The following is a 288358-nucleotide window of genomic DNA, read 5'->3' on the forward strand; positions in this document are numbered from 1 at the left end:
GGACCAGCTCGGCATTGGCTTAACAGCTTGCCAGCAGGATCAATCAGTTGTTGGGAGGACCTAGAAGCCGCATTCCTCAACAATTTCCAGGGCACTTATGTGCGACCACCAGACGCTGATGACCTAAGCCACGTAATCCAGCAGCCAGAGGAATCGGCCAGGCAATTCTGGACACGGTTCCTAACAAAGAAAAATCAAATAGTCGACTGTCCGGACGCAGAGGCCCTAGCAGCCTTCAAGCACAATATCCGTGACGAGTGGCTTGCCCGGCACCTAGGGCAGGAAAAGCCGAAGTCTATGGCAGCACTCACGACACTCATGACCCGCTTTTGCGCGGGAGAAGACAGCTGGCTTGCTCGTAGCAACAATATGACCAAGAACCCTGGTAATTCGGATACCAGGGACAGCAGTGGCACGTCGCGTCGCAACAAGCAGAAGCGCCGCATTAACGGCGACAATGATGAGGATACGACAATTAATGCCAGATTCAGAGGCTCTAAATCCGGTCAGCGGAAAAAGCCATTCAAAAGGAATCCTAGGGGCCCGTCCAGTTTGGACCGAATACTCGACCGCTTGTGCCAGATACATGGCACCCCCGAAAAGCCGGCCAATCACACCAACAGGGATTGTTGGGTGTTCAAGTAGGCAGACAAGTTAAACACCAAAAATACAGACAAGGGGCTGCATAGCGATGATGACGAAGAGCCCTGGCCACCGAACAACAGTGGACATAAGGGTTTTCCCCCACAAGTGCAGACGGTGAACATGATATACACAACCCATGTCCCCAAAAGGGAGCGGAAGCGCGCGTTAAGGGACGTATACGCGGTAGAGCCAGTCGCCCCAAAGTTCAACCCATGGTCCTCCTGCCCAATCACCTTTGATCAAAGGGACCATCCCACTAGCATCCGTCATGGTGGATTCGCCGCATTGGTTCTAGACCCAATTACTGACAGATTTCATCTCACTAGAGTCCTTATGGACGGCGGCAGCAGCCTGAACCTGCTTTACCAGGATACAGTGCGGAAAATGGGCATAGATCCCTCGAGGATTAAGCCCACCAAAACGACCTTTAAAGGTGTAATACCATGTGTAGAGGCCAACTGTAGAGGCTCAGTCACACTTGAAGTGGTCTTCGGATCTCCGGATAATTTCCGAAGCAAGGAGTTAATCTTCGACATAGTCCCATTCCGCAGTGGCAATCACGCACTGCTCGGGCGAACCGCATTCACCAAGTTCAATGTGGTACCGCACTACGCATACCTTAAGCTCAAAATGCCAGGCCCTTGAGGAGTAATTACGGTCAATGGAAACACCGAACGCTCCCTCCGAACGGAGGAGCACACGGCGGCCCTTGCAGCGGAAGTACAAAGCAACCTCTCCAGGCAGTTCTCCAGTCCGGCCACTAAACGACCGGACACCGTCAAGCGCGCCCGGAGTAACATACAACAAGACCGCCTGGCACGATCCGAGTAGGCGTAGCAATGCGGCCCCAACCCCAACCCTCGCAAAAAGGCGACACCAGTGCTTCGCGTACATAACTACGCTCTAGAAATACCATGGGTACAGGGGGAGGGGCACCATCACGGCACGCCCGAAACACGGCTTAAACAGCACCAGGGGCTGCCGATTTTTTAATTTTCTCTTACTTTCAGGACTCCATTCTTCGGAAGGCCTGTTCGGCAGTTCAATTGCCGCACAAACGATGCAAGAACCAGGGAAGCAGACAAGCCACACCGCATTACAAAACTCCCAGGTGGTCTCTATCACGAGCAATATACCTATTTCGCATACCATTCCGCAGCCTGCCCCTGGAACGGACATGTTAAATAGTCCAACCTTTTGCTTATCGCATTATTTGTATCGTTCTGCTTTGATCGCAGCCCTTTTTAATAAACAATGCATAGCTTTTGTCTATTTTTGCATTACTCTTTTTCTATAAATATATGTTCCTTAACGACATGTTGCACCCGTACACTTTGGTACGGCCAAAATACGCCAGGGGCTTTAGTACCCCTCAATATGGTGTGAGAAGTCCGAACACTTTAACAAGTGCGGCACCCCGAACTTATAGCATTATATGCATCGGCTCCGAATCATGTCTTGGGTCAATAGTTGGGTTTGCCCGGCTCCTATGTTTTGGTGCCTTACGTTCCGCTATATCGGCTAAGGTAGCACTAGGAGAACCACTGCGATTGTGCCCCAGTTGAGCTGGGTCGAGCACCTCAGTGGAGAAAGCTAAAACTGACTGTCATGATGAAGCGAGAGCTGGTCGCTGTTCGAGAGGTTTTTTCGAGTCCTTAAAGACTTATGCCGCTTAGAGCGAGGAGTCGGCTCTGTCCGGCCAAGGCGTGGATAGCGCCCCGAACTCGGTCTTCCGAATACCAGGGGCTTCGCCGAAATTTAAAATTATAGAATTCTATGGCTAAGTGAGAGTGTTCACGCATTATAGTCCAATTGCCTTGTTCGTTGGGCTGAGCGCCTCCCTCGAAGGACCCAAACATGGGAAAAAGAGCGCTCAGGTTTATCCCCGAACACCCCAGCACTAGCGGCACGGGGGCAGAAGCCGACGACTCGCCATCTCTCAGAATTGATAAACAGCCGCACAGAAGGTAATATTTTAAATTCCAACAGCATTGCTTAGCGCATATGAACAAGTTTTCAGCGCACAGGACAAAACGAGCGAGTTTTACTCAAAAATTACATCCCTGGAACATTCATCCGCCACAAGGCAGGCACCCTTCAGAACATCCTTATAATAATTCTCGGGCTTGCGATGCTCTTTCCCCGGCGGTGGCCCGTCCTTCACAAGCTTCTCAGCATCCAGCTTGCCCCAGTGCACCTTAGCACGGGCAAGGGCCCTACGGGCACCTTCAATGCAGACGGAGCGCTTGATGACTTCGAGCCTTGGACAGGCCTCCACCAGCCGCCGCACCAGCCCGAAATAGCTCCCAGGCAGAGCCTCTCCAGGCCACAGCCGAACTATGAGGCCCTTCATGGCCTGTTCGGCCGCCTTGTGGAGCTCGACCAGTTGCTTCAGCTGGTCGCTCAGGGGCACGGGGTGTCCGGCCTCAGCATACTGAGACCAGAACACCTTCTCTGTCGAGCTGCCCTCCTCGGCTCGATAGAATGCGGCGGCATCGGACACACTCCGGGGAAGATCTGCGAACGCTCCTGGAGAGCTCCGGATTCGGGTAAGTAACAAGTAACTCACATTTATGTGTTTGCTTTGCATAAAGAATGCCTTACCCGCCGCTATATTCTTCACCTCATCCAAATCCTGGAGGGTCTTCTGGGATTCGGCCTTGGCAGACTTGGCATTTTCAATAGCCGCCGCGAGCTCGGACGCTCGCGTCTTTGAGTCAAGCTCCAAACTCTCATGTTTTTTCATGAGAACCTGGAGCTCTTGCCGCACCTTGCCAACCTGGGCCTCATACTTCTCCCGCTCGGTGCGCTCCGTGGCCGCCCTCTTCTCGGCCTCGAGCAGCGCTTGCTTAAGGGTCGCCACCTCAGATGTGGCCCCTACAATAGCCACGATAATCCTGTCATTTTTTGCAATTGCACCTTTTTATATATATTTAAACAAGGTATTTCTTACCTTCATTGTCCTCGAGCTGCTTCTTGGCACGCCCGAGCTCTTGCTCGGACCGCTCGAGGTTCTGCTTTAGCGTGTCCACTTCCGCAGTCAGTGCGGCGGACGCAAGCAGAGAAGCCTGCATACGCATATTGACTCCTTTTTGTTAGACTCCTGCGAATTTTATTTGATCCTCTATTCGGCTTTTCTTCCCGAACGCCAAACAGAGCATCAGGGGCTACTGTCTATGCGGTAATATTATTTACACATTCTTTACTTACCTCAAAGCTTGTTAAAAGGCTAGTACAAGCTTCAGTCAATCCGCTCTTGGCGGACTGAACCTTCTGGACCACCGCACTCATAATGGTGCGGTGCTCCTCGTCGATGGAGGCGCCTTGGAGCGCCTCCAACAGATTGTCCGGCGCCTCCGGTTGGACGGGGGTCACTGGCACGGTGGGCTTACTCCTCTTGGAAGAAGGTCCCCCGCCGGACTCTGGAACCTTTGAAGGTTCCGGAGCGGTGTCCAGCCTGGAGCCGGACTTGGAGCCCTGGGAGATTTTATTCCCTTCACCCCTGGAGTCCGGGAGGTCGCCTTGCGGCGCCTCCAGGACCACCTCCTCCTGGCTTGGAACCTGTTGGGACAACACTTCGGCGTCATCCGTAGGGCGGGGGGAGGAAGCCGTCGGAAGCGAATTCACGTCCGACGAGTCCAGTGAACCGCTCGACGATGCGTCGAACCGGTCTTTTGGTGGGCTGCATATTCGTATTTGACATAAGGGAAAGTTGTGCAATAAAGGAATACTATGAATTACTCTGGTATCCGGATACTTACGATTTCGCCAGGGGCTTGGCCCTGTGCGGCCACTCCTCTTCGCCGTTGTCGGCGTCAGTGGAGTAGTCCGGAGGAAGGGTTTTCCCCTTCTTGGACCCATCGGCCTCCCCAGTTGGGGCGGCCTTCCTTTTCTTCCCTTTCCCCGCTGGGGGGGGAGAGGTCTCTTCTTCCTCCTCCTCCTCTTCGTGGGAGGAGTGCGTCTTGGAGCCGTCGGATGATGGATCCGACACCTCCTGGCGCCGGGCACTCTTTCGAGTCCCCGCGGCCTTCTTCTTGGCCTTCTTCTCCGGCACCACATAGGGTGCCGGAACCAGCAGCTTCGCCAAACGAGCGTCCGCTGGCCCTTCGGGCAAAGGAGCCGGACAGTTGATTTGTCCGAACGTCTCCTGCCAATCCTGTCAAAGGTAAGGGAGCTTAGATCCCGCATGGAGTCAACCTATGAAAAACTGATACCCTGTAGAAGGTAAAAATAGCTTAGCGCACGAGCGTGACGCTGCGTGCTGAATCCGCGATCCTCGGTAGCGGATGCGAGGGCCTCGGCGCCTTTGAAAAGCACCTTCCAGGCATCTTCGTACGTCGTGTCGAAGAGCCTGCTCAGAGTTCGGTGCCGCGCCGGGTCGAACTCCCACAGGTTGAAAGCCCGTTGTTGACACGGGAGGATCCGGCGGATGAGCATAACCTGGACTACGTTGACAAGCTTGAGCTGCTTGTCCACCAGGGTTTGGACGCATGTTTGGAGTCCGGACAGCTCTCCTTTTTTACCCCATGACAGGCCCGTCTCTTTCCAGGACGTGAGCCGCGTTGGGGGTCCGGATCGGAACTCGGGGGCTGCGACCCACTTAGGGTCGCGTGGCTCGGTGATGTAAAACCACCCTGATTGCCACCCCTTCAGGGTCTCCACAAAGGAGCCCTCGAGCCATAAGATGTTGGGCATCTTGCCCACCATGGCGCCTCCGCACTCCGCCTGGTTGCCGCGCACCACCTTCGGCTTGACATTAAAAGTCTTGAGCCATAGGCCGAAATGGGGGCGGATGCGGAGGAAGGCCTCGCACACGACGATAAACGCCGAGATGTTGAGGACAAAGTTCGGGGCCAGATCGTGGAAATCCAGGCCATAGTAGAACATGAGCCCCCGGACAAATGGGTGGAGAGGGAAACCCAGTCCACGGAGGAAATGGGGGAGGAACACCACCCTCTCATGGGGCCTAGGGGTAGGGATGAGCTGCCCCTCTTCGGGAAGCCGGTGCGCAATGTCGTTGGACAAGTATCCGGCCTTCCTTAGTCTTTTGATGTGTCCCTCCGTAAGGAGGAGACCATCCACTTGCCTCCTGCTCCGTACATGGCCGGAGAAGGTTGAGGTGGGGAGTGCGGACTTGGGCGCTGGAGCTCGAGTGCGCGAAAATGGATAGGCAAAGGAGGAAGAAGGCATAGGTGAAAAGGTGGATCCTTATCCCCTTATATGGGTGGACGCGACTATGCGTCCCCACCAGCCTGGTAAAACTCGCTTATCTCCCAAGCGCCGTAATCAATGGCGCGGTTGGGTTACCCACGCCCGTATTGATAGGAATCCCGGAATAAGGGGACACGATCTCTGCTTTAACAAGACGTGCCAAGGAAACCGCCTCGCGTAACACGCTGAGATGGGACAGTAAAATGATTCGAATAAAGGCTTGGCCATGGTGTGATGTCACACTATGGAATACGTCAGCAGATTAGATTTGTGTACATATTATTCTCTCTATGGCAATATGTGGAAACTTATTTTGCAGAGCCGGACACTATCTTTGTGTTCAAAATCTTCTATGAAGTACTTGGAGGAGGAACCCGCCTTGCAATGTCGAAGACAATCTGCGCGCCGGACTCGTCGTCATTGAAGCCTGGTTCAGGGGCTATTGAGGGAGTCCTGGATTAGGGGTTGTCCGGATGGCCGGACTATACCTTCAGCCGGACTCCTGGACTATGAAGATACAAGATTGAAGACTTCGTCCCGTGTCCGGGAGGGACTTTCCTTGGCATGGAAGGCAAGCTTGGCGATACGGATATGTAGATCTCCTACCATTGTAACCGACTCTATGTAACCCTAACCCTATCCGGTGTCTAGATAAACCGGAGGTTTTAGTCCGTAGGACAACACATTCATACACAACAATCATACCATAGGCTAGCTTCTAGGGTTTAGCCTCTCTGATCTCGTGGTAGATCTACTCTTGTACTACCCATATCATCAATATTAATCAAGCAGGACGTAGGGTTTTACCTCCATCAAGAGGGCCCGAACCTGGGTAAAACTTCGTGTCCCTTGCCTCCTGTTACCATCCGGCCTAGACGCACAGTTCGGGACCCCCTACCCGAGATCCACCGGTTTTGACACCGACAGAAGTCATTCCCTATGCCTCAGCCATAGGCTCTATCATGTATGTTGTGCTGTGTACCAGACTTGATGTGTGCCTTGCCATAAGTCTAGCAGGGAGGTACCAAAGTAATCTAGGAGTGGATCAATGGACAGCGGTCAAGAACATCCTGAAGTACCTGAAAAGGACCAAGGATATGTTTCTCGTTTATGGAGGTGACAAAGAGCTTGTCGTAAATGGTTACATCTATTCTAGCTTTGACACTGGTCCGGATGACTCTAAGTCACAAACTGGATACGTATTTATATTGAATGGTGGAGCTGTCAGTTGGTGCAGTTCCAAGCAGAGCATCATGGAGGGATCTATGTGTGAAGCAGAATATATAGCTGCTTCGGGAGCAGCAAATGAAGGAGTCTAGATGAAGGAGCTCATATCCGATTTATGTGTAATACCTAGTGCATTGGGTCCAATGAAAATCTTTTGTGACAATACTAGAGCAATTGCCTTGGCGAAGGAATCCAGATTTCACAAAATAACCAAACACATCAAGAGATGCTTCAACTCCATTCATGAGCAAGTCAAGGAGGAAGAGATAGAAATTTGCAAGATACATATGGATCTAAATGCCGCAGATCCATTGACTAAGCCTCTTCCATGAGCAAAACATGATCAACACCAAGACTCCATGGGTGTTAGATTCATTACAATGTAGTCTAGATTATTGGCTCTAGTGCAAGTTGGAGACTGAAGGAAATATGCCTTAGAGGCAATAATAAAGTTTTTATTTTATATTTCCTTATTCATGATAAAGGTTTATTATTCATGCTAGAATTGTATTGATCGGAAACCTTAATACATGTGTGAATACATAAACAAACACCGTGTCCTTAGTGAGCCTCTACTAGACTAGCTCGTTGATCAAAGATGGTTAAGGTTTCCTAACCATGGACATGAGTTGGCATTTGATAACGGGATTACATCATTAGGAGAATGGTGTGATGGACAAGACATATCTGTTAGCTTAGCATAATGACCGTTCAGTTTTATTGCTATTGCTTTCTTCATGTCAAATACATATTCCTTCGACTATGAGATTATGCAACTCCTGGATACTGGACGAATGCCTTGTGTGCTATCAAACATCACAACATAACCTGGTGATTATAAAGATGCTCTATAGGTATCTCTGAAGGTGTTTGTTAAGTTGGCATGGATCGAGATTAGGATTTTTCACTCCGAGTATCAAAGAGGTATCTTTGGGCCCTCTCAGTAATACACATCACAAGCTTGCAAGCAAACGACTAAGGAGTTAATCATGAGGTGATGTATTACGGAACGAGTAAAGAGACTTTCTGGCAACGAGATTGAAATAGGTATGAAGATACCGATGATCATATCTTGGGCAAGTAACATACCGATAGACAAAGGGAATTACGTATGTTGTCATAACGGTTCGACCGATAAAGATCTTTGTAGCATATGTAGGAGCCAATATGGTCATCCAGGTTCCGCTATTGGTTATTGACCGGAGAGGTGTCTCGGTCTTGTCTACATAGTTCTCGAACCCGTAGGGTCCGCACGCTTAACGTTTGATGATGATATAGTATTATATGAGTTATGTTATTTGGTGACTGAATGTTGTTCGGAGTCCCGGATGACATCCCGGACATGATGAGGAGTCTCGAAATGGTCGAGAGGTAAAGATTGATATATAGGACTATAGTATTCGGACACTGAAAGTGTTTCGGGGGGTACCGGGCACTTATCGGGTCACCGGAAGGGGTTCTGGGCACCCCCGGCAAAAGATATGGGCCTTATGGGCCAAGAGGGGAAACGCACCAGCCACAAGGGGCTGGTGTGCCCCCCATATGGGCTGGCCTAAGGAGGAGAAGGAAAGGGGAGAAGGGAAAGGTTAGTGTGGATTAGGATTCCCACTTCCTTCCCTCTCCCCCTCTCTTTCCTCCCCCTCCGACATATATGGCAGGGGCGCGCGGCTACGGATGTGCCCAAGTAGGATTCGGTCCTACTTGGGGCGCCTCTTGGACTCTCCTCTCCCCCTCCCACCTATATATATGTGGGGGCGCCTAGCACACACCAGATAATTGTTTAGCCGTGTGTGGCGCCCCCATCCACCGTTTACGCCCCCGGTCATATTTTCATAGTGCTTAGGCGAAGCCCTGCGAGGATCACTTCACCATCACCGTCACCACATCGTCATGCTGATGGAACTCATCTACTACCTCGATGTCTTGCTGGATCTAGAAGGCGAGTGACGTCACGAGCAGAACGTGGAGGTGCTGTGCGTTTGGTACTTGATCGGTTGAAGCGCGAAGAAGCTCGACTACATCAACCGCGTAGAGAAAAACTTCCGCTTATGGTCTACAATGGTACATAGACACACTCTCCCCCTCGTTTCTATGAATCTCCATGGATAGATCATTATGTGTGTGTAGAATTGTTTTTGTTTTCCATGCAACGATTCCCAACAGGTTGCTGGTGCGGGGCCAGCAACCGTCGCGGCCAGCTCGTTCAGGGCCATGTCCATGAGGCCCCATTCCTCCTTATTTTCTATCTCCTCTGGCTCAGAGTCGACTTCACCAAACTGGAAGACTAGTGGCAGATGATCCTTCTGCGCCATAGCATTGGTGGAGGTCTGCAGGAGGGATGGGAGTGGGAGGCGAACAGTAAGGTTGTCCATATTAAACAGCTGATCGGGCGCCATTAATGGAGAGGATGCGAACAAGGTGGGCGGCCATGGAAGTCAAAGGGGTCACTTCCCAGTGAGCCTGCACAGCGTACAACTCGCATGCTTCCCGGTGAGCATGCGCATTGGAGGACAACTTGCACGCCTCTCGGTTAGCCTGCGCACCGGACTGTGCTCGCACGCCTCCCGCTCAGTCAAGAAGCTGTCCGCACGACACCTCCTATAGCCATTAAAAGAGAGACACATGGCTTCACGTGAATGGTTAACAAAACGCACACGATTTAAATTATACAAACGTTTGAGATGTTAAAATGGCAGCTATTTATTTCAAAATGCCTTTGTTGGCTGTTATTCGAGTGTGTATTCTCTCAAAATGGAAAAAATACTGCAGCATGTCAGGTGCCATTCCATGATAGCATGCCAAGTTTCATGAATTTCAGACGAGTTTTGGATTTACTAGAATTTAAAAACAAAGTATCTCAACGTTTTGTCGGTAATCAACAATGCCCTCGTGTTAGAAATTCATTCCCATTTCTTGCATGGGACCTAAGCATGTACCCAAGGACACACATTTGATATGTCAACCCATTTTTCTGCAATGGAGCATGTGCATGTAGTTCAAATTTGAATTATGCACATAAAATGCCTAGAAAAGCCAGTTAATGTATAAAAATGTCCAAGCGAGCCCCGAAAAATCCCAAAAAATGACACAACACTCCTGTTGTTCTCTGTTGACACTAAAAAAATTTGAAAGCAAGAAGAGGCAACAGATATCGTTTCGTCCCCAAAGGTGGCACGTTCCCTACCGAAACCATCAGGCTTGTTGTGAGGAGCTCTGATTTGTGAGAAGCTTATACCCAAACCTGCCCCAAATGGGACAAAAATTTACCATAGCATGTTGATGCCGCTCCATGATAGCATGTCAAGTTTTATGAACTTCAGACGAGTTTTGGATTTACTAAAATTTAAAAACCATGTATCTCAATGTTTGCGACCGAGCGACGGTGGCAAGGTGTTTCACGTTCATTGCCATTTCTTGCATGGGACCTAAGCATGCAACCAAGGACACAAATTTCATTTTTCACTCAATTTACATGCACTGGAGCATGTGCCTATAGTTCAAATTTGAATTATGCACATAAATGCATAGAAAACTCAGTTAATGTATAAAAATGTCCAAACGAAGCCCAAAAATTCCTAAATTTAACTAAACACTCATGTTTTTCTATGTTGATACTAGAAAAAAATTAAATCAAGAAAAGACAACGGATATCGTTTCGTCCAGAAAGGTGAAATGTTCCCTACCGTAACCACGAGGCTTGTTATGAGAAGCTCGGGTTTGTGAGAAGCTTATACCCTAACCTGCCCCAAATGGGACAATATTTTTACCACGGCATGTTTGAAAGAATATGCGGTGCCCCCATGTTTGGTTTTGGTAATTGATGACAATCTCTATGGACTAATGGTTGCCTTGAGTTATATTTGAAGGTTTTTTCCATAGGCTTTTCTTGGAGTACATGTGTTGGTTTCAAGGAGAGTTTGTATCGACCAAGGTGCTATTCAAGGAATTACCTAAAGATTGGTCTTGTGAGAGGTTGATCAAGACTAAGTCAAAGAGTGAATCAAGTTGATCAACCAACAAAGCGTAGAAGATGTACCGAGAGGGATCAAGTGATCCCATGGTATGGTAAGCATTGTCAACTACGCTTTGTGTGCTAACCCATGGTCTTCGTGGGAGTTCTTTGTGGGGTTAGGTTGCGGTGTGCAAGTTCAAGTGGAGCATCATGAAGAGATCAAATGCTTGAAGCTTGCCATCCATTGTGGTGACAATGGACCTGTGAAGATGTGCGGAAGAGTGGCTCGCCCATAGTGGAGTATGGGGGAGAAATCAACTAGTCTTCATCGAGCCAACACAATCAATAAAGGTGGTCCAACTTGAGGAAGTCAAGATCGTCATCATCTAGCTCAAGTGGACTATGTGCAAGACAAAGGTTTGCCCTTGATAGGTTTTCTATTTTACCAGTCTCATAGTGGTGGTTGGGAGACCGGGTTATAGGATCGATTGCCGTACTATCAAGGGGGGCTCTCGATGAGTAGCTTGATCATATCGTTCGTAGAGAGCTCAAACCATTGCATCCTTGCATCATCTTTCTTGGTTCTTGTTTGGTTCTATTTGTGGGTCTTAGAGCTTATGGTCATCTTGTTGACATGCTCGAGTTCATCGAAAGCGGAGTTCACTCACATCTTCTATGATGTTTTCGATGTTGGAGGTTATGCTGGTTCTTCTCGGTTGGAGGTTTCACTCCTCTATTTGTTGGCATACCTCCCCTGCATCTTCTTACAAGATTGAGTTTGCTCAATTCGGAGCTCATATGCAAAAGTTATGGCAGTTATGGCAGTTCTTGGAAGTGGCTTTTGTCTGGTCCTAGCGGTAGTACCGCGAGCCCAAGCGGTAGGAGCTCTCAGCCGTAGTACCACTGCAGTGCCACTCTTCTTCCGCCTCGATTTTTGGTCCTACTCTTTTCCTGTCGGGTTTAGCAGTAGTTGCACGGTAGTAAGGCACGGTAGTACCGCCTAAGCGGTAGTACCGCTCTGGTCGGGCGGTAGTACCGCTTCTGCATTTCTGCCGTCGTACTCTGCTCTGCCCTGCCTCTTTTGGTCCCGTGTTCTGCTCCTCCAGCGGTAGTACCGCTGGGGTGAGCGGTAGTACCGCTCATATGCAGTACTACCTCCCCAAGGTTCATGTTGTGTTGCTCCTTTTTCCCTGCTTCTTCCGCCCGAGCGGTAGTACCGCTCATGTGCGGGCTGAGCACATAACGATTGGATTTTCCCCCTCATATAAAAGGGGGTCTTCTTCCCCAATGAACCTTATCCTTTGAGCTCGTGTTCTTCCCCCATTGTTGGCCTTCTTCGAGCTTGCTAACTCTCAATCCCTCCATGGTTTCTTGATAGTTTTTGAGGGAAAAGAGAGAGGAGATCTAGATCCACATTTCCACCAATCACTTTCTCCTCTGTGTGAGGGGAACCCCTTGGATCTAGATCTTGGAGTTCTCCTTCTTGTTCTTCCTCTCATTTTCCTCCCTAGCATTAGTTGCTTTGGTGGGATTTTAGAGAGAAGGACTTGGGCACTCCATGTGCCCTTGCCATTGCATTTGGTGCATCGGTTTGAGTTCTCCACGGTGATACATGGAAGTTTTAAGTTGAGAAGCTTATTACTCTTGGGTGCTTGGTACCCTTGAGCTTGTTCCTCTTGGGTGCTTGGGCGCCCTAGACGGTTGAGGTCACCTCGGAGCCATATTCCATTGTGGTGAAGCTTCGTGGTGCCGTTGGGGAGTTAACCCCAACCTTGGTGGTGTTTGGAGCTCAATCATTGTGGTGTAAAGCTCCGGGCAAGCGTCGGGGTCTCCAATTAGGTTGTGGAGATCGCCCGAGCAATTTGACGGGTACCGGTGACCGTCCCCAAGGGTTGCCAAAGTGTACGGGTTCGGTGACCGCCCCCAAGGGTTGCCATTTGTATGGGTTCAGTGACCGCCCTCAAGGGTCCCTTAGTGGAATCACGACATCTTGCATTGTGCGAGGGCGTGAGGAGATTACGGTGGCCCTAGTGGCTTCTTGGGGAGCATTATGCCTCCACACCGCTCCAAACGGAGATTAGCATCCGCAAGGTTGTGAACTTCGGGATACATCATCGTCTCCGTGTGCCTCGGTTATCTCTTACCCGAGCCCTTTACTTATGCACTTTACTTTGTGATAGCCATAGTGTTCTTTGTCATATATCTTGCTATCACTTAGTTGTTTATCTTGCTTAGCATAAGTTGTTGGTGCACATAGGTGAGCCTAGTTGTTATAGGTTTTGTGCTTGTCAAATTAACTGCTAGGTTTATTCCGCATCTGTTCAAGCCTAAACCGTAATTATTTTAAAGCGCCTATTCACCCCCCTCTAGGCGACATCCACGATCTTTCAATGTTGACTTCGTTCCATGCTAGCATGTCAAGTTTCATAAATTTTAGACGCGTTTTCGATTTACTAGAATTTAAAAGCATGTATCTAAATGTTAGCGGCTGAGCAATGATGTCAAGGTGTTTGACATTCATTCTCATTTCTTGCATGAGACTTAAGCATGCAACCTAGGACACACATTTCAATTTTGAACCCATTTATATGCACTGCAGCATGTGCATGTAGTTCAAATTTGAATTATGCACATAAATGCATAGAAAGCTCAGTTAATTTATAAAAATGTCCAAGCGAGCCCCGAAAAATCTCAAAAATTGACACAACAGTCCTGTTGTTCTATGTTGACACGAGGAAAAAAAATTGAAAGTAAGAAGAGGCAACGGATACCGTTTTGTCCCCCAAGGTGGCACGTTCCCTACTGAAACCATCATGCTTGTTGTGATAAGCTCTGGTTTGCGAGAAGCTTATACCCAAACCTGCCCCAAATGGGAAAATATTTTTACCACGGCATGTCGATGCCGTTCCATGTTATCATGTCAAGTTTCATGAATTTCATATGAGTTTTCGATTTACTAGAATTTTAAAACCATGTAACTCAATGTTAGCGACCGAGCGATAGTGTCAATGTGTTTGACATTCATTCTCATTTCTTGCATGTGACCTAAGCTTGCAATCAAGGACACACATTTGATTTTTCAACCCATTTTTATGCACTGGAGCATGTGTATATAGTTCAATTTTTAATTATGCACATAAATGCCTCGAAAACTCAGTTAACGTATAAAAATGTCCAAACGATCCCCAAAAATTTCCAAAATTTAACAAGACACTCCTGTTGTTCTATGTTGACACCAGAAAAACATTTGAAAGCAAGAAGAGGTAACGAATATCATTTTGTCCACAAAGGTGACACGTTTCCCTAACGGAACCACGAGGCTTCTTGTGAGAAGCTCTAGTTTGTGAGAATCTTATACCATAACCTGCCCCAAATGGGACAATATTTTTTACCCCAACATGTTGATGCCATTCCATGATAGCATGCCAAGGTTCATGAATTTCAGACAGGTTTTGGATTTACTAGAATTACAAAAGCAAGTACCTCAATGTTTGCCATAGAGCCACACTGCCGTGGTGTTCGAAATTCATCCCCATTTCTTGCATGGGACATAAGCATAAACCCATGCACACATATATGATTTTACAACCTTTCGGTGCACTAGAGCGCGTGCATGTAGTTTAATTTTGAATTGTGCACCTGAAATGGCTAGAAAACCAAGTTAATGTATAAAAGTGTCCAAACGAACCCTGAATAATTCCGATTTTTTTATGACACACCTATAGTTGCATGTTCACTTCAGATAAAAGTTCTAGCAATTCAAACACCCTCCTTTGTCGCTGTGACCCCATTATGTAATTCAAATCAAGAAGAAAAATCAATTAGATCGCACACAGTTTATTATCACCAACCATGTGAGATGCAGTACAAAATATCTTGGAGCACCGTCGGAGTATAGTAGGCCTATGCCTTACGCGAGAAGGTCTGTCGGCTATAGTGCACAGTCGGCGTGTCAAGCACACTAGCTCGCTCCCCAAATATTATTTCACTGTTCAATCATCGCCGGTGAAAGATGGGCGCTTGGACCCGCGTCGTGAGGGCAACTTCGGCGGCCCACCACTAAAAAGAAATACACTTCCGTGATGATACGTGTTTGTCACAATAGGTCATGTTTTTTGTCATGCATGTACATCCATGATGATTTTATGACAGAATCAAGATAGTCATACCTATGCTGTCGTAGAAGTGTTCCATGACATTACCAAAATTATCATCACGGAAGTGTGCACTTCCATGACGACAAATCGCGCGTCACAGAAGTGCTTTCGTCAAGGGTGACCGACACGTGGCATCCACCGTAATGGAACACCGTTAAGCTATCGGGTCGGGTTTTGGATCCGATAACCCGTTAATAGCCCTGACCAATGGGGATTTTCTACATGTAAAATCATCATTGGCTGGAGGAAACACGTGTCGGCTCATCGTTGGGACAGATGTCATCCACTCATTAGACAGAAGGTGCCTATGATACTCGACACGTGTCACGGCCCAACAGAGGCCCATTCCTGTGAAAAGGCCGACCCGTTTGACTTGGTCAAAAGGTGGCGGGCCGGCCCATGGAAAGCCTGTTAACGGCCTGTTCGCATATAGCCCATTTACAACCCGCTAACCCAAGGCCCGTTACACCCTATCCGAATTAGGCCCAGTAGCGTCATCTGGGCCATCCAATATGATTCCAGCCTGTTTTCACTTCTGGCCCATGTATGGCCCATGACGTCTTTCGGCCCATATGAGGCCCTATGTAACTCTTGGCCTATTAACGGCCCGTGGTGAAACTGGCCCGTAATGAACAGTGTATCACTTTACACCCATTAAAGGCCCATGGTGAAACTGGCCCGTAATGAACAGTGTATCACTTTATACCCATTAACAGCCCGTTATTCCGTTGGGCCATTTCTAGCCCATGTTATCTTTCGGCCTTCTTAGAGCCCATTTATTCTTGGGCTCATTTCCAGCATTCGTTTACTTACGGCCCATTACTGTCATTTTTTGCTTGTGGGCCAAATTCAGCCCGTGGTTACAGTCGGCCCATTTGTGGTCCATTAATACGTTGGGCCGTTTTAATAGCGTCATCAAATACGACCTATTAACGATGGCCCGTTATGGTCGGCCCATGAACGGACGATTCCAACTCTAGCCCGTTTACGACCATAATGCGGCCTGTTATTGGCCATGTTTGGCCAATCGATCATACGGCCCGTATAAGTCCCATTGATGATACGGCCCGTAGAAGGCCCATTGTTTCTACAGCCCGTAGAAGGCCCATTGTTTCTTCGGCCCGTAGAAGGCCTACTGTTTCTACGGCCCGTAGAAGGCCCACTACTTCTATGGCCCGTAGGAGGCCCAGTGTCACTACAGTAAATATTAGCCCATGGTTATTATGGCCTAGTTTTAAAAAATAGGTTATTGCAGCCACTAGCAAACCGCGGAAAAAGAACTGCACTGACTACAAGCAAACAAATAAACAAGACAACAAGGAAATAAATAAGCAAGCAACTTATGCTAGGCTATCACGGCTATTACACATATTACATCCACTGGGCATCAAAGTTCGCCACCAGTGCAAATATAGGGAACAAAGCAGCATATAAACGCCACAACAAAACAAGTCCAGAATTGAAACCACTTTAGAAGAGTTCAAGAAACAATATCCTGGGTACCCATAATCCTGGCAAGATGCTTAGCAAGCTTATTAACTTTTTCTTGTTTGGCGCTTAAATCCTCCAGTGCTTGCTATTGCACAAGAAAGTACACATCTGAATTCTGCAGGGACTTCCTCAGTCCTTCGGCTTCTTGCTGCAGCACAGCTGACTGATGCCTTTCAGCTTGTAGCTGAGACTGAAGAAGCCAGAGTGATTCAGGCAGCGAGTTCAAAGAGCTTGTGCCAGCGGTACTGGCCAGTAACTCGAACACTACATCAACGCATGACTGTGGGGTTTTATCACTGTCTACAAGATCATTTTTATCACCTTTCTTGGAGACCAACAGGGTTGTGTCACTATCTTGAACCTTATCTACAGTACTTTCTCTACCATTGCATAGTGGGGTGCGCTTCTCCAATATTCTGTTTGCATACTACAAGAGAAACAAGCAGACACATCACAGGTTTAGCTTGTAGTATACGAAACTCATTTTGGTAAATCAGCTTAGTAGTAAGGTGGACAGGATAACAGCATGAAACAAACATATATCTATGTACTATGGTCACTGTATTGTCCATATCATTCTAGTTTATGTTCCCTAATCAAGATAGAGACACAGTTCAACTCATATATTTTTAAGACACTGCAGCATAGATAGAATATAAGTGTGAGAAACTACACAACATTGGCAGCACTTGTAATGTGCATCACATGAGAACATAACTGTTTATACAACTTAAACTGAAATCAACATAGAGCAAGAAGTTAGAACAGCAATCCAGTTAAAGAAATAGGTTTAAAACATACATGTTGCGCCATTGGAGTTTCAATTAGATCCTTCAAATTCAAAAGTAGTTGGTATGAGTAAATACAGTGATGCAACAGCAAAGGAGTATGGACCATAGCTACGGAATCTGACCTCAGAACAGTTGCTCTTCTGCTTTAAACGTGGAGTTTGGGTTAGCTCTGGTGGTCTTCGTGCTTTGGCCACTGAAGTAGCTTTACAAACTGCTCGTGTGGGGGTACTCTATGGTGGACATGGTGCTTCGTCAACTATAAGTGGGTTACTATCCGTTGGGATTGCGGTTAGATGGGTTGTAGCTGGTTCTCTGCCCAATGGTGTAAGTGTGCAATCTGGAAGAGTTTCGATTATGTGTGGTGGGGCTAGTTTGTGGGACAGTACAACCATGGTTCTATCTGCATCGACGGGTAGCACTGTCTTTTGTGAAGAACGAGTTTTTGCTCCCTTGGATACTGCCATCACCCCCTCCAAATTCAAATGGCTGATAAACAAGAAAAGAAATTGAACGTACAGACATTGTATGATAGACAGATGTGGTAATTCACATATATGTTGTCTGACCAAACATGACAGCATGACACAATTTCACATATATGATGCCTAACTAAACAGGATAGCATGACACAGTTTCAGATATATGATGGATAACTTAACAGGATATAATGGCATAATTCAACATATGATGAGTACCTAAACAGGATGACATGACAAAACTATATGATGTCTTTCTAAAATAGGTTGGGATGAAATAATTCACATACATGTTGTCTAAGTATCTAGGATGACATGATATAATTGACATAATTGATTCATATACTAAGCAGCTGGCACTCGCATGTATGATCTCTAAACTAAGCAGATAGAATTCAATATTGTGCATATGATGTCTAAACTAAGCAATGCAAGACACCATATGCATCATATGAGAAATATAAACATTGCAACTTAGAGCATACACCTCAGGTGGGATATAGGACTAGTCATCTGTCTCTGAATCCTCCTCTGAGGAGCTCCCTGTAACCATCAAGATATATGCTTCAACAGGTACCATTGCTTGCTCTGAAGACCTTTTTTCACTCCAGATTTTTCCATAACCGGCTCAAATGGCTGATACACATGAAGAGTAGTTCAATATACATAGATTGTCAACAAATGGAATACGTAATGAAAAAAAAGATGGCATGAGATAATTCACATATATGATGCCTAGCTCCATGGCGGTGCATAATTCACATATATGATAACTGGATGAAAAACATGGCATTGCATAATTCACATATCTGATATAGAAAGCAAACAGGAGGCATTCACACAAAGCATGTCTAATCTAAGCAGATGGCATGGCAATGCAAGACACCATATGCATGATATGAGAAATATAACCCAGCCAAGTTAGAGCATGCACCTTGGGGGGGGATACGACTGGTCATCTCTCTCTGAATCCTCCTCTGAGGAGCTATCTGTAACTAGCAAGAAATCTGCATCGACAGGTAGAACTGACCGCTCAGAAGACCTTGGTTTCACTCCAGATTTTCCCATGACCGACTCAAATGGCTGATGCACAGGAAGAGTAGATGAATGTATAAACATTGTTGACAAATGGAATACATTATGGAAAAAATATGGCACGATACAATTCACATATACGATGACTGGCTAAACAGGATGGCATTGCATGATTCACATATATGATGCCTGGCTAAAGAAGATGGCATTGCATAATTCCCATATACTCCCTCCGTTCCTAAAATATTTCTTTTTAGAGATTTCAAATGGACTACCACATACGGATGTATATAGACATATTTTAGAGTGCAGATTCACTCATTTTGTTCCGTATGTAGTCACTTGTGGAAATCTCTAAAAAGACAAATATTTAGGAATGGTGGGAGTATGATATAGAAACCAAACAGGTGGCATTCACACAAAGCAAATCTAAACTAAGCTGATGACATATAAGATGTATAATGTAAGCAATGCAAGGCGCCATATGCATGATATGACCAACATCAGCATGCCAGGTTAGAGCAAACACCTCAGGTGGTAAACAGGCGTGGTCGGCTCCTTCTGAATCTCCATCTGAACATTTATCTTCCTCTGGAATACTATCTGGAAATGCAGGAGGGGGGGGGGACTTCGCCCACCATGGAGAGGCATCTGCATGACATTATATTCACACACAACGGTCTTCTCTTTTTCTCTACATGTTCAATACGATTGTGTACAATATCTGACATGCATAATAAAAAAATAGTTAGATTTTGTAAGGCCTAAGGGGTGCATGCAAAAATCAAGACTGATGGTAGCAAACGAGTGGATGGATCCAAAACTAATGATAGCAGGTAGATTATAGCTTTAGTTTAAAAAGATAGACAATGGATCATCTATTGTTTGTTGCCCACCCAACATGAAGCACATAGAAGACTCGAGATGAACCAGATAGTAGACAGATACTATTCGTTGCTGGCTCGATATGAGACCCATGGGCAATTCAAAACTCAAGATTGAACGATAAAGTAGCAGGTAATAATAACTGATGTATAACGTAAGCAAACACGAAAGACTGTGATCTCTCTTCCGGAACTGTGTAGTCCTCAGGTTCATCTGCTCAGTCGATGATGGTAATGTAGTTGGCGTGGCTGCCGGCAACGGGGAAGATGATCTGAGGCGGCGAAAGGAAGTCTGCAGGGGGGGTCTCTACTGCAGTGAACGCTTCTGTCGGTGGTGCACCTCAGGTGGGGTGGATGACGGCACGGCAGGAGCAGGACATAACACACAGAGTTTTCTTTGACGCCTATCTGAAAATGAAGTAAATCTGTAAGGGCTCCTCAGAATTGGAGGATTCTATAAATGCAGGGATAGGAAAAACATAGGAATAGGATATGAATGCACGTGCAAAACAGAGCATTTGGAAACATAGGATTTCAGTCAACCTGGGTGTTTGCTCACATGAATTGGAAGAACAGAGGAATGGAGAAACAAAGTGATGGGATGAGTGTACAACCTCTTTGGCATAGCCTTGTGGACCTCAGCATCATTGGGTTGGACGTGGAGGATGGTGATGATGCTGGTGTGACTGTCGGAGGCAGGGAAGAAGATCCGAGGCTTGTGGAGATGGCGCCAAGGGTACTGCTTCGCTGTGATGGACGGTTCCGTTGTTGGAGCAGCTCCGCTAAGGTGTACGGCGACGAGGCTGAAGCATGACAAGACAAACAACGTTAATCTGAAGTGGGACCCTAATATCATTTGCAATAGATGATGTAAAATACATCACCAAAAAGTGCTAGATGTAAAACGCATCAGCCGCGCCACGGCCGCTCCGACAGATGATGTAAGTACTGTTCACTCTGAACTTAACTGAAGAAAATGAACTTCACAGTCGAAACTGAATTTTATTGTCGAAACTGATTGAACTAGTAACAGAGCATTGCAATAGATGTTTAGGGCGTTAGAGCACTAGTAGCAGAGAAGCAGTGATCTAAATCAGCACATGCTCGAGCAGGGAACGCACTAGCAGAGAGTAAGTCGTGCAGTAGCACCGCGAGTGAGTGCTAAAGCAGCAACTCCTGTAGCTGCTAGAGGTCATGCAGCAGTAGCGCAAGCGAGAGCAAGAGCAGAGCAGAAGCACAAAAGAAAGCAGGAGCAGTGCAGCAGGCCGACCGACAACAAGAACAGAGATGCAACACGAGCGAGAGCCGGAGCAGCTGCAGCTAGTGCCGTTGTGGAAGTCGCTGCCGAGGAAGCAACGACATGGGGAGAGACGCCGTGGATGATGTGGCCGGCGACGACGCCGTCGATGGAGACACGCCATGTCTGCTCGGTATCGAGCACCGGCAGCCCCGTGAGATCGAATAAAAGATAAAATGCAGCGGTGAGTGCAAAACCTCCTTGGTGGCGCCGAGTTAGCCTCGGCTTCATCGGTGGAATTGGTGAGGGTGCTGCGGTTCTGGTGGGGCAGGTCAAGACGGCACTGTGGGGATTGAGGTGGCGCGATAGACGAGGCGAACGTCGGGGCATCTCCTTGGAGGTGGAGGATGGGGCGGCTGATCCGGCGGGACGACGGGATTGACAACGGATCCTCATCCGGTGCGGTGGATGAGGGACGGCGAGCTGTTGCTTTGGATGACGTAGTCGGCAAAGAGTCCCCAACTGGGCGGCGGTCGGGAGGCCGACGGAGGAGCATGGGGTTTCGCGGGTTTTGGCGGCCTCGGTGTACGAATGGGGGGGTGAAGGGGGAGGGGGGAGCCAAGCTTAGGGATGCGCTTGTCCGAAATGTAGGGTAAGTTGCCAGCGTACCCCCACCGGTTTTGACACCACGACGTGGAGCTTCATTTTCGGCTGAGGGGTAGAAGTGGGATTTCGCGTGTATGGGCCGTGGGAGCGATTTCGGATGAGGAGGGAGTTCTCACGCACTTCCAAATTTCGGGATAACAAGGCGCGGCGCGGGTTGAAGAAGCGGGAGTTTCAAAGCAGGTGAGACAAAAGATATTCAAGCTTGAAAATTTCGGGATAACAAGGTGCGGATTCCTTGTTCGACAGAACAAACTTAACGTGTAAAAAAACAATTCATACAAGACACAAGAGAGTCATGTCCCCTTTTACTATATTGCTATAGATGCCATTGAAAAAACTACAAGAAAAATGTAAAAAAAATCGGGAGAACAAGATTACCCTGCACAGTACCAAATTGATTCGCACTTCGCTCAACAACAACAAAAAACAAATCAATTCCCACCAAAGAAAGAGTAATGTCCCTTTTTTATATGATTACAGATGCCATGATCTCGAATTTCAATTTTTGAATCCACGTTATGTTGAATTCGAATATATCATTAGGTGACCTCGCGGTTTATAATTGATGTAGTCGTACATTTTGATCTTCCATCATATATGAACATTTTACTCCACCATGTGAACATATATATTGTCGTCTACCATATGGACTAAATTTGAATCAATTTTCCTTATTTGAATACGATTGTTGTCAAGTTATACAATAATTTAAATATTATCTTGATAACAAAAAACATACATATAGCAGTAATCATATTTCACTATGAACTACATGTACCATACGCTCTCAAATTTTAATATTTGTATCCATTTTATGTTGAATTCAAATCATAGTACATTATTGGTCTAGGTAGTGAGATGTTTGGGATAATCTAAACCCTGTTTTCATACATATAATTTTTGGCTGAATTGGGACAAGTTTTGGTATAAGCCTCTTGCAAAACCGGAGATTCTCTCAACAAGCCTCGTGGTTCCGAGAGGGAACGTGTCACCTTTGTGTGCGAAACGATATACGCTGCCTCCCCCTAATTTTATTTATAGAGGCAACATAGAACTATATTAGTGCCCTGTTAAATTTTGGAATTATTTAGGGTTCATTTGGCCTTTGTATACTTTAATTGAGTTTCTGGACTTTTAATGTGCATAATCTAAATATGAATTGCATGCACATGCTCTGGTGCACCAAAGTGGGTTGAAAAATCACATGTGTGTCCTTGGTTGAATTTCTAGGTCCCATGGAAGAAATGAGAATGAAATTCAAACATCTGGGCGTCATGACTCGGCCGAGAACATCGAGAAACTTTGATTTTAAATTCATGTAAATCCAAAACTCGCCTAGAAATCATGAAACTTGGCATGGTGTGATGTCATGGCACTAACATGTTGTGGTAAAAAATTGGGCCGATTTGGAAGCTCGTGGTTCTAAGAGGGAACATGCCACCTTTGAGTGTGAAACGATATACGCTGCCCCCCCCCCTTGAGTTTCTTAACAAAGGCAACATAGAACTACGTTAGTGCCCTGTTAAATTTTGGAATTATTCCGGGTTCGTCTGTCGTTTTTTATACATTAATTGAGTTTCTGGTCATTTAATGTGCATAAGTCAAATTTTAACTACAAGCACATGCTCTCGTGCACCAAAGTTGGTTGAAAAATCACATTTGTGTCCTCGGGTGAATTTCTAGGTCCCATGCAAGAAATGAGAATAAAATTAAAACATCTGGGCATCATGCCTTGGCCGAGAACATTGAGAAACTTGGTTTTAAAATTCTTGTAAATCCAAAACACATCTGAAAATTATGAAACTTGGCATGGATGTCATGTCATGGTACTACCATGTTGGGGTAAAAAAATTGGCCGAATAGGAACAGATTTTGGTATAAGCTTCTTGCAAACCGAAGCTTCTCTCAAGAAGGCTCGTGGTTCTGAGAGGGAACGTGTCACCTTTGAGTGCGAAACGATATATGTTGTCCCCCTTGAGTTTATTTACAAAGGCAAGATAGAACTACATGAGTGCCCTGTTAAATTTTGTAATTATTCCGGCTTCGTTTGGCCTTATTTACACATTAATTGAGTTTTTGGTCATTTCATGTGCCTAATTCAAATTTGAACTACAAGCACATGCTCCCGTGCACCAAAGTTGGTTGAAAAATCACATTTGTGTCCTCGGGTGAGTTTCTACTCACTGCTTCCATCTATATAGGTCCTAATGCATTTTTCGAGGCTAACTTTGACCAAACGTTAGAGCAATAATATATGACATGCAACTTACACAAAGCATACCTTCAAATTTGTATGTCAAAGGAGCTTCCAATAATATAATTTTCATAGTATACATCTCATGTGCTATTAATCTTGTCAATAGTCAAAGGTTGTCTTGAAAAACACATTAGGCCCTATATAGATGGAAGGAGGGAGCAGGTCCCATGCAAAAAATGAGAATATAATTCAAACATCTGGGCACCGTGGCTCGGTCGAGAACATTGAGAAACTTGGTTTTAAAATCATGAAACTTGGCATGGTGTCATGTCATGGTAGTACCATGCCATGGTAAAAAAATTGGCCGAATAGGAACAAATTTTGGTATAAGCTTCTTGCAAATCGGAGCTTCTCTCAAGAAGGCTCGTGGTTCTAGGAGGGAACGTGTCACCTTTGTGTGCATAATTCAAATTTGAAATACAAGCACATGTTCCAGTGCACCAAAGTTGGTTGAAAAATGAAATGTGTGTCCTCGGGTAAATTTCTAGGTTTCATGCAAGAAATGGGAATGAAATTCAAAATTCTGGGCGTCGTGGCTGGGTTGGAAACATTGAGAAACTTAGTTTTTTAATTCTTGTAAATCCAAAACACGCATGAAAATAACTTGGCTTGGTGCCATGACATGGCAGCAACATGCTATGGTAAATTTGCAGCCCGATTTGCGAAGGCGCACACATTAAAAGTCAATAAAGTCATTTTGGAACAAGTGCTGTCACGTTACAATCGGAAACACAAGTATTATTGAAACTGTGGGCGTTCTACTTACTAGTACCATTTACGTGCCGCCACGCGTTCCATTTTTTATTAGCTAGGAGGCGCCGTGCAGGGTAGCTGTTTGAGTACGAGAGGCGTGCGATCAGACCCCTGCGCGTGCTTATCGGGAGGAGAGCCCTTTGACCTCCATCTGCCGTCCATCTCTCTCCCAAGGTCTCCATTAATGGCGCCCGAGCCTCTGTTTAATGGCGTGGCTATGTCTCACTCGACTGAGATTTAAGAGAAAAAAAAGAAAATCTGAAAGCACGGATCTTGATGTAAGATCCGACAGACCTATATAGCATCTACTGCGACTTATAGCAAGACTGATGAATATATAAGGACGATTAATTTTTTTTTGATCAAAGAAGGGCTTGCCCCTTCCGATTTTCATTACTGAAAACCACAACAATTCACAAGAAGTTCAGCACAACTCCAACCTAACACGAAGGACTAAAAGCTACCAGATTGAAATCGCAACATCCCAAGAGGCCAACAAAGGCTAAACATCCGCGCTAGAACCCAACATTTCACAACAGACGACACAATCCACATCCTAAACCAATTATTACATCAAAAGAAACCAGGAAACTAGTCTCCGCGGCGAGTGGCGGTGAGCTCTTTCATGTCCTCAAGACTCCGCTTGAGAACATCCACGGATTCCTCCACCAGCCTTTGGCGTTCTTTGTGGAGCATGTCATTCTCGTCCACAAGTTTCTTGATGATGACGCCGGTCCTCTTCAACAAGGCACTGGCCTCCTCCTGCTGGTCTGCACTTCAGACGATCTTCTCCCTCAGCAGGTCACGCTCGGCCCGGAGCCTCTCATTGCCCTCCCTTAGTTGCCGGATGACGCCGGTAGCCTGTTCAAACGAGGCTTTCATGTCGTCCTGCAACCTCGCCCAGCCGGAGATCTGATCCATGTGGCTATGGATGATCGCATGCATGCTCTTGTAACAGTCGTCGCCTGCCCGCGAGAAATTTTCCCAAGCCGCCGCGGCGCGGCGGGACATCTCTGCTGCATTCGTGGCGCGGCGGGACATCTCTGCTGCTTCCGCGGCGCGGCCGGACCAGTCTGCTGCATCAATGGCGCAGCGGGACCTCTGTGCATCTTTAGCGGCGTGGCGGGACCTCTGTGCTGCTACTTCCGCACGGCGGGAGATGTCGGCTGCTCTCACAGCGAGGCGGGACATCTCTCGTGCTTCCGCTTCCATGCTCGCCTCTCCCTGGTGGCAATCTCTCAACCCAGAACTCACGCTGGCCATGGCAGACGCAAGGGAAGGATGCTGAATGACTTATTTGTTTCTATGGATGAGGAGTTGAGGAGGAATGTGCAGTCATCTTGGCATACTAGTATTTAACAGAGTACTAATATGCTCCTAAGTGGGAAACCGTTTAGGTTGTGATCGGTGTGAACAGGTTTGCAATTCAATATAGTCCCCTTTTATAAGGCCCCGCTTTGGAAAGGTGCATGCATGCAACCATTTCATTGGTTGCATTGAAAGCCATTGTTGTTGGTGCCATGGCTGAAAAATTAATATACTTCATGCATGGTTTTTCATTGGCTGCATGCATGTGACAGAGTGCATTGGGAGTGAAATGAAAGAATTAATGTGAGAAAATTACTATGTGTCTTGGTCTAAGAGAAAATGTCTTTAGGCCTAATAAACCCGGACAGAGGGAGTAGCGTGGCACTAATACGCTCCTAAGTGGGAAACCGTTTAGGTTGTGATCGGTGTGAATAGGTTTGCAATTCAATATAGCATGGTACTAATACGCTCCTCGCCCTCGCCCTCTCACTAATATGTGATCGGTGTGAACACTACACGCACTCGCCCTCTCACACACGCGTCTGTTTTTTCTCGAAAAGGAGGATGATGACCCCCGGCCTCTGCATCTGGGAGTCACACACGCATCTGTAGCTACGAATTGTAGTGTTCTCAACCATCCAATTGGCTCTATCATGGATGTACCTATATACTAAAACATGTCTAGATACATCTATATTTTGACAAATGGAAGGCATGTATTGTGGAACGGAGGGAGTGCTTGTCATCAAAATGGATAAAAAAGGATGTATCTAGAACTAAAATACGTCTACATACATCTCCTTTTATCCATTTTGATGACAAGTAGTACTTCTTACCCAAAGGAACTTTATATCCAACAGACACAAAGGGGCTGTTTGGTTTGTGACTAACTTTGCCAAAGATTGCCACACCTAAGGTTAGGCAAGTTTGACCAACTTAGGTGAGTGTTTGGTTCAAGCCACACCTTAAGCAAGCCACACTTGGACCCCACATTTCATACACACAAAAAGTGTGGCAAGATTCCCTTAGGCTTGCCAACTTGTGGCTCTTATTTCGATGAACTAACCTTAGTCAAGTTTGGCAAAAATGTGTGGCAAAGTATGGCAATGCTAGTCCTAAAACCAAACAACCCCAAAATATCCGTTCGACTGTTGGAAATTACTGATCTGATGTTGAAGTAATTGCTACATCGCCACCAAAACCCACCATTTCTTAAGCTAAAGTAGACCAAGGTAATACCTATATTAGCATATTACTAAGATAAACAAAAGGCACTGTAGAAACATTTAGGACATGAGCTTAGCCCCGGCCAGCAGCTTGGGCGGAACTGTCAAGAAGGTCAGCTCCTGCATGTCGACGTCGCCGGGATCCTTGCTGCTTGTCACCTCCATTTCCACCTTGACGGCATCGGTTGTGCCTTTGGGCTCCCCCGACGGGCCGTTCGCCCACAGCTTGGCCACGTAGTGCGGCAGTCGGGACGCCCCCTCTCTGATGCAGACGACAGACATGGCGATACACACGCCGATGTCGAGCACGCCGCCGACCAAGAAAAACGCACGGCGGTCCTCCTCCGCGAACAGCAAGAGCCGTGGCTCCGACAGTGGCACTTGCAGCTGGAGCACCTTGTCATACTAGATCCTGTGCACGGGCATGGGATGCGTGGTGCTGATGTGGTGGTAGAGCACCGGCGGTGGGCCTTCGTAGACGCAGATGGGCACGGGGCATTTGCAGGGCACGAGAGGACACACGCTCTGGTGATCTGCGAGCTTGTGGTAAGTGACGTAGAGCCCATAACCTTCGTGCGGGCACTCCACCCTCACCGACAAAAGGACGGAGTCCACCGCCGTGTTCCGCACGTCGAAGCCACCGCTGCGCTCGCACTTCTGGCACTGCCACTAGTTCCCGGGGCGCTCGACGGGGCAGTCCACGCAGGCCAGGTGCCCTCCCTTGCACTGCAAAAATCAATCAAACATCACATCAATCAAGAAACCTGCACCTTGCTCAATCAGCCAAACAGACGAGGTGTATTCGAACCTCATACACTGGAGGCATCAAGGGGCGGAGGCACAAGGGGCAGTGGAGCACAGTGAGGTCCATCGAGACCTTAGAGACCTCCATCGCCGAGTCCTGTTCAGTCTGCATGATCTCGCCCTCCTCGTGCACAACCATCTCTCGACTTGGGCCGGGGTATTACAAAGCTTTACCGTCACATATTTTATACTACTTCAAGGTGCATTAAATCAACACATGCAAGTACTCCCTCCGGTCCTTTTTACTCCGCACATTAGCTTTATCTGAAATCAAAGTTTGCTAAGTTTGACCAAATTTATATTAAAAAATATTAACATCTATAACATCTAATAAATATAATATGAAAATATATTTCGAGATGGATCTAATAATAAATATGTTGTTATGTGAATGATAATAATTTTTTGTATAAATTTGGTCAAAGTTGGATGAGATTGACTCCAGAAAAACCTAATATGCAGAGTAAAAAGGACCGGAGGGAGTATCAAAAGGAGAGTCATGGCATGCATGCATGCGTTGTAATTAATGCATCGGTAACCGCAAATTATTGAAATATATCGAGTGCAGTGCTTTGATGTGTCACGTCAACTCGTACATCAAGGAGAAGTTTGATTATCCTCTCCCTCGCGGACTTAACTGCACCTGCCTTTGGCTGTATGACAGGTTGGCCACACACCTGTCGGGCCCACCTGTCATACACACAAAGGCAGGAGCGTCCCTCCCTCGCCCATGAGCGTGGTGGCTGGCAAGACTAGGAGAAGCTTTCACTACACGCTCTCCCTCCCGCACGCGGTGGACATGCAGCAGTTCAATCGGTGTCAGATGGCCAGAAGTGTACTGTAGTACTCCTCCAGTGCAGTAGTACTCCATTATTGTTCGACTTCCCGAAGAGGTGAAGAGCCAAGTGCAACCTGGACGCTCGTATGGCAGTTTCATGTGTAGAGTAGTCTAGGATAGCGTGTACCGTGCGTGTAAGCTTAAAATCGTTAGGGTCGGCTCCATGCTATGTGGCCGTCTTGAAGTTTAAAAAAAAAATAGTCTTCTGGTCCTACCTAACACCCTGGTGATTGTAGTTTGCACGCTCATCTGGTCAAGACAGGAATATATATTTTAATTTGTTTTTTTCGAAAAGGGGGGACTCCCCGGCCTCTGCATCAGAATGATGCATACGGCCACATATATTTTAATTTGTGGTGGGTAAATGTTAGAGGTTGCAGCAAATATATTGTACACCGTGGGTCTTTCAGCCAAGTTTAGAGGCAAGCATGTGGGGCCAGTGCTATGATGTGTCGCGTCAACTTGTACAACGAGGAGAAGCTTGATTTTACTACACGCCTTCTCCCTCACCCATGCGTGTGGTTGCTCGCAAACGAGGACAGGCTTTTGCTTAGTAGTACTTCTACAACAAGCTATCCGTCCCGCTCGCGGTGGAAGGACATGCATCAGTGGATTCAACACTGTAGAAGCAGTAGTAGTAACATCATTGTTCGTCTTCTCGAAGAGGCGAAGAGCCAAGCGCAAACCGAACATTGCAGTTGCGAACATTGGAGCACGCATATAGCCAGACTCTTGCATGAGACAAAATTGCTATGTGAGCCCACTATTGTACTAGTACGTACAACTACTTGCTAGTATAGTCCCACCACTCCAATCCATCTACTCCCAAGTCTCTGCGCAACACTGCTCACTCCAATCCAAGACCAAGTGACCAGAAGCCACAAGCACCTATGGAGGCGATGGACGCAAGCGGCAGTCGGCTATGCCAAATCATCCAAGGCGCCGGCCTGCGGCCCCGCACCACGCAGCGTTTCTAGACGGTGCTAGCGACCGCATGCATCGTTCACCCAGTCATTGCCGCCAAGGGAGGAAACCCACAGCTGCCGGAGGGGCCCGATCCTCTGCCCTTGCCGTTCTCTCCGACACAACACCGGCTCGGGAGGTCCTCCGACCCTTCTTCCTCCCTACCATATTGTCCGCAGATCCGACCTGCCGCCGCCGACATCCCGGCGACCCTTAGGTATAAGTTCTTCGAAAGCGGCCTTGCTCTACTGCCCCAGCTCCCCACGTGTCTGCATGTGCATCTTTTTCTACTCACATCAGCTCTTCCAAAGCCACCTAAATTTTTAGTATTATTAGAGGTAAAGCTACTTCATGCATTCGAATCTAGGGCTTTGTTCAAACAACGAAGAAAGGGGGGAAAGTTGTAGCATGAATCTAGGACTTGATTCAAAGAGGAAATAATATGGTGAAAGTAGTATAGACTGGATACCCAACCAGTCTCTTGGTTGAAAAGGGAAATAATGGGAAAACGTGGTACAAACTGGATAAGGAACATATCTATTATTGGTTGAAAAAAGGATAGAAAGTGGCGGTTGGTGGACAAGTCAACAGAGTATGTCCAGGATTAGATTTGCTGCCATCACATAGTAAATGGTCTCCAGGATTAGATTTGCTGCCCTCACATAGTAAAAGGTCTCAGGATTAGATTTGCTGCCCTCACATAGTAAAAGGTCTCAGGATTAGATTTGCTGCCCTTACATAGTAAAAGGTCTCCAGGATTAGATTTGTTGCCCTCACATAGTAAAAGGTCTCCAGGATTAGATTTGTTTCCCTCACATAGTAAAAGGTCTCCAGGATTAGATTTGCTGCCCTCACATAGTACAAGGTCTCCAGGATTAGGTTTGCTGCCCTCACATAGCATGAACAAACTCGGCATCACCACTTTATGCCTCCTTGTAGGTATATTGTGCTGATGCGTCCACTATCCCATGTCCTTATACCAACCTTTTGTTGTTGTTAATGTAAGGGCGCATGTAAAATGAAGCGATCACACTGTTACCTTAGGGACATGTCTAACCAGTGTTATTGTTAATCTAATGCCTCCAGTGATAAGATGCAATTAAACTGTGTTACAAATGGCACTCCTGCTATTTTCCCCAGTATGATAAGTAAGCTGCTCCTTTACGCTGCTGAGTGTCCTGGTGTCCCCACGGTCCCATGCCCTTAAACCAACTCTTTAGCTGCTGTTGATTTACTATGTCTGGTAAACAAGCAATGCCACCATTAAAGTAATCCCATATTTGAGGAATCTCATTGTTGATCGTAATGCTTCTGGTAACATGAAGCATTGCTGACGTTTTAAAATTTCTGATGTCCTTGCGTGATTGCCATGAACATAATTAAGATGCTTCTTTTCATTTTGTATATGTTTCGTATATTCTTATTGACCAGCAACTGTTTACTTTCTATCTTTTTGTGCAGATAGGGATATCCATTTCACCTTGTTGCTATTGTGACCTTTTGGTGAACTGCACAAAACACTTTTTTTGGAATGAGGGTCTTGTGCAGTTCAACTAAAATGTCACGTGGGCAACATCTCTCAATTTTGGTGGAACTGCACAAAATGGGGATTGGAGTTTCCAAAATCTCTGTCAAGTTCTGCTGGTAATCTCGTGCAACATTTTATTAGCCTTTGCAAGATGGAGCCGTCACTGTCACCACAATGGCACTTTATTTTAGTGGAACTGCAGAAAAGGATAAGAAAATTATAGGTGCACCTTACATGAGCCGGATAGCCAACATTAGTGTCCCTCAATTTTAGTGCAACTACTAAAGAAGAACCCGCCAGCTCACAAGAGCAAGTACTTCTTGCTAGCTGAATGATGCAATCTTTGCTTCATTTCAGGTGAACTACAGAAAAAGGCACATGAATTGAATCATGGAACTCCAGGCAGACCTCATCCAAGTAGAGATGGAGGTTGAGTTCAAGGAGGCCGCTATTAAAGCGAAATCATGCTCTCATGTCTCCTTGTTTGTGCTGTGCAAACATGTTGTGCAAACATGAATACTCAACTACAGATGTTGTGATGGTCAAGAGCATTCGCCAAGTTCTTCGATTGTATGACATGGCTAGCCAAGATGGATTTAATCCCGATATTGACTTTATCAAAAGGCTCTAATGGGTTGGTTCTGAATCTTGCAAGCTGGGAATCAGTGAGATGTGTAGGCATCTTTGTTGTACTTATTATTTGAATCTTATTTGTTGGTTCTGAATCTTGCAAGCTGGGAATCAATGAGATGTGTAGGCATCTTTGTTGTACTTATTATTTGGATCTTATTTTTTGGTTCTGAATCTTGCAAGCTGGGAATTAATGAGATGTGTAGGCATCTTTGTTGTACTTATTATTTGGATCTTATTTGTTGGTTCTGAATCTTGCAAGCTGGGAAACACGACATGATGATGCAGAGGACAACAACCATAACAAACAATTCAAACTTGGTAGTATTATCTTTGTGAAAGTGCGACAAATGTGTTGATCGTGTGCGTCCTGAGAATAATAATTCTAATTGTTGTGCATGTTGATCCTGTGGCACTGATAGAACGAGCGAATGCATTGCTTGTTTTAAGTATAAATTTCTATTAAAGCTAATTAAATTTAAGTAAAGTGACCACTAACTCCTGTTACTACAGTACCAATACAGACCCGCTCATGAACCGACGTGTGGCCGAGGGTGCATCTTCTGCCGGGCGTGCAACGGACGAGGGAGGGGTAGTAACTATTGTTGCCTGTACACACTCAACTTACTGTTCAATCTAGTTCCCCGAGAGCTGAAAAACGAACTGCTGCCGCCACCTACACACTCGTTCACTCAAAGAGACACCAATGGCGATCCAAGGGGTGAGCCTGCTGGATATGGACTTCAGCAAGGAGTTCCCCTTTGAGTTCGCCATTCAGTCCTATGGCTGCACCAAGTTGAATGTGATGTACACCAACGGTACATACTCGGTGAAGCTCTGCCTCGCCTTAGTCCTATGGCTGCACCAGGTTCTGGAGCATTCAACCGTTTCATCGGCAGCGCCGACTGCACCTTCGCTATGGTGGAGAGAAAAGAAGAACGTGACGATTTGGCCATCTGGTGCAACAAGCTTGTCGACATCCAGAAGCAATACAAGATCATCATCAACGGGCAGGAGAAGGACTCCGTGGTTGACCTCGCTGAGACCATCATCGACCCCTGATACGCCAACATGAAAGAAGACGATGTGAACACGTGGGAGGTACCTCTGAATCTAGCCTACATAACCTACGCGGCCAAGGACGCATACGCATGCTACGACATGTACAGGCAAATCTTGGACATGACCGCGTGTCTGCTTCCCGTAACCAACGAGTACACGGACAGACGCAGTGTCATGATCAAGCGTGCCAGGAAGGTCTAGATGTTGTACTTTATCTGTTTATAAGCACCTTTATCATCTGAGTGTTTCATGCATTAGCCTATGTATCATAATTATATGTTTTGTCCGAAATATTTCTTTTAAGAACCCATTAACCTGATTGCTTTTTTAGTGGCTATTTGCTTATGTATGTAAACTAGTTCACTTGTACGTAAAAAAAACTAGTTCACTCAGCTATCGTGCTTTGAATCTCCTTCCACCCAACATATTCCCCTCCTCAGGTGGACCCAGCAGGTCTCTGAATTTTCTCCCACTTTCTTTTTCGATGTAAACTGAGTTTTCTCCCAGTACTTTCCCCTAGAACCAACTCAACTATCCCACGTCTAGCCTAAAAAATAATAATACCCCACGTACTATTAACTCATCAAATTAAAATGATATTTTATTTCGTAAGTTGAAAGTTCTTACAAAATAATAATAATAATTGTTTATATATAACTTGGCAAGTTATCTCCTAGTGATTGCGTACATAAGCTTGCAAAGATTTTACTGACGTGCAATCATGTGTTTATGTTTTTATAATATTTCTCCATCTAGCCCAACATGATATTTTCACCGAGCCCAACAAGTCCATGGATTTCGAGAAAAATGCAAATGGGATTTAAACGGGCTGCATAGATGCTACATCATTGTTTCACCCAGCCCACCAAATGGACTGGCTGACGTATGGGCCAGTAGGTCGAAGCCTAAGAAGGCGTTGGATTTACATCCAACAGCCGACATTCTTCTTCGATCTCTCGTCTTCTTGCTCCAGCCGTCCTACTACTCCCACCGCTGGCCAGGGCATCCCTCTACTCACCCACACCCCCTGTTATTCTGCGGCGACGGCAGCCTCACGCCGCAGCCGAACCAGTGATCCCTCGTACTCCTCTCCGTGTGGGCATCCACTGCCGCGTCTTCCCCGGCTCTGCGTCGTCCCCTTCCTAGGCCTCGCTGTCGTCCACCGCCTTGGTGCTCTCGGCGCGGCATGGTCAATGTGGTTAACGGCCGACTTCCATCGGAAGAGTACTGTACGTGGAGAGGCTGACAGCTGGGTCCAAGGCCACAACTTGTTTTTTTGTGATTTGCCAAGTAAGTCGCTTTGTCAGGCCTGTTGGGCTGCAAATCTTTCAAGACGAGGAGAGCTTCATTCGGCTGGTCGAGAAAATGGCCTATCAGTAATGAGAAATTGGCTGTACATTTTTAAAACACATCAAACCGGCAATTAGTTTCAAATATCTTTTTTTCCATTTTGAGATTTTAAATTACATTAATTTATATGCGTGGAGAATTTGTTGGATTTTATATTGATATATATTTATTTTTAAAATCAGTTTGAATGTGAGTCGAAATTTCAGGATTAAAAACAGTTCGGACCGCACCAAAATATGCAAAATTTCGTATAATTTTATAACCGTGGCCACAATATGGGTTGTAATGCTAACAAAAAGAATATGGGCTCCAAAAAAACCTTAAGAATTAGCAAATGGGATGTAAATTATTAGAAATAATGGCAGATGGGCTGTATGTTGTTTTCCACAGATTTGAGGCTTTCCTAAAAAAAGGTTGACGCACAAGCAGTGACTATTGGATGTCCATCGAATGGCCGTCGTGCTTCTTCAATCTCTGCTCTTCCTGCTCCAGCCGCTCAAACAAGCGCCGACGGGACTGCTTGCTCCCTCCTCCCCACGGCCGGCTGTGCTACCGCGCAGGCCTCACCGCCCCACCGTACTCGCATCACTGGCCTAGCTATCCCTCTACTCACCCACACCTGCTGTTATTCTCTGGCGATGGCAGACGAACCAGTAAACCCTCATACAGTCGTACTCCCCTCCGTGTGGGAAACAACTGTCGAGTCTTCCCTACCTCTGTGTCGTTCCCTTCCTAGGCCTCGCAGTCGTCCACCGCCCTGGTGCTCTCGGTGCGGCCTGGTCAACATGGTCAATGACCGACATGCATCTGAAGTGGACTGTACGTGGAGAGGCCGACAGCTGGGTCCATGGCCGCACGCAAGGAAATGCCTCCTTATTACGCGCAAAATAATGATTCCTCCACCTGACATCAGGGACCCACCGAAAGGGCCTCTGTATTTCGCGAAAAAAACGTTACCGCCGCTGACAGCTCGGACCCACCAGCTATATCTTCGCACGCAAGGAAGTGCGTCCTTATTATGCACAAAAAAATGAATACTCCCCCTGTTAGCTGGGACCCAGTATAGTGGCAGGCTGACTTGTGGGCCTACTAAGTTGACGGGGACGGAGGGCTTTGTCAACTTAGTCAATATGCACGATTCTAGCTCCAGTGACCGTACGATGTCCATCCAACGGTTGTAGTGCTTCTTCAACCTCTGGTCTTCTTGCTCCAGCCACCCAAACCAGCGCCGGTTGTGCCTCGTGCTCCTGCCTCCCGTGGCCGACTGTGATGCGGCAGAGGCCTCACCGCCCCCTACTACTCCCACCACTGGCCAGGCCATCCCTCTACTCACCCACACCCCCTGTTATTCTGCGGCGACGGCAGCCTCACACCGCAGCGAACCAGTGAACCCTCGTACTCCTCTACGCGTGGGCATCCACTGCCGCGTCTTCCAAGACTCCGTGTCTTCCCCTTCCTAGGCCTCGCCATCGTCCACCGCCCTGGTGCTCTCGATGCGGCGTGGTCAACGTGGTCAAGGAACGGCTTCCATCGGATGTGGACTGTACGTGGAGAGGCTGACAGCTGGGTCCACGGCTGCAGCAAGGAAGTGCCTCCTTATTACGTGCAAAACAATTATTCCTCCACCTGACAGCGGGGACCCACCAGACGGGCCACCATATTTCACGAAAAAAACGTTTGCCCCTGACTGCTGGGACCCACCAGCTACATCTTCGCACGCAAGGAAGTGCGTTCGGGCATAAAAAATGATTCGTCCCCCCTGACTGCTGGGACCCACCAGCTACATCTTTGCAGGCAAGGAAGTGCCTGACAGTCGGGAGCCACCTGTTCGAAGCGTACGTAGCATTGTCATTCTGGTCGCGAACGTGTACATACATATATACTGGTGGACACGTAGCATGTACACGTACATACAGCGGTCAGGGTGCAAGAAAGAAAATACGGCCACGTATGCGTACACACGGGAAGGGTCTCGAACGCCTACTCGCGCATACGTACGGCCAGGGCTCGTGTACATGGCTGGGTCAGAACGGAGAAACATCATCGTCGTCGTGTTCATGGGGAGGCAACGGAAGGCGTCGTGTTCATGGGGAGGCAATGGAATGCGTCGTGTTCATCGGGAGGCAACGGAATGCATGGGAGCCAACCGGCTGGGTCGGAACGGAATGCGTGGTCGTGTTCATCGGGAGGGCTTGGACGGAACAGGCGATGGAAACGACGCCTGGCGTACCGCACAACGGAGGAAACAGACCTCCTACATTTGAAACAGGGTCCTGTTGATCGGGAGGGGTCTGGCGTACCGCAAAACGGAGGAAACGGACCTCCTACGGTCAAAATGGGGGTCCTGTTGATCGGGAGGGGTCTGGCGTACCACAAAACAGAGGAAACAGACCTCCTACGGTCGAAATGGGGGTCATGTTGATCGGGAGGGGTGTGGCGTACCGCAAAACGGACGAAACGGACCTCCTACAGTCGAAACGGGGGTCCTGTTGATCGGGAGGGGTGTGGCGTACCGCAAAACGGACGAAACGGACTTGTGTTGGAGCGCTACGGTCGAAACGGGGGTCATGTTCATCGGGAGGCGTGTGGCGTACTGCAAAAGGGACTCCACGGGATACTGTTCATCTCCACCGTCGACCTCCTCCAGCCTCCACGGGCTCCTGTTCATCCAGCCTCCACCGCGCGCTACTCCACCGGCTACTGTTCAACCACCCCTCCACCGTCTATTGTTCATCCAACCCTCCTCACCACGGGGTCCTGTTCAACCACCCCTCCACCGTCTACTATTCATCCAGCCCTCCACCACACCATGGGGTCCTGTTCATCCAGAGGCAACGCCACCGCTCACTGTTCATCCAACCCCCCCCCCCCAACACTCACTGTTCATCCCAGAGGCAGCATCGATCGGCTTCAGTTAGCAGCAGTAGGGAAGGAATCGCTCGATCGGGTTCAGTTAACAGCCATCGATCGATCGCTCAGGTTCAGTAACACGTAGCCTACAGTGCAATCACTCGGGTTCACTTAGAGCCCAACGCCTCGCTTGTGTTCAGTTAGAGCCAACACCTTGCACACACGCGCTTACGTGTATGAGAGAAACGCGCATCGCTCGGCCCCCGACCTCCCACCGTAACCGAGAACTCCTCGAAATTTTCCTCCCCCTTGCTTCTACCACGGTTTTTTCCGTCATGGACGGCCCAAAGAATGTCATGCAGCTGCGTCTCCGGCCCGCCCAGGATGAAAAGCCCATTTTCTGTCATGATTTTTTGTCATAGAAGTAGGAGCCCACCACATCTATGATGATACAGGGTTTTGTCACAATTATCATCATAGAAGTGGCACATGTATGATAAAAAAATTTCGTTCGGCCCAAAATGTCACGGATGTGTCTTTTTTTTGTAGTCCACTCTGGCGAGAGCGCGGCCGCAGCCTCCATGTGCGTGCTAACAAGCTGCATGAGTGCGGCCGCAATCTGCGACCGGGCGACCAAGGCAGCCCAAATGGTCATTGTTGCTTCTCAGGTGGCAGAAGCAACATCTGCCTCAGGGATAGCAACTAGCGAGAGCGGCACAACAACTGTCTGTTCCACAGCAGCGGCCTTAGCCGTGAAGGAGGCCGCCCACGACCATGTCGAGGCTGTCCATGCCCAGCTCGTGGCGGCCACCGCACAAAACGAATGAAGCTTCTCTGGCAAGAGCCGGCAACCCATGGCCGAAGAGTTGGCAATCGCCAAGAGCATTCGAGAAGTCATTCATTCCTCCGCAGCATACCTTGCGACAATGGAGCCCATCCAAGCGCCGATCGTGGCCGCTGATACGTCTCCAATGTATCTATAATTTTTTACTATTCCATGCTATTATATAATCATTCTTGGATGTTTTACATTCATTTTATAGTCCTTTTGTATCATTTTTTTGGTACTAACCTATTGACATTGTGCCAAGCGCCAGTGGTTGTTTTTGCATGTTTTTTACATTGCAGGGAATCAATACCAAACAGAGTCCAAACACAGTGAAACTTTTTGTGGATTTTTTTGGACCAGAAGACATCCAATGGCTGGAGAAGCACCTAGAGTGTGCTCCAAGGAGAGCACAACCCACCAGGGTGCGCCTGGAGGCCCAGGCGCGCCCTGGTGGGTTGTGCCCACCTCAGTTGCCTCTCGAACCACCTCTTTACTCTATAAATACCCCAATATTCCACAAACCCTAGGGAGTTGACGAAAAGCAATTCCAGCTACCGCAAGTTCCAGAAACCACCAGATCCAATCTAGACACCATCATAGAGGGGTTCATCATGTCCATTGGTGCATCTCCGATGATGCGTGAGTATTTCTTTGTAGACCTACGGGTCCGTAGTTAGTAGCTAGATGGCTTCCTCTCTCTCGTCTGATTCTCAATACAATGGTCTCTTGGAGATCCATACGACGTAACTCTTTTTGCGGTGTGTTTGTTGGGATCCGATGAACTTTGAGTTTATGATCACATCTATTTTTTTATCAATGAAAGGTATTTGAGTCTTATTTGATCTCTTATATGCATGATTGCTTATAGCCTCGTATTTATTCTCTGATATTTGGGTTTTGTTTGGTCAACTTGGTCTATTTATCTTGCAATGGGAAGAGGTGCTTTGTGATGGGTTCGATCTTACGGTGCTTGATCCCAGTGACAGAAGGGGAACCGACACGTATGTAACATTGCTATTAAGGATAACAAGATGGGGTATATGAAGGAAATATGCCCTAGAGGCAATAATAAAGTTGTTATTTATATTTCCTTATATCATGATAAATGTTTATTATTCATGCTAGAATTGTATTAACCGGAAACTTAGTACATATCTGAATACATAGACAAACAGAGTGTCACTAGTATGCCTCTACCTGACTAGCTCGTTGATCAAAGATGGTTAAGTTTCCTAGCCATGGACAAAGAATTGTCATTTGATAAACGGGATCACATCATTAGAGAATGATGCGATTGACTTGACCCATCTGTTAGCTTAGCACTTTGATCGTTTAGTTTACTACTATTGCTTTCTCCATAACTTATACATGTTCCTATGACTATGTGATTATGCAACTCCCGAATACCAGAGGAACACTTAGTGTGCTATCAAACATCACAACTGGGTGACTATAAAGATGCTCTACAGGTGTCTCAGATGGTGTTTGCTGAGTTGGCATAGATCGAGATTAGGATTTGTCACTCCGTCTATCGGAGAGGTATCTCCGGACCCTCTCGGTAATGCACATCACTATAAGCCTTGCAAGAAATGTGACTAATGATTTAGTTACGGGATGTTCCATTACAGAACAAATAAAGATACTTGCCGGTAACGATATTGAACTAGGTATTGAGATACCGACGAACGAATCTCGGGCAAGTAACATACCGATGACAAAGGGAACAACGTATGTTGTTATGTGGTTTGACCGATAAAGATCTTCGTAGAATATGCAGGAACCAATATGAGCATCCAGGTTCCGCTATTGGTTATTGACCGGAGATGAGTTTTGGTCATGTATACATAGTTCTCGAACCCGTAGGGTCTGCATGCTTAACTTTCGGTGACGATCGGTATTATGAGTTTAAGTGTTTTGATGTACCGAAGGTAGTTTGGAATCCCGGATATGATCACGGACATGACGAGGAGTCTCGGAATGGTTGAGACATAAAGACTGATATATTGGAAGCCTATGTTTGGACATCAGAATAGTTCCGGTTGAGTTCAGACATTTACCGGAGTACTGGGGGGTTACCGAAACCCCCCGGGGAGTATATGGGCCTTATTGAGCCTTAGTGGAATAGAGGAGAGGAAGGCCAAGGAGGAGGGCGCCCCCCAGCCCAATCCGAATTGGGTGGGGGTCGGCCCCCCTTCCTTCCTTCTCACCTACTCCTACTAGGAAAGGGGGGGGGAATCCTACTCCCGGTGGGAGTAGGACTCCCCCTAGGGCGCGCACAGAGAGGGCCGGCCCTCCCCTCCTCCACTCCTTTATATATGGGGGAGGGGGGCACCCCATAGACACACAAGTTTATCTCTTAGCCGTGTGCGGTGCCCCCTCCACAGATTTCCACCTCGGTCATATCGTTGTAGTGCTTAGGCGAAGCCCTGCTTCGGTAACTTCATCATCACCGTCATCACGTTGTCGTGTTGATGAAGCTCTCCCCCGACACTCAGCTGATTCTAGAGTTCGTGGGACGTCACTGAGCTGAACGTGTGTAGATCGCGGAGGTGCCATACCTTCGGTGCTAGGATCGGTCGGATCGTGAAGGCGTACGACAACATCAACCGCGTTGTCATAACGCTTCCGCTTACGATCTACGAGGGTACGTAGATGATATGTCTCCGTCGTATCTATAATTTTTGATTGTTCCATGCCAATATTATTCAACTTCCATATACTTTCGGCAAATTTTTATACTATTTTTGGGACTAACATATTGATCCAGTGCCCAGTGCCAGTTCCTGTTTGTTGCATTTTTTTGTTTCACAAAATATCCATACCAAATGGAGTCCAAACAGAATAAAAACGGATGGAGTATTTTTGGAATATATGTGATTTTTGGGAAGTGAAATAAACGCGAGACGATGCTCGAGGGGCCCATGAGGTAGGGGGCGCGCCCTAGGGGGGCAGGCGCGCCCCTGACCCTCGTGGCCACCCCATAAGGCGGTTGATGCCCTTCCTTTGCCGCAAGAAAGCTAATATCCGGATAGAGATTGTGTTCAAATTTCATCCCAATCGGAGTTACGGATCTCCGAGAATATAAGAAACGGTGAAAGGGTAGAATATGGGAACGCAGAACCAGAGAGAGACAGAGAGATAGATCCAATCTCGGTGGGGCTCTCGCCCCTCCCACGCCATGGAAGCCATGGACCAGAGGGGAAACCCTTCTCCCATCTAGGGAGGAGGTCAAGGAAGGAGAAGGAGGGGGGGCTCTCTCCCCCTCGCTTCCGGTGGCACCGGAGTGCCACCGGGGGCCATCATCATCACCGCGATCTTCACCAACAACTTCACCGCCATCATCACCAACTCTTCCCCCCTCTATGTAGCGGTGTAACCTCTCTCTTACCCGCTGTAATCTCTACTTAAACATGGTGCTCAATGCTATATATTATTTCCCAATGATGTATGGCTATCCTATGATGTTTGAGTATATCTGTTTTGTCCTAATGGCTATTTGATGATCGTGATTGGTTTGAGTTGTATGTTTTATTATTGGTGCTGTCCTATGGTGCTCTCCGTGTCACGCAAGCGTGAGGGATTCCCGCTGTAGGGTTTGCAATATGTTTATGATTTGCTTATGGTGGGTGGCGTGAGTGACAGAAGCATAGACCCGAGTAAGTAGGTTGTTTGCGTATGGGATAAAGGGGACTTGATGCTTTAATGCTATGGTTGGGTTTTACCTTAATGAATCTTTAGTAGTTGCGGATGCTTGCTAGAGTTCCAATCATAAGTAAATATGATCCAAGTAGAGAAAGTATGTTAGCTTATGCCTCTCCCTCAAATAAAATTGCAATAATGATTACCGGTCTAGTTATCAATTGCCTAGGGATAAATAACCTTCTTGTTGATAAAAGCTCTTTACTAAAACTAATTTAGTTGTGTCTTCATCTAAACAGCCCCTACTTTATATTTATTTGCTCTTTATTATCTTGGATACCTATCCAACAACACCTACAAAGTACTTCTAGTTTCATACTTGTTTCCGGTAAAGCGAACGTCAAGTGTGCATAGAGTTGTATCGGTGGTAGATAGAACTTGAGGGAATATTTGTTCTACTTTTAGCTCCTCGGTGGGTTCGACACTCTTACTTATCGAAAGAGGCTACAATTGATCCCCTATACCTGTGGGTTATCAAGACCTTTTTCTGGCGCCGTTGCCAGGGAGCAATAGCGTGGGGTGAATATTCTTGTGTGTGCTTGTTTGCTTTATCACTAAGTAATTTTTATTTGTTGTTCTTAGTTGTTCTCTATCTTTAGTTATGGATATGGAACACGAAATACCAAATAAATTAGGTGTACTTTCTGCTCATGGAGATGGGGAACCTCCTAAAACCCTCGATGCTGGTTATGTGAAAGATATTATGTACTACTTTAATAATCCTGGGAAAACCCCATTCAATTATGTAATGGGAGTAATGTTGGATCAATGTGAATACTTTAGGGATTATCGCTTGACACAAAAAGGGAAGCTATTATGGGATCAAATTTATATATTGAAGTGGTATGCCAGACAACTATGCTCGGAATATGATTATACTTGTTGCTCTAGGATGAATTCTCCACACCTCCCCTTTTCATGCAAATTTAATGATAATGAAACCTTGGCTTCTTATGCTAGAGGTATATATGATTACTATGATGTGGAACAAATAGAAGAATTTGTTGCTTTTATGGGTGCTTATGAAACTGAATCTATGTTTAAAGAGTTTGATGATATTGATGATGCTTGTTATAGATTTGAAAATTTAGCTATCCTCAAATATTGCTATGAGAATTATGAATACAATTATGAAATTAATGCACTTATTAAGAAAGTCTTCGCTGTCCAAGAAGAGACTAATATTTTGCAGGAATCTATGGAAGAAGAAGTTGATGACACTGTGAGCTCATTGGATGAAAAAGATGAGGAAGAGAGCGAAGAACAAAAGGAGGAAGAGCGGATTGATCACCCGTGCCCACCTTCTAATGAGAGTAACTCTTCAACTCATACATTGTTTAATTCCCCTTCGTGCTTACCGAAGGATGATTGCTATGATGACTGTTATGATCCCTATGATTCTTTTGAAATATCCCTTTTTGATGATGCTTGCTATGCTTATGGCCAAGATGCCAATATGAATTACGCTTATGGAGATGAACTTGCTATAGTTCCTTATGTTAAACATGAAATTGTTGCTATTGCACCCACACACGATAGTCCTATTATCCTTTTGAATTCTCCCGACTACACTATATCGGAGAAGTTTGCACTTATTAAGGATTATATTGATGGGTTGCCTTTTACCGTTGCACATGATGATTTTGATGAATATAATATGCATGTGCTTCCTGCTCCTACTTGCAATTATTATGAGAGAGGAACTATATCTCCACCTCTCTATGTTTCCAATATGATAAAATTGCAAGAAACTATTTATACTATGCATTGGCCTTTACTATGTGTGCATGAATTGTTCTTTTATGACATGCCGATGCATAGGAAGAGAGTTAGACTTCGTTGTTACATGATATATTTTACTTTGTGCTCACCACTGAATGCTAAATCATTGTTAATTAAAATTGGCTTTGATATACCTTGGGATCCGGGTGGATTCATTACTTGAGCACTATATGCCTAGCTTAATGGCTTTAAAGAAAGCGCTGCCAGGGAAACAACCCGGAAGTTTTAGAGAGTCATTTATTTCTGTTTTGTGTTTTTATAAAGTTTAGAAATAAAAATAATGTGCCATGGTTTGCCTTTACGATGTTTACATTTGCTTGATGGTTTGTATGGTGCAGGATAGAAACTTTGGATGTAGTGCGCGATTTTACATTTTTTTCTGGAACGTCAAATTGTTCTGATTCTTTCTGAACTGTCTTCCTATACAAATTGTTTATTTTTCCTAATTTTGGCAGAATTTTTCAAGTATCAGAAGTATGGTGAATGTTCAGATTATTACAGACTGTTCTGTTTTAGACAGATTCTGTTTTTGATGCGTAGTTTGCTTGTTTTGATGAAACTATCAATTTATATTAGTGGATTAAGCCACGAAAAAGTTATACTACAGTAGACACAATGCAAAAAAAATTATGAATTGGTTTGCAACAGTACTTAGAGTAGTGATTTGCTTTATTATACTAACCGATCTTACCGAGTTTTCTGTTGAAGTTTTGTGTGGATGAAGTGTTCGATGATTAAGAAGGTTTCGATGTGAGAAGAAGGAAGAGAGGCAAGAGCTCAAGCTTGGGGATGCCCGAGGCACCACAAGTAAATATTCAAGGAAACTCAAGCGTCTAAGCTTGGGGATGCTGGGAAGGCATCCCCTCTTTCTTCAACAAGTATCGGTATGTTTTCAGATTCGTTTCGTTCATGCGATATGTGCAATCTTGGAGCGCCTTTTGCCTTTAGTTTTCATTTTTATTTTATAGACCATGCTGCTATGAGATAGTCCTTGGTTGATTTATAGAATGCTCTTTGCACTTCACTTATATTCTTTGATTATGGCTTTATAGAATGCTTCATGTGCTTCGCTTATATCATTTGAAGTTTGGATTGCCTGTTTCTCTTTACATAGACAACCGCCATTTGTAGAATGCTCTTTTGCTTCACTTATATTTGTTAGAGAGTGGTCATATCTTTTTAGAAAGAATTAAACTCTCTTGCTTCACTTATATCTATTTAGAGAGATGACAGAAACTGGTCATTCACATGGTTAGTCATAAAATCCTACATAAAACTTGTAGATCACTGAATATGATATGTTTGATTCGTTGCAGTAGTTTTGCGATATAAAGATGGTGATATTAGAGTCATGCTAGTGGGTGGTTGTGAATTGTAGAAATACTTGTGTTGAGGTTTGTGATTCTCATAGCATGCACGTATGGTGAACTCTTATGTAACCAAGTTGGAGCATGAGGTATTTATTGATTGTCTTCCTTATGAGAGGCGGTCGGGGACGAGCGATGGTCTTTTCCTACCAATCTATCCCCCTAGGGGCATGCGTAGTAGTACTTTGCTTCGAGGGCTAATAAACTTTTGCAATAAGTATGTGAGTTCTTTATAACTAATGTTGAGTCTGTGGATTATACGCACTCTCACCCTTCCATCATTGCTAGCCTCTTCGGTACCGTGCAGTGCCCTTTCTCACCTCGAGAATTGGTGCAAACTTCACCGGTGCATCCAAACCCCGTGATATGATACACTCTGTCACACATAAACGTCATTATATCTTCCTCAAAACAGCCACCATACCTACCTATCATGGCATTTCCATAGCCATTCTGAGATATATTGCCATGCAACTTCCATCATCATCATATACATGACTTGAGCATTCACTGTCATATTGCTTTGCATGATCGTAAGATAGCTAGCATGATGTTTTCATGGCTTGCCCGTTTTTTCTGTCATTGCTACGCTAGATCATTGCACATCCCGGTACACCGTCGGAGGCATTCATATAGAGTCATATCTTTGTTCTAGATATCGAGTTGTAATATTGAGTTGTGAGTAAATAAAAGTGTGATGATCATCATTATTAGAGCATCGCCCAAGTGAGGAAAGGATGATGGAGACTATGATTCCCCCACAAGCCGGGATGAGACTCCGGACGAAAAAAAGTAAAAAAAAAAAGAGAAAGGCCAAAAAAAGAGAAGGCCCCAAAAAAAAGAAAAAAAAGAAAAGAAAAAAAAGAGAAAAAGGGAGAAGGGGCAATGTTACTATCCTTTTACCACACTTGTGCTTTAGAGTAGCACCATGTTCTTCATATAGAGAGTCTCTTGAGTTATATTTTTCATATACTAGTGGGAATTTTCATTATAGAACTTGGCTTGTATATTCCAATGATGGGCTTCCTCAAATGCCCTAGGTCTTCATGAGCAAGCAAGTTGGATGCACACCCACTTAGTTTCAGTTTGAGCTTTCATATACTTATAGCTCTAGTGCATCCATTGCATGGGAATCCCTACTCCTCACATTGACATCAATTGATGGGCATCTCCATAGCCTATTGATTAGCCGCGTCGATGTGAGACTTTCTCCCCTTTTGTCTTCTCCACACAACCTCCACCATCATATTCTATTCCACCTATAGTGCTATGTCCATGGCTCACGCTCATGTATTGCGTGAGGGTTGAAAAAGCTGAAGCGCGTTAAAAAGTATGAACCAATTGCTCGGCTTGTCATCGGGGTTGTGCATGATGTGAATATTTTGTGTAAAGAAGATGGAGCATAGCCAGACTATATGATTTTGTAGGGATAACTTTATTTGGCCTTGTTATTTTGAAAAGACATGATTTCTTTATTAGTAGGCTTGACGTATTATTGTTTTTATGTCAAATAATAGACTATTGCTTTGAATCACTCGTATATTAATATTCATGCCATGATTAGATATGTGATCAAGATTATGCTAGGTAGCATTCCACATCAAAAATTATCTTTTTTATCATTTACCTACTCGAGGACGAGCAGGAATTATGCTTGGGATGCTGATACGTCTCCGTCGTATCTATAATTTTTTATTGTTCCATGCCAATATTATTCAACTTTCATATACTTTTGGCAACTTTTTATACAATTTTTGGGACTAACATATTGATCTAGTGCCCAGTGTCAGTTCCTGTTTGTTGCATGTTTTTTGTTTCGCAGAATATCCATACCAAACAGAGTCCAAATGGAATAAAAACGGACGGGTTTTTTTTGGAATATATCTGATTTTTGGGAAGTGAAATCAACGCGAGACGATGCTCGAGGGGCCCACGAGGTAGGGGGCGCCCCAGGGGGGCAGGCGTGCCCCTGACCCTCGTGGACACCCCGTAAGGTGGTTGATGCCCTTCTTTCGCTGCAAGAAAGCTAATATCCGGATAGGGATCGTGTTCAAATTTCAGCCCAATCGGAGTTACGGATCTCCGGGAATATAAGAAACGGTGAAAGGGTAGAATATGGGAACGCAGAACCAGAGAGAGACAGAGAGATAGATCCAATCTCGGAGGGGCTCTCGCCCCTCCCACGCCATGGAGGCCATGGACCAGAGGGGAAACCCTTCTCCCATCTAGGGAGGAGGTCAAGGAAGAAGAAGCAGGAGGGGGGCTCTCTCCCCCTCGCTTCCGGTGGCACCGGAGTGCCACCGGGGGCCATCATCATCACCGTGATCTTCACCAACAACTTCACCGCCATCATCACCAACTCTTCCTCCCTCTATGCAGCAGTGTAACCTCTCTCTTACCCGCTGTAATCTCAACTTAAACATGGTGCTCAATGCTATATATTATTTCCCAATGTTGTATGGCTATCCTATGATGTTTGAGTAGATCTGTTTTGTCCTAATGGCTATTTGATGATCGTGATTGGTTTGAGTTGTATGTTTTATTATTGGTGCTGTCCTATGGTGCTCTCCGTGTCGCGCAAGCGTGAGGGATTCCCGCTGTAGGGTTTGCAATATGTTTATGATTTGCTTATGGTGGGTGGCGTGAGTGACAGAAGCACAGACCCGAGTAAGTAGGTTGTTTGTGTATGGGATAAAGGGGACTTGATGCTTTAATGCTATGGTTGGGTTTTACCTTAATGAATCTTTAGTAGTTGCGGATGCTTGCTAGAGTTCCAATCATAAGTGCATATGATCCAAGTAGAGAAACTATGTTAGCTTATGCCTCTCCCTCAAATAAAATTGCAATAATGATTACCGGTCTAGTTATCGATTGCCTAGGGACAAACAACCTTCTTGTTAACAGAAGCTCTTTACTAAAACTAATTTAGTTGTATCTTCATCTAAAAAGCCCCTACTTTATATTTACTTGCTCTTTATTATCTTGCATACCTATCCAACAACACCTACAAAGTACTTCTAGTTTCATACTTGTTTCCGGTAAAGCGAAAGTCAAGTGTGCGTAGAGTTGTATCGGTGGTCGATAGAACTTGAGGGAATATTTGTTCTACCTTTAGCTCCTCGTTGGGTTCGACACTCTTACTTATCGAAAGAGGCTACAATTGATCCCCTATACTTGTGGGTTATCAGTAGACAACATTCTCCCCTCTCGTTGCTATGCATCTCCTAGATGGATCTTGCGTGTGCGCCGGAATTTTTTTGAAATTACTGTGTTCCCCAACAGTGGCATCCGAGCCAGGTCTATGCGTAGATGTGATATGCACGAGTAGAACACAAAGGAGTTGTGGGCGTGGGTATATACATATTGCTTGCCGTCACTAGTTGATTCTTGATTCAGCAGTATTGTTGGATGAAGCGGCTCAGACCGACATTACGCGTATGGTTACGCAAGACTGGTTCTACCGACGTGCTTCGCACACAGGTGGCTAGTGGGTGTCTGTTTCTCCAACTTTAGTTGAATCGGATTCAATGAACATGGTTCTTTCTAAAGATCAAAAAGCAATCACTATACCGCGTTGTGGTTTTTGATGCGTAGGTAAGAACGGTTCTTGTTCAGCCTGTAGCAGCCACGTAAAACTTGCAACAACAAAGTTGAGGACGTCTAACTTGTTTTTGCAGGGCATGTTGTGATGTGATATGGTCAAGACATGATGCTAAATTTTATTGTATGAGATGATCATGTTTTGTAATAGAGTTATCGGCAACTGGCAGGAGCCATATGGTTGTCGCTTTATTGTATGAAATGCAATCGCCATGTAATTGCTTTACTTTATCACTAAGCGGTAGCGATAGTCGTAGAAGCAATAGTTGGCGAGATGACAACGATGCTTCCATGCTGTAACACCCTCGATGCGGCTATATCTCCCACGTGTCGGTGCACGACTTAGAGGCATAACCGCATTGAAGGCAAAGTCGCAAGTGGGGTAATCTTTACACAACCCATGTACTGAATAAAGGAAAGAGATACATAGTTGGCTTACACTCGCCGCGTCACACAATAGCATAAATATCATTACATTCATCCAGATACAATCAAGATCCGACTACGGAACCAAAATAAAGAACAACCCCAAATGCAACAAAGTCCCCGATCACCCCAACTGGGCACCACTACTGATCGTCTAGAAAGGAAACGTAGTAACGTCGTGAGTCCTCATCGAACTCCCACGTGAGCTCAGTCGCATCTTCTGGAATGGTATCATCGGTCCTTGCATCTGGTTTTGGAAGGAATCTGTGAGTCACGGGGACTCATCAATCTCACACCCTCGCGATCAAGACTATTTAAGCTTATAGGTAGGGTAAAAAGGTATGAGGTGGAGCTACGGCAAGCACTAGCATATATGGTGGCTAACATACGCAAATGAGAGCGAGAAGAGAAGGCAAAGGCACGATCGATAAACTATGATCAAGAAGTGATCCTAGAACAACCCTATGTTCAAGCATAATATGAGACTGTGTTCTCTTCCCGGACTCCGCCGAAAAGATACCATCACGGCCACACACTCTGTTGATTCATTTTAATCAAGTTAAGTTTCAGGTTTTCTACAACCGGACATTAACAAATTCCCATCTGCCCATAGCTGCGGGCACGGCTTTCGAAAGTTCAAATCCCTGCAGGGGTGTCCCAACTTAGCCCATCACAAGCTCTCACGGTCAATGAAGGATATTCCTTCTCCCAAGACGATCCGATCAGACTCGGAATCCCGATTACAAGGCATCTCGACAATGGTAAAACTAAACCAGCAAAGCCGCCCGAATGTGCCGACAAATCCCGATAGGAGCTGCACATATCTCGTTCTCAGGGCACACTCAGATGAGACATCCTACGAGTAAAATCAACCCTCAAGTTGCCCCGAGGTGGCCCCGCAGTCTACTCAGTTCGGACCGACACTCAGAGGAGCACTGGCCCAGGGGGGTTTAAAATAAAGATGACCCTTGAGTCCGCGGAACCCAAGGGAAAAAGAGGCTAGGTGGCGAATGGTAAAACCAATGTTGGGCCATGCTGGAGGAGTTTTATTCAAGGCGGGCTATCAAGGGGTTCCCATTATAACCCAACTGTGTAAGGAACGCAAAATCAAGGAACATAACACCGGTATGAAGGAAACTAGGGCGGCAAGAGTGGAACAAAACACCAGGCATAAGGCCGAGACTTCCACCCTTTACCAAGTATATAGATGCATTAAGGTAATCAAGATATAATAATGACGTCCCAACGATAAACAGGTTCCAACAATGAACAAACTCCAACCTTCACCTGCAACTAGCAACACTATAAGAGGGGTTGAGCAAAGCGGTAACCTAGCCAAACAACGGTTTGCTAGGACAAGGTGGGTTAGACGTTTGGCATGGCAATATGGGAGGCATGATAAGCAAGTGGTAGGTATCGTAGCATAGGCATAGCAAAAGAGCGAGCATCTAGCAAGCAAAGATAGAAGTGATTTCAAGGGTATGGTCATCTTGCCTGCAAAGTACTCCGAGTTGACGTTAGCTTGATCCTCGTAAGCATACTCAACGGGCTCCTCGTTCACATACTCGTCTCCTAGCTCTACCCAAGGCAAGAACAACAAGCAAGGGGATACACAATCAATCACGTGCAAGGCACAAACAACATGATGCAAAACAATGCATGACATGCGGGATGCGATATGCGATGCGTATGCATGTTTCAGAAAGGAAATATTGAACCTGGCCTCAACTTAGAAAACCAAGAGTGCCACTGGAAAGATGAGTTGATTTTGGTCGAAAACGATATAAAGATCACCGGAAACGGATGCAAGGTTTGCAAATGGCAAGCAAAACAAATATGGCACCGATCTGCGATTAACAACACGAGGCCCTCTAAATGCATCAAGAACAACATGCTACAACACTCTAACATAGCAACAAAATACATGGCAGGGATCCACTCAAGATGCTTGACAAAAGATGAACACTGAGCTACGGCTAATTCACTCAATAGCAGGTTCAAACAAGCATGGCAAAAGTGCAAAAGATAACAGGTTACCGACTTAGTGAAATTAACAAGTCAAGAATTTAACATCAGGAAGCAATGTTTAGAGCACGATAATAACATGCTACAGGAACATATCATGGCAAAGCAAGGCATGGCATGAAGCTACTCAAAGCATGCAACAAAAGTCCCTTACTGACCGTAAGCCAAAAGGGATCAGAAAATACAATGGCATCCATGTGAACATAGCAATTATCATTAACAGATTCAGACTTAGTAGAAAACTAGAACATGGCAAAACAGATATTGAGTAGGCAAGTTTACGAGCTCGATGCACTCACCACAAGGCATTGCATGACAAACTAAGCATACACCCAGCAAGTAGACATGGCATAGAAGCTAAACATGGCAAGAACAACCTCATAGCATGCATGGATCAACTACAACAAGCTCGGCAAAAATGCTTAACACGTAAACATACTGCCAGGAACATTTCATAGCAAAAGTAGAGCTCGATTGACTCAATCTAGGGTGCTCCATAATTGCAAACAAAGACATGGATGGATAGAGCACCACAATATCTACAAAACAACCTTACTGATCATGCTCAAAAGAGGCATGGATCTCTCTGTAGCAACAAGAATACATGGCATAAAAATATAAACAGGGCAATGACTTAGAATATTTCTAAGTCCCTGAAATCAGCAACATTACGAGGGCTACTTGGCATGCTTGTGCTAGTCACCACAGAGATCACAAAAATACATGGCATACACCCCTGTAAAGATGGCATGGCATACTTCAAAACTCATGTAGGGCTCAAGATCATAGGAGGCACACATTAATCATGGCAAAAATGACAAAAGTCCAATTACTGATATGAATCTGAAACTAACATAAACTAGCACTCTTGCAACAGCATTTAGGGCATCAAGATGAGCTCAAATGAACATGATGCAATGAGATGAAATGAAGTACTCATTGAGACAGACAATTTGATATGCTACACGCCCAAAACGGAGCCATGGATGCAGATTTATGATGCGATGAAAAATGCACAAAATTACTGTGATGAGGGCAAAAAGTCAACCCGATCTAGGGTTTCCAGATCTGGATCGGCCGGTGCATGGAAATCGAGGATGGCCGGAGTCACCGCCGGACTTGACGGGGAAGGAGCAGATGGTGGCCGGATCTTCGAGGGGAACCGGAGGAGCTCGCCCGAGGCGGTCGCCGGTGTCGTGCGGCGAGGTGCTGGCTGGGCGGTGATGGTCGGTGGCGGCGCCGGAGCACTTCGGCGGCGGGGCGGCGCTGGCCGGAGAGACGAGGTGGCGTGGCGGCGGAGAAGGACGGGCGGCGCGGGGCGCTCGGGCGTTGTCGTGGGCCAGGAGGGCCGGCCTCGGGCTGGCGGGCCCGCGGTGGAGGCGGAGGAGAGAGAAGACAGCGACGGTGACGTGGCAGTGGGTGATTGGCGGCGGCGGCGATGTCCGGCGCGGACCGGACATGTCCGGCGCGCGGAGAGGAAGGGGGGCTAGGTTAGGGGTGGATTTGATCCGGAATTTTCGGGGGAGGGGCCTTTTATAGGTAGAAGGAGCTAGGAGGCTCCAAATTGAGCATGGTTTTCGGCCACGTGATCGTGATCAAACGATCTAGATGATGGAGGAGGTTTAGGTGGGTTTTGGGCCACTTTGGAGGGGTGTTGGGCTGCAACACACACGAGGCCTTCTCGGTTCCTCGCTTAACCGTTGGAGTATAAAACGAAGTCCAAATGGCACAAAACTTGACAGGCGGTCTACTGGTAGTAAACAAAGGCCGCTTGGCAAGTCTCGGTCCAATCCGAAAACGTTTAACACCTGCACACAAAAAGAGGTAGAAAGGGACACCGGAGGACATAGGAGCGCCGGAATGCAAAACGGACAATGGGGAAAATGCTCGGATGCATGAGACGAACACGTATGCAAATGTGATGCACATGATGACATGATATGAGATACATGACAAAGATAAAAGCACACGAAGACAAAAACCCAACAACGAGGAAATAACATAACTTAGTGCCAAAAATGGCAAGAGTTGGAATACAGATATGGCAAGTTACATACGTGGTGTTACAGATGCAGATCAAGGTGTCAAGCTGGTGACGATGGTGATCATGATAGTTCTTTGGAGATGGAGATCAAAGGCACAATATGATGATGGCCATATCATATCACTTATATTGTTTCATGTGATGTTTATCATTTATGCATCTTATTTTGCTTAGTTCGGCGGTAGCATTATAAGATGATCTCTCACTAAATTTCAAGGTATAAGTGTTCTCCCTGAGTATGCACCGTTGCTATAGTTCATCATGCCGAGACACCACGTGATGACTGGGTGTGATAAGCTCTACATTCACATACAATAGGTGCAAGCCAGTTTTGCACATGCGGAATACTCGGATTAAACTTGACAACCTAGCATATGCAGATATGGCCTCGGAACACTGAGACCGAAAGGTCGAGCGTGAATCATATAGTAGATATGATCAACATAGTGATGTTCACCATTGAAAACTACTCCATCTCACGTTATGATCGGACATGGTTAGTCGATTTGGATCACGTGATCACTTAGATGATTAAGAGGGATGTCTATCTAAGTGGGCGTTCTTTAGTAATTTGATTAATTGAACTTTAAATTATCATGAACTTAGTACCTGATAGTGTTTTGCATGTCTATGTTATTGTAGATAGATGGCCCGTGTTGTTGGTCGATTGAATTTTAATGCATTCCTAGAGAAAGCTAAGTTGAAAGATGATGGTAGCAATTACACGTACTGGGTCCGTAACTTGAGGATTATCCTCATTGCTGCACAGAAGAATTACGTCCTGGAAGCACTGCTAGGTGACAAACCTGCTGCAGGAGCAACACCAGATGTTATGAACGTCTGGCAGAGCAAACCTGATGACAACTCGATAGTTCAGTGTGCCATGCTTTACGGCTTAGAACCGGGACTTCAACGACGTTTTGATCGTTATGGAGCATATGAGATGTTCCAGGAGTTGAAGTTAATATTTCAAGCAAATGCCCGGATTGAGAGATATGAAGTCTCCAATAAGTTCTACAACTGCAAAATGGAGGAGAATAGTTCTGTCAGTGAACATATACTCAAAATGTCTGGGTACCACAACCATTTGACTCAGCTGGGAGTTAACCTTCTAGATGATAGTGTCATTAATGGAGTTCTTCAATCACTGCCACCAAGCTACAAGAGCTTCGTGATGAACTATAATATGCAAGGGATGGATAAGACAATTCCCGAGCTCTTCGCAGTGCTAAAGGCTGTGGAGGTAGAAATCAAGAAGGAGGATCAAGTGTTGATGGTCAACAAGACCACCAGTTTCAATAAAAAGGGTAAAGGGAAGAAGGGGAACTTCAAGAAGAACGGAAAGTAAGTTGCTGCTCAAGTGAAGAAGCCCAAGTCTAGACCTAAGCCTGAGACTGAGTGCTTCTACTACAAAGGGACTGGTCGTTGGAAGCGGAACTGCCCCAAGTATTTGGCAGAGAAGAAGGATGGCAAAGTGAAAGGTATATTCGATATACATGTTATTGATGTGTATCTTACTAATGCTCGCAGTAGCGCCTGTGTATTTGATACTGGTTCTATTGCTAATATTTGCAACTCGAAACAGGGGCTACGGATTAAGCGAAGATCGGCTAAGGATGAGGTGACGATGCGCGTGGGAAATGGTTCCAAAGTGGATGTGATCACCGTCGGCACGCTACCTCTACATCTACCTTCGGGATTAGTTTTAGACCTAAATAATTGTTATTTGGTGCCAACGTTGAGCATCAACATTATATCTGGATCTTGTTTGATGCGAGACGGTTATTCATTTAAATCAGAGAATAATGGTTGTTCTATTTATATGAGTAATATCTTTATGGTCATGCACCCTTGATGAGTGGTCTATTTTTACTAAATCTTGATAGTAGTGATACACATGTTCATAGTATTGAATCCAAAAGATATAAGTTTAATAATGATAGTGCAACTTATTTGTGGCACTACCGTTTAGGTCATATTGGTGTAAAGCGCATGAAGAAACTCCATGCTGATGGACTTTTGGAATCACTTGATTATGAATCACTTGATGCTTGCGAACCATGCCTCATGGGCAAGATGACTAAGACTCCGTTCTCCAGAACAATGGAGCGAGCAATAGACTTGTTGGAAATAATACATACTGATGTATGCGGTCCGATGAGTGTTGATGCTCGCGGCGGGTATCGTTATTTTCTTACCTTCACAGATGATTTGAGCAGATATGGGTATATCTACTTGATGAAACATAAGTCTGAAACATTTGAAAAGTTCAAAGAATTTCAGAGTGAAGTGGAAAATCATCATAACAAGAAAATTAAGTTTCTACAATCTGATCGTGGAGGAGAATATTTGAGTTATGAGTTTGGTCTTCATTTGAAACAATGCGGAATAGATTTGCAACTCACGCCACCTGGAACACCACAACGTAATGGCGTGTCCGAATGTCGTAACCGCACTTTATTAGATATGGTGCGATCAATGATGTCTCTTACTGATTTACCGCTATAATTTTGGGGTTATGCTTTAGAGATAGCCGCATTCACGTTAAATAGGGCACCATCAAAATCCGTTGAGACGACAACTTATGAACTGTGGTTTGGCAAAAAAACCAAGTTGTCATTTCTTAAAGTTTGTGGCTGCGATGCTTATGTGAAAAATCTTCAACCTGATAAGCTCGAACCCAAATCGGAGAAATGTGTCTTCATAGGATACCCAAAAGAGACTGTTGGGTACACCTTCTATCACAAATCCAAAGGCAAGATATTCGTTGCTAAGAATGGATCCTTTCTAGAGAAGGAGTTTCTCCCAAAAGAAGTGAGTGGGAGGAAAGTAGAACCTCATGAGGTAATTGTACCTACTCCCTTATTGGAAAGTAGTTCATCACAGAAATCAGTTCCAGTGATTCCTACACCAGTAAGTGAGGAAGCTAATGATGATGATCATGAAACTTCTGATCAAGTACTACCGAACCTCGTAGGTCAACCAGAGTAAGATCCACACCAGAGTGGTACGGTAATCCTATTATGGAGGTCATGTTACTTGACCATGACGAACCTACGAACTATAGGAAGCGTTGATGAGCCCAGATTCCGCAAAATGGCTTGAGGCCATGAAATCTGAGATGGGATCCATGTATGAGAACAAAGTGTGGACTTTGGTTGAGTTACCTGTTGATCGGTAAGCCATAGAGAATAAATGGATCTTCAAGAAGAAGACTGACGCTGACGGTAATGTTACAGTCTACAAAGCTCGACTTGTCACAAAAGGTTTTTGACAAGTTCAAGGAGTTGACTCCGATGAGACCTTCTCACCCGTAGCGATGCTTAAGTCCGTTTGAATCATGTTTGCAATTGCCGCATTTTATGATTATGAAATTTGGCAAATGGATGTCAAAACTGCATTCCTTAATTGATATCTTAAAGAAGAGTTATATATGATGCAACCAGAAGGTTTTGTTGATCCAAAAGGTGCTAACAAAGTGTGCAAGCTCCAGCGATCCATTTATGGACTGGTGAAAGCCTCTCGGAGTTGGAATATATGCTTTGATATTGTGATCAAAGCATATGGTTTGATACAAACTTTTGGAGAAGCCTGTATTTACAAGAAAGTGAGTGGGAGCTCTGTAGCATTTCTGATATTATATGTAGATGACATATTGTTGATTGGAAATGATACTAAATTTCTGAATAGCATAAAAGGATACTTGAATAAGAATTTTTCAATGAAAGACCTCGGTGAAGCTGCTTATATATTGGGCATCAAGATCTATAGAGATATATTAAGACGCTTAATTGGACTTTCACAAAGCACACACCTTGATAGAGTTTTGAAGAAGTTCAAAATGGATCAAGCAAAGAAAGGGTTCTTGCCTGTGTTACAAGGTGTGAAGTTGAGTCAGACTCAATGCCCGACCACTGCAGAAGATAGAGATAAAATGAAAGTCATTCCCTATGCTTCAGCCATAGGTTCTATCAGGTATACAATGCTGTGTACCAGACCTAATGTGTGCCTTGCTATCAGTTTAGCAGGGAGGTACCAAAGTAATCAAGGAGTGGATCACTAGACATCGGTCAAGGACATCCAGAAATACCTGAAAAGGACTAAGGATATGTTTCTCGTTTATGGAGGGGATGAAGAGCTCGTCGTAAATGGTTACATCGATGCTAGCTTTGACACTGATCCGGATGACTCTAAGTCACAAACCGGATACGTATTTTTATTGAATGGTGGAACTGTCAGTTGGTGCAGTTCCAAGCAGAGCTTCGTGGCGGGATCTACGTGTGAAGCGGAGTACATAGCTGCTTCAGAAGCAGCAAATGAAGGAGTCTGGATGAAGGAGTTCATATCCGGTCTAGGTGTCATACCTAGTGCATCGGGTCCAATGAAAATCTTTTGCGACAATACTGGTGCAATTGCCTTGGCAAAGGAATCCATATTTCACAAGAGAACCAAGCACATCAAGAGACGCTTCAATTCCATCCGCGATCAACTCAAGGAGGGAGACATAGAGATTTGCAAGATACATATGGATCTGAATGTTGCAGACCCGTTGACTAAGCCTCTCTCACGAGCAAAACAAGATTACCACCAAGACTCCATGAGTGTTAGAATCATTACAATGTAATCTAGATTATTGACTCTAGTGCAAGTGGGAGATTGAAGGAAATATGCCCTAGAGGCAATAATAAAGTTGTTATTTATATTTCCTTATATCATGATAAATGTTTATTATTCATGCTAGAATTGTATTAACTGGAAACTTAGTACATATGTGAATACATAGACAAACAGAGTGTCACTAGTATGCCTCTACCTGACTAGCTCGTTGATCAAAGATGGTTTATTTTCCTAGCCATGGACAAATAGTTGTCATTTGATAAACGGGGATCACATCATTAGAGAATGATGTGATTGACTTGACCCATCCGTTAGCTTAGCACTTTGATCGTTTAGTTTACTGCTGTCGCTTTCTCCATAACTCATACATGTTCCTATGACTATGAGATTATGCAACTCCCGAATACCATAGGAACACTTAGTGTGCTATCAAACATTATAATGTAACTGGGTGACTCTAAAGATGCTCTACATGTGTCTCTGATGGTGTTTGTTGAGTTGGCATAGATCGAGATTAGGATTTGTCACTCCGTGTATCGGAGAGGTATCTTTGGGCCCTCTCGGTAATGCACATCACTATAAGCCTTGCAAGCAATGTGACTAATGAGTTAGTTACGTGATATTGCATTACAGAACGAGTAAAAAGACTTGCCGGTAACGAGATTGAACTAGGTATTAAGATACCGACGATCGAATCTCGGGCAAGTAACATACCGATGATAAAGGTAACAACGTATGTTGTTATACGGTTATCGATAAAGATCTTCGTAGAATATGTAGGAACCAATATGAGCATCAGGTTCCGCTATTGGTTATTGACCGGAGATGAGTTTCGGTCATGTCTACATAGTTCTCGAACCCGTAGGGTCTGCACGCTTAACGTTCGGTGACGATCAGTATTATGAGTTTATGTGTATTGATGTACCGAAGGTAGTTCAGAATCCCAGATATGATCACAGACATGATGAGGAGTCTTGGAATGGTCGATACATAAAGATTGATATATTGGAAGCCTATATATGTTTGGACATCAGAATGGTTCTGGGTGAGTTCGGGCATTTACCGGAGTACCGGGGGGTTACCGGAACCCCCCAGGGAGTATATGGGCCTTATTGGGCCTTAGTGGAATAGAGGAGAGGAAGGCCAAGGAGGAGGGTGCCCCCCCAGCCCAAACCGAATTGGGTGGGGGCCGGGCCCCCTTCCTTCCTTCTCTATCCCCCTTCCTTCTCTCCTACTCCTACTAGGGAAAGAGGGAATCCTACTCCCGGTGGGAGTAGGACTCCCCCTAGGGCGCGCCATAGAGAGGGTCGTCCCTCCCCTCCTACACTCCTTTATATACGGGGGAGGGGCACCCCATAGACACACATGTTGATCTCTTAGCCATGTGTGGTGCCCCCGTCCACAGTTTTCCTCCTCATCATCACCGTCATCACGCCGTCGTACTGACGAAGCTCTCCCCTGACATTCAGCTGGATCTAGAGTTCGTGGGACGTCACTGAGCTGAACGTGTGCAGATAGTGGATGTGCCGTACCTTCGGTGCTAGGATCGGTCAGATCGTGACGACGTACGACTACATCAACCGCGTTGTCATAACGCTTCCGCTTACAGTCTACGAGGGTACATAGACAACACTCTCCCCTCTCGTTGCTATGCATCACCTAGATGGATCTTGCGTGTGCGTAGGGATTTTTTGAAATTACTGCATTCCCCAATAGTCTATTTCTACATAAATAGATCTTGTGTACATCATGTCATCGTTCTTATTGCATTACTCTGTTTCACGCTGAACTTAATACACTAGATGCATGCTGGATAGCGGTCGATGTGTGGAGTAATAGTAGTAGATGCAGACAGGAGTCGGTCTACTAGGGCTTGTTTGGTTGCTCGCATAAGGCCCAACCAGGCCCGCGCGGGAAGGGAACGGGTTGTTTGGTTGCCTGGTTTTCCTGTTGGGCTTGCATAGCACGAAACTTAAAGCACCTCTGGGCCCGGCTCACTAGAAACGCTCAGATCAGTAGTTTCTCACGAGCCAGGCCGAGGCGAGCGCAGGAAAGTGGGCCCTTACACGAGTGGAGACGGGAGGGGTGCGTGGTGATTACGTGAGGTCTTCTTCAACCTCCATTAAGCTCCTATCTAATCTCCTCCCTCTGATCTACACAACGGTGCTTCGGTTCGAGATAAGCTCTACACGAAAAAGATGCACCTCGATGCTACGGTTCCATTCAGGCGATCGGTTCGTAGTTTTGTCGGCCATAAGTTCTTAATATCGTGCTCCCATTTGGAGCTATTCTGGACAAATTTTGTCAGATTCATCGCGCACAATCGATCATTCAAATTTCCTTTGACCAGCAGCCTAATCTTGCAGTTCCTCACAACATTCATGTTGTAAGTTTTTGGTTTCAACGATCAGAGCTTCATCTCTCTTTGAACAGCAGTCTACTGCACTGACGCCGCCATGTCGTGCTCCTCTGTCCTCTGCTTAGAGCCCTCCTATTCGTCCCTCTCGACGCCAAAGACCTTCCCCTTGATCTTCTTGCCCGCGTGCTACTACACTAGAGTCATTTCTGGCATCGCTCATCTCGGCCTACTCGTTGTCGTCCTCCTACTACTCTGACGCTGCAATGGCACGCAGACTGCTTTCTTGTGTCCTCTGCCTCCGTGCACACTGCAGTTCGTCGCGCCGTTGATAGGGTCAATCATCTTCGCCTCCTCCCTCTCGCCCTACTACACTGGAGTAGTTTCCGGCCACGATCATCTCGGCCTCCTCTCTCGTCCACTGCACTGATGATACCATGGCGCGAGCACTGCATTCTCCTCCTTTGTCCACTGTCTTTGCGCGGGCATCACAACTAGTTCACCGACAGTGTCGCTCACTGTGCTGCCGACATGGTCGCTCGTCCACGACTCCATGCTTGTCATTTGGGACACGGCGGCACAACCACTATCCACCGTAGTCGCCATTGTCCGGCGCACACTGCACTTCTTCTCCCCTTCCCTCTGCTAGCTCTTAACCCTGTCTGCTAAGTGAAGTGCTATCTCTTAATCATACCTCATGCGTGCAACCAAACACCGAGTTCATGTGCCGCTTGGGCCAATGCAGACAACCAAACAAAGTGCACTTGCGTATTACCTAATGCAGGGACCCTAGATGCAGGAAACCAAACAACTCGCAGATGTCGCATATCAGGTTGTTTTTCCAGAGCAAGGCTGGGTTGAGATGTGTATGCAATGCAACTACTATTCACTACGGCAACCAAACACGCCCCTAATCTTGGACTTGATGCCTATATAATGATCATTTCCTGGATATCATCATGATTATTTGAAGTTCTATCAATTACCCAATAGTAATTTGTTCACCCACCATTTGCTATTTTTCTCTAGAGAAGCCACTAGTGAAAACTATGGCCCCGGGGTCTCTTATTTATTATATTTTCCTGTGCGATCTATTTTACTTTGCTTTTATTTTCAGATCTATTAAACCAAAAATACAAAAATACCTTGGTGCAATTTATTTTATCTCGCGTTCCGGCGCGATCTATCTATCAAATTATTACAACTCTCTCACGCCCGTTTTCCAATATCTGGCGCCGTTACCCGAAAGGGATTGACTACCCCTTTAATACGTCGGGTTGCGAGTATTTGTTATTTTTGTGCAGGTGCTATTTACGTAGTGTTGCTTGGTTATCCTACCGGTTAGATAACCTTGATCTCATCACTGAGGGAAATACCTACCGTCGATGTGCTGCATCATCCCTTCCTCTTTGGGGAAATACCGACGTAGTTCTAGCAGACATCAAAAGGAATTTTTGGCGTTGTTGCCGGGGAGACATCATCAACATCTACCAGGTTCTTAATAACAAATCTCATGTTCTCTCAATTAACATTATTTTCCATTTGTCTCTCATTTTCCTCTCCCCCACTTCACAAAAATTTGCCGTTTTATTCGCCCTCTTTTTCGTTTGCCGTTTTCTTGCCGGATCTGTTTTTGCGTGCATTCTTGTTTGCGTAGTCATGATGCCTCAAAGAAAATATTATGATGTTCCTTATCCCAGTATTTTTCTTGAAATTGAGAAAAGTACTAAGGAATATATATGACTACGCAATTTGATCACAATAAATATTTTACCGAAGAACTTAAGGAACACTCTGTTGTGCTAGATGTTATAACAAAACAACTTGATGATATTAGTAGAGAAGTTTGCAATCTCCAATCTAAGTATGCTTTTGCTGAAAGTTTGCTAGGCAAAATATCCTATGCACAAGCTACCCTAGTAAATCAAATGGACGCTAAACCAATCTCGTTAGAAGATAAAAGTGATGAAGATCTCAAAATGATTGGGGTTTCTTCTATTGATTCCTTGTTTAGTAAAATTAATATTGATGAAAAAGGGACTAAAGAAGAGTCAACTTTAGCTAGAAGGCGTCCCGATAATTTGGAGGGTGAAAATCTTGTTGAGAAAATTGATAAAGTGGGTTTGAAGAGGTCAAAACTTTAACTAGTGATGTGCCCACTCTTTTGGATTACAAAGACTTTAATTATGATAGTTGCTCTTTGATTGATTGTATTTCTTTGTCGCAATCCATGAGGAATTCACCCCATGCTTATGAACAAAATAAAGCTTTTACTAAACATATTGTTGATGCTTTGATGAAAGCTTTGGAAGAAAAATTGGAACTAGAAGTTTCAATTCCTAGAAAATTGCATGATGAGTGGGAACCTACTATCAAAGTCAAGATTAAAAATTATGAGTGTTTTGCTTTATGTGACTTGGGTGCTAGTGTTTCTACAATTCCGAAATCATTATGTGATGTGCTTGGTCTTACTGATATTGAAGAGTGTTCGTTAAATTTGCACTTCGCGTATTCTACTACTAAAAAGCCTATGGGAAGAATTAATGGTGTTCTTATTCTTGCAAATAGGAATTATGTGCCCATAGATTTTTATTGTTCTTGATATTGATTGCAATCTGTCTTGTCCAATTATTCTTGGTAGACCGTTTTTACGTACTACGGTGTCATGGTTGATATGAAAGAAGGCAATATTAAATTTCAATTTCCACTAAGGAAAGGTATGGAACACTTCCCTAGAACAAGAATTAGGCCACCATATGAATTAATCATGAGGGCATCTTATGGATCTAGAAACAAAGATGACAAAACTTAGATCCTTGCATTATACCTAGCTAGGGGCGTAAAACAATAGTACTTGTCTTTTTTGACAAAAAGACTGTAAGGGAACACCCTACAGTATAATTGGTGCGACAAACCCAAATTGCAAGTACCATGCCTTGAACCTGGGTGGGTGGGAAGGCGTCAGCCCCTTCCCACCACTAGGCTATGCCCTAGTCTGCACAATAGCACTTGTTGGGAGGCAACCCAATTAGTAAAATTTATTTTTGTCTTTTGCTTTCTGTTCATGAGTGTTTGAACAATTATGCTACTGTTATGATTGTATTTCTTGTGTTTTAGTTAGTGTTTGTGCCAAGTAAAGCCTTTAGAATCTTCTTGGGTGATAGTTGATTTGATCTTGCTGAAAAACAGAAACTTTTGCACTCACAAAAATAATTCTCATATCTAACTGGAGCGTGATAAAATACCAATTCTTTTTGCATAAGATTGATACACAAATTTCTCACGTGGTCCTAACTTTTCCAAATTTTTGGAGTTAGATAAGTATTCGAAATATCCAGATTGCTACAGAATGTTCTATTTTTGACAGATTCTATTTTATTTGCGTTGTGTGCTTGTTTTGATGATTCTATGGGTTTCTTTGAAGAGTTTTCGCCATAGAAAAGTTGGAATAAAGTAGATATAATGCAAGAATAAAATTTTAATTGGTTTACAATAGTACTTATAGTAGTGATTTGTTTTCTTATACTAACGGGTCTCACGAAGGTTTTGTTGAGTTTTGTGTGATTGAAGTTTTCAAGTTTTGGGTGATGTTACGATGGATGAAGGAATAAGGAGTAAGAAGAGCCTAAGCTTGGGGATGCCCATGGCATTCCAAGCTATTATCCAAATAGAATCAAGCAACTAAGCTTGGGGATGCCTGAGTGGTATCCCCTCTTTTTTCTAACGACCATTGGTATTTTACTCGGAACTATATTTTTATTCGTCACATACTATGAGTTTTGCTTGGAGCGTCTTGTATGATATGAGTCTTTGCTTGTTTTGCTTTGTGTTTTAAGTCTTGAATCCTTGTTTAACACACCTATTTGATAGATCCAAAATTATGCCATGACTTGTTAGAATTGCTCCCTATGCTTCACTTAAATCTTTATGAGCTATGGAATTGCTCCAGTGCTTCACTTATATCTTTTTGAGCATGGTGCGCTTTAGTATTTTTGAAGAAATGATCTCTTGAGTCACTTAGATTTATTTGAGAGTTAATATTTTTTTAAGAAATTATCTCTTGCTTCACTTAAATAATTTGAGAGAAAGAAATATTATGCTCATGATCTTCACTTATATTTGTTTGAGCTTATCAAAAGCAACACATGAAAATTAGTTCCAAAGTGATAGATATCCAAGAAGGATATAATAAAAACTTCCATGGAGATCATTGGACAAAATAAACTTGATTCCTTGTAATAGTTCTGAGATATGATGATGTGATCTGTGAATCATGTTGATGAGTAATTATGCTTTAGTAAGAATATTGGTGTTAAGGTTTGTGATTCCCTATGCAAGCATGAAAGTCAATAGTTATGGAATGAAATTACATCCTACTTGTGGTGCATTATTGGGTGTTAATTATGCTCAATTCTCGCTTATGAGATTATTCGTTTCTTGGTTGGTCGCTTCTGAATCTTTTGCTAGCCTTCATTTTGCACTAAGTATGATCACTACTTGTGCATCCTAAATCCTTTAAACCAATTTTGCCACATGAGTCCACCATACCTACCTATATGTGGTATTCTTTTGCCGTTCTAAGCAAATTTGTATGTGCCATCTCTAATTTTTAGAACAAATTTCTCTTTTGTGTGTTCGTACCGCTCATGAATTGGTAGGGGTGGCTAATATATTTCCATGCTAGATAAGTTATTCTCACGATGAGTGTTTATTCACTTGTCATTGCACAAGAGTAAGGCAAAGGTATTAGGGATGCCCAGTCCCGAAATGAAAATTGAATTTACTTTATGTTGTCAAATAATAAATTCCTTGGAAAGTGTTGGTATGGAAGGCACCCGTGGATATGGCTAGCCATGGAAAGTGAAAGTATGGTTGGAAAAGGAATAAACTTTAATTTTTGTTTGGGAACCGCCTATGATATATCTAGCATGGAAAGTATTGGGAACTTCTGGATCATTCTCGTTGACAGGAAAAGCATGCCTCCCAAAATGTTTTTATATCTATGTTTTTCGCTTTGAGCTCTGGCACCTATACAAATCCCTACTTCCCTCCACGAAGGGCCTTTCTTTTACTTTATGCTATTTTTATTTTTAATTTGAGTCTCCATCTTCTCTTATAAAGCACCAACTAGCACTACAAAAAAAAGACAGATCCGTGACATTTTGGGCCGAACGAAATATTTTTCTGTCATACATATGACACTTCTATGACGATAATTGTGACAAAACCCGGTATCATCATAGATGTGGCGGGCTCCTACTTCTATGACAAAAAATCATGACATAAAATGGGCTTTTCGTCCTGGGCAGGCCAGAGATGCAGCTGCATGACATTCTTTGGGCCGTCCATGACGGAAAAAACCGTGGTAGAAGCGAGGGCGAGGAAAATTTCGGGGAGTTCCCGGTTACGGTGGGAGGTCGGGGGCCGAGCGATGCACACTTCTCTCGTACACGTACGCGCGTGTGTGCAAGGCGTTGGCTCTAAATGAACCCGAGCGAGGCGTTGGGCTCTAACTGAACCCGAGCGATTGCACTGCAGGCTACGCGTTACTGAACCCGAGCGATCGATTGATGGCTGTTAACTGAACCCGATCGAGCGATTCCTTCGCTACTGCTGCTAACTGAAGCCGGTCGATGCTTCCTCTGGATGAACAATGAGCGTTGCGGGGGAGTTGGATGAACAGTTCCCGGTGGGGGTGGATGAACAAGACCCCGTGGTGTTGCCTCTGGATGAACAGGACCCCGATCGATCGAGCAGGTTGGGGCTAGATGAACAGGACCCCGTGGAGGGCTGGATGAACAGGACCACCCCGTGGAGGGCAGGATGAACACTAGCCCGTGGAGGGGTGGTTGAACAGGAGCCCGTGGAGGGGTGGTTGAACAGTAGCCGGTGGAGTAGCGCGCGGTGGGGGCTGGATGAACAGGAGCCCATGGATGAACAGTCGTAGGTGGAGGCTGGAGGAGGTCGACGGTGGATGAACAGTAGCTCGTGGAGGCTGGAGGAGGTCGATGGTGGAGATGAACAGTATCCCGTGGAGTCCCGTTTTGCGGTACGCCACACCCCTCCCGATGAACAGGGCCCCCATTTCGACCGTAGCACTCCAACACAAGTCCGTTTTGTCCGTTTTGCGGTACGCCACACCCCTCCCGATCAACAGGACCCCTGTTTCGACCATAGGAGGTCCGTTTCCTCCATTTTACGGTACACCAGATCCCTCCTGATCAACGGGATCCCGTTTCAAACGTGGCCGTTTGAACACAAGGTCGTTTCCTCCGTTCTGCGGTACGCCAGGCCTCGTTTCCATCGCATGTTCCGTCCGAGCCCTCCCGATGAACACGACCACGCATTCCGTTCCGACCCAGCCGGTTGGCTCCCACGCGTTCCGTTGCCTCCCCATGAACATGACGCATTCCGTTGCCTCCCCATGAACACGACGCCTTCCGTTGCCTCCCCATGAACACGACGACGATGATGTTTCTCCGTTCTGACCCAGCCATGTACACGAGCCCTGGCCGTACGTATGCACGAGTAGGCGTTCGAGACCCCGCCCGTATGTACACATATGTGGCCATATTTTCTTTCTTGCACCTGGCCACTGTACGTACGTGTACATGCTACGTGCGCGCCTCTACTACGACACGTGCACGCCTCTACATCGACCAGTATATATGTACGTACACGTTCGCAACCAGAATGACAACGCTACTACGCTTTGACCAGGTGGGTCCCGACTGTCAGGCACTTCCTTGCGTGCGAAGATGTAGCTGGTGGGTCCCAGCAGTCAGGGGCAAACGTTTTTTCGCAAAATAGGGTGGCCAGTCCGGTGGGTCCCCACTGTCACGTGGAGGAATAATTATTTTGCGCGTAATAAGGAGGCACTTCCTTGCTGCGGGCCGTGGACCCAGCTGTCGACGTCTCCACGCACAGTACTCTTCCGATGGAAGTCGGTCATTGACCACATTGACCATGTTGCGCCGAGAGCACCACGGCGGTGGACGACGGCGAGGCCTAGGAAGGGGACGACGCGGAGCCGTTGAAGACGCGGCAGTGGAAGCCCCCGCGAAGAGGAGTACGAGGGTTCACTGGTTCCGCTATGGTGTGAGGCTGCCGTCGCTGCAGGGCCTGGCCAGCGGTGGTAATAGTAGGGGCGGTGAGGCCTCCGCAGCAGCACAGCCAACCACGGGGGGCAGGAGCATGCGGCACGACCGGCGCTGCCTTGGGCGGCTGGAGCAAGAAGACCAGAGGTTGAAGAAGCACTATGGCCGTTGGATGGACATCGTACGGTCACTGGAGCTAGAATCGTTCATATTGACTAAGTTGACAAAGCCCTTCATCCCCGTCAACTTAGTAGGCCCACAAGTCAGCCTCCCACCAAGGTGGGTCCCAGCTAGCCAGGGGAGTATTCATTTTTTTGTGCGTAATAAGGAGGCACTTCCAGTGGGTCCGAGCTGACAGCGGGGGGAACGTTTTTTTTCGCGAAATATGGTGGCCCGTCCGGTGGGTCCCAGCAGTCAGGGGGAAATGATTTTTTTCGCAAAATACTGGTGGCCCGTCCGGTGGGTCCCCGCTGTCAGGTGGAGGAATAATTATTTTCCGCGTAATAAGGAGGCACTTCCTTATGGCTGCCGTGGACCCAACTGTCAGCCTCTCCACGTACAGTACTCTTCCGATGGAAGACGGTCGTTGACCACATTGACCACGCCACGCCGAGAGCACCACGGCGGTGGACGACGGCGAGGCATAGGAAGGGGATGACACGAAGCCGGGGAAGACGCAGCAGTGGATGCCCACGCGGAGAGGAGTACGAGCGTTCACCGGTTCGGCTGCGGTGTGGGGCTGCCGTCGCCGCAGAATAACAGGGGGTGTGGGCGAGTAGAGGGATGCCCTGGCCAGCGGTGGGAGTAGTAGGGAGTGCTGAGGCCTGTGCGGCAGCACAGCCGGCCATGGGAGGCAGGAGTAGGCGGTCCCGCCGGCGCTGCTTTGGCGGCTGGAGCAAGAAGATCAGGGATTGAAGAAACACGATGGCCGTTGGATTGACATCCAACGGTTACGTCTGCTAGAATCGTTTGTTGATGTATATAATAACTAAAAAAATCTTGCATACGCATCAACTAAATAGGCCCACAAGTCAGACCACTCCCTCTTTTTTTAATAATTTATATATAGCTCATGGCAACTTCTTATGCAATTAATTGCAGTCGTTTTTTTTGGTTGGCCAGGGCCAATTTCACATATTTCTGTGGGTTCCAAACTATTTTTAATACCGAAATGTCCAGCCAGATTTAAAGTACTTTGAAGATATATTTAAATTAGGTTAATGCCCAGTGAAATAGGAATATGAAATGTAATAAAATTCAGAAATTATAAAGTAATTGCCAATTTGTCATCTGTTTTTATATTTACAACCCATTTCATATTACTTTCAAGATTTGCAGGCGTCTTGAAAGAGTTGCAGCCCATCAGGGCGTAGAAAAATAAGTAGGCCTGGATTGGGTATTCTTCAGAAAAAATAAACTGGGCTCATTTTCACAAAGAAAAAATAGCTGGGCTGGTCACATGGTGAACATAAATTATAAGCCTGGGCTAGACGGGCCACAACCCAGTTCAAACCCTGCTCCGTCTCAACAATACCAAACAAAAAAATACTGCTCGAGTAGCTACGTCCCAGGTGTCAGCCGATCTTGTGCTGTTCTCTTGTCTATTGACTATATACGCTCACAATGTCGTGGGTCCCAGATGTCAGGAAAACACTAGGAGGAAGCATTTTATTTTTCCATACGCTGACGTGGTGGGCCCCTACTGTCATCCTCTCCACGTACTTTTGACGATTCCTGTTGTTTGTTGACCATGTTGACAACGCGAGAGGGCGGCGCCGCAGCGAGCGCACCAAAGTGCGCGGAGGACGTCGGCGTTAACGGTTTAGGAGACGGTGGGGCGGCGATGCGTGCGCTGAGGCGCAGCCAGCCGTGGGAGGCGGAAGCAGGCGGCCCCGCCGGTGCTGGTTTGGTTTTGGCAGCTGGAGGAAGACAGGACTGAAGAAACACGACAGACTGTAAAAGCAGCAGGAGTACTTAACAACCTTAACTGAAACCAGCAGGGGCACTTAACAACCAAAGCTGAAAGCAGTATGAGTACTTATACAGGTTCAACCGTACAAAGCACGCCTCGAACAGTGCTACTTTGCCTACAGTTAACCAAGGGTGAGGCCGCCAAGCCCCAGGACAAGGCCCAGGCGCCACCCCGCGCATCCACAACCTTCTGAAAGCGGCTTCATCTCGCAACGTGGTCAATAAACAGGATATTCGCTTTAGAGCCATGGAAAAGCATGAACATAATCTTCTGTCCTATTCTCCAAGATGGACGGGCCTTCATTATTTGAGACCACCCATGAATAAGTATCTTTTCACCTCCAAGGGGAATTGAGTAGGTCGACATAAACATCATGTTGTGACCAAGCGCAAGTCTGACCCGACCATGGTCAGGCATCTGTATAGGAACAATAGAACTCGGCAGTTCCTGTTTCAAGAAGATCACAGCTGTAAAACTGTGTATAAGCAATAGTTTATGAACAACATATATAACAGAAAACAGCTCGTACCATAAGTTTCTCGACACAGTTGGACCTGTTCAACGAGTGCAGCAGTGGCACACATATCCCACGTGGCCTTCCACCATTGAAACGCCCCACAAGGACCTCAAGACGATCAATAAAGTGTAGGAACTTGTGGATGTCGATCCAGTCAACTTCAGTGCCATTAGTAACAGCCGAGTTATTACAGAGTAACAAACGAGCAGACTGCTTAACTCTGAAAAAACCTACACGTGCCACCAATTATAAGAAAATATTAGTTAGAAGTAGCATCTTCGTGAGAGATTCGTTGCTACTTCTAAAGTTAAATTGTGATTAGTTAGACAGAATAGGTGGATTAAGAAGTAATCGAGGCAACAAGCAAGAACCAGATACAAAACTAACATGGATGAACAATTGGAACGACGTCGGGGTGGAAGTTCGCAGTGAAGATGAGACCAGGTTCTGCTATTTCCATCAACATTCGTGCGCCAACTTTCAGTCCGTAACACTTGAGAAAGTTTATCCAAGTTCGGCCATAAAAAAGCAGCGATCTTCTTGGTTCATGAACCCAACTCGGAACTTATATCCATGGCCTGTCTTCACTGTGACCATTAAACTAGTGTATTCAGTTATGGCAAGGCCGAGCATCTTGAGTACATGTGTTCTGGCAGAGCAAATAATACACTGCAGGAAAAATAATATGAGAACACAACATGTTCAAAAAAATCCCACCCTCCCGGATAAAAAAGAGGATTCCAGGAACATACTGTGTGCGTTTCAAAATGTTGTGTTAGGATGAGAAGGAACAAGTGTGGCGTCTCGCCGAGGGTGCAGAAACTTGTAGGGTACTCGCACTTTGGGCACTGCAAATGAAACACACTAGATTCAGTAGGAAGAAAAATGCATCAACGGCGGCGGCTGCCATCCTAGGATTACCTGCGACCAAGGGACTTGGGTTTATCGGGGATGGATGAAGAATTTGTACCTGGTTCTCCATGAGAAAACCCTATGCAATCGCCAAGAGGGGGTTTTCTCTAAACAAGCAGACGATGGAGAAGGGGATTCAGGCCTAGTGAAATATTGCCTCTTCGTCCGTCCAGCTTACTGCTAAAGCTCAAAAGGGGGGGGGGGTTGTGGTTTGACGGCTCATTGGGCATTACTGCGGCGCTACGACCGGGGTGTGTCTACCGTGAAGTTGTGCACTCTAATTTGTGCATATGGCATGTGGACCCCATTGCCGGTTGCCCCACATATCAGCGAAAGGAAGTAGAAAGACAGGAGTAACTAGTTACACATAAATATTTTTTTTGACAGAGAGATACTCCCTCTATAAAGAAATATACAAATCTTTTATATCACAGGCTCACCTTGCCGAGAAATATACTCCTCTGCAACGCACGGGCATTATGGGGGTTCAGCTGAGAATATAATACTCAGATTTTTTTGAGGGATAAAAGTTGCATTATTGAAGATTAACAGTCATAGGTATACAAATAATTTCGAGGGTTCCTGTGAGCCAAAGATGGCGTCCACAGGGCAAAGAAGTAGCAGCTTTTGCGAGCACATGCGCTTCAACATTACACTCGCGTTTTTCATGTATGATCTCCATGGTTTGGAACATATTCTTCTTCATCTTGATCTCGTCCATAATAACTTTGCTGGGCCCCAAGTATGCCTCTCTGATATGCTTGACTGTTGCTGAACAATCGGTGCTAATCTGAACTTGTTGCAGGTTTAAGTCAAGAGCCAGAGATAGCCCCTCGCAACATGCCATTGCCTCTAGGATCTCTGGATCAGTAACACTTTCGCACACCAGTGCCGATGCTCCAAGGAAGAAGCCTATATGATCCCGGCTCACAAATGCCAGGGCTCCCCTTTCACCGTTGCGAGATAACGCAACATCAACATTCATCTTCGCCCAACCCACAGCAGGAGGAGGACGCCACTTCTGCACTGAGCTAGTGCTTCTCGACACCAGGTTCTGGACTTTAGGCCGCAGGCCGACCTTGCATGTTTGGGGGCCATGTGTTCTACCTCAGCGCTTTTCATATTGCAAGCGATCGGTATGGCGCTGGTTTTAGATGCTGTCGCAAGGCGAATACACAAAATTCAATAAAGCACGACAACTGTTGGAATGAAATCGAACGACAGTTCCTAACCAGCAATCAGAGTTGAATTCTATCAACGATATACCATGTGATAAATAATACTATCGTACTACTTATACACACATGACACTTGTTTCACCATGCCAGATTATTACATCAAAATCTCTCGGAGGATAGATCAGTTAGGCAGTCGCGTGCTACTACTGAAGAATTTCAAAGTTGATTTGGACCAGCTCTCCTTGCCGAGAAAGTTCGATTTTGACATCATGCCCTACCGCAAGATATGATTTATATTTGAACCTTGACCATCCTTTAGCATCAATCATCATGCGACCATCATTTGTACTTACGATATATTGAGCAGGTTCATTCAAACCAAGGCTGCGCATGGTAAGAGAAACTTGGCCGCGGTCGCCCGGATTGTTGAATGACTCCCTCGTTGCTCAAGGAATTCTCTGTTTGCAAACAAGAAGACATACCCAAACAGTTAGATCAACACAGTGAATCATGTGAAACAACATGGAAAGAAAAAAGAATGAAGCACTTGGGCGGCCAATGCTTACCAAGAAGGTGGACATGTCGGTTTTCGTAAGGACTTTGGTATATGAAGTGCGAACTGCAGCCCAGTCTGTTGCCGGTGCAACTGCATGGGCTGGAGCAGATGCAAGTGCAAGTGTTGGTGCAAGTGCCGAAGCCACCGCTGCTGCCGGAGATGGTGCTCCTTGTAGAGCTGGTGCCGGTGTCGGAGCAGGTGCCGGTGTCGATGCCCGATCCTCTGGTAGATCAGACTGATTCGCTGACGCGGTCGGTGCCCAATCCTCAGCTGGATCAGACTGAGTTGCTACCACTGACAGTGCTATAGCAACTGTCGGTGCTCGATCTGTGCGAGACAGCGGCGATCGTGTCTGGTCTGCTATGATCAGTGTCGGTGTCAAAACCGGCGGATCTCGGGTAGGGGGTCCCGAACTGTGCGTCTAGGCCGTATGGTAACAGGAGGCAGGGGCTACTGTGGGAGTCCTGGATTAGGGGGTCTCCGGACAGCCGGACTATCTCCATTGGCCGGATTGTTAGACTATGAAGATACAAGATTGAAGACTTCGTCTTGTGTCCGGATGGGACTCTACTTGGCATGGAAGGCAAGCTGGGCAATACGTATATGGATATCTCCTCTTTTGTAACTGACCTTGTGTAACCCTAACCCTCTCCGGTGTCTATATAATCCGAAGGGTTTTAGTCCGTAGGACAACAATCACAACATACAATCATACCATAGGCTAGCTTCTAGGGTTTAGCCTCTCTGATCTCATGGTAGATCTACTCTTGTACTACACATATCTTCAATATTAATCAAGCAGGACGTAGGGTTTTACCTCCATCAAGAGGGCCCGAACCTGGGTAAAACATCGTGTCCCCTGCCTCCTGTTACCATCCGGCCTAGACGCACAGTTCGGGACCCCCTACCCGAGATCCGCCGGTTTTGACACCGACATTGGTGCTTTCATTGCGAGTTCCTTTGTGTCGTCGCTGTTTGGCTTGATGGCTCCTACTATCATCGATAGCGATGCTGTCTAGGGTGAGACTTTTCTCCCTAGACAGATCTTCGTTTTCGGCGGCTTTGCACTGCGGGCTAATTCGCTTGGCCATCCGGAGCAGATCGAAAGCTACGCCCCTGGCCATCCGGTCAGATTTGGAAGTTTGAATTACACGACCAACATCCATGGGGACTTGATCTTCGACGGATTCGAGCCACAGCCGGGCGCACCGCGCTATCACGATGGGTATGACCTAGCTCTGCCACCGGACGGTACCCCAGAGGCCGCGCCCGCATCAGCTCCGACCCTTAGCTCGGAGCCAACTGCGCCAATCGAGGACGGGTGGTTAGACACCGCCTCAGGGGCTGCAATCTCGGCGTCGATCGAGCCAAACACCAGCATAATCATCTGCGCAGCCCATGACTCCAAGGTGCCGGACTCTCTTCCGGACCCCGAACCATCCGCGCCCCTGCCAATCGAAACCGATTGGGCGCCGATCATGGAATTCACCGCGGCAGATATCTTTCAGCACTCGCCCTTCGGCGACATTCTGAATTCACTAAGGTCTCTCTCTTTGTCAGGAGAGCCCTGGCTGGATTATGGCCAACATGATTGGGATGCGGACGACGAAGAAATTCGACGCCCACCCACCACCCACTTTGTAGCCACTGTCGATGATTTAACCGACATGCTCGACTTTGACTCCGAAGACATCGACGGTATGGACGACGATGTAGGAGACGAACATGAACCAGCACCTATAGGGAATTGGAAAGCCACCTCGTTGTATGACGTATACATGGTGGACACACCAAAAGAAGACGACGACGAGGAACAGAAGGACGCACTGAAGGCTTGTTCCCTCGAGAAGCAGTCAAAGCGGCGGCGCAAGCGCCGCCGCAAATCCCGCCTCACCAGAAATAACGATCACACAGACCCAGCGTTGGAGCAGGGCGAACCACTACTGGACCACGGCAATACGGAGAATCAAACCGAACAAACCAATTCTGTCAAAGATAATAGTCCGGACGACACAATGCCGGACAGGCACCCGGAGCAGCAGAATGCCCGTCAAAGGCTTGTTGCCACCGCGAGGAGTCTGAAAAAGCAGAAGCAAAGGCTCAAGGCTGCGCAGGCCACACTCCAAATCAGATGGAGTAAAGTACTCAACACATCAGCGAAGTACGGCGACAATCGCCCCACCAAGAGCTACCCAAAGTGGAAGTTGCTACCTGAATTCAATGAGGAGGACTCAGACCCCTCACAACCAAAAATCAAAATAGCCACCTGGCCGGATAGACGACCTCACGGCCAACATAGAGCGGCAAACAGTGCCACTCACAAGACAATACGTGATTCACGTGAGGGCTTGCACCAAAAGGACAGCGCAACCGGATCCATCTATGGACCACGCAAGCGCGCCCCAGCATACATATAACACAACAAACATCCGAACAACGCGGTACACCCAGATACATGGGTGCCGCACACCCCCTATGTTTCACCGATGAGGTGCTGAATCATGAATTTCCAGAGGGATTCAAACCTGTAAACATAGAGGCATATGACGGAACAATAGACCCTGGGGTCTGGATTGAGGACTATATCCTCCATATCCATATGGCTCGGGGAGATGATCTCCACGCCATTAAGTATTTACCCCTCAAACTCAAAGGGCCATCTCCACAGCTGATCCAGAGGGGCATACCGTGGATCTCCGAACTTCCTCCGTAACATGCAGGGTTTCCTAGCCGCAATATCCCCGGCTTCCCGCAGCTCCTCCTTCTTCGCTCTCATAGCAGAACGGGTGTCCTTCTCCGCCGCCGTGGCCTTCTCAAGGTCCGCTACCTTTGCTCGATTTTCCTTTTCAAGGACCCAGCAATGGTCGGCAGTGTCTTTTAATTCCACGGCCATCTTGGCCATCTTCTCTTGGCTCTCGCAATGTGCGGCCTTCTCGGCCTACAACTCTTCGGCCGCCTTCAAACCAGCGGCATTACTAATCCTCACTTGTTCCTTGGCTCGGGCAAGTTCTGCCCGCAAGGCTTCCACGGAGGTAGCTCCCACTCTGCAGTCACAACATATTAAAGATATTTGCATTATGCTGCTCTTACTATGTGGCGTTCACCAGATAATAACACTTACCCTGTGCCTCGTCAAGCTTCTTGTTAACAAGCTCGAGGTCGGCGTCTGCCGCATTCAGTTGCCGTTTTAATTTGGCAAACTCACTAGTCCGGCTAGCCATCGGAGCCTCCACCACCTGCACGTAAGGGCAGTTTGGTTATTGCCTGAGAATATGATCCTCTGTTCACCGCCGTTCTCGATAGCAACCAGAGTCTCAGGGGCTACTATCTACACAGGGCACACCTAACATGTGCAGTACTATCACATATTATCTTACGTACCTCAAAGCCTGTCAGTAGAGTCATAAAGGCTTCATGTAATCCGCTTTCGGCGGACGAGATTCTCACCATCACCGTACCCATCAGCACACGGTGTTCTTCTGAGATGGCCGCTCTCCCCACCAACTCCCTCAGAACGTCCGACCGCACACCAGATGGTGCCGGACTCTTCTGTCTGCTCTCCTCGGGAGCCGGACGCTGGGGACTTCGGGGGTCTATGGGATTATCTTCTGGCCTCACCGGATTCGGAGAGGCCCTCCGTGACAACACTTCGGGGTCACCCACTTCTGGAGCGGAGGAGTCCGGGGGAGGCGTTTCGCTCTCCATCATCTCTGGAAGAAGATTCCCTGAAGACGAGCTCATTTGAGAGGGGCTAAGGCCCGAACTGCATGATATATGCGGTGGTTATTTTCTCAGAAGAAAGATAGCATACCTTAAAGTATTTTGGGATCACTTACGACTCGTTGTAGGGCAGATCCCCCCGCGGACTGTGTGCGGCAGGAGCACCCCCAAGGCGGGACCCTCTGTGGGAGATTTCTTCTCCCGTTTGGAGGCTTCGGCTTCCGGATCCTCGGAACCGGTCCTTTTCCTCCCCCGGTTGTCCTCCTTCATGGAGATGCTCCGTTGGAACGAGCAGCGACAGGGGCCCGCGTCCGCCCATATTATCCCCCCCGGTATCTTCCTTCGAGGGCTCCGGGCAAGGTGCGACCTCGAGCATCTTTTCCAACACCGGATTTTCCAAACCCTCAGGGAGGGGGGCCAAACACCGAATCATCTTCGCCTTCGTTAGCCAGTCCTGATCAAAAAGCAAACTCTCAGAAACAACTTCGAATAAAAGACAGTGTGTTCGGCCAGAGGATTCCTTACTTGTTCGGTGGCACGGTTACTGCTCAGGCCCACGTCCTCGGTAATATCCGGACACTCCACTTGAGATCCGAAGAATGACTTGTACATCTCCTCGTGCGTCAGGCCAAGGAAACTTTGAATGGCACGCAGTCCCTCTGGGTTGAACTCCCACAAGCAAAGGGGCTAGCGTCTGCAAGGCTGGACTTGACGAGCAGCATAACTTGTATTACCACAGCCAAATTAAAATCTCCCTCGAAGAGATCTCGAATGCGGCTTTGCAGTATAGGCACGTCCTTGGCTGGACCCCAGCTCATGCCTCTACTAACCCATGACATCAGTTGTGGTGGGGGGCCCGAGCGGAAAGCGGGGGCAGCCGCCCACTTGGCACTTCGGGGAGCCGTGACGTAAAACCACTCCCGTTGCCATAATTCGGACACCTCTGGAAAGGAACCTTCCGGCCATGGAGCTCCTGCCATCTTGCCTATTGATGCACCTCCGCACGCTGCATGTTGCTCCTTGATCATCTTCAGCTTTACTTCAAAGGTCTTGAGCCATAGGCCGAAGTGAGGGGTAACGCGGAAGAAGGCCTCACACACGACAATAAACGTCGAGATGTGGAGAAAGGAGTCCGGAGCTAGATCATGAAAATCTAGCCCGTAATAGAACATCAAACCCCCGACGAAAGGATCCAGAGTGAGGCCTAGACCTCGGAGGAAGTGGGAGACGAACACAACGTTCTCGTTGGGTTCGGGAGTAGGGATGACCTGCCCTCGAGCAGGCAGCCGATGCGAAACCTCGGCGGTCAGGTATCTGGCCTCCCTCAACTTCTTAATGTCCTCTTCCGTCACGGAGGAGGGCATCCATCGGCCTTGAAGGCTGGATCCTGACATGATTGAAGATCCGGAGCACCTAACCTAGGCTTTGGGTGTTCGAACTCGAGGCAGAGGAAGGGTTCGATTGAGCACAAGAGAGAAAAAGCAAAAACCTCGTCCCTTTATAAAGAGGGTGAATATCAAGCGTCCTCTCCGTAGCCGTTTAGGACTTGCCTATAATCTAGGAGTCCTAGACACGGTTGGGTCACCCACGACCGCATTAATGAGAATCCCGTAATTGAGGGAACACGATCTCCGCTTCGGCAAGACGTGTCACGAAACCGCCTCGCGTTATGTGTGGAGCTGGTTAAAAGAAACGGTTCGAATAATCACCGGGCCATGACGTAACGTCATGCTACCAAAACAAGCCAGCAAATTAGATCTGCGAAAATGTTATTCTCTCTGCGGTGGAATGTGGAATTTATTTTGCAGGGTCGGACACTATCCTCGTATTCAACTTCTTATGTCATGTATTCGGAGAAGGAACCCGCCTTGCAATGTCGAAGACAATACTGCGCGCCGGACTCGTCGTCATTGAAACCTGGTTCAGGGGCTACTGTGGGAGTCCTGGATTAGGGGGTCTCCGGACAGCTGGACTATCTCCATTGGCCGGATTGTTAGACTATGAAGATACAAGATTGAAGACTTCGTCTCGTGTCCGGATGGGACTCTACTTGGCGTGGAAGGCAAGCTGGGCAAAACGTATATGGATATCTCCTCTTTTTGTAACCGACCTTGTGTAACCCTAACCCTCTCCGGTGTCTATATAAACCGAAGGGTTTTAGTCCGTAGGACAACAATCACAACATACAATCATACCATAGGCTAGCTTCTAGGGTTTAGCCTCTCTGATCTTGTGGTAGATCTACTCTTGTACTACACATATCTTCAATATTAATCAAGCAGGACGTAGGGTTTTACCTCCATCAAGAGGGCCCGAACCTGGGTAAAACATCGTGTCCCCTGCCTCCTGTTACCATCCAGCCTAGACGCACAGTTCGGGACCCCCTACCCGAGATCCGCCGGTTTTGACACCGACAATCAGCTTTCTAACTTGACTACGATCCGTGACCGTGATCCATTTTTTTCTTCATTTCTTTTAAACGCGAGAAGGACTAATTGTGGAGTTTTTGTTAAACCAAACTGCAGTTCATCATAGGGATTCAGCTTGTACTCAGACAACAGACTGATCCAATTTTTTCCAGTAATATAAGTGATGGACAGTGCCTTCATTACTGACGCGACATAAGAAGTGAAACCTGCAAAAATAGCCATCGTAGAGCAAACCAAACGGTTTATTCTGTGATGAATGTCACATGGCAAAACCTAGATCGTAAAATTGCAGGAAAAGAAAGAAAACATGACATTAAATCAATAAGATTTAGACAGTAAATCAATAAGATTTACTTGATGTGACGTGAGTGAATCCTTATCAGGAAATCACTATGTTGAAGTACTAAACAGAAGATTGATCATCCAACTACGCATGGCATGCAGGGGCCCCGCCTACTCCCACAAGCAGGACAGTCCAAAGGTCATGACAAATCGTATGGACCGAACATCCATGGGACTGGAAATCATGTGGGTGCGATAAACCCTGCAATGCATACATATATTGGAGTGTAACCATAATTGATAGACAGTCCTCACAAAAAATATGATATCGATACTTCAAAATATACAGACTGAATTGAGTGGATAGACATTAACATAGACCGTTCTCAGGACTGACCACCCACCAAAAGCGGCAGTACTAATAAACAATACAGGGTTCACAAACACAAATCAAGTACTGAACAATAGTACTTACTACAGACAAGCAAAGTCGCACTAACTAAACTCTCCAGACTATTTTTTGCCACCGACCTGCGGGATGAACCCGCATAACTGACTAGGCCATGGACTTTGTGTGAGATGTCTACATGCACCATCACCATCTTGTCAACCTTGGAGAACCTAATAGAGTGGTCTTTCCACTCATAAACATGATGATGAAGACAGGCCACATCAGATTTGTTGGGAAGCTTTACAAGAACCACACCCTTCGTAATCGAAGGCATAGCCAGGAAATTGTTGTGGTCAAGTACAGCCTCGAGAACACGCCTGACAACAATGCTACAGGAAAACACTAGTTCAGGACACATGGCGACAAGGACACAACAGCTGGATAGTTCAGCAGTAGAACTCATCATCAGGTCTTCCAGTTCACACAACATGACTTTGAGAACTTCATCTCCACCGCGGACCTGGTTCTAATTCAAACAGAAACCATATTTTATTACTACCTCCTTTCAGAAATATAAGATGATTTTCGATATTATACTCCATATATGATGACATATACGCACAGAAATGAGTGAACAAAGACACTAGAACATGTCTTCAAAGGCATGAGAGCAGAGGGATTACATGCAATATCCATAACACAAGTTACTGAGGCAAATATACCCTCTTAAAAGGTAGCATTGATGTTCATAAAGTACTCCCTCTGTCCCATAATTCTTGTCTTAGATTTGTCTAGATACGGATGTATCAAGTCACATTTTAGTATTAGATACATCCGTATCTAGAAAAACCTAAGACAAGAAATTTGGGACAGAGGGAGTAGTTGAAAGTAATCTATAAGAAATCAGTGTCAACCTCTCACATGTTTTGGTCAAAAGAGGAATTTAGAATCGTCATTTGGCACACAAAAATCACATGCAAGATCACCCAAAAAGTTGTACTACTAGTACTAGTACTAGTACTGCGTGTTAGATGAAAAAACACGATCAAGATCGAGAAAAAGATCGTCAAGAAGAGATATTACCTGGACTTGCTTAATGAGGGATCCCGGAGAGGGGGGCTTGGACAGGGCGATGGCTTTGAGCTTGTCTGCGGTAGTCTCGGCGGGGTGCTTGCGCTTCTTTGTACCATGAGCCTTGACGATTTTGGCTGGAGCCATAGACATCACTTCGGCCGGTGCTCCAGCGTCCATCAAGAGATTGTCAAATAGAAATAAAAGAAAAGAAACCATAATCACAAACCCAAAAGAAGAAAAGAGAGGGAGTCATAGGATCAGTCTCGGGGTTGCAAGACCGGGCCTTGGCCAGAATCAACACCATTGGTGCGCTCACCTTTCCTTCTTTGGGAGAGAAGAACAATGGCAGAAGCAGGTCGGGGTTTTCTTGAAGAAATGAGGAACAAGATGAGGCAGAAGCGAGGGTTGGGTAGAGAGGAAGCTGAAAGAGAAGAGTGAAATGATGGTTTCTTCGTCCGTCCAACTTACTGCTAGAAAGGAGGAGGTTTTGTGATTTGACGGCTCATTGGGCATTACTGCGGCGCTTCGATCGGGGTAGTCTACCGTCACTCTACTACGGAGTAATTTAGTGCATGGCTGGTGGACCCCGATGCTGGCTGTCCCACACGTCAGCGAAAGTGAGTAATTTAGTGCATGGCTGGAGGAGGATCCCATGGTAGAGCGTGTCCACTGTTTTTCAGAAGAAAAAAATGATTACAGCAAGCGTTTCCACTCTTACGACGGAGGAGTGCGAAACACGGCAGCCACTTGAACATACACAGTGCTCCTACTACTAGGCATGTGCAGTGGTTCATACGTCAGTACTACACAATCTATTTGCTAGTGTAGTAAGATATGACGATAACAAATGATGTTGTGTGCATGTCAACTACTCCTATATGTAACATAGTACCGCTTTTTCGACTGTTCGGTCGAGAATGGACGGTGAGATCAATGTTAACAGAACTAGGTCCACAGCGCACGGAGAGTACGGTGCTACAGTACTCCACGAAACATGAACCATATGAAGCACGAATAGTGTTAGGCAGGGTGTATGAAGGGTGCACGGGCTGGGAGCAAAAGTTCCCTTCTCGACCCACTTTTGGGTGTTTGGCAGAGTGCATGAAGGGTGCATGAGTCCACACTAGTAGGTTGACAAAAATACACGAAAGAGTAAACAACTATAATGAGATGAGAATGCAACCAAACACACCCACACGCTTTGTGCTACAGTGACTGATCTGCACCGTTTGAGTTTGATCCAACGGTCATGTTGCATCAAGACATGGACATGCCCATGCAGAGGGTGCCTAAACACCACCGAAGTCCCTCTGCTTCTCGAGGCGCACGACGTTGGTGATGCAGGGTGCAACCGCCCGCAGAGCCCGCTCCCGATCGACGGGAGCCAGCTCGTCAAAGACGGCGTCCAATGGCACAAATGGATTCCGGTGATGGAGCCCTAAAAGGATTCGCCCGGCAACGGCTACGGCAGCCCGCAACCCCTCCTTGTCCAGCTCAGCCCCCACCATCGCGCGGAGATGGCTCAGCTCCTTGGAGATATAGGTGAAGAAGGAGACCAGGTCAGGAAGCCGCAGCTCGTTGAAGTCGACCGGGTGGTCAAACGGGTTTAGCCCAACGGCTGGCATCGTCGCGCTGGCACGATGGTAGGCATCGCGCAACCGCAACACGTGCGTGGCAACTTGGTTCACCAAGTGGCTGAGGCGATCTTGGACCTCGTCACGATCGGCCCGCTCACGCTCCAGCCGGCTCCCCTGATGGCCTATTGTATCTCCCGCTTTCTGCAGCAATGCCGCCGACGCCTCGAGCATCGTTGTGGTGGACGCCTGCCGCTTTTGAAGCTCCGTGAACTCCTGCACATAACGGAGGAGCATGGCACTCCTCTCCTCCTTGAGCTCATGGAGCTCCACGTCCTTAGCCCTAAGCTCCGCATCCTTGGCATGGAGCTCCTGTGTCAGAAGCCTCACCTTGGACTCCGTGATCTGCTGCGCCGCCATGGCACCAGGTAGAAGCAATGGGGAGAGGAAGCAAAGGGGGCAAAATGGCTGAAAGGCAATGCAATCTACGGGAAGGTGCAGGGAGCGGGGAATCTTTTGGTTTTCACCACGGTAAAACACCAGTCAACGACTTCTCACATCAGGGAGCAGTGGGTACAGGCGGAGTCATTATGACTAATTGCTGTCGCGCCTGCTCCCGTCAATCAAAAAATTAAAAATCCTGCCGTGCCTGCTCCCGTCAATCAAAAAATTAAAAAATCCTGCCGCGCCTGCTCCCGTTAATCAAAAATTTAAAAGTCCTACCGCACCCAAACACCAGAGCAACGCCGCGGTGGATATTTAAATTTACCTGCCGGCAAGTAGATAAAAAAAGGGGTGAAAAAACAAATGTGGCGGCGGCCTAGCTAATCGGTCGAACTAGCCCAACTAGCTAGCCACCATGCTTCACTGATGTACTCGGCGGGAAATGTGGTCTTTCGTGATTTGACGACTCATTTACTTGCTTCGGCGCTACGACCGAGGAGGACCCAAAAAACGCACGGTAGGGCGTCCCACGTCAGGAAGAATATATGCGTGCACCACCCGGGAAGACCCTGAAACCGCGCGGTAGGGTGTGCCACGTCTCGGCACGGAGGAAAAATGTGCGTGTAAAAATATACTGTATCAGACTTAGTACCTATGGTTCGACCTCGGGACCCAGCCAGTCGGTTGAAAACACCCCACTAGCCACACAGCTTCATCATGCAAACGTGGCACGGAGGATAGATGTGGTTAGCTCCGTCTCGACCAGCCACAACGCTCTTGTTCTAGGTGATTCTTCTATTTTCCAAGTTTTTTTAGTTGTAATAACACCATGGCAAGCTAGTGCCGCTCTTCGTGTGTGCCTGTGCAAAGGTTAGACGACGGAGAGAAGAGAGATTGAGATCGTAGACCTGGGACCCACCAGTAAGTGAGATAACGGCCATGCACGTGTTGACGAGGCACTCCCTCTACTCTACTCAATGCAAGTACTGTATAAAATCAAGTTATGGGACAAAGCCAACAACCGTTAGTTTTTTCAGGCTATCGACTTACGCTTTGTAGTCTAGGTTGCTAGTTCGAATCTCGTCTTTCAGATTTGTTAGTTTTAGGTCCAAATTTGATTAATGACAAGTGGGACCCCCGTGTGTTGTTCCGATATTTCAATGTAGGATGGTTTTTTTGAACAAACACTTTGCGCGGTTAGACAAGTAACAGCACGAGTTACCCGTTTTTTGCAAGTTTACGAACAAAAATGATAGCGGCATAGAATATCACATCCACCCCGCAGCTTAGATACTATGGTGATACGAGTTTTTACACCATTGGAAGTGAGATCTAATGGCTTGGGAGTAGTCTTTGTAATTATGCGCAATTTCCAAACTCTCCAAACGTTTTTTTGCAAATAAAACATTCAGGCCTCGTGTGTGCCGCTGCATCTTCGATCCAACGGCTCCCCGGTGCTCATATTAGGTGCTCCCCGTAGCTTAATTACCCGCTACGGTGATTGGAGTAGTTGTGGGCCGAATGCTACGAAAATATAATCTAAACCGACCGGAATAAATGCCTACACAAATTAATCCAAGGTTGGAGTGCCCCTCGCAATGTAAATAGCTCCGGCTTTGCGAGGGATGGAGAGGTAGTAGCTTCAACGCGTGGAAGATACGGTGTGAGAAAGCGAGGTCAATCGAGAGACATATAGATAGAGAGACAAAGTGAGTGTGGTCCGACATTCATTGAACAAATATATATGCTCTGGAGAGATATTGTCCGATTGAGCTTTTTGGCAAGGGTGAGGGCTGTAAGATAGAGCTTGAGAGATGATCCAGTCACAGACGTGTAGATATATTTTGTGCGTGGGAGGAAGCAAGATCAAACGATCACATAGGGTCGCCGTGCGATCGAAAGAGTGAGACGGGTTGGAGAGAGTGACCTAGATAGACGATGTGCGTGAGAGAGTATACAATGTGAATAGGTCGAATTGGGCTCAACATGGTGATATATCGTTTTTGTCCGAGAAAGAGCGAGGTCAATAGAGACATACGGAGAGAGAGAGAGAGATTGAGTGAGCCTGGCCCACCATGAGGTCGAAAGAGTGGTGGCGGCTTGGATGGACTGACCTAGATAGACAATCTGCGTGAGAGAGTATAGAGTGTGTCGATCGAGGCCCGAACAGGGAGATATATCATTTGTGTGTGAAAGAAAAGGAGGTTAAAAGAGACTCAGATAAAGAGAGCGAGATTGAGCGAGTGTGGCCCGCCGTGCGGAAGAAAGAGTGAGACAGTCTCGAGGGAGTGACCTAGATATACAACGTGCGTGCGTGCGCATGCACGAGAGGTTGGGGGCTAGATAGGCAATGCATGTATTTAGCGCGAGAGGGTGAGAGGGAGAGGGGAGAGAGAGAGAGCTCGGCATGGGGTGCAATGGCGGGTGTGTGAGGTAAATACATTTGGTAACAGAGTGGAAAAAGGGGTTGTGTAGTTGAGAGACTTAGAGATCGAAACATGGAGAGAAAGAATGAACGTGTGTTGGAAACCGATAGCTTCCTAAGGTGGTTAGGAGAGGAAGATTGACCGATACAGGAAGTATGTAGTGTTTGTGCGGGGGGGGGGGGGCTAAAAACAACATTTGAATGTACATAGTACGAGACTTAATATCGATGTTTCAATTCGGTGTACATTGTAAGATTTGAACCGAGGACCAGGCATACGGGTAATTATTTCGAATTCGTGCCATACTAAGTTTCGAAAAGTTGACATTGACTCAGTTTGTTGTGCTATTTTGTAGGTCATATGTTTGAATCCATCCAAAAGTTTTCTCACTACCATGGTGTTCATCATATACATATGAATTTGTATTAAAAAAGTAGCGTGGATACAGTGAAATGCGAAATCCACGTTAGAATTGGAGATCGCTACGTGACACACACTCTAATTCAAATAACTAACTACGTGACACACACTCTAATTCAAATAACTAATTATGTGACACACACTCTAATCCACGTTAGCGTGGGTACCGTTTCGATTTTTTTTCAAATAACTCCTCATTAATTAATTTATAGTACTCCCTCTGTTCACTTTTATAAGACCTTGAAGACATTTCAGACAATGTGCAAAACAGTTCATTTTAAGTTGTCTGAAACGACTTACAAAAGTGAACGGATGGAGTATCTCGTTTCGAATGACTAATTATTGCAAGGAAAACACGGGCATGGTAATACATACTAGATTCGTTTGCAAATGAAAGAAGATTCGTTTGCATTCTCAAATGTAGGCGCACCAGGCAAACCAGGGTCGTGTCGGGGTGGACGCTGCTTCGGTGCCTTAAAGGCAACTGCCTTTGGGTCACTGACATGTGGGCCAGCCACCTGTTGGGCCCATATGTCATGGACACAAAGGCAGGTGCCTTAAGGCACCGAAGCATAGTCCTGTCGGGGTGGTCGCGTGTGTCGGACGGACACATAGCACCCAGCCACCCCCCCCAAAAGGACGACGACAATATAAGTTCGCGCTTCCACGTTTCGGATTGAAATATCTGGCGGCCCCAATTCCAGCCCTGCAAAATCTCTCTTCTCCACCATCCCCTTCGCGCCCAGATTGCTCAAATCCCTAATTCGCCGCCAACCCTCGAATCGCCCCTCGTCTCGTCTCTTTCCCCACCGTTCCCCACCTCTGTGCCAGACGACGACGACGAAGACGACGGTCGCGCTTCACCACCACACCGGAGCTACCTCAGATCTACGCCCTCGTCCACCACACCGGGTGGTCCACCAACAACGTCGGCCGCCACGACCGACGTGCCTCACAGACACCGAGTTCCACCGCATCAGGTGCGCTTCACCGACGCCGTCTCCCAGCTCACCGGGGCTACTTCACCGAGCACATCGTCGCACCTCCGCCCCCCGAGGCCGTTGGGGCTTCACCAACGGTCTCGTCCACCGCATCGTAGCGCTCCGCTGCCACTCAAGATCTGCATCCGTGCGCGGCCAGCCAACGCCAGCGCATCACCCTCAACGGCTCTGAAGTGACCCGCACTCTAGCTAGGCGAGCATGCCCAAACGCCGGCCCGAACTAGGTATCCACACATCACTCCCTTGTGCACTGTTCGACGATGTTTGGATATCCTTTCACTGCTCTCTTAGCTTACACGCCTATGCAACTCTGACCTTAACTCTTATTTCTTCTGGAGATATCATCTGAAACAAGCAAATCCATATTTTAGCGAAGCATGACGGCGCTACGGGATCTGGTACACATCCTGCACACCCGTATAACCTTGTAAGTATCTGTCCTCCGGTACAACATCAAGGTCGATTCCTCTTATTTGATCAACCATTCGCCGTGTCAAAAATGCAGAGGGGGATGCAAGGAGCACAAGGCCTGCACATCCAAGCAAGTGGTAACATGGACTTGTACATGGAACATCCCAAGCGCAAGCAGAGCTGCAGTGAGCCTGTACAACGAGCTAGCGTAAGTCCCTGCATTTCATTTAATTCGTACTGGCATTCGTGTATGATTTGTGTGCAGTGGCTGATCCACGAATTCAAGTTACCAGGGGCGAACATTTAACTTAAAAAATACGAAGGCACTTGCACTCCGGAAATCAACATAACTTGAGAAATGTGAAGCTACATGCACTTTGAAAACCAGCTAATGATCCAAAGTAGTTCAGATTATAAACACTAAATGATGCAAGCACCAAAAAACACAAAATGCAACATGGTGTACAAGGACTACAAACATGGTCTGTACCTGCTTGAATTATTCGTTCTCTGGCTGAAAATATCGAAGTGTAATTGCACGTATAACCAGTGCGCAAACTGCATATCAATATATCTATCCTGCACAAGTATGCCAATAGTTTCAAACAACAGATTAGAAAAGTATTTATGCTATGTTGTCATGATACGGGGACTTTCTGGTAGATGGCCTCGACGTTTCCTCAAGCTATGAAAATGCACTATAATTTGCTTGTCATCAATGCCTGCAAATCTCTGTCTCTCTCAACATAGTAGATCATCATTAGACACTAAATCCTTCAATGAGCTTGCAAAATGCTTGCATTAGATCCCTCATTAGACACTATATGTTCATCACCAGGAGCATGTAAAATGTTTGCATCAAATCCTTCATTAGCAGTCTGTTCATTAGACACTTCAGGCTCAAGAACAACATGAGCTTGTATGTTTGCACCGGAAACTTGATTAGATACATCAGATTCAGTCAGTTCAGTATTGATTGGGGGAGTTATAAAATAAGTAGAAATTGGTTTCATTTTCTCATAGATTCCCTACATACAAGCAGTTTTACAACACCGTCAGGTTTAACTATTGGCCAGAAATTGAAGAGTTGAATTAGATATAATCAGGGATGTGATGTACCTGCTCGTTGCGCATGCTACTCTTGCAAGCTGCGACTGTCCGTTTGCGCAAGCTCGATGCCATGCCCGTGCTGCTGCCGCTGCCTCCCACGCAGGCTACACCCAGGGTTGGATCTTCATCTTCTTGTCCTTCCGTTCGCTTGAAGCCCGGCGACCGCCCTCCAACGAGGGCGCGAGGAAGTGCTGTGTCGGTCTGTCCAGCAGCGGCTAGGTTAGGAGCGAACCAGACTGGAGGCTGGAGCGAATGAATTGGATTTTTCCTGCTGTCGATCGATATGGGAGGCGCTCGTTTGGGCCGCGAGCCTGCTATAGGGCCTGCCTTGCACTTATGTTATTGGCCCATCCAAATTGAAACATTTTTCTTCATTTTTTACATTGCCTGCTCGTGCGTTGGGATGAACAAAACTAGCATGGGCCAACCTGGACGACTCAAACTAGGTGCACACTTTCCAGCCACCTGAGGCGGCTGCCCATACCAGCCCCTATGGTGGCGTCGCCCCTTTTTGCGTGTATGATTGGATAGTGAAAAATATTCCAGTGGCGCTTTTGATTTACCCACAGAATGGTTGAATTGCTTGTTTCTATGAACTGAGTTCGCCAATAATGTGAAGGATGCCAGTCTTTTCATCCTATTGTAGATTGCTTAGATCTCGATATGCCAAAAGTAATCGCATGAAATATACAGTAAAAGCCAATGTGATGTGTTTGGCTACAACTAGTCTGACTACACATCCTCATATAACATATCAAGGACGCACCATCTTAGCAGATTAACCATTCGACTTACCCATGCAGTGTGGGAAGAAAGAAGTATTGGGACTGCGTATCCAAGCAATTGATGCCATGGACTCCTTCGTACAACCTTGTAAGCGAAAAAGAAGTTGCAGTGTGCCTATACAAAGAACTAGCGTAAGTTCAGTTACCTGCTTCTCGGAATTTTAGTTAGCCACTTATTGCAAAATTGTTCAATTGCGTTGCTTGGCTTAATTTAGTTTGCTACTGATTACATAATCGCACAGCCTGTTAATCATATTGTAGACTGCGCCTATCTATGTGTTTGATACTTACTGTTAAGAATTACCTGTTTGCCTTAACTTAAATATCTACTTGTTTGTTTAACTGCTTTGCTGCTGCAACAGTGGGTTACAATGATGTTAATAACTACTTTTCAGCATCCAATTGAAACTCTTTAATTCCTTGTTTGTTTAACTGGTTTGCTGTTATAACTCCCAGTTGAGATGTTTTGCTAACTTCAACTTTTCTGAATCCAACCGGAACATTAATGGCAAAACAGGTTAGCCCAAGATCAAAGAGCGAGGTCCCCATGGACGTTGCATCATCCCACAGAAGTGGCACCAGCCCAATCATGCATTATGAATTGCCAACTGCTGATGCTCTAGAGGCTAAACTAGTGGTAGAAAGAGATTCTGCTTCCGCACTTAGAGATGAAGTTGACATGTTGAGGAAGCAAACAGCACAATCACAAGCAGTACTCAAGACAACCATTAAATATTTGGTGGATTTCAAAACGAAGCAAGCTGAGACTGACCAGATTGTTAAGGTCCTGAAGGAAAAAAAGGAAATTAAATTCCTACTTGGTAAATCATAGGTGAAATGGTCTTTCCATAGTTGAATAACCTTTGTGTTGTCTGTTCATGTAATCAATCAAACCATTTGTTTTAGAGATCATGTAATAATTGTTTTTCTGTTTTTTTGTTTGTAATTTTATTTGAGCACAAGTCTGTATTAATTGATAAGACTCGGAGATATTTCATTTGGATTGCTGTGCCAGACCTACAAATATGCCAATCGGGCTGAATGTGCATTCAGCAATAGTAGTATAGATGGACCATAAGTGGCACGCATCGGAAAGGGCCAAGATGCTGGCTAAAAAAAGGATGCTGTTGTAGCCAAAAAAAAGTACAGCGGCCTGGCTTATGTATGTTAGTTGATATTATTGATCCATATACTCTATAAGTGTTTATATGTCTATTAGTTCCGTACATTCTTGGTTGATTGACTCGGTATTTGAATCTTGATACATCGCTTGTGTACATATCTAAATGGGAGTACACATTATGCTGCGTGTGACATTTGAGTTGGACATGAAGTGTTCCAAATATTCGAATTCACCTTAAACTAGATTCTAGTTTCTGAATTTGAGTATCGGCATTTGTAAACCATATTCATATATGACAGTGAAATACATCTTTGTCGTCCTTTTGAAGATATATAAAAACACATAGAATGATTTATAAAGATTCATGTAGGAATACAAAATGGATTCGAATTTAGTTTCCAGGTTAAACGTGGATGCTTATTGTCCCAAAATCCGAAAGAAACAACAAAATGTCCACTCCCACATCGGCTGCCCGAAGCCAAGTGTTTGGGAGATGAAAATTACTGTCTACCCATTACACGGACAATCCATCAGCCCGATTTCCACTGGCTCTAAATAGGGGTAGGTTAGTAACGTCAATTAGACGTGACACGACCGCCTCTGAGCCCATTCCGACACGGTGGGCGGCAAACATGGGCGGCAAAACTCATTTGATTCAAGCTTGTCCGAAAGACCTCTGTCTCTCTCTCCATTCCCCATTCATACACGGTGGGCGACAAAACACCCTCTCCTCGTCCGAAATAGATGTAGGCTAATATTTTAAATAGGGGCGGATGTGTAACTTCCATCAGACGTGACACAACCTCCCTACCTGTCAGCCCCTTTCATACACCATGGGCGCCAACCGTGGGCGGCAAAACACCCTCTCCTTGCCCGAAATAGTTACCGGCAAATATTTGGGAGATGCGAGATTACCGTCCTATCCCCAACCGACGAGACGTCCAAATTTAAAACAGGGGATAAGTTCGTAACTTTCCTATATTTCAAACAGGCGCGTCCCAAAATATGGTTCCCCGTACCTCTCCCTCCATTTTCCCATTCATACACCGTTCGCGCTAGGACACCCCATTCCCACACCAGCCTCCGTCTGCCACCCCACCCATCGCCGCCGTCCTCCACCACATCCATCGCCGCTGTCCTCCACCATGCCAGAGCGCCTACCAAGACCGCGTCGTCCACTGCTAGAGATGGACGTTTCTCATCCACGGCGACGGACCAATAGCCTTGCATCGCGTCCTCTCACTTCATCGGCGCCGTCGTCCTCTTTACCGGGGCCGCTCACATGACCTTCTCTTCCACCGCAACGGGACTTATCCCTTGATGCACCCGTCTACTGTCACAGATCTGCTTCAACACCACCGACAGCCATCGCACCCCTGATACCTACACGGCACTGCAAGAGAGGTGGTACTTCATATCTCCACAACTTTTTGATCTCAACCAGAAAATAGATCTTAACTTGCTTACTCTACTTTCTTTTTAGCTCTTAGAATTTAGTTCTTAGTTCGAAGCAAACAATGGATGCTAAATATCATTTCTCCGGTTTGCAGCTTCAAATCTGCCATGGCATAGCCATAATACGGTTTAATTGATCATGCTTAGGGTTTAATTGATCATGTTGGTTCCGTGGTAGTTTCTTTAATAGAAATCATAGGGGAAACCCTCTTTTGCTAAAAAATGTATGCTTAGAGTTTCCCCCTTTTATGATCACTATACGATCAGAATACATGCTTCGTGTCATAATAACACTTCTCCACCCATCAAGCTAAACAAGCTTAGTTGTTCAAATACGAATCTGATATTATTAAAACAGAGTTGTTTAATTGGTCAGCTAAATGTTCCTAAATTAGTTTTGAAAATGCATGTTCGCTGCTCGGGTGTGTATCTCTGTGTGTGGTCTAGTCAGCACGGTTGGGGAGGTGAACTTTGCATATGCAGGGGGTTTATAGGGAGACACTCTCCGAGTTGAAACCGCAATGCATTCCATAGATAATCTGACTACTTTTTATGTTTTCATGAATCTCAGATTCTGAACAACATCATAATTATTATGAGCTTGCGCACATGAATAGAATAAAGCAGAACAATGCCATGGCTATCAAACTTGGCATTAAGGGACTGAAATCAAGTCTGGATGCAATGCAATGCAAACAGTCTCCACCTACAGATTCATGCTCAGAATATGATCCTAACAGTGATTCTGAGCTAGAGGGAGACCTAAGTAAATGTAGCTCCCTAGTGGAGGAGTCAGAGGAAGATGCCCTATCTTATTCACCCATCAAGGTACTTGCTCTAACTTTCCAAGGTTACATTGCTCGCACATATCTTGCAACTGATGCTTTGCATTCCTTCTATTTTGTTGAACTGCCATTAGCTTAGCTTACACATCGTGTATGTGAATACTGTTGGGGAACGTAGCAAAATTTTGAAATTTTCTATGCATCACCAAGATCAATCTATGGAGTCATCTAGCAACGAGGGAGAGAGGAGTGCATCTACATACCCTTGTAGATCGCACGCGGAAGCGTTCAAGAGAACGGGGTTGATGGAGTCGTACTCGTCGTGATCCAAATCACCGATGACCTAGCACCGAACGGACGGCACCTCCGCGTTCAACACACGTACGGTTGGGAAGACGTCTCCTCCAACTTGATCCATCAAGGGGGAAGGAGAGGTTGATGAAGATCCAGCAGCACGACGGCGTGGTGGTGGAAGCAACGGTGATCTCGGCAGGGCTTCGCCAAGCTCAGGGAGAGGGAGGAGTGTCACGGGAGGGAGAGGGAGGCGCCAGGGGCTAGGGTCCGGCTGCCCTCCCTCCCCCCACTATATATAGGACCCCTAGGGGGGCGCCGGCCCTAGGAGATTGAATCTCCAAGGGGGGGTGGCGGCCAAGGGGGGGTGGAGTGCCCCCCAAGCCAAGTGGGGCGCCCCCACCCCTAGGGTTTCCAACCCTAGGCGCAGGGGAGGCCCATGGGGGGCGCACCAGCCCACTAGGGGCTGGTTCCCCTCCCACTTCAGTCCATGGGGCCCTCCGGGATAGGTGGCCCCACCCGGTGGACCCCCGGGACCCTTTCGGTGGTCCCGGTACAATACCGATCACCCCCGAAACCTTCCCGATGGCTGAAACTTGACTTCCTATATATAAATCTTCACCTCCGGACCATTCCGAAACTCCTCATGACATTCGGGATCTCATCCAGGACTCTGAACAACTTTTGGGTTACCGTATGCTAATATCTCAACAACCCTAGTGTCACCGAACCTTAAGTGTGTAGACCCTACGGGTTCGGTAGACACGTAGACATGACCGAGTTGACTCTCCGGTCAATAACCAACAGCGGGATCTGGATACCCATGTTGGCTACCACATGCTCCTCGATGATCTCATTGGATGAACCACGATGTTGAGGATTCAATCAATCTCGTATACAATTCCCTTTGTCAATCGGTACGTTACTTGCCCGAGACTCGATCGTCGGTATCCCAATACCTCGTTCAATCTCGTTACCGGCAAGTCACTTTACTCGTACCGTAATGCATGATCCCGTGATCAACCACTTGGTCACATTGAGCTCATTATGATGATGCATTACCGAGTGGGCCTAGAGATACCTCTCTGTCATACGGAGTGACAAATCCCAGTCTCGATTCGTGCCAACCCAATAGACACTTTCGGAGATACCTGTAGTGTACCTTTATAGTCACCCAGTTACGTTGTGGCGTTTGGCACACCCAAAGCACTCCTACGGTATCCGGGAGTTGCACAATCTCATGGTCTAAGGAAATGATACTTGACATTCGGAAAAGCTATAGCAAACGAACTACACGATCTTTGAGCTATGCTTAGGATTGGGTCTTGTCCATCACATCATTCTCCTAATGATGTGATCCTATTATCAATGACATCCAATGTCCATAGTCAGGAAACCATGACTATCTTTTGATCAACGAGCTAGTCAACTAGAGGCTCACTAGGGACGTGTTGTGGTCTATGTATTCACACATGTATTACGATTTCCGGATAACACAATTATAGCATGAACAATAGACAATTATCATGAACAAAGAAATATAATAATAACAATTTTATTATTGCCTCTAGGGCATATTTCCAATAGTCTCCCACTTGCACTAGAGTCAATAGTCTAGTTACATTGTGATGAATCGAACACCCATGCAGTTCTGGTGTTGATCATGTTTTGCTCTAGGGAGAGGTTTAGTCAACGGATCTGCCACATTCAGGTCCATATGTACTTTACAAATATCTATGCCTCCATTTTGAACACTTTCACGAATGGAGTTGAAGCGACGCTTGATATGCCTGGTCTTCCTGTGAAACCTGGGCTCCTTGGCAAGGGCAATAGCTCCAGTGTTGTCACATAAGAGAGTCATCGGGCCTGATGCATTGGGTATGACTCCTAGGTCGGTAATGAATTCCTTCACCCAGATTGCCTCTTGTGTTGCCTCCGAGGCTGCCATGTACTCCGCTTCACATGTAGATCCCGCCACAACTCTTTTCTTGCAACTGCACTAGCTTACTGCCCCACCATTCAAAATATACACGTATCCGATTTGTGACTTAGAGTCATCCAGATCTGTGTCGAAGCTAGCATCGACGTAACCCTTTACGATGAGCTCTTCGTCACCTCCATAAACGAGAAACATATCCTTAGTCCTCTTCAGGTACTTCGGGATATTCTTGACCGCTGTCCAATGTTCCATGCCGGGATTACTTTGGTACCTTCCTACCAAACTTACGGCAAGGTTTACATCAGGTCTGGTACACAGCATAGCATACACGATAGACCCTATGGCCGAGGCATAGGGGATGACACTCATCTTTTCTCTATCTTCTACCGTGGTCGGGCATTGAGCCGTGCTCAATCTCGTACCTTGTAATACAGGCAAGAACCCCTTCTTTGACTGATCCATTTTGAACTTCTTCAATATCTTGTCAAGGTACGTACTCTGTGAAAGACCAATGAGGCGTCTCGATCTATCTCTATAGATCTTGATGCCTAATATATAAGCAGCTTCTCCAAGATCCTTCATTGAAAAACACTTGTTCAAGTAGGCCTTTATGCTTTCCAAGAATTCTATATCATTTCCCATCAACAGTATGTCATCCACATACAATATGAGAAATGCTACAGAGCTCCCACTCACTTTCTTGTAAATGCAGGCTTCTCCATAAGTCTGCGTAAACCCAAACGCTTTGATCATCTCATCAAAACGAATGTTCCAACTCCAAGATGCTTGCACCAGCCCATAAATCAAGCGTTGGAGCTTGCACACCTTGTCAGCATTCTTAGGATCGACAAAACCTTCCGGCTGCATCATATACAATTCTTCCTTAAGGATGTCGCTTTGACGTCCATTTGCCATATCTCATAATCATAGAATGCGGCAATTGCTAACATGATTCGGACGGACTTCAGCTTCGCTACGGGTGAGAAAGTCTCATCGTAGTCAATCCCTTGAACTTGTCGATAACCCTTAGCGACAAGCCGAGCTTCATAGATGGTTACATTACCATCCGCGTATGTCTTCTTCTTAAAGATCCATTTATTTTCTATGGCTCGCCGATCATCGGGCAAGTCAGTCAAAGTCCATACTTCGTTTTCATACATGGATCCTATCTCGGATTTCATGGCTTCCAGCCATTTGTCGGAATCCGGGCCCGCCATCGCTTCTTCATAGTTCGAAGGTTCACCATTGTCTAACAACATGATTTCCAAGATAGGGATGTCGTACCACTCTGGTGCGGAACGTGTCCTTGTGGACCTACGAAGTTCAGTAGCAACTTGATCTGAAGTTTCATGATCATCATCATTAACTTCCTCTCTAGTCGGTGCAGGCACCTCAGGAACATTTTCTTGAGCTACGCCACTTACCGGTTCAAGAGGTAATACTTCATCGAGTTCTACTTTCCTCCCACTTATTTCTTTCGAGAGAAACTCTTTCTCTAGAAAGGATCCATTCTTGGCAACAAAGATCTTGCCTTCGGATCTGAGGTAGAAGGTATACCCAATAGTTTCTTTAGGGTATCCTATGAAGACACATTTTTCCGACTTGGGTTCGAGCTTTTCAGGTTGAAGTTTCTTGACATAAGCATCGCATCCCCAAACTTTTAGAAACGATAGCTTAGGTTTCTTCCCAAACCATAATTCATACGGTGTCGTCTCAATGGATTTCGACGGAGCCCTATTTAAAGTGAATGCGGTAGTCTCTAAAGCATAGCCCTAAAATGACAGCAGTAAATCAGTAAGAGACATCATAGATCGCACCATATCAATAGAGTGCGATTACGACGTTCGGACACACCATTACGCTGAGGTGTTCCAGGCGGCGTGAGTTGTGAAACTATTCCACATTTCCTTAAGTGTGTGCCAAATTTGTGACTCAAGTATTCTCCCCCACGATCTGATCGCAAGAACTTGATTTTCCTGTCACGTTGATTCTCAACCTCACTCTGAAATTCCTTCAACCTTTCAAAGGTCTCAGACTTGTGTTTCATTAAGTAGACATACCCATATCTACTCAAGTCATCAGTGAGGGTGAGAACATAACGATAGCCACCGCGAGCCTCAACACTCAATGCACCGCACACATCAGTATGTATGATTTCCAATAAGTTGGTTGCTCGCTCCATTGTTCCTGAGAACGGAGTCCTGGTCATTTTACCCATGAGGCATGGTTCGCACGTGTCAAATGATTCGTAATCAAGAGACTCCAAAAGCCCATCTGCATGGAGCGCCTTCATGCGTTTGACACCTATGTGACCAAGGCGGCAGTGCCACAAGTATGTGGGACTATCATTATCAACCTTACATCTTTTGGTATTCACACTATGAATATGTGTAACATTACGCTCGAGATTCATTAAGAATAAACCATTCACCAGCGGAGCATGACCATAAAATATCTCTCTCATATAAATAGAACAACCATTATTCTCGGATTTAAATGAGTAGCCATCTCGAATTAAATGAGATCCTGATACAATGTTCATGCTCAAAGCTGGCACTAAATAACAATTATTGAGGTTTAAAACTAATCCCTTAGGTAAATGTAGAGGCAGCGTGCCGACGGCGATCACATCGACCTTGGAACCATTCCCGACGTGCATCATCACCTCGTCCTTCGCCAGTCTCTGCTTATTCCGCAGCTCCTGCTTTGAGTTACAAATGTGAGCAACCGCACCGGTATCAAATACCCAGGAGCTACTACGAGTACTGGTAAGGTACACATCAATTACATGTATATCACATATACCTTTAGTGTTGCCGGCCTTCTTGTCCGCTAAGTATTTGGGGCAGTTCCACTTCCAGTGACCACTTCCCTTGCAATAAAAACACTCAGTCTCAGGCTTGGGTCCATTCTTTGACTTCTTCCCGGCAGCTTGCTTACTGGGCGCGGCAACTCCCTTTCCGTCCTTCTTGAAGTTCTTTTTACCCTTGCCTTTCTTGAACTTAGTGGTTTTATTCACCATCAACACTTGATGTTCCTTTTTGATTTCCACCTCCACTGATTTCAGCATTGAATATACCTTAGGAATGGTCTTTTCCATCCCCTGCATATTGAAGTTCCTCACAAAGCTCTTGTAGCTCGGTGGAAGCGACTGAAGGATTCTGTCAATGACCACGTCATCCGGGAGATTAACTCCCAGCTGAGTCAAGCGGTTATGCAACCCAGACATTTTGAGTATGTGCTCACTGACAGAACTATTTTTCTCCATCTTACAACTGAAGAACTTGTCGGAGACTTCATATCTCTTGACCCGGGCATGATCTTGGAAAAACATTTTCAGCTCTTTGAACATCTCATATGCTCCGTGTCGCTCAAAACGCTTTTGGAGCCCCGATTCTAAGCTGTAAAGCATGCCGCACTGAACGAGGGAGTAATCATCAGCACGTGACTGCCAAGCGTTCATAACGTCTTGGTTCTCTGGGATGGGTGCGTCACCTAACGGTGCTTCTAGGACATAATCTTTCTTGGTAGCTATGAGGATGATCCTCAGGTTCCGGACCCAGTCCGTATAGTTGCTGCCATCATCTTTCAGCTTGGTTTTCTCTAGGAACGCGTTGAAGTTGAGGGCAACATTAGCGTGGGCCATTTGACCTACAAGACATAGTGTAAAGATTTTAGACTAAGTTCATGATAATTAAGTTCATCTAATCAAATTATTCAATGAACTCCCACTCAGATAGACATCCGTCTAGTCATCTAAGTGAAACATGATCCGAGTCAACTAGGCCGTGTCCGATCATCACGTGAGACGGACTAGTCAACATCGGTGAACATCTTCATGTTGATCGTATCTTCTATACGACTCATGCTCGACCTTTCGGTCTTCCGTGTTCCGAGGCCATGTTTGTACATGCTAGGCTCGTCAAGTCAACCTAAGTGTATTGCGTGTGTAAATCTGGCTTACACCCGTTGTATTCGAACGTTAGAATCTATCACACCCGATCATCACGTGGTGCTTCAAAACAACGAACCTTCACAATGGTGCACAGTTAGGGGGGGACACTTCCTTGAGATTATTACGAGGGATCATCTTATTTAAGCTACCTTCGTTCTAAACAAATAAGATGCAAAACATGATAAACATCACATGCAATCAAATAGTGACATGATATGGCCAATATCATTTGCTCCTTTTGATCTCCATCTTCAGGGCTTCATGATCATCATTGTCACCGGCATGACACCATGATCTCCATCATCATGATCCCCGTCATCGTTTCTTCTTGAAGTTGTCTCGTCATCTATTACTTCTACTACTATGGCTAATGCTTTAGCAATAAAGTAAAGTAATTACATGATGTTTATGTTGACACGCAGGTCATAAATAAATAAAGACAACTCCTATGGCTCCTTCCGGTTGTCATACTCATCGACATGCAAGTCGTGATTCCTATTACAAGAACATGATCAATCTCATACATCACATATATCCTTCATCACATCCTTTTGGCCATATCACATCACACGGCACATGCTGCAAAAACAAGTTAGACGTCCTCTAATTGTTGTTGCATGTTTTTACGTGGCTGCTATAGGTTTCTAGCAAGAACGTTTCTTACCTACGCCAAAACCACAACGTGATATGCCAATTTCTATTTACCCTTCATAAGGACCCTTTTCATCAAATCCGATCCGACTAAAGTGGGAGAGACAGACACCCGCCAGCCACCTTATGCAACTAGTGCATGTCAATAGGTGGAACCAGTCTCACATAAGCATACATGTAAGGTCGATCCAGGCCGCTTCATCCCACGATGCCGCCGGATCAAGATAATACTAGTAACGGCAAGCAAATTGACAATATCCACGCCCACAACTGCTTTGAGTTCTACTCGTGCATAGAAACTACGCATAGACCTAGCTCATGATGCCATTGTTGGGGAACGTAGCAGAATTTTAAAATTTTCTACGCATCACCAAGATCAATCTATGGAGTCATCTAGCAACGAGGGAGAGAGGAGTGCATCTACATACCCTTGTAGATCGCGCGCGGGAGCGTTCAAGAGAACGGGGTTGATGGAGTCGTACTCGTCGTGATCCAAATCACGATGACCTAGCGTCGAACGGACGACACCTCCGCGTTCAACACACGTACGGTTGGGAAGACGTCTCCTCCAACTTGATCCAGCAAGGGGGAAGGAGAGGTTGATGAAGATCCAGCAGCACGACGGCATGGTGGTGGAAGCAACGGTGATCTCGGTAGGGCTTCGCCAAGCTCAGGGAGAGGGAGGAGTGTCACGGGAGCGAGAGGGAGGCGCCAGGGGCTAGGGTCCGGCTGCCCTCCCTCCCCCCACTATATATAGGACCCCTAGGGGGGTGCCGACCCTAGGAGATTGAATCTCCAAGGGGGGCGGCGGCCAAGGGGGGTGGAATGCCCCCCAAGCCAAGTGGGGCGCCCCACTCCTAGGGTTTCCAACCCTAGGCGCAGGGGAGGCCCATGGGGGGCGCACCAGCCCACTAGGGGCTGGTTCCCCTCCCACTTCAGCCCATGGGGCCCTCCGGGATAGGTGGCCCCACCCGGTGGACCCCCAAGACCCTTCCGGTGGTCCCGGTACAATACCGATCACCCCCTGAAACCTTCCCGATGGCCGAAACTTGACTTCCTATATATAAATATTCACCTCCGGACCATTCCGAAACTCCTCATGACGTCCGGGATCTCATCCGGGACTCCAAACAACTTTCGGGTTACCGTATGCTAATATCTCAACAACCCTAGCGTCACTGAACCTTAAGTGTGTAGACCCGACGGGTTCGGGAGACACGCAGACATGACCAAGACGACTCTCCGGTCAATAACCAATAGCGGGATTTGGATACCCATGTTGGCTCCCACATGCTCCTCGATGATCTCATCGGATGAACCACGATGTCGAGGATTCAATCAATCCCGTATACAATTCCCTTTGTCAATCGGTACGTTACTTGCCCGAGACTCGATCATCGGTATCCCAATACCTCGTTCAATCTCGTTACCGGAAAGTCACTTCACTCGTACCATAATGCATGATCCCGTGATCAACCACTTGGTCACATTGAGCTCATTATGATGATGCATTACCGAGTGGGCCCAGAGATACCTCTCTGTCATACGGAGTGACAAATCCCAGTCTCGATTCGTGCCAACCCAACAGACACTTTTGGAGATACCTGTAGTGTACCTTTATATTCACCCAGTTACATTGTGACATTTGGCACACCCAAAGCACTCCTACGGTATTCGGGAGTTGCACAATCTCATGGTCTAAGGAAATGATACTTGACATCCGGAAAAGCTATAGCAAACGAACTACACAATCTTTGAGCTATGCTTAGGATTGGGTCTTGTCCATCACATCATTCTCCTAATGATGTGATCCCGTTATCAATGACATCCAATGTCCATAGTCAGGAAACCATGACTATCTTTTGATCAACGAGCTAGTCAACTAGAGGCTCACTAGGGACATGTTGTGGTCTATGTATTCACACATGTATTACGATTTCCGGATAACACAATTATAGCATGAACAATAGACAATTATCATGAACAAAGAAATATAATAATAACCATTTTATTATTGCCTCTAGGGCATATTTCCAACGAATACGCCGTGCCTATCCATTTTCAGTACATATTCCATCTGTCATCATACCATATTTATACATTCAAATGTTGTTCTTGTGTATCAGACGTCCAAAAGGAAGAGGGCAATTGCTGATCGTGGAGGAGCACAAGCAAAGTATTTGGAAAAGGTAGTGGCACCTGATAAATCAAATAGCCCATTAGGTGTAGTTGCAATATCACCTGACCCACAAAATACCCCAACTCTAGCAGACTCTAGCCCTACTAAACTGGTCATTTCTGATGCCCCAACTCAGCAGACCCCAACTGCAGCAAACAGTATGATTATGCCAGTTGACATAGCACCAGCTGTACGACACAAAACCCCCATTCCAGGAAAGAGTACACCAAATCCAGTTGCCAAATCCCTTTTCGAACCAGAGAGAGCCCCAATTGCAGTGAATAGGACCCCTGTTCCATTTCTTCCCAGTTTAGAAGATGAAGCTTATGTTGTTGTCAGGAACTTTGTGTGCATCTTTCCTTCATGGAAAGATTATACCGCAGACACAGAACAATTTCCAGTCTTCCTCCGCAACTTACGCGTAAGTAATGTACTAATGTTATTCATGGTCATTATTGCATATGTTTCTGCTGACAGAAGACACAAGATTTCATTCTTTTAAATAGGCGAGGCGCAAACTGGATTGTGATGACGAGCAAGGGTTGGTTGCGCTTGTCAAGCACTCATTGATGAAGTATCGTTCCTACCTGAGGCAAGCGCACTTTGATGGCAAGCCTCTGAACGAAATTTCTATAAAGTCTCTGGTGCTACGTTTATCCGATGGTGACTGGAATAATCTTGTTACACATTGGTCTTGGCTGCAGCGTAAGGTACTGTCTATGATATCACATCACAATTTGAACTACATTTCTGCATTTGCCTTAATCTCTCACTTGTATGAAAACTGTTAGCAGAAGAACATTCATTCTCAAGGGACCACACAATCTCGCAACTATATTGCACACTGCATTGCTCTTGTGAGTACCTCTTGCCCTGTATGACCATACTTACTTTCATAGTTGTTTGATTATGTAGCATCACTGCACGTGTTAGCCTCGTAATCGTCCATTTGGTGGACATTATAAGATCCGTATGGACTCTTACATAAATTTAGAATCAACCCAATGCTTTTGAAGAGGTTAAGCTGTGCAGTCCTCTTGTAAGGACTCGACGTGGTCTATCACTGTACTTACATTAATAGCTACTCCCTCCGTCCCATAATATAAGAACGTTTTGTACAGTACACCAGTGTTCAACACACTCTTGTATTATGGGAAGAGGGATTGGTTCATTTTGTAGCATTCTGCATCTTATCTCCCTCGCCCACCATTTACTAAGAAAGATCAGATATATATTTAATCTTACCAACAAGTAGAATACACAGACAATGCCAGTGCAGAAGTGTAGCCCATTGCTCTTGTCAGTACATTTTGTCCTGTAACACTTGTACTTCCAGGGATTGGTAGTTGATTATGTAGTATCAATCTGCATCTTATCTTCATTATCCTCTATCCCTTCCAGTATTATCATATCTATAATTACTCTCTACAAAATGTAGAGTACAGGCAATGCTTATGAAGAAGATTATGTGCTGAAATTCTTGAGTTATCCTTCCCTTGCCATGGAGAAGGGCATTATAAAGCCGGTGTTAACTGTTAATGTAAGTCGGTCCTTCTAAAGCCTTTATCCTCAACTGCTGTTTAATTTGCTCATACTCCCTATCGTTTACTGCTGTTTAGTTTGCTATTTCTACCAAAATGCATGTTCGTAAGAACCATAAGTTCTAAGTTTTACTTGTAAAACCAAATTCCTTATTCATACCATGCACATTACTTAATACTCCCTATATGTATGCTTGTTTTTGTGGATCTATAATCCAGTGTGTGGTGAAGCAGCCCACGTTTGCACCTTGTCATCTCCTATTTTATCTTACTGATGTGGCTGATGATATGAACAACATGCCATGCACATTATCCAAAATAGATACAATGATTTTCTTTGCCCTTCATCTATGCTTGTTATGTTGACATGGTAATCCAGTAGTGTGGTGAAGCTCCTCGCATTATGAACAATGCCAAATTATGCTATTGATATTTTGAACATACTCTTTATTTTCTAATTTGAAATTGGATAGAATTGAAAGAACAGTTATCATCTTTGTTTATACACGTGCAAAACCTGTCATCTCTCTGCTTTGTTTCAGGGTGATATGCCTGATGGCATGCACAAGTCTGATGAAGGATGTGAGACAATCCCAACATATATTGCAGCAAAGAAGGCAAAACATCTTGAAGATAGCGAGACAACCCCAAAGTCTTGTCTTGATGCAGTGTTCAAGTTACTTGAGACTAACAGTCAGACAATCTCACAGAATTCGTTGTCTGAATCAGTTTGACTTCTTCAGTCCCAAGTTCTAGCAGAAAAGCATTCTGCAACTCAACTTCAACTTGAAGTCCTATCTCTAAGAAAGATTGCGGAGAACACCAATGAGAACCTCATCGCTAAACAGCTACACCTAGAAGCTATGACCGACATGCTAGGCCGGTCTCACACCCTTGCTCAGCAGCTTGCGCAGCAGTTCCCCCGCAAGGCTAACCTTTCTTGAACTGTCTTGGAAGTGGTCTCGGTTCAGTATTATTTTGTTACGCTGCAATGGTGCCCAGTTTTTGTAATCTGCTTCTTCGTTGCACTTTATGATCACTGGTATTGAACTTTGATGCCCAGTGGATGTAATATACCTTAAATCCTTTATTGCGTAGTGTAGGTTTATTCTTAGTTACTATGCTGTAATTTCTTTATTGTATAGAATAGGTGAGGGAGTCCTGGATTAGGGGGTATCCGGATAGCCAGACTATATCTTCGGCCGGACTCCTGGACTATGAAGATACAAGATTGAAGACTTCGTCCCGTGTCCGGAAGGGACTTTCCTTGGCGTGGAAGGCAAGCTTGGCGATACGGATATGTAGATCTCCTACCATTGTAACCGACTCTGTGTAACCCTAGCCCTCTCCGGTGTCTATATAAACCGGAGAGTTTTAGTCCGTAGGACGAACAACAATCATACCATAGGCTAGCTTCTAGGGTTTAGCCTCCTTGATCTCGTGGTAGATCTACTCTTGTACTACCCATATCATCAATATTAATCAAGCAGGACGTAGGGTTTTACCTCCATCAAGAGGGCCCAAACCTGGGTAAAACATCGTGTCCCCTGCCTCCTGTTACCATCCGGCCTAGAAGCACAGTTCGAGACCCCCTACCCGAGATCCGCCGGTTTTGATACCGACATTGGTGCTTTCATTGAGAGTTCCTCTGTGTTGTCACTTTTAGGCCCGATGGATTCTCCGATCATCAACAGTGATGCAATCCAGGGTGAGACTTTTCTCCCCGGACAGACCTTCGTATTCGGCGGCTTTGCATTGCGGGCCAATTCGCTTGGTCATCTGGAGCAGATCGAAAGCTACGCCCTTGGCCATCAGGTCAGATTTGGAAGTATGAACTACACGGTCGACATCCGCGGAGACTTGATCTTCGACTGATTCGAGCCACAACCGAGCGCGCCGCACTGTCATGATGGGCATGATTTAGCTCTGTCGCCGAACAGTGCCCTGGAGGCTGCACCTGTGTCCGCTCCGACCCCTAGCTCGGAGCCGATCACACCAACCGAGGATGGGTGGTTAGGCACCGCCTCGGGGGCTGCAATCTCTACGGCGATCGAGCCGAACACCAGCCCTATTCTCTGCGAAGCCCGTGACTCCAAGGAGCCGGACTCCTCTCCAGACTCCAAGCCCTCCGCGCCCCGACCGATCGAACCCGATTGGGCGCCGATCATGGAGTTCACCGCAGCGGACATCTTTTAGCACTCGCCCTTCGGCGATATTCTGAATTCACTAAAGTCTCTCTCTTTGTCAGGAGAGCCCTGGCCATACTATGGTCAGCAAGGTTGGGATGCGGATGATGAAGAAATTCAAAGCCCACCGACCACCCACTTCGTAGCCACTGTCGATGATTTAACCGACATGCTCGACTTCGACTCCGAAGACATTGACGGTATGGACGCCGATGCAGGAGTCGATCAAGAACCAGCGCCTATAGGGCACAGGAAAGCCACCTCGTCGTATGATATATACATGGTGGACACCCCAAAAGAAGGCAATGGCGATGGAACAACGGAGGATGACCCCTCCAAGAAGCATCCTAAGCGCCGGCGTTAGCGGCACCGCTCTAAATCCCGCAAAAACAAAAACGGTGATTCCGGCACGGGAGATAATAACACCCCGGACAGTGCCGAAGACAACCACCTCCAGCAAGATTCAGCACAGGAGGATAGAGAAGCCAGCCCTCAAGAGAGAGCGGCACACAGAGAGGTCGAGGACGATAATTATATACCTCCCTCCGAAGACGAGGCAAGCCTCGACGACGACGAATTTGTCATGCCGGAGGACCCCGTCGAGCAAGAGCATTTCAAACGCAGGCTTATGGCCACGGCAAGCAGCCTCAAGAAAAAACAGCAACAGCTTAGAGCTGATCAAGATTTGCTAGCCGGCAGATGGACTGAAGTCCTTGCGGCCGAAGAGTATGAACTCGAACGCCCCTCCAAGAGCTACCCAAAGCGCAAGTTGCTACCCCAATTAGAGGAGGAAGCACTTAAACCTACATCACCAGCGCATGATGCGGCCGACCGGCCACCCCGTGGCCGCGACAGAGAGGCCTCTCGGCCCTCCACTCAAGTCGCACCCCGGCGCCACTCAAAAAATACCAAGGCATGGGAAAATGCGCCAGACCTGTGAGATATATTAGAGGACAAGGCAAGGAAAATAAGATCGATCTACGGATCACGTGGGCGCCCCACGGCACGAGACGGTACTCGTCACGCCGGATACAGTAAATCCGGTCAGGCCGAACACAGTAGACAAAGCTCGTTTGAGCTGCGTCGTGATGTAGCCCAATACAGAGGTGCCGCACACCCACTATGCTTGACAGATGAAGTAATGGATCATCAAATCCCCGAGGGTTTCAAAACCGTGAACATCGAATCATACGATGGCACAACAGATCCTGCGGTATGGATTGAGGACTATCTCCTTCATATCCACATGGCCCGCGGTGATGACCTACACGCCATCAAATACCTCCCACTCAAGCTTAAAGGACCAACTCGGCATTGTCTTAACAGCTTGCCAGCAGAATCAATTGGTTGTTGGGAGGACCTGGAAGCCGCATTCCTCGACAATTTCCAGGGCACTTATGTGCGACCACCAGACGCCGATGACCTAAGCCACATAATTCAGCTTCCAGAGGAATCGGCCAGACAATTCTGGACACGGTTCCTAACCAAGAAAAATCAAATTGTCGACTGTCTGGAAGCAGAGGCCCTAGCAGCCTTCAAGCATAACATCCGTGACGAGTGGCTTGCACGGCACCTAGGACAGGAAAAGCTGAAATCTATGGCAGCCCTCACGACACTTATGACCCGCTTTTGCGCGGGAGAAGACAACTGGCTAGCTCGCAGCAATAACATGACCAAGAGCCCTGGTAATTCAGATACCAAGGACAGCAGTGGTAGGTCGCGTCACAACAAGCAAAAGCACCGCATTAATGGCAACAACGCTGAGGATACGGCAGTTAATGCCAGATTCAGAGTCTCTAAACCTGGTCAGCGGAAAAAGCAATTCAAAAGAAATACTCCGGGACCGTCCAGTTTGGACCGAATACTCGACCGCTCATGCCAGATACATGGCACCCCCAAAAAACCAGCCAATCACACCAACAGGGATTGTTGGGTGTTCAAGCAGGCAGGCAAGTTAAATGCCAAAAGAAGAGACAAGGGGCTGCATAGCAATGACGAGGAGGAGCCCCGGCCGCCGAACAACAGTGGACAGAAAGGTTTTCCCCCACAAGTGCGGACGGTGAACATGATATACGCAACCCACGTCCCCAAGAGGGAGCGGAAGCGTGTGCTAAGGGACGTATACGCGATGGAGCCAGTCGCCCCAAAGTTCAACCCATGGTCTTCCTGCCCGATCACTTTTGATCAAAGGGACCAACCCACTAGCATCCGTCATGGCGGATTAGCCGCATTGGTTCTAGACCCAATTATTGACGAATTTCACCTCACTAGAGTCCTTATGGACGGCGGCAGCAGCCTGAACCTGCTTTATCAGGATACAGTGCGAAAAATGGGCATCGATCCCTCGAGGATTAAACCCACCAGAACGACCTTTAAAGGCATCATACCAGGTGTAGAAGCCAACTGTACAGGCTCAGTTACACTTGAAGTGGTCTTCGGATCTCCGAAATAATTTCTGAAGCGAGGAGTTAATCTTCGACATAGTCCCGTTCCGCAGTGGCTATCACGGACTGCTCGGGCGAACCACATTTGCCAAGTTCAATGCGGTGCCGCACTACGCATACCTCAAGCTCAAGATGCCAGGCCCTCGAGGCGTCATCACGGTTAATGGAAACACCGAACGCTCTCTCCGAACGGAGGAGCATACGACGACTATCGTAGCGGAAGTACAAAGCAGCCTCTCAAGGCAATTCTCTAGTCCGGCCATTAAACGTTTGGACACCATCAAGCGCGCCCGGAGTAACCTACACCAAGACCGCCCGACACGTTCAGAGCAAGCGTAGCAATGCGGCCCCAACCCCAACCCTCGCGAACTTGAGAAACCAGTGCTGCGCGTACATAACTACGCTCTGGAAATACCATGGGCATAGGGGGAGGGGCACCATCACGGCACGCCCGAAACGCGTCTTAAACCGCACTAGGGGCTGCTGATTTCTTAATTTTCTCTTATTTTCAGGACTCCATTCTTTGAAAGGCTTGTCCGACAGTACAATTGCTGCACAAACGATACAACCAGGGAAGCAAAAAGCTACGCCACACTACGGAACACTAAGGTGGTCTCTATAACAAGTAGTATACCTGTTTCGCATAACATTCCACAGCTCGCCCCTGGAAAGGACATATTTGATAGTCCCATCTTTTTCTTATTGCACTATTTGTATCGTTCTGCTTTGATCACAGCTTTTTTAAATAAACAATGCATAGCTTCCGTCTACTATTGCATTACCTTTTTTACGAATATATGTTCATTAATGACATGTTACACCCGTACACTTTGGTACGGCCAATACGCCAGGGGCTTAAGTACCCCACAATATGGTGTGAGAAGTTCGAACACTTTCACAAGTGCGGCACCCCGAAGTTATAGCATTATATGCATCGGCTCCGAATCATGTCTTGGGTCAATAGTTGGGTTTGCCCGGCTCCTATGTTTTGGTACCTTACGTTCCATTATATCGGCTAAGGTAGCACTAGGAGAACTACTGCGATTGTGCCCCAGTTGAGCTGGGCTAAGCACCTCAGTAGAGAAAGCTAAAACTGACCGTCATGATGAGGCGAGAGCTGGTCGCTGTTCGAGAGGTTTTCGAGTCCCTAAAGACTTATGCCGCTTAGAGCGAGGAGTCGGCTTTGTCCGGCCTAGGCGTGGATAGCGCCCCGAACTCGGTCTTCCGAACACTAGGGGCTTCACCGAAATTTAAAATTATAGAATTCTATGGCTAAGTGAGAGTGTTCAAGCATTATAGTCTGATTGCCTTGTTCATTGTGTTGAGTGCCTCCCTCGAAGGACCCAAGAATGGGAAAGAGAGCGCTCATGTTTATCCCGAACACCCCAGCACTCGTGCTATGGGGGCAGAAGCCAACAACTCGCCATCTCTCAAATTTGATAAACGGCCGCACAGAAGGTAATATTTTAAATTCAAAAAGCGCACAGGACAAAACGAGCGAGTTTACAGAAAAATTACATCCATGGAACATTCATCCGCCACAAGGCGGGCACCCTTCAGAACGCCCTCATAATACATCTCGGGCTTGCGATGCTCCTTGCTCGGCGGTGGCCTGTCCTTCACAAGCTTCTCAGCATCCAGCTTGCCCCAGTGCACCTTCGCACGGGCAAGCGCCCTACGGGCACCCTCAATGCATATGGAGCGCTTGATGACTTTGAGCCTTGGACAGGCCTCCACCAGCCACCTCACCAGCCTGAAGTACCTCCCAGGCATGGCCTCTCCAGGCCACAGCCGGACTATGAGGCCCTTCATGGCCTGTTCGGCCACCTTATGGAGCTCGACCAGCTGTTTCAGCTGGTCGCTTAAGGGCACCGAGTGTTCGGCCTCAGCATACTGAGACCAGAACACCTTCTCCGTCGATCTTCCCTCCTCGGCTCGGTAGAAGGCGGCGGCATCCGACACGCTACGGGGCAAGTCTGCGAATGCTCCTGGAGAGCTCCGGATTCGGGTAAGTGACAAGTAATTCACTTTTACGTGCTTGCTTTGCATAAAGAATGCCTTACCGCCGCTATCTTTTTTATTGCCTCAACCTCCTGGAGGGCCTTCTGGGCTTCGGCCTTGGCAGACTTGGCATCTTCAATGGCCGCCGCAAGCTCAGACTCTCGCGTCTTCGAGTCAAGCTCCAAACTCTCATGTTTTTTCATGAGAGCCTGGAGCTCTTGCCGCACCTTGCCAACCTGCGTCTCATGCTTCTCCCGCTCGATGCGCTCCGTGGCTGCCCTCTTTTCGGCCTCGGACAGCGCTTGCTTAAGGGTCGCCACCTCAGTTGTGGCCCCTACAATAGACGCATTAATCCTGTCACTTTTGCAGTTGCACCTTTCACATATTTCAATAAGGTATTTCTTACCTTCCTTCTCCTCGAGCTGCTGCTTGGCTAGGCCGAGCTCTTGCTCGGACCGCTCGAGGTTCTGCTTCAGCGTATCCACCTCCGCAGTCAGTGCGGCGGAGGCCAGCAGTGAAGCCTGCATACGCATATTGACTTGATTATGTTAGACTCCTGCGATTGTTATTAGATCCTCTATTCGGCTTTTCTTTCCGAACACCGAACAGAGCATCAAGGGCTACTGTCTATGCGGTAATATTTTTACATATTCTTTACTTACCTCAAAGCCTGTTAGAAGGCTGACACAGGCTTCAGTCAGTCCGCTCTTGGCGGACTGAACCTTCTGGATCACCACACTCATAATAGTGCGGTGCTCCTCGTCGATGGAGGCGCCGTTAAGCGTCTCCAGCAAATTGTCCGGTGCCTCCGGTTGGACGGAGGTCACCGGCTCGATAGGCTTGCTCCTCTTGGAAGGAGGCTGCCTACCGGAGTCCGGAACCGTTGAAGGTTCCGGCGCGGTGTCCGACTCAAGGCCGGACTTGGAGCCCTTGGGGGTTATATCCCCTTTACGCCTGGAGTCCGGGAGGTTGCCTTGCGGCGCCTCCAGGACCACCTCCTCCTGGCTTGGAACCTGTTGGGACGCCACCTCGGTGCCGTCCGTAGGGTGGGGGGAGGAAGCCGTCGGAAGCGAATTCACATCCGACGAGTCCAGGGAGCTGCTCGACGACTCGTCGAGCCCGGCCTTGGGCGCACTGCACAATCATGTTCAACGTAAGGAAAAGCTGTGCAATGGGGGAATACTATGAATCACTCTGGTATCCGGATACTTACGATTTCGCCAGGGGCTTGGCCCTGTGCGGCCACTCCTCTTCGCCGTCGTCGGTGTTGGTGGAGTAGTCCGGAGGAGGGGTCTTCCCCCTCTTGGACCCTTCGGCCTCCCCGGTTTGGGCGGCCTTCCTTTTCTTCCCTCCGCCCGCTGGGGGGGAGAGGTCTCTTCTTCCTCCTCCTCGTCTTTATGGGAGGAGTGCGCCTTGGAGTCGTCGGATGATGAATCCGACACCCCCTGGTGCCAGGCACTCTTTCGAGTCCCCGTGGCCTTCTTCTCCGGCACCATGTAGGGTGTCGGAACCAGCAGCTTCGCCAAGCGAGTGTCCGCTGGGCATTTGGGCAAAGGAGCCGGACAGTTGATCTGTCCGGACGTCTCCTGCCAATCCTATCAAAGGTAAGGGAGCTTAGATCCCGCATGGAGTCAAACTATGAAAAACTAATACCCTGTAAAAGGTGAAAACAGCTTACCGCACGAGTGTGACGCTGCATGCTGAATCCGCGATCCTCGGTCGTGGATGCGGGGGCCTCGGCACCCTTGAAAAGCACCTTCCAGGCATCTTCGTACGTCGTGTCGCAGAGCCTCCTCAGAGTTCGGTGCCGTGCCGGGTCGAACTCCCACAGGTTGAAAGCCTGTTGTTGACATGGGAGGATCCGGCGGATGAGCATAACCTGGACTACGTTGACAAGTTTGAGCTTCCTGTCCACCAGGGTTTGGACGCATGTTTGGAGTCCGGTCAGCACTCCTTTTTTACCCCACGACAGGCCCGTCTCTTTCCAGGAGGCGAGCCGCGTAGGGGGTCCGGATCGGAACTCGGGGGTTGCAACGCATTCAGGGTCGCGCGTCTCGGTGTTGTAAAACCACCCCGACTGCCACCCCTTTAGGGATTCCACGAAGGAGCCGTCGAACCATAGGATGTTGGGCATCTTGCCCACCATGGCGCCTCCGCACTCCGCTTGGGTGCCGCGCACCACCTTCGGCTTGACATTGAAAGTCTTGGGCCATAGGCCGAAATGGGGGCGGATGCGGAAGAAAGCCTCACACACGACGATAAACGCCGAGATGTTGAGGACAAAGTTCGGGGCCAGATCATGGAAATCCAGGCCATAGTAGAACATGAGCCCCCGGACAAATGGGTGGAGAGGGAAGCCCAATCCGCGGAGGAAACGAGGGAGGAACACCACCCTCTCATGGGGCCTAGGGGTGGGGATGAGCTGCCCCTCTTCGGGAAGCCGGTGCGCAATGTCGTTAGACAAGTATCCGGCCTTCCTCAGTCTTTTGATGTGTCCCTCCGTGATGGAGGAGACCATCCACTTGCCTCCCACTCCGGACATGGCTGGAGAAGGTTGAGGTGGGGTGTGCGGACTTGGGCGCTGGAGCTCGAGTGCGCGGAAATGGATAGGCAAAGGAGGAAGAAGGCGTGGATGAAAAGGTGGATCCTTATCCCCTTATATGGGCGGACGCGACTACGCGCCCCCACCAGCCTGGTAAAACTCGCTTATCTCCCAAGCGCCATAGTCAATGGCGCGGTTGGGTTACCCACACCCGTATTGATGAGAATCCCGGAATAAGGGGACACGATCTCTGCTTTAACAAGATGTGCCAAGGAAATCGCCTCGCTAAACGTGCTGAGGTGGGACAATAAAACGATTCGAATAAAGACTTGGCCGTGGTGTGATGTCACGCTATGGAATACGTCAGCAGATTAGATTTGTGTAAATATTATTCTCTCTATGGCAATATGTCGAAACTTATTTTGCAGTGCTGGACACTACCTTTGTGTTCAAAATCTTCTATGAAGTACCTGGAGGAGGAACCCGCCTTGCAATGCCGAAGACAATCTGTGCGCCGGACTCGTCGTCATTGAAGCTTGATTCAGGGGCTACTGAGGGAGTCCTGGATTAGGGGGTGTCCGGATAGCCGGACTATATCTTCGGCCGGACTCCTGGACTATGAAGATACAAGATTGAAGACTTCGTCCCGTGTCCGGAAGGGACTTTCCTTGGCGTGGAAGGCAAGCTTGGCGATATGGATATGTAGATCTCCTACCATTGTAACCGACTCTGTGTAACCCTAGCCCTCTCCGGTGTCTATATAAACCGGAGAGTTTTAGTCTGTAGGACGAACAACAATCATACCATAGGCTAGCTTCTAGGGTTTAGCCTCCTTGATCTCGTGGTAGATCTACTCTTGTACTACCCATATCATCAATATTAATCAAGCATGACATAGGGTTTTACCTCCATCAAGAGGGCCAGAACCTGGGTAAAACATCATGTCCCCTGCCTCCTGTTACCATCCGGCCTAGACGCACAGTTCGGGACCCCCTACCCGAGATCCGCCGGTTTTGACACCGACAGTAGGTTTGTTCTTAATTCCTACTAGTTACGCAGCAGCCCGAAATGAACCCCGGCCCATGATTGTGAGAATCAAATCACGGGCTTTTAACAGACCAAAATTGTCTGGGTCCTTGTTTGGCCCAATCAGATATCGGCTGCGAGCAGGCTGGATGCAAACCGAGCCGTAGTTAGGCCCAACTGTATGATGGGCTTTTAACAGGCCGAAATTAATATAGGGCCAAAATGTTAAACGGGCCCTTAACAGGCCAAAACTAATATCAGGCCAAATTACTAAGTGGGCCTTTAGCAAGTGGGCCCAAAAGCATAGTGTCCAGTTGACGGGTCGAATCTGATATGGGCCATAATTGAGCCCAAAGCCTCTTAAAGGGCCAGACCTGATCTGGGCCGTAATTCGGCCCAGAACATGGTAGGCTTTTAATGTGTCGGATCTCATATGGGCCACTATTAGGCCCGGAGCGTGGCAGGCCATTAATGGACCGGATCAAATATGGGCCGGCATTTGGCCCAAAACATGGCAGCCAGTTAATGGGCCAGGCTACTAGGGTCCTCAAAATCTTGTGGGCCTACGGCTGGGCCGGCCCATTAATGTCGGCGAAATCTCATGGGCCTTTAGCTGGGCCGACCCATTATGACCCGCAAGAATCTTGTGGGCCTTTACCTGGGCCGGCCCATTATGGCACACAAAAATCTTGTGGGCCTTTACCTGGGCCGGCCCATTATGGCCCGTAAAATCTTGTGGGCCTTTAGCCGGGCCAGCCCATTATGGTCCGCAAAATCTCGTGGGCCTTTAGCTGGGTTGTCCCATTATGGTCCGCAAAATCTTGTGGGCCTTTAGTTGGGCTGGCCCATTTAAACTTGTTGGGCCGTGCCACGTGTCGATGTATCATAGGCGCCTTATGTCCAGTGGGTGGATGACATCTGTCCCGACGATGAGCCGACACGTGTTTCCTCTAGCCAATGATGATTTTACACGTGGAAAATCCCCATTGGTCGGGGCTGTTAACGGGTTATCGGATCCAAAACCCGACCCGATAGCTTAACGGCGTTCCGTTATGGTGGATGCCACGTGTCGGTCACCCTTGATGAAAGCACTTCTGTGACGCGTGATTTATCGTCATGGAAGTGGACACTCCCGTGATGATAATTTTGGTAATGTCATGGAACACTTCCACGACAGCACAGGTATGACTATATTGATTCTGTCATAAATTTGTCATGGATGTACATGCATGACAAAAAAAGCAACCTACTATGACAAACACGTATCATCACGGAAGTGTATTTTTTTGTAGTGTAGGGGGCACTATGATCTTACTTGAGCATTGGGTGTAGCTAATATCCGAGTGTGTTTCATGAATAGATCAATGATTGAGCATGATGGGCTAGGGATAACTTATTTTAGCGTTGATATTTTGAAAGACATGGTTGCTTATTGATATGCTTGAGTATTTAAGTCTCATGTCAAAACTAGACTATTGCTTTGAACCATATAAAATTTCAAATGTCCATGCTACAAAGAAAAGAATATGAGATGACATGTTAGGCAGCATTCCACATCAAAAATTCTGTTTTTATCATTTACCTACTCGAGGACGAGTAGGAATTAAGCTTGGGGGTGATGATACGTCTCCAACGTATCTATAATTTTTTATTGTTCCATGTTGTTATATTGTCATTCTTGGATGTTTTACAATCATTTTTTAGTCATTCATATCACTTTTTGGTACTAACCTATTGCCATAGTGCCAAGTGCCAGTTGTTGTTTTTTGCATGTTTTTACATCGCAGGAAATCAATGCCAAACGGAGTCCAAACGCAGTGAAACTTTTTGTGGATTTTTTTGGACTAGAAGACATCCAATGGGCCGGAGAAGCACCTGGGGAGTGCTCCGAGGGGAGCACAACCCACCAGGGCGCGCCTGGAGGTCCAGGCGCGCCCTGGTGGGTTGTGCCCACCTCGATTGCCTACCGAACCGCCTCTTTACTCTATAAATACCCCAATATTCTAGAAACCCTAGGGGATTCAACGAAAATCAATTCCAACCAACGCAATTCCAGAAACCACCAGATCCAATCTAGACACCATCGTAGAGGAGTTCATCATGTCCATTAGTGCCTCTCCGATGATGCGTGAGTAGTTCTTTGTAGACCTACGGGTCCCTAGCTAGTAGCTAGATGGCTTTATCTCTCTTGTTTGATTCTCAATACAATGGTCTCTTGGAGATCCATATGATGTAACTCTTTTTGTGGTGTGTTTGTTGGGATCCCATGAACTTTGAGTTTATGATCAGATCTATCTTTTTATCCATGAAAGTTATTTGAGTCTTTTTTGATCTCTTATATGCATGATTGCTTATAGCCTTGTATTTCTTCTCCGATATTTGGGTTTTGTTTGGCCAACTTGATCTATTTATCTTGCAATGGGAAGAGGTGCTTTGCGATGGGTTCGATCTTACGGTGCTTGATCCCAGCGATAGAAGGGGAACTGACACGTATGTATCGTTGCTATTAAGGATAATAAGATGGTGTATATTTCTACATAAATAGATCTTGTCTACATCATGTCATCATTCTTATTGCATTACTCCGTTTCTCCATGAACTTAATACACTAGATGCATGCTGGATAGCGGTCGACGTGTGGAGTAATAGTAGTAGATGCAGGCAGGAGTCGGTCTACTAATCTTGGACGTGATGCCTATATAATGATCATTGCCTGGATATCGCCATGATTATTTGAAGTTCTATCAATTGCCCAATAGTAATTTATTCACCCACTGTTTACTATTTTTCTCGAGAGAAGCCACTAGTGAAAACTACATCCCTCGGGTCTCTTCTTTCTTATATTTTCCTTTGCGATCTATTTTCCTTTGCTTTTATTTTCAGATCTATTAAACCAAAAATACAAAAATACCTTGCTGAAATTTATTTTATCTCGCGTTCCCACGCGATCTATCTATCAAATTATTACAACTCTCTCACATTGTTTGCCAATTGCCGGCGCCGTTGCCCGAAAGGGATTGACAACCCCTTTAATACGTTGGGTTTCGAGTGTTTGTTATTTGTGTGTAGGTGTTGTTTACATAGTGTTGCTTGGTTCTCCTACTAGTTCAATAAACTTGATCTCATCACTGAGGCAAATACCTACTGTTGTTGTGCTGCATCATCCCTTCCTCTTCGGGGAAATACCGATGTAGTTCTAGCAGACATCAGCCGCCCACGCCTAGCTCATGGCGGCCTTTTCCAAAGATATGGCGGACGCAGATGGCGAGATGCTTGCTGAGTATGCTGTGATGGATGCCATGGAGCCCCTTCTCCAGGAGATCATCAGGCGTGAGCTGGATATGGATGAGGCGGCGGAGATCGGCGAGCACCAGCCGTAGTAGTACTCTTTGTTTTGTTTAATTAAGAGTGTGGGTCTTTAATTTATTAGAGTAAAGTTTAGGTCAGCTAGCTCTGGTTAATTGCTGAACTTGCTCGATTAAGAAGTATGGGTGTCCTCTAGTCTACTTTGTGTACCCAAATTATGCAATGACGTGGATGACCACTGTAACCAGGGAAATTCGAACCAAAATTTTTCACGTTCAAACTCATCACACACACGAGTTAAGCTATATGTATCATTTGTGATGTTCACATATCATACACAATGCCGAATAAGGGACAGTGTCTGATGACATTTTGCACTCTAGTTTTTTCGCTGAACCGATTCAAAATTTTCGGCTTTCGCGAAAATATCTACCTCCCCGCCCCCCACTACCAAAAGCCACATTTCCCATGTTTATGCCTTCCTTTTGAAGTTGAAACCATCACTCCTTGCTTACAGCGCCACCTACTCGGCGATGACCCTCCTTCACGCTGCTCAGCATCATCGATCCAGGTAGGTAATCCACACCCAACCCCCATCCTCCTCCTCCTTCCACATCCCACATGCCCCGACCGTCGGCGCGACACCTTCTACCCAAATCACCGACCCCTCCCCCAAATAATCGTCGCCCTAAGCCATGGTGCACGCAGTATAGCCAGGAGCTCAAGGAGCATTTGGCAGCGGAGAAGCAAAATCGCAGCCACACACACAGATGAGGTCGCGATGGCTGCCATTCGTGCCGACCCCCAGATCTTGGAGGAGCACCTCACCATCGAGGCCACCATTGATGCCTCATGCGCCAATGACGCAATGCGATTGGCTTCTTTAAACGAAAATTCATGGTGTTTTCTTGAGGCCACCATTGGTGCCTTCGATGAAGTATGAGGTGTTTTCTCAGCATGCCTGTGCTTACCTCAACTCGAGAGCCAGCAAGTTGGTGCCCGGAGCGGCTCAAACAACTCACCACTACGACGAGGGCACCCACGATGTGGAGGCCTCGCCCTCTTCCATGTCCAAGGAGTCAATCATCATCGATATCTCTGACGATGAGGAGTAGCTTGTCTTATTAGCTTACTATAAGGACCGATGTTCAGTTTGCTAGCTATGTCGGTTAAGCATGCTCGATTTACCCGTTGCATGTGTTGGTCCTGCCTTTCCTTAACAAATTCTAGTGAATTGTCCTATCTACTTTTACCATGCAATATGTTGCTCTGGTGTATATGTTCTAGTCGTGCAATGTGGTGCTCACTTATTAACTATTTGGTTAATTAGTTATCATGTACAATTAGTTGTTTGGTTCAATTCTACAAATGTGATGTTCAATTCTTCAGGGTGCAATTTTGTATTGTCTTCCATGTGAGAAATAAATCAAATTTATCTTTACAAATTACATGAGAAAAAAATACAATCGCTATATTTCCAAGTTTTCAAGCATGCTTGGTTTGGTTATCTCTTTGATCTTCTAGTATGCTATACATTGTGCAATGTGGTGCTTAGTTAACGTTTGGTTCATTTGTTGTGGTGTTTAGTTAATTGTTTGGTTCAATTCTGCAATGCGATGTTCAATTGTTGTGGCTGCATTCTGTTATTGTATACCATGTGAGAAATAAATTGAATTTGGCTCTACTAAATACATGAGAAACAAATACAATTGCTATATTTCCAAGTTCTTAAGCATGCTTGGTTTGGTTAACTATCTTATCTTCTATTAGGAGTATGTTACATTGTGCAATGTGGTGCTCAGTTAATGTTTTGTTCATTTGTTGTGGTGTTTAGTTAACTGTTTGGTTCAATTCCGCAACGCGATGTCCAATTGTCGTGGGTAGAATTTCGTATTGTTGTGCACATGAGGAATAAATCAAATTTGGCTACACTTAATATATGAGAAACATATATAATTGTTATATTTCCTAGTTCTTAATCATGCTTGGTTTGGATAAATGGGTTTTCCATGTGCCTTGAATTAATCTGATGAATCTGCAATGTGCTTATTTTTCATCAACATATTTTACTGATAGCATGCGAACCCTCACTTAACCTGATCACTAACTACCTTATTTGTGTTGCAGGGAAACAATGGGAAGCACTGAGATATAAAATTGAGGTTTGCACACGCATGGTCCTTTGTCTAATAGCACATTATTGTGCAATTGCAGGAACCATTCTAATAGGTTTTTAACAATTTGGTCTTGCACATGTAGGTTCTGCTGTCAGAGGTTTTGACCCACTGTTTGACCCTTTTTGCATATGGGGAAATGAACTGTCCATGAATATAAGTCAAGTCAAGAAACTCAGAAAGATTGTTAGGACAAAAAAAATTGGCGACAAAAAATAACAAGGTCTTTGTCTGCACAATGAAGAAGACATCAGTTCACTACAGGATGGTAATAACTATTATACCTTGCCATTTTTATTCCTTTGCCCCATTTTCAATATAGAGAAGATATTTATGCACATCCTTGTTTTCAGGACTTTCCAAAGCAGTTGACTGATGATTATCTCTCAAACCACCTATATGGACAGGAGGCGAGGAAGGTATTCATTCAACATCCATGGTTCAATATTGAATTGTTCCTGAAGAGGACGAAGGATGGACGGACAATCATCCACAGGCACTGGCCCAAAGTTGCAAAGACATTCAACATCAATGAATTCTGAATATTCTCCTTCCGCTTCACCAGTTTTCCATATGAGATTCATCTGTCTATGTATCGTCTATGATGCTAATTTCAAAAGGTTATAGAAGTTGCATGTGAAACTTGGTGTTGGTGCAGTTGTGTAATGGGGTAGCTGAGTGCTGAAGCTATATGATGTTGTAATGTAATGTATTTCAATTATGAAACCGTGCGTCCTTAATATGAAAATGAAATATATTGTGTGCTTAATATGAAATGTGAGTTAGATTAATATAAATGGATTATTAATAATAGGAAATTTAGCCTGCTAATTGGGTTTTCCTATTGCAAACGGTTATTGATAAAACACCGTGGACTTCACGCAACGCACACAGTTTTTAGGAATAAGCTATGTTGGATCAACGAACAATCACACACGACATCCTCTTGAAAACTGTTTTTGTTAGGCCACCTTGCACAAACGTTTACCACATAATAAGTGTGTGTGATGGACAACCTTTGCCACATAATTTTTTCTATGCACCGTGTGAGATGCATTCAATAACGCAAACGATAAAATTGTTAATATCATGTACAATGTTAATGCTATCACAAACGATCTAATGAGGAAAATTGTGTGTGATGCACCTGCGAATGGAAACATTTTCTTGGGAGTGACTGTGTGGGATGTATATACGAATGGAAACGTACTTCTTGGATTAACAGTGTGGGATGTACATACTAACGGAAGCGTATTCCTTGGATTGACTGTGTGGAATGTACATACGAACAGAAACATTTAGGTGAGACTGACTGTGTGGGACGTACTTACGACCAGAAACGATTTGACCTGTATAATTGTATTTTTTAGCACAACTATACGTATAACCATATTTGATCGCTTGCCTGTCGCACACAACCTCACTTTGCCGAGCGTGTGTGACCGGAGGGCCTATCCCCGATAGTTTCTGGGTCGTGTGGGAAGGACCCCCCCTATCGCAGTCACTCACTTGGCGACGGTTCAAAACACTATCGCTGAAAGGGGTTAAAAACCATTTGTATAGCACCGCGTTGTACCAGTGCTAGATCGTTGATCAAAAGATGGTTAAGGTTGTCCGCGTTTTGGGAACGGGGGTACCCAGACTTGCCTGCCTGCGTGATGTAGGGTGGAACCCTATACGGCCAATCTTTCATGAAAGGAACGGATCCCAACTAAGAACACGAAGAACACGGGGAAGAACAGTGAGAAATCACAAGGGGAAACACTCAAGAACAAGTCCAATCACACATCCACTAGACAATCAAACACACAAGATCCACAAGGTACATGAACAACAAAGGGAAAGATACAAGGTAAGGTTCATCTCCATGAGGAGGTCTTGAATCCACGAGGGGATCTTCCCGTGAGGGGTCTTGAATCCAAGGTGGATCTTCTCCGAAGAGGGGCCGAGGTCTCTCTCGTGGAGTAGATCCGTAATGGATGAGCAAAGCTCTATCTCTAAATGAGCCATTACTTTGCTAACCCTAGTACGGATCTAGGAGACAAGTATATATAGTCCAAGGGGTAAGTTGGGGGATACATGGGGTGAAACCTGTCTCACTGCGCACAGGCAGGACGGTTGTACCGGATATGTGAGCGGTTGTACCGCTAGGAGCTCAGGTACCGGTTTCTGGGGGTGTACGCGAAGGTAGGGAGCGGTTGTACCGGTGGTAGGACCGGTTGTACCGGTCTAGTCGCAGCTGGGGGGGGGGGAAACCGGGGCTGTACCGGCCTTGCACCGCTCGAACACAGAAGCTGGGCCGGTAGTCGAGCGGTTGTACCGCCCGTGTGCCTTCAGCGGTAGTACCGCCTGGTGTGGGTGGTAGTACCACTCGTTCCAGACTGGGCGGGTCCTCTTCTTCCTTCTCTTCCATGCTTCTCTCGCGGATGGTGTAGTTGTACACTTGCACTCGCACTGCTCCTCCTCGTCCATGGTGTTCCGACAATACATATGCAAGCACACGAGAGGAGTGTCAAGTAGTATACCATCCTCGAAGGGGTCAAGTGAACACGCGTAAAGGAGATGATTCACCTTTATGTATGTGAAGTAGATGTCGCACGTGTCGCTTGCCGAACGGACTCTTGACATGGTGATGTCCATAGGATGCTCCACATCATCCCCTCCCTCTTGGGAAAGATCCGACCTTGGATCGAAATCCAAATCACCATGGGGAAGAGATGGCGTCGCCGTGTAGTAGTGGTCGATCACCAAGTTCTCGTCATCTTGAAACTCGAAATGGGCACTCTCTAATGTCGCACCATCTTGGGGTTCCTTCAAAAGGAGCAAAGACAACAAACACTTGGAAAAACAAATGTGGTTAGCATTAGTGCAAAACCAAGAATTCAAGCGGTGATTCACCCAACAAGTGTCATCGTCATGCAAAGCATATGGTTTGACAAAGGATTGTGTCATGGTATGTAAGCATATCAATCGAGCACAAGCAAAGAAATCATGGGGACAAGCATCTAAATGTGAGGTAGTGATGCAAATATGTGTGACAAGAGAAGAAGCATCTACCTCAAGTTCATAGCAAGCATTCACAAATTTCTCAATGAAAGGTCTATGGTAGGCATAGGAATCATTCACAACACCAAATAAATTGAAGTGTCTAAACACATGGGTCAAGTGCAAGACAATCCAAGCATAATGTGCATATGGTGTAGTGAATATAGTGTGGCATTCAACACAAAAGAAAGAGCAATCGTTCATCATGTGTGAGGTAATCAAGTCAATCATGTGACAAGAAATGAGACATGGCATATGTGAAGTGATGACATTGTTGCAACCAAACATATGAGAGGAGCAAGTAATCCAAGAATAGGAAGCAACACACAAGGCATATATATCATGATGCATGGAATGGTGAAAATGACAATTCGAAGCAAGATATCTAACAAGTGTGCAATCAAATGGTCCAAGATGAACAATAAGTCTCATGGGGAAAACAAGACAAGTAGTATGATCCATAGTATCCATGCTCATGGTTTGGGGGTTCTCAAAAGAGAAATATCACCTTGAAAGCATGTCCTTGTGCGTCCTCCACAATGCCGAAGCACAAGCAAGTATGATTTAGAAGCGTCATGGTGGAAGCTGGTTCCCTCTCAAGAGCTCGAATTGTCAACTCACATGATGTGGAAGTTGACACGAAGTCCAAGTTTCCTTCACATGCACAAAACAAAGCAAAGAATGTATGCGCATGGTAGATAAACACATCTTCCATCATGATGGTTCTCTTCTCTTGCACATTACCACTAGAAGCGGAAGTGCATGAATAGTATGATGCAATAATGGCAATATTCATGGCACTAGGTATATGGTGCAAAGAGGTAAGACAAGCATGCTTCACAAGAATTATGTCATAATCTCCAAATATATGTGAGAATGCTATGGGGGCAATCTCAAGAGCAAGATTAGAATCATTGTTGCACTCAATACATGGCAAATTGTCTAACATGAGAGAGGCAACACATGGAGATATATGAGAAGAAGCAATAATAATCATGTGCAAGGCATGTAGATGGTTGTCATCAACCACATGAAAGGAGCAAGTATGAATCATTGGTGATGCAACATAAGCAAGCATAGTAATCAAGGCGTCTAAGCTAGTAGTGCGAAGATGCAACATACTAGAGGAAATCATGGCAATCATGTCATGAGAGCAAATAATAGGCATGGGCAATGCACATGACATATCGCAAGCACGAACACAAAGCAAGATCATATTATCATCATAGGCATGGGGCACAAAGCAATAATGGTAATAACAAGCAATATCTCCACCAAGCTTGCAAATAGACATACAAGTACTAGAATCGATCATCATGTGTAATGCAAAGCATGGGTCACTAAAGCATGTCATCCAAATGGAAATGAGCATATCATGCAAAGTGAACATGGAAAGATGGGCATATAATATATAATGGACAATAACCCATAGCCAAGTGAGGGTCATGTAGAAGAAATGCGCGAAGTCTTTGTGCGAAGAGAGCGGTGGGAAGGATAATCCATGGGATCCCAAGTATTCATTGCTCTCTAGAGCTCGTTTTGTCAACTCATGGGATTGTGAGGTTGACAAGTATTCGTGGGTACCTACACAAAAGAGACACAAACCAAAGAAATTGTGTGTGTGGTAAATGTACACATCATCCATCGTGATGTGTATGTGCATGTGTGAGTTAGTACAAGATAAGCATCGGTCAAAGAAATTTGATGCATGGTATAAGAACGTGTCATCCATCATGAAAGAATAGTTATTGTGTATGACATGATGGGGACACAAATAAAGAATGCAAGTATATGGCACATCAATAGCATGTTTATTCATGGGAAGCATATTGTGCACATAAGTATGAGGATCATGCAATGAATAGGATGAAACAAAATCTCCTAAAATGCATGAGGAAACTATGGGGGTCTCCTAATGAGAAATATTGGAAACATCATATGGAGGAAATGGAGAACATCCAAAACAACGCATATCCGAAGCTAGGTGGTCATGGCATATGAGATAAATGATGCAAAGGGAGCATATCAATATCATCACAAGAAAAACAAATGCCAATAACCATAGGCTTGTCATCTATGCCACAAGTGCAAATTGGGTTAATTTGAATGGCATATGCATAGTCACTACGATGAGATTGCAAATATGACATATTGTTGATCTCATGCATAGCATATGACAAGTCAAGCGGATTGTCAAACATGATGTAACCTAGAGAATTGTCACAAGAAATCCTATGTAGCATGGCATCACAACTAATAGACTCCACATTAGAATCATCATACTCATCGTAAATGGGTAAATCATCGCATGGGGAAATCATACTAGCATGAAGCATGGTACTAGGTGGATCAACATCATGCAAGCAATCAATGTCAAGAATGTCCACTAGTGGGACTAGAGAATCACCTTCACCTATGTTACCATTGTCATTCCACTCAAGTGGTGTAGCTGAGGTGGGAAAGACCAAATGGTGGTCATCATCATCATCAACTTGATGGAACCATGTGGGGGTGCATCATATTCCACAATGGCCATCGTCTTGTCCAAAGGAACAACGAAGTCGTCGCGAATCGGTGTGTCATCATATATAGGACCTAGCACCAAATGAGAAGACACGAAAGAGGTAGAGGTTAAGTCATTAGAAATACAAGTGGCCTCACATGCCCTATCAACTACCTCACTCTCTCTATGTGGTGGTTCACTCACTCCCTCAAGGTAGGTGCACTCAATGTCACATATGGTGGAGTCACTCATCTCACTTAATTGGTGGGGGTTGTGGCTCTCCCCACATGGGAATTAGGGAAAATCATCATATATGGGGCTAGTGGTGAAGTAACTCTCACTCTCAATATGGTGGCACAAGTCACTCAAGTCATCATACGTCGCCATGGTTGAAGGGAAAATCGCATGCTCAACAATCTCGTTGTTGTTGTCGTGGGTGAAGGCCGAAGATGGCACATCATCACTCTCGCCTTCTAAGATGGAAGCATCATCCTTGCTCGTCACCATGTTGCTCGCCTCCAAAGCATGTTCCTTGATTGGCTCCATAGTCGTAGTCGTCGCCACACCGTCTTAAAAAAGAGTCGAAGTAGACTTGGCACCATCAATGCCACAAAGAGGGATGGCGGTGAAGTCGAACATGGGAGCATCGTCTTGGAGCTCGTCGGGCTTGGACATCGTGGTGGTACTAGCCTCATGCTCGTTCTCAGGGAGCTTGGTCGGCGCGAAGTGAGCTTGGGGTGGAGAAGCTTTGGCCTTCATGAGTTCTTGTTCCGCCTTGAGAGCACCAATGTAGTTGTCGTCAAGGGACTTGTAGTTCTCGAGGAAGATCGTCTTGGAGATGTCGTTGTGCAATCCCATCATGAAGTGGAACTTCATCAAAATGGGGTCGTCCATGCCGGCTCGTCGCAAGGCAATCTTCATCTCCTTGAAGTACTCGTCGATGGAATTGGATCCTTGGATGGTGTTCTCCAATTGGCGTTGAAGTTGTTCCATGTAGGTTGGAGGCACGGACTCTCATCGCAAAGCTCTCTTCGTCTTGGGCCAACTCATGTCGTAGCTCTCCGAAGGTGTGTGAAGCCACCATGTGGATGCGTAATCGTGGAAGTTTGTTGTGGCGCACTTCACTTGATCTTCGGGAGGAACTTGATGTAGCTTGAGGTAGTCGTCCATTAGGCGCTCCCACTCAAGATACTCATCGGGTTCCTGAGTCCCATAGAAAGGAATCTTGTGGTCAGTGTCGAGGTCATAGTAGCTCGTGGAAGTCGCATACTTGAGCTTGGGGAGCTTCTCTTGAGCGTAGTATTGAGGTGCTTGTTGGTGAAGATGCGGTATATACGAAGGCGAAGATGCCAAGGGAGATGGTGAAGTCATTGAGCGGTTGTTGGTGTTGAGCTCTTGACCTTCACGTTCGTGGTGGTGATGGTGTTTGTGCCGATGTGACCTTGCCGGAGATGGTAGCTTGGAAGCATGTGTACTTGAGCGTCTTTTCAAAGATGAGGAAGATCGCTTGTAGAACTTGATGGGGGCCTTGATCTCCTCCATTTGAGCTTGCATCTTGGCGTCGATAGAGTTATTCGTGGCATCGCACTCATTGTTGTTGTAGAACAAAGGTGAAATGCCTTGCCTATCCATCACAAGACTCGAGTAGAGGTGAGTAGGAAATGAGATAAACAATACCAAGTTACCTTTTTCCCAAAGTTGAGGATGTATCCCGTTTCACTCAATGTGAGATGAAAGAATAGTGGAATTGGTACTGGACTTGTTCACTCACACCTATCAAGTAAAGCTTATGGAGTAGCTCGGTGAGGATAGTGGCACAAAAAATTTTGATGTAAAATGTTAGCAAGAGTCAATAATGTTGAAAGAGATTCACAAATTCGCAAGTGAAACAAGTAGACCAATAGAAACATATGGCTCATGGAAACACACACACACAGATAGATAAATGGGGTCGTGCAACCAAGGAATGAGCTCAAAATGTGGAATCCACGGGAAATGATCTTGTTGCACAACTCTAGAGAGACGCTAGCACGATTGCTCAACAGGCGGATACGACACTTGTGCACAACCTATAGGAGACAAAAATGCGATGACTTCTATCCCAAGTATGCTATATATGTATGATGTTCCGGTGCTATGATCCAAGATGATCGGATATGACAATCTTATATGCAATGTGTTATGATGCTATGGCTATTGCTTACAAGCTTCTTTGCTCTCTCTTTTTCTGTGCTTAAAAGCTTTTTTATTGGATGACACTTTGCGAAATGAACAAACCAAGATAGCAATTAGGTATATACAGGAACAATCTTGTGACACAAGGGATGATATGATACCAATATGATATGGTATGTATGCAATGTATGGTGTAGATCACTAATGTGCACAAGTAACATTGCCGGCAATACTCAAATGGCTAGTCTCGATAGGCAAGTGACGCAAAATGGGCTAGGGGTTATCAATGCAATGGCAAGGGAATATACAATGGAGGGGTACCACGATACCAAGATGATATGGAGGTTACTATCCGCGGTGATGATGAGTGGCCGTGATCTTGATGTAGATACCAAGATGATGGAGACTCATCCCTAAGTAGCCGAAACACCTTAGGAAACGGAAAAACCGCGAACTCAAAATCTCAAATGTCAAAATGGTGGTAGCGGGAATGTGGTGGTGGTTGCGGAAGTTATGGTGGAAACCCGGTCAAAAAAGGGTTAAGGTGGCAGAAGGGTATGATGGGCTATACATGGTGTCGCAGTTGAAAGCACGGTCCCTAAGTAGCCGAAACACCTTAGGAGACACAACTCACAACACAAACAAAATTGGGTTAAGTTGGGGTGGCGTAAGTGTATGGAGGGCAAGCCTATGCGGAAGTGGTGGTGGTGGTTGATGAAGAAGCAACCGTCCCTAAGTAGCCAAAACACCTTAGGAGGCTCGAATCACAACTCAAGCAACCACAAATGCTATGGGGAACAAATTGGTTAGGTTGCGGAAGGCTAATGGTGGTTTTGCGGAGGAATGGTGGAAGCCCTAGGCAAAGATGCAAAAGTTCCAAAAAAATGGAGTCAAATAGTGTTGAAACCTATACAGATGGAAAGAGGATGTCAATAGCTACTCAACGAGCTAAAGAACGCGAAAATCAGACTCTGGATGTGAAAGTTATGGTCAAAACTGTCAATCAGCTAGTGCTGAAACTTGGAGGGGCGGTTGTACCGCTTGCTAGGGTGGTTGTACCGCTACTGGAGCGTCCCGGAGTTCCAGAATTGGCCGGCATAAGTATCAGGTTATGGGGGAGTGGTTGTACCGCCCAGGGGGCCGGTTGTACCGTTGTTGTCAGGAAAAATTTCTCACATCTGGATTGGGGATGAGCTTGGGGCGGAAATGGATGATTTCGGGGGGGGGGGGGATTGCGGAGATTTCGTGGATGGAAGGTGGAGAAACTTGGGGAGATACTAGATCCACTCGAAACCAAGCAAATCCATGGATCAAGCCCAACAAAACTTCATCACACCAACAAATCAAAAAAAATTGGGGTTATTTGTGGTGGGGATTTTTGAAATTGGGGAAGAACACAACAAAATCAAGCTAGAAAACACAACGGGGAGGCTCCGAAATCATGATCAACGTGGCTCTAGATACCAAGATGATGTAGGGTGGAACCCTATATGGCCGATCTTTCACGAAAGGAGTGGATCCCAACTAAGAACACGAAGAACACGGGGAAGAACGGAGAGAAATCACAAGGGGAAACACTCAAGAACAAGTCCAATCACACATCCACTAGACAATCAAACACACAAGATCCACAAGGTACATGAACAACAAAGGGAAAGATACAAGGTAAGGTTCATCTCCATGAGGAGGTCTTAAATCCACGAGGGGATCTTCCCGTGAGAGGTCTTGAATCCAAGGTGGATCTTCTCCGAAGAGGGGCCGAGGTCTCTCTCGTGGAGTAGATCCGTAATGGATGAGCAAAGCTCTATCTCTAAATGAGCCATTACTTTGCTAACCCTAGTACGGATCTAGGAGACAAGTATATATAGTCCAAGGGGTAAGTTGGGGGATACATGGGGTGAAACCTGTCTCACTGCGCACAGGCAGGACGGTTGTACCGGATATGTGAGCGGTTGTACCGCTAGGAGCTCAGGTACCGGTTTCTGGGGGTGTACGCGAAGGTAGGGAGCGGTTGTACCGGTGGTAGGACCGGTTGTACCGGTCTAGTCGCAGGTGGGGGGGAAACCGGGGCTGTACCGGCCTTGCACCGCTCGAACACAGAAGCTGGGCCGGTAGTCGAGCGGTTGTACCGCCCGTGTGCCTAGAGCGGTAGTACCGCCTGGTGTGGGCGGTAGTACCGCTCGTTCCAGACTAGGCGGGTCCTCTTCTTCCTTCCCTTCCATGCTTCTCTCGCGGATGGTGTAGTTGTACACTTGTGCTCGCACTCCTCCTCCTCGTCCATGGTGTTTCGACAATACCTATGCAAGCACACGAGAGGAGTGTCAAGTAGTATACCATCCTCGAAGGGGTCAAGTGAACATGCGTAAAGGCGATGATTCACCTTTATGTATGTGAAGTAGATGTCGCACGTGTCGCTTTCCGAATGGACTCTTTACATGGTGATGTCCATAGGATGCTCCGCATCACTGCGGCCCACGGCGTGGCTTCATCGACAGCCTGGTACGGCCCACCTTCAGCATCGACAACTCAAGACCCTCACGAGGGGCCAAGCCTCGCGAGGCAGACAACACCAAGACCCCCAAAAGGAGCAGCGTCCTCAGGCTGGCTCCTAAGGAGCGGAGATTCCTATGCAAGCCTCACCTCGTGAGGCTCGGATGACGTGAGCCATGACGACCAAGGCCAGGCGAGCGCCAGTGGGCGCAGGACAACAGTCCCCTCTTCGGTGCTAAGGAGGCAAGCGTAGGTGCGGAGTCCCGAGGAATCAACCAAAGGTTTCCATTCCGGTGCAACAAGACCAAGACCACCAGGACGGAAGGACAGAGGTCATCGCCGAGCCCACCACAGCGTGACGACCAGAGGCTTTTGCAGGCGAAGACTACTTTTGTCAGGATAGCATGTACTAGTTGTCTCCCTTCAAATTTGGCCGTTGTGAGAACCCTTCCCGCCTTCATTTTGGGAAGAGGATCGAGGCCACTATAAATAGGACTTAGCCACCACCATAGAAGGGGGGCGAGTGAGGGGAAGAAATAGAGAGAGGAGGGGAGACCGGATCGGATCCATTCCATCCTCGCCAGCTCACCAGCTCACTCGAGCACAAGAACACGCCTCCTCCTGAAGTTGTTCCACTAGACTAGTTCATCCTTAGCCCCTTGAGGCCAATCCACCACAAAGCAGGAGTAGGGTTTTACACCGCAAGGTGGCCCGAACCTGGGTAAACTCCTGAGTCTCGTTCCTTCCAGTTCATCGAGCTAGGCCATGAGATTAGCGAGTAGGAAGACCGGGGGGTTGACTTCTTCGCACACACCCAGAGTTCGAACCTCTCAAGGGTCTGCGGAACCCGAAATCCGATATTCGGCGCCCCAGGTAGGGATGCGTCGGAGCCTCTCTTCCACCGAACGATTCGCCACCACTCAACCGCTCCCATGGCTGACGCTCCTCGGGCTCGTGCTGAGCGTCGGGCCGCCCTCGCTGCCCGCGTCGCTCAGATGGCACCAGCGGGCAATGGCTGCCCTCGCCGTCCCTCGTCCCTGGTGGCGAACGCCGCCACCGGCCTCACGGGCCACGAGCAGCAGGCTTCATCGTTGCATCCTTCTGTGTGGCGAGATGGCCGCACCGCCACCCCGTCCCTGACTCCGGCCGCCTCGTCTTCTGATGCTCGTCATGGCTCGGTGAACGTGCATGCTGCGCTACTCATGGCACGTGAGCTTCTGCGCTACCGCCTGGTCAACAACCTCTACAAGGACTGGCTGGACCGCATCGCCGAGATCGTCAGCGCCGCCGGAGGATCCCCTGCACCATCTCGCTCGCTGCCTCACCCGCCGCCTGCCACTGGTGACGTAGCTCACGGAGCACCTCCACCACCTCCCATGCAGGACATCATCATCGAGCCAAGGCGGGAGGCCCCTTAGCGTGATCTACAGCACAGGGCAACCGCTCGCGACGAAGCAAGCTGCTAGGTGGTGCCGTGACCGCAAGGAGATGCGCATGCACTCCCAGCACCACCACATCAAGACCATGTGCCGCCTGCGGTGGTGGCGCGCAAGCACCAAGACCAGGCTCCACCTCTACGGCGGGCTCCCGTGACCACGGCAGGATGCCGCGCGTTCACTCTAGAACTGTGCAACATCGTCTGACCAGGGAAGTTCAAGCCCGACCTACCTCCATGCTATGACGGCACCCCCGACCCTGCTGAGCTCCTGCAGCTATATGAGCTAAGCATCGAGGTAGCCAACAGCGACGAGAAGGTTATGGCGAACTGGTTTCCCATGGCCCTCAAAGATGGTGCACGCTTGTGGTTTCTCAACCTCCCCACGGGATCAATCTCTTCCTGGGATGAGATGTGAGAGTATTTTGTCGCCAACTTCTAGGGCACCCGCGACCGGCGGGCGCATCAAGCAGCAGCCAGGAAAGACCTTGTAGAAGTACATACAACGCTTCAACAGTGTTTGCCTTAAGATCCCCAAGGTGTCGGATGAAGCCATCATCTCGGTGTTCACTGATGGCATCTGCGACGTCAATATGAAGAGGAGCTTGCCATCCAAGAGGACCTGTGCACGGCTCTGGAGATGTTCAACATGGCAACCAAGTGCATGAGAGTGAGGAGGGGCGCCTCTCCCTCCTCGAGCTCCCGGAAGCTGATCCAGAAGACAAGAAGACCAAGGCCACATATGTGAAGCGCAAGGGGCCAGCCGTGCTTGCGGCTGAACCTGAGATGAAGCGCGGCTACGATTTTCGATCTACTAGCTCAAAGCTCCACTCACAAAACTGCTTTGGGGGATTGTACTTCGGTATGTGACTCCTCCAATGGTCCAATTAGTTTTTCTTCTGGTGCTTTATTTATTGCAAATTTTTGTTGCTTAGGTGACCCTGTTCTTGAGCTTGCATGTCAAATTGATATGGTCCCAAGTAGTTTTAATGCATGATATTGCCTCTAGGCACTTGTAGGAGTAGTTGCTATCAATATTGTTGAGTTTGGTTCACTTTTATTTTGAGTTACTAAAAATTTCAGAAAATGATGAAGAGATTATTGAGGGGTTCTTTGAGCCGAACCTCGAAGGATAAGCAAAGTGAAGAAGACGAGAGGCCCAAATATAATCTCCCTCGCACCGCGGAGGTTCATCCTTGTGAATGGCCTTGTGATGATTTCTTGAGAGCAGTCGGGATTTATGATGATTTCTATGAGTTGGCTGAGAATGCAGGCCTCACCGACTTCCTCCGCGACCAACACGAACAGTATCTCCTACTCACTAATAATTTTGTGCAAAATTTTCATTTCCATGCTAGGAGATCACCACCTTCGGTGGATTTCTATTTATATGATGAGTATAGGGAGATGACCCTCTATGAATTTTGTGAGGTATGCAAGTTGCCCTTTCCAAGCAGCATAGAGGAACCACATCGTAACGATGTGGAGGGTTTTATTGATACGATTGCTGTAGGGGAAATGAGGAAGGTTTCCGATGCAAGAATTACTAGCATACATTTTCCTGTTCTACGTTACTTTGCAATATTTGCTAGTAGATGCTTAATTGGTCGCGGAAACTATGGCAACCTTAGTGCCCCTGATATTGTTATTTTGTGCCATGCCTTGTTCCGTGATGACACATTTAGTCTGGGCGCTATTGTTGCGAAGCGGTTAAATCTTAACCGTATGAAGGGCCCCATCTTGGGAGGTATCTTCGCCTCACGCCTCGCTGCACATTTTAACATACTATTAGGCATTATGAGAAAGAAGAAAAGTTGCTGCCTCCTGTTTTTCTAGACTATAAGAGTATGGTAGCACATCATTTATCGTTAAGAATAAGGAAAAGATGCTTAAGTACAAGCTAATATTTGATAAAAATCACCCTGAGACTATTACGTTGCCTGATCCTTCCTTGTTTGACTTACCTGCAGGCAAGTACCTTGTTCCGCCGAAGGCCATTCACGCCTACCGAAACCCCACACCAGCTACAGAGCCAGAGCCGGAACCACAATTTGATCCTCACCGGCAGTCTGTTTATCAGTGGAATCTGAAAGAGATCGCCAACCAGTGGCACCAGGAGGATCCTTCTCAGTACGACCCCAACTATAACTTTGGATATCCGCCAGGCCAGCCGTGGCCATAGACCAACTTAGGCCAAAAGCCTAAGCTTGGGGGAGTATGTATTTCTCACCGATATTACATTCATGTTCACACACTCATGCTTGTTATCGGTGCTCATACTTTTTCATTGTAATATCCATGCTAGTTTATTTTCCTTTTTAAGCTTTCTTCTTGTGTGTCTGAAAAACCTTAAGAAAAACCAGAAAAAATTAGTTATAGCTTTTAGTTAGTTTACTTCCCATGCCTGTAGTAGTAGTAATTAAAAGAAAACCCAAAAAGATTTCTCGTTCTTCTTTTGCTTGTTGGGAGCTTTCCCGTGTAAATAGTTTTGCTTCTTTTCTTTCCTTTGGAGGTCGAGAGGAGAAGACCATAATGAAAATGTTGAGTGGCTCTCATATGCATTATTGTTGATCTAACAAAGAGCCCATATTACCTTGTCTTCTCTCTTGAATTAAATGCTTGCAGATTCCAGCTTAGTCCAATGCACATGCACTATTATTATTATCCACACTATTCAGTCGTGCTAGTGAAAGGAAATAATGATGATATATGATGAACTGATTGAGATGAGAAAAGCTGGTATGAACTCAACTTCTTTTGTTTTTGTAAATATGATTAGTCCATCGTTCCTGATTCAGCCTATTATGGAAGAAACATGTTTGCAATAACAATTAGAGATTGTAGTTGCTTATGCCATGCTTAATTAGCTAGGAGTTTATAATGGTTTACCTTGCGTGCCAACATGCTATTAAAGTGGTTGTGATGTGGTATGATACGGCGGTATCCTCCTTCGAACGATTCGAGTGGCTTGACTTGGCACATGTTCACGCATGTAGTTGAAACAAAATCAACATAGCCTCCACAATATTTATGTTCATGGTGCATTATATCCTACTCATGCTTGCATTCAGTGTTGATTAATTTTAATGCATGTTCATGACTGTTGTCGCTCTCTAGCTGGTCGCTTCCCAGTCTTTTTCTAGCCTTCACTTGTACTAAGCGGGAATACTGCTTGTGCATCCAACTCCATAACCCCCAAGTTGTTCAATATGAGTCCACCATACCTACCTATATATGGTATCTACCTGCCGTTCCAAGTAAATTTGTATGTGCCAAACTCCAAACCTTCAAATAAACATTATGTTTTGTTGCTTGAATAGCTCATGTATCAACTAGGGATGTCTGTATCCTCCATGCTAGGTGGGTTATTCTCAAGAGGAGTGGACTCCACTCCTCACTCACGAGAAAATGGCTGGTCATCAGGATGCCCAGTCCCATGCTTTAAGCAAATCAAATCAAAATAATTGCAAACAAAACTCCCCCAGGATTATTGTTAGTTGGAGGCACCTGTTGTTTCGGGCAAGCCATGGATTGATGCTTGTTGGTGGTGGGGGAGTATAAACTTTACCATTCTGCTTGGGAACCGCCCATAATGTGTGTAGCATGGAAGGTATCGAGATCTCTCGGTTGTTATGTTGACAATGAAAGTATACCACTCAAAATATTATTCGTATCTATTTCAAAACCGAGCTCTGGCACCTCTACAAATCTCCGCTTCCCTCTGCGAAGGGCCTATCCATTTACTTTTATGTTGAGTCATCATCCTCTTATTAAAAAGCACCAGTTGGAGAGCACCACTGTCATTTGCATCCATTACTGTTAGTTTACATTGAGTATGACTGTGACTGGATCTCTTTTACAATGAATTACAATGTCTAGTCAGTCCTTGATCTTTAAAGGTGCTCTGCATTTATGTTTTGCGGTCTCAGAAAGGGCTAGCGAGATACCATCTTGTTATATCATATCATGATTGTTTTGAGAAAGTGTTGTCATCCAAGATTTGTTATTATTGCTTGCTAGCTGATTATGCCATTGATATGAGTAAACATGAGACCTAAATGTTATTGTGAATATGGTTAGTTCATAATCTTTACTAAAAACATGAATACTGGCTTTACATATTTACAACAACAAGAGCAAACAGAGTTTGTAAAGGTTTTTCTTTATCACTTTCAGTTTATGAACTGAATTGCTTGAGGACAAGCAAAGGTTTAAGCTTGGGGGAGTTGATACGTCTCCGTCGTATATACTTTTCCAAACACTTTTTCCCTTATTTTGGACTCTAACTTGCATGATTTGAATGGAACTAACCCGGACTGACGCTGTTTTCAGCAGAATTGCCATGGTGTTATTTTTGTGCAAAAATAGAAGTTCTCAGAATGCCCTGAAAATCAACAGAGATTATTTTTGGAATTAACAACAAGTACTGGTGAAAAATCAATGCCGGGGGGCCCACACCTTGTCCACGAGGGTGGGGGCGTGCCTACCCCCCTGGGCACGCCCCCTGCCTCGTGGGCACCCTGGTGCTCCATCGACCTCAACTCCAACTCTATATATTCACGTTCGGGGAGAAAAAAATAGGATAGAAGGATTCATCGCGCTTTACTATACGGAGCCGCCGCCAAGCCCTAAACTCTCTCGGGAGGGCTGATCTGGAGTCCGTTAGGGGCTCTAGAGAGGGCAATCCATTGACATCGTCATCATCAACCTTCCTCCATCACCAATTTCATGATGCTCATCGCCGTGCGTGAGTAATTCCATCGTAGGCTTGCTGGACGGTGATGGGTTGGACGAGATTTATCATGTAATCGAGTTAGTTTTGTTAGGGTTTGATCCCTAGTATCCACTATGTTCTCAGATTGATGTTGCTATGACTTTGCTATGCTTAATGCTTGTCACTAGGGCCCGAGTGCCATGATTTCATATCTGAACCTATTATGTTTTCATCAATATATGAGAGTTATTGATCCTATCTTGCAATTCTATAGTCACCCATTATGTGTTATGATCCATTAACCCCGAAGTGACAATAATCGGGACCATTATCGGTGATGACCGTAGTTTGAGGAGTTCATGTATTCACTATGTGTTAATGCTTTGGTCCAGTACTATATTAAAAGGAGGCCTTAATATCCCTTAGTTTCCAATAGGACCCCGGTGCCACGGGAGGGTAGGACAAAAGATGTCATGCAAGTTCTTTTCCATAAGCACGTATGAGTATATTTGGAATACATGCCTACATTACATTGATGAAGTGGAGCTACTTCTGTGTCACCCTATGTTATAATTGTTGCATAATCGATCGCATTCGACATAATTCTCCATCACCGATCCAATGCCTACGAGCTTTTCATATATTGGTCTTCGCTTATTTACTTTTCCGTTGCTATTGTTACAATCACTACAAGACCCAAAAATATTACTTTTGCTACCGTTACCACTACTATCATATTACTTTTCTACTAAACACTTTGTTGTAGATATTAAGTTTCCAGGTGTGGTTGAATTGACAACTTAGTTGCTAATACTTGAGAATATTCTTTAGCTCCCCTTGTGTTGAATCGATAAATTTGGGTTGAATACTCTACCCTCAAAAACTGTTGCGATCCCCTATACTTGTGGGTTATCAAGACTATTTTCTGGCACCGTTGCCGGGGAGCATAGCTTGGGATTTATATCTGCTTATCATTATGAAGAACTTGAAAGATCAAAGAACCAAGATTTTTCCCTCAACTGCGAGGGGAGGTAAGGAACTGCCATCTAGCTCTGCACTTGATTCACCTTCTGTTATGAGTAAACTTGTGACACCTACTGTTGTTATTGATTCCAATAGGTCGCATGTTATTAATGGTGCCACTTCTGCTATGCGTGATGTTTATGATGAAACTACTTCTATGCTTGATACTACGGTGCCACTAGGTGAATTTCTTGATGAAGAATGTAGCGACCCGACCCGAATGGATCAAGTCTCTGTGCTTAAGTGTCATCCCTGGATCGGTATGCTGACACACACAGTACTCGAGGATTTATAACAGAGGTAAATCACATGTATAAGTAACATAAATACTATTACCTCAATCCAAATAGCGGAAGTAACAAGGTTGTGGATTCCCATCAACACCAACGTCAAAGTTGAGTGTAGAAATCGTAACCCTAACGTATCACTTACTCGTCGCAAGAAATCCTGCAACATGAGACGTTGCAGCCACAAAGGGTCAGTACATTGAATGTACTGGCAAATTCACACCATAGAGAATGATGAATAAAGGCTATCACTACATGCATATTTGGCTGGTGGAAAAGCTCTATGGTTATAAGGTTTTTGCGAAAAGCCAATTTTTCCCTACTACAAAGGAATAAATTTTATTTAACTATCATGGTGGTTGTTAATCATTGAGAATGATTGACAGCATTCTCAATCCCAATTAAGTAACATCATTAAACCCAAAAAAATTATTTAAAGTCACATGATGAGATTCACATGATAATCCAAGTACTAGATACTCAAAACGTCCATAACCGGGGACACGACTAATCATGATTAGTTTATACACTCTGCAGAGGTTTGCGCACTTTTCCCCACAAGACTCGATCTCCTCCGTTGGATTTCTCGCACTACATGGTGTTTGAGAAACGGATGACCGAGACATAGTCTTTCAGAAGCGTTTGCACCTTATGATGGGTAGACCGTACCACCTACAACCCCTACATCTGCTAGTCTACCACTGTAAGAGTTCACACGACTTAATCAACTATGCTAGAGCCCATAATAGCTTGTGGCTGCACACGGAAGTTTCTAGCATGAATAATCTTATGATCCCTTTGAGCCTGGGTGGCGAACCGTAGGATGATCACACGGTATATCCCCGGGGTCTCCTAGGACAACACTGGTATTTCCCCAGGTGTCCGGGCAAGTCCACTAGTATATCCCCAGGGTGCCCCTAGCAATCCACCCAGATATGTATTAAAGTTGCACCCTTAAGTTGAACCATTAATTAACAATCTCACATTTGTCATGAAATACTCTCAAACCCAATCCACGTCTACGAGCATAGCATGGCAATGTAAGCATAACGTAATAGTAACTCCCAAGTTTTGAATGCAGGGCAATAGGTTCCTACCTCATCAACTACTTCCCAATACCCACATGTTATCAGTCCTACTCATGCAATGTTTGAGGGTGAAACTAATGCATAAAAACCGGGTATGAAAGGGGATATGATCAAAGTGTGAACTTGCCTGCAATGTTGATGAAGATGATTCGCACTCAAAAGTCTTGATAGTTCTACTCGTCACACTCCGGCCAATCTATCGTAAGCAAGCAATAGTAACCACACATAAGCAATCACTCAAAAGACCAGAAAGGACGAAGAGGGCGATTCGGAAAACTTCAAAACCAAACGAATAACTCTTGCAGCATAAAACAATTTCTAACAGTACCAAAATTATGTGAATTTGGCCTTATTAGAATGTTTAGGTCAAGATCTTCGATTTGCAAAAAGAATCAACTGAAACGGAGCTACGAAACTCAAGTTATGATCAAACGAAGTTTGAATTCAAATCTGATCTAATTCAAATTTTAAACTTTTCAAAAACATGTTTGAGTTGGATTAATGGATAGAGGAGATCCTAAAGAAGACGTGGGCGTTGGTTTTGTTGGATTTGGACTAACGAGTAAAAAGTAATGATCATTTGAAGTACAGGGACTGATCTATGAAGAAAGTTTTCACGAATAGGTCCCTGGATAGAAAATAAAAAAGAAAAAGAAAAAAAACTATCGAGCGAACGCTCGCTACAGAGTCCTAATGAACGAAAGCATTCACTAACTGATCTAATCTAGTGAACATCCACTAAATAACTAGGTTAATAAAACAAAACCGGGTTTAACGAAAAAACGAAACTGAGAATAAACTGGATCGGACCGGGCGGTTTTTTTACCGGTCCACGACGGGTCAACGGCAACGGCGGCGGTGGCGGTTTCCGGCAAGGCGAGGCGAGGCGACGGCGAGCGGCCACGGCGGCGCGCGGGCAAGCGAGCGGCGCAGGCGGAGCTCCGGCGGAGGGCGCGGTGGCGCAGATCGGGCGAGCAGGCGACGGTGCGGCTAAGGGCGGCGGCGGCTATCTGCAGCAGCGGCGGCGGGGCAGATGCGGGAGGGCGGCGGCGGAGTCCTGGTGGCGTACGGCGCCGGCGATGGCGTGCGGCTGCGGGAGTCCCTCCCAAGCTCAGGGACGACGAGGAGGTGGGCTGGGCCGCGGCCTGGCCTGGGAGCTGGGCCGGCCTAGTCGGCGAAGAGGGTTTTTTTTTAATAAACATTTTTTCAGAGAACTAAAGTAATAAAAACAAAAATAACTAAAATATTATATAGGCATATAATATATCCAAATTTTCAGAAAAAGATTTTCTACGACGTGAACATTTTTATAACTTCAAATAAAATCCACACAAATTCAGATAAATCAAAGAGTGCTACTGGTCTATTAAAACCCAACAAAAATCATTTTAAAAAATACCAAAATGATTTCAAATTAATTTTTCTCCAATTTTCTATTCTAGGGAATCATGTTACCCTATTTTCCATGTATTTTGTTTTTGGAGAAAAATAATTTGAATAAAACTCAAATAACTCTAAATTGAAAATAAATTCAAAAGAACTTTGAATGTAATTCTTTGAAACTCCCAACTCATATTTCATAAAATTTGAAGAAGTCATTTTATCTTCTCTCATGAAAATCATTGAGTTGCATGAAGTTTATGAATTGAAATATTTCCAAATGAAATTCAATTATTTTCAAATACCCTTTAATTTAATTTAAATGGAAGAAGTCATATCATCTTCACTCAAGGGTTTTGTATTTGAAAAGAATTTGAATTCATGGAGATCAGAAAGCAAATATGAAAGGTTGGGAAAGTCCTTTTATTCCCTCTCATTTAACTTTCAAAAAGTTTCGAATTTCACTCAATTTCACACAATCAATCAAACAATCAATCAATTCTATCTATTTATTATAACATTCCAGAATTTAGAATTTTGGGATGTTACAAACCTACCACCCTTAAAATGAATCTCGTCCTCGAGATTCGGAGAGGCTAGAAATAGGTTAGATTCGGCGTCTTCTCAAAATCCATCGATTGTCTCTGGGGTCTCGGGTGCCACCACCCTTAGAAACATTGTTACGGTTCCATCAAAACTCATATACTTCATCCATATTGTTATCAGTGTCGGTCTTCTCAGATCTTCAGGATAATTCCTTATCTGGCTCTTTCGGTAGTGGCATAACCTTTTCCTCAATTCTTCTGTCCCTTCCTATTTGTAAGGTTACTCCGAGATCTTCTTAGTTGACGGGTCTGGTGCCAAAACTAAACAACTATCAATATTTCATGGTGGTCAACCATTTATGGTTTCTCCTGCAGGAAATGGGTCTGGGTTGAATCTCACTGTATAACCTACGGTTGGCAACAACTGCCGTGCACAAGGGAAAAAATACTTATGCCATTCTAAGGTTCAAACAAGGTTTAATATCGTCGTCTCTCTACTATAGGTAAAGTCACTCAAATTTACCATCCCATATAGCAAGGCGAATAATATGAGTAAGTCTGTATGGTGATCAATCCATCCCGCACCCAAATCATTACCATGTATACAGTTTAGCGAATCTCACATACTAACACTCGGTCATCCTCACAAGCATTGCGGAATTTCTCTTGTTGACGAACCAAGTTCGGAGTAATCCATAGATTCTGCAAGCCAAACAACCATCTATCGTTCCTTCACAACTCTCAGGTTTTGCGTTACTCCTATAAGATCGTCTATCGATAAGGGCATATCCTCTTCCAGGGTTTTTCCTTCAGCAAGAGTGTGCTTGCTTCCTGGCAGGTCCTGGGGCCTATGGGTTATGGCCCATCTCATCAATTGTAGTCCTTGAACTTATCATCGGGCAACGGATCATTATTCCAACTTCCAACTTCCTAGTATTCTTTAAATCCATCCAATTGTACTGTCTTTCTTCCTTCTATTGGCACCAAACTAGGACATGATTTACTCAGACTCATCATGGAGTTTCCATTGATCCATATTTCCGACATCTTACCTCCTTTATATCCAATAGTAATTTATCTCTTCATCCTCGTGGGATATCCCTCATACCGAGATAAAAACTTATACTTATGAAGTCCATATTCCACTTCATGGAACATCATTATCCTTTCTAGGGTCAACCGTCCTTACAAGGAAATATTGTCCATCTTTTCATGGCACTTCTTCAACTGGGAAACGTGAAACACATCACGAACTCCTGAAAGTCCTTCGGGTGACTCCAAGCTTGTTGGCCACTTCTCCCATATGCTCCAAAACTCGGTATGGTCCTACAAATCTCGGGGCTAACTTTACCTTAACTCCAATTCGTTTAACTCCTCACAGAGGGGACACATGAAGACATGCTCTGTCTCCAATTTCTTAGACTACCTCCTTGCGTTTTTTTTGAGTCTGCATATCTCCTCTGCCTGGACTGAGCTACCTTCAGTCTATCTCGAATCAACTTAACATTCTCTTCTGACTCCTTGATCACATTTGGTCCAAACAACTGACAGTCTCCAACTTCATCCCACATACTCTTGGGGCATCACACATATCGAGACAAAACTCGTATGCATTTTGTCCGAAATCCACTCAATGGAGTATCCTTATCTTTTCTAGGGGTCAACGGTTCTTACAGGGTACTACCACCCTTAAAATGCACAAATCTTCCATAGACCATATTTCTCATATCCTCAGAATGGCCAAAATTCTTCTTCATAGATTAACAACTCATAACATCCATATCAGTACCAACGATGCTAACTTTATTCATTCTCAAGTGATTACAATCTCTCGCTTTTCCATTACATGTCTCAACTCAACACCTCAATATAAAAGAAAATGTTCTCACTTCTACTACTCCATTTCTTTTGTTGCAAACTCAACTATCTAGCACAAGTTTCCTTCTCCTTGGGGCATTCTCTGGCAAAGTGCCCTGCTCCATTACAACTAAAACATATTACTTCCGGCAAGTATCAAGGTTTCCTTTTTGGGCAACTGTTGAGGTAGTGCCCTGACTCCTTGCACCTGTAACAGGTGATATGACTCAGATCCTTCCTGGAATCCAATCTGCTTCTCTTCCTGGACCGTTCCATGCCTATCATGGCTTCTATTTCTTGTGGGTCATACTCTACTTCCTCTGTCGGGAATTCTACTAGATCCCCATTCATGCAATTCTGGGAGATGTGTCCTTCTTCCCCACATGAATAGCATGACTTGGTGCAGGGTTTAATTGGTTCTTCTTTGGGTGTGTTCCCCACCTCTTCCTTCATCACAGTTTCTTCTAAAATTTCCATAAGGGCTCCTTTCATTACTTCTTTCTTCTGCTGGATGGTTCGTTGTACCATGGGGTAAATGTGACACTGAGCAGGATAGTGGGTAGTCCCTTCACACAAGAAACAAGTAATCTGCCTAGTTGGGCATTCTTCAACCGGGTGACTTCCTTCACAATTAGGGCATTCATCCTTGTGTTCTTTATGGTTGTGTCCGATTTCTCCACAAATCTTGCATGCACAAGGTTTCTTCATATCCTTTCCATAAGGCTTCAACTTCTGGGACACAAGCCGAGACTTTGGCAGAGTCAACTTAAATTCTTTCCAAGTGGTTACTCCTTGCCACCCATTGATGGTTTGGTACATTCTCCACCAAGTAGCAGCACCTCTTTCAAAGCACTGAAGAGCATGCTGGGTCATATCCTTTCCGACTATAGGGTTATTCTCCATGTGATCCTCCATGTTCTGAATCCATCGGTCCATCTCCAACTGACTCATCGGTCCAGAAAATACAAGCTCATCTTCATTCATCCTCTATTGGGTCCATGGGTTTGGGGTGCGATAAGAGAGATAGAGAGGGATACACACAATACAAACAAAGTTTTGAAAAGACAGATTTTATTTTGTGGCCGTCAGGAAAAACATCAAACAAATGACAGCTCACAAACGTCGCATCTAACGTAGGTATATAACAGGGGTTTGGTCTTCTAAAGGTCAATAAATCTTCAATGTCGCCACACTCTTCCACTTTTGTTCACGCCCCCAATGGCTTCTTCCAATCATGCTTGTCTTTCTCAAGTTCTTTTGCCAGATCAACTCTGTTGACGCGAAGTCTCTCGTGACGTCCTTTAATATTCTGGAGTTGTGTTCCAAACTTCGGGTTTTGACATCCTTCACATGAACCATGGTCTAGTTCCTGACGAATCTCCAGTTTTCTCGAGGTTTTGCTCCTCCAGCTTGGCTACTTTCAGCTTATGGGTCCCGTGTTCTTCACGAACTGCTTTCTTGTCAAATGCGGCTTCTTGTAGGTCCATCTTAACTTCTTGATGTACTACTCCAGATCCTGGTGATACTCCGGCTAAGGTTAAAACTTCACCTCCTGCTGATAGATGCTCCATCAGCCTTCTACCATCCAATCCATTCTGAAGAAATGCATCCTTAACTCAGCATGGTGACAATAGCATAAACGGGCGATGACATCACAGATAACCATGTTTCTGCTCTTGTCATTCCCATGAGCTATCATTCCATAGTTGATATCTCCTGCCTTAGGGTTTTCTTTGACAAAACTTCAAGTTCGCATGCTCCTTGTTTCAGTATTTCACCGATACACCTTGATCTCGGTTATTTGACAACTTCCATAGTCTGCCAAGTTCCATAAGGGTAGCCTCCCTATGTCTTACTAATCTGGAAATTCTTCAGAGCCTTCAAATTCTACTTGTCTTCGGTCTTCAACCGTTGTAGTTTCCATTATTCAGATGCACGAAAAATATCTTAGTTGTCCGATATCTTGTACTTCTTGGAGTGGTCTCATCAGTCGAATCTTCGTGTGGTTAAAAGGGGAAAGGGGTATGGTCTCACTAAAGGGAATTTTTGAATATGCTCAGAAGAGAAGAGAGGTAAAAGATCTTTTTGAAAGGGAAAGTTGTAGAGAAAAATCTTCGCCATGGGCTTGCCAGTTTCTAGGGTCACGTCCTACAGTCAACATGTGCTCTGATACCATCTTGTAGCGACCCGACCCGAATGGATCAAGTCTCTATGCTTAAGTGTCATCCCTGGATCGGTATGCTGACACACACAATACTCGAGGATTTATAACAGAGGTAAATCACATGTATAAGTAACGTAAATACTATTACCTCAATCCAAATAGCGGAAGTAACAAGGTTGTGGATTCCCATCAACACCAACGGCAAAGTTGAGTGTAGAAATCATAACCCTAACGTATCACTTACTCGTCATAAGAAATCCTGCAACATGAGACATTGCAGCCAAAAAGGGTCAGTACATTGAATGTACTGGCAAATTCACACCATAGAGAATGATGAATAAAGGCTATCACTACATGCATATTTGGCTGGTGGAAAAGCTCTATGGTTATAAGTTTTTTGCGAAAAGCCAATTTTTCCCTACTACAAAGGAATAAATTTTATTTAACTATCATGGTGGTTGTTAATCATTGAGAATGGTTGACAACATTCTCAATCCCAATTAAGTAACATCATTAAACCCAACAAAATTATTTAAAGTCACATGATGAGATTCACATGATAATCCAAGTACTAGATACTAAAAACGTCCATAACCGGGGACACGGCTAATCATGATTAATTTATACACTCTGCAGAGGTTTGCGCACTTTTCCCCACAAGACTCGATCTCCTCCATTGGATTTCTCGCACTACATGGTGTTTGAGAAACGAATGACCGAGACATAGTCTTTCAGAAGCGTTTGCACCTTACGATGGGTAGACCGTACCACCTACAACCCCTACATGTGCTAGTCTACCACTGTAAGAGTTCACACAACTTAATCAACTATGCTAGAGCCCATAATAGCTTGTGGCTACACACGGAAGTTTCTAGCATGAATAATCTTATGATCCCTTTGAGCCTGGGTGGCGGACTGATCATCCCACCCAGGCTCAAAGGGATCATAAGATTATTCATGCTAGAAACTTCCGTGTGCAGCCACAAGCTATTATGGGCTCTAGCATAGTTGATTAAGTCGTGTGAACTCTTACAGTGGTAGACTAGCACATGTAGGGGTTGTAGGTGGTACGGTCTACCCATCGTAAGGTGCAAACGCTTCTGAAAGACTATGTCTCGGTCATCCGTTTCTCAAACACCATGTAGTGCGAGAAATCCAATGGAGGAGATCGAGTCTTGTGGGGAAAAGTGCGCAAACCTCTGCAGAGTGTATAAACTAATCATGATTAGCCGTGTCCCCGGTTATGGACGTTTTGAGTATCTAGTACTTGGATTATCATGTGAATCTCATCATGTGACTTTAAATAATTTTGTTGGGTTTAATGATGTTACTTAATTGGGATTGAGAATGCTGTCAACCATTATCAATGATTAACAACCACCATGATAGTTAAATAAAATTTATTCCTTTGTAGTAGGGAAAAATTGGCTTTTCGCAAAAACCTTATAACCATAGAGCTTTTCCACCAGCCAAATATGCATGTAGTGATAGCCTTTATTCATCATTCTCTATGGTGTGAATTTGCCAGTACATTCAATGTACTGACCCTTTGTGGCTGCAACATCTCATGTTGCAGGATTTCTTACGACGAGTAAGTGATACGTTAGGGTTACGATTTCTACACTCAACTTTGCCGTTGGTGTTGATGGGAATCCACAACCTTGTTACTTCCGCTATTTGGATTGAGGTAATAGTATTTACGTTACTTATACATGTGATTTACCTCTGTTATAAATTCTCGAGTACTATGTGTGTCAGCATACCGATCCAGGGATGACACTTAAGCACACAGACTTGATCCATTCAGGCCGGGTCACTACAAAGAACTTGCTAGGGCTAGAGAGAATGAAATTATTGAATCTGATAATATTGCTGAAAGTGATGATGAAGATTCTCCACCTAGATATGAATTACCTGTTGTACCTGAGGGTTATGTTATGGATGAAGAAACTGCTAGAGACTTTCTTGCCTGCAATGATAGAAGCGATCTTAATAAATTATTAGCTAAGCTGAAAGAAAAATCTCTGAATGCTAGAAATGAAATATGATCCTGCTTATGCTACTTCACCTATCTTTATTACTGATAAGGATTATGATTTCTCTGTAGATCCTGAGTTAATTACTTTGGTTGAATCTGATCCTTTTTATGGCTATGAATCTGAAACTGTGGTGGCACATCTTACTCAATTAAATGATATAGCCACCCTCTTTACTCACGATGAGAAAACTCGCTATTACTTTATCCTTAAGTTGTTTCCGTTCTCATTAAAGGGTGATGCTAAAACATGGTTTAATTCTCTTGATCCTGGTTGTGTGCATAGTCCCCATGATATGATTTATTACATCTCTGCTAAATATTTCCCTGCTCATAAGAAACAAGCTGCCTTAAGGGAAATATATAATTTTGTGCAAATTGAAGAAGAGAGTCTCCCACAAGCTTGGGGGAGGCTTCTCCGATTACTTAATGCTTTGCCTGATCATCCTCTCAAGAAAAATGAAATACTTGATATCTTTTATAATGGACTAACCGATGCTTCTAGAGACCACCTGGATAGTTGTGCTGGTTGTGTTTTCAGGGAAAGAACTGTTGATCAATCTAAATTGATATTGAATAATATGTTGACTAATGAAAATAATTGGACACTTCCTGAACCAACTCCTAAGCCAACTCCAAAGAAAAGGGGTATTCTATTTCTCAGTTCTGAAGATATGCAAGAGTCAAAGAAATCTATGAAAGAAAAAGGTATTAAAGCTGAAGATGTTAAGAATTTACCACCTATTGAAGAAATACATGGTCTTAATTTGTTGCCTGTTGAAGAAATACATGGTCTTGATAACCCGACACAGGTAGTAAAGGTAAATTCTCTCTATAGATTCGATAAATGTGAAATCCCATTTACTAAGTTTGCTAGCCCATGCTTGGATGAGTTTGATGACTTTATGGTTAAACAAGAAAACTTCAATGCTTATGTTGGTAGACAATTGAAACACAATGCTGATATGCTTGAACACTTGGGTGATTATATGGCTAATGTTAAAGGTGAATTAAACTTATTAGTAAACATGCTTCTATGGTTACCACTCAAATAGAACAAGTACTTAAAGCTCAGAATGATTTGCTCAATGAACTAAATAATAAGAGGAATGATAATGCTGTTAGAGTTATGACTAGAGGTGGTAAAATGCCTCAGGAACCCTTATATCCTGAAGGCCACCCTAAGAGAATTGAGCAAGATTCTCAGAGAGCTAATGTAGATGTACCTAGTCCTTCTAAAAGGAAGAAAAAGAAAAATGATAGGACTTTGCATGATTCTAGTGAACCTGTTATTGACACACCTGAGAATCCCAATGATATTTCTATTTCTGATGCTGAAACACAATCTGGTAATGAACATGAACCTAGTGATAATGTTAATGATGATGTTCATATTGATGCTCAACCTAGCAATGATAATGATGTAGAGACGGAACCTGTTGTTGATCTTGATAACCCACAATCAAAGAATCAACGTTATGAAAGAGAGACTTTGTTGCTAGGAAGCACGGTAAAGAAAGAGAACCCTGGGTTCAGAAACCCATGCCTTTTCCTCCTAAACTATCAAAGAAAAAGGATGATGAGGATTTTGAGCGCTTTGCTGAAATGATTAGAACTATCTTTTTGTGTATGTGTTTGACTGATATGCTTAAAATGAATCCTTACGCCAAGTACATGAAAGATATTGTTACTAATAAAAGAAAGATACCGGAAGCTAAAATTTCCACCATGCTTGCTAATTATACTTTTAAGGGTGGAAGACCAAAGAAACTTGGAGATCCAGGAGTACCAACTATACCATGCTCCATTAAAAGAAACTATGTTAAAACTGCTTTATGTGATCTTGGAGCCGGTGTTAGTGTTATGCCTCTCTCTTTATATCGTAGACTTGATTTGAATAAGTTGACACCTACTGAAATATATTTGCAAATGGCTGACAAATCAACTGCTATATCTGTCGGTATTTGTGAGGATGTGCCTGTTGTGGTTACAAGTGTTACTATTTTAATGGAATTTGTTATTCTTCATATTCCCGAGGACGGTAGTATGTCTATTATTCTTGGAAGACCCTTTTTGAATACCGCAAGGGCTATTATTGATTGCACCAAAGGCAATGTCACTTTTCATGTTAATGGTAATGAGCACACAGTACACTTTCCGAGGAAACAACCTCAAGTCCACAGTATCAATTCTATTGGAAAAGTTTCAACAATCACTATTGGAGGTTTTGAATTTCCTCTTCCTACTCTCAAGAAGAAATATGATATTCTTATTGTTGGGGATGTGCATATCCCCATTGAGGTAACCTAGTGTTATTCGAAAATTCTCTGGTTTCATGTTATTCGAAATGAGTTTGTTAACAAGACCTGATCAACCTTGTTAGTGGATTCCTTTTGATGAGCATGAGATGGATGAAGTTAGAAAGCACAACTCTCTGTACCCTCTTTTTACTTTCTGTTATTTATATTAAATAAAGCAAAATTAATATTTTCTGTTTGTTTTCTGAATTATCCATGCAATAAAAAATACCCCGAAAATAAAAGTTCTCCAAATGCCCTGAAAATTAAATATGATTTTTTTCTAGACTATTTGAGAATATATGGCACTGAGGACACATCAAGGGGAGCTAGCACCTGGCCACGAGGGTCCAGGGTGCGCCCCCTGCCTTGTGGGCCCCTGGTGGCCCCCCTCCACTTATTCCAGCCACCACACACTCCTTCCTCCCAAAAAATCACCAACCAGCTCAAGCACGAGTTCTAGCTCATTTTGCTACGATTTTCGATCTCCTAGCTCAAAGCTCCACTCACAAAACTGCTTTGGAGGATTGTTCTTCGGTATGTGACTCCTCCAATGGTCCAACTAGTTTTTTGTTATAGTGCTTTATTTATTGCAAATTTTTGCTGCTTAGGTGACCCTGTTCTTGAGCTTGCATGTCAACATAATATGGTCCCAAGTAGTTTTAATGCATGATATTGCCTCTAGGCACTTGTAGGAGTAGTTGTTATCAATATTGTTGAGTTCCATTCACTTTTATTTTGAGTTACTAAAATTTTCAGAAAATGATGAAGATATTTTTGAGGGGTTCTTCGAGCCAAACATCGAAGGATAAGCAAAGTGAAGAATACGAGAGGCCCAAATATAATCTCCCTCGCACTGCGGAGGTTTGGCCTTGTGATTGGCCTTGTGATGATTTCTTGAGAGCAGCCGGGATTTATGATGATTTCTATGAGTTGGCTGAGAATGCAGGCCTCACCGACTTCCTCCGCGACCAACGTGAACAGTATCTCGTACTCACTAATAATTTTGTGCAAAATTTTCATTTCCATGCTAGGAGATCACCACCTTCGGTGGATTTCTATTTATATGATGAGTATAATGAGATGTCCCTCTATGAATTTTGTGAGGTCTGCAAGTTTCCCTTTTCAAGCAGCCTAGAGGAACCACATCATAACGATGTGGAGGGGTTTATTGATACAATTGTTGAAGGGGAAACGAGGAAGGTTTCCAATGCAAGAATTACCAGCATACATTTTCCTGTTCTACGTTACTTTGCAATATTTGCTAGTAGATGCTTAATTGGTCGCGGAAACTGTGGCAACATTAGTGCCCCTGATATTGTTATTTTGTGCCATGCCTTGTTCCGTGATGACACATTTAGTCTGGGCGCTATTGTTGCGAAGCAGTTAAATCTTAACCGTACGAAGGGCCCCATCTTGGGAGGTATCTTCGCCTCGGGCCTCGCTGCACATTTTAACATACCTATTAGGCATTATGAGAAAGAAGAAAAGTTGCTGCCTCCTGTTTTTCTAGACTATAAGAGTATGGTAGCACATGATTTATTGTTAAGAATAAGGAAAAGATGCTTAAGTACAAGCTGATATTTGATAAAAATCACCCTGAGACTATTACTTTGCCTGCTCCTTCCTTGTTTGACTTATCTGCAGGCAAGTACCTTGTTCCGCCGGAGGCCATTCACGCCTACCAAAACCCCACACCAGCTATAGAGCCAGAGCCGGAACCACAATTTGATCCTCACCGGTAATCTGTTTATCTGTGGAATCCGGAAGAGATCGCTAATCAGTGGCACCAGGAGGATCCTTCTCAGTACGACCCCAACTATAACTTTGGATATCCGCCAGGCCAGCCGTGGCCATAGACCAACTTAGGCCAAAAGCCTAAGCTTGGGGGAGTACGTATTTCTCACCGACATTACATTCATGTTCACACACTCATGCTAGTTGTCGGTGCTCGTACTTTTTCATTGTAATATCCATGCTAGTTTATTTTCCTTTTTAAGCTTTCTTCTTGTGTGTCTGAAAAGCCTTAAGAAAAACCAGAAAAAATTAGTTGTAGCTTTTAGTTAGTTTACTTACCATGCCTGTAGTAGTAGTAATTAAAAGAAAACCCAAAAAGATTTCTCGTTCTTCTTTTGCTTGTTGGGAGCTTTCCCGTGTAAATAGTTTTGCTTCTTTTCTTTCCTTTGGGGGTCGAGAGGAGAAGACCATAATGAAAATGTTGAGTGGCTCTCATATGCATTATTGTTGATCTAACAAAGAGCCCATATTACCTTGTCTTCTCTCTTGAATTAAATGCTTGCAGATTCCAGCTTAGTCCAATGCATGTGCACTATTATTATTGTCCACACTATTCGGTCGTGCAAGTGAAAGGAAATAATGATGATATATGATGAACTGATTGAGATGAGAAAAGCTGGTATGAACTCGACCTCTCTTGTTTTTGTATATATGATTAGTCCATCGTTCCTGATTCATCCTATTATGGAAGAAACATGTTTGCAATAACAATTAGAGATTGTAGTTGCTTATGCCATGCTTAATTAGCTAGGAGTTTACAATGGTTTACCTTGCGTGCCAACATCCTATTAAAATGGTTGTGATGTGGTATGATAGGGTGGTATCCTCCTTTGAACGATTCGAGTGGCCTGACTTGGCACATGTTCATGCATGTAGTTGAAACAAAATCAACATAGCCTCCACGATATTTATGTTCATGGTGCATTATATCCTACTCATGCTTGCATTCGGTGTTGATTAATTTTAATGCATGTTCATGATTGTTGTCGCTCTCTAGCTGGTTGCTTCCCAGTCTTTTTCTAGCCTTCACTTGTACTAAGCGGGAATACTGATTGTGCATCCAACTCCATAAACCCCAAAGTTGTTCCATATGAGTCCACCATACCTACCTATATACGTTATCTACCTACCATTCCAAGTAAATTTGTATGTGCCAAACTCTAAACCTTCATATAAACATTATGTTTTGTATGCTCGAATAGCTCATGTATCAACTAGGGTTGTCTGTATCCTCCATGCTAGGCGGGTTATTCTCAAGAGGAGTGCACTCCGCTCCTCACTCACGAGAAAATGGCTGGTCACCGGGATGCCCAGTCCCATGCTTTAAGCAAATCAAATCAAAATAATTGCAAACAAAACTCCCCCAGGATTGTTGTTAGTTGGAGGCGCCCCTTGTTTTGGGCAAGCCATGGATTGATGCTTGTTGGTGGTGGGGGAGTATAAACTTTACCATTCTGCTTGGGAACCGCCTATAATGTGTGTAGCATGGAAGGTATCGAGATCTCTCGGTTGTTATGTTGACAATGAAAGTATACCGCTCAAAATATTATTAATATCTATTTCAAAACCGAGCTCTGGCACCTCTACAAATCCCTGCTTCCCTCTGCGAAGGGCCTATCCATTTACTTTTATGTTGAGTCATCATCCTCTTATTAAAAAGCACCAGTTGGAGAGCACCACTGTCATTTGCATCCATTACTGTTAGTTTACATTGAGTATGACTGTGGCTGGATCTCTTTTACCATGAATTAAAATGTCTAGTAAGTCCTTGATCTTTAAAGGTGCTCTGCACTTATGTTTTGCGGTCTCAGAAAGGGCTAGCGAGATACCATCTTGTTATATCATATCATGATTGTTTTGAGAAAGTGTTGTCATCCGAGATTTGTTATTATTGCTCGCTAGCTGATTATGCCATTGATATGAGTAAACATGAGACCTAAATGTTATTGTGAATATGGTTAGTTCATAATCTTTACTGAAAACTTGAATACTGGCTTTACATATTTACAACAACAAGAGCAAACAGATTTTGTAAAGGGTTTTCTTTATCACTTTCAGTTTATGAACTGAATTGCTTGAGCACAAGAAAAGGTTTAAGCTTGGGGGAGTTGATACGTCTCCGTCGTATATACTTTTCCAAACACTTTTGCCCTTGTTTTGGACTCTAACTTGCATGATTTGAATGGAACTAACCCGGACTGACGCCGTTTTCAGCAGAATTGCCATGGTGTTATTTTTGTGCAAAAATAAAAGTTCTCAGAATGACCTGAAAATCAACGGAGATTATTTTTGGAATTAATAAAAAATACTGGCGAAAGAATCAAGGCCAGGGGGACCACACCTTGTCCACGAGGGTGGGGGCGTGCCTACCCCCCTGGGCACGCCCCTGCCTCGTGGGCACCCTGGTGCTCCACCGACCTCAACTCCAACTCTATATATTCTCGTTCGGGGAGAAAAAATAGGAGAGAAGGATTCATCGTGCTTTACGATACGGAGCCGCTGCCAAGCCCTAAACTCTCTCGGGAGGGCTGGTCTGGAGTCCGTTAGGGGCTCTAGAGAGGGGAATCCATCGCCATCGTCATCATCAACCTTCCTCCATCACCAATTTCATGATGCTCACTGCCGTGCGTGAGTAATTCCATCGTAGGCTTGTTGGACGATGATGGGTTAGATGAGATTTATCATGTAATCAAGTTAGTTTTGTTAGGGTTTGATCCCTAGTATCCACTATGTTCTGAGATTGATGTTGCTATGACTTTGCTATGCTTAATGCTTGTCACTAGGGCCCGAGTGCCATGATTTCAGATCTGAACATATTATGTTTTCATCAATATATGAGAGTTCTTGATCCTATCTTGCAAGTCTATAGTCACCTATTGTGTGTTATGATCCATTAACCCCGAAGTGACAATAATCGGGACCATTACCGGTGATGACCCTAGTTTGAGGAGTTCGTGTATTCACTATGTGTTAATGCTTTGGTCTGGTACTCTATTAAAAGGAGGCCTTAATATCCCTTAGTTTCCAATAGGACCCCGCTGCCACAGGAGGGTAGGACAAAAGATGTCATGCAAGTTCTTTTCCATAAGCACGTATGACTATATTTGGAATACATGCCTACATTACATTGATGAACTGGAGCTAGTTCTGTGTGACCCTATGTTATAACTGTTGCATGATCGATCGCATCCGACATAATTCTCCATCATCGATCCAATGCCTACGAGCTTTTCATATATTATTCTTTGCTTATTTACTTTTCCGTTGCTATTGTTACAATCACTACAAAACCCAAAAATATTACTTTTGCTACCGTTACCACTACTATTATATTACTTTGCTACTAAACACTTTGCTACAGATATTAAGTTTCTAGGTGTGGTTGAATTGACAACTGAGCTGCTAATACTTGAGAATATTCTTTGGCTCCCCTTGTGTCAAATCACTGCCTCAAGCCCCGCGCCCACTGATGGGGCGCCCTGCCCTCTCCCATAGGAAGGCGCGCTCGGCGCCCCTCTCAAGCTAGGCTCGGGGGTTCTCCTCTAGAGTGCCTCAGACCTGGCCAACATCACGAGGGAGGCGGTCGGGCACCATCTGGAGGCGTGCTTCAACATGCGCTTCCGTGAGGAAGGTGCAGGGCGCCAGGCGCCAGGCGCTCAGGAGTTCATCATCAAGGCGATCGAGGAGCTTCAGGAGGCAAGAAATATGTGGGGTGACCGTCGCCCACCACCCGACGTAGCTCCCTGCCCCGACGAGGACAGTGAGTTGCACGCCTGCGTCAACATCCCTGGGATCAACAGGGTCGTGTCCCAGAGGCTCTTCTGGTCATCCTGCGTTGGCCAGTGTGAGGGTCCCCCTTATGGTCTACTGAACAGGGATGTCATGCACCAGCGCCGCATGTGGGGCGTCCTGGCGGCTCAGGAGGCCAGTCACCAGGCGATCCTGGCGGAGACGGCGACGGATCCTCGCGAGCCCCCTGAGCCTCCAGAGCCTGGCGAGGCTCAGGGCCCAGGCGGCTCATGAGGAGCGACTTCAACAACACGCGTCTTCAACTACTCCAACACCTCTTCAACAATGGTGCTGGGTGACATATTTTGGTTTGTTCAATTGGGAGCGCCCCTCGGGCTACATTATCCCCAAGCCATGTGGGTCCATCCCTACGGCATGTATCCTTCCTGCATCTATCAGAACTGGCTTTACCTTATTCGATGAGTTGCTTTAGGATTATCATCTGTCTGTCCAGTGCTTCGTCACAATGAACATCATACGCCCTTGCGAGCCCACCCACGACCGCATCATGATTAAGGACTGGCATGACCTCTGTGCTCGGGCCCGTCCCTGCAGCATCGCTAAACCCAAGTGGCTGAGCTCTGGCTCGTGGGCCAGCTCCCGTGCACGTCACCTCCCATGGTCCTTGGTGCCTTGTTCTCGCATGAGCTAATCATAGGCGGATGAGTAAGGGCGCGTGAACTGGTGCCTCGTCACCATGGGTGTTGCGCACCGGTTGTCTTTTTCAGGACTTTCGCATAAGAAGGCTAGGCACGGCGTCTGTGCTCGGGTCCGTCCCTGCAGCGTCGACAAACCCAATGGCTGAGCTCTGTCTGGCGGGCCGGTCCCGTTCACGTCACCTCCTAGGGTTGTTGGTGTCTGGCCTTCTCATGCGATAACCTCAGGAAATTCACTCGACGTAGGTTGCCTAACCATCTTGCAGGACTATCACAAGTGTTCCGAATCAAATTCAGGCGCAACACGCCTTGAGGTAGGGCCTTGTGAGTCCCGCGTTGGCTCACGAGTGCCCATACACACCTCCTCTAGCCCTGTCGTGCAAGCCACGTGTCAGGGCAGGGTTGTGCACACCTCGGGGTCTCCCCTCAGAGGGAGCCCCCACCCACGTACCATTGGAAGCACCGTGCTCCATGCTGGCAGTCGACACGGTCGAGGAGCGGCTATGCCCATGCAAGAGCGGAAGCGCCAAGCTCCGCGCTGGTGATAAACAACTGAGGGTAGCCTCACAGCTGCAGTGACCTCAGGCGAGCCGCTAGGCTCGGTGTTCAGCCTCATCGCGTCACTTCCCCTCGGGAGAGTCGTGCGAGGGGGCTAGGCATGGGGGCTACGCTCATGCCACGCCTGGCATACACCACCTCGCCAGGTCCCTCGGACTTAGTCTTCATGCGCCCCTCCCAAGCGAGAGCCCGACGAGGAAAGGTATGGAGGTTTGTTCGTACGTCAAGGGGGACTCCTGAGCATCGCGACTCAGGAGCCTAACTGGTCGTGTAGCCCCTCACCCCTTGGTCTCGTCCTAGTGATCCGGACGCCCCAATTATGGCTGAGGTATGCGCGTGGCCGGGCCCAGCCGACGTAGAATGCTAAGACCTACTAGCGCACCTCCTTCCCGAGAGCCACTCATACGTCAAGGGGGACTCCTGAGCATCGCGACTCAGTAGCCTAACTGGTCACGTAGCCCCTCACCCCTTGGTCTCGTCTTGGTGATCCAGATGACCCAAGGGCAGCTGAGGTATGCACGAGGCCGGGCCCTACCGACGCAGAGCACCAAAGCAAACGAAAAGGAAATCGTAGAATTCTAGCAAATCATTACACAACATATTGTCTCTTAAAAAGGTACCCAAGATAAGTTCTTACGCCTCCACGAGGCACGATACATGTTGCAGGACTTAAATAGGGGGAAGCACCGCCATCGAGCCTCTTCTTCAACCTTGGACGCCACCATCGCCCACTTGGGGACCCTCGTCATCGACGATGTCGCCGCCATTATTGTCAGCCGTGGCCGCCTGGTCGACGTAGAGGAACTTCCGCATCAGGGCGTCCACCTGATCCTTGACGGCTTCGGCAACGACGGTGTAGAGCTCAGGGTCCACGGGCTCGAGCAAGGCACCAAGGTCGAAGCCTGGGTCCTAGAGATAGAGGTGGCTTAAGACATGCGTCGCGGCATAGGAGGAAAGCGCGCGGGCCTCTCCCTCCACCATGGGGCCCACTCCAACGACGACGCCCTCAAGCGCCGTGACGAGCTTAAGGAGCAGCCCGGTAGAGCCCTCCTCCAGAGTCACCAGTGGCTTCTCGTACCCGCTCCCGTAGAGATCCTGCAATGCCTTGCGGGACCTCAGCTCGAGGAAGTCGAAGGCGGCGTGCCCCGTGGTGGCCGTCTCCTTAGCAACGACGAGGAGTCTCTCCCTAGCCTTCAACCAGGCTTTGTCCTCGGAGACGAGGTTGGCGTGGGACGCTTGGGCTGCTTCCACCTCCTCCTTCAGCTTATCCAGGCGACCGCGCTCTGTGGCTTGTTCCCGGGCCACCTGTTCCAGCTCGGCGTCACAATCGGCAACCGCAGCCTCCTGGTCCTTCAGCTTCTCCTCCTTCTCCTCGAGCTGGCGGGTGTGGGTCGCCTACTCGTCATGAAGGGCTTTCATCTCAGCCGCCATCGCGCGACAGCACTCCTCCGCGGGCTCTGCGTCCTTCAATGCCATGTCATGGGTGGCTGCAGCTACGCCGACCACCTTTCGGCTCTCCTCCTCAGCCGCCTTGGCCTGGCCCCAGGCCGCCTTGACGAACAAGTCCGCCTGGAGCCACCCCGAGACCAGCTCCAGGAGCCCCGACGCCCTGCGCCGGTCGGGGCCACGAAGATCGTCCCAGAGCCGGTCTAGCACGGAGAGGGCCTCCTACAGAGCACGGATGCAGCAGAGGAACCACGGCCCACCAACATGACGGCTGGGGGAGGAAGAGGCGCCGGCATCAAGACTGGCGAAGCAGCAGCAGCAACAAGGATTGTCGAGGGCTCTGGAGTCGTTGGGTCGTCAGCAGGCGCGCTGAAGGCAAGCACCTCTGGAGTCGGCTCGGCCGCAGAGGCAGTCTTCTCCCGAGGCTGGGCTCCTAAGCCTCGGGAGGGCGACCCTGCCGTAGGAGGACGCGAGGTGGTCTCTCCTTCCCGTGTCGAGGTCGCCATAGCAATGATGGACCGCTTGGCCTCTGTAGCTTCGGCGCCCTCCTTCCTCCTCTTCACCGCCAACGTCAGCCTGGCCATCAGGGTGAAGATATTGAGCAATGCATCAAGATCAAAAAGCAAGGCCAAAAGGATGCACTTACTAGTCCTCGGCGACGTAGTCCCTCTTCCTTCTCAGGAGCGCGATGCCCCCAAGCTTCCTGGGCATGGGTGTCAACACGCTCTCATGAGCGGTTGAGCGTGTGGCGGCTGGCGGCGGGGTGGAGGCGCCGCCCCAGGGAAGCAACACAGACTTGTCCTTCTTCGGGGTCCCCTGCCTTGGCCTCTTCTGGGGGGTGCCCTCAGACCTTGTGGTAATCCCGATGGAGCGCGGTGACTCCCTGATTGGGTGCTCGCCGGCGTTGTCATCGTCAGAGAAGGCCCGGAGGAGCTCGCTCTGCCGCGGGGGAGAGGTCTCTCCCACCTCCTCCAAGGTCGCCTCGGAGTCTGCCTTCTCCTCCCCCTTGGACTCGCCGGAGGACACCGGCACCGGGGAGCCCTGGGACTGGGAAGGCTTCAACGACACAAGCCCATTTTCGTTGAAGACAGGCATGGCGGCAGCCACCTTCTCCCTGTCATCGCGGCGATACAGCGGGAGATGGGCTTCAGGGGGTCCACCCTAGTCCTTCTCCAGCAAGGTGTGCATGGCCTTGCTCAGCTTCTCATTAGACAGCTCAACCGGGCGCAACCGGAGGTCGTCCTCCGCGCCCTTGAAGCACCACAGGGGGTGTGGGTGCGCCTGGAGCGGGGCCAGGCGCTGGGTCAGGAACTCCTTGACGATCATGGCCCCTGCCAGCTCCTCTGCCTTCAAGTCCGCCTTGATCTTCTCCAGCAGCTGCTCCGCCCGGGGATCGGTGAGCTTCTCGTGAGCCCACCGGTCCAGCTTCATCGGCATCGCGGTCGGCGGCTCTAGCAGAGCGTGGGGGCGTTGGTGTCCATGAAGACCCACTTACTCCGGAAGTCTTCCACCTTTTTCCCTGCCCTCGAGATCGCATTACTTCCATTAGCGGTGATGAAGCTGGCGCACCCAGAGCACTGGGAGCCGCCCAGCTAGAGGTAGAAGAAGTGGCGGAAGAGCGCGGTGGATGGCATCACCCCCACAAACGCCTTGCAATAGAAGGCGAAGATTGACAGGAGGAGGATGGAGTTGGGATGAAGATGAAGGGCATGGAGCCCGTAATGATTGAGGATGGTGTAGAAGAAACTGGAGAAGGGGGAACAAGCCCAGCAAAGACGTTGTGCAGGAAAAAGGGGTAGAAGTTCTCCCCCAAGGTCCCTGGATCGGTCGAGCCGACCCGGAGCACCGTCCCCCCTCCATTGTTGGCGTTGTCAGTCGTCAATGGGAGTGTGGCAGCAAGATGCTTCTCCTTGGTGACAGAGGACGCACCAAGGGCCGGCTCAAACGAGGGGGCCTGGTGCGCAGAAGGAGCGGCAGGCTTCGCCTTGTCAGGTGTCACAGCCCTAGCTCAGCCCCAGTTGTCTTTGCTTGATAATCATGCCATCATGTTAAATTCAAATAAAGTTGAAATGGGGATTGATCAAACCCTAGCACCAGAAAGAATTCAAATAGGCTCAACTAAAATCATTTTCAATGAACCCAAAATACCCATTGCAAATGTTCATGATTTCTGATAAAGGTGAAAACCTCTGCCAAAAATGATGAACATAATTCTAGGTCATTCCTGGAGTTTCGAATTAAATCATTTTGTATTTGACTTTGGGCACTTAAACACTATAAATAATTTAAACGCTCAAATAATGGTGAAATTAAATGTGGGCCCCTAGAATAATCCATAGAGTGTCCAGAAATTATTGCAGCATTTTACAAAATACTTTAGTATTTTTACTAAAGCCAAAGCAGCAGCAGAAAAATAGAAAACAAAAGACAAAATAGAAAAATCACATAGAGAGATTAGTACCAGGGCCAACTTACCTGGCCGGCCCACTGGCCCATCCTCCAGTCATCCCCCTCCTCCCGCCAGTCAGACAGGGCGCGTGGCCAGAGCACACCGACATGCGCAGCGCCACCTCCACCTTCCCTGCTTCTCCCCCTGAACCCCCTCGTCCCCTCTGCACTCACTTTCCCCTCCTCTGCTCTCTCCCCACATCGTGCCCGAGCGCCTCATAGCGCACCGTCCCTTGCCGACGTACCCACCGTGCTCATCACAATCACCCGAAGTGCCCAGGAGCTCCGTCTCGATCACCTATTCCTCCTCGCCGAGCCGCGCGGGTCGGGAAGCCCTGCTTCATCCTGAACGCCGCCATCTTCTTCCCCAGGATCTGGCGATCATCGTCGTCGCTCCGTCGTCTGCATGCCTTCCCCGAGCCCGCCGAGTACTTCAATCGATGCCTGTGAGTCTCCGATTATTTCCCCTAACCCCGCCTCTGTTTGATTGCAGTAGCCACCGCCCCCTTGCTAACAGCAGCCACCGTCGCACGGGCTTGTCATCGCGAAGCCCTGGCGACCATTTGGTCACGGGCGTGCATCCATTGTGCTCACTGTGACTCATAGAGCATCGCTAGCGCCTTGCCTCGCTCCTTCGCACACCGCAGCCGCATCCCCGCGCACAGCCGAGCTCCGGCCGCTGCAGCCAATCTCATTGCCGTCAACTCCGATGACCTCAGCACCTCCCGCTGCCGCCACCCGATGCGCCTCCTTGCGCTGCATCCGTAGGGCCTAGCCGCGCCTGCTACCGTGGTCGGAAATGGCCGGCTGGCGATCGCCGCTACGCCGGATTAGCGCCGCTGGTTAACCACAGCGTTAGCACTAATTAACGCCCCTCACAGACGCTGACAGCGGGCCCAGGATGGGTCAAAGCTGAGTCAGAGCGTGGTTAAACCGGAGTTTGTCACTGTCTCAATGACATGTGGGTCCCGCGCGTCAGGTTTGACCTGGACCGCCTAGTTGACCTACTGACATCACAGTGACGTAATGCTGACACATTAAATGTTTTCTAGAGTTTTAAATAAATCAGAAATGATTTATTTATTTCAGAAGATGTTTAAACTTCAAAAATTTATAGAAAATAATATGTAACTCCAAATGAAATAATTTATATATGAAAAATTATCAGAAAAATCCAATCTATCCACATGTACCTTTTTCATGCATGTTGAGAGCTAAGTGTGTGAACACAATTTGGTAAAGGTAGCGGTGAGAGGTCATGTAGGAGTACATGGTTGGTTGTCTCATTGAAACCATCCTTAGGAACTGAGTTCTGTGTTTGTGATCCATGAATAGCTACTACCACAGATTGGAATGCTTAAGTACCCCTCTCGACTTATTAATTACCTTGATCTCTATCCAGGAGTTGCAACTAGTTTCTGGTGTTTGTAGGATATGTGTTGGGGGCCGTGCGTAGCGCTGACCCTAGGGGTGGGCTATGATGCGGTAGAAACACGAGGCATGGTGTACCGGGGCGCTCGTTTGGTGCCTTGGGAACCCTGCTCTCATCATTTGGGGCCGTGGGTGAAACCCCGGCTGGATCTCCTTGCGGATGGAACCCGAATAGGCAATAAACCTAGACTAGAGACTTGTGTGGTTAGTCAAGTCGTGGCTGACACCCTCGGTAGGCTTCCGCTTGAAGGTTGCCGAGTACATGTCGTGTAAACGGCGATAAGTGGTGAGAGCGTGTGTGAAGAAGTACTCCCCTACAGGGTTAACATGATCTATTCGAATAGCCACGTCCGCGGGTAAAGGACTTATGGGTTGCCTATACAGTTCATGGACAACTTGAAGTCGATACTCTAAAATGCGCAAGATAAGCATGAGTGCTATGGATGGCTGATACGTCTCCAACGTATCTATAATTTTTGATTGCTCCATGCTATATTATCTACTGTTTTGGACATTATTGGGCTTTATTATCCACTTTTATATTATTTTTGGGACTAACCTATTAACCGGAGGGCCAGCCTAGAATTGCTGTTTTTTGCCTGTTTTAGGGTTTCGAAGAAAAGGAATATCAAACGGAGTCCAAACGGAATGAAACCTTCGGGAACGTGATTTTCTCAACGAACAAGACCCGGGAGACTTGGACCCTACGTCAAGAAAGAAAAGAGGAGGCCACAAGGTAGGGGCGCGCCTACCCCCCCTAGGCACGCCCTCCACCCTCGTGGGCCCCCTGTTGCTCCACCGACGTACTCCTTCCTCCTATATATAGCTACGTACCCCCAAATGATCAGATACGGAGCCAAAAACCTAATTCCACCGCCGCAACTTTCTGTATCCATGAGATCCCATCTTGGGGCCTGTTCCGGAGCTCCGCCAGAGGGGGCATCGATCACGGAGGGCTTCTACATCAACACCATAGCCCCTCCGATGAAGTGTGAGTAGTTTACCTCAGACCTACGGGTCCATATTTAGTAGCTAGATGGCTTCTTCTCTCTTTTTCGATCTCAATACAATGTTCTCCCCCTCTCTTGTGGAGATCTATTCGATGTAATCTTCTTTTTGCGGTGTGTTTGTTGAGACCGATGGATTGTGGGTTTATGATCAAGTCTATCTATGAATAATATTTGTATCTTATCTGAATTCTTTTATGTATGATTGGTTATCTTTGCAAGTCTCTTAGAATTATCAGTTTGTTTTGGCCTACTAGATTGATCTTTCTTGCAATGGGAGAAGTGCTTAGCTTTGGGTTCAATCTTGCGGTGTCCTTTCCTAGTGACAGTAGGGGCAGCCAGGCACGTATTGTATTGTTGCCATCGAGGATAACAAGATGGGATTTTCTTCATATTGCGTGAGTCTATCCCTCTACATCATGTCATCTTGCTTAAGGCGTTACTCTATTTTTAACTTAATTCTCTAGATGCATGCTGGATAGCGGTCGATGAGTGGAGTAATAGTAGTAGATGCAGACAGGAGTCGGTCTACTTGTCTCAGACGTGATGCCTATATACATGATCATACCTAGATATTCTCATAACTATGCTCAATTCTGTCAATTTCTCAACAGTAATTTGTTCACCCACCGTAGAATACTTATGCTTTGAGAAAAGCCACTAGTGAAATCTATGGTCCCCGGGTCTATCTTCATCATATTAATCTCCTACTACTTAGTTATTTCCTTTGTTATTTACTTTGCCTTTATTTTACTTTGCATCTTTATCACAAAAATACCAAAAATATTATATTATCATATCTATCAGATCTCACTCTCGTAAGTGGCCTTATAGGGATTGGCAACCCCTATTTGCGTTGGTTGTGAGGATTTATTTGTTTTGTGCAGGTACGAGGGACTCGCTCGTAGCCTCCTACTGGATTGATACCTTGGTTCTCAAAAACTGAGGTAAATACTTACGCTACTTTGCTGCATCATCCCTTCCTCTTCCGGGAAAACCAAGGCAGTGCTCAAGAGGTAGCAAGAAGGATTTTTGGCGCCGTTACCGGGGAGGTCTACACAAAAGTCAACATACCAAGTACCCATCACATACCCTTATCTCTCGCATTACATTATTTGCCATTTGCCTCTCATTTTCCTCTCCCCCCACTTCACCTTTGCCGCTTTATTCGCCCTCTCTCTCTATCCTCCCTCTCTTTCTCTATTTGCCTCTTTTTGCCCGCTTGCTTTTTGTTTGCTTGTGTGTTAGTTTGCTTGCTTGTCACGATGGCTCAAGATAATGCTAAATTGTGTGACTTCACCAATACCAACAACAATGATTTTATTAGCACTCCGATTGCTCCTCTTACCAATGCTGAATCTTGTGAAATTAATACTGCTTTGTTGAATCTTGTCATGAAAGATCCGTTTTCCGGCCTTCCTAGTGAAGATGCCGCTACCCATCTAAATAGCTTCGTTGATTTTTGTGACATGCAAAAGAAGAAAGACGTGGATAATGATATTGTTAAATTGAAGCTATTTCCTTTTTCGCTTAGAGATCGTGCTAAAGCTTGGTTTTCGTCTTTGCCTAAAAATAGTATTGATTCATGGAACAAGTGCAAAGATGCTTTTATCTCTAAGTATTTTCCTCCCGCTAAGATCATCTCTCTTAGAAACGATATTATGAATTTTAATCAACTTTATCATGAACATGTTGCACAAGCTTGGGAGAGAATGAAACTAATGATACGTAATTGCCCTACTCATGGTTTAAATTTGTGGATGATTATACAAAAAAATTATGCCGGATTGAATTTTGCTTCTAGAAATCTTTTAGATTCGGCCGCGGGAGGCACTTTTATGGAAATCACTTTAGGAGAAGCTACTAAACTCCTAGATAATATCATGGTTAATTATTCTCAATGGCATACTGAAAGATCTACTAATAAAAAGGTGCATGCAATAGGAGAAATTAATGTTTTGAGTGGAAAGATGGATGAACTTATGAAATTATTTGCTAATAAGAGTGTTTCTTCTGATCCTAATGATATGCCCTTGTCTACTTTGATTGAGAATAATAATGAATCTATGGATGTGAATTTTGTTGGTAGGAACAATTTTGGTAACAACGCATATAGAGGAAATTTGAACCCTAGGCCTTATCCTAGTAACCCCTCTAATAATTATGGTAATTCCTACAACAATTCTTATGGAAATTATAATAAGATACCCTCTGATTTTGAATCTAATATTAAATAATTTATTACTTCGCAAAAAGAATTTTAATGCTATGATTGAAGAAAAATTGCTTAAGATTGATGATTTGGCTAGGAACATTGATAGAATTTCTCTTGATGTTGATTCTTTGAAACTTAGATCTATTCCACCTAAGCATGATATCAATCAGTCTCTCAAAGCCATGAGAATTTCCATTGATGAGTGCAAAGAAAGAACCGCTAGGATGCGTACTAAGAAAGATGCCTTTATAAGAGCGTGTTCTTCCAATTCCTATGAAAATAAAGATGAAGATATAAAAGTTATTGATGTGTCCCCTATTAAATCTTTGTTTTGAAATATGAACCTTGATAACGATGGGACTGAATATGATCCACCTTTACCTAGAAGGCGTTCCAAGAATTCGGAATTTGTTGATCTTGATGCTAAAATTGATAAAAGTGGGATTGAAGAAATTAAAACCCTAGATGTTGCTAAACCCACTATTATAGATTTCAAGGAGTTTAACTATGAAAATTTCTCTTTGATTGATTGTATTTCCTTGTTGCAATCCGTGCTAAATTCTCCTCACGCTTATAGTCAAAATAAAGCGTTTACTAAACATATCGTTGATGCCTTGATGCAATCTTATGAATAAAAACTTGAATTGGAAGTTTCTATCCCTAGAAAACTTTATGACGAGTGGGAACCAACTATTAAAATTAAAATTAAAGATCACGAATGCTATGCTTTATGTGATTTGGGTGCTAGTGTTTCCACGATTCCAAAGACTTTGTGTGATTTGTTAGGTTTCCGTGATTTTGATGATTGCTCTCTAAACTTGCACCTTGAGGATTCCACTATTAAGAAACCTATGGGAAGAATTAATGATGATCTTATTGTTGCAAATAGGAATTATGTGCCTGTAGATTTTATTGTTCTTGACATAGATTGCAATCCTTCATGTCCTATTATTCTTGGTAGACCTTTCCTTAGAACGATTGGTGCAATTATTGATATGAAGGAAGGAAATATTAGATTCCAATTTCCATTAAGGAAAGGCACGGAACACTTTCCTAGAAAGAAAATTAAATTACCTTATGAATCTATTATGAGAGCCACTTATGGATTGCCTACTAAAGATGGCAATACCTAGATCTATTCTTGCTTGTTATGCCTAGCTAGGGGCGTTAAACGATAGCGCTTGTTGGGAAGCAACCCAATTTTATTTTTATTCCTTGCTTTTTGCTCCTGTTTAGTAATAAATAATTTATCTAGCCTATGTTTTGGTTGTGTTTTTTGTGTTTAATTAGTATTTTTGCCAAGTAGAACCGTTGGGACTTGGGGAAAGTCTTGTTGAACTTGCTGTAAAAAACAGAAACTTTAGCGCTCACGAGAACTGCTGTCATTTTTATTTGGAAAGTGATATTTAGTTAATTCTTCTTGAAGATGATTAATAGATAAAATCCTCACGTCCAGAAATTTATGTTAGAATTTTTGGGTTCAAGATCTTGCGCTAGCTACAGATTACTACAGACTATTCTGTTTTTGACGGATTCTGTTTTTCGTGTGTTGTTTGCTTATTTTGATGAATCTATGGCTACTAAAATAGTTTATAAACCATAGAGAAGTTGGAATACAGTAGGCATAAAACCAATATGAGTAAATAATGAGTTAATTACAGTACCTTGAAGTGGTCTTCTATTTTCTTTCGCTAACGGAGCTCACGAGATTTTCTCCTTTAAGTTTTGTGTTGTGAAGTTTTCAAGTTTTGGGTAAAGATTTGATGGCTTATGGAACAAGGAGTGGCAAGAGCCTAAGCTTGGGGATGCCCATGGCACCCCCAATATAATCTAAGGACACCTAAAAGCCAAAGCTTGGGGATGGCCCGGAAGGCATCCCCTCTTTCGTCTACTTCTATCGGTAACTTTACTTGGAGCTATATTTTTATTCGCCACATGATATGTGTTTTACTTGGAGCGTCTTGTATGATTTGAGTCTTTGCTTGTTAGTTTACCACAATCATCCTTGCTGTACACACCTTTTGAGAGAGACATACATGATTTGGAATTTGTTAGAATACTCTATGAGCTTCGCTTATATCTTTTGAGTTATATAGTTTTGCTCTAGCACTTCACTTATATCTTTTAGAGCACGGTGGTGGATTTGTTTTATAGAAACTATTGATCTCTCATGCTTCACTTAGATTATTTTGATAGTCTTAATAGCATGGTAATTTGCTTAAAATCCTAATATGCTAGGTATTCAAAGTTAGTAAAATTTTCTTAAGAGTGTTTTGAATACTAAGAGAAGTTTGATGCTTGATGATTGTTTTGAGATATGGAGGTAATAATATCAAAATCGTGCTAGTTGAGTAGTTGTGAAATTGAGAAATACTTGTGTTGAAGTTTGCAAGTCCCGTAGCATGCACGTATGGTAAACGTTATGCAACAAATTTGAAACATGAGGTGTTATTTGATTGTCTTCCTTATGAGTGGCGGTCGGGGACGAGTGATGGTCTTTTCCTACCAATCTATCCCCCTAGGAGCATGCGCGTAGTACCGAGGTTTTTGATGACTTGTAGATTTTTGCAATAAGTATGTGAGTTCTTTATGACTAATGTTGAGTCCATGGATTATACGCACTCTCACCCTTCCATCCTTGCTAGCCTCTTCGGTACCGTGCATTGCCTTTCTCACATTGAGAGTTGGCGCAAACTTCGCCGGTGCATCCAAACCCCGTGATATGATACGCTCTTTCACACATAAACCTCCTTATATCTTCCTCAAAACAGCCACCATACCTACCTATTATGGCATTTCCATAGCCATTCCGAGATATATTGCCATGCAACTTTCCATCATTCCATTCATCATGACACATTCATTATTGTCATATTGCTTAGCATGATCATGTAGTTGACATAGTATTTGTGGCAAAGCCACCATTCATAATTCTTTCATACATGTCACTCTTGGTCCATTGCATATCCCGGTACACCGCCGGAGGCATTCATATAGAGTCATCTTTTGTTCTAGTATCAATTTGTAATCATTGAGTTGTAAATAAATAGAAGTGTGATGATCATCATTTTCTAGAGCATTGTCCCAAGTGAGGAATAAAAAAAGAGAAAAGCCATAAAAAAAGAAGGCCCAAAAAAAAGAAAGAGAAAGGCCATAAAAAAAGGAGAAGGCCCAAAAAAAAGAAAGAGAAAGGCCATAAAAAAAGGAGAAGGCCCAAAAATGAGAGAAAAAGAGAGAAGGGACAATGTTACTATCCTTTGCCACACTTGTGCTTCAAAGTAGCACCTTAATCTTCATGTTAGAGAGTCTCTTGTTTTGTCACTTTCATATACTAGTGGGAATTTTTCATTATAGAACTTGGCTTGTATATTCCAACAATGGGCCTCCTCAAGTGCCCTAGGTCTTCGTGAGCAAGCAAGTTGGATGCACACCCACTAGTTTCTTTTGTTGAGCTTTCATAAATTTATAGCTCTAGTGCATCTGTTTCATGGCAATCCCTACTCCTTGCATTAACATCAATCGGTGGGAATCTCCATAGCCCATTGATTAGCCTCGTTGATGTGAGACTTTCTCCTTTTTTGTCTTCTCCACATAACCCCCCTCATTATATTCTATTCCACCCATAGTGCTATGTCCATGGCTCGCGCTCATATATTGCGTGATAGTTTATAGGTTTGAGATTACTAAAGTATGAAACAATTGCTTGGCTTGTCATCGGGGTTGTGCATGATGAGAGAATTCTTGTGTGACGAAAATAAAACATGACTAAACCATATGATTTTGTAGGGATGAACTTTCTTTGGCCATGTTATTTTGAGAAGACATAATTGCTTAGTTAGTATGCTTGAAGTATTATTATTTTTATGTCAATATGAACTTTTGTCTTGAATCTCTCGGATCTGAATATTCATACCACAATTAAGAAGAATTACATTAAAATTATGCCAACTAGCACTCCGCATCAAAAATTCTGTTTTTTATCATTTACCTACTCGAGGACGAGCAAGAATTAAGCTTGGGGATGCTTGATACGTCTCCAGTGTATCTATAATTTTTGATTGCTCAATGCTATATTATCTACTATTTTGGACATTATTGGGCTTTATTATCCACTTTTACATTATTTTTGGGACTAACCTATTAGCCGGAGGCCCAGCCCAGAATTGTTGTTTTTTTTGCCAGTTTTAGGGTTTCGAAGAAAAGGAATATCAAACGGAGTCCAAACGGAATGAAACCTTCGGGAACGTGATTTTCTCAACGAACAAGACTCGGGAGACTTGGACCCTACGTCAAGAAAGAAAAGAGGAGGCCATGAGGTAGGGCGCGCGCCTACCCCCCCCCCCCAGGCGCGCCCTCCACCCTTGTGGTCCCCCTGTTGCTCCACCGACGTACTCCTTCCTCCTATATATACCTACGTACCCCCAAACAATCAGATACGGAGCCAAAAACCTAATTCCACCGCCGCCACTTTCTGTATCCACGAGATCCCATCTTGGGGCCTGTTCCGGAGCTCCACCGGAGGGGCATCGATCACGGAGGGCTTCTACATCAACACCATAGCCCCTCCGATGAAGTGTGAGTAGTTTACCTCAGACCTACGGGTCCATATTTAGTAGCTAGATGGCTTCTTCTCTCTTTTTCGATCTCAATACAATGTTCTCCCCCTCTCTTGTGGAGATCTATTCGATGTAATCTTCTTTTTGCGGTGTGTTTGTTGAGACCGATGAATTGTGGGTTTATGATCAAGTCTATCTATGAATAATATTTGAATCTTATCTGAATTCTTTTATGTATGATTGGTTATCTTTGCAAGTCTCTTAGAATTATCAGTTTGGTTTGGCCTACTAGATTGATCTTTCTTGCAATGGGAGAAGTGCTTAGCTTTGGGTTCAATCTTGCGGTGTCCTTTCCCAGTGACAGTAGGGGCGGCAAGGCACGTATTGTATTGTTGCCATCGAGGATAACAAGATGGGGTTTTCTTCATATTGCGTGAGTCTATCCCTCTACATCATGTCATCTTGCTTAAGGCGTTACTCTATTTTTAACTTAATTCTCTAGATGCATGCTGGATAGCGGTCGATGAGTGGAGTAATAGTAGTAGATGTAGGCAGGAGTCGGTCTACTTGTCTCGGACGTGATGCCTATATACATGATCATACCTAGATATTCTCATAACTATGCTCAGTTTTGTCAATTGCTCAACAGTAATTTGTTCACCCACCATAGAATACTTATGCTTTCGAGAGAAGACACTAGTGAAACCTATGGCCCCCGGGTCTATCTTCATCATATTAATCTCCTACTACTTAGTTACTTCCTTTGCTATTTACTTTGCCTTTATTTTACTTTGCATCTTTATCACAAAAATACCAAAAATATTATCTTATCATATCTATCAGATCTCACTCTCGTAAGTGGCCTTATAGGGATTGACAACCCCTATTTGTGTTGGTTGCGAGGATTTATTTGTTTTGTGCAGGTATGAGGGACTCGTGCGTAGCCTCCTACTGGATTGATACATTGGTTCTCAAAAATTGAGGGAAATACTTACGCTACTTTGTTCCATCATCCCTTCCTCTTCGGGGAAAATCAACACAGTGCTCAAGAGGTAGCAATGGCGTTCTTGTAGGGCGATGGGAGCGGGTCCATAGTGGTGTATTGATATGGTGAATATGTGGACTCGTGTGCGCCACCTCAAAAGAGTTACTTGCAATCATAGTTTAGGATAGACACTGAGTCAAAGCTGGCTTGCTCCAGTTAAACTCCACTACCCCTTTGTTGATACTGATGCATTTTTAGCTAGTTCTGATGTAAGTCTTGTTGGGTACAATTGTACTCATGTTTTCCTAATTTATGTTTTTGCAGAGAGACTTCAGTCTCACTAGTAGTTCCGCGTGGACTTCGACATTTAGCTTGCTACCCCAGCTATGATCGTGTGCCCTTGGGAGGCTCTTGTAGATAGTCAGGCTTCTCAACCTTCTTCATTTATAGTTGTCTGTACTCACACATGTTATTCTTCCGTTGCTTGTATGCTCTGTATGTTGGGTCATGTGACCCATGATTGTAATTCATACTATGTATGACTCTTCGGAGCCTTTTGAATATATACTCTAAGTCATAGAGTTTTGTTGTGATGCCATGTTGTATTTGCACATATCAAGCATATTGTGTATATGATTTTGAAATGCTTTGTATGTGTGGGATCCGACAATCTAGTTGTTTATTCTTGGTAGCCTCTCTTACGGGGAAATGTCTCCTAGTGCTTCCACTGAGCCATGGTAGCTTGCTACTGCTCCGAAACACTTAGGTTGGCCGGCATGTGTCCTTCTTCGTTCCTGTGTCTGTCCCTTCAGGGAAATGTCACGCGTTGTTCCTTTAAGTCCTTGTAGCTTGCTACGACTTGGGTTCATACGTTGATGACCGACACGTTCGTTGCTGGGTCATGTATGCCTGCCCCTGTAAGTTAGTGCCACTTTGGATTCACGACTAGTCATGTCAGCCCAGGTTCTTTGTCATATGGATGCTAGCGACACTATCATATATGTGAGCCAAAAGGCGCAAACGGTCCCGGGTCAGGTAAGGTGGCACACCCGTGGGAATACCATGCATGAGGTCGCAAAGTGATCTGTTTTGTTACATGCTAGATTGGTGTGACTTAGGATCGGGGTCCTGACAGCTTTGGTATCAGAGCCTGACTGCCTATAGGATTACCAAGCCAAACTGGTCGAAGTCGAGTCTAGAAATGCATTAGTTATATAAGGGAATTGATTGTGGAAGGGAACGTACAACTCTTTTTACTCCTTTACCATATGCCCTTCTGATCCGAGTCATACTATCTTTCCTACAGGGTTAAGGAACTAGGCTTTTCTTCTTTCTATCAGGATCACATGTTACTAATCCATAGACTTGTAGGAATGTTGTATTCAAGCCTTAGTTCAGTTCCTACTACTTCCATGTGTTGACAGTTGGTCTCGGAACCTTGATATTGTGATGTTGAGTGGTTATGCCACCATTTTGCAGGATGTCTCAAATATTTTTGAGCATTTACAGTCGTTATGTTGTTCGAGTCATCCCAGGTTTCTAAATAGTCTGATGCATTTGCAAATCCCTTCTTTCCGTTCTCGGTGTTCCTTTGGGATAGATTAACCACACTAATAGCCGAGTTGAGGTACTCCGTTGCATCGGCATATATGTTGAAGCCATTATTATGACCCTAGGAGTCTTAGAGAACCACGCAGTAATCTAGCAATGCTTTGTATCCCCAGTGTGATGATTCTGGCCATTATCCTCCAAAGCATCACGTGATGCCATTTAGTTAGTAGGCATCCTATTCCTGGGTTTTTGAACCCGAGATTCACTCTACTCATTCATGTTGATAGTGTTTGCTAGTTCCTTTAGGATATTAGTAACCTTTTGTGATAGTCTTGCAGTCCATGGTATATCGTTCTTCCAATACATGAACCATTATGACAGAAGTTCTATTGAACCAAAAGATCACAACCAGAGTGCTCTTGATGAGTTCTCGATTCTATGTTATGACTCTGCCAGTTCTACCTTTCTGCATGGGTTATCCGGAAGAAATATGTTGAACTCGTTCAACATGCTAACTGATGCATCTACAACTTAAAGAAATTATATGTTCCTTTGAGTTGTCCCTTTTTAGTTGTATTCTGACCCTCTTGTATCAGTTGATAGTCAGGAGTAGTTGTGCATTCATGTTAACGATGCGTATTATGCCTGTGATCCGATAAGCCATTCTATGCAGGAATGACTAGGAGAAACAAACTCCAGTACCTTGTCCATTCCGTGGATTGGGTCAAACTAGTTGTATTTTGCAGATTAAAATGCCAATCCGGCTCTTGTTCTGTTCTACCCTGGATTATTTCCCTCTTTATGTCAGGATTGTCATGAGGATTGCACCACCTCTTATGAATTCTTGATGCAGTGATAATTATTCATTCCTCGGTCTCCGTGTTGTTGCAACCGGAATGCCGACAAGTGAACTATGATGTGTGAATTCAATACTCCTAGCAACTGTGTTGCTTGGTAGTTAAAGGACAATAATTTGGTTCTTAGCATGTTAGTTATTGAATCATCATTCTAAGATAGATTGGCGAGGGATAAGAGTTTACGATAGGTACTTGGTATGTCTTGACTTGTGCGTAGATCTCCCCGGCAACGGCGCCATAAATCCTTCTTGCTACCTCTTGAGCACTGCGTTGGTTTTCCCTTGAAGAGGAAAGGGTGACGCAGCAAAGTAGCATAAGTATTTCCCTCAGTTTTTATGAACCAAGGTATCAATCCAGTAGGAGACTACACGCAAGTCCCTCGTACATGCAGAAACAAATAAGAACCTCACAACCAACGTGATAAAGGGGTTGTCAATCCCTTCACGGTCACTTACGAGAGTGAGATCTGATAGAGATAATAAGATAAATATTTTTGGTATTTTTATGATATAGATTGAAAATAAAAATTGGAAAGTAAAATAGATAGGAAACTTATATGATAAAAGATAAACCCAGGGGCCATAGGTTTCACTAGTGGCTTCTCTCAAGATAGCATAAGTATTATGGTGGGTGAACACATTATCATCCAGCAATTGATAGAAAAGTGTATAATTATGAGAATATCTAGGCATGATCATGTATATATGCATCACGTTCGCGACAAGTAGACCGAAACGATTATGCATCTACTACTATTACTCCACACATCAACCGCTATCTAGCATGCATCTAGAGTATTAAGTTCATAAGAACAAAGTAATGCATTAGGCAAGATGACGTGATGTAGAGGTATAAACTCAAGAAATATGATATAAAACCCATCTTTTTATCCTCGATGGCAACAATACAATACGTGCCTTGCTGCCCTTGTTGTCACTGGGAAAGGACACCGCAAGATTGAACCCAAAGCTAAGCACTTCTCCCATTGCAAGAAAGATCAATCTAGTAGGCCAAACCAAACTGATAATTCGAAGAGACTTGCAAAGATATATAAACCAAGCATAAAAGATTTCAGATAAGTATCAAATATTGTTCATAGATAATCTTGATCATAAACCCATAATTCATCGGATCTCGACAAACACACCGCAAAAAGAATTACATCGAATAGATCTCCAAGAAGATCGAGGAGAACTCTGTATTGAGATCCCAAGAGAGAGAATAAGCCATCTAGCTAATAACTATGGACCCGAAGGTTTGTGATAGACTACTCACACATCATCGAAGAGGCTATGGTGTTGATGTAGAAGCCCTCCGTGATCGATTCCCCCTTCGGCGGAGCTCCGAAAAAGGCCCCAAGATGGGATCTCTTGGGTACAGAAGGTTGCGGCGGTGGAAATAGGGTTTCGTGGTGCTCCTGGATGTTTTGGGGGTATATGGATATATATATAGGAGGAAGAAGTAGGTCAGTGGAGCTGCCAGGGGCCCACGATGGTGGGGGGCGCACCCAGGGGGCCGGCGCGCCTCCTTGCCTCGTGGCCTCCTCGGTTCTTTCTTGACATCTACTCCAAGTCCCCTGGATCACGTTTGTTCCAAAAATTACTCTCCCAAAGGTTTCATTCCTTTTGGATTCCGTTTGATATTCCTTTTCTGCGAAACGCTGAAATAGGCAAAAAAAACAGCAATTTGCACTGGGCCTTGGGTTAGTAGGTTAGTCCCAAAAATAATATAAAAGTGTATAATAAAGCCCATTAAACATCCAAAACAGATAATATAATAACATGGAACAATAAAAAATTATAGATACGTTGGAGACGTATCATTCCTCCTTATCGCAAACAGTTAATTGAACTGAATCGTATGCCCTTCATCGCACACGCAACTAAAATCTGAACCATGTTTGATGCATCCATCATCGCAAACATTTTATACATTTTTGACAGTTTTCATACACCACCGTTTGCGATTATTGCATCGCACACAGTTTCTCGAAGGGTCTCTGATCATAGTGTCGCGTTAGCGGCATCCTGTAGTAGTGTACACGTGTCTCCGATGGTGTTTGTTGAGTTGGCATAGATCAAGATTAGGATTTGTCACTCCGTGTATCGGAGAGGTATCTCTGGGCCCTCTCAGTAATGCACATCACTATGAGCCTTGCAAGCAATGTGTCTAACGAGTTAGCCACGGGATGATGCATTACGGAACGAGTAAAGAGACTTGTCGTAACGAGATTGAACTAGGTATGGTGATACCGACGATCGAATCTCGGGCAAGTAACATACCGATGACAAAGGGAACAACGTATGTTGTTATGCAGTTTGACCGATAAAGATCTTCGTAGAATATGTAGGAGCCAATATGAGCATCCAGGTTCCTCTATTGGTTATTGATCGGAGATGTGTCTCGGTCATGTCTACATAGTTCTTGAACCCGTAGGGTCCACACGCTTAACATTTGATGACGGTTTGTATTATGAGTTATGTGATTTGATGACCGAAGTTTGTTCGGAGTCCCGGATGAGATCACGGACATGATGAGGAGTCTTGAAATGGTCGATACATAAAGATTGATATATTGGACGATGTTATTCGGACACCGGATGAGTTCCGAGAGGTACCGAATAATTATCAGAGTGCCGGAGGGTTATCGGAAACCCCCGGGGGAACTAATGAGCCTTCATGGGCCTTAGTGGGGAGAGAGAAGGGCCACAAGGGGCTAGCCCCCCCCCCCTCCTTGGGTCCGAATTGGACTAGGGGAAGGGGCGGTGCCCACCTTTCCTTCCCTTCCCCCTCTCCCTTCCTTCTTTCCCCTTCCTACTAGGACTTGGAGTCCTAGTAGGACTCCCCTCTCCTGGTGTGCCCTACAGGGGCCGGACGGCCTCCCCCTCCCCTCATTTATATACGGGGGCAGGGGGCACCCTAGAACACACAAGTCTCTCTTAACCGTGTGTGGTGCCCCCCTCCACAGTTACACACCTCGGTCATATCGTCGTAGTGCTTAGGCGAAACCATGCGCCGGTAACTTCATCATCACCGTTGCCACGCCGTCGTGCTGACGGAACTCTCCCTCATCCTCAACCGGATCAAGAGATCAAGGGACGTCATCGAGCTGAACATGTGCTGAACACGGAGGTGCCGTACGTTCGGTGCTTGGATCGGTTGGATCGCGAAGACGTTCGACTACATCAACCGTGTTACTAAACGCTTCCGCTTTCGGTCTATGGGGGTACGTGGACACACTATCCCCTCTCGTTGCTATGCATCTCCTAGATAGATCTTGCGTGATCATAGGATTTTTTTTTGAAATACTGCATTCTCCAACAAAAAAGATGGGATTTGTTCATATTGATTGGATATCCCTCTACATCATGTCATCTTGCTTAAGGCGTTACTCCGTTCTTGTTAACTTAATACACTACATGCATGCTGGATAGTGGTCTATGTGTGGAGTAATAGTAGTATATGCAGGCATGAGTCGGTCTACTTGTCACGGATGTGATGCCTATATACATGATCATTCCCTTAGATATTGTCTTAACTATGTGCTTTTCTATCAATTGCTCAACAGTAATTTGTTTACCCACCGTATGCTTTCTTTCAAGAGAGAAGCCACTAGTGAAAACTATGGCCCCATGGTCTATCTTTTATCATATTATTTTCAGGTCTATAAAATCAAAACACAAAAATACCTAGCTGCAATTTATTTACTTTTATTTTATTTTGCACTTATACTTATCTTTTATATCGATCTCTATCAGATCTCATCCTTACAAGTAACCGTGAAGGGATTAACAACCCCTTTATTGCGCTGGGTGCAAGTATTTGTTTGTTTGTGTAGGTGCAATTATTGGAGACTTGTGTGTTCCTCCTACTTGATTGATACCTTGGTTCTGAACTAAGGGAAATACTTATCTCTACTTTGTTACATCACCCTTTCCTCTTCAAGGGAAACACCAACGCAAGCTCAAGAAGTAGCAGTGCCCCAGTGTTAGGTCTCATGCAAGAAATGGAAATGAATTTCAAACACCTCGGCATCGTGGCTCGGCCACAAACATTGAGATACTTGGTTGTGAAATTCTAGTAAATCCAAAACTCGTCTAAAATTCATGAACCTTGGAATGCTATCATGAAATGGCATGATACGTCTCCAACGTATCTATAATTTTTGATTGTTCCATGTTATATTATCTGTTTTGGTTGTTTATGGGCTTTATTATACACTTTTATATTATTTTTGGGAGTAGCCTATTAACCAAAAGCCTAGTGCAAATTGTTTTTTGCCTATTTCATTGTTTTGCAGAAAAGGAATATCAAACAGAATCCAAACAGAATGAAACCTTTGCGAGGATATTTTTTGGAACAAACGCAATCCAGGAGACTTGGAGTGGACGTCAAGGAAGAAGCGAGGCGGCCACGAGGTAGGGCGGCACGCCCAGGGGGGCCAGGCGCGCCCCCCACCCTCGTGGGCCCCTTGCAGCTCCACCGACCTACTTCTTTCGCCTATATATACTTTTATACCCTAAAAACATCCAGGGGAGCCACGAAACCACTTTTCCACCGTCGCAACCTTCTGTACCCGTGAGATCCCATCTGGGGACCTTTTCCGGTGATCTGCCGGAGGAGGATTAGATCATGGAGGGCTTCTACATCAACACCATAGCCTCTCCGATGATGTGTGAGTAGTTTACCACAGACCTTCGGGTCCATAGTTATTAGCTAGATGGCTTCTTCTCTCTCTTTGGATCTCAATACAAAGTTCTCCTCGATGTTCTTGGAGATCTATTTGATGTAATTCTTTTTGCGGTGTGTTTGCCGAGATCCGATGAATTGTGGGTTTATGATTAAGATTATCTATGAACAATATTTGATTCTTCTCTGAATTCATATATGCATGATTTGATATCTTTGCAAGTCTCTTTGAATTATCAGTTTGGTTTAGCCTACTAGATTGATCTTTCTTGCAGTGGGAGAAGTGCTTAGCTTTGGGTTCAATCTTGCGGTGCTCGATCCGAGTGACAGAAAGGGAATCGATAGGTATTGTATTGTTGCCATCAAGGATAAAAAGATGGGGTTTATATCATATTACTTGAGTTTATCCCTCTACATCATGTCATCTTGCCTAATGCGTTACTCTGTTCTTATGAACTTAATACTCTAGATGCATGCTGGATAGCGGTCGATGTGTGGAGTGATAGTAGTAGATGCAGAATCATTTCGGTCTACTTGACACGGACGTGATGCCTATGTTCATGATCATGCCTAGATATCATCATAACTATGCGCTTTTCTATCAATTGCTCAGTAGTAATTTGTTCACCCACTGTAATATATGTTATCTTGAGAGAAGCCACTAGTGAAACCTATGGCCCCCGGGTCTACTTTACATCATATAAGTTTTCGATCTACAATTCTAATTTACTATTTATTTTGCAATCTTCACTTTTCAATCTATACAACAAAAATACCAAAAATATTTATCTTATTATCTCTATCAGATCTCACTTTCGTAAGTGAACGTGAAGGGATTGACAACCCCTTTATCGCGTTGGTTGCGAGGTTCTCGTTTGTTTGCGCAGGTACTAGGTGACTTGCGTGTAGTCTCCTACTGGATTGATACCTTGGTTCTCAAAAACTGAGGGAAATACATATGATATGTGTTTTGCTTGGAGTGTCTTGTATGATTTTAGTCTTTTCTTTTTAGTTTACCACAATCATCCTTGCTGTACACACCCTTTGGGAGAGACACACATGAATCAGAATTTATTAGAATACTCTATGTGATTCAATTATATCTTTTGAGCTAGATAATTTTGCTCTAATGCTTCGCTTATATCTTTTTGGAGCATGGTGGTGGTTTTATTTTATAGAAATTATTGATCTCTCATGCTTCACTTATATTAGTTTGAGAGTCTTTTAGAACAACATGGCAATTTGCTTTGGTTATGAAATTAGTCCAAATATGATAGGCATTCAAGATGGGTATAATAAAAACTTTCATATAAAGTGCATTAAATGTTATGAGAAGTTTTATTCTTGATGTTATTTTGAGATATAAAGGTGGTAATATTAAAGTTGTGCTAGTTGAGTAATTATGGAATTGAGAAATACTTGTGTTGAAGTTGGCAAGTCCCGTAGCATGCATGTATGGTAAACGTTGTGTGACAAATTTGAAGCATGAGGTGTTCTTTGATTGCTTTCCTTATGAGTGGCGGTCGGGGACGAGCAATGGTCTTTTCCTACCAATCTATCCCCCTAGGAGCATGCACGTAGTGCTTGGTTTTGATGACTTGTAGATTTTTGCAAAAAGTATATGAGTTCTTTATGACTAATGTTGAGTCCATGGATTATACGCACTCTCACCCTTCCATCATTGCTAGCCTCTTCGGTACCGTGCATTTCCCTTTCTCACCTCGAGAGTTGGTGCAAACTTCGTCAGTGCATCCAAACCCCGTGATATGATACGCTCTATCACACATAAGCCTCCTTATATCTTCTTCAAAACAGCCACCATACCTACCTATTATGGCATTTCCATAGCCATTCCGAGATATATTGCCATGCAACTTTCCACTGTTCCGTTCATTATGACATGCTCCATCATTGTAATATTGCCTTGCATGATCATGTAGTTGACATTGTATTTGTGGCAAAGCCACTTTCATAATTCTTGCATACATGTCACTCTTAATTCATTGCATATCCCGGTACACCGCCAGAGTCATTCACATAGAGTCATATTTTGTTCTAAGTATCGAGTTGTAATTCTTGAGTTGTAAAGTAAATAAAAGTGTGATGATTTTCATTATTAGAGCATTTTGTCCCATGTGAGGAAAGTTCTTCTAAAAAAAGAGAAAGGCCATAAAAAAGAGAGGCCCCAAAAATGAGAGAAAAAGAGAGAAGGGGCAATGTTACTATCCTTTTTCCACATATGTGCTTCAAAGTAGCACCATGATCTTCATGATAGAGAGTCTCTTATGTTTTCATTTTCATACACTAGTGGGAATTTTTCATTATAAAACTTGGCTTGTATGTTCCAACAATGGGCTTCCTCAAATGCCCTAGGTCTTCGTGAGCAAGCAAGTTGGATGCACACCCACTTAGTTTCTTTTATTGAGCTTTCACATATTCATAGCTCTAGTGCATCCGTTGCATGGCAATCCCTACTCCTTGCATTGACATCAATTGATGGGCATCTCCATAGCCCATTGATTAGTCGCGTCAATGTGAGACTTTCTCCCTTTTTGTCTTCTCACACAACCTCCATCATCATATTCTATTCCACCCATAGTGCTATATCCATGGCTCGCGCTCATATATTGCATGAAAGTTGAAAGAGTTTGAAAATACTAAAGTATGAAACAATTGCTTGGCTTGTCATCGTGGTTGTGCATGATGGGAGCATTTTGTGTGACAAAAATGAAGCATGGCCAAACTATATGACTTTGTAGGGATAAGCTTTCTTTGGCTATGTTATTTTGATAAGACGTGATTGCTTGGTTAGCATTGCTTGAAGTATTATTATTTTTATGTCAATATTAAACTTCTGTCTAGAATCTTTCGTATCTAAACATTCATGCCGCAATAAAAATAATACATTGAAAATTATGTTAGGTAGCATTCCACATCAAAAATTCTGTTTTTATCATTTACCTACTCGAGGACGAGTAGGAATTAAGCTTGGGGATGCTTGATACGTCTCCAACGTATCTATAATTTTTTATTGTTCCATGCTATTATATTATCTATTTTGGATGTTTATGGGCTTTATTATACACTTTTATATTATTTTTGGGACTAACCTATTAACCGAAAGCCCAGTGCAAATTGCTGTTTTTTTGCCTATTTTAGTGTTTCACAGAAAAGGAATATCAAAAGGAATCCAAATGGAATGAAACCTTCGCGAGGATCTTTTTTGGAACATACGCAATCCAGGAGACTTGGAGTGGACGTCAAGGAAGCAGCGAGGCGGCCACGAGGTAGGGCAGCGCGCCCCCACCCTTGTGGGCCCCTCGCAGCTCCATCGACCTACTTCTTTCGCCTATATATACTCTTATACCCTAAAGACATCCAGGGGAGCCACAAAACCACTTTTCCACCGTCGCAACCTTCTGTACCCATGAGATCCCATCTGGGGACCTTTTCCGACGATCTGACGGAGGGGTATTCGATCATGAAGGGCTTCTACATCAACACCATAGCCTCTCCGATGATGTGTGAGTAGTTTACCACAGACCTTCGGGTCCATAGTTATTAGCTAGATGGCTTCTTCTCTCTCTTTGGATCTTAATACAAAGTTCTCCTTGATGTTCTTGGAGATCTATTTGATGTAATTCTTTTTGCAGTGTGTTTGCCGAGATCCGATGAATTATGGGTTTATGATTAAGATTATCTATGAACAATATTTGATTCTTCTCTGAATTCTTATATGCATGATTTGATATCTTTGCAAGTCTCTTCGAATTATCAGTTTGGTTTGGCCTACTAGATTGATCTTTCTTGCAATGAGAGAAGTGAAGGAAATATGCCCTAGAGGCAATAATAAAGTTTTTATTTATTTCCTTATTTCATGATAAATGTTTATTATTCATGCTAGAATTGTATTAACCGGAAACATGATACATGTGTGAATACATAGACAAACATAGTGTCACTAGTATGCCTCTACTTGACTAGCTCGTCGATCAAAGATGGTTATGTTTCCTAACCATAGACATGAGTTGTCATTTGATTAACGGGATCACATCATTAGGAGAATGATGTGATTGACTTGACCCATACTGTTAGCTTAGCACTTGATCATTTAGTTTGTTGCTATTGCTTTCTTCATGACTTATACATGTTCCTATGACTATGAGATTATGCAACTCCCGTTTACCGGAGGAACACTTTGTGTGCTACCAAACGTCACAACGTAACTGGGTGATTATAAAGGTGCTCTGCAGGTGTCTCCAAAGGTACTTGTTGAGTTGGCGTATTTCGAGATAAGGATTTGTCACTCCGATTGTCGGAGAGGTATCTCTGGGCCTACTCGGTAATACACATCACTATAAGCCTTGCAAGCATTGTAACTAATGAGTTACTTGCGGGATGATGTATTACGGAACGAGTAAAGAGACTTGCCGGTAAAGATACTGAACTAGGTATTGAGATACCGACGATCGAATCTCGGGCAAGTAACATACCAATGACAAAGGGAACAACGTATGTTGTTATGCGGTTCGACCGATAAAGATCTTCGTAGAATATGTAGGAGCCAATATGGGCATCCAGGTTCCGCTATTGGTTATTGACCATAGAAGTGTCTCGGTCATGTCTACATAGTTCTCGAACCCGTAGGGTCCGCACGCTTAACGTTCGTTGACGATATTGTATTTATGAGTTATGTATGTTGGTAACCGAATGTTGTTCGGAGTTCCGGATAAGATCACGGACATGACGAGGAACTCCGGAATGGTCCGGAGATAAAGTTTGATATATGGGATAATAGTGTTTGGTCTCCGGAAGGGTTCCGGAATTCACCGGAAGTGGTTCCAGATGTTTCCCAAAATGTTTGGGTACGAGAACACTTTATTTGGGCCAAAGGGGAAAGCCCACAAGGTTTTTGGAAAGCGCAAAAGGAAGTTTTGCGGAGTCCAGGATCCAGACGCCAGGGTCCCTGGCGTCTGGATCCAGACGCCGGGAACCCTGGCGTCTGGCCCTGGAGTCCGAGAAGCGGAGAAGGACTCTTGCCTTTCGGGTGAAACCGACTTTGTGGAGGCTTTTACTCCAAGTTTCGACCCCAAGGCTCAACATATAAATAGAGGGGTAGGGCTAGCACCCAAGACACATCAAGAAACACCAAGCCGTGTGCCGGCTACCCCGTCCCCTCTAGTTTATCCTCCGTCATAGTTTTCGTAGTGCTTAGGCAAAGCCCTGCGGAGATTGTTCTTCACCAACACCATCACCACGCCGTCGTGCTGCCGGAACTCATCTACTACTTCGCCCCTCTTGCTGGATCAAGAAGGCGAGGACGTCATCGAGCTGAACGTGTGTTGAACGCGGAGGTGTCGTACGTTCTGTACTTGATCGGGACGGATTGTGAAGGTGTACGACTACATCAACCGCATTGATAAACGCTTCCGCTTACGGTCTACGAGGGTACGTAGGAAACACTCTCCCCTCTCGTTGCTATGCATCACCATGATCCTGTGTGTGAGTAGGAATTTTTTTGAAATTACTATGTTCCCCCAGCAGTGGCATCCGAGCCAGGTTATTGCGTGGATGTTATATGCACGAATAGAACACAAGTGAGTTGTGGGCGATACAAGTCCTACTGCTTACCAGCATGTCATACTTTGGTTCGGCGATATTGTTGGATGAAGCGGTCCGGACCGACATTACGCGTACTCTTATGTGAGACTGGTTCTACCGACGTGCATTCCACATAGGTGGCTGGCAGGTGTCAGTTTCTCCAACTTTAGTTGAACTGAGTGTGGCTACGCCCAGTCCTTGCGACGGTTAAAACATCACTAACTTGATGAACTATTGTTGTGGTTTTGATGCGTAGGTAAGAACAGTTCTTGCTCAGCCCATAGCAGCCACGTAAAACTTGCAACAGCAAAGTAGAGGACGTCTAACTTGTTTTTGCAGGGCATGTTGTGATGTGATATGGTCAAGACATGATGCTTGTATGAGATGATCATGTTTTGTAACGGAGTTATCGGCAACTGGCAGGAGCCATATGGTTGTCGCTTTATTGTATGCAATGCAATCGCCCTGTAATACTTTACTTTATCACTAAGCGGTAGCGATAGTCGTAGAAGCATAAGTTGGCGAGACGACAACGATGCTACCATGGAGATCAAGGTGTCGCGTCGGTGACGATGGTGATCATGACGGTGCTTCGGAGATGGAGATCACAAGCACAAGATGATGATGGCCATATCATATCACTTATATTGATTGCATGTGATGTTTATCTTTTATGCATCTTATCTTGCTTTGTTTGATGGTAGCATTATAAGATGATCTCTCACTAATTTCAAGATAAAAGTGTTCTCCCTGAGTATGCACCGTTGCGAAAGTTCTTCGTGATGATTGGGTGTGATAGGCTCTATGTTCAAATACAACGGGTGTAAAACAGTTGCACACGCAGAATACTCAGGTTAAACTTGACGAGCCTAGTATATGCAGATATGGCCTCGGAACACTGAGACTGCGTGAATCATATAGTAGATATGATCAACATAGTGATGTTCACCATTGAAAACTACTCCATCTCACGTGATGATCGGACATAGTTTAGTTGATTTGGATCACGCGATCACTTAGATGATTAGAGGGGTGTCTATCTAAGTGGGAGTTCTTAAGTAATATGATTAATTGAACTTAAATTTATCATGATCTTAGTCATGATAGTATTTGCATATCTATGTTGTAGATCAATAGCTTGCGTTGTTGCTCCCCATTTATTTTTGATATGTTCCTAGAGAATATAAAGTTGAAAGATGTTAGTAGCAATGATGCGGATTGGATCCGTGATCTGAGGATTATCCTCATTGCTGCACAGAAGAATTATGTCCTTGATGCACTGCTAGGTGACAGACCTATTGCAGGAGCAGATGCACACGTTATGAACGTTTGACAAAGCTCGTTATGATGACTACTTAATAGTTTAGTGCACCATGCTTTAGGGCTTAGAACCGAGACTTCAAAAACGTTTTGAACACCACGGAACATATAAGATGTGCTAAGAGTTGAATTGGTATTTCATACTCATGCCCGTGTCAAGAGGTATGAGACCTCTGACGGTACTTTGCCTACAAGATGGAGGAGAATAGCTCAGCTAGTGAGCATGTGCTTAGAATGTCGGAGTACTACAATCACTTGAATCAAGTGGGAGTTAATCTTCCAGATAAGATAATGATTGACAGAGTTCTCTAGTCACTATCACCAAGTTACTAGAACTTCGTGATGAACTATAATATGCAAGGGATAACGAAAATGATTCCCAAGCTCTTCGTGATTCTGAAATCGACGAAGGTAAAAATCAAGAAAAACATCAAGTGTTGATGGTTGACAAGACCACTAGTTTCAAGAAAAGGGCAAAGGGAAGAAAGGGGAACTTCAAGAAAAACGGCAAGCAAGTTGCTGCTCAAGTGAAGAAGCCCAAGTCTAGACCTAAGCCTGAGACTAAGTGCTTCTACTGCAAAGGGACTGGTCACTGGAAGCAGAACTGCCCCTAGATACTTGGCGAATAAGAAGGATGGCAAAATGAACAAAGGTATATTTGATATACATGTTATTGATGTGTACTTTACTAGTGTTTATAGCAACCCCTCGGTATTTGATACTAGTTCAGTTGCTAAGAGTAGTAACTTGAAACGGGAGTTGCGGAATAAATAGAGACTAGTTAAGGGTGAAGTGATGATGTGTGTTGGAAGTGGTTCCAAGAATGATATGATCATCATCACTCCCTATACTTTCGAGATTAGTGTTGAACCTAAATAAATGTTAGTTGGTGTTTGCGTTGAGCATGAATATGATTTGATCATGTTTATTGCAATACTATTATTCATTTAAGTTAGAGAATAATTGTTGTTCTATTTACATGAATAAAACCTTCTATGGTTATACACCCAATGAAATTAGTTTGTTGGATCTCGATCGTAGTGATACACATATTCATAATATTGAAGCCAAAAGAAGCAAAGTTAATAATGATAGTGCAACTTATTTGTGGTACTGCCGTTTGGGTCATATTGCTGTAAAGCGCATGAAGAAACTCCATGTTGATGGGCTTCTTGAATCACTTGATTATGAATCAGTTGATGCTTGCGAACCATGCCTCATGGGCAAAGATGACTAAGACTCCGTTCTCCAGAACAATGGAGCGAGCAACTGACTTATTGGATATAATACATACTGATGTATGAGGTCCGATGAGTGTTGAGGCTCGCGGCGGGTATCGTTATTTTTTGACATTCACAGATGATTTGAGCAGATATGGATATATCTACTTGAAGAAACATAGGTCTGAAACATTTGAAAAGTTCAAAGAATTTCAAAGTGAAGTGGAAAATCATCGTAACAAGAAAATAAAGTTTCTATGATCTGATCGCAGAGGAAAATATTTGAGTTACGAGTTTGGTCTTCAATTAAAACAATGTGGAATAGTTTCACAAACTCATGCCACCTGGAACACCACAGCGTAATGGTGTGTCCGAACGTCATAACCGTACTTTATTTGATATAGTGCAATCTATGATGTCTCTTACCGATTTACCACTATCGTTTTCGGGTTATGCATTAGAGACAATTGAATTCACATTAAAAAGGGCACCATCTAAATCCATTGAGACGACACCATATGAACTGTGGTTTAGCAAGAAACCTAAGTTGTCATTTCTTAAAGTTTGGGGTTGCGATGCTTATGTGAAAAAGTTTCATCTTGATAAGCTCAAACCCAAGTCGGAGAAGTGCGTCTTCATAGGATACCCAAAAGTAACTGTTGGGTACACCTTCTATCACAGATCCGAAGGCAAGATATTTGTTGCTGAGAATGGATCCTTTCTAGAGAAGGAGTTTCTCTCGAAAGAAGTGAGTGGGAAGAAAGTAGAACTTGATGAGGTAACTATACCTGCTCCCTTATTGGAAAGTAGTTCGTCACAGAAATCTATTTCTGTGACTCCTACACCAATTAGTGAGGAAGCTAATGATGATGATCATGTAACTTGAGATCAAGTTACTACCGAACCTCGTAGGTCAACCAGAGTGAGATCCGCACCAGAGTGGTATAGTAATCCTGTTCTGGAGGTCATGTTAATTGACCATGACAAACCTACGAACTATGAGGAAGCGATGATGAGCCCAGATTCCGCGAAATGGCTTGAGGCCATGAAATCTGAGATAGGATCCATGTATGAGAACAAAGTATGGACTTTGGTTGAATTTCCCGATGATCGGCAAGCCATAGAAAATAAATGGATCTTCAAGAGGAAGATGGACGCTGATAGTAGTGTTACTATCTACAAAGCTCGAGTTGTCGCAAAATGTTTTTGACAGTTCAAGGTATTGACTATGATGAGATTTTCTCACTCGTATCGATGCTTAAAAGTCTGTTCGAATCATGTTAGCAGTTGCCGCATTTTATGAAATCTGGCAAATGGATGTCAAAACTGTATTTCTTAATGGATTTCTTAAAGAAGAGTTGTATATGATGCAACCAGAAGGTTTTGTCGATCCTAAAGGTGCTAACGAAGTGAGAAAGCTCCAGCGATCCATCTATGGACTGGTGCAAGCATCTCGGAAGTTGGAATATACACTTTCATGAGTTGATCAAAGCATATGGTTTTATACAGACTTACGGTGAAGCTTGTATTTACAAGAAAGTGAGTGGGAGCACTACAACATTTCTGATAAGTATATGTGAATGACATATTGTTGATCGAAAATAATGTAGATTTTTCTAGAAAGCATAAAGAAGTGTTTGAAAAGAGTTTTTTAAAGAAAGACCTCGATGAAGCTGCTTACATATTGAGCATCAAGATCTATAGAAATAGATCAAGACGCTTGATATATTTTCAATGATTACATACCTTGACAGGATTTGGAAGTAGTTCAAAATGGAACAGTCAAATAAGGAGTTCTTGCATGTGTTGCAAGGTGTGAAGTTGAGTAAAGACTCAAAACCCGACCACGGCAGAAAATAGAAAGAGAATGAAAAGTCATTCCCTATGCCTCAGACATAGGTTCTATAAATTATGTCATGCTATGTACTAGACCTATTGTATACCCTGCCCTGAGTTTGGCAAAGGAGTACGATAGTGATCTAGGAGTAGATCACTGGACAGCGGTCAAAATTATCCTTAGAGGACTAAGGAAATATTTCTCGGTTATGGAGGTGATAAAAAGAGTTCGTCGTAAAGAGTTACGTCGATGCAAGCTTTTACACCGATCTAGATGACTCTAAGTCTCGATCTAGATACATATTGCAAGTGGGAGCAATTAGCTAGAGTAGCACCGTGAAGAGCATTGTTGACATAGAAATTTGCAAAATACATATGGAACTGAATGTGGCAGACCCGTAGACTAAACTTCTCACACAAGCAAAACATGATCACACCTTAGTACTCTTTGGGTGTTAATCACATAGCGATGTGAACTAGATTGCTGAATCTAGTAAACCCTTTGGGTGTTGGTCACATGTCGATGTGAACTATAGGTGTTCGCCACATAAAGATGTGAACTATTGATATTAAATCACATGGCGATGTGAACTAGATTATTGACTCTAGTGCAAGTGGGAGACTGAAGGAAATATGCCCTAGAGGCAATAATAAAGTTTTTATTTATTTCCTTATTTCATGATAAATGTTTATTATTCATGCTAGAATTGTATTAACCGAAAACATGATACATGTGTGAATACATAGACAAACATAGTGTCACTAGTATGCCTCTACTTGACTAGCTCGTTGATCAAAGATGGTTATGTTTCCTAACCATAGACATGAGTTGTCATTTGATTAATGGGATCACATCATTAGGAGAATGATGTGATTGACTTGACTCATTCTGTTAGCTTAGCACTTGATCGTTTTGCTTGTTGCTATTGCTTTCTTCATGACCTATACATGTTCCTATGACCATGCGATTATGCAACTCCCATTTACCAGAGGAACACTTTGTGTGCTACCAAACTCACAACGTAACTGGGTGATTATAAAGGTGCTCTACAGGTGTCTCCAAAGGTACTTGTTGAGTTGGCGTATTTCAAGATTAGGATTTGTCACTCCGATTGTCGGAGAGGTATCTCTGGGCCCACTCGGTAATACACATCACTATAAGCCTTGCAAGCATTGTAACTAATGAGCTGGTTGTGGGATGATGTATTATAGAACGAGTAAAGAGACTTGCCGGTAATGAGGGGTAGGGCTAGCACCCAAGACACATCAAGAAACACCAAGCCGTGTGCCGGCTACCCCGTCCCCTCTAGTTTATCCTCCGTCATAGTTTTCGTAGTGCTTAGGCGAAGCCCTGCGGAGATTGTTCTTCACCAACACCGTCACCACGCCGTCATGCTGCCGGAACTCATCTACTACTTTTCCCCTCTTGATGGAAAGAGAAGGCGAGGACGTCATCGAGCTGAACGTGTGCTAACGCGGAGGTGCCGTACGTTTGGTACTTGATCGGGACGGATCGTGAAGGTGTACGACTACATCAACCGCATTGATAAACGCTTCCACTTACAGTCTACGATGGTACGTAGACAACACTCTCCCCTCTCGTTGCTATGCATCACCATGATCCTGCGTGTGCATAGGATTTTTTTGAAATTACTACGTTCCCCAACAAGAAGGGCTTAGCTTTGGGTTCAATCTTGTGGTGCTCGATCCCAGTGACAGAAAGGGAACCGACACGTATTGTAGTGTTGCCATCGAGGATAAAAATATGGGGTTTATATCATATTGCTTGAGTTTATCCCTCTACATCATGTCATCTTGCCTAATGCATTACTCTGTTCTTATGAACTTAATACTCTAGATGCATGTTGGATAGCGGTCGATGTGTGGAGTAATAGTAGTATATGCAAAACTGTTTCGGTCTACTTGACACAGACGTGATGCCTATGTTCATGATTATGCCTAGATATTATCATAACTATGCGCTTTTCTATCAATTGTTCGGCAGTAATTTGTTCACTGACTGTAATATATCCTATCTTGAGAGAATCCACTAGTGAAACCTATGGCCCCCGGGTGTACTTTACATCATATAAGTTTTCAATCTACAATTCTAGTTTACTATTTATTTTGCGATCTTTACTTTTCAATCTATGCAACAAAAATACCAAAAATATTTATCTTATTATCTCTATCAGATCTCACTTTCGTAAGTGACCGTGAAGGGATTGACAACCCCTATATCGTGTTGGTTGTGAGGTTCTTATTTGTTTGTGCAGGTACCAGGTGACTTGCGTGTAGTCTCCTACTGGATTGATACCTTGGTTCTCAAAAAATGAGAGAAATACTTATGGTACTTTGCTACATCACCCTTTCCTCTTCAAGGGAAAACCAACGCATGCTCAAGAGGTAGCATGGCACCAAGATGTTGTGGTAAAAAAATTGTTCAATTTGGGACATGTTTTGGTATAAACTTCTCACAAACCGAAGCTTCTCACAAGAAGCCTCGTGGTTCCGATAGGGAACGTGTCACCTTTGTGGACGAAATGACATTTGTTGCCTCTTCTCACCTTGTTTCTAGAGAAAATATAGACCAATAGGAGTGTCGTGTTAAATTTTGGAGTTATTCAGGGTTTATTTGGACATTTTTTATGTTAACTGATTTTTCTAGGCATTTTATTTGCATAATTAAAAGTTGAACTACAGACACATGCTCAAGTGCACCAAAATGGGTTGAAAAATCATATATGTGTTCGTGTGTGCATGTTTAGGTTCCATGCAAGAAATGAGAATGAATTTCAAACACCCCGGCTTCGTGGCTCGGCCGCAAACATTGAGATACTTGTTTTTAAATTCTTGTAAATTCAAAACGCAACTGAAATTCATGAAACTTGGCATGGTATCATAAAATGGCACCAACATGTTGTCGTAAAAAATCGTCTCATTTAAGGCAGTTTTGGGTATAAACTTCACACAAACTAGGGCTTCTCACAAGCCTCGTGGTTCTAGTAGGTAACGTGTCAACTTTGTTGACAAAACTACATTCGTTGCCTCTTCTCGCCTTGAATTATTTTCTAGAGACAACATAGACCAATAGGAGTGTCGTGCTAAATATTGTATTTATTCAGGGTTCATTTGAATATTTTTATACAATAACCGAGTTTTCTAGACATTTTATATGCATAATTCAAATTTGAACTATAAGCACATGCTCCAGTGTATCAAAATGGGTTGGAAAATCATATATGTGTGTCCTTATGTGCATGTGTTAGGTCCCATGCAAGTAATAGAATGAATTTCAAACACCGCAGCTTCGTGGCTCGGCTGCAAACATTGAGAAACTTGGTTTTTAAATTACTGTAAATCCAAAACTTGTCTGAAATTTATGAAACTTAGTATGGTATCATGAAATGGCACCAACATGCTATGGTAAAATCTTTGTCCTATTTGGGGCAGGTTTTGGTATAAGCTTCACACGAACGAGAGCTTCGCTCAAGAAGCCTCGTGGTTCCGGTAGGGAACGTGTCACCTTTGTGGACCAAACAAAATTCCTTGCCTCTTCTCACCTTGAATTTTTTCTAGAGGCAATATAGAGCAATAGGAGTGTCGTGTTAAATTTTAAAATCATTCAGGGTTTGGGATAGTGACCAGGTTGGCCTCAAATTTTACCATTTGCAACGACATACCCTATTTTCAAAACACCCAATACATGCAGGGCCATGCACGTCGACCATCACGTCCATGTTGGGCTGGTAGGGCTGTCAAAAAACATAGAAAATTGCTCATACTTAAGATTTTTCACATCTGTATTAGGCCGTCGGGTTTTGGATGTTTAGTCCCACCTCACCACATGAGGTGCTAATCAAACGACTTAAATAGTCAGGTCTTCCAGAAGCAATAAGCTTCAAACATCATTGCATCCTTTGTTAAGGAGATAGACTATCACTCTGAACCTTCTCTGCTTATCACAAAGAAGATATATAGTCATGGTCTATCTCCTTCACGAATGAAACATTGATATTTGCACGACGCTTTTTGATGTGTCGATAAAATTCGATGAACAAAATAAAAATTTAGTGTCATTGTAGTAGGTCTATCAACGTATACGAACGATATGAACTTGACACTCATGAACAATCATCAGTTGATGAAATGCAATCTAGTGTCAAGCTATCTCGTTCCCACGGCGAGAATTGGTCGACCTATGCAACAACATAGAAACTTGTCGTCATCCGCCGGTGTGGCTATTTAAGCCTGCCAGTGTCCGCCTCGCACGATGATGTGGGACTAAAAAATTGGGTGCACAAATGAGAGAGAAAGGAGCTTACTGTGGCTGCAGATGGGACAGCTATGACCTGGAGCAGGGGGTGCACGGTCGCGCTCGGTTGCGTCCGGCGCCCTCATGTCGTCCCTACATTTGGTATCGATTTGAGGTGTGCCGGTGTAACACCCCGGATGTAACTTTCCCTATTTGTACTCCTACTCTTGCCGTTTCTGGCGTTAAGTTATATTTATTTCCTCGGGTTCGGTTTTGTCTCCATGTGTTGTTGTCGTTGTCAGGCATCTCATATCATGTCATCATGTGCATTGCATTTGCATACGTGTTCATCTCATGCATTCGAGCATTTTCCCCGTTGTCCGTTTTGCATTCCAACGCTTCGTTCTCCTCCGGTGGTCATTTCTAGCTTTCTTTCGTGTGTGGGGATTAAACATTTCCGGATTGGACCGAGACTTGCCAAGCGGCCTTGGTTTACTACCGGTAGACCGCCTGTCAAGTTTCGTACCATTTGGACTTCGTTTGATACTCCAACGGTTAACCGAGGGACCAAAAAGGCCTCGTGTGTGTTGCAGCCCAACACCCCTCCATTTTGGCCCAAAAACCCACCAAACTCGGCTCCATATCCTAGAGCATTCGATCACGATCGCGTGGCCGAAAACCGCACCTCATTTAGACTCTCCTAGCTCCCTCTATGCCTATATAAACACCCCCCATTCCAAATTCTGGATCCCCCTCGTCCCTAACCCTAAAATCCCAGATCCGCCGCCGCCGGACACGTCCGGACGGCGCCGGACATGTCCGCTGCTCCCCGCCGCCGCCACGTGGTGCTCCACCATTGGCTCGCGCCGCCGCCCCACATCCCCGCCGCCGGAGCCCGCAGAGGCCCGAGGTCGGCCCTCCCGCGCCGCCTCCCGGGCCGCGCCCCGAGCCGCCGCCCTCCTCCACGCGCCGCCACCGCCGCGCTGCCGCCGCCGCCGCCGCCCGCAGCCGCCGCCGCCTCCGCCCGCAGCTGCCGGCCGCCGCCGCCCGCTCCGCCGCGGCCGGGACGCCGCACCGCGCCGCCCCTCGCCCCGGCCGGCCCCAGCTCCGGCCCGGCCACCGGCGACCTCGCTGGATCCGGCGTCCCCAACCCCGGCCGCCGCCGTCCTCGACTTCCCCGGCGAGCCGCGCCGCCGTCCTTGGGTTCTATGCCGTGAACAGTAACCCTAGATCCAGATCTGGGGTATTTTTTTCACCAAGTCCCGGATATTTTTAGTTCATATGCTCATGTTCGCGGCCCCGTAACTTTGCATCCGTAGCTCCGATTTAGGCATATAGCATATCAAATTGTTCATCTCAGAGAGTACATCATTTAATTCCACTGCATCATTTTCATTAGTGCTCATCTTGATGCCCGAAATGCTGTTATAAGAGGGCTACTTGAGTTAATTGTCAGATCTGTTACTCCGTTTAGCACTTTTGTCATTTTTGCCATGACTAATGTGTGCATGATATGCCCGTGAGTTCTTCATATGTTTTGTTAAGGGTTTTGTCATCTATCCAGAGGTGCAACCCATGTATTTTTAGGATGTGTGTGATGACTTGTGCAAGCTTGCAAAGTGGTGCACTTGCTAATTCTGTTTTCAGGGACTTAGTAATTTCACTAAGTCCTGGGATTGTTTAGTTCATGATGCCATATGTTCTTGTTGTTTCCTAGTGATCCGTGCCTCTTTTGAGGATGATCAGTAAGGGAGTTTTGTTAATATTGTAGTGCTCTACACATCCATGTCTTTGTTTGCAATTATGGAGCACCCTAGCTTGAGTCAATCGAGCTCTACTTTTGCTTCGTTGTGAATCTGGGCAGATCGTCAACTTGTTTGCGATTTTGCCGATGTTATTGTAGTTGATCCGTGCATGCTATGCCATTGTTCTTGCCATGTCTAGCTTGTATTTTGTGCCTTCTTTACGGGTGTATGCTTGTCTTGCCATGACTTGCACCGTAGTGAGTGCATCGAGCTCGTAAACATGCCTTCGTGAGTTATGTTTCAGCATGTCCCAGTTTTCACTAAGTCTGAAAACTGATTATGTTTTTGCTATGTTCGTGTGCTTGTTAGTATATTTTGTGATCCCTTTTGGCTCAAGGTCACTAAGGGACTTTTGTTAAGCTTGTTGAGTAGCTCCATGCCATGTCTTTCTTTGTCATGTTCAGGTCCTGTAGCATGTTGTTTTGTTGCTCCGAAGAGGGCTATATGATCTGAAATTCCAGACAAGTGTTAATTTCACTAAGTCTGAGATCTGTTTTACCATTTGCGTTTTTGCCATGCTTGTTTGAACCTCCTAATGGATGAATTTGCCGTAGCTCAGTGCTAGACTTTTGTTAAGCATCTTGTGTGCATCCCTGCCATGTACTTTGTTGTCATGTTTGGGTGCTGTAGCATGTTCATTTCATTGCATTTAGATGCCTACTTGCTGTAAATCGCAGACCGGTGTCATTTTGAATCGCTTGCCATTTCCAAACCGTAACTCCGATTCCGGCGTTCTTTATATCATTTTCAAGCGATTTCATATCATATTTCTAGTGGCACCCTTGGAATTCCATGTTGAGGCCAGGTTCATGCATTTCCTGTCATATCTTGCATTTTGCATCCCGCATCGCATGCCGCATAGCATATCATCATTTCATCATATTGCTTGTTCTTGCACGTGGTTGATTGTATCCTTGTTGCTTGTTTGTCTTGTTTGGGTAGAGCCGGGAGACGAGTTCGCTAACGAGGAGCCCGTTGAGTTTGCTTTTGAGGATCCAGTCAACTCTGACAACTGTGCAGGCAAGATGATCATACCCTCGAAATCACTACTATCTTTGCTATGCTAGTTTGCTCGCTCTTTTGCTATGTCATTGCTATGATGCCTACCAATTGCTAGCAAGCCTCCCAAATTGCCATGTCAAACCTCTAACCCACCATTGTCCTAGCAAACCGTTGATTGGCTATGTTACCGCTTTGCTCAGCCCCTCTTATAGCGTTGCTAGTTGCAGGTGAAGATTGGAGGCCGTTCCTTGTTGGAACATCTTTATTTACTTGTTGGGATATCATTATATTGCTATGTTATCTTAATGCATCTATATACTTGGTAAAGGGTGGAAGGCTCGGCCTCTCGCCTAGTGTTTTGTTCCACTCTTGCCGCCCTAGTTTCCGTCATATCGGTGTTATGTTCCCGGATTTTGCGTTCCTTACGCGGTTGGGTTATAATGGGAACCCCTTGATATTTCGCCTTGATTAAAGCTTTTCCAGCAATGCCCAACCTTGGTTTTACCTTTTGCCACCTAGCCTTTTCTTTCCCTTGGGTTCTGCAGACTCAAGGGTCATCATATTTTAACCCCCCCCGGGCCAGTGCTCCTCTGAGTGTTGGTCCAAACTAGAGCCCCTTGCAGCGCCACCTCGGGGAAACTCGAGGGCTGGTTTTAGTTGTACGGATTGCTTATCTTAGTGTGCCCTGAGAAAGAGATATGTGCAGCTCCTATCGGGATTTGTCGGCACATTCAGGCGGTGTTGCTGGTCTTGTTTTAACCTGTCGAAGTGTCTTGAATTACCGAGATACCGAGTCTGATCGGAACGTCTTGGGAGGAGGTCTATTCCTTCGTTGACCGTGAGAGCTTGTCATGGGCTAAGTTGGGACTCCCCTGCAGGGATTGAACTTTCGAAAGCCGTGCCCGCGGTTATGGGCAGATGGGAATTTGTTAATGTCCGGTTGTAGACAACTTGAACCTTAATTTAATTAAAATGAATCAACTGAGTGTGTTACCGTGATGGCCTCTTCTCGGCGGAGTCCGGGAAGTGGACACGGTGTTGGAGTAATGTTTGCGCAGGTTGTTCTCTAGCTTCTCGCTCGTGCCTTGCCTCCTCTTCTCGCTCTCTTTTGCGAATAAGTTAGCCACCACACTTTCTAGTCGCTTGCTGCAGCTCCACTCATATTTTACCTTGCCTTACCTATAAGCTCAAATAGTCTTGATCGCGAGGGTGCGAGATTGCTGAGTCCCTGTGGCTCACAGATTACTATTACACCAGATGCAGGGCCTGATGATTCCGCTCCGGGAGACGCGTACAAGCTCAAGTGGGAGTTCGACGAAGACTCTCAACGATACTACGTTTCCTTTCCCGATGATCAGTAGTGGTGCCCAGTTGGGGGTGAACGGGACCGTTGTCGCATGTTGGGTTCTCTTTTATTTTGGCGCCGTAGTCGGGCCTTGAGTGTATGGATGATGTAATGTTATTTATGTACTTGATTGACGTGGTGAGTGTAAGCCAACTATGTTATCTCCCCTTTTATTATTATTACATGGGATGTTGTGAAGATTGCCTAACTTGCGACATATGCCTTCAATGCGATTATGTCTCTAAGTCGTGCCTCGACACGTGGGAGCTATAGTCGCATCGAGGGTGTTACAAGTTGGTATCAGAGCCTTCCCCGACCTTAGGAGCCCCATTGCTTGATCGTTTTTAGCGGCCGAGTTGTGTCTAGAAAAAATGTTTTGAGTCATTTAGGAATTATATATCGGAGAGTTTAGGAAATTCTTTTTACTTCCCAGTCTCCTCATCGCTCTGGTAAGGCATCCTGACGTAGAGTTTTGACTCTTCTCTTCTCAAATTTCACTAAAAAAATTTAGGATCACGCGGGTATCTTGGAATCGTTCCGATGGTTTTATGATGAGAACATTGTCTTGGTGCCTCCTGTCAGGGGTTTAGTGGAAGTGTCCCGGGGAGTTGAGCTCTGAGGTGTTGTCATCATAATTTTATTGTTACAGTTCTGGAATACCTGAGTCTAGTACGCCGACATCGAAAATCTCTTTTATGCAGTTCGTTGGTGAGATAACCTCGACGCCACCCAGTACTGGGGCGGGAGTTCGGGAGTATCGCCATAACTTGTATAACGGATGCTTTTCGAAGGTTGAGGTAGATGGTTTCCGAAGGTTTCTTGGTTATGTGTTGAAGGATGGATACAGCTGGATGTAGGAATTGCTAGTTTGGGTGAGATATTATGCTTCCCCTGTATCCCCAACACCTGATTGCATAACCGGAAAGGTTCGGGAGTTTCATAGGTGGGAATTCTAGTAGCTCTAGTTCTTCTTCCACGGATATTGGTTTGAGATTGGGATTTCTTACCGATTATTCGTTCTTGATCCGTACCTTGTTGATTTATTTCTCTACCTTAATTCTACGTGGCTTCTCAATTTATGGATATGTGACCATTTCAAGAGGAATGCATTCGTTCATTTTGTTCGGATGTGAAGACTATATGTTGCAATTTTCATTCCGTTGGATTCAGCTTCAATATTTATCTGTCAATGTGCTAATGGTGGTCAACCTCTTCAGGATGGCTCCTCCAACGCGCACGACTCCGAATCCTGATCCGCCACCACCTCCACCTCCTCCAGAGGCATGGCAAGCTGTGATGGCCGCAACCAATGCAAACACACAGCTGATCATGCAAATTCTTCAAGAGCGCAATCAAGGCAGTCAAGGGAATCAAGGCAGCAATCAGAATCACTTTGCTACACTCAACCAGTTCCTTGCTAACGGGCCAAAGACTTTCAGCAATTGTGTTGAGGCAACCGATGCTGACGATTGGCTTGTGGATCTGTGTAAGCATTTCGAGTGCAGTAATGTCAGGCCTGAGGACTTTGTCAAGTTCGCTTCCTTCCAACTCAAAGATCAAGCTGCAGAATGGTTCCAGCAGTACAAGGACTCCAGAGGTGGACGTGTTATCACTTGGGATGATTTCCGTCGAGATTTCCGAGCTCATCATATTCCGCAGAGCGTGGTTGAAAGCAAGCGTGAGGAATTCCGCAATCTGAAGCAAGGCTCTTTGTCTGTCTATGACTACAACAAGTTGTTCCAGAAGCTTGCCCGCTTTGCCAAGCAGGACGTCCCTGATGAGAAGAGCATGATATACCAGTTCAGGGGTGGTCTCAGAGAAGATATTCAGCTCGCTCTTGTTCTCTTTGAGCCCTTGAGGTACGATGAGTTCTACAACATGGCACTGAAGCAAGAGGCTGCTCAGTTGAGGTGTGATGCTTCCAAGAAGCGAGTCAGAGATGTTACTCCTTCTTCCTCTACTCAAGTGGCCAAGCAGCAGAAGTTTTGGCTTCCTCCTCCTCCGTTCCGTCAGCCGTATCAGCAGAAGAGCAAAGGTGGCAGTGGTTCTTCCCACCCACCCAACCCTGGCTTTCAGAACAAGACTTTGTCTCAAGCTCCAAGATCGAGTGCTCCGTATCACCGTCCGCTTTCAGAGGTCACGTGCAACAAGTGCCAACAGAAGGGTCACTATGCCAACAAGTGTCTCAACCAGAGGCGTCTTCCTCCTCCTCCTCCTGTCAGATCGACAAGTACAGCTGTGGTCAAGCATAACCCCAAGCATGCCAAGGTCAATTTGATGAATGCAGCTCAGGCAGAGGACTCGTCAGATGTGATCATGGGTAACCTTCCTGTTAATGATATTCCCGCAAAAGTTCTTTTTGACACGGGTGCATCGCATTGTTTCATCTCGAGACCTTTTGCATCTAAGCATGATTTTGTTACTCAAGTGTTGCCGAAGCCGTTGGCTATCGTCTCTCCGGCCCGTCAAATGACATCTCGAGTATGCGTTCCGGATGTTTCTATCACATTGGGCGATTACAAGTTTCTCTCTTCTCCGGTGGTTCTTGGTAACTCAGATATTGATCTTATTCTCGGAATGGATTGGCTTTCTAAGCACAAGGCTCAGCTTGATTGTGCAGCCAGGCAGATTCAATTGACTCATTCGTCTGAGGATGTAATTGTCTTTGCCGCTCGTGATGATACTATCCGTCTGTTTTCTCTCAATGAGAAGGGTGAATTGGATGCCATCTCTCAAATTCCAGTCGTTTGCGAATACCAAGACGTCTTTCCAGAAGAGCTCCCAGGAATGCCTCCGCACCGGCCAGTTGAATTCGTTATTGATCTTGAGCCTGGTACGGAACCTGTGTGCAAACGTCCTTACAAGCTCGGACCTGAAGAGTTGAAGGAGCTGAAGAAGCAACTCGATATGCAAGAGAAAATGGGTCTCATCCGGCCTAGTTCTTCTCCGTGGGGTTGTGGTGTTCTTTTTGTGAAGAAGAAGGATGGAACGGACCGACTTTGTGTTGATTACCGTCCAGTGAACAAGAAGACCATCAAGAACAAATACCCACTTCCCAACATCAATGAGCTGTTCGAACAACTCAAAGGTGCCCAAGTATTCTCCAAGCTTGATCTCCGTATGGGTTATCACCAGATTCGCATTCGTGAAGAAGATATTCCCAAGACAGCATTCAGAACAAGCTTTGGTTCATATGAATACACTGTCATGTCTTTTGGCCTCGCCAACGCTCCTCCGACGTTCTCTCGCATGATGAACTTCATCTTCAATGCCTACACCAATGACTTCGTTTTGGTCTATCTCGACGACATTCTGGTTTTCTCGAAGAACAAGGAAGATCATGCCAAGCACTTGCGTTTGGTTCTTGATAAGCTCAGAGAACATCAGTTCTACGCCAAGTTCTCCAAGTGTGAATTTTGGCTTGATGAGGTTCTTTATCTTGGTCATATCATCTCTGCCAAGGGCATTGCCGTGAATCCTGAGAAGGTGTCTGCAATTGTGAATTGGGAACCTCCTCAGAACGTGAAGCAACTCCGCAGTTTTCTCGGTCTCGCAAGCTATTGCCGAAGATTCGTTGAAAACTTTTCCAAGATCGCGAAGCCTCTCTCAAATCTTCTCCAGAAGCACGTCAAGTACGTTTGGTCTCCGGAGTGTGATATTGCTTTCAACACTTTGAAAGAGAAATTGATCACTGCTCCAGTTCTGACTCCACCTGATGAATCCAAGCCGTACGAGGTCTTTTGTGATGCCTCTCTCCAAGGTCTTGGCGCAGTATTGATGCAAGAGAAGAAAGTTGTTGCTTATACATCTCGCCAGTTGAAGCCTAATGAGAAGAACTACCCCACTCATGATCTCGAGTTGGCGGCAGTTGTGCATGCTCTTTTGACTTGGAGACATCTTCTATTGGGAAGAAAAGTGGACATTTTCACTGATCACAAGAGTCTCAAGTACATCTTCACTCAGCCTAATCTCAACCTCAGGCAAACTCGATGGGTCGAAATGATTCAAGAGTATAATCCGAGTATCGAGTATACTCCAGGCAAGGCCAATGTGATTGCTGACGCATTGAGCAGAAAGGCTTACTGCAACAGTCTGATTCTCAAGCCTTATCAACCCGAGCTTTGTGAAGCTTTCCGCAAACTTAATCTGCAAGTTGTTCCTCAAGGTTTCCTCGCCAACCTTCAAGTCTCTCCTACCTTAGAAGACCAGATTCGCCAAGCCCAGCTTCTTGATGCTATGGTGAAAAAGGTGAAGATTGGGATTGCCAAGAGTCAGTCCAAGTACAAGTGCTACCGCCTTGATGACAAGGACACTCTCTTCTTCGAGGATCGTATTGTTGTGCCCAAAGGTGACCTCCGTAAAGTGATCATGAACGAGGCTCACAATTCTCTCCTCTCCATCCACCCTGGGAGCACGAAGATGTATCAGGACCTTAAGCAAGCTTATTGGTGGACTCGAATGAAGCGCGAGATCGCTCAATTCGTGAATGAATGTGATGTCTGCAGAAGAGTGAAGGCAGAACACCAAAGGCCAGCAGGTCTCCTCCAACCTCTTGCCATTCCAGAATGGAAGTTTGACCACATTGAAATGGACTTCGTGACTGGGTTTCCAAAGTCCAAGCGTGGCAATGATGTTATATTCATTGTCATCGACAAACTCACCAAAGTGGCTCACTTTCTGCCTATCAAAGAGTCGATCACTGCAGCTCAATTGGCGGAACTCTATACCTCTCGAATTGTCTCTCTGCACGGTATTCCTCAAGTGATCTCTTCAGACCGTGGCAGCATCTTTACCTCGAAGTTTTGGGATTCTTTTCAGAAGGCCATGGGCACCAACATCCGCTTCAGCACAGCTTTCCATCCTCAAACTAGCGGTCAAGTCGAGCGTGTCAACCAGATTCTTGAAGATATGCTCAGGGCGTGTGTGATCTCCTTCGGCATGAAGTGGGAGGATTGTCTCCTACAACAACAGTTTTCAAGCAAGTTCGGGCAAGGCCCCTTTTGAAATTCTGTATGGCAGGAAGTGCCGTACCCCTCTCAACTGGTCTGAAACCGGTGAACGTCAGCTTTTGGGTAATGACTTAATCACAGAGGCAGAAGAAATGTGCAAAGTCATTCGTGATAACCTCAAAGCAGCCCAATCCCGCCAGAAGAGCTACTATGATAGTAAGCACCATGATTTGGCTTTCGAGATCGGAGATCATGTTTACCTCCGCGTCTCTCCTATGAAAGGTACTCGTCGCTTCGGTATCAAAGGGAAGCTTGCCCCTAGATACGTGGGACCTTTCAAGATTGTCAGCAAGAGAGGCGACCTCGCCTATCAACTCGAGCTTCCTTCAAATTTTGCAAATGTTCATGACGTGTTCCATGTCTCTCAGCTTCGAAAGTGCTTCAAGACTCCTGACCGCACCGTCAACTTCGAGGACATTGAGCTCCAAGAAGATCTCTCTTATCGTGAGCACCCAGTTGCTATTCTTGAAGAGACTGAACGCAAGACTCGCAACAAGTCAATCAAATTTCTCAAAGTCAAGTGGTCACACCATTCCGACCGTGAAGCTACCTGGGAACGCGAGGATCACCTCCGTTCTGACTACCCGGCGTTCTTTCAGTCCTAGATCTCGGGACGAGATCCTTTCGTAGTGGTGGAGTGTTGTAACACCCCGGATGTAACTTTCCCTATTTGTACTCCTACTCTTGCCGTTTCCGGCGTTAAGTTATATTTATTTCCTCGGGTTCGGGTTTTGTCTCCGTGTGTTGTTGTCGTTGTCATGCATCTCATATCATGTCATCATGTGCATTGCATTTGCATACGTGTTCATCTCATGCATTCGAGCATTTTTCCCATTGTCCGTTTTGCATTCCGGCGCTTCGTTCTCCTCCGGTGGTCATTTCTAGCTTTCTTTCGTGTGTGGGGATTAGACATTTCCGGATTGGACCGAGACTTGCCAAGCGGCCTTGGTTTACTACCGGTAGACCGCCTGTCAAGTTTCGTGTCATTTGGACTTCGTTTGATACTCCAACGGTTAACCGAGGGACCGAAAAGGCCTCGTGTGTGTTGCAGCCCAACACCCCTCCATTTTGGCCTAAAAACCCACCAAACTCGGCTCCATGTCCTAGAGCGTTCGATCACGATCGCGTGGCCGAAAACAGCACCTCATTTGGACTCTCCTAGCTCCCTCTATGCCTATATAAACACCCCCCATTCCAAATTCCGGATCCCCCTTGTCCCTAACCCTAAAATCCCAGATTCGCCGCCGCCGGACACGTCCGGACGGCGCCGGACACATCCACTGCTCCCCGCCGCCGCCATGTGGCGCTCCACCATTGGCTCGCGCCGCCGCCCCACATCCCCGCCGCCGGAGCCCGCAGAGGCCCGAGGCCGGCCCTCCCACGCCGCCTCCCGGGCCGCGCCCCGAGCCGCCGCCCTCTTACACGCGCCGCCGCCGCCGCGCTGCCGCCGCCGCCGCCTCCGCCCGCAGCTACCGGCCGTCGCCGCCCGCTCCGCCGCGGCCGGGACGCCGCGCCGCGCCGCCCCCTCGCCTCGGCCGGCCCCAGCTCCGGCCCAGCCACCGGCGACCTCGCCGGATCTGGCGTCCCCAACCCCGGCCGCCGCCGTCCTCGACTTCCCCGGCGAGCCGCGCCGCCGTCCACGGGTTTCGTGCCGTGAACAGTAAACCCTAGATCCAGATCTGGGGTAGTTTTTTTTTCACCAAGTCCCAGATATTTTTTAGTTCATATCCTCATGTTCGCGGTCCCGTAACTTTGCATCCGTAGCTCCGATTTGGGCATATAGCATATCGAATTGTTCATCTCAGAGAGTACATCATTTCATTCCATTGCATCATTTTAATTAGAGCTCATCTTGATGCCCAAAATGCTGTTAGAAGAGGGCTACTTGAGTTAGTTGTCAGATCTGTTACTCCATTTAGCACTTTTGTCATTTTTGCCATGATTAATGTGTGCATGATATGCCCGTGAGTTCTTCATATGTTTTGTTAAGAGTTTTGTCATCTATCCAGAGGTGCAACCCATGTATTTTTAGGATGTGTGTGGTGATTTGTGCAAGCTTGCAAAGTGGTGCACTTGCTAATTCTGTTTTCAGGGACTTAGTAATTTCACCAAGTCCTGGGATTGTTTAGTTCATGATGCCATATGTTCTTGTTGTTTCCTAGTGATCCGTGCCTCTTTTGAGGATGATTAGTGGGGGGTTTTTGTTAATATTGTAGTGCTCTACCCATCCATATCTTTTTTTTGCAATTATGGAGCACCCTAGCTTGAGTCAATCGAGCTCTACTTTTGCTTCGTTATGAATCTGGGCAGATCGTCAACTTGTTCGCGATTTTGCCGATGTTATTGTAGTTGGCCGTGCATGCTATGCCATTGTTCTTGCCATGTCTAGCTTGTATTTTGTGCCTTCTTTATGGTTGTATGCTTGTCTTGCCATGACTTGCACCGTAGTGAGTGCATCGAGCTCGTAAACATGCCTTCGTGAGTTATGTTTCAGCATGTCCCAGTTTTCATTAAGTCTGAAAACTGATTATGTTTTTGCTATGTTCGCATGCTTGTTAGTATATTTTGTGATCCCTTTTGGCTCAAGGTCACTAAGGGACTTTTGTTAAGCTTGTTGAGTAGCTCCATGCCATGTCTTTCTTTGTCATGTTCAGGTCCTGTAGCATGTTGTTTTGTTGCTCCGAAGAGGGCTATATGATCTGAAATTCCAGACAAGTGTTAATTTCACTAAGTCTGAGATCTGTTTTACCATTTGCGTTTTAGCCATGCTTGTTTGAACCTCCTAATGGATGAATTGGCCGTAGCTCAGTGCTAGACTTTTGTTAAGCATCTTGTGTGCATCCCTGCCATGTACTTTGTTGTCATGTTTGGGTGCTGTAGCATGTTCATTTCATTGCATTTAGATGCTTACTTGCTGTAAATCGCAGACCGGTGTCATTTTGAATCGCTTGCCATTTCCAAACCGTAACTCCGATTCCGGCGTTCTTTATATCGTTTTCAAGCGATTTCATCTCATATTTCTAGTGGCACCCTTGGAATTCCAAGTTGGGGCCAGGTTCATGCATTTTCTGTCATATCTTGCATTTTGCATCCCGCATCGCATGCCGCATAGCATATCATCATTTCATCACATTGCTTGTTCTTGCACGTGATTGATTGTATCCTTGTTGCTTGTTTGTCTTGTTTGGGTAGAGCCGGGAGACGAGTTCGCTAACGAGGAGCCCGTTGAGTTTGCTTTTGAGGATCCAGTCAACTCTGACCCCGCAGACATGTGCTTCAGTCCGGACGTATAGGGACTAAGTGAGTGGTCCGGTCAGATCAACTTTCTTTGACCCCGCAGACGATTGTCCAGCTGTAGATGATCTAAGAGCATCTCCAACAGTGGCGCTAAATATCACGCATGTGGGAAACAACTGGTTTAGCATGCGTGGAGCATTTTCGCGCGCTCCAGCGGGCATGGGAAATTATGGCGCGTGTGAAAAAAATGACTCGGTGCACCGCAGTTTTGGCATGCGGCATCCGACGCACACTATAAAACGTGCGCGCGGGAGCCGTCAACCGCACACTCGAGCCCCGCCGCACCCTTCTTTCCCCCGCCGCCCTCTTTTTCCTCATATCCAGCGCCCCGCTGCCGCCGCCGCGCCCTTCTCCCGACGCGCTCTCCCCCGTCGTCGACATGCCGCTGCGCCGCCGGAGTAGCTCCGGCTACCACGGCGTACGCCCTTCCGGCACGTTCTATGCAGAGATTCGCGTGTCTCGGTCTCGGGACGTTCGAGACCGTGCATGCGTACGACGCGCCGGCGTGGCGCCTGTCGAGGCCACACTCGCAGATGAATTTCCACGACGTGTGAATGTGTGAGCAGGTGCAGGAAGTCGCCCCTCCGCCGCTGCTAATAACCGACCGTGACCGTCAGAAACATCGTAGGCAGCAGCGCCGCCTCCTCATCGCTGAGGCGGACAAGCGAGCCATGGCGAAGTGACGCCAGCGCTACCCGCAGGACGTCACCGACGAGAACGCCTTCTAGTCGAAGAGGTGGGCAAGGCGGCGCGCAGAACGGGCGGACATGCGTCGGCAGAAGGCACTGGCGATATTGCAGTGTGACCTGTGACAGGCGTCATTCTTTGACGACAACGATTCTCGGTGGGAGGACGCATTCCTTGATACCTCGGACGACACCAGCGAGGATGATGAGGACGACTCGGAGTAGTTTCTAGTTTAGTTGCACCGTAGTTTTTATCTATTTTATTTGTATCGGACTAGTTTGTACTGTTTTGTTGAACTATCCTATTTGTACCATTGAATTTTATCTATATGTTGTTTCAAATATCTATAGTATGTATTTTGGTTGCTCACGTGCGTCGATCTTTTGCAGCGCCTGTTGAAGCGGCTCGCATGCGCAATATTTTACAGTGGTCGCTGGAGCCAGCGTCCTGCCACGCGCAAAATACCGTTATTTCCACGCGGAAAAAGTCTAAAATAAACCTTGAACTTATAGGCAAAAACTAAATCAAACCCTGAACTCTCAATCCCTGAAATTAGCACACCAAACTCTTTGATCCCGGTCTATTTTGAATCTTGAGGGGATTTAACCGGTATTCGCTGAATTGGGCCGGCCCATCAACGTAGTTGCTCGCGCTGCTCCGGTTTTTCTTTGTTATTTATTTATTTATTTATTTATTTTTCTTTGGTTTTACTTTGATTTTCTTCTGTTTTTGTCTTCATTATAGTTTGCTTTTTCTCTGGTTTTTCTTTCTTCTTATAATTTTGTCGCTTTTTTTTCTTTTTTTGATTTTCTTCATATTGTTAGTTTTTTCGCTTTTATTTTTACATTGTATACACTTTTTAAAATGTCACAAGCACATTTTTTTATTCTTTTTGAATCACACGTATATTTTTTCACATTGTAAAGTTTGTTTTTGAAATGCCACATACATTTATCCAAAATCATGATATTTTTTAGATGTCACAAAAAAAATTCTTTACACATTTGGTCAGGTTTCAAAATTTGTTCCTAGTTTTACGATTTTCAAAAGGTGTTCGCATTCTTCAGGTTTCAAAATGTGTTCGCTTTTTCAAAATAGTTGTTTTGCTAAAGTATTCAGAAATTTCAAGAAGTGCTCACACTTTATAAAATGTCCAGACATTTCCAAATTTGCTTGTTTGCCCCTAAAAAATAGTTTCAAAGTTCAACGCTTCGGTGTGTGCTTAAATATATGGGGCCTCCTCTTATTATATCACTCATAATAGTTAGTAGTGTCAATTGGTGATATCTCGATCGATCAATCTACGACGAATCAACATGCTATTTCCTCCGTTCCTAAATATTTGTCTTTCTAAAGATTTCAATAAATGACTACATACGAAGTAAAATGAGTGAATCTACACTCTAAAATATATCTATATACATCCGTATATGGTAATCCATTTGAAATTTCTAAGAGGACAAATATTTAGGAACGAAGAGGGTATTATACATACGTATTGTGTCACGGAGCCAGGCTCAGCATCATCCAGTGGTGAAAGCATCATCCAGTGGTGAAACTTGACCGTGCAATCTCAAAGAGAACATGATCGCTCCGACGTTGGAGCTTTCGGATTTTCATCTGATGTGATAATTCAACGTACTTGCAGATTATTAGCAAGCTGCGTGCTCCCAAAGTTAAGCTAATTAGGACCGCTGGTTAGGCACGTACCTGGGCAGCGTTGGTTCCATTGCCGGCCAAAAGCAGCACCCACGCAACGGCGACGAGAACAAGTAATTTAGCCATCGTCGCCTTGGCTAATTTGCTTTGCGCTCAATAATGTACGTGGTGATGAGGAGAACATGCCACACATGCGCTTATATATATAGAGAGAGAGGCCGGTTTCATCCAGATAAATTTGGAAATGTTGGCTAGTTGTCTGTACTAGTGTCTAGCGGGATGAGGTCAACTCAGCCAGGTTCCAAGTTCGACTCTGTCCGAGTAGTTCTTGTCACATCGCCCTTTAAGGAAGTGAAGAAATACTTTTTACGTCACGCGTTAAGAAAAAAAAGTTTGCTCCGTGTCTGATGGGCCGGCCCAGTCGAGTCCACAGCCAATAATCACGGGATTTAACATGCCACATCGACCATCCCTGTTTGGAAACTCACTTCAGGTCTAAAATAGACCGGGATCAAAGAGTTCGGTGTGCTGATTTTTGAAATTGGAAATTTGAGATTTGATTTAGTTTTCGTCTATAAATTCAGAGTTTATTTTAGACTTTTTTCTTTCCACGCTGTAAAAATTGTTTTAGCACGCTCCATGTTGCGTGTCCAAATATTTTCCCGTTCGCTCATCGCTGGCAGGCGACAACGAGGTTTCGGCGACCAAGCAAAAAAGAGCAACTTTAAAAGGCCGACCCATTTCGTCCGCCTGCGTCTGTTTGAATTGGCGTGTACAAAAATGACGGCCCAACGCGCCAACCTAAACCTAAATCACGTTTGTGTCGCGTCCGCGCCGACGTATTTGCGGTTCAAATTTGCGCCCCAAATGCGTCGGCGCGGACGCTGAACGGACGCTTCGCGCGCCTTCTCGCTGTCCGTTGCGTCCTCACATGGCGGCCGTCCAACTACCAGCTGCCCACGCGGTCAGCTTAATTTATGACCACGGGTCCACATGTCAGCGACGGCGCTCATTCTTTTTTAAGTCGGCCATGCGGCGGGGCCATCCACATCTGCCAAGTTTTGCTCCCTCGTCGCCGGCAAACCCTAGCCATCACAACCACAGCGAGATGGGCCTCTTCTCCGGCGCCAGCGGCAGCAAGGCCAAGGGCAAGGCCCCCGCCACCCCTTTTCCCTCAGAGTTCCTCCCGCCTCCACCGGCGCTGGCGCCTCGCCGGCAGAGGCGGCGCGTGAACGTGCCAGTGCACCAGGCGGAGTGGCACTGGCAGCACCGCCAGCCTCTGCCGTATCCCGACGTGACCCTGCCGCACGACTGGCATCTGGATCCAGATAGGATCCCAGTGCCGGCGGTGCCGCGGACGACTCGGGCTCACGCGAAGGAAGTGCGGCGCCGGCTGGTGCTGCTGACGCCGGAGCAGCGCCGCGAGGCCGCCTACGCATCCGACTCGCCCAACTGGGCGAGGTGGTTCGCCTTCGAGCACGAGGAGCGAGGCGACGGGACGTTCGCGAGGTCGACCGGAGCTCACCGCCGCCGGCGCTCGTCGTCCGCGAGGAGGACCAGGCGGCGGAGGACGCCTACCAGGCGGCCCTTGCGGCCGTCTACCGCGAGAGCGAGGAGGACGAGCGACGCAGGGCAGAGGCGGAAAAGGAGGCTCGGTATGAGGCGGCAATGGCGCAGGCATTTGCCCTCTCCGCGGTGGGGCGACAACGTGGTGCCGCCGGTGGCCCCGCCATCCCCTATCAAGCCTGAGCCCGAGCGGGAGCCGTCCCCCATCGACCGCTACTCCTGGACGGGAGTAGTGCGCGAGTGGGTACGCGCGCCGCCGGTCTGGTTGGAAGCGACGCCGACGCAGGAGCCTGACATGACGGCGCTCTGGAACACGGCGTTCGCCTAGGCCGGGCCGACGCCGACGCTCATCGACCTCACGAACCCTGAGGACGACGACGCCGCCGCCTAGGGCAGCACGCCGCCTTGTAGTTTAGGCTGTTTTTATTTTTTAAATAGAATTATGAACGCGTGGACTCTCGCCGACCTTCATGACCGGCTTTAATATTTAATTAATGTTGTTTCTCTTTTTTAATATGAATACGTTTATTTTTTTCTAGCACCGTCAAAATGGGTTCAGATCAGCATTGAACGCATGCGCCGACCCAAACGCGAAAGCGGACATCCGTATCCGCCTGACCGACCCAAACGAATAAAAAAGGACATAATCACCGTCCGTTTGGGTCGGCTGCTGGAAGGAAGCTCTTTTGCGCGGTATGTGGCGCACGTCACGCACGGCTGGTGAACGGCGGTGGTCAAGGGGGAGGAAGGAAGCCGTTGTTGCTGCCTCTGCGATTCACGTTCCCTCTCCGCGTGCGTGTGTCCGTCCATCTGGAGAACGTGGCCAGGCCACCAAACGGGGCGGGCGTATCGCGTACGTTGTTGTACGTACTCTACTTGGTATTTTGCCGGTGCCCGCGGAGTTCCTCTGGAATCTTTCTTTCTTGCCCCGGACGTAAGGGATGGATCCAGCCAGCCAGCTCCTTGTAGGATTCGCCGCCTGCGTCTCTCTCTCTCTCCGCTTCGCTGTTTGTCCAACCAGCGGTTGAGGGGCGCCCCGCCTGTGCACGTTCTAGAAAGAGAGGAGCCAGACGAATATCAGAATATACTCCTCCATCTTCTTGGGACACAAGTCAGGAATCAGCTAGTACAACTCGTACTGTTCTTACCACGTCGGCAGTGCGTTGGTCTGCCGTTGATGACCGGCCTTTCTTTGACTGCCTTTCGCGTAAGTGGAATCACAATTTAAAAACTTGGGGAGAAATGAAAAATCCGAACAGAAAACTTTGGAAAAAATGACGACTCTGGAGGTGGCTGTACCACAGCGACAGCGCGGATGCGCCGACTGGTGGTGGCGGCCTGGCCTAGACGAACCATGCGCCGGCGTGTCGTCGTCGGGGTTCGGGCAAAAACGACAAATTTGACCTATGAATAAAAAGAATTCACAAAGTGAACTGTTGACGAAAAAAATTCATCCGGCTGACCCTTTTGTGTAGCGCCCGATAGCTAGGCGCCACACTATACTGTGCAGCGCCTGATCGACAGGCGCTACACACCTGATCAGCGCCGCACTTCAAACTATCTAAAAATTGCTAAGTCAGAGTGCAACGCCGAAGAGCTAGGCGCTACACTATACAGTGTAGCGCCTAAGGCGTAGGCGTTGCACAATCAAGGGTTTGTTTCACTTAGATTCTGTACCATGAAAAGAGGGGCCTGTCAGGGATTAGCTAGCTACCCCATGTTCAAAATATCTGAGTACTGTCTAAATACATATAAAACTGGGCTGCACTATACATAGAGATTACGGTCGTGTCAACCGCAAGAAATCTGAATTAGCATAGCAGGTACAAGCACTGTCGTGTCTTGTCTCTCCTAGCCTGCGCTACTATGAAAGAAGCTCTCTTTGGTCTGTATAGAACGCTAAAAAAATAGTCTTAATCTTTCTTGTTTCACTTTTTTTAGAATTAATCATTTTTTGTATTCTCTTCCAGCTGATTGTATGGTTTAGAGACGTGCGTACACATGCACGCACTAATTTTTTCTTTGCAAAAGAACACATGGCCTTTAGATGAGCTGTGATTTAGCTAGCCAGTCAAAAAAGCAATCGATCCCATCCCACGATTGATTTTGAGATGGATTCATGGGTTCATATAGTAAAAATCCTGAACTGAAAGCGCTAGCTCCTGAAAGTGTGATGAACATGCAATGTCAGTGAGTCAGTCACCCAGACGCAACGTGCTGGGTAGTGACCCAGGCGCAACGTGTTGGGTTAAACATTTGCCAAATCTTCCGAAATCCAAAGCGATCGATCGGCACCACCGCAACAAGATCGCATCAAGCTGCAAGTGCAGTATGTCACGAGCTGTACAGTAGGCAGGTGAATATTTGGAAGTGTGGGAAGGGCGTCTACTTGCGAGCCGACTTTAGTCCAAGAAGATACAACTACTATGACCGACTAACGCTGGCCCCAATGAGACACGAGATTCCATTCCAAAGTCCACTAGTGCAGCGCCTAAGCTGTAGGCTCTACACTGTACAGTGTAGCGCCTAGCTGTTAGGCGTTGCACATTAACTTAGCAATTTTTAGGCAGTTCGAAATGCGATGCTGTCAGGCGTGTAACGCCTATTAGTCAGGCGCTGCACAGTGTAGTGTGACGCCTATCTGTCAGGCACTACATAAAAGGGTCAGCCGGATGAAATTTTTTCTTTAATAGTTTACTTTGTGAATTCTTTTTATTCATAGCTTAAATTTGTCGTTTTTGCCCGGGGTTCGCGACAGTGTGGCAGGGAGGATCGATCCCTCTCGCGCTAGCCGTCGGTCCGATGGAAAGGGAGGGAAGGAGGGAGAGAACGGGCGTTGGGCGAGGCCGCTTTAGCATGCCAACCACGTGTGTCTAGCCGTCGGTCCGATGGAAAGGGAGGGAAGGAGGGAGAGAACGGGCGTTGGGCGAGGCCGCTTTAGCATGCCAACCACGTGTGTCTAGCTCAGGTCCGGAATTGACGACCCATGTTCCTTCCGCCCGGGCCCACCCACCAGTCACACCAACCCCCCGCCGCACCGCCACCAACACGGCGCCAACCACGGGAGGAAAAAGTGCAGACGCGTACTGGCAGAATATAAGCAGTTCACGGGCGAGGCGGACGAGGTGGCCATTTCTTTTCTTCTACAGCTCCTGCTAGTAGTACGTTCCAGGATCGCCGGAGCCCCGGAGGAAGAGCAAAGCGTAGCGGAGGAGGGAGAGGAAGAGAGAGATGAGGTGGACGGCGTTCGCGTGGGAGAGCGCGTCCCGGGCCTTCAACAACCGCCCCACCTTCACCGGCCTCGTCGTCGTCCTCGCCGCAAGGTCCCTCCTGCTTCCTTTCCCTTCCTCCGCCCGCTAATTTCCCCCCTCCCCCTTGGCGCTGGGGCTTGGGGATTTCGACCGGATCTGCTGCCACCGCATACCTCGTGTGGCCGCTAGACTGCAGCAGCATTTTCGCGGTCGACGCAAATGTTGGGCACGAATATTTGGAGCGTCCTGTCATTTTTCTCGGGTTTTCTTTTCTTTGTTCAGAAAAAAAATGATAATATTCGGTGCCTTCATCGTTTCGTTCGTGGATCCTGGCCGGGATAGAAATATTCGGTGGTTGCTGCGGTTTCTCATCCTCTGAGCCACCGAAACTGTTGTATCAGTTCGAGATCGCCTCGGGTATTAACGGGATTCAGAGCTCACATAATAGCTCTACCTAGATCGATTCTCCATCAGAGGGTACCTCTGTTTTACCAGATTTCAGAATGCTAGAAAATGAGGGGGGAAATATAAGGATAGAGTCATTTCTTTTATATAACTGATGAAATGGGAAGAAAATAGTTAGTTAAACTAATTCTTCTTTCCACCTGTTTCGACCGGGCCCTCGTTTTCCAGCTACTTCTCGAATCTGATGTGTCCCCTACATCGCTGTGGACCTCGTATGCCTGCTGTATATTCTGCCATGGTCCATGTGGCCAACAAGAAGAAAAATTGCCCTTGATTTCTTCGTCCCGGTTTCAGTATTTTTCTAATACCAATTGTGCCTTTTCTCTATAAAACAATACTTGGAATATTTAAGAGCGGGGTCGTGAATACATTATAATTTGGTGAGTTGGTGCCATGTGCTGATTGCCATTTTATATGTGCTTTTGGACTGCTAGGCAAATGCTGGACTTCTGAATAATACATTTCTTCAATTCCTTGATTTTCTTGGTTAATGATTCGGCTGCAACATGCTTTTTATTTGTTTCTCTGCAATGTCTAAATAAATTTTATATGTATGTCATATGACTGTTTTGCGTGTATGAAAAGAGAGGCCTTGTCTAAGTAGTCTTGCGCTGTGATTGATACAATGCGATCACAAAATAAATATTTTTGTGCAAAGCTGCAAGACATGGACTGCTCCTGCTACCAGGTATACATAAGTGTAGCTGTTAAAAATGACATTGGTTCCTTCACAGAAGAAGACGACAATGGTAGATGATTGGGCTATAGGATTAATTTTCTGAGCATATATAATTGTCCTTGTCTATGCAGAGACTAGGCACACTCCCTCTTTTCTGGAAGAAACCATATTGTCCTTGTCTTGATCTATTTTAACGTTTTCATTATTTGGAGTGATGTAATTCAGTCGCAACTTAAAGAATATTTTTCAGTAAGCGGTAGCTTCGATGTAAAACACACCAATGAGGTTCATTTAAGAGTTAGTGTTATGAGTTCCTAAATGATTTGTATTACTAGAACAGCTATCTTACTATTTTTTTATATTAAGGGTGGCTTCAATGTAGAACACACAAATGAGATCATTTAAGATGCCTGAATAATTCCAAGAACTTCTAAATGTTTTGCATTGCTAGAACAGCTGTCCTATTTGCAAACCTGCTGATTTATGGTCTGCCGAATTTGCAGTAGTGGAGGAGGCCTCGTCGCATATGCAGACTCTCAGCCAGACCAGCCCCAAGGATTTAAAAAGAAGAAAATAGTGGTTCTTGGAACTGGCTGGGCTGGCACCACATTCCTGAGGAATCTTGATAGCAAACTGTACGATGTCCAGGTCATTTCACCTCGGAACTACTTTGCATTCACACCCTTGCTCCCAAGTGTTACCTGTGGAACAGTTGAACCAAGGAGCGTTGTTGAGCCAATCCGTAGGATTCTGGAGAAGGTATGATTTCTTCCATAAATTTCGGTGAACTTGTTGAACAATTCTAGAACTTTTATTCTTTCACAACCTGCTGAATGCCATGTACTCCAAATACTGGAATGGCTTGTTTTCACGATGGTACAACAAAATTCCTGACCTTGCTCATCTTGCTCAAGACCTATCTTGAATCCCAATAGTGAAGTTCGTTATCTAGTGAATAGTCATATTTCATACTTGAACACTACATTCGTTCATAGCTAAGTCAGATGATTAATTATGTGCCAAATGAATTAACCTTCGTTCTTAATACTGACAGAAAGGTGGAGACTTCAAATTCTGGGAAGCAGAGTGCTTCAAGATTGATCCAGCAAACAAGAAGATTCATTGCCGCTCAAATATGGGGACAAATCTTGATGGAAATGGCGAGTTCTTAGTTGACTATGACTATCTGGTGGTAGCTGTTGGAGCTAGGTCTAACACATTCAATACTCCCGGTGTGACAGAGAATTGCCACTTTTTGAAGGTAAGCTTTCGTATGGTTTGTATGAAATAAATTTGCCTCCAGTTTTAGGTCCATAACTACATTAATCTGCTTTATTTATATACACGTCTGACAAAGGAATGAATCTGGTTCAAACCATTCAGTTATGTTGTGCAAGATAAATAGTTATGTTAGTCTTTTAAATGATCTTACTGCATTTTAGTTGTTTCTAAGCTTCTGCCCTTATTGCTCCGTTCATATGGTCCTATTATATTCACAGGAAGTGGAAGATGCCCAAAAGATCCGAAGGAGTGTGATGGACTGCTTTGAGAAGGCAAGCCTCCCATACCTTAATGAAGAAGAGAGGAAGAAGAATCTTCACTTTGTTGTTGTGGGAGGTGGACCTACAGGTGTTGAATTTGCGGCAGAGTTGCATGATTTTGTTACTGAAGATCTATCCAAGCTCTATCCTTCTATTCAGCATCTTGTCAAGATATCACTGATCGAAGCTGCAGATCACATACTGACTATGTAAGGCCAAACCGGTCCTCTCTTACTTTTGATGCTTTATGAACTGAAAGTTCCTACCGCTTTACACTAGGTTGCCACCTTTTTGCTCATGTAATCTACCCCCAACAGTATGGAAACACATCATCACCTCATATATGACGTAACATTACTTCCTAGGCTAACAAAATAACAATTGTTTCTTCACTGAAAAAGGTTCGACAAGAGAATTACCAACTTTGCTGAGGACAAGTTTGGAAGGGATGGCATTGATGTAAAAACTGGATATAAAGTTGTGAAGGTTTCTAAGGATGCAATTACCATGCAAAATCCAGCTACTGGCGATATTGCAGTTCCTTACGGAATGGCTGTCTGGTCCACTGGTATTGGGACCCGCCCATTCGTTGTGGACTTCATGAAACAAATTGGCCAGGTATATAGACCTTTTTCTTTTGGAGTTGGCTATGTATCCTTCTGTCAGTTCAGCTAGCCAATGAATCATTTCTCTGCATATACAGGCTAATCGTCGTGTCCTCGCTACTGATGAATGGCTAAGGGTGCGTGAATGTGATGATGTTTATGCAGTAGGTGACTGTGCTACCATAAACCAGAGGAGAGTAATGGTAAGCAATATAATTTGTTATGTGTTCCTTTTGGTGTAGTGATTCTCCCCTATTTTCCATGTGGATAGAAAAAGGGTTTTCTTCTCAAACCCCTATGTGCCATTTAACTAGTACTTCCTTTGTAAACTAATATAAGAGCGCTTAGATCGCTAAATTAGTAATCTAAATGCTCTTATATTAGTTTACGGAGGGAGTAGTAAAATTCTTGAGATTATCTTCATTGTATATGTAGTAGATGAGGATTCACATAAATGCTACAAACATATTTGATATGTATTGTTGAATACTTTCGCTAGGATACTTGAACTGCTATATTAGCGGTTTAGACTTACCCAGTACTACCGTATCCATATCCTTTTTTGGTGCATTATAGCTACATGTCAATACATCATAGTGACTTTGTTGATCATTTGCGAATTGTATTTGGTACCATTCAGGAATTTATGTTCTTGGTGTCTAATGCTTGCAGGAGGACATCTCAGAAATATTCAGAGTTGCAGACAAAGATAAATCTGGAACCTTGACTGTGAAAGAAATCCAAGACATCCTGGAGGATATCTACGTGAGATATCCGCAAGTAAAGCTATACATGAAGAGCAAGCAACTGAACGGAATTGCAGATTTAATAAGAACTGGCAAAGGTGACACCGAAAAGGAATCTGTAGAGCTGAGCATTGAAGAGTTTAAGAAGGCTCTTTCACTCGTGGATTCACAAGTCAAGAATCTACCTGCAACAGCTCAGGTTTCCCTTTTTTTGTCTATTGGAATTTTACAATGCACAAAGTTCCAAAGCAACCACTTGAGTTAAAATTCATCGCTTTTTTAGTTCTAACTAGTTTGTTCTGTCAGGTTGCTGCACAGCAAGGACAGTATCTTGCGACGTGCTTTAACAAGATGCAGGCTGCTGAAGAAAATCCTGAAGGACCAATCCGCATTAGGGGAGAAGGCCGTCATCGTTTCAACCCCTTCAGGTGCTTATTTTGCATCATTTGTCAGCTCATTTCTTTTCCTAATCATTTTGGTATCTTCATTCTGACAAGAATGCACTGTAGTTATTCATGTGAAGTAACTGCTAGCAATGATTATGTTGAATCCGGAAAGCAGTTGAAAAGAAAATTGAAGATCGAAATATGTCGATAACAGAATAATTAAGGCTGCATGCATGTGCAACTGCTCATACCTGATTGCCTTATTTTCTTTCTTGTCTATTGGCTGATACTATTGCTTTGCTGATTCCTCCAGGTACAGGCATTTAGGCCAGTTTGCCCCACTAGGAGGGGAGCAAACCGCTGCACAGCTCCCTGGTGACTGGGTCTCCATCGGTCACAGCTCACAGTGGCTCTGGTATTCCGTCTACGCAACGTAAGTGCTTGTTTCCTTTTTGATGATGAGAAAGTCAGACTGCGCAATCACCTACGTTTGTATCTAACCTAACACTTGGTTTTTCCCTCCTCTTTGCTATGAGTTCAGCAAACAAATAAGCTGGCGCACGAGGGCACTGGTGATATCTGACTGGGGCCGTCGCTTCATCTTCGGTAGAGACTCGAGCGGCATATAGTCAAAGGAGATATGATTTTGTTTGCGGTATATACATAGGCTAAGGCCAGTAGTGGTACCTTCCACCCAAGTCTGTTCTTGCAGATGCATATAATCTTTTTTGTCAGGGAAAGAATAAAAGTAACCCTGCACTTCCCTAGTGCTCCACGGAGAAAATTCCTTTGTACCTTTTACTCTCGAGAGTTCTACTTCTGCGGCACGCGCAAACTCGCAGATTAATTTTGTACGTAGTCCTTTTACCACAAAGATATGCAAAGGGCCAGTTTGGACCTGTTTTTGTTCTGAAAAATCCTGTTTGTGCGGAGGCCTGATTTTGTCATGCGAAATGCTGTTGATGTGGACACCAGATTTTGTGCTGTGAAACACTGTTTACGTGAACTATGTTTGTGACTAGCAAAACTTCTACTGGCTCTGCATGTTTCGGGCCTCGATCTGCCCTTTTTCCAAGTTCTGGTTAAGTGGGTGGTTTGTTGACTGGAGTACTAGTAAAGATGAAGAAAAGTTAAAGAGTGTTGTTTTGCAGTTGACGAATCCGGAGTGTTCCAGTCTATAAAGGTTTACGCTCTTGAGTTGTTCCAGTTCAAATATCCCCTTCGAAAACCCTGCTATCTGCCAAGGAGGTTTGGGTGGTTCTCATTATTTATTCACTGTTTAGTTGGTATATGGAACACAACCAACCGTTGGTGGATAAACAATTCCCCCGAATAAAGGGCAAACTGAATAGACGCAGTCCATAAGTTAAGGACCGCAATATCTGGTGAATGTTCACTGGGAAGGGTTGGTATTTGCAAACGTTTTAGATGACGAGTTTAGTTGTATGGGGTTGGCAGTCAGAAACATTGGGTTGGCAGCCAGAAACGTATGGCAATTTTTGGGAATGTTCACCGGAAAGGTTAGTATTTGTAAACGTTTTAGATGATAAGTTTAGTTGTATGGGGTTGGCAATCACAAACATATTGCAGTTTTTGAGAAGAGAAATTTTACAACAAAAAACGGCAGGATTTGCCATCTCGTATCATACCAGGTAAAGTTGCCAAAAAAAAAGTAGCTTGTCATCCCCCTCCTAGCTGACGTTTGTCAGTTATCATTAACATAAATTAATAATAACAAAATTCGATCAATTCCCTCAAGCAGAATGCAAGCTTCACAGTTTTGCTGAAGATGCAAAGGACCTCAAGCGAAGGAAAAAATTGCTGCAATGTTGAATTGATGCAGTCCATAGTTGCCAGAATTTCGGGCACAGTAAATATTAGTTTAACATGCTAAATAGATCAGGTGAGAGGTACAACCGCTGAATTTCAGCTTCACACCTCAAATGAAAAGTCAAAGCTCCTTTTGCACCTATGTTGTCTCTGTCTTATTGTTTGATTTCTCCATTGAATAATCCATTTTGACAGCAACTCAAGACTAAAGAATGGAAAAGGTAAACACTTGCTAGCTGAAAATTCCTAGAATTCAAGGAAAGAACGTTCCAATTGAACCATGCTTGGGAGAAAAGTATGATCTTGAGACAGTCCAAAAGACCACCACCCTCCACATATAATAAAGGTCACGCCAAATGGAAATACGCACATTCCCTAGAATATTACACCGTTGCCTCTCTGAAAATGACACCGCCCGGAAATGTATATGTGAGTACAAGTGGCAGAAGCTTCTCACAAGTTGCACCCATTCAGCTTTAGAAGTCAAGGGTCTATCTGGCCATGAAGTGGAAATAGACTTAAAAAAAACGCCCTTCATGAATTCCAAGAAAGCAACAGGTTGTTCTGAGCCACAAAGGGCTGAATAATGCTCCATCATTATCAGCCTCCCTGGTTGGCCGGTTAGGTTAGGTATAGGTGTATTTGTACCTAATTCTTCCAGCTCAACAGTTATATTAGTAGTACAGATCATATCAGCAAAGGAACAAGAACAATTATATCAGTACAGGTCAGGTGGACAAATAAAAAGAGAAGAACCAGATGCTGAGCCCACAACGTTTCATGTCCTGGAAGACCTGTCAGTTAGACAACTCGAAAGTGCTCAATAGTACGACATGAAAGATATCATTATTAGCAAGGCCACTGTATCTACTATTTTGTTGGGGAAAACATATACTATTAGAGAAAGATTCCCCGGATGATTGGCACTGAGCTGACAAAAAGTATGGCCACAATGTTAGCTGCCTAAACATGTTGATCCAGGAAATAGTGTAACATGAGCAGAGAACTTCCATTAAACACCTTGAAGAGTGATTTTTCTGATAAAATTACATTTGGTATTGATTGGAACCAGCACTGACTGAAACAGCGGTGGGAAATGTAACACAATCACACATCTAAATCTAGAACACCACGTACAAGATTTATCCCAGAGGATATTATTATCAAGCACTGACTGGCTATCTACATATAGGGCCGAGGAAGAAGCTAAATCTTAATTACACAAAGCCTCATCTTAGTTCGCGAGAGCTAAAACCATGGACAGGAACCGGTGTTTTGCAGAGTTTTTGGCACCGTGTTTATACCGAATCAACCTCTTCAACCTGCTGACGAGCAAGATATCTCTCTCTTCGTTCCTTCTGAAATAGGAAAAATGGAGAATGTGATCACATGGTGCACAGACGCATCTCGGCTCTCGGGCATTAGTAAAAGACTGGACTATTGTCATTAAAAACACTCGAGCACTGATCTTACCCATTCATCGATCACAAGCCCTTCACCAACGATAGGGGGACTGGTGTCTTCTGGAGGCTTCTTGCGTGCCTCAAGAGCTGCTTCAGCTTCAGCGAGCTGACGCTTGAGTCTGTCCAGTTGCTTCAAGGAAGAAATTGCCACAAATGTGTAAGGTGAATTTGCTGCTCCCCAGAATTGTGTTGTACTCAGAGCGAAAGCAAGAGAAAAGATGGGGCTCTGATGTCACTTACTGCGCTAGGACGCTCAGCATCCAAGAAAATAACCCGCAGAATTTGTTCAACTGCAACCTGATCTTTCTGCTCATCGAACTGTGACATACGAGTATATAGGTAAAACTTAGAGAGAGAAAAAAAATGAAACTACAACAATAAGACTTTAGGCGATTGGACGGTTTCAAGGGGCAAAAGAACATACCAATTCTGGAACATACTCCACAGGCCCTTTAACTTTCAGGCTAACAATCTTGAACTTGACCTTGCACTTCTGATCTAAAGGCTTCTCGTTGTTCTCAGGATGCTCCACAAACTTGAACACTGGAATTGAATGGTTGAACAATGAAAAAAGAGGGGAATAAAAACAAAGAAATGCACATCAAAGGTTGAAATCTGCTTTGCATTACCTGTAGCTATGATGGTTTCTCCTGGAGCAAGTATGCCGCCGGGAGGCCTCATGAAGCAGCTCTTTGGTGCTGTTGTTTGGAACTAAAAAACAGATAGGACATGCGTTCCATTAGTACCACACCTTATTATTGTTACATCAAACCAACCTAGTAACAAGGAAAATTTGTAAAACCACTAGCATTCAAGGTCAAGTAATGGGATTTAATTCATTGAAGGACTTAATTAATTTATTCCCTAATTTAATGAAGATAGCAGGGGAGGGAGAGAAGTGTTGTTACCTTGAACGCCACATGGGACTTGCTGATGTTCTTGATCTTCACCGCGCTCCGGACTTGCTTGCCAGGCTCATCTGCGCGATTAAAAGGTATAAGGTACTTAATTCATGCAAATTTGAGCCTTTATTTTTCAAACATGGCCATCTATTAATCGATTATTAAGCTGCCAAATTTCTTTGCCAAATCAGAAATTTCACATAATGAAGCAGGGCAACTCCAAAGATTTACGAGCCAAGAACAATCAAATAAAGAACCCAATTCAATACAATCCAATCCAAACTTAGCAGGAGAGATGGTTCAAAGCGAGAAGTCTTGGGCGGACTAACAGCTCGGCAGGAAAGTAGAAGCCGCCGTCAAGAAGCAGAGGAGGGAGAAGAAGAGTAAGAAGGTTTGATGGCGCATACGTACATGGGAAGTAGAGCTTTGATGGCGGGTCAAGCCGCAGCCGCCGCCTGGTAGGCAGCAGCGACCGTATCGCCGCGGCACCAGACGACCCGCCCGACCCCTCCGCGCCTCCTCCCTCCGCCAGAGGCGGCGGTGGGCCGGACGCGGTCCCCCACAGAGGCATGTGTCACAGCTCCCGCCGCGTCGTCGCCCCCCTCTTGCTGCTGGTCGTGCCCCTCCGCCGCGGCGCGGAGCCCCCTGCAGCACCAGCACCAGCAGAGGATCGTCGCTCGTCGTCGGAAGCCGTCGAGCGTGTGATGGTGCGGTGCGCCTTGGTTGGAGTGGTTGGGCGGCTAGTGGAGGTCGAGGAAGAAGAATATTATTGGGGCGGGGTGGACGAGAGGAGAGCTGCAGTCAAGTGCGTTCTGAGAGGGGTGTTCTTATGGTGGATAGACGGCGGTGGGGTCACCTGGGCAGGTTCTGCTACTAGTGCACTTTAACCCTCCTTCCAGTCAGAGGGCGTTCGTGAAGATGATGATGATTGTCAATGGTGACTGGAGATGATTGTAATAAGCATTAGCGATTTTTAAGTGGGTGCCATAGTAGTTAAAAGAGAAAAATGCAACCCCAGTCACTTAGACTAGTCACAATGGGAGTAACTTAACTAGTAACATCACACATTTCAATACAAGATTGTTTATGTGGCAGCTAATTAATAAGGAGAGAGGTTTGTGGTAACTTAGGTAGTTACTGTAACATCACACATTTCAAGGCATAATGAGTCTATAGCCTAATAAATAAAATCTTTCATGATACCACTCATATGTTACTATCCACTATGGAGGTAGTAACACAGACTAGTAACATCGGCAAGTTACTACTCTATATTACTCCCCACCGTGAGCAGTCTTAACTTGTGTCGTGTGCCCACTTTTAGTCACCGCACCCAAGAATACATCCATTACGGCCACTAAATACGACAAGACGTGGTTATACTGTCATTGTTGAGCGTGTTGAGCTTCTACGCGCCATTATTGACCACGTGTTGACCAGTCACCGCGCCAGCTGGCAAGAAGCCGCCGTCTGCATGTCGTTTTTTGCAAAAAACCCTGGCGTCGTTGAAAATGGATCAAATCCCCTTGCATGTCCGTCTTCGGTCACATCGAAGCAGGGAGCGGCACATGGGAGAAGAAGGCGAACGTCGCTGCCACCGGCTCATTGCCGAGGGAGAGGCGTTAACGGGGTCGAGATGCATGGTTCGTCAACCCCTGTTCGTCCGGGGGTGCATAGGCGTGGAGGCAATGGCCCCTGCTCGTCGCCCTGACAGTGCGCCGCCCCAAACTACAGTAAGCCCCAATCTTTTTCGTCAAGCCTTGGATTCTTGGGTTGTTAATCTGCAATATTTCGTTTCGGCATCGAATATCTTGGGTTAGTTTGATAGGGTTGCCCCATTTGAGTAGAGATTTCGCTAGGGTTTTCCGCATGATTTGGGGGTTTCAGAGTAGGTTTTTAGCTATACAAAGGAGGTACCTTGTAGTTGATTCTGATGCATTCGTACATGTTTTAGTCGACAATATTTTGTTTGGGGTCATCCATTTTGGGGTAGTTAGATAGGGTTGACCGCATTGGAGTGTTGATTTCGCTAGGTTTTTGTACGTGATTTGGGAGTTTCGGAGTAGGGTGTTAGCTTTGTAAAGGAAGTGCATTTTAGTTGATTCCAATGCATATGGACATGTTTTATTCTTAGAAGGTGCATGGAGAAAAAATTATTCAGTTCAACCATGGTGGATTGATAACCCACAAGTATAGGGGATCGTTTGTAGCCTTCTTCGATAAATAAGAATGTCAAACCTAACGAGGAGCTAAAGGTAGAACAAATATTCCCTCAATCTCTATCGACCACTGATACAACTCTACGCACACTTGACGTTTGCTTTACCTAAAACAAGTATGAAACTATTTTGCAAGAATAAAATACGAGTATCTTGCGAGAATAAAATTATGAATAAATTGCAAGGTAACAAAAGTAGATAGCTTTTGTCAACAAGAAAGTCATTTGTCCCTAGGCAATCGATAACAAGTACCGGTAATCATTCTTGTAATTTTACATGAGGGAGAGGCATGAGCTAACATACTTTCTCTACTTGGATCATATGAACTTATGATTGGACCCCTAGCAAGCATCCGCAACTACTAAAAATCATTAAGGTCATGAAACCCAACCATAGCATTAAGTATCAAGTCCCCTTTACTCCCATACGCCATAACCCACTTATCCACGTCTAGGCTATTGTCACTCCGCAACACTGACAACAAGCAAACCATGAACATATTGCAACACCCTATAGCGGGGACCCCTCACGTTTGCGTGACACGAAGGGCACCGTAGGACATCGCCATAAATAAAATATACAATCATACCAACCAAGATCACGATTAACCCACAAGACAAAACTGATCTACTCAAACATCATAGGATAACCATAGATCATTGGTAAATAATATATGGAGTTGAGCACCATGTTTAAGTAGAGATTACAGCAGGGAGAAGGGGTGTTACACCGCTGCATAGAGGGGGAGAAAGTTGGTGTTGATGGTAGCAATATTGTTGATGTAGATTGTCGTCACGATCCTTGCCCCGGCGACACTCTAGCGCCACCGGGAGAGAGTGGGAGAGAGCCCTCCTTCTTCTTCTTCCTTGGCCTCCCCCCTAGATGGGAGGAGAGTTCCCCCTCTGGTCCACGGCCTCCATGGCGACGGAGGGGCGGGAGCCCCTCCGAGATTGGATCTCCCTCTCTGTTCTCTTCTGTTTCGGGTTCCCTGGATCTGGCCGAAAATCGTTTCTTATATTCCAGGAGATCTGTAACTCCGATTGCGCTGAGATTTTAACATGATTTTTTCCGGATATAAGCTTCCTTGCGCCCGAAGTAGAGCTCCAACTGATATACAAGGTGAGCACAACCCACCACCGCGCGCCTGGCCCCTGGGGCGCGCCCTGGTGTCTCTTGGTCATCATGGGCCTCCGTTTGCGTTGATTTCAAGCCCCAAAAATCACATATATTCCAAAATAATTCTCCGGAAATTTTTATCGCGTTTGGACTTCGTTTGATATGGATTTTCCGTGAAACAAAAAACATGCAAAAAAATAGGAACTGACATCGGGCCCTGGATCAATAGATTAGTCCAATAAATCATATAAAATGATGCCAAAAATATGTAAAAGTTGTATAATATTGGCATGAAACAATAAAAAATTATAGATACGACGGATACATATCATGGATATTTCCTTGGACGTGGTAGCAACCGTTTGTTATGTCAATCCTCATGTTGTGTGGTATGATGAACTAGATGATGTGACATTGTCTCTAATTATGGTTGAACACTTAGTTGAGGAGATTGGGTGGGAGATGGCAGGCGGATTAAAGGTATATTATTTGATTCCTATTTTGTTAATCAAGCAGAACGGTTTGAGAGAAATCAGAGGTGATGAAGACACTAATTAGATACTGACATTTCTGTCTCTTGGTCACAACTCATTCAGTCTTTTATATGGACCATTATGATAGCTTGGATGCTAACCTTATGAAGAATGATGTGGTGAATTTCCCAATACCCACCTGCCTCCAGTGTTCAGTCCTACAAAGACTAGGAACAATGAGCCAGAAAGTAGTGAAGCAGCACATGTACAACCAGAGAATGCTAGATATGAAAATGAAGATGCAGATCATGTAGATGAACGTGTAAATGAAGATGCAGTGCATGCATATCATCCTATTCCTATACAGGTGATTTACCTAGAGATTCCAACGGGTGATGTTAGTAATTATGTGCTTGCAAAGAGGAACTGCTTTATTGGCAATCATGAAGATGCAAATATGGTAGAGCCAGAGACCATTGTCATACAACCATCACAACCAGAGAAAATTCACAAGAATGTTAGTAAGCAAGAAGCAGTGAGCAACAGAACAAGAAGACATCAATTCTTCATATGAAATGGGAGCAGAAGATGCAACTGTTGACAGTGATTCAGATGATTCGGACTTTGATCCTGGTGCCACGATAGACAGTGACTATGACATTGGTGATGGTGATGATGATCTATATGCAGACAATGTGGATATGGATGAACATGAGGACGGAAAGGATAAAGGGAAGCAGGGAGTTCAAGCTACTAAAAAGGGAAAGGGTACACACAAAGGAAAGGGAAAAAGCTGGAGATGAAGGAAAATATGAGCAATAGTATGAACTATATGAGCCTGAAGGTGACGATTTGTTGCCAGCAAATTCAGATGATGAAGAAGTGTACATGAAGTTCAAGGCTTTTAGGGTAGAGGACCTACATTGTCCTAAGTTCCATGTTGGCCAAGTTTTCCAAGTAGTTGAATTGCTGAGGAAAGCCATCAAAGAATACTATTGCAAGAATAGAGTTGATGTCAAGTTGCTATGAATGATAGGAAAATATTAAAGGCCAAATGTGATGATGATTGTACTTGGTACATGCGGGCCTCATATGATTGCAGAACCAAGTGCTCCATGATCAAGGAGCATGTCAATGAACACACATGCGCAAAGAAGTGAAAGATCAAGGATTTCACTGCTCCATTCATTGCATAGAAGTACCTGAAGAGCTTTAGAGCTACTCAGGATATGAACTTGAGAAACTTCTCAAGGGTTGTGCAAAAGGAGTGGCATATGACAGCAACAAGGACCAAGTTACAGAGGGCTGGGAGGCTAGCTATGAAGATCATCCATGGTGATGAGGAAGGGCAATACAAAATGATTTGGGACTATGGCAATGAGCTAAGAAGTAGTAGCCGAGGTTGCTCCTTGTTTGTAGCACTTGATGAAGAAGCAAGGTTTAACAAATCCTACATCTTCTTAGACGCTTGCAAAAGAGGGTTCCTTTAGGATGCATGCCTGTAATCTTTATTGATGGCTGTCATATTAATAAAAGGTATAGAGGACAGTTGCTGAGTGATGTGAGTATAGATCCAAATGGTTGTATTTTCCCAATTGCAATAGTTGTTGTTGAAGTGGAGGACAAGCCCAATTGTGTTGGTTCCTTGGGGGACTAAAACATTATCTGGGCATTATCAACACTGCACCAAGGTCAATTATATCTAACAAACAAAAGGCATAAACTAAAAATTGTGGAATTCAATTCAGGACTGTTGTAGTAGGTTAGGTTATGAGATTATTATTGCATTGTTGTACCTTTGCAGGGACTAATCAATGTGTGGACGAGCTCTTTCTAGAATCAGAACATAGGTTCTGTGTGAGATACATGTGATAGAATTTTCAGCAGCTACACAAAGGTAATGCATTGAAGAATCAGTTGTGGAAGATTGCAAGAAGCAACACATCAACTAAGTATGAGCAACACATGAATGAGATGAAGGATCGAGGTATTTATGCATACAAATGGTTGCATGAACTGGAACCACATACATGGGTGAGAGATTTTCAAAGTGATCTACCTAAGTGTGATATACTACTAAACAACAACTGTGAGGTCTTCAACAAGTAAGAGCAAAACCCTAACTATGATATCCTACATACATCTTACTTAGATGTACTAATTGTATTATGATATTTGTTTCCATGGATACATTCTAGAGGCAAGAGAGCTTCCTATGCTATCAATGATTAAAAGTATCAAAAGTCAATGGATGACAAGGCACTGCACCAAAGAAATAGAAGTTGAATAAATGACAGGACACGTATGCCCCAAGATCAAGAAAAAGGTGGAGAAGATGATTGAATGGGCAAGTACATGCTATGTGGATGGGGCAGGAGATGGAATATGTCTCGGGATGGAGACATTGCAAGAGATTACATTGTAGTTGCAAGAGATGGGAGAAGAGTGAGATCCCATGTGTGCATGCTATTGAAGGAAATATGCCCTAGAGGCAATAATAAAGTTGTTATTTATATTTCCTCATGATAAATATTTATTATTCATGCTAGAATTGTATTAATCGGAAACTTAGTACATGTGTGAATACATAGACAAAACAGAGTGTCCCTAGTATGCCTCTACTTGAATAGCTCGTTAATCAAAGATGGTTAAGTTTCCTGGCTATAGACATGTGTTGTCATTTGATGAACGGGATCACATCATTAGAGAATTATGTGATGGACAAGACCCATCCGTTAGCTTAGCATAAATGACCGTTTAGTTCTATTGCTATTGCTTTCATCATGACTTATACATGTTCCTCTGACTATGAGATTATGCAACTCCCGAATACCGGAGGAACACCTTATGTGCTATCAAACATCACAACATAACTGGGTGATTATAAAGATGCTCTACAGGTGTCTCCGATGGTGTTTGTTGAGTTGGCATAGATCGAGATTAGGATTTGTCACTCCGTGTATCAGAGAGGTATCTCTGGGCCCTCTCGGTAATGCACATAACTATAAGCCTTGCAAGCAATGTAACTAATGAGTTAGTTACGGGATGTAGCATTACAGAACAAGTAAAGAGACTTGCCGGTAACTAGATTGAACTAGGTATTGAGATACCGACAATCGAATCTCGGGCAAGTAACATACCGATGACAAAGGGAACAACATATGTTGTTATGCGGTTTGACCGATAAAGATCTTCGTAGAATATGTAGGAACCAATATGAGCATCCAGGTTTCGCTATTGGTTATTGACCAGAGATGAGTCTCGGTCATGTATATATAGTTGTCGAACCCGTAGGGTCCGCACGCTTAACATTCGATGACGGTCGGTATTATGAGTTTATGTGTTTTGATGTACCGAAGGTAGTTCGGAGTCCCGGATGTGATCACGGACATGACGAGAGTCTTGAAATGGTCGAGAGATAAATATTGATATATTGGACGGCTATATTCAGACACCAAAAGTGTTCCGGGTGGTTTCGGATAAAAGCGAAGTGCCGAAGGGTTACCGAAACCCCTCGGGGAACTAATGGGCCTAGATGGGCCTTAGTGGAGAGACATAGGGGTGGCCATGGCAGGCCACGCGCCCCCTCCCCCTTGAGTCCGAATTGGACTAGGAGGGGGGCAGCGCCCCCCTTTTTCCTTCCCCTCTCCCACTCCTTCCTTCCCCTCCTAGTAGGACTAGGAAAGAATGAATCCTACTCCTACTAGGATGATGATTCCTCCCCTCCTTGGGCACCCCAAGGGCCGGCCAGCCTCCCCCTTGCTCCTTTATATACGAGGGCAAGGGGCACCCTAGAACACATAACTTGACATTGTTTAGCCGTGTGTGGTGCCCCCGTCCACCATAATCCACCTCGGTCATATCGTTGCAGTGCTTAGGTGAAGCCCTGCGCAGGTAGCTTCATCATCACCGTCATCACGCCATTGTGCTGACAAAACTCTCCCTCGACACTTAGTTGGATCTAGAGTTCGCGAGACATCACCAAGCTGAACGTGTGCAGATCGCGGAGGTGCCGTACCTTTGGTGCTAGGATCGGTCGGATCGTGGAGACGTACGACTACATCAACTGCGTTGTCATAATGCTTCCGCTTACGGTCTACGAGGGTACGTGGACAACACTCTTCCCCTCTCGTTTCTATGCATCACCTAGATTGATCTTGCGTGTGCGTATGAATTTTTTTGAAATTACTGCGTTCCCCAACAGCTATAGCATGTGCAAGACATGAAAGAGTTGATCCTCTACAGCTGGTACATCAGTGCTACTCTATGGAGACGTTCAAGAAGGCCTACAACAACACGAAAAAGAGCAATTAAAATGAGATTTAAGGGGCAGAGCAGTCTGACAGCTATTCGGGGGTCAGCTTTGGGATTTGTCCGATTGATCCCTACTAGATATATCCATGCAAAGAAGAAATAGTGTGGGAGAATATGAATGGCCCCCCTTCAGCCGCCAATGTACTAGAAACATGATACAGCAATGGATGCAAGAAGCTGTCTAGACATGGTATGATCATGCACTACAACTAATGTGGTGAGCCAGACCACAGTAGGAAAGGTTTCCCTGATGGTCGTACCCTAGGAGCTACCTTGTCCTCATCAGTACACATCTCATTGTCTGGGATTGGCACCCCGGATAATACGACCCTTACTGAAATTAAATTTATTGACTTCATGCTCTATACCGATTTATTGAAAATCCACAACGAACTCTTCATTTCACTTCATTGCTTCAGGACTTGATCACCAATGAATGAATCACACTCTCTTAAGAGAGACAATAAATTGTTCAATTGAATTACATGATTAAAGACTTGATCATAAGCCCAACCATGACCTTTTTTGAGTTTCACCAAAGAACTACATTTTAGTCATTTCTTATTCTTCACATGAACATCATCTTCAGCATATTTGGTTTACTCATTGAACTAAACCTTAATGCCTCAACTTCTCTTCACTTACTTTTTCTTGATAATAATATATTCATCCATTGATCTCACTGATCTTCCATCTTGCATCAACTATATATGAAATATTTCTTCATATATAATTTCATGAAATCATTGGTCCATAAGAATTACCATCCATAATCAATACTCAATACATATTTCTTATCTTCATGGCTTTCATCCTTGAATCCATCCAATATTTTTCAAGCATTACCTATAAATTCATTCATATACATCTCAATGGAAACATTAGTCCACTGGGATTGTCATTAATTACCAAAACCTCATTGGGTCTACATGCATTTTCAAGGACGTTGTATCAGGTTGATGAACTACACTTTCTTGGTTGAATTCAACCTTCAAGATTGAAAATCCATGATCCAATATTTGTTTGTTGGACCGAACAACATTTGTTTGTGTGCATCCCCGTTATGAAGACATTGCTCAGAAACTAAAGATGGCTTTTGAAGGGACTTCGTACCAGCCTTTAGGTTTGGACTCACCATTATTTGTTAATAGTTACCTTGATGCATCTTTGTGAGTAATATATTTATTGTACTCACTTGCTTGTTCTAGCATCTTTGTATCATCTGCTTGTGATAGTTTTAGCCTTGTCGAGGAGTTACTAAAACCATAGTTTTTCTTGGAAAAATTGTCGAGGAGTTGGGCAAGTGGCAAATTTTCTCAGTTTCTTCTAGTTTTGGTCGATTGTTACATCATTGTGTGGAAAATCATGGAGATACCTAGTTGAACCTAACACAACTACACTCATGGGACTGCACGACCTATAAATAAGCTTGTGCCAACGAAGATGTTGAAGTGATCAAGAGCGACACACCCATGTCAGAATCACCTCTCGTGCATGTGTTTCCAATCAGCACTAAGTCATTTGGGCGTGTATGTGCGCCTTTAGACAAATAGATCAATCGGCTAGCTTGCATCACTAGGAGTCGGAGGCGATTATTGCGATATGGACTTAGAGAGACCAAGGATCTTGCATTTCTCTTTTTTTACTTGTTCAGATATTACAAAAATATCATCATTTTAGAGATACCAGAGTTTGTCAAACGGCAATATATATTGATGCCAAACATATTACAATAGTTTGAACTGTGGGTTTTTAAAAGCCACAATGTTCTTCTAAGATGGCTAAATAATTTGCATCCAAATGCGACCTTAGTTGTTTGGCAACATGGTTGTGGGAGCGGTTATGAGTTGATGAATGGTCTAAAATGCCCCTAATTACTGAGATAATTGTAATTTGTTGATTCTTAGTTATCTCTAAACATCTCCTTCAAATTTAGACATGCACGCAAGGCATGGATGATTAAGGGAGGTGGCTGTCCAACTGAGTGGTATGTGGTGGATGTTAGGTTTCATGAGAAGGCTCGGGGCATTGGCGGAGCAAGAGGCGAAGGAAGCAACGTTCACAACGGCAAGCATGTCGTAAATCACACAAAGTGTAAAGGGTAGTGTAGGTGTTGGCACTGGCTTTGCCTATGATGTACTCTGCTTGATACTTCAGCCATTACACAAATAGCCACTTTAGGATGTGTGGAATGGTAGTAGGTCCAGTTTATTTATTTGGTCAAGCTTCGCGGAGCCTTGCTTGAGTGCATCATCATCTATATAACAACCTCAAAGATGATAATGACTTCTTAAACCCCGAAATAATTAGATACTACTAAAAGCACCCCATGAGTTGCAACGAGGCCATAGATATTCTAGTGCTTCCAACAATAATCGTGCCAAATATATAGCTTCGGAGTCCTCATGCCCACCACATTGAATTGCCTGTCTTTTCTTTTACCATTAAATAAGTGCTCTTCTTCTCCTCCTCCCCATCCTTCTTCCTCTACTTGAAATGTTGCTCTCATAATTAACATTATTTGCATCTTCAATGTTGATTGAGAAGGGTCCAATTTGTACTCTAAATCAATGTTCAAGAAATCGTTAACTGGTAGTTGTTCAGTCAGTTTAGGAGTAGCGATTAACCGGTGAATTGGCCTATTAACTCGACTAATCGTTCGACCATTAATCGGTAGATTGAATAGGAACCTGTCAATATATATCTAGTTTTTTTATGTATTATACCATACTCTCATGCTCCCAGCTATGTAATATAACAAAACATGTTGCCGTACACATATAAAAAGCATAGAGAGGATGTAAAATTATTCTTAGCTATTAAGGAGCGGGATGGGTTGGAAGGGATTACGAGCCAAAATTTTGGGTTTTGTTTGCCGACCCGTTAATGGTCCACCAGGGGTTAATTGGCCTGATAACAGATTAATCAGTCTAACTGGCCAATTAATCGGCCTGACAAGTTAACGCGACAAATATGTGCTATTCGATTCGTCCATGCTATAAGTAGCAATTAACTGGCCCGTTAACTGATTAATCAGGTGAATTCTTGAACAGTTCTCTAAATTAACATTAACGACAAAGTTGTTATGCACTTACTCTAAATTCACGACAAAGTTGTTATGTAGTGCATGGCCTTCGTGGAATCTTGTACTTGAAGGAAACATGCTAAGCAATACTACATTCTTCATATAGTGAGGAACATATTCACGAGTGAAACAAAGATACTCTATCATCTTAAAGCCAGATGTAAGGAATTCAACTTTATAAAAGCCATGTGTAATTCGACAGTAGGTGTATAGTTCACACTTTATCTTCAATCTTGTAATTAACCTGGAACGAAGGTGCGACTGAGTGCATCTGTGTGGCTACAAATTTCACATAGATTTAGAGCATGTAAGGAATTCAACTATCCTAAAGCCACATGTAATTCGACGACGGACCACATGCATGCCAAGCAAGGCTGAGAAGAAGACATGACTGAGGGCGTCCGTTGCGGCGACGGCCTCTGGCCGCCGGAGGGTCGGATCCCCGCGCATCCACATCCTCAGCCGGAGATCCATGCTAATTCCTCATCACGCCTCCCCTCGCCGGCGCCGTTGACGCAGGGGCCAGCGGGGGTTCAAGCAGTCCCGGCGGACGCTGATCTCGCGATCCAGAAGAGGGCGCAGACGGAGCGCTGGAGAATCCATCTCTCCGACGAGCGCTCATCTGGTGGCTGGATCGAGGGTCGTCTTCAACACAATCTGTCTTCTCGGTGGACGGGGATCCTCAATTTGGACAACGATGTCCTTGCCGGCGATTACCTGGCGGCCGACGTCCGGATTACGGTAGGATCTCGTTTACACATCGATTTTTATGACGTGCGTGTCGATAGTCATATGCAGGATGATCCGAAGGAGGTTGTGGATCTGATCGACTTGACGGATACGCCCAAAGCCGGGAGATCGGATCATCGTTTTGGAGGACGAGTTTGGGTTCTTGCAGATAGCGACGACGAGAGGGGCGCTCGTGAGGGCGTTCAGGGTTCAACGGCGGAACCGCTGGCTTGCGCAGGTGATCGGCGGCGGGTGGGGGGAAGATTCTGGGCGTTGGCGACTGATGACGAGGAGGACGCAGAAGACGATGGGGCGGAACCGCCGGTGGAGTCGCCGCCGTCACCTTCACCTTCCGATCTGATCTGCGAGTTCTTTCATTCCGGGTACTCCGAAGAGGAAGTGGCAACTACGGTGGATCGGGTTGTACCTCCGGAGGATCTGGCTCGTGCGGGGCTGCAGGCCGGCGACAAGGTTGAGATAATCCGTCGAATAGTTCATCGGAAGACGTCGGCTTCGGCGCTTCGGCCATGGAAAGGTCCAATACCCAAGGTTAGTTTGCCGAAACTTACGGTTTTTGATTTGATTCGTCCGGAAGAATGGGTTACGGTAAAACGGAAGAAGAAGATGCGGAGTTCGCCCCGGGGTTCGAGATCACCGGCGCCGGCAGTGGCAGCTGCGGCGGCCGCGATTCAAACTTTGGGAGCGGCATCGCTCGCTCGGCTGCTGCGTGCGGCTGGGCCGGAGCGTTCGGTTGCGACCGATGTGGGCGTTGGGCCGGATCAACATGGGTATGCGGCCCATGTTAGTTCTGAAGCCCATACCGGTTTTTCTATCGAGCCATGCACGTTCAATCATAGAGACTCGATCGCTCCTGCGCCGTCAGTGGAAGGCGCTAGGGTTCGAAGGTCGGTGCGTCGTGGCTATCCTGTCTGCGGTGCTCGCCGAGCCAGGAGGATTCTACCGCTGCACGCGATGGCTGGCCGGGGGAATGCGCCTCCGCCCGCGGCAAGCGGCGTGGCAGGTCGGGGAGGAGCTGCTCCGCCGGTTCAGGGGTCTGGTCGTGGAGCCCCTCCGATCGGGCTTCGGCCGCCTGCGCCGGTCGGGGGCGCTGCTGGGCGTGGTGGTGCGCCCCCGCCGCAGCACAACCGCAGTGCTCCGCCTCCTCCTTTACGGCAGCCGGGAGGCAACCAAGTCCCCTCGACCCAGGGAGCCCGGGTCTCGGCGATGTTGCCGACGACGGCGGGTCGGGGCGGACTAAGGCCTGTGGCGCCGGTTCACCGGGGTGAGCATCGGCCCCCCCTTCCGGTGGCCACTTCATCGGTGACTGCTGTGGTGGGTTAGACCGGGACCGGACCCGCGGCGCCGGGGATAGATGCGGCCGGCCGGGCGGGAGGATCAACCGAGTCTGGGAGTGTGCATCATGGTGGTCAGCAGCGGGCGTCACCGCATCATCTGGCCGTTCCGCATGCACAAAACAGGATTGGGCAGACTCAGGCTCAGGGCGGGCAGGTTAACAACAGTGGGGGTAAAAATGCTCCTCCACGAGGCAAGTGGGGTGATGACGGTTATGACGCATATGGTGTCGGTCAACATCGAGGTTCTTCTTCCACGGGAGGAGGCCGTGGGTTTGCATGGCAGAGCGACGGGTCGGCTGAGAGACCGTTTCTAGGCCCAGCTGGAGGCTTTGTTGAGGGGGCGTCCGGCCCGGATCACAGACAGAGAGGAGGGTTTCGCGGATACCGTGGCCGTGGTGGAGGCCGAGGGAGGTTTCGCCGGCCGCCTCCACCCAGGGTGGCTGACACTGCCGATGCGGTAATGGATACGGACCATGTTGCCCCGGAGTTACCATCCCAGGCTATGGAGGTGGTTAATGCTCTTGCTGTTGTTGATGTTCCTGGGACTGCAAAAGACACCGAGGCGGCTGACCGGGCTGAGGTAGAGCGGGCATCCAAGTATGCTCGTAAAAAAGAGAGGATGCTCTGTTACCGGTGCGGTGAGAAAGGTCATTTCATTGCGGAATGTGTGGCCCAACTTTGTGACTCCTGTGGCAAGCCGGCTCATGCGTCGGGAGAGTGTCCTTTTTTGAGGGAGCAGACTCCAGCTCTTACAGTCTACGGCGTGTACTGTGCTGAGCTTATGTTTTTTGAGTCAACAGCTGCGAGGGAGATTCCAGTTGATGCTCAGAGTCTCACTACTGGTTTAGTGAAGGTCACCCAGGGAGATGTCTCACAGGCTCAGATTGTGCAGAGACTGCAGCAGCTGGCTCCGGGTGATTTTCAGTGGGACCTTGTTTCTATTGAGGAGAGAGTGTTCAGAGTTGAGTTCCCTTCAGTTGAGGACTTGCAGCGATTGCTGAGCTTTGGGATGTGTAAGGTGCCAGGCTCTACTGGTATTTTAGAGTTTCATGAATGGAAGAAAGTTGAGCCTAAGGGGAAGCCGCTTACTCAGCTGTGGCTGCGTTTTTCTGGAGCGCCTTCTGAGGCTATGGCTGATGTTCGTGTGGTGGCTAGTTTGGGGAGGTTGGTTGGTAAGACGTAGAAGGTTGACATGGCGTTCACTCGAGCACAGGGGGTGGCCAGACTGCGAGTCAGTATTTTGGACATAGAGTATGTTCCGGATGTCGTCAATTGGACATATAGGGGAGAGGTATTTCCCCTTGACATAGAGTTTGAGGATGCGGAACTATTTGCTGTGGTGGCCGTGGGTACTGATGTGGACATGCACGAAGGGGGAGGGGATGCTGCTGGATCTGGGGGACCGACTGAGGAGGCTGGACAGGAGTCCAACGGTTCGGGACCTATAGCTCAGGAGCCTGGGAACGGATCCGGAGTGGAGCCGTCTCACACTTCATCCACGCCTCATAACTCTTTGCGGTTTGGGTCCTTTCAGTCGTCGTCAGCCCCTCCTCGCCTGTGGAGTGATCGGGTTGACTCTGATGAGGCTGTTGAGCATTCGCTCCCGGTCTTGGACTTTGGACCGGCTCTTCGGCGTATGGATGGCGCTCGAGCGATGGTTGGGCGCGCGGTGGAGTCTCAGGGGTCGCCGGTGCTCCCAGGGCCGTCGGTGCCATCGAGCGGCCGGCAGGAGCTCGGCTTGGCTCTTTCTCCGAGGGGAGGGGTGTCGGGGCAGGCGGCCACGACTACCTCTCCTCCTACCTTGTCACAGGTGTCGACCCCTGTGGCGCCTGGGGTCGGTGTTGGTGATCCATCTCTGGGGCGGGTGGCCCTGGATGATTGCCTCTCGGGAGCTCTGCGGGTGGCGAGCCAGCCGGAGGCGATGGCCAGTGGGCTGGGGCGGGTGGCCCTGGATCCTCTTGTCTCGGCGGCGGCCGAGACGGCAGTGCTCTCGTCTGCAGGAGTGAGAGCTGGGGGGAGGGACTAGGGCAGGTGGCTCTGGCGCATCTCCCTTCTGGCTTCTCCCCCGACCTTCGGAGGTCTCCCCCCATCCGGTCCCCTCCGACTGCCATTACTCGGGAGGAGGTAATTGCGTTCGGGGGGATCCCGGACCCGGCTTCTCAGGGGAGACGGATGAGCTCACGTATCCAGGACCTACCGGAGGTGGATGACATTCAGCAGCGATGCGCTATGCGGGCGGCCAAGCTCCGGGATGTGGAGGCCACTACTGGTATGTCAGTTAATTTATCTAATTCCATTTTGCACTTTTCTAAGGATGAGATTATTAATAATGCCAACCAAGTAGGGGTATCGCTTGGGAATGATAATTCTGAAATTTCAAATTCTATTAATGATCTCTTAGACTTGGAAGCGGAACGAGCCTTAGAAACCATTAGAAACCTGGCGGCTGTAAGACCTATGAATGATGCGGAAATTGATGCATTGGGGGTACGGGTGCTTGACAATTTCTGTGCGGATCTTGTTCCTCCGTCTGCGGAGTCTGATGAAGAGGAAGTCGGTGTGGATGGAGTAGTAACTGCACAACCGGAGCCTGGTTATGAGGACCGGGTTGCGGGAAATAACACTCCTAAACGTAAGTGGAAGCGGAAGGTGTATCCCGCATCCGCGGTACGTAGGAGTGCTAGGATTCGTACTGCTAAAAAATTCCATGATGAGCTATGAAAGGAATCTTCTGGAATAGCAGAGGTCTTAAGGACTTGGCTAAACGTAGGTTTCTAGCGGAGGCATCTTTAGAGCACAGTTTGGACTTCATTGCGCTCTCTGAAACTGGTAGGGATAATTTTGCACCACAGTTTCTTAACACGTTGTCGGGAGGAGTGGAGTTCGACTGGCATTGTCTTCCTCCAAGAGGGAGGTCCGGTGGCATCTTGCTTGGTGTGAGATGTGACTCACTGGAAGTCCGGAGCGTTGTTATGGGTGACTTCGCGGTCAAATTTCGAGTCAGGTCTAAAGTTGATGGGTTTAACTGGGTTCTGGTGGCGGTCTATGGGGCCGCACAACCTGAGCTTAAACCGGAGTTTTTGGCAGACTTGGTTCGTATTTGCGGATCTGAACAACTTCCCATTTTGGTTGGGGGGGACTTCAACATCATTAGGAGGAGAGAGGAGAAGAATAATGATCACTTTGACGGCCGATGGTCTTTTATGTTTAATACCATCATTGAGAGCTTGGATCTGAGAGAGATCGAGCTTTCTGGTCGCCAATTCACCTGGGCTAACTCTTTACCCAATCCAACATATGAGAAGTTGGATCGGGTGCTAGCAAGTGCCGAATGGGAGCAGAAATTCCCTCTCGTCACGGTTCAGGCTCTCACGCGAGGGATTTCGGACCACACGCCTTTGTTCGTCGACTCCGGTGAACCAAGGCACGTGGGAAACAAAAATACCTTCTCTTTCGAAACGGCGTGGTTTGAACGAGAAGGTTTCCTGGATCTCGTAGCTAGGGAGTGGGCTACGGATACTGGGGGAAGATCGTCCGTCGAGCGATGGCAGAATAAGATCAGGCATTTGAGGAGCTTTCTACGGGGATGGGCCAAACACCTAAGTGGAGTTTATAAGATTGAAAAGGATAGACTCCTACATCTTATACGATCCTTAGATGTTAAAGCTGAATCTACAATTCTGCAGTCTGCTGAATTGTCTTGTAAGCTTGATGCGGAGAAGAGGTTGAAGGAACTTCTCCGTGAAGAAGAGCTGAAGTGGGCGCTCAGAGCAAAGGTTCGCAAAGTAATCCAAGGGGATGCGAACACTCAATTCTTTCATCTTATTGCAAATGGCAAACATAGAAAGAAAAGAATTTTTCAGCTAGAGCAAGATGAAGGCACAATTGTGGGTCACGATAATCTGAAGATCTACATCACCGATTATTATAAGCAGTTATTTGGACCGCCGGAGGATAGCGCGGTGTCCCTCGATGAGTCCAGGACTGAGGATATGCCTCAACTAACTGCTTCTGATAATGCTACCTTGATTGCACCGTTTACGGAAAAGGAAGTTTTCGATGCCATTACCCAGATGGAGAACAATAAGGCTCCTGGGCCGGATGGGTTTCCGGCGGAGTTTTATAAAAAATGTTGGCATATTATCAAGGGGGATCTTTTACCCATGTTTCATGACCTTTTTGCTGGACGGCTTCATCTATTTCACCTGAATTTTGGAACCATAACCTTGCTACCAAAGAAGACAGATGCTCTGAGGATTGAGCAGTTCCGGCCTATTTGTCTTTTGAATGTTAGTTTCAAAATTTTTACCAAGGTTGGGACGAATAGACTCACACAGATTGCGCATTCTGTGGTGCAGCAATCCCAGACTGCTTTCATGCCAGATAGAAACATCCTAGAAGGGGTGGTGGTTTTGCATGAAACGCTCCATGAAATCCACTCAAAGAAACTCGATGGAGTCATTTTTAAAGTGGACTTTGAGAAAGCGTACGACAAAGTTAAGTGGCCTTTCCTGCAACAAGCTTTGCGTATGAAAGGGTTCGACGAGGGCTGGAGGAGCCAGATTGAATCGTTCACGCAGAAGGGTAGTGTTGGTATTAAAGTGAATGACGACATTGGTCATTATTTCCAGACACACAAGGGCTTGCGGCAAGGAGATCCGATGTCCCCTATTCTGTTCAACATAGTTGTGGATATGTTGGCTGTTCTGTTAGGTAGGGCCAAGGAGGCAGGCCAAGTTGGAGGCTTGGTGCCTCATTTAGTTGATGGAGGTATCTCCATCCTGCAGTACGCTGATGATACTATTATCTTCATGGAGCATGACTTGGTAAAAGCGAGAAATATGAAGCTGTTGCTTTGTTTGTTTGAGCAATTGAGTGGGCTCAAAATTAACTTCCATAAAAGCGAGTTATTCTGCTTTGGTAGAGCCAAAGAGGAACAAGAATCCTATAAACAACTGTTTGGGTGTGGTTTGGGGGAGCTGCCATTCACATACCTAGGAATTCCTATACATCACCGTAGGCTTACGAACAATGAATGGAAGTGTATTGAAGATCGATTTGAGAAAAAGCTAAGCTGTTGGAAGGGTAAGCTCATGTCATATGGAGGCCGGTTAATTCTTATTAATTCGGTGCTGACGAGCATGCCCATGTTCCTTCTGTCTTTCTTTGAAGTACCGGTTGGGATAAGGAAAAGACTGGACTTCTATCGATCGCGTTTCTTTTGGCAGGGAGATGAGCTAAAAAGAAAATACCGGTTAGCGAAGTGGGATATCATTTGTAGGCCTAAAGACCAAGGGGGTATGGGGATTGAAAATCTCGAGGTCAAGAACCGATGCCTTCTTAGCAAGTGGTTATGGAAGTTATCTTCAGGAACTGAAGCCACTTGGGCACAAATCCTTCGTAATAAGTATCTTCAAACCAAAACTTTGTCTCAGGTCACGGGTAGACCGACTGATTCACCCTTTTGGAAAGGGCTAATGAAAGTTAAGCTTTCATTCTTTCAGAGGGCAAAGCATGTTGTTGGAAACGGTGCCAGCACGAGATTCTGGGAGGATTGTTGGCTCGGTGATACGCCCCTTGCAATCCAGTATCCGGCGTTGTATCGTGTTGTACAAAGGCGCGATGCTATGGTTACAACAGTTTTTCGTTCCATTCCACTTAATATTCATTTTAGAAGATCGTTAGTGGGCAATCGTTGGGAACAGTGGCTGCATCTAGTTGGGAGACTCATGCAGGTCCAGCTTTCACAACAACCTGATAAACTGCGCTGGAACCTCACTAGGTCCGGGGAATTCACTGTTAAATCAATGTACGTTGCTGTTATTAATTCCAGCTCGATCCCGACCTCCAAGCATGTGTGGGATGTTAAAGTTCCTTTGAAGATTAAGGTGTTTATGTGGTTTCTCCATAAACAAGTTATCTTAACAAAGGATAATTTAACAAAGCGCAATTGGACAGGTCCTACTAGGTGTAGTTTCTGTGATCAGGGTGAAACCATTAAGCATCTATTCTTTGATTGCCCACTAGCTAGAATTCTTTGGACAACTGTTCATGTGGCTTTCAATATTACTCCACCAATTTCGGTGAACATGATGTTTGGAGCTTGGCTTAACAGGGTAGAGCCCGGGTTAGCTAAGCATATTCGCGTGGGGGTGTGCGCCTTAGTGTGGGCGCTTTGGAATTGCAGAAATGATCTTGTTTTTAACAGAACAACAAACACTCATGTTTTGCAGGTTATCTTCAGAGCCACGGCACTTATCCGTTCCTGGTCGCTACTCACTCCGACGGAGGCCAGGGAGCGTTTGGTTACTGGTGCTATCCGATGGGAGACGGTAGCACGGAATATCTTCAGCCGGTTTGGATGGCGGTCATGTAATAGGATAGGCAATCAGTTTACCTGTCTTTTGTTCAGCCAACCGGTTGTGGTTTATCCTTTGTTGGGCTAGCTTATGTATCTAGCCTTTGGGCTCTGTGTGAGCCTTGTCGTTTGTTTTTTTAGTTTGCTACTACTGAGACTTCGAGACCTTGTGGATGTTTTATTTTTAATAAGATGGCCGTATGCATCGTGCTGATGCAGAGGCCGGGGATCCCCCTTTTCAAAAAAAAATGTAATTCGACGACAAATCTATGGTTCACACTTTATCTTCAATTTTGTAATGGTCCATACGTTGCCTCAGTTTAAAGCTCTCCAAAAAAACTCACACGAGACTGAAAGAGCTTGTAGTATCAAGACAACATATTCCTTATAGCTGCCAATAGTTGGTCTTGGTAGAACATTTTTTTTGATAAAGGGCTTTTTATTGAATTGAAATATCGAGTTGATACAGACGCATCAAAGATCACCCGACCTCTGCATAGCTAGATGCACACAGCCAAAAGTTCGAACAAGTCTAGATCAAAAAAATATGGCCAAACAGCCACAAGTAAAAATAAAACAAGCCTATAGCAGGGCCAATCCAATTCGAAGATCACACCGCCATCCATGGGGGTAGAAAATCTCCCAGGCCGAACGCTCCAGCCGTGTAGACGCCATCATAAAAAGGTCTCTGTCCTCCGGCCGCTACAAGATAGACCACATACGGAACCATCACGAGCATATATGAATAACCTGCATAGGAGAAGAAACACATTTATGGTTAAAAATAATATCATTCCTAGTGAGCCAGAGTGCCCAACATAAGTCAGCCGCCCCCACAAGAATGTGTTTAGAAAATTGTTTATCTATTCCCCTCAACCAGTTGCCGAACATATTACGTGCACTACGTGGAGGGTATAGATTCGAAGCTATTTGGACAATGGCCCATACCGATCGAGCAAACTTGCATTCAAAAAATAAGCGCTTAATCGACTCATCATGGTGGCAGAAAACATATTTTTTGCAACCTAGCCAGTTTCGTCGTGCCAAATTGTCCCTAGTTAAGATAACTCCTTTATTGAAAAACCATAGGAAAATTTTCACTTTTAGGGGAATCTTAAGCTTTCACAATTTCCTATTATCTATTGGTACCTCGTTATGAACCAGTGTATCGTACATGGATTTAACTGAAAACTTACCACTCTGATGCAATTTCCATTTAAAGATATCTGGTTCCACTGACAGTTGGATGCCTCCCAGTCGGGTTAGCAGATCATCCCATGCTGCCAATCGAGGACCAATGAGGGTTCGACGAAAAGAAATACCAGGGTTAGCTTGTCCCAGCACTTGTTTAATCGTGACAAACTTATGTCTAACTATTCGATATAAACTTGGGTATTGCACATTTAAGGGGTTGTTCCCCAACCAGGTGTCTTCCCAGAAACGTATCTGGGAGCCGTCCCTAACCGAAAACGTTCCAAACTGGAAAAAGAATTCTTTAGCTTTCATCACCCCACTCCAAAAATGTGAATCTCCGGGTCTCCAGTAGACTTGGGATATTGCTTTGGAACCCACGTATTTATCACGAATGATTTCCTGCCAAACACCGTTCTCAGTGAGTAATTTATATACCCATGTGCTGAGCAGTGCTATATTTTTTATCTCAAGATCCTGGATTCCAAGCCCCCCTTGGCTTTTAGGGCGGCATAATACGTTCCACCTTGCCAAACGATACTTCTTGGTTTCATTATCGCTCTGCCAAAAAAATCTTGATCTATAATAGTCAAGACGCTGGAGCACTCCTTTTGGGAGATGAAAAAAAGATAACATATAAAGAACCATATTGGTAAGGACCGAATTGATCAAGATTAGTCGACCTCCATAGGAAAAGAGTTTGGCCTTCCAACTGGCCAGACGTTTCTCCAGTCTCTCTTCAACATGCTTCCATTCAGCTATTGTTAGTCGCCTATAGTGAATAGGGATACCCAGATAGCGAATTGGAAATTGTCCGAGTTGACAACCAAAGATTTCAGCATAATCTTGTGAAACTTCTGCAGCCTCGCCAAAACAGAAGAGTTCACTCTTATGAAAATTAATCTTTAGTCCAGAAAGATCCTCAAAGGCACATAACAACAATTTAAGGTTTCTGGCCTTTTCTAAGTCATGGTCCAGGAACAAAATGGTGTCATCCGCATATTGTAAAATTGATAGGCCTCCTTCTACTAAATGAGGAATGACCCCGGTGACTTGACCTGCTAACTTGGCCCTCTCAATAAGAGTAGCTAACATATCAGCCACAATATTAAACAGAATGGGTGATGCGGGGTCCCCTTGACGGAGCCCCTTCCTTGTCTGGAAATAGTTGCCTACATCGTCGTTTACCTTAATAGCTACGCTACCTTCGGACACAAAGCTCTCAACCCATCGACACCAAGTATCAGAAAACCCTTTCATACGTAATGTTTGTAACAAAAAGGGCCACTTTACTTTATCATAAGCTTTCTCGAAGTCGATTTTAAAAATGACTCCATTCAATTTTTTATGATGAAGCTCGTGGACCATTTCATGAAGGACAGCAACACCATCCAAAATGTTTCGCCCTTGCATGAATGCTGTTTGGGTTGGTTTGACTACATGATCAGCCACCCCATTCAGACGGTTAGTCGCCACCTTGGTGAAGATTTTGAAACTTACATTGAGTAAGCAAATCGGTCTATATTGTTGAATCCGACTAGCATCTTTCGTCTTGGGTAGAAGAATAATTTCCCCAAAATTTAGGCGGGAAATGTCAAGTTTATGAGCATGTAGTTCATTGAACAACTGAACCAAGTCTGATTTTAACATGTCCCAGAATTTTTGGTAGAACTCCACCGGAAAACCATCCGGACCCGGAGATTTGTTATGTTCCATCTGAAAAACCGTCGTTCGAATTTCCTCCTCGGAGAATGGAGAGGTTAGGAATTCATTTTTCGTAGTGGATACTTGCTGAATGTCGTGACAAATAGACTCATCCATCTCGATAGTAGTGTTCACAGACGGCCCGAATAAATATTTATAATACTTAGTAATGAAGTTCTTTAGTGAGGCCTCCCCCTCAATTCGACCCTCCCCCTGATCTAGAGCGAAGATTCGTTTCTTCCTATGTTTGCCATTGGCTAACATTTGGAAGTATTTCGTATTATCATCCCGAAGAACCAGTGAGTCAGTCTTACACCTTTGGTACCATTTTATTTCCTCCTCGCGTAAAAGGCGAGCTAGCTGCTCATTGAGATGACTTTTTTTGCTCAATCTCCGTGGCAGAAAGGAGCCTCACCTCCGCGATCTTATCTAAGGAGTCAATTACGGTAGAGAGTCGCAACTTCTCCTTCTTATAAATCCCTGCGGTGTGTTTGGCCCAACCACGAAGGAATTGGCGCAGCGCACGGATGCGATTGTTCCATCGTTGAATTGGTGTGTCACCACGAGGTTGGCGTTTCCACACTTTTTTTACCAACTCATGAAAACCCTCTCTAGTGAGCCATCCCAATTCGAATTTGAACTGATGGCGGCTATTACTGGGAGCAGGTTGACCGAAATCAGTTAGCAACGGAGCATGATCAGATAAAGCCTCAATTCTCTCTAGTGCTCTCACCGAAGCTAGAGGGTACTTAAATTCCCAGTCGGTGGTAACGAGCACCCGGTCTAATTTTTCGAAAGTTGGGATAGATCTGTTATTGGCCTAGGTATATTGGTGCCCAGATAAGGTAAGTTCCCGCAAATCGAGACTATCAATAACAACATTGAAAAGGAATGGCCATCTAGTGTCGAACACGTCGTTGTTTTTCTCCTGCTGATATCGGAGAATATTGAAATTCCCCCTAGTATCATTGGGTGTGGGTTTTCTCGGCAGATATTGACAATTTCCTTGAGGAAGGCCGATTTAAACTCATCTTGAGCGGCGCCATAAACAGCAACCAAACTCCAAATGAAGTTATCAGATTTATTTCGAATGTTGAATTTAATATGATACTCCCCCTTCAAAGTCGAAAGAAGTTCCAAGTAAGTGGAGTGTATGCCTAACAGAATACCCCCAGACCTCCCAGAAGGCGGTAAAATATGCCACTCGTAATCTTTACCACATGAAAAATGGTCGAGATCACGCGTTGGAAAGTCACGCTTGCCACACTCAGAGATTGCCACAAAGTCGAGAGCATAATCCCTAACACAATCGGAAATATGTTTATGTTTAGCCAAGTCACCAAGACCTCTACTATTCCAAAACATTCCTTTCATGATGAACCTTTCTTGTGTTTGTAAACTTTTGCCTTCTTTTTTGGCCGTCCCTTTTTACTACCTGAATTAGACTTGTTCTTGCGTACCGACGCAACGAGCTCACAAAGCATAGTGTCGCGCGTGGTGTCATCCAAGTCTACCTCAGTTGCATCTATGACCAAATGAGAGAGGAGTCTGCCTTCATGATTGGCATCCGACTCCTCATCGTCCTCATCTGATACTAAGGGATCCAAAATATGCGATTTAGGAGCAACCGTAAGCCAGTCGAACTCCACTTGCTTAAGAGCCTTAACGGAAAAGTCTACTGTTGTTTTATTTCTTCCTAATGAGATACCAAGACTAGTAATATTTGAAGAAACTTTGGCATTATCAAAAGAGAGAAAAGATTTACTAGTAGACGTACCATCAAAGTCGAGGTTCCACGATGCCGTTCTATGCATGGCCTTCCGCATGGAGTCCTCGTCAGTAGCTAAAGCCCCGTCAGTGTTAACTGAATGGCGGCCACTGCGTCTGAGAGATGTAGTCGTAGACACAGTGGCAACTAGCGTCTCGGAGGCCCTGCAAGGTGGTGTAGATGGCTCCGGCGTAGCCGAAGCAGACTGAGTAGGCGGCAGCCTACCCTCCTCCTCGGTCGCCGAAGAGGCCTCCACATCGCCCGGCGAAGGAGGCGCGGACGACAGCGCTCGAAGATCTGCCATCGCAAGGTCGTGATCCGCCCTCACCGCCGGGGAAAAAATCACTCCCCGACGGCTAGACAGCCGCGACGAAGCCGAGGTCGGAGTCACCACCTCATCCGTAGCATCCACCCTCGGAGTCCCTGTCTCCAGAGATGCCGACGACTGTCGCCCCGAGGTCGAACGCCGGAAGCAGCTGGTGATGATGCTGACAGAGTAGGTAGCGCAGGTATGCGAGACGGCGAGGAAGCACACCCTGGCGCCAAGTTGTCCACATCTGACTGATCACCTGGCGGTGTCGTACTCCACATAGGCTGCAGCACAAGATTAGATGATGATCTCCGGAGAGGGTTTGGCGGCGTAACGGCAATTAATTTTCCCACCGCCACCGGCCGTGAGGGTGCACCAGAAGGAACGATCATGGCTGAAGTTATCTACATCGGAGCAACACCTCCCATGGTTGTAGTGGCCGCCGTGTGAGTGGTAGAAGAGGATCCTTTCGGCCTCTTGCTCATGTCATTAGGCCTTGACGTATCCTCTCTGTCATGTCACTTGTCACCCTCAGAATCGTCGTCTTGCTCCCAAACTCGTGGCACAAAATCATCATCCACTCGGAAGTCATCCTCCTCCAAAGTATACTGGAACTCATATCCCTTTCTCTGAACAACCACGTCCGACGAGAGGGAGTTGAGAGTACTCATCTTAAAAGCGTCCAGATTAAGCACGCCCACCTGTATCCGAACAATTCCCCGGCGGCGCAAACAAAGGAGATCGACATCCAAGGTGGCGCCAATAACAGAACCAATAGCCCAAAGTCCTAAGAAATGCCGAAGTGCGTGAGGTACTCCATGAACATGCACCCAAATCGGAATCAGCTCAAAACGATATGGGATATCCTCGGACTGCCATGCCTTGAACTCCAGTGTTACGTTATGTGATTTGATGAAGACCGTAAACCCGGTTACTCTCAGAAGCACCTCTTCACTAGGAAACGACATGAGAAAAGCATTCTGGACGTGAGGAATAGCCTCCCACGTCCATTGTTGCTGATACTGCACAATCTTGGCTACCTCTGACTCCACAATGCTGGAGGTGATAGAACCTCCCGAGATCGTGACAAGAGCTGTTGTAGAACTCTGTGGTGCTAAATCTGCTCTGCACACATTATCTGGCATCTGAAAGAAGGCCATATTCTCAGTACCATATCCACAAAGCATTGCCGCCAGCTTCGGCAACTTCAGAGCCGGGCACCGCCGCAGGGTCATCGGGTGGTTCGATTTGTTACAAATGATACAATATTGCTGGGTCTCACAATCCTCAGCCAGGTGTCGCACCGACTGACACTTGGTGCACCACATCTTTTTGGTTGCAGTACCCATGCCTGAAACTGTAGCGGGTTGCATCTGAACTTGCTGCTGAACCGGTGCCATATGAGATTGAACTGTAGTCGCAACAGCCACCGGGACAAGAGGTGGCGCTCCCTGCGCACCATGAGCAGCCGTAGCAGTTGAGGCGACGTTGGTGGGAGCGACCCCCGGTTGGTACTTGGGACGACCACCCTTGCCCCCCTTCGGCTTCCGCAGGCGCATGTTTGCCGCCTACCCGCCGCCGCGGAGATCGCCGGACCTGCGTTAAAAGCAATGTGTTGTACGCCAACAGGGGGTCCCATGCTCTGCTGCGGGAGAGGACCAGCCGGCTGATACATGTACGCTGGTAACTGGTTCTGCATGTAGCCGACCGGAGCATGAAATACCGGCTGTTGTAGATAGTACTGCTGCGGATGGTTAGCCTGATAAAACTGCTGCTGAGGTTGCAGAGGCACATGACAAGCAGATTGCGATGGAGGAGGCACCATATTGGCCATGTTGGTGTTGTGAGCTTGGTGCTGCGACGGAATAACCGGAGCAAACACACCGGGCGCGAATCCTGGCGCGCCGCCCGAAGATGAGCCGTCCGCCGGCAGCCTAGCGGCGGAGGTTGGCCGGACAGAGCCGGAGCCAGGCGGCGCAGACGCCTCACGGGACATCGCAGAGGAACGCACGGCGGCCGCGAAAGAAAGAGGAAGATTAGGGTTTCTCCGATGACAAGACCTGTTCCACATATGAAACAACCAACGGTTGAGATTAACCATGCGTAATGGACGTCTAGGATCAGACAAACCTGGGCTTGGTTGTGGGCCCATCGACAGAGCCGGATCAGGCGATCTGGGATGCACAACGGACGGAGTGATCGGTGACCTTGCCGGTGTAGACACCGCCGCCGTCGCAAGGCCGGCAGGCATGATAGCGTCGCCCAAAGTACGGGGGGGGGGGGGGAGAAATCCTTGGAGGCGGAATGGGTCCGATCCATGGCCTGACCAGAACCCTAGGTTGAAACCCCCGCCCCAGCAGGTCCTCGTCTAGTCGGCGCCGCCACCTTGGGAGAGATCGCCGGCATTACCTGAGCCATCTCCCCATCCTTTTGAGCAGAACCTACCGGAGTAGAAACCCGCCGCGAAGAGGGTCTCTCCCACATTCCGACGAACATTTGAAAGCACGAAACACACCGTTTACAATGACCTTATATTTTTAGAATTTTAGAAAATACCCAACCTAAGTATAGTCATGTGCATGATTTCAAATCCATTTAAGCATCACATCTTAGCAAAACATATCGTCAATCTGTTTCCCTACTCATTTACCGACATGTTCGCATATGAATTTTAGTTAGATTATTACCATAGATTCGAAAAATAATTCAAAGATTTAATGAACTACAGAGCAATAAATGAAGCAATTCGGGTTGCCCCAGTGAAAATATAATGTTAAAAGTGGTTTGAGTATGTTTCTATGCACAAGCAACTACCTCCAAGTAGTCATCAATTTCCAGCACATATATGTATAGCTTCCAAGTCATCAACACTTCCTTGTCGACATACTAAACATAAATCAAGCGAGTTCACCATTTACAACACGAGATCACACAGGCGAAATCGGTACGGGGAGGTACCACTATGGGGAGCGTAGTGGCTGGGCAACCCTAGCCCATTCGTGCACTCGGGATAAGAGAAGCGGTTTGTTTCGGTTTGGACGATTTGTGATGGAAGAACTGAACAACCTAAAAAAGTTGGTAAAACCGATGGGGGATGTGTGTTCGTGGTAGAGACGAGGAGGTGTGAGGGGGAAATGATGTACGGACTCTAATTTAATAGTAGTAAAGATAAAAGATTTAAGCTTAGTCCAGAGATACAAAAATCAACAAAAAGATGTAAGTATGTGTATATATTTTAACACGCACTTTCGGTCGATAAGGGACTTCTCCAAGGAGTTGACTCCATTGATTTAGAAAGCTTGCAATAACAAAGGACGATATTCTAGTGATGACTAATTTAATACCAACAACTTTACTAACCTAGTTAGTGTCAGAAAACGTTTTACATTATGAAACGGAGGGAGTATTATATAGACTAGTAAGAGTAATGGCGATCTTTTCCTATGGTTCATTATGCCTATTAGCTCAGCTTCTCACCACACATACTTATCATCTATTACGACAGTTCATGTCAAGCTTGAAATATAAACTCGTCCATATATGTTTATAAATATACTGATGAACATACTAGATGAAACGTCTGAAAACGGGAACTGTTGCCGAATAGCAGTGGACACAGGCAGCAGAAGAAGCCAAAGGCCGACGACGTAACTATGCAAGAAGAGGCCGGAGCTCGGAGAGCAGCGTACAAGAGCGCTGGAACAAGTCAATGGGAGCGGGTGCGGAGCTCGCTGGAGTCCGGACGGCATGGCAGCGACCCAGTTAATTAGATTTGGAGCTTTCCATGCAGCAGCTAGTTCAGCACGAAGCTATGCAAGAAACAAACTATTTGTGCTAGCTTGAAGTTGATGGGGACGTACATGGAGACACTGATCAGTCCGTCAGTAGTCACGAGCTCCCATTCCGAGAGAGACAACAACCCATGCCTGCCGGAGGTGTGATACAGCACGACAAGATATGTCTCCACTTCTACTCCCTTCGTTCTATAAGAGCGTTTTTACATTACACTTAGGCTTTGTTCGGTTAATCCTCTTTCCAAGAGGATTGGAGGGGATTGGCAGGGATTGGTTCATATTTTGACTTAGAAGAGGTTTAAATTCCCCTCAAACCCCTTCAATCCACTCGGATTCACCCGCAACTGAACAAGGCCTTAATGTAAAAAATGTTCTTACATTATGAAATGAAGGGACTAATAGTTTTTTTAATAACTTTTAATCTATTCATCAACTGTCAAGGTAGTACAAGGAACATCAGAAGTAAAAAATACATTTAAATCCATAGACCACCTAGCGACGACTACTAGCACTGAAGCGAGTCGAAGGCGCGCCGTCGCCTTCACCCCTCCCTCATCGAATCCAGACAAACCTTATTATAGTAGACAACCGGAAAATCATCGTGCTAAAGCCCTATAGGACAAGCGCACCAGAACAACAACCGACGCCTATAAAGAGAAGCGTAGATTGAAAGATCCAACTTGTAGACATACGAACACAGGAAGACAAGATCCACGTGGATCCACCGAAGACAAACGGAGACCAAATTAGCAAGATCCGCTGGAGACAAACCTCAACACGGCCTCCGATGATGCTAGAAACACCACCAGTGGATCTAGCAGCTACCTAGTTTGCGTTGGATATCGGTTCCTGCTTCTATCTCTCTTGATGGCAACGAAGAATAGGCTTCCTCTCGCGTCGCCTCCCCCGCGGGCGGCTCGGGAGGGCTCAACCGCCACCTAGTAACCCTCCAGCGCCCTTCTCCCCTGTAGCGACCAGACCTCAAACAGTCTGATCTCTGTGCTCAGGTGTCATCCCTGAATCAGTAATGCTGACACCACACAATACTCGAAGGATTTATAACAGAGTAGCAATCACACACTTATTACATCGAGTGTTTCAATAGAGACTTATTACAATAAATATGGCTTAAGGCCATCTAATAACTATAACAGCGGAAGGCTTGGAAGATAAGTGAGTCCATCAACTCCAACGGCATCACTGAGTATAGAACCATGACCTAAAACTCCTTAATCGTCGTCTGAAAAGTCTGCAATATTAACGTTGCAGTCCGAAACGGGTCAGCACATGGAATATGCTGGCAAAGTAACACATAGAGAGTAATGGAATGAAACAGCTATACTATATGCATATTTGGCTGGTGGAAAGCTCTATGGTTACAGTTTTGCGTAAAGCCAATTTTTCCCTACTGCAAAGGAATGAATTTATTTAACTATCATGATGGTTGTTAAACATTGAGAATGGACAGCATCCTCAATCCCAATTAAGCATCATCATTAAACAAAACCCAACAAAATTAATTTTTAGAGTAACATGTTGAGATTCACATGATAATCCATGTACTAGATACTCAAGATGTCCATAACCGGGGACACGGCTAATCATGATTAGTTTATACACTCTGTAGAGGTTTGCGCACTTTTCCCCACAAGACTCGATCGCCCCTGTTTGGTTTCTCGCACTACATGGTGTTTGAGAAATGGATGATCGAGACATAGTCTTTCAGAAGCGCTAGCACCTTACGATGGATAGACCGTTACACCTACTTTCCCCTACATCTGCTAGTCTACCCTGACTTAATCAACTATGCTAGAGCCCATAATAGCTTGTGGCTGTACACGAAAGTTTCTAGTATGAAAAATCTCATGATCCCTTTGGATCTGGGTGGCGGTCCATAAAAAAACAGGCAATCATGCAATACCCAGGTACCTCAATCCACCCAGATGTGTGTTTAAGTTGCCACCTTAGATAAACCATTAATTTAACAAACTCACATCTGTCATGGATATCACTCACCCAATCCACGTCTACTAGCATAGCATGGCATAATAGGCAAACGTAGAAGTAACTCCCAAATGTTTGATAATATAACAGGTAATAGGTACTACCTCAACTACTTCCCATCCCACAATTTAATTAGATTCCAATCATGCAATGTTTGAGGATTGATCTAATGCAATAAAACTGGGTAGTAGGAGGTAGGATCAAAGTGTTACTTGACTTGCTGATGATCCGCGAAACCTAGAGATTCGAAGTAACAGGCGGCGCACTCCGGGTATTCTATCGCAGACAAACAAACAAGCATACAATAAGTATTCATCTAATGCACAGGTAAAACTCAAATAAGAGATCTAACCAGAAGGTTCAACTTAAGAACTCCGGTTTGCAAAAGAATCAAATCAAACGAAGCAACGAAAGTCAAACGGCAAAAGAAAAAAATGCTTCGTTTACTATTCTTGATCTAGGGTAATTTTTACAGTGGAAAAAACTTGTTTAAGTTGGTTAAATGGATAGAGGGTTTCGAGACGAAACTCCAGGCGCTTGAATCGCCTGATTCCGATAAACGAGCGAAAAGTTATACTAAAACGAAAATCGAATCAGGAATCGCGATCAGAAAAATTGCGGATTTAATCCAAGAAAAAGAAAAACGACGAACATTCGCTAGAACGAACGAACGCTCGCTAAATAAATAAACCGGAAAAACTGATCTATTTAAAAAAACCGAAACTAAAAAAAATAAAATAAAACCGTGACCCTTTTTTTCCTCTTTTTTTACCTCGGGAGGCGGGTCGTCGGCGGCGGCGGCGGAGGGCGTGCGGATCGAGGCGCGGCTAGGGTTAGGGTTGGCGGCGGCTCTGGTGGGCTGGGGCGGCTTGGGCGGCGGCTATTTAAAGGCTGCCCCCGGGCGGAGACCCGCTCGAGTACGGCCCAAAGTCGGTTCACGTTTTTTTTAATTATTCCGCGCAGAAAAACAAATAAAATAAATACTAAACGGACTCCAAAAATTCCGAAATAAATTTTCCCGGGCTTCTAAAATCAATCCGCACAAGGTAAATATTTATTTGGGGCCTAAATGCAATTTTGAAAAACGCAATTTTTCCTAAATTCAAATAAAATACCGAAAAACTCCAAAATAAAATCTTATTAGATTTTATTATTAAATCCTCAATATTTCTTTATTTTGGGAAAGTCATTTTATTCCCTCTCTCATATTTTTGTAATAGAAATAATTGATAAAATAATTAAAATCAAATTATCCTATTCGCAAAATTCGAGAAAACTCAAATATGAAAATAACGAAATCTCCAACTCTCTCCGTGGGTCCTTGAGTTGCGTGGAATTTCTAGGATCAAAACCAAAAGCAAATAAATTATGATATGCAATGATGGTCTAATGTATAACATTCCAAATTGAAAATTTGGGATGTTACAAAAAATAGGTGAGGGTGGTCCTTGAGCAAATCTTCCTCTCGCTCCCAGGTGGCTTCATCCTCCGTGTGGTGGCTCCACTGAACCTTGCAAAACTTGATAATCTTGCTGCGGGTGACTCGACTGGCATACTCTAGAATTTTAACTGGTTTCTCCTCATAGGTCAAATCGTTATCCAACTGAATTGCTTCCAATGGCACGGTGTCTCTCAAGGGTATGTCAGCCATCTCCGCGTGGCACTTCTTCAACTGAGAAACGTGAAACACATCATGAACTCCTGACAATCCTTCAGACAATTCTAACTTGTAGGCCACTTCTCCCATACGTTCCAATACTCGGTATGGTCCTACAAGTCGTGGTGCTAACTTTCCTTTAACACCAAAGCGCTTTGTTCCCCGAAGTGGAGATACTCGAAGATAAGCTCTATCTCCGACTTCGTTAACTGTCTTCTTGCGTTTAGAATCTACATAACTTTTCTGCCTGGACTGGGCTACCTTGAGCCTATCGCGAATCAATTTCACCTTCTGTTCAGACTCCTTAATCAAGTCAGGTCCAAACAACTGGCGGTCTCCAACTTCATCCCACGTCAACGGTGTCCTGCACCTCCTTCCGTACAAGGCTTTGAAAGGGGCCATCTTTAAACTGGATTGATAGCTGTTGTTGTAAGAGAACTCTGCATACGGCAAATTCTCGTCCCAACTAGATCCATAATCTAGCGCACAAGCTCTCAGCATGTCCTCCGAAATCTGATTGACTCTCTCGGTCTGTCCATCTGTCTGTGGATGAAAAGCTGTGCTGAACTCTATCCTGGTACCCAAAGTTTCGTGCAACTGATTCCAGAACTTTGAGGTAAACTAGGTTCCTCTATCTGATACTATACTCCTCGGAACTCCATGTAAGCATACAATCCTGGTCATGTATATCTTTGCCAACTTAGCACTGGTGTAAGTGGTCTTTACCAGGATGAAATGAGCTACTTTCGTTAACCGATCAACTACAACCCAAATCGAGTCATAGCCTGAACGAGTCCTGGGTAATCCCGTGATAAAATACATGCCTAACTTATCCCACTTCCATTCGGGTATCAGCAATGGCTGTAGCAATCCTGCTGGCTTCTGATGCTCTGCCTTTACTCTCTGACATACATCACAAACTGCTACATACTCCGCAATATCCTTCTTCATTCTGGTCCACCAGAAAATATCCTTCAAATCCAAATACATCTTGGTATTTCCTGGGTGAATCGAATACGGTGAATCATGTGCCTCTTGCAGAATCAACTTCCTGATCTCCGGGTCATTGGGCACATAAACACGGTCTTCAAACCATAGGGTGTCATGCTCATCCTCATGAAATCCTTTAGCCTTTCCTTCGCTCATTTTCTCCTTTATAGATGCAATCTCCTTGTCAGTCTTCTGAGCTTCTCTGATTCTATCCATCAAAGTTGACTGAATCTCCAATGCTGCTACATAGCCTCTCGGAACTATTTCCAAACATAACTCTCGAAGATTTTCGGCTAACTCCCTTGGTAATTCTCCCGTCATTAGTGTATTGACGTGGCTTTTGCGACTCAATGCGTCAGCTACTACATTAGCCTTTCCAGGATGGTAATGCAATCTCATATCATAATCCTTGATGAGCTCCAACCATCTCCTTTGTCTGAGGTTCAACTCCTTCTGTGTGAAAATGTACTTCAAACTTTGTGATCCGTGTACACCTCGCAATGATTTCCAATGAGGAAATGTCTCCAAGTCTTCAGTGCATGCACTACGGCTGCTAACTCCAAATCATGCGTGGCATAATTCAACTCGTGAGGTTTAAGCTGTCTTGAGGCATATGAAACAACTCTCCCTTCCTGCATAAGCACTGCTCCAAGTCCTCGACGTGAAGCGTCGCAATACACCTCATAATCCTTGGTCTAGTCTGGCAAAATCAACACTGGTGAAGTAACCAAGCGTTTCTTCAACTCCTGGAAACTAGCCTCACACTCCTCGGTCCATATGAACTTGGTATCCTTTTTCAACAACTCCGTCATAGGCTTCGCAATCTTTGAGAAATTCTCAATAAATCTCCAGTAGTATCCTGAGAGTCCAAGGAAACTCCGGATCTCTCCAACTGTTGTTGGTGCCTCCCACTTGGTCACGGTATCAACTTTAGTGGGATCTACTGATATACCTTCTCCGGATATAACGTGTCCGAGGAATCCTACTTCCTTCAACCAAAACTCACATTTGCTGAACTTGGCATATAACTGATGTTTTCTGAGCTTCTCAAGTACCAATCGCAAATGCTCCTTATGCTCCTCTTCACTTTTCGAGTAAACCAGAATATCATCAATGAACACCACGACGAACTTATCCAAGAACTCCATAAACACTTTGTTCATCATGTTCATAAAATATGTAGGTGCGTTAGTCAGACCAAATGACATAACGGTATACTCATACAGCCCATACCCGGTGGTAAAAGCTGTCTTAGGTATATCCTGTTCTCGAATCTTCAACTGGTGGTATCCTGATCGCAGATCGATCTTGGAAAATACCTTAGCTCCTTGCAATCGATCAAATAGATCATTGATCATTGGTAGTGGGTACTTGTTCTTGATGGTTACTACATTCAATCCTCGATAATCAACAACCATCCTTAACGATCCATCCTTTTTCTCCACTAGAAGTACTGGCGATCCCCAAGGCGACGAACTTGGGCAAATATATCCTTTATCCAGTAACTCCTTAATCTGCTTCTTAATTTCCACCAAATCTTTTGTGGGCATCCTATATGGTCTCTTTGATATTGGCCCTGTGCCTGGCAATAGCTCAATCAAAAACTCAATATCTCTATCCGGTGGCATGCCTGGCAACTCCTCTGGAAATACTTCAGGGAAATCCCTTACCACTGGTACCTCTTCCTGCACAACTCCTGTTAAACAATTTACTTGAGTCCCTTTTGGCACATGTCAGGATACATACTTGATCCTTCTCCCTTCTGGGGTGGTAAGCAAAATTGTCTTACTGGCGCAATCGATGTTTCCTCCGTACATCGACAACCAATCCATACCCAGAATTACATCCAATCCTTGTGATTCCAAAATGATTAAATCCGAGGGAAACACATGCCTACCTATACTCAATGGCACTTGAAAACATCCTTGACTGGCCATATACTCCGCTCCTGGTGAGCTTACTAGCATAGGTGTTCTAAGAACCTTAGTGGGCAAGTTATACTTATCCACAAATCCCTTTGATATGTATGAATGCGATGCACCAGTATCAAAAAGAACGAGTGCAGTAATTGACTTAACCAAAAACTTACCGATTACGGCATCCGGTTGCTCTTCAACCTCCTCCACGTTAACGTGGTTCACCTGCCCCCTATTAAAAGGGTTCGGCTTCTTCCCAGAGCTTCCATTGCCATTCTGGCCTTCAGGACATTCATTAGCATAATGTCCGGTCTTCTGGCACTTAAAGCAAGTGACTTGGCTCAGGTCCTTCTTGGCTGGGGTTGATGGGTTGGTACGGTTCTGGCCGTTGCTTCCTCCATTGCCATTACCATTCTTGGTGCCGTTGTGATTGTGCGAGCTACCTCCTCCATGGGTATGCTAAAAATGTCCTCCCAATCTAGGGGTAAAACGCGGCTTCTGCTGGGCTCCAGAATTGTACTTCCCTTGTCCATACTTCCTCTTGCGGTTCTCAATTTGCTGCTGCTTGCCTTCAATCATAAGAGCACGGTCTACCAACTCCTGGTAGTTGTTGAAGGTTGCTATCATCAACTGCATGCTCAACTCATCATTCAGTCCTTCTAGAAACTTCTCCTGCTTAGCTGCATCCGTAGCAACGTCATCTGGGGCATAACGTGCTAATTTACTAAAGTCCTCCACATACTGGCCAACTGTCCGTCCTCCTTAGCGCAAGTTGCGAAACTCACGCTTCTTCATGGCCATAGCTCCTGCTGAAACATGGGCAGTACGAAAAGCCTGCTAAAACTGGTCCCAAGTGACAGTGTCGACAGGGAAAGTGGCTGTGAAATTCTCCCACCATGATGCTGCGGGTCCTTCAAGCTGATGTGCGGAAAACTTCACCTTCTCCGCATCTGTGCATCCTGCTGTGGTCAACTCTCTAGCTGTCTTGCAGAGCCAATCATCTGCTACTATCGGCTCGGTGCTACTGGAAAACACTGGCGGATTCAGTCTAAGAAAACGGGCTAAGTGGTCAACAGGTGGTGGTGGTGGTGGTGGTGGGTTGTTGTTGTTCCCCTGATTCTGATTCTGGACTAGCAACTGCATCAATGTGTTCTGCTGCTGGATCAACTGGGTGAGCTCCGGTGGAAAGGTAAATCCAGGGTCACGTCTCGGAGGCATCTGAGGGTTTAGAAAAGATGAGATTTAAGAATAGAGGGGGTCTAAAGAGAAAACACTACCCATATGCACATGAGGCAAAAACAAACAATTCACTTCATTCAATCAAACAAGGGCATACAATCGATCTAACTATCGCAAAAGTGCTCGGACTACTGTATTTACATGGTGGACTACTACTACTGATGAGGTGGTCTACTAGAAATATTCTTTGGTTGCAGACTCCATGATATCTGCTCCAGCTTCATCAACATAGTCATCATCGCTGTCATCTGGGTCTGATTCGGTGTCGTCGATGATGATGTAGTCTTCTGGACGAATCTCCTTGGGTTCTTCGTCTTCATCTACTAGGGTAGGGCCTCCCATAAATATCCCGATCTTCTTGATCAGATCGTCATTCTTCTTCACCAATACTTCAATTTCCTCTTCATAATCTTCACGTGTAGCCTTGAGTTCTTCCTCCAGTTCCTTCATTCTTGTCCTTGCCTTCTTCAGGTCTATCATGTCGGCGCATATCTGGTTCTCCTGTCGTCGAATGTGCTGGTTTAACTCATGGATAAAAGCTGCAACTGATCTATCCTTCCTGGTGCTGATCATCTCCCAGTGTTCATCTCGGCGCCCACAAATCTGGTAGATAGTATCCTTGAGATCATTGCGGTAGACTTCTCTAGTGCGTCCCATGGCGATATGAGCTGCCATGCTCTTTCCTAGACTCCAAGTTGGTGCATCAAAAGAAAACTCTATGGGCTCAGTGACTGGCATGAACGTCCTTCCTGGAACTTGAACTTGAATCATCCAGTGCTCTTCTTCAGGTAAAGTGGCGTTGTAGGTTTCGGTGAAGCTTGGTACTCCTATGTTCAGGTATCTAGTGACTTCCTTCAAGTGACGTCCAAAGGGTGTATCGTCATCCGGTTGCGTGAACTTGTTCCTTGCATCCGCCATCCTAAAGAGTAGAAAAGAAGAGAAGTCAGAAAGAGAAGAGAGTGAATAGTGATCTAGGTCTTTAGCTTAGTGGTCGTGTCCTACAGTCAGCGTGTGCTCTGATACCATCTTTGTAGCGACTAGACCTCAAACAGTCTGATCTCTGTGCTCAGGTGTCATCCCTGGATCAGTAATGCTTACACCACACAGTACTCGGAGGATTTATAACAGAGTAGCAATCACACACTTATTACATCGAGTGTCTCAATAGAGAACTTATTACAATAAATATGGCTTAAGGCCATCTAATAACTATAACAGCGGAAGGCTTGGAAGATAAGTGAGTCCATCAACTCCAACGGCATCACTGAGTATAGAACCATGACCTAAAACTCCTTAATCGTCGTCTGAAAAGTCTGCAACATTAACGTTGCAGCCCAAAACGGGTCAGCACATGGAATATGCTGGCAAAGTAACACATAGAGAGTAATGGAATGAAACAGCTATACTATATGCATATTTGGCTGGTGGAAAGCTCTATGGTTACAGTTTTGCGTAAAGCCAATTTTTCCCTACTGCAAAGGAATAAATTTATTTAACTATCATGGTGGTTGTTAAACATTGAGAATGGTTGACAGCATCCTCAATCCCAATTAAGCATCATCATTAAACAAAACCCAACAAAATTAATTTTTAGAGTAACATGTTGAGATTCACATGATAATCCAAGTACTAGATACTCAAGATGTCCATAACCGGGGACATGGCTAACCATGATTAGTTTATACACTCTGTAGAGGTTTGCGCACTTTTCCCCACAAGACTCGATCGCCTCCGTTTGGTTTCTCGCACTACATGGTGTTTGACAAACGGATGACCGATACATAGTCTTTCAGAAGCGCTAGCACCTTACGATGGATAGACCGTTACACCTACTTTCCCCTACATCTGCTAGTCTACCCTGTAAGAGTTCGCACGACTTAATCAACTATGCTAGAGCCCATAATAGCTTGTGGCTGCACACGGAAGTTTCTAGTATGAAAAATCTCATGATCCCTTTGGGCCTGGGTGGCGGTCCATAAAGAAAAACAGGCAATCCTGGAATACCCAGGTGCCTCAATCCACCCAGATGTGTGTTTAAGTTGCCACCTTAGATAAGCCATTAATTTAACAAACTCACATCTGTCATGGATATCACTCACCCAATCCACGTCTACTAGCATAGCATGGCATAATAGGCAAACGTAGAAGTAACTCTCAAAGGTTTGATAATATAACAGGTAATAGGTACTACCTCAACTACTTCCCATCCCACAATTTAATTAGATCCTAATCATGCAATGTTTGAGGATTGATCTAATGCAATAAAACTGGGTAGTAGGAGGTATGATCAAAGTGTTACTTGCCTTGCTGATGATCCGCGAAACCTAGAGATTCGAAGTAACAGACGGCGCACTCTGAGTATTCTATCATAGACAAACAAACAAGCATACAATAAGTATTCATCTAATGCACAGGTAAAACTCAAATAAGAGATCTAACCAGAAGGTTCAACTTAAGAACTCCGGTTTGCAAAAAGAATCAAATCAAACGAAGCAACGAAAGTCAAACGGCAAAAGAAAACATGCTTTGTTTACTATTCTGGATCTACGGCAATTTTTAGAGTGGCAAAAACTTGTTTAAGTTGGTTAAACGGATAGAGGGTTTCGAGACGAAACTCCAAGCACTTGACTCGCCTGATTCCGATAAACGAGCGAAAAGTTATACTAAAACGAAAATCGGATCAGGAATCGCGATCAGAAAAATCACGGATTTAATCCGAGAAAAAGAAAAACGATGAACGTTGGCTAGAACGAATGAACGGACGAACGCTCACTAAATAAATAAACCGGAAAAATCGATCTATTTAAAAAACCGAAACTAAAAAAATAAAATAAAACCGCGACCTTTTTTTTACCTCGGGAGGCGGGTTGGCGGCGGCGGCGGCGGCGGGCGCGCGCATCGAGGCATGACTAGGGTTAGGGTTGGCGGCGGCAGCTCTGGTGGGTTGGGGCGGCTCGGGCGGCGGCTATTTAAAGGCTGCCCCCGGGCGGAGTCCCGCTCGGGTACGGATCAAAGTCGGTTCGCGTTTTTTTAATTATTCTGCGCAGAAAAACAAATAAAAGAAATACTAAACGGACTCCAAAAATTCCGAAATAAATTTTCCCGGGCTTCTAAAATCAATCCGCACAAGGTTAACATTTATTTGGGGCCTAAATGCAATTTTGTAAAACGCAATTTTTCCTAAATTCAAATAAAATACCGAAAAACTCCAAAATAAAATCTTATTAGATTTTATTATTAAATCCCCAATATTTCTTTATTTTGGGAAAGTCATTTTATTCCCTCTCTCATATTTTTGTAATAGAAATAATTGATAAAATAATTAAAATCAAATGATCCTATTCGCAAAATTCGAGAAAACTCAAATATGAAAATAACGAAATCCCGAACTCTCTCCGTGGGTCCTTGAGTTGCGTGGAATTTCTAGGATCAAAACCAAAAGCAAATAAATTATGATATGCAATGATGGTCTAATGTATAACATTCCAAATTGAAAATTTGGGATGTTACATCCCCCTTCGCCGCTGTCGATGGTCAGCGCCGGGCAAACCCCATGCGCGCGATGGCGGCGGCGGAGGGGCTCTCCTCCCTCTCCTGGATCTGTGGTGGCACGGGCGCCCTGATCCATGGGGTGCGGCCCTCTCGAGGGTGTGGCAGATCCCGGAGGCGGCGGGCTCGCGGCGGTGCACGGGCGTCCAGATCCATGGGTGTGGGCTTCCCGGCAGCGTGCGGGCTCTCGGCGGCGACGGGTCAGTCGATGGCGGGCTTGGGTAATGGCGTCAGCCGCGCAGTGCCGGATCTCGTCGCTCATGGCGGATCTAACCACTCCGGCCATCATGGAGGAACCTGGACCTGGGGCGGCGGCCCCGTTAGGCATGGCGATGTTCAGGGGGGGTGGATGGATGGCGTCTTGATCGCGTGGGCGGTGAGTTGCCGGTGGATCTCCTCCGCGCTGCAGGCTCTCTCCCGCTGCACTTGGTGCTTACGATCGCGGTCGTCGGCCTCGGTGCGTTCGCGGGGGCTGGTAGAGGTGACATCGGACCGGAGGAAACTCTGGATGACTCGTTCATCCCGACGGTGGCGACCACCAGGGTCGCCGTTCTCCTCCTTGCAGGCGTCGTCGAGGTCCCTGCCCTCCACCCCGACCCCATGCCCGGGTGAAAACCCAAAATCTCCTTAGATTGGGCAGCGGTGGCACTGTATGTGTCATACCCTTCTTGGAGGCGCCGCCTGGGTTGTTTGGGTGCTCGGTTAGAGGAACTGCAGGCGGAGGGGTGGGACCAGTGGCAACAGGTGGTGTTCGCGACGGAGGAGCGGCGTGGCATCTAGCACGTCGACAACGGCGGGTCTCAGCGGCATGGAGCAGTGGGGTCTCGCCGGTGGGCGTGTGATGATGGACGAGCGCATGATGGTGGCGTTGTCTGGCGTCGTGGTGGCGTCGACGACAGCTAGAACGGGCAAGGTAGATGCAGCAATACAGCACTGGAGATGGATTGGTGGCAGGTGGGTGTGGCGGCCTCATACCCGGCAGGCGTCCTGGTTGAGGAGTGCGCCGGACTGGTGGGTGCCCCATACCCGGCAGGCGTCCTGGTTGGGACCTCATGTCTTAGATGTTAGGTTTGGTTGTGAGGTCTGTTTGGTATTAGGCCCAGACTATCAGCATCCCTTCATCAACTAGATAGGAATAGCGACAGATGTTGCCTAGACGGTGGCTTTAGTCTGACTACTGTATGACTTTGTAAGATCTTGTGTGAATAATTAATAAAGTGGCTGCATGCATCATCCAGATGTAGAGGCTAGGGTCCTCCTCCTTTTCTAAAAAAGAAACACCACCGAACAGGGACAATGCTGGGAGAACATTCTTCCATCTTCAGAGAGTCACCACCGTCTTGCCTCTCTGAGCAGGACACAAAACCTAAAAAAACTCAAAAGAGAATGAGAAAACGAAGCCGGCAAGGGCCGGGATCCACCACACCTCCATGGCCCTAAGACCACAGGAGACAAGGTAGACCGATGGCGGCACCGACGAGAGGCACGAGAAACCCTAGACAAAGGGCCCTCTTTCTTTCTGTGGAAGAAAGAATGTGTGTGTCTTGGCGAAGTGGAGGGAGTAGTAGTTATCTTAGATTTGTTTAGATACATGTTCGTGTCTAGACAAATGTCTAGGTATATTGATAAATCTACGACAATTAATTTGAGACCAAGGTAATACTTTTCAACTTAGTAAGGGCATTTTCAACGACAACTCACAAAATTCCTCCCGCATCAGTCCGCAGATCGGGGGACCAGGCCACCAACACGGATGCGGGAGTATGTCATCCAACACTAGCCGCATACATTTTGACAATAACTCAAACTAATCGGACAAAATTTGTTCAAACATAGACGGATTTCATATAAACACAGCCGGATTTCGTATAAACATAAAGAATTTCATTAAGTTTACATCAACTAAGCGGAGCTCGTCCGGCTAGGTCTAAATGGTCGCTGGCGCCCGTTCCCTGTGTCCAGCAATGAGCCCCGAGAACTGAAGCTTCACCGTCTCTAGTTCTGCCTCTGCTCTCTCCAGTTCCGCCTCCGTAACCTCCGCCCCCGGAGGCCCGGGAAGTGAAGTTGTCTGCCTCCACACTGGTGCAGAGACCTACTATACAAATGGTTTTTACCCCCTTTGAAAGATCGTGGATGTCGCCTAGAGGGGGGGGGTGAATAGGCGCTTTAAAATAATTACGGTTTAGGCTTGAACAAATGCGGAATAAACCTAGCGGTTAATTTGACAAGCACAAAACCTACAACAACTAGGCTCACCTATGTGCACCAACAACTTATGCTAAGCAAGATAAACAACTAAGTGATAGCAAGATATATGACAAGAAACAATATGGCTATCACAAAGTAAAGTGCATAAGTAAAGGGCTCGGGTAAGAGATAATCGAGGCACGCGGAGACGACGATGTATCCCGAAGTTCACACCCTTGCGGATGCTAATCTCCGTTTGGAGCGGTGTGGAGGCACAATGCTCCCCAAGAAGCCACTAGGGCCACCATAATCTCCTCACGCCCTCGCACAATGCAAGATGCCGGGATTCCACTAAGGGACCCTTGAGGGTGGTCACCGAACCTGTACAAATGGCAACCCTTGGGGGCGGTCACCGAACCCGTACACTTTGGCAACCCTTGTGGGCGGTCACCGATACCCGTAAAATTGCTCGGGGCGATCTCCACAACCTAATTGGAGACCCCGATGCTTGCCCGGAGCTTTACACCACAATGATTGAGCTCGGAACACCACCAACCGTCTAGGGCGCCAAGGTACCCAAGAGGAACAAGCTCTAGGGTGCCCAAACACCCAAGAGTAATAAGCTTCTCAAACTTCACTTCCACGTATCACCGTGGAGAACTCAAACCGATGCACCAAATGCAATGGCAAGGGCACACGTAGTCCCCAAGTCCTTCTCTCTCAAATCCCACCAAAGCAACTAATGCTAGGGAGGAAAATGAGAGGAAGAACAAGAAGGAGAACACCAAGAACTCCAAGATCCCTCATATAGAGGAGAAAGTGATTGGTGGAAATGTGGATCTAGATCTCCTCTCTCTTTTCCCTCAAAAACTAGCAAGAAACCATGGAGGGATTGAGAGTTAGCAAGCTCGAAGAAGGTCAACAATGGGGGAAGAACACGAGCTCTAAGGATAAGGTTCATTGGGGAAGAAGACCCCCTTTTATAGGAGGGGAAAAACCAACCGTTATGTGCTCAGCCCGCACACGAGCGGTACTACCGCTCAGGGGAGCAATACTACCGCCCGCGGTAGAACGCGGAGAGCAGAGCAAAATAGAGGGCGAGGCAGAGCCGTATGAGCGGCACTACCGCTGGAGCCAGCGGTACTACCGTTGGCCACAACACTACTGCCGCTTGGCTCAACGGTACTACCGCTGGGACCGCGCACAACGCCTACCATGAGCACAAGGAGAAGGAACAGAGAGGAGGGCCATTGAGCGGCACTAGGGTGGTGGTAGCTGCGATACTACCGCTCCTACTGCCACTGAACCCGACACGAGAAAACCACGTCTCGAGTCGAGGCGGTACCAACGCAGAACTGGAGCCGTACTACCGCTTATGGCCATGGGCGGTACTACCGCTGTGGGACAGCGGTACTACCGCTTGTGGCGATACACGGTACTGCCGCTCTGGCCCAGCGGTACTACCGCTGGCACCATCCTAATGCCACTTCCACGAAAATAAGTAAACTCCACAGAAAACCAGAACTGCCATAACTTCTGCATATGAGCTCCGAATTGAGCAAACTCAAGCTTGTTGGAAACAAGACGACGAGTAGCATCAAAACAACATAGAAGATGCAGGGGAGGTATGCCTAACAAATAGAGGAGTGAAACCTCCAACCGAGAAGAACCGACAAAACCTCCAACATCGAAAACATCATAGAAGATGCATGTGAACTCCGTTTTCGATGAACTCAAGCTTGTCATCAAGATGACCAAAAGCTCTAAGACTCACAAAGAGAACCAAACAAGAACCAACAAAGATGATGCAAGGATGCAATGGTTTGAGCTCTCTACGAGCAATACGATCAAGCTACTCATCGAGAGCCCCCCCTTGATAGTACGGCAATCGATCCTATAACCCGGTCTCCCAACCACCACTATGAGACCGGTAAAATAGAAAACCTATCAAGGGAAAACCTTTGTCTTGCACATAGTCCACTTGAGCTAGATGATGACAATCTTGACTTCCCCAAGTTGGACCACCTTTCTTGATTGTGTTGGCTCGATGAAGACTAGTTGATTGCTCCCCCATACTCCACTATGGTTGAGCCACTCTTCAGCACATCTTCATAAATCCATTGTTACCATAATGGGCGGCAAGCTTCAAGCATTTGATCTCTTCGTGATGCTCCACTTGAACTTGCACATCGCAACCTAACCCCACAAAGAACTCTCACGAAAACCATGGGTTAGCGAACAAAGCATAATGGACAATGCTTACCATTCCATGGGATCACTTGATCCCTCAGTACATCTTTTATGCTTTATGTGTTGGTCAACTTGATTCATTCTTGACTTAATCTTGATCAACCTTGAATATTTCCAATTCTCTTCATTTGGATGATGTCTTGAAGGTGGACATGAAGATAGACATGAATGATCACACAATCTTCTTCTTCAAGACATGCTTGCAATAAGCTCAACACTCACATGACCAATCTTTGGATAATTCCTTGAATAGCACCTTGGTCGACACCAACCCTCCTTCAAACCAACACATGTACTCCAAGAAAAGCATATGGACAAAACCTTCAAATATAACTCAAGGCAACCATTAGTCCATAGAGATTGTCATCAATTACCAAAACCAAACATGGGGGCACCGCATGTTCTTTCACCCTTTCCGCGACGGGGTTTTAAACCGTCGCCTAGTGAGTGTGTGCGATAAGGGGGTCCTTCCCACACGACTCAGAAACCATCAGGGATAGGCCCTCCAGCCACACAGGCTGGGGCAAAGTGAGCTCGTGTGCGATCGGGCGAGGCATCAAAACCCCATCATTTCCGTTCGTATGTACATCCCACACGGTGAATCCTAGAAAAACATTTCCGTCCGTATGTATATCACACACAGTTTTGCATGTGGAAGCATTTGTGCAAGGTGTCCTAACGCAAACAGTTCTCTGCCAGAAGCCGTGTATGATTGTTAGTTGATCGAACATGCCTATTTTCTAGAAACCATGTGGGTTGTTTGAGTTCATCGCCCACGGTGTTGTCTGAGTAACCATCTGCAATAGAAAACCCCAATAAGCAGGGTAATTAGCCTATTATTGATCATCCATGTAGTAATCAAATTGACATTTTTTATAAAACACACCAGATATTTCATATCCGTATAACGTCAACCAGGATTTCATAATCGAATTACATTAGATAGCTTCAGCACTCAGTTACGCCATTACACAACAACACCAAGTTTCACATGCAACATCGAAAACCTTTGGAAAGTAGCATCATACACAGTTAATAGACAGATGAATCTCATCCAGGAAACTGCAGAAGCAGAAGGCAAATATTGAGCCTTCAATGATGTTGAATGTCCTTGCAACTTTGGGCTAGTGGCTATGGATAATTGCCCACCCAACCTTTGTCCTCTTCAGGAAGACTTCAATATTGTACTGTGGGTGTTCAATGAATACCTTCCTTGCCTCTTGACCATGCAGGTGGTTTAATAGGTAATCATCGGTGAACTACTTTGAAAAGTACTAAAAACAAAGATATGCATAAATCGCTGTTATAAATTTTGAAATGGCGCAAGGGGTAAAAACAAGGTAAAAGAGTTAGTAGCATCCTATAGTTGACTAATGTCTTCTTCATTGTGCAAACAAAGATCTTGCTGTTATTCGTCGCAAGTTTCTTCGTCCTAACAATCTTTTTGAGTTTCTTGACTTGACTGATAGTCATGGACATCTCATTTCCCCATATGCAAAATGGGTTGAACAGTGTGTCTAAGCCTCTGACAGCAGGACCTACATGTGCAAGACCAAATTGTAAGAAACCTAAATATTAAGATGATTCCTGCAACTGCACAATAATGTGCTATTAGCAAAAGGACCATGCATGAGCAAACCTCGATGGTAAACCGCAGTGTCTCCCATTATTTCCCTACAACACACATAAGGAAGATCTTGATCAGGTTAACTGAGAGTTTCCATACTATAAGTAGAATATGTGTTGAGTACAGCCAAATTCGGTTTATTTCTCACATGCATAACAATATAAAATTGTACCCACAACAAATGAAAATCAAATTGCAGAATTGAACCAAACAGTTAAATGGAAAGCAGACCAAATGAACCAAAACAGTTAATTGAGCACGACATTGCAGAATGGAAACATGTATTAGAAGATAAGATAGTTGACAAAACAAAGAATGCTTGAGAACAATACTACAAAATGTAGCAATTGTTGGACCAAACTGTTAACTAAACATTACATTTCACAGGACCAAACTGTTAACTGAACATCAGATTGCATATTAACATTACAGAGGGCAAATCACTAGAAGGCACTAGCGATGGCCTCAAGAAAACATCACGAATTGTATTTTAAAGTAGACAACCACGTGGCGGTGTCGACGGTGGCCTCGAAGACGAGGTGCTCCTCCAAGATCTGGAGGTCGGTACGCATGGCAGCCATAGCGACCTTGTGCGCACGTGCGGCCGCAGTTTGCTTCTCCGGTGCCAGATGCTACTAAGCCCCACGTTATACTGCGTGCAAAATGGTTGTGGGCGGCGCTTAATTGGAGGACGAGGCCAGTGATTTTGGCGAAAGGTGTCGCGCCATCGGTCGGGGCATGTGGGACGGGGAAGGAGGAGGATGGTGTGGGTGGGGTGTGGATTACCTGACCATATCGACGAGGGCACGTAGCAAGAAGAAGGGTCGGTGGCGAGGAGGCCGCGCAGCAAGAAGAAGGGTCGCCGGCAAGGAGGCGGCACTGCAAGAAGAAGGGTCACTTGCGAGGAGGAGGTGCTGCAAGAAGAAGGGTCACCGGCGAGGAGGCTGAGCTGCTAGTAAGCAGCGGTGAAGGTTTGAACTTGGAAAGCAAGGAGGAACAGTGGAAATGTGGCTTTTGGTGGGAGGGAGGAGCGAGGAGATAGATATTTCTGCGGTGGCAGAAAAATTTCGCTCGGTGCCGCAAGAAACTGGCACGCAAGTGTGGTTCAAGCACGGGCGGTGGACTGTAGACGACGAAGCTTCCTGCGTAAGCCATACAAGACGGTGCGCCAAGATATTTTATATCGCATCTCACACGATTCTTTCTAGTAAACTGTTTGTGGTATACCTGGTTTTTTCATTATGTTTTGAAAGACAAAATGATGTTAATGAGGGAAAAGATGGTGTTTGAATTGCTAGAACATTTATGTACAGTGAACATGCAAGTACATGAGTGTTGTGTTTAAATTTGGAATTATTCCGGGTTCATTTGCCATTTTTATGCATTAATTAAGTTTCTAGGCATTTAATGTGCATAATTCAAATTTGAACTACAAAAACATGCTCGAGTGCACCAAAGTTTGTTGAAAAATCACATGTGTGTCCTTGGGTGAATTTGTAGGTCCCATGCAAGAAATGTGAATGGAATTCAAACATCTCGGCATCATGGCTCCGCCGGAAATATTGAGAAACTTGAGTTTTTTAATTCTTGTAAATCCAAAACACGCCTGAAAATCATGAAACTTTGCATGGTGTCTTGACATGGCACCAACATGCTGCGGTAATTTTTTTGGCCGAATTGAGACAAGCTTTGGTATAAGCTTCTTGCAAACCGGTGCTTCTCTCAAGAAGACTCGTGGTTCTGAAAGGGAATGTGTCACCTCCGTGTGCGAAACGACATACCTTCTCCAACCTTCATTTTTTACACAGGCAGCTTATAACAAATAGGAGTTTTGTACTAAAATTTGGAATTATTCCGGATTTGCTTGGCCTTTTATACATTAATCGATTTTCCAGGCATTTACTACACATAATTCAAATTTGAAGTACAAGTGCATGCTCTAGTGCGCAAAAGTTAGTTGGAAAATCATTTATGTGTACTTGGGCAAATTTCTAGGTCCCATGGAATAAGTGGGAATGAATTCAAATATTTGGGCATATTTTCTTGGCAGTAAACATTGAGAAACTTGGTTTTTAAATTTCCGTAAATCCAAAACACGTCTGAAAATCATGAAACTTGGCATGATGTCATGACATGGCACCAACATGCTCTGGTAATTTTTTTGGCCAAATTGGGACAAACTTTGGTATAAGCTTCTTGCAAACCGGAGCTTCTCTCAAGAAGGCTCGTGGTTCTGAGAGGGAACATGTCAGCTCTGTATGCGAAATGACATACACTACCTTCTCCCGCCTTCATTTTTTACACAGGCAACTTAGACCAAATAGGAGTTTCATGCTAAATTTTGGAATTATTCTGGGTTCGTTTGGCCTTTTTATACATTAATTGATTTTCTAGGCATTTAATGCACATAATTCAAATTTGAAGTACAAGCCCATGCTCCAGTGCACAAAAATTAGTTGGAAAATCATTTATGTGTACTTGGGCGAATTTTTAGCTCCCATAAAAGAAGTGGGAATGGAATTCAAATATCTGGGCGTCTTGGCTCGGCCGGAAACATCGAGAAACTTGGTTTGAAAATTCCCGTAAATCCAAAACTCGCCTGAAAATCATGAAACTTGGCATGGTGTCATGACATGGCACCAACATGCTGTGGTAATTTTTTTGTCCGATTGCGAAGGCGCACACATTAACAATCAACAAAGTCATTTTGGAACAAGTGTTGTCACGTTACAAATCGGGAACACAAGTATTATTAAAACCATGGGCTTTCTACTTACCATTTACGTGCCTTCACATGTCCTTTTTTTATTGGCTATGAGGTGCAATGCGGGGTAGCTATTTGAGTACGGGAGACGTGCGATCAGACCCCTGCGCATGCTCATTGGGAGGAGAGCCCTTTGATCTCTATTCGCCACCCACCTCCCTCCCAACGTCTTCACTAATGGCGCCCAAGCCCCTGTTTCATGGCGTGGCTATGTCTCGCTCGACTGAGATTTATGAGAGAAAAAAGAAAATCTGAAAATAAAGTTTTGCATGGATCTTGATGTACGATCCGAGGGACCTATATAGCATCGACTATGACTTATTGCAAGACTGATGAATATAAGGACGATGACAGTGGATAATAATTGTCTTACATATCTAGGAAGATAACTAAGAAAGCCACATGCGGCAACACCCAAAATACACAAGGGCAAAAGAAGAAGGAAGACAACGATCTGGCTCGCTGATCTCTACTTTCTTGATGTGTTGCTGCAGGCCATGGGGACTAGTCTCCGCGGCGAGCGGCGATAAGCTCTTTCGTTTCCTTAATACGCTGCTTGGAAGCATCCACAGAATCCTCCACCAGCCTTTGGCGCTCGATGTGGAGCATGTCATTCTCGTCCATAAGTTTCTTAACGATGACGCCGGTCCTCTTCAACAAGTCAGTGATCTTCTCCTGCTACTCCGCACTTCCGATGATCTTCGCTCTCAGCAGGTCGCGCTCGGCCCGGAGCTTCGCATTTCCTTCACTTAGTTGTCGAATGACGGTGGTAGCCTGTTCAAACAAGGCTTTCATGTCGTCCGGCAACCTCGCCTAGCCGGAGATCTGATCCATCCGGCATTCATGCGCCAGTAAGAGTCCTCGCTTGCCCGCAAGACATTTTCCCAGGCCGCCATGGCGCGGGAGGACATCACTATTGCATTCGCGGCGCGGCGCGACATCTCTGCTGCTTCCGCGGCATGGCCAGACCAGTCTGCTGCATCAACGACGTGGCGTGACATCTATGCTGCTTTGGCAGTGCGGCGGGACCTCTATGCTGCTACGACCGCGCGGCGGGACATGTTGGCTACGTTCGCGGCAAGGCGGGACATCTCTTGTGCTTCTGCTTCCATGCTCGCTGATACGTCCATTTTGCATCATGCTTTTATATCGATATTTTTTGCATTATGGGTTGTTATTACTCATTATGTCACAGTACTTATGCCTATTCTCTCTTATTTTACAAGGTTTACATGAAGAGGGAGAATGCCGGCAGCTGGGATTCTGGGCTGGAAAAGGAGCAAATATTACAAACCTATTCTGCACAACTCCAAAAGCCTTGAAACTTCACGGAAGTCCTTTTTGGAATTAATAAAAAATACTGAGCGGAGAAAGTTCCAGAGGGGTGCCACACCCTGGCCATGAGGGTGGGGGCGCGCCCTACCCCCTAGGCGCGCCCCCCTGCCTCATGGGCCCCCTGGTGGCCTTCCGATGCCCATCTTCTTCTATATGAGGTCTTTCATCGAGGAAAAAATCATAAGCAAGCTTTGGGGAATAAACTCCGCAGCCACGAGGCGGAACCTTGGCGGAACCAATCTAGGGCTCCGGCAGAGCTGTTCTGCTGGGGGAAACTTCCCTCCGAGAGGGGGAAATCATCACCATCGTCATCACCAACGATCCTCTCATCAGGAGGGGGTCAATCTCCATCAACAGCTTCACCAGCACCATCTCATCTCAAACCCTAGTTCATCTCTTGTATCCAATCTTTGTATCCAAACCTCAGATTGGTACCTGTGGGTTGCTAGTAGTGTTGATTACTCCTTGTAGTTAATGCTAGTTGGTTTACTTGGTGGAAGATCATATGTTCAGATCCATTATGCATATTAATACCCCTCTAATTACGAACATGAATATGCTTTGTGAGCAGTTACATTTGTTCCTGAGGACATGGGAGAAGTCTTGCTATTAGTAGTCATGTGAATTTGGTATTCGTTCAATATTTTGATGAGATGTATGTTGTCATCCCTCTAGTGGTGTCATGTGAATGTCGACTACATGACACTTCACCATTGTTTGGCCTAGAGGGAGGCATTGGGAAGTAATAATTAGATGATGGGTTGCTACAGTAACAGAAGCTTAAACCCTAGTTTATGCGTTGCTTCGTAAGGGTCTGATTTGGATCCATATGTTTCATGCTATGGTTAGGTTTACCTTAATACTTCTGTTGTAGTTGCAGATGCTTGCAATGGGGGTTAATCATAAGTGGGATGCTTGTCCAAGTAAGGACAGCACCCAAGCACCGGTCCACCCACATATCAAATTATCAAAGTACCGAACGCGAATCATATGATCGTGACGAAAACTAGCTTGATGATAATTCCCATGTGTCCTCGGGAGCGCTTTCCTTCATATAAGAGTTTGTCCAGGCTTGTCCTTTGCTACAAAAAGGATTGGGACATCTTGCTGCACCTTATTTATTTTATTACTTGCTACTCGTTACAAATTACCCTATCATAAAACTATCTGTTACCGATAATTTCAGTGCTTGCAGAGAATACCTTACTGAAAACTGCTTATCATTTCCTTCTGCTCCTCGTTGGGTTCGACACTCTAACTTATCGAAAAGGCTACGATAGATCCCCTACACTTGTGGGTCATCAAGAATCTTTTCTGGCGCCGTTGCCGGGGAGTGAAGCTCCTTTAGTAGGTGGAATTTGGTAAGGAAAAATTTATATAGTGTGCTGAAATTTACTGTCACTTGTGACTATGGAACATAATCCTTTGAGGGGCTTGTTCGGGGTATCTTCACCCCGAATAGTAGAACAAAGAGTTGCTCCTCAACCTACGGAACCTACTGAAAATATTTACTTTGAAATTCCTTCGGGTATGATAGAGAAACTGCTAGCTAATCCTTTTGCAGGAGATGGAACATTGCATCCCGATTTACACTTAATCCATGTGGATGAAGTTTGTGGATTATTCAAGCTTGCAGGTATGCCCGATGATGTTATCAAGAAGAAGGTCTTCCCTTTATGTTTGAAGGGAGATGCATTGACATGGTATAGGCTATGTGATGATATGGGATCATGGGACTATAAGCGATTGAAATTGGAATTTCACCAGAAGTTTTATCCTATGCATCTTGTTCATCGTGATCGTAATTATATATATAATTTTTGGCCTCGCAAAGGATAAAGTATCGCTCAAGCTTGGGGGAGGCTTAAGTCAATGTTATATTCATGCCCCAATCATGAGATCTCAAGAGAAATGATTATTCAAAAATTTCATACTCGGCTTTCTCTCAGTAGTCGCTCCATGCTCGATACTTCTTGTACTGGATCTTTTATGATGAAGACTATCGAATTCAAATGGGATTTATTGGAAAGAATTAAAGGCAACTCTGATGATTTGGAGCTCGATGAAGGTAAGGAGTCAAGTACAACACCTAAGTTTGATAGTGTTAAATCTTTTATGGATACCGATGCTTTCCGTGAATTTAGCACTAAATATGGACTTGACTCTGAGATAGTAGCTTCCTTTTGTGAATCCTTTGCTACTCATGTTGATCTCCCTAAGGAGAAGTGGTTTAAATATAATCCTCCCATTGAAGTAAAAGTAGTTGCACCTATTAAAGTTGAAGAAAAGACTATCACTTATAATGATCATGTTGTTCCTACTGCTTATGTTGAGAAATCACCTTTTCCTGTTAGAATAAAGAATCATGCTAAAGTTTCAACTGTGGTTAACAAAAGTAATATTAAGACACCTAAACCCCCTGAGCAAATTAAAGTTGAACCTAAGATTGCTATGGTTAAAGATCTCTTGGCTGATAATATTGATGGGCATGTTATTTACTTCTGTGATGAGACTACTAGAATTGCTAGACCTGATACTAAAAATAAACATAGACCTGTTGTAGGCATGCATGTTATTTCTGTTAAAATAGGAGATCATTGCTATCATGGCTTATGTGATATGGGTGCTAGTGCAAGTGCAATACTTCATTCCTTATACAAAGAAATTATGCACGATATTGCACCTGCTGAGATAGAAGATATTGATGTTACCATTAAGCTTGCCAATAGAGATACTATTTCACCAATTGGGATTGTTAGAGATGTTGAAGTCTTGTGTGGGAAAGTTAAATATCCTGCTGATTTTCTTGTTCTTGGTTCCCCACAAGATAGCTTTTGTCCCATTATATTTGGTAGACCCTTCTTGAATACTGCTAATGCTAATATAGACTGCAATAAGGATATTGTTTTTGTTGGTTTAGGGGATATGTCTCATGAGTTTAATTTTGCTAAGTTTCGTAGACAACCCCATGATGAGGAATTTCCTAGTAAAGATGAAATTATTGGTCTTGCTTCTATTGTCGTGCCTCCTACTGATCCTTCAGAACAATATTTGCTAGACCATGAGAATGATATGTTTATGAATGAAAGAAGGGAAATAGATGAAGTATTCTTTAAACAGGGACCTATTCTGAAACACAACTTGCCTGTTGAAATCCTAGGGGATCCTCCTCCACCCAAGGGTGATCCCGTGTTTGAGCTTAAACCTTTACCTGACACTCTTAAATATGCTTATCTTGATGAGAAGAACATATATCCTGTTATTATCAGTGCTAACCTTTCAGAGAAGGAGGAAGAGAAATTATTGAAAACTCTGAAGAAGCACCGCGCTGCTATTGGATATACTCTTGATGATCTTAAGGGCATTAGTCCCACTCTATGTCAACACAAAATAAATTTGGAGAAAGACGCCAAACCAGTTATTGATCACCAATGACAGCTAAATCCTAAGATGAAAGAAGTGGTAAGAAAGGAAATATTAAAGCTCCTTGAGGCAGGTATAATTTATCCCGTTGTTGATAGTTAGTGGATAAGTCATGTCCATTGTGTCCCTAAGAAGGGAGGTATTAATGTCGTTCCTAATGATAAAGATGAATTGATTCCATAGAGAATTATTACAGGTTATAGGATGGTAATTGATTTTCGCAAATTAAATAAAGCTACTAAAAAGGTCATTACCCTTTGCCTTTCATTGATCAAATGCTAGAAAGATTATCCAAACATACACATTTTTGCTTTCTAGATGGTTACTCTGGCTTCTCTCAAATACCTGTGTCAGCTGATGATCAAGCAAAGACCACTTTTACTTGCCCTTTCGGTACTTTTGCTTATATACGTATGCCTTTTGGTTTATGTAATGCACCTGCTACCTTTCAAATATGCATGGTGGCTATATTCTCTGACTTTTGTGAAAAGATTTATGAGGTTTTCATGGACGATTTCTCCGTTTAATGGTCCTCTTTTGATGATTGCTTGGGCAACCTTGATCGAGTTTTGCAGAGATGTGAAGAAACTAATCTTGTCTTGAACTGGGAGAAGTGCCACTTTATGGTTAACAAAGGTATTGTCTTGGGGCATAAAATTTCTGAAAGAGGTATTGAAGTTGATAAAGGTAAGGTTGGCGCTATTGAAAAGATGCCCTGTCCTAAGGACATCAAAGGTATAAGAAGTTTCCTTGGTCATGCCGGTTTTTATAGGAGGTTTATTAAGGACTTCTCAAAAATTTCTCGGCCTCTGACTAACCTATTACAAAAAGATATTCCTTTTGTCTTTTGATGATGATTGTGTAGAAGCATTTGAAATACTTAAGAAAGCGTTAGTTTCTGCACCTATTGTTCAGCCACCTGATTGGAATCTACCCTTTGAAATTATGTGTGATGCTAGTGATTATGCTGTAGGGGATGTTCTAGGACAAAGAGTTGATAAGAAATTAAATGTTATTCAATATGCTAGTAAAACTCTAGACAATGCCCAGAGAAATTATGCCACTACTGAAAAAGAATTTTTAGCAGTTGTATTTGCTTGTGATAAGTTCAGACCTTATATTGTTGATTCTAAAGTAACTATTCACACTGATCATGCTGCTATTAAATATCTTATGGAAAAGAAAGATGCTAAACCTAGACTTATTAGATGGGTTCTCCTGCTACAAGAATTTGATTTGCATATCATTGATAGAAAGGGAGCTGAGAACCCCGTTGCAGACAACTTGTCTAGGTTAGAGAATGTTCTTGATGACCCACTACCTATTGATGATAGCTTTCCTGATGAACAATTAATGTCATAAATGCTTCTCGTACTGCTCCATGGTATGCTGATTATGCTAATTATATTGTTGCTAAATTTATACCACCTAGTTTCACATACCAGCAAAAAAAAAGTTCTTCTATGATTTAAGACATTACTTTTGGGATGACCCACATCTTTATAAAGAAGGAGTAGATGGTGTTATTAGATGTTGTGTACCTGAGCATGAACAGGAACAGATCCTACGCAAGTGTCACTCCGAAGCCTATGGAGGACACCATGCTGGAGATAGAACTGCACACAAGGTATTGCAATCCGGTTTTTATTGGCCTACTCTCTTCAAGGATGCCCGTAAGTTTGTCTTGTCTTGTGATGAATGTCAAAGAATTGGTAATATTAGTAGACGTCAAGAAATGCCTATGAATTATTCACTTGTTATTGAACCATTTGATGTTTGGGGCTTTGATTATATGGGACCTTTTCCTTCCTCTAATGGGTATACACATATTTTAGTTGCTGTTGATTACGTTACTAAGTGGGTAGAAGCTATTCCAACTAGTAGTGTTGATCATAACACCTCTATTAAGATGCTTAAAGAAGTTATTTTTCCGAGGTTTGGAGTCCCTAGATATTTAATGACTGATGGTGGTTCACATTTTATTCATGGTGCCTTTCGTAAAATGCTTGCTAAGTATGATGTTAATCATAGAATTGCATCTCCATATCATCCACAGTCTAGTGGTCAAGTAGAATTGAGTAATAGAGAGCTCAAATTAATTTTGCAAAAGACTGTTAATAGATCTAGAAAGAATTGGTCCAAGAAACTTGATGATGCATTATGGGATTATAGAACTGCATATAAAAATCCTATGGGTATGTCTCCTTATAAAATGGTTTATGGTAAAGCTTGTCACTTACCTCTCGAACTAGAACATAAGGCATATTGGGCTATCAAAGAGCTCAACTATGACTTCAAACTTGCCGGTGAGAATAGGTTATTTGACATTAGCTCACTTGATGAATGGAGAACCCAAGCCTATGAAAATGCCAAGTTGTTTAAAGAAAAAGTTAAAAGATGGCATGACAAAAGGATACAAAAAGCGTGAGTTCAATGTAGGTGATTATGTATTGTTATACAACTCTTGTTTAAGATTTTTTGCATGCAAACTTCTCTCTAAATGGGAAAGTCCTTACGTTATCGAGGAGGTCTATCGTTCTGGTGCCATAAAAATCAACAACTTCGAAGGTACGAATTCGAGGGTGGTGAACGGCCAAAGAACCAAACATTATATCTCAGGTAATCCTATAAATGTTGAAACTAATATTATTGAAACCATAACCCCGGAGGAATACATAAGGGACACTTTCCGGAATGTTTCAAACTCCGAAAAGGAATAGGTACATGGTACGGTAAGTAAACCGACTCCAAAACAGTTCTAATGACATTTTTTCTCCATTTTGGAATATTTAGAAAAATAGGAAAACAAGAAGCAGACCGGAAAGGACACGAGGCTTCCACGAGGGTGGAGGGCGCGCCCTACCCCCCTGGGCGCACCCCCTGCCTCGTGGGCACCTCGTGTGCTCTATGGACTCCGTTTTCTTGCACGATACTTCTTTTGGTCGGTAAAAATTCATTATATAATCTCCCGAAGGTTTTGACCACCGTATCACGCAAATATCTCCTGTCCTTGTTTCGAGCTGTTTTTCTGATAGATCTAGATCGCCATGGCGTCTTCAAGTGCCCCCAAGGACAAGTTCTTCGAGAAGGTCATCAACCCCTATCTCACGGAGGTGCTGCAACACCCTCAAACTATTGAGATGCGTGAGGGGTTTTTGCACATCCACGATGTGGAGGGACCAAGGAGGACCGGAAGCGTGGAGACAAGGCTCCAGGCGATGGAGCAACAAGTTTTTAAGTGTCAGGAGATGGTGGAGTGTGGACTCGACTCCAATCACATAATGATCACGAAGTTCACCAAAAACCACAAGCTGGACGCCAAGGACATCGGAGAGGCCATCTTCAAGCTTCATGAGAAAATCGAGCACCTCCAAGCCCAGATCTATGGCCTGCAAAATCAAAACTATGAGTATGAATATAGATTCAAGAGGATGAGTTTGGCTGCAGATTTAAGGATCCCGGAGACTCAATCATCCTTCTATGATGGTGAGCCTATGCCTTGGAAGAGGGACGACAAGCCTACATCATCAACAACTCCTTCATCACCACCTTTGAGGAAGGAAACATAAACACATGGGTATGGGCACTCCCCTTGGAAACTGCCAAGCTTGGGGGAGTGCCCCGGTATCGTATCACCATCACAACTTTTATCTTTACCATTTTTTCTTAGTTTGATCCTTTTGATAATATCTTGATCTAGTAGAATAAAGTTTTAGTATGATCTAGTTGTGAGTTTTGCTTTATGATCTTCCTATGTAATCGAGTCCGTGAGCTATATATAATAAAGATTAGTGTTGAGTCAAGGGCTTTATTATCTTGCTACGATCTTGAGGGAATAAATAAAATAAAAGAGAAGAAGTAAAAAGAAATAAAGAGATCATATGGATCTTATGGAGAGTAATGAGCTCACATATAAAGAGTATGATGAATAAAAGTTGTTGAGAGTTGACAGACATATTTTTGGTCATCGTTGCAATTAATAGGAAGTAATAAAGAAAGAGAGGTTCACATATAAATATACTATCTTGGACATCTTTTATGATTGTGAGCACTCATTAAAGTATGACATGCTAAAGAGTTGACGTTGGACAAGGAAGACAACGTAATGGGTTATGTTTTCTTACATCTGAGATAAATTATATTGTCATGGATCATCCAACATGTTGAGCTTGCCTTTCCCTCTCATGCTAGCCAATTTCTTTGCACCAAGTAGAGATACTACTTGTGCTTCCAAATATCCCTAAACCCGTTTTTGCCATGAGAGTCCACCATATCTACCGATGGATTGAGTAAGATCCTTCAAGTAAGTTGTCATCGGTGCAAGCAATAAAAATTGCTCTCTAAATATGTATGACTTATTAATGTGGAGGAAATAAGCTTTATACGATCTTGTGATGTGGAAGAAATAAAAGCGATGGACTACATAATAAAGGTCCATATCACAAGTAGCAATATAAAGTCACGTTCTATTGCATTAAGATTTCGTGCATCCAACCATAAAAACGCATGACAACCTCTGCTTGCCTCTGCGAAGGGCCTATCTTTTATTCTTGTCTTATACTTCATGCAACGAGTCATGGTGATATTCACCTTTCCTTTTTACATTTTATCCTTTGGCAAGCACAATGTGTTGGAAAGATCCAGATATATATATATAGCTAATTGGATGTGAGTTTTCGTGAACTATTATTGTTGACATTACCCTTGAGGTAAAACGTTGGGAGGCAAAACTATAAGCCCCTATCTTTCTCTGTGTCCGATTAAAACTTCATAACCATAAATATCGCGTGAGTGTTAGCAATTATGAAAGACTAAAAGATGGTTGAGTATGTGGACTTGCTGAAAAGCTCTTATATTGACTCTGTCGGCGTTCTGGGAATGGGGGTCCCCAGACTTGCCTGCCTGCGGCCTGCGGCGTGGCTCAAAGGGGGGCCCAGCACGGCCCGTCTTCACCAACAAAAACCCAAGACCCTCGCGAGGGGCTAAGCCTCGCGGGGCGGACGACGCGAAGCTTCCTCAGGCACGGCCTCGTCAGGCTGGCTCACGAGGAGGCAGAGAGATCAAGGCGGGGTACCTCACGAGGTGCCCATGACGCAAGCCATGACAACTCAGGGCGCCAGGCGGGTGCCAACCCGTGCAGTGTCCTTCTTTCCTCTTTGGTGCAAAGGGGGGCAAGCGCAGCCGCGGAGTACCGAGGCATCAGGCAAAGGTTGCCATTTCGATGCAACGAGACCAAGACCAGGAGGACTACGAGACAGAGGTCACCGTGGAGCCCAAGACGGCGTCATCACCAGAGCTTTGCGCAGGCGAAGACTACTTTTGTCAGGGTAGCTGATACTTGCTGTCCTCCTTCAAATTAGCCCGCCATTGTTGGGTCCCTTCCCGCTCAATATTTGGGGAGAGGACCAGGGCCTCTATAAATAGGACCAGCCACCCACACAGCAAGGGGTGGGTCGGAGGAGAGCAGAGAGAGAGAGAGAGAGAAAGGTGACTGAACTCCTCCGAGCAGTTCATCGCCCCAGCCAAGAACAGACCCTCGCGAGGCTGTTCTTCCTTGTATTGTTCATCATCATCAGCCCAAGAGGCAATCCACCACACCACACACTAGAGTAGGGTATTACACCACAACGGTGGCCCGAACCACTATAAACCCTGTGTCTCTTGTGCTGTTCTTTCCTTAGTTTAGATCCTAGCATGGCGGAGGGGTGCAGGTAGGTAGGAGGCGAAATCTCCGCGTGCACCCCAGTGTTCGAACCTCAAGGGTCTGCCGGAACCCGAAATCCGACATTTGGCGCACCAGGTAGGGGGGCGCCGGAATTCGTCTTCCACCGCTTCATGCCCCGTCGCGTCATCATCACCATGCCCGGCGACCAGGAGGGCAACCCAGACCCATGGGCGGCATGGCCCGCCCGCGCAGAGCCGCTCGCCTCAGGCGACCCCGTGCCCCAGGCAGCTCGCGGTCCGCAGGGCGCTGCGGGCCGCGGGCGACGCGGACAGACTTCGACAGCTCTCACACCACGGCAGGCGCGGTCGGCAGCAAGGGCCTCCAATCACGCCGCGACCACGACACCGTACACCTACCGGGAGCAAGCAAACTCGAGGGCCGCGCTCACGGTGGCCCGAGAGCTGCTGCAGTGCAGACTGCTGGAGGGCAGCTGGGACGTGCTGCTGGAGCGAGTGGCAGAGCTCCTGGACTTCGCCGCCTCGAGGGCTCACCCCTTCTGCATCCAGCTCCCATCTCCAACCCAGGGCGGCCCGCGCAGGGGCCCCACGCGCGCCCGCGGGCTCCAAGGCTACTCCAACACCAGCGAGGCTGTCAGCACTGGACCGGCGGCGGCGCAGCCCCCGCTCCTGGTCCACGAAGAAGAAGGGCTCGACGCGACCCGCGGCCCTAGTGGACAGCCGCGCTGCCACCCCACGGTAGGCGCGTCAGGCAGGACCGCGTGGCGCGCAGAGCACTACGGCGTGGCCTTCGGGGTGGCGGCGCCAGAGGAATACGTGCCCCTCATGATGGATCAAGGACACTCACACGAGGGCGAGCCAGGCTCGCTCCTCAGCCCGAGCCGGGGGGACGAGGCGCCAGAAGCTGAGCCTTTCCAGGAGTCTTGGGACGGTCCCACTGGGCACGCTGGAAGCAGCGATTATCGGGTACCGCTAATTCTTCAGCAGGCATACGCTAACCATGGATCGCAGGAGGTGCAGGTTGCCGCAGCGGGCAGCTGCTCCGCTCCCACAGCCTCCTACCCCTCGGGAGGAGGACGCAGGGGGCTGCAGGAGAGGGGCAGGGATTCGACATCACCACCGCGGCGTTCGGAGCAAGGTGTTCTCAGGAGGTAGGCCCTCCGCTGGGGAGGTGCCCCAGGGCCTGCCCCCGGCGGAGGACCCGTGGTCGTCGGGGGAACCGCTGGCGACCGCTCTACCCCATCAGCGACGTCCTGGTTTCCGGTCGTCGTTGATGGCACTAGAGTGTGGCGCAAGGCGGGGCCCTCATCTGGCGATATGAAGCAAGGCCAGTACCTGTGAAGAAGGCCCAGTGCCTGTGAAGCTCGCCGCCCCGTGACACTCTCACGTAATAATGAGTGGGGTTGTACACGCCCCGGAGTCTCAGGGGTGCCGGCCTCAGGCCCTGGGGCTCCCTCCCACGCCCAGTGGCAGCACTTAGCTCCGCGCTGGTGAGAAGACGTCCAAGACTAGACTAGGTGCCGGACGCGGCCTTTTGTTTGCTTTCGTTGCTCTTCCCCTTGGTTGTCGCTTTTCCCCGCTGGATTCAAGTTGGATTCGAATTTGAGATTTGTGTGTGTTCGGGGAGGGGTGCTTAGTCTCGTTCGAGCAATTTCTCGCATTTTGGTTACCACTTCACCTCAGCCGCCTCCCCTCACGAGCCCCTCGCGAGCCGGGTCAGGCCTAGCTTGCGCGCAGCCCAGACTGCCGCCGCCGCATCCTCTCAGGAGGGTGTTTTATTGCAGATCCTACGGATTCAATCAGGGGACACTCAGGACACCACAACCCCCGCGGGCTGCCTGAGGGCCAGCGCGGAACAAAGGTATACTAGCTGACCAGCGCGTCGCTTAAGCCAGCCACTTGGCGTGGGTGCATGGGCGATGTGGCTTCTACTGATACGATAAACACAAGTTTTACATGAGCCCCCCCCCCCTCCAAAATGCTCTCACAGTCGTCAGGCCAAAATCTGAGTTCTATTCATGCAGGGTAAGGAAGCAGGAACGATATACAGTCAGTCGGACGAATCCCCCAATGCGTCCTCAGGAGCACCACCTGGGCCGTTGCTGGCGTCGCTGAACTCGCCATCGCTGTCCGCGTCGCTGCCAGCGGCGTCAGGGCCGCCCATCGCGCCGCCCTCGTCGGCCGCCACGATCGCATCATCGTTGTCTGAGGCAAAGGCCCTGATAAAAGCGTCCACATTGTCCTCCACCCAGTGCGCCAGGTCGCCTCGGACAGCCTGGGGGACTGGAGCGATGGCGGCATCAAAATCAAAATGGGGATCCATGTTCCGGAGGTGACTGAAGACACGGGAAAAGGCGCGCCTGAGCAGGGCGTGTCTCCTCTCCTCCACCAACCTGTCAGCCCTGGTCGACCGCGCCTCCAGCTGCGTCACCACATCAGTGAAGAACTGGAGATTACCCGCGTAGTTGATTGCGTGCGGCTCACCGGAGGCCTCCTTGCAGATGTTGCCCAAGGCCGCGTTGGCTCTCTCCCGGAGAGTGGTGAGCATGGGGCCGTGCTCATGCTCCAAGATCCGCCGCTGACGTATCTCGTCCGCATTCTGACGCGCGACGGCCTCAGCCTCCTCCACCCGCTAGCGAAGAAGGAGCACCTCAGCCTGGGAGGTGGTTAACTCACCTCGCGCCACCTCAAGGGCGGCCCGGGAAGCATTGGCCCGCCGCACCGCCTCCTCCAGCTTGGCCCTCAAAGCGGCAGTCCTGCCTTCAGCTTCGGCCCGGATAAACCCCAGCTTCTCTTCGAACTCGTGCTCGAGGTTCAAATGCGCCATCGCCACTCGACGTCCGACCTCCTCCAGGACGCGGGCTTCCTGTGCAGCAACATCATCCTCCGCCTGCGTCACCAAGCGCTCCCTCGTCTCCAGACGCTCGTACTCGCGGGTACGTTCGGCGGCTTCCAGTGTCAGCGCCTCCTCACACTTTTGGAGCTCTGCTGAGTCGCCAGAGGCCACCTTCATCGATGCGAGGGCTGCCTCGCGCAGCTCCACCTGCTCCTCCAGCGAGTGGCACCAGGCTAGAAGCTCCCGAGCCCGCTCCTCCGCAGCCGTTCGCCGCTGGTCAGCTTCCCGAGCCTCCTCAGCGGCCCGAGACCGGGCCTCCCGAGAGGCCACCAACGACGCCTTGGCCTCTACTTCATCAAGATCACGCTCACGGTGCGCAAGGGCGATGGCGCCCTCCAGCTCGCGCCTCTCTGCAGCCAGGCGTAGGCCCTCGGCCTCAAGGCGCGCGTCTTCATCAGCAAGCTCCTCACCAAGCAGGCTCACTGCGTCAGTCGCCCTTCGAAGGAATCCTTGGCGGAGAGCGCGACGCTCCCGAGCGCGCTCGAGCACGTCTTCCACACCATCATCCGCCCCAAGCAAGCGCCGGGGGCCGCGAGTCAGCACTCCCCCTCCGGGCTAGGGGCTGGGGGCTGGCACCCTCGCGACGGTCGGGCACGCCGCGTCAGAAGCCCGGCCTGGGGCCAGCCCATCCACAGGAGAAGAGCGCAGGAAGCGCCTCAGCCAATTGCAGTTCACGACCAGGCGAGAGGCCCATGGCAGGCTGGCTATGCCACGAGAAGGCCCGCGAAGGAGGATCGCGAGGGGCGCGGGGCCACGGTGCGCCTCGGGATGGTTCGCCTCTTCGATCGCCCTCACCACAAGGGCTCCGCTGCTCGGAGTGCTCGAGGACGGTGGAGGGGGCGAAGCCAAGGGGGACGTCTCCTCAGCCGTCTCCGCAAGCTCGGCTGGAAGGGGCCTGCAGAGCAAGGGTCAGTACAAGTAACAGAAGGATCGGGAGCCGGGAAAGGAAAAGGCTTACTCATCGGTGGCGAAGTACTTCCTACGCTTCAGCAGGCGACAAGGGTAATCGTCACCCAGGGCCTCCCTTCTCTTCCGAAGAGCCTCGAAGTTTACGCGTAAGCAGCCTAAGAGTTGGGTGCATGGATCAACCTTTGATGAAGACGGAGCGGCAAGGCGATCTGCGGCAGAGGCGCCTGCCTGATGTGCGCTGCCAATCGCCTCCCCAAGAGATGCAGCTGGAGCCTCAGGGGCCCCAGTCACAGGCACTGAGGGCAGCTGCTCGCCACCCTCAGCCTCAGCGGCACGGGCCCCAAGAGCTGCTTCCTCATGAGCCTCGCCCGGTGCTATCATCGTGCCGGGAGCCCCCTCGGCCTCTGCCGCCTCGTGCCTCCCTGCTCCGCCACTCGAGGATAGGTCGCCTTGGCTGACTGGTAGGGCAGTCACCACCACTGGGTTCTCACGAGGCCCCTGAAGGCCGGCGGGGCGCGGCCCCCACTCATCAAAGACAGGCATCTGCTTCACAAAGTCGCTCCTGCTCTGGCAGAGGTACAGCAAGGCCCCTCCCTGTCGGACGCTGCCGGGGTTGGGGTCCCCAGCCAGGGTCAAGAGCGCCGTCCTCAGCACCTTAGGAGTCAGGTCCTCTTCCTGGAGCCTCATACGATCCTCGTGCCCACGGAAGGCCCACATCCGGCGAGAGTGGCGTTGAAGAGGAGCAACGCGGCATAGCAGGAACTCCTTCACCACCTTGGGTGCTGTCACGCCAAGCGACCTCAAGAGCGTGAAGCGGCGCCAGACGAAGACGAGCCGGGGGCTCTCAAGCGTCTCCTGGCCCCAGCCCGAATTGGGGACGGCAGGCGAGGTCGGCTCCAATAGCAGGGGGCTGGGCACCCCTGCGTCCACATACAGCCACCGCTCGCGGAACCCAACCACGGGCAGGGGGAGCTTGAAGTCAATCCCAGAGGCCGCGGTCTCAGACGCGGCAACGAAGCTCACGCAAGCCCAGCATTGGGTAGGGTCGACAAGATGCAACGAGAAGAAGTGGCGCGGCAGGGCAACCGAAGGAGGGATGCCCACCATAGCTTCGCAAACAAAGGCGAAGACCGAAAGGAGGGTGATGGATTCAGGACCCAGATGCATCATGTGGATCTGATAGTGGGAAAGCACGGCATTGAAGAAATCAGAAAAGGGGGGAACCAGACCCGCCCACAGGGCGTCGGCAAGATACGGGACCTCGGTGGCTGTCCTGTCGATGGAGAAGTGGGACGCGGGCCAGGCCGTCGTCCTCCCGCATTCATTGAAGATGGTGGCCAGAGCCAAGATGACCTTGCCCAAGCCCTCGGCGGGGGCCGCCAATGGCGGCGGGCAAGGCGGAGACACGGGTTTCTTCCCTCTCCCCTTCTTCGTTGGAGCCATGGCGATGGGAAGGGGGGAGGCTCGAGATTGAGTTGAAAACAGAAACCGGAGTTCGAGCGGAGGAAGGACAGAGGGCGCTCGAGCGATAAAAGAGGAACGGTTGTGTACGACTACGGGTCCGCCTAGCACGGTGCAAGATAAGGAGGGCGTGGGGGAACAGTGCCGCCCACGTCCAATCAACCGCCACGTGGTGCCCAAGGCCGCAGGCTGTTAGGGCCCGCGGCGCTTCGCTCTTGCCCTTCCGCCTCCCTGCATGGCAAAGCCCGGGCGCACCTTGGGCCTGGGGGCTACTGTCGGCGTTCTGGGAACGAGGGTCCCTAGACTTGCCTGCCTGCGGCCTGCGGCGTGGCTCAAAGAGGGGCCTAGCACGACCCGTCTTCACCAACACAAACCCAAGACCCTCGTGAGGGGCTAAGCCTCGCGGGGCGGATGACGCGAAGCTTCCTCAGGCACGGCCTCGTCAGGCTGGCTCACGAGGAGGCGGAGAGATCGGCGGGGTAGCTCACGAGGTGCCCATGATGCAAGCCATGACAACTCAGGGCGCCAGGCGGGTGCCAGCCCGCGCAGCGTCCTCCTTTCCTCTTTGGTGCAAAGGGGGGCAAGCGCAACCGCGGAGTACCGAGGCATCATGCAAAGGTTGCCATTTCGGTGCAACGAGACCAAGACCAAGAGGACTACGAGAAGGAGGTCACCGTGGAGCTTAAGATGGCGTCATCACCAGAGCTTTGCGCAGGCGAAGACTACTTTTGTTAGGATAGCTGATACTTGCTGTCCCCCTTCAAATTAGCCCGCCATTGTCGGCTCCCTTCCCGCTCAATATTTGGGGAGAGGACCAGGGCCTCTATAAATAGGACCAGCCACCCACACAGCAAGGGGTGGGTCGGAGGAGAGCAGAGAGAGAGAGAGAGAAAGGTGACTGAACTCCTCCGAGCAGTTCATCGCCCCAGCCAAGAACAGACCCTCGCGAGGCTGTTCTTCCTTGTATTGTTCATCATCATCAGCCCAAGAGGCAATCCACCACACCACACACTGGAGTAGGGTATTACACCACAATGGTGGCCCGAACCAGTATAAATCCTGTGTCTCTTGTGTTGTTCTTTCCTTAGTTTAGATCCTAGCATGGTGGAGGGGTGCAGGTAGGTAGGAGGCGAAATCTCCGCGCACCCCAGTGTTCGAACCTTAAGGGTCTGCCGGAACCCGAAATCCGACATTTGGCGCGCCAGGTAGGGGGGCGCCGGAATGGTGGGGGGCGCCAGGTAGGGGATTAGAGTTTGTTGGTTCTTAATAAAGTTTATGATTCATACTTGAAACTGTGATTGAATTGTTACTTTAACATAAGATATCATATGACAATATATATATATGTTGCTGTTCTAAGAATGATCATGATGCCCTCATGTCCGTATTTTATTTTTATCGACACCTCTATCTCTAAACATGTGGACATATTTTTCGATTTCGGCTTTCGCTTGAGGACAAGCGAGATCTAAGCTTGGGGGAGTTGATAGTCCATTTTGCATCATGCTTTTATATCGATATTTATTGCATTATGGGCTGTTATTACACATTATGTCACAGTACTTATGCCCATTCTATCTTATTTTACATGGTTTACATGAAGAGGGAGAATGCCGACAGCTGGGATTCTGGGCTGGAAAATGAGCAAATATTAGAGACCTATTCTGCACAGTTCCAAAAGTCCTGAAACTTCACAGAAGTCCTTTTTGGAATTAATAAAAAATACTGAGAGGAGAAAGTTCCAGAGGCGGGCCACACCCTGGCCACGAGGGTGGGGGCGCGCCCTACCCCCTGGGCGCGCCCCCTGCCTCGTGGGCCTCCTGGTGGCCCTCCGATGCCCATCTTCTTCTATATGAGGTCTTTCGCCGAGGAAAAATCATAAGCAAGCTTTGGGGAAAAAACTCCGCCACCACGAGGCGGAACCTTGGCGGAACCAATTTAGGGCTCCGGCAGAGTTGTTCTGCCGGGGAAACTTCCCTCCGGGAGGGGGAAATCATCACCATCGTCATCACCAACGATCCTCTCATCAGGAGGGGTCAATCTCCATCAACATCTTCACCAGCACCATCTCATCTCAAACCCTAGTTCATCTCTTGTATCCAATCTTTGTATCCAAACCTCAGATTGGTACCTATGGGTTGCTAGTAGTGTTGATTACTCCTTGTAGTTGATGCTAGTTGGTTTACTTGGTGGAAGATCATATGTTCATATCCATTATGCATATTAATACCCCTTTGATTATGAACATGAATATGCTTTGTGAGTAGTTATGTTTGTTCCTGAGGACATGGGAGAAGTCTTGCTATTAGTAGTCATGTGAATTTGGTATTCGTTCGATATTTTGATGAGATGTATATTGTCATCCCTCTAGTGGTGTCATGTGAACGTCGACTACATGACACTTCACCATTGTTTGGGTCTAGAGGGAGGCATTGGGAAGTAATAATTAGATGATGGGTTGCTAGAGTGACAGAAGGTTAAACCCTAGTTTATGCGTTGCTTCGTAAGGGGCTGATTTGGATCCATATGTTTCATGCTATGGTTAGGTTTACCTTAATACTTCTGTTATAGTTGTGGATGCTTGCAATGGGGTTAATCATAAGTGGGATGATTGTCCAAATAAGGACAGCACCCAAGCACCGGTCCACCCACATATCGAATTATCAAAGTACCGAACGCGAATCATATGATCGTGATGAAAACTAGCTTGACGATAATTACCATGTGTCCTCGGGAGCGCTTTGCTTCATATAAGAGTTTGTCCAGGCTTGTCCTTTGCTACAAAAAGGATTGGGCCATCTTGCTGCACCTTATTTACTTTTATTACTTGCTACTCGTTACGAATTACCCTATCACAAAATTATCTGTTACTGATAATTTCAGTGCTTGCAGAGAATACCTTACTGAAAAATGCTTATCATTTTCTTCTGCTCCTCGTTGGGTTCGATACTCTTACTTATCGAAAAGGCTACGATAGATCCCCTACACTTGTGGGTCATTACTCGCCTCTCCCTAGTGGTAATCTCTCGACCCAGAACTCACGCTGGCCATGACAGACGCAAGGGAACGATGATGAATGACTTATTTGTTTTTGTGGATGAGGAGTTGAGAAGGAATGTGCAGTCATTTTGGAGTAGTAGTATTTATAACCGAGTACTAATACACTCCTAAGTGAGAAACCGTTTAGGATTTGATCGTTGTGAACAAGTTTGCAATTAAATATAGCGTGGTAGTAATTTGGAATGTGATGGGACGCAGGCTTAAAATTTATTGACGGTTCTATAATTTCTAAGTGCGATACTATTCCCAGACGGCATAACGTGGGCACACTTCCTTGACCGCGTACGTGGCGTTTGCACCATAGGGTGCACCGCAATTGGCAATGTCAGCACACGTCTTGTTCCAACAATCATGCGCGCTCGTTATTACCATCGCGCATGCTTCTTTTAATTAGAATGTGTGCCCGTCTAGCGCACACACGTTGATCTGTCTAACTGTTTCTGTTTGTTGTGGCTAATCGCAAATAGTTCATCCGTGTGAAGTGTATGCCGTCAATCGTAGACACTTTGATCTGGCTGACCGTTTTTGTTGTGTTGCCTAATCGCAAACAGTTAATCCTTCTGAATTGTATGCCCTCAATCGCACACACCTTCATCTGGCTGCCCATTTATATTGTTCCGCCTAATCACAAATAGTTAATCCAAGTGAATTGTATGTTGTATATCGCATACGCCTTCATCTGGCTGCCCATTTTTGTTCTTCTGCCTCATCGCAAATAGTTCAATGAACTGAACTGTATGCTCCTCATCACACATGTAACTAAATTCTGAAGCGTGTTTGATGCATCCGTCATCGCAAACGTTTTGCATCTTTTTTGGCGGGTTTTTTACATCACCATTTGCGATTATTGCGTCACACACAGTTTCATCAAAGGGTCTTTGATCGTAGTGTCGCGTTAGCATCATCCTGTAATAGTGCCACATCGCTGACAAGCGACTAATCGATGAAGATGTTGAGCCCACCAAGCTTGGCGTAGACGGGAGTGAAGGAGCGGTGGCCTTCTTGGGACACGAGCGGCGGTGACCTATCATGCACTACTATTCCTCGCTGCCGGCGGTTCCCGCGGCCGTGCCGGTTTCCTGGGCATTGCGGAGGGATGCGGACTCGGTGATGTCCTCCTCCTTGTCATTTGTCTCGCCTAACACTGCCTTGCCCGTGTCGTCGCTCTCCTTGTAGGCAGCCGCCACCTCCACCACGCACTGGCAGTACCACCAGCGGGCGAGGCGGATCTCATGGGCGGAGCGGTAGGACTCGAGCAGTGCCTCCTGCGTCGCCAGGTACGCGTCTGGTGCGACAACCCTGTCGGCGGCGTGTTGCTCCTCCGCCTGCACATGCTCGTGCAGGAGGTCGTGGTTGTAGGCGGCATCGGCATGCGCCTTCCGGGACTGCTCCTCCCGTATCATATCCATGTAATGGGCACGAGCCTCACTGATGGTCATGGTGCAATGCACTAGCGAGGGTGGCGCGGAGGAGGAGGGTTCCCGAAAGGCCTAAAATAATTGCAGCAAAAGGCAAGCACCAGTGTCAAGTTTAGGACTTGAATCCTGGTGAGTTGGGGATACCACTGTCCTCCTAATCATCCAACCACTGGTTGGTTCGCGGTAATTCACTTCCGTTTTTATGGTGTGTGTTTATATTAGACTAGATGTTTCTCATGGACTCCAAAACTGCATGGGTCCCATCCTACCGCTTTATCGTCTAGCCTTGATCTGGCGTAGGCGTCTCTTTCTCTTCTTACTCCTCCTGGTTCAGGTCGACCCTCCCTACACATTAGAAGTTTCGACACTCCCGCGACTGTCGGGCGAGGCCCCGCCTCTCCCTATAGGAGCAGAGCACTGCATGCCTCCGACCTCGCCCACTCCACCGCACCTCCCCCGGCTGGCTCTTGGAACCAGCAGCCGCCGGCATGGATTTATTGGGATGGGATGTGCAGCAGCATGACACCTTCACACTTGACCTCACCATCACACTCTCTCTGCCAATGCTTCTCACCGCTGGCGCGGGAGCCAGCTCCACAAACACGGCAGCCTCACCGTCCTCAGTACCAGGCACTCCTTCGTTGATCCTCGTCGATCTCGCCTACTGCGCTAACCTCACCTTGGTCGTCTCCCTAACTCCTCGGCTCCAGCACCTTGCCTTGGTCACCTCCACCTTGCCGACTGCTTCCACTACATCGTGACGGCCGCGTCCCCGACTTCAACTCCGGTAACTTATCATTGTGTCCCTTGGTTCATCTTTCTATGTATGCGACCAGATTCTATAATTGACCCAACAATTTGCGATCTTTTCGATAGTTCGTAATCTTCTCAAGCTACTTAGTAAATTGAACAACAAAATGTAAACACGAGCAACCAACAAATTAATATGCAATTTAGCTAACAACGGGCTCATACTCAAGCGCGGCGTGCTGCCACACCTTGGGTCTGCTAGTATCAAATATACTTGATTGGTTGCTTGCTTCTGCCCATAAGGGAGGGCATTGGTTACAGGACTTTAGAGCTCCTACTACAACTAGTAGAATGCCCAGCTTAATGCTGATCAAGCCGACATTTGCTGATGGTCTTCGGAGTCTTCTTGTCGTCTCTCGTCCAGTTTGACTTACATGGCTTGCTTTGCTTTTATGGGCTTCCTCTCTGCATCTCTGCTCAGGCAATTTGGTAGGCGGATGACAGTGTGGGCTCCCACATAGCCCTTGTTGCGTTTTCTGCTCTTGTGAGTTTTGTTTTTTGTGAAACAAAGACAAAAGCTTTGTCTCATTCATTACTTAAAAAGAAAAGAATTGTTTAGCTATTATAAAAAATTGAACGAAAACAACCATGCTCAAAAGCACGACCTCATCCACGTATGAACTACTCCAAAATCATGGAGCCACGGGATCAAAGCACCCATCCGCTTTTGTGAGTTTGAAGAACCAGAGCACCTATTCGGCACCTTCAACGTCAAATTCTCAATCTGGCACCACTAGCCGACTGACTGGGCTGCATCTATTAAGCCCATTAGGTTCGCTAAAATTGTTTCTTCCATCGGTCGCACTGTTTCTTCGATCGCTCGCTAGACAGTTTGACTAGATGACTTTGACTGCTGATCACTAACAGATGGACCGGTTGACTGCTGCGCTGGGACCTTTGACCAATTATCATTGAGCATTGACTTTGGAAAGAGTTCAAACAAATTGAAATGGTTCAATGAACTGAAAAGTTCGAAAAAATGTCAAAACAAAAAATCATGAATTCAAAATAAGTTCAAGAAACTTGAATAAATCGCCAATTTTTTTTAAAAAAGTTTAATTAAATTTAAAAATGTCGTAAATTTGGAAAAGGTTCACGAAAATAGAAAAAAAGCATGAATTTGAAAAAAAATTGCGTATGTGAAAAGCCTCATGAATTTAAGATTGTTAACGTATATGAAAACAGTTCATGAATTTGAAAATATATTCGCATATTTAAATTCTTTTTGCAAATTTTAAAAAGTACATGAATTTGTGAAAAATCACAAAATTGAAAATATGTTCACGTATT

The 288358-nt window shown here is 45.9% G+C and overlaps 2 protein-coding genes across 2 annotated transcripts; one reads left to right on the forward strand and one right to left on the reverse strand.

Annotated features, from left to right (window-relative positions):
• The first annotated feature begins 208652 nt into the window (after positions 1-208652).
• On the forward strand, positions 208653-214197 carry LOC123147421 (external alternative NAD(P)H-ubiquinone oxidoreductase B2, mitochondrial). Its single transcript, XM_044566665.1, has 10 exons — positions 208653-208930; positions 210506-210761; positions 211057-211263; positions 211502-211752; positions 211945-212161; positions 212247-212351; positions 212821-213093; positions 213201-213322; positions 213594-213713; positions 213822-214197. Exons 1-10 carry the CDS (start codon positions 208839-208841, stop codon positions 213907-213909), a joined length of 1731 nt encoding a protein of 576 aa, XP_044422600.1. The 5' UTR covers positions 208653-208838; the 3' UTR covers positions 213910-214197.
• Positions 214198-216095: 1898 nt separating this feature from the next.
• On the reverse strand, positions 216096-218281 carry LOC123147422 (vesicle-associated protein 4-1). Its single transcript, XM_044566666.1, has 7 exons — positions 217887-218281; positions 217482-217552; positions 217203-217284; positions 216998-217116; positions 216814-216891; positions 216584-216703; positions 216096-216468 (listed from the first exon to the last, which is right to left on the reverse strand). The coding sequence occupies exons 1-7, from the start codon at positions 218044-218046 to the stop codon at positions 216409-216411; spliced, it is 690 nt and encodes a 229-aa protein (XP_044422601.1). The 5' UTR covers positions 218047-218281; the 3' UTR covers positions 216096-216408.
• Between the last annotated feature and the right edge of the window lie 70077 nt (positions 218282-288358).

The sequence above is a fragment of the Triticum aestivum genome, chromosome 7A (genome assembly GCF_018294505.1).
Source record: "Triticum aestivum cultivar Chinese Spring chromosome 7A, IWGSC CS RefSeq v2.1, whole genome shotgun sequence".
NCBI classification, from domain to species: domain Eukaryota; kingdom Viridiplantae; phylum Streptophyta; class Magnoliopsida; order Poales; family Poaceae; genus Triticum; species Triticum aestivum.

Bases quoted from the DNA above. Each gene is read 5' to 3' on its own strand.
- LOC123147422 (XM_044566666.1), bottom strand. From the start codon at position 218,046: ATGCCTCTGTGGGGGACCGCGTCCGGCCCACCGCCGCCTCTGGCGGAG. The intron at 217,117-217,202 runs GTAATGCAAAGC...ATTCAATTCCAG, and splicing joins AGAAACCATCATAGCTACAG to TGTTCAAGTTTGTGGAGCAT. The intron at 216,704-216,813 runs GTAAGTGACATC...TCTTCCTTGAAG, and splicing joins ATGCTGAGCGTCCTAGCGCA to CAACTGGACAGACTCAAGCG.
- LOC123147421 (XM_044566665.1), top strand. From the start codon at position 208,839: ATGAGGTGGACGGCGTTCGCGTGGGAGAGCGCGTCCCGGGCCTTCAAC. The intron at 208,931-210,505 runs GTCCCTCCTGCT...CCGAATTTGCAG, and splicing joins GTCGTCGTCCTCGCCGCAAG to TAGTGGAGGAGGCCTCGTCG. The intron at 210,762-211,056 runs GTATGATTTCTT...TAATACTGACAG, and splicing joins TCCGTAGGATTCTGGAGAAG to AAAGGTGGAGACTTCAAATT.